Source organism: Lipophrys pholis (genome assembly GCF_963383615.2).
Source record: "Lipophrys pholis genome assembly, chromosome: 4".
Taxonomy (NCBI): domain Eukaryota; kingdom Metazoa; phylum Chordata; class Actinopteri; order Blenniiformes; family Blenniidae; genus Lipophrys; species Lipophrys pholis.
In genome coordinates, this window is record NC_137637.1 from 29,637,347 (window position 1) to 29,875,747 (window position 238,401).

Sequence of the window (238,401 nt, forward strand, 5' to 3'; positions counted from 1 at the left end):
ACCTATGAGATATTTATAAGCAGTCATTTGGGTTAACCGGGTAGATACAGGAGTACTGGGAGAAAACTCGCACATGAAACATGCAAAATCCCCAAAATAGAAAAAGAGGCTTGTCGAGACACTCTAACCTCTTTTTCCACTGTGATGTCCCCTGTTTGTTTATATCTTTTTACAGATTAGAAAAAAATCTTGCCAACCACTTTATATGGTTAGATTTGTAGTCTTGATTTATTTTTTTTAATTATTAGTCTGAAATTTAAAATTTTTTTTATCACTGAATAATCTGGAAAGAAAACAATTAATTTGGTGGAGCAAAAATAAAATTATTAATGATACAATATTAATAAATAATGATGAATGATACTGATCTAAATTGTATCAATTCCAAATATTATTTAGTTTTTAATTTTCTTCTGGAATTATTTCTTAGACAGTCCTAATGACATCCCACTGTCTTTTTGAAATGGTGAATTTAGAGACGTGCTGATTCCCGATTGGTCAAGATTCTTTATCAGATTTGATCTTTATCAACATGTGAGCAAATTGTTTATGGATTACTCTAAATTTATATCCATTCACCTTCATTGTTTGAGTGGTCTATTCTGATGATGACATTTTTCACACCATCATTAAATACTGATTAAAAAAACCAACATATTTTAAACCAACAGCAATAGCTTAGAGAAACACAGTGACAAGACATTAAACAGCCTATACAGACAAGAAAATGCATATACAATTGGATACCATCTCATTTTTGTGAGCGCATTCGGAACATTGTTGAAAACTAGTAATGACGTTAAAGCATCACAAGGGGGTCATTCAACGGGCAGGTTTGTTCCTGTCCAGTTCCACCCTGTTGTTTCACACTCACTACATTCTGTCGATGGTGATTTACGCATCTCAATTACTGCTCGTGGCCTATCGATCAGCCCCCACCATACACAAGCGAGCGCCTGATGCCGCTCATGATTTTGCGGCGCGGAGAAGACCGCACTGGGTTCGTGCAGTTTGACACAGATTTAGCGGGCAGTGGTGCCTCGAGGGTTTGCGAGCATTGATGCTCGCATGCTTCAGCTAACATCGGAGAGTTCACAGGGCCAAACTCTTTGTGACCCCCAAGTGACACTCCTGATCGAGCCAGCCGTGGCTTATGGTTGGACTCGAGCTGCAGAAACTCTCCACCAGTACAGAGCTGGCTATCCACACATATCACAACCGCAGCCAACACACACAGCATGCTTTATTCTAGTACATACAGTACATACAGCATGTATGGGTGTAAGAGGAGCAAGTGCAATGGTTCCGGAACTGTTAGAAAGTTACTCTATTTGTTGTTTCTCATAGCTGGACGGAGGAATAAGATTTACCTAGGAAAGAGGTGAAAATGGTGACGGTCCATTTGCTTTGTATGAATGCGTTTACGTCTTACCAGATTTCTTATACAACATAACTGAACTGTAGTTTAGAACATGAATTTAAAGGCCACATTCCCAAATAAGGGATGTATTCTATTATTTGGCTAAACGTCTGCCCCTTCTAGCAAAGGGGCTCCAAATATTAGTGGTGAAACTGTTTAGCTGTCATACCAGCAGGCTCCACTAGTCAGTGCTACAGAGCCACCAGACAGCAGACCCTCTGTCAGCTCAGTGATGGAGTCGGTGTTGTTTGAATCCCTCGAAATACAGCAAAAAACAGCCATGTCAATGAATTTACAGAAGAAGAAAAGTGTATTCTGAGACTAATTGAATTTTCTTGGTCATAATTTCTGTTTGGTCAACAGATACTGTACATTAGTCATTAGGAATTTTCTAAGTACAAATTGTGAAGTTTTTATTTAGACATGAAATAAGTTAAATGGGTAAACACATTGTGTGACTGCAATGGAAATCTTAACAAGTCCCCCCCGCCCCCCTTTCTTTCTTCCTATCTGTCTTTCTTTCCTATATATACACTGCATTTGTTCACAAGCAGCTGTTACAATGGTAAATTCTTAACTGGTAGGAAATATTTATCAACAAAATTACAGAAAAAAGAAACCAATGACCATGAAATGTCATATTGTGTACATCCATATAATCAGCAGACTTCAGCCAAGTTCTGTGTTTCCTCCTTTTCAATATTTTTCTCACCCTAGTGTTGATAGTACATATGCCAGGCCTTGAGGGGGCGCTGTAACTCACCAAATATACCAAAATGCAAAAGAAGACACGAAGAAGAAGGGGAATACTCCTGCTCCTCCTCATATTCGAGAAATGTAACATATTGCCGTATTAAACCTAGTAGTATCAGTAGGTCGACCTGGAGCACGCAGTCTGCCATTGTTGTTGTTCATGAGAGCGTCGCAGCAGTGGGGATGACATCATTGTTTTTAGCAAATATGCCTCAACGCCGAGTCGGGATTGTTAAATTTCCCCACTCTGGAACTGGTGTTTTAAAAAAAAAAAAAAAAAAAAAAAAAAAAAGGTTTTCGTGCTCCTAAAATGCCACGCCATATGGATGATCGGCCAAAAAAAAGATGTGCTTACATGAAACGCCGTTCTCGTGTGGGCCGGCCCCAAGAAGTGACATGTATGAAGACCACTCTGTCACCTTCGGTTTCCCGCCACCGACCACGTTCCCTTGTGGTACCTGGAATGAAAGCCCGTTGACGGCAATCGATTTTAATGTCGACAGCTTCACGGCTTGGCGGACACTCGCCGACTGAAGAGGCACTTTAGTGGAGGCAGAAGAGCTCTAATCTTAGAAATTACACTCGGATTGTGGAGCGTTTTGTTTTGTTTGTCGACCTTTTTCGGCTCGTTTTAACAGCAGAGGGACATCTCTTCCAGTATCTCTACACACACCATCCTCCCGTAAAACATTTTTCATGTGAGGCGCATGATTCAATACACTTGTGCTATTGAAGGAGATTGTTGGTTAATAGGACCACTTCAGAGTGAAAAGCACGTCATGTTTTAGCCACTGCTGACAAAAATGATGCACCGTGCCCTTACATTAATATGCATTTAGACACAAACAGCTTTGAAAAAATGCTTTCAAGCAATAAATGGATGTGATTAGCTTTTGTAGCATTGGTAAAAGCTTTGGAATGACTAAATGTGATCCTAAACTCCGGGATGACGTCGTCTTTAGTCGTCTTGATTTGATTTTTGTGGTACTATTCTCAACCTAGGTATATTATAAAGCTGCTACAGTTTGAAGAACAAAATCACCTGGAAACACTTTTCACACGCGGCATACAACTGCACAGGCAAGGACTTTCTGAGGTACTATTATATCTGTGCCATGCAGGTTGCTTGCACACATCTGTGTTCTCCACAGGGCATCATGATGTTACCTAACGGTGTCCAGGGAGCTCACTTACGTATACAAATAGAACGAGTTTCAGTGTGTCTGTGTGTGTGTGTGTGTGTCTGTGTGTGTGTGTGTGTGTGTGTGTGTGTGTCTGTGTGTGCAGTACCAGATGATGCCCCGGGAGTTTTTCCCACTTCACTGTAATTAGTGTGGTACGAGTTGCCATTCACTCTGTTCTGCTTCAGGAGATACCAATCGGGTCTACCAGAGCTGTCTCTGAATATCACGTTTTATTTTTCGTGGGTCCAAAGGGCGAGGGAACTGATTTAAGCAAGTAACCTCATTCAAACGCAGTATGTCTAACAACACTTAAAGCCCTGGATCCCCTTATTAATTTTATTTGACGACAGCTCATGAGATGCTTTGTTATCTTTTGAACATGTTGAGAAGAAACTAAACAAAAAAAAAACATTTTGACCTGTTTGTAAACGTAATGCTGGGAAACTTGCATTAACATTGCCTTTAGTACTGGAAACACACTTTTTGAACTTAATGGCACTTAATTGCTGAGAAGCAAAAGTTTTCAAATGTTATTCTAAAGTAGAAGCTGTTGAGTTGATTATTTGCTGGGGTATTTTTTAATTTTCATTTACATAATGTCTAGTGCTGTGGGTGTGAACCAGTTTGTTCCTGCAAGTCTTTGATTTTACAAAATATTACAATGAAACCAAACTGGTTGAGAAACCACTGATCGACATGCATTAACTTGAAATATCGTGAAATAATAATCAAAGTACAGTATTGAGATTGTGAGTGTGCAAAGGTATTTCTGCTAAAACTCTTAGAGAAAATGTTGTAGTGGAAGTAAATGGACTTTACTTCTACTAATTACATTAATGCAGCTACTGTGTGTGTTTTTTCTCCATCTGGGTCTTCCTATCTACGTATCTATTCATATATATATATATATATATATATATATATATATTCTAATCTCTTGTGTGCCACTATGCTATTTAAAATTGTTTTAACTATTTCTGCGGCGTGGAGCTGCTGTGATGACTGAATTTCCCCATGTGGGATCAATAAAGTCTGATCTTATCTTATACACTGCATTTCACTGCTTCCAGGTGCTCATGCACGGCGAGATGGGGGATCGAAGCGCACTACCAGTTACCTCAGTCTCAGTCTGTGGGAAACAAATGTAAGTCAATAGTGTGCGTGTGCATGTGTGCATAGCTCAGGGGTGAAAGCTCAGATGTGATGGGTTAAGATAATGTGAAAGCTAAGAATGTGTCTTGTCCTGCAAAGTCAGCGCCACGGATGTGTGTGTGGAAATACGCAGTAGAGCGAGGGTTTTTTTTTTTTTTTTTTAAATTCAATGAAATTTCATAGATTTGAACTACAACTCTAAACTATAAAGCCTGGTGGAAATACTACCTTTCATTAAACAGATTTATGTTAGGAAATGTTTGTCCTACGTCTTTTGTAATTCCACACCTGACTGACTTCGTTTTTTGCAATTAGTTTCCAATATAGTGTGCTTGCTTCTTCTTGACGCAACATTAAGACATAAAACAATTAATTATGGGTAGTTTCACTTGTGCCAAAACAACAAATCGTCCCGCTTACGTTGGACAAAATCATCTTTCAAAAGAAAAAGTCCTTCTTCAGTGCTGACCACGTCACCTCTCCTGGAAGCAAACGCACCGGTGTAATTAATAACGCTGATTAATGATGGCGGTAAATGGGCCGGCTGCGGGAATGGGCAGAGCTTCTGCAGCATTAATGTTATTAACTGCACCTGTGCTCCCGTGGCTGCTCCAGGCGGTGGTGCCAGCGTCTGGTGGACCAAACACCGGATCCACTCCATAAAATGTGGCACCCACCCACTCATTGCAATGAAATTTACTCACCCAGAGCAGGCAGCAGCACATTTATGAGTGGAAGGCAAAGCAGGATTTATGCACATGAGAAGACATTTATTTATTTATATATTTATTTATTTCCCTTTTGGTTTAAGAAAGTTTTAAGGTTCTTAAAGAGTCTTCTTTTTTTTTTTATTCTTTTTTTTTTTTTCAAAGCCCTCAAATATGTGTTTGAATATGGTGGGATAGTAGATTTTAGATCCTTTCCTCCCATTCAGCGAGAAGCACCTTATTTGCATTAATGCAGTATTTCTCTACGATTGCAGTGTTTGTAGAGCTTTGAAAGAGGGCTAACAGAAGTGGGAGTACCCCGGAGAGAAGCCGTTTCCAAAGGCTGGCAGTTGTGTTTTATCTCTGAGCATCCCTGCAGGAAAGTTGATGTACAATATAGGCCGTTCATTGGTCTGCCCTTTCGCTCCCCCCCCACCCCCCTCCCTTCTTCCCAGATCACTGTCTATATCCGGGCCAGCCTCCTGAGTGGAGCCCGCTCTCATGTTCCAGATATTAAATTACTCATGAAATATTTGCTTGGCCTTCAGGCTCGGCTGCAGCTTGCTCCGAAACCTCCACTTAGCCCCTGAAACATCTCGCCGTGCAGGCTTGTGTCACCTCTCCGTGGAAGGTCAATTTTTCCAATTTAGAAATGGGGCATTACAGGCAACTTCAGATTGCATTAGTGTCACAAGTTCTGCTCTTGTCACCTTTTCTTGCCGCCTCCCTTCCCCGACGTGGCTCTCCCCGCGCATTCGCACGGGGGCCGACTGCTTTCCTAAAACAAGCAGTCTGAGAGGTTGAACATTGCATGATTCAGTAACAAGAGGAGCCCTGATCACTCATGCTGTGCGCGTTTGACTGTACCAGAAAGTTCCATCAAGCTCGGTGAACCCTGAAGACGTTTTAAAGAAACAGCAGCAGAGTTCAGAAGGACGGCGCGAGCGATGGAGACTGTCTGGACCGGCATGCTGTCGCTGAACCTGAATGCGACAACTGCTCTGCTGTATTTATTAACTTTTAGAAGGAGTTTGCGCACACAAAAAAACAATGCGTTTATTGGTGTTGTGGCCCTGCGTCATTCTTGATTTTGCAAATGCTGCCAAAATTATTCATGTGTTTTTATTTCCCTGGAAAAACTCCACCCGCCTTCATTTTACTGAGAATGTTCTCCCAGAATATACAGAAAATGTTTTTACTAATGTAAATATGATAATATAATCACACAGTAGGTAATTTTAAGTGCAGCTCTGTCTCTAATCTCATATTCTCGTTTTATTTCACTTGTATTACTTATTACACTGCTTGCAGTTTCGCTTTTAATAGTTTCTTTCTGATCAAAATGGAAAGACGAATATAATTTTCCCATTGCTTACGTCTTTGGCAAAACTAATTGCAAACGGATCACCAGAAAAGAAAACGAAATTGATTTATATATATTTTGAATAGTTTGTGTGTTTAGCATAATATCAGACTGCTTGGCTGATGTTTCATATATTACAGAAACAAGTTATTTTATTGAGCTCAAATGGCCCCCATACTTCACTTGAATTCTCTTGTTTTAATATGTGTGGCAGATTGTTTAATTTCTAAATAATAAAACGCTTCTGTCCTTGATAAGTGAGTTATGCAGCCACTTTGGTTGTGTGTATTGGATTACCTCGACAGTGTGGCAGTTTCATTTATTCATGTTTATTTAAATGGGTTTAAATATATTAGCAAAATTAAAATGACTGAAGCAGAAATAAATGTTAAAGGGAAAAGAAATGAGAAAACTTCCAGCGTCGTGTGGTGCACGGCGCTGGTTAGTGTTGCATAGTGGGAGGACGAGCGGCACACAACGTGTTAAGCTACTTCGATGTGTAGTTTTATTCATACTTTCATTTACAGCAGTCATTTACTAATAACCCCCCCCTCCTCAGGAGGCTTGGTTACTATCAGATTGCATTGAAACTACATTTCTTCAGTGAAATGAAATTGCTAAAATATATTGCCACATACTCTCTGTTACTCAAACACTGCCTTTTGGATACACACACACACACCAAAAAAATTAAAAATACATGCGAGTGTGTAGTATGGCTGCAGACAGTGAATATATTAACACCTGTAAATGCTTTACTTGAATATTTCAAGATGTGTAAAAATGACATTTAAATCCCTGTTTGGACCGTTTAGGTTGTTATTTCTATTATTTCCTATGAAACCCCAACAAAGACATTTACTCTTCATCAAAACAACGTGCATCTAACCTTGTACCATGCTATGATGCATTTAAATTATTATACTTTTTTTAAATAATAATTGCAGCAATTCTGCTTAATGTAATATGTTATTTCCTCCAGTTTGGAAGTATATCAGAGGCCGATAAGGCAACGAGAAGCAGATGTAAAGATTCCTGTGACTTCAGACCTCAAGCATTCCCATATGGCAGCTGAAGGTCTCACAAGTGTAGCTGTGCCTTCACTTATGGATCGCAGGAAAAAAAAAAAAAGAAAGGTGAAAATCCAGTCACCCATGATTATTACCAGCTCACTCATGAAATCGCAAACCACGGGACAGTGACAGAGCGAGGAGAGACGGGGCGAGATCCGGAGCAGCTTCCTATCAGACACAGATCGCTTCGCAGAGACGGAATTGCTGCGAACAAACGAGTGACGCCAACTAGCGACACATGAGCAAACCTATATATTCATTCAATAATGCCTTGGCTTTAATATAAAAACGAAACACGGAGGCAAATGAAAACCAAAGTCATTCCTCTCTTCCATAACTAACACCGTGTTACTTTAAATTCACACCGATGAAATATTTATATTCCACCGAGAAGCTTTTCCGGAGACTTCCATTTCCTCCGGCATTCTGTTTATTACATCCAGATTAAAGTCGGTGTTTTTATCAGCGTGAAGCAGTCCATGGAGAAACACGCCGAGCTGAAACACAAGTGTTTGAGTGAGTTACATATGAGGAGGAATTTATATTTCTGCTCTGTGCCACGCTTGCCCGGGTGTTATCATTATTATTATTTTTTCCCCCCAAAAACACAAATCATGGTTTTATTAATGCATAAGTGAGTGTTAAGAATTTCGAAACGATCCAGACCATGAAGCTGACTTCACCCAAACTGGAATTTAACAGGTCTCAGAAAATGGAAGCAGAGCTCAAGCTTCCACATTTGTTTGTGTGTGTGTGTGTGTGTGTGTGTGTCTGGGAAGCCTTTACAAAAGGCACATAAAACTATAAGGCCTTCTGAGGTTGACTATCCACACTATCCCAATACTCCAGAAACACGGCGTAGCCTATAAATCATTCATATCATATCTGTGTTTCTGCCGCACGGCTGCCGGCTTCTAAATCTCACGTCCTGATAAAGTGCTTCCCCTAGAATTTCTTGCACTGATGACTCTGCATGAGGTTGGAGGCATGAATAAATGCGTGTGCAGAGATGTTTTGACAATTTCACCGGTGGATTTTTATTTCCATTCGATGGAGAAAGTGGCTGGGGAGGTGCGTTTTACATTTTTCCTTCTAACTAAATTATCCGATAAAAAAAATTTTTTGAAGCTTGTGTCGTCTTTAACAGCGTCAACAAAAACAATATTGATTTATAGACTTGCCCTGAAAAAGTGACACAAGAATAAACATGCTTGGGATATATTTTAAGCTGTAAAATGACACATTATAAAAACACCTCAAATACACTTTGGTTTAAGAATATATGTCTGATCAACTTTAAAATCTTTGTTGGAATATTTTCCTGTCCTGAATTACTGTGTGCATGCTGCAACTAATCATGTTTATTATTATTGATTTGTTTGTCTTTTAAATAGATTTACTTGATAGTCAGCTAAAATGTCACTGTTTCCCCCAAATGTCTCACTTTGCTTCTACAAACAGTCCATAAGGTCATATTTGCAGAGGCGTGATGGAAAAAAAAAAAAAATTTTTGACAAAAGCTTTTTTTTAATCTATTTGGAACAAAAATGTAAATTTATGTAAATCAAGTAAATTTTTTGTCGCTGCTTGACTTGCACACTAAATTGGTTTTCACACATTTATGTAAACAAGACAAGAAAGAAATATCTGGTTATACTTGGATGGCAGTTAGGATTATTCCAACTTTTTAATACAACAATAAAAGCAAAGTTCAAAATAATATTAAGATTTAAACAAACAAAAAGCTGCAATTTTGTAAATTTCAATGTCATTAAAAAGAAACACCCCTCCCCCCCAAAAAAAAACAAAAAACAGAATGCAGTGTTAATATTTTAATCAAATCAAATTAGTCTTTATTTGCTTTATATTTCGGAATACTACATTGCAGATTCAGGGTCGCAAAAACATCATAGTGCATAGTTGTGTGAAAATTTCAATATTGTTGTACTTTTATGGAAAAAAAAGAAATCATGTATGATTTAATGTACTTTGCTGTCTCTGGGTAATATGAACTGTTGTGCTGACTGCAGATAGAGAGATCACTATGTGCTTCGGAGCTGTTTATGTTGCACAGCTCATAGCTCAAAACATACAAATTGTTGACATACAAATTTAATGGGTCACTTCATCAAGTTGCTATAAACACATCCATTATCATACAGTTGAGCCTGCTGACGAGATAAACCAGCTTTCCAGTATAATTTATGACTCTCAAGTCAAGCCAGATTAGGCCTGATTGGATCGCTGGTGCCATATGTGACCTACAATCTGTGCTCCACTTGTACCGCCGGGCGGGAGGGTCAGTGATCTCCCTGGGCAAAGGTTGCCATGGGAACGACCCCTGGATGCTCCGCTCCGCTCGTCGCAGCCCTCACACATCTTAAGGCAGAATTATCCAGGATTTCTTTATGTCAGGCCCCTTATTCTTCTGCTCTATTTCCCCACTCCGCTCTGCAGTTTTCGCTCCCTCTGCTTCCTCTCCGCTCGCACAGACGTTCACGTGCGGTGGCATTTTGAAGCTCGCGTACGCACTCGCACGTGCACCGACGCCAACAAGCGGCGCGTCGTCTCCGGGGCCGCGCACAAACAAAGCGGGACGTTTTGAGTCGGCACATGTCCTATTTCTTCCTGTGCAACTTCTTGCTCGTCATTTTGAACCCGTTTTAAACTCAAAGAGATCAGGCTTTACATGTTTGGTCTCAGTTAAACTTCTGAGGACATTTAGGCCTATAGTCAAATTCTGGTACGCGGAGACGACGTCTGCTAGCCAGCAGTGAAACAAAACAGCCACAAGCGATTGGGTTTGGAAGGTTACCATATCTGTTCATGCTGAAACTTGATGGCTGTAGTCTCTGCAAAAATCTGCAAAGACAAATGCCTGCCCTCCGGGCTCTAAGTTGCACCCGGCAAACCTTAAAAGGCAGAGAGGCTGGTCGTTTATAGCATGGACTGTATAACAGCTTGTTAAATAGTGATTTATCTCAAGCACTGCTGTCGCAAATACAGGAAAGTACTTCTTAGCAGGTCATACTGTCCATTAGTTTGAAATTGCATTCACCGGATAAGGAATATGGAGGTTAGACAAATAGTCAGTAAGGAAAATACACTTCTTAAGTCTCCTGATATCAAATCTGAAGAGGGAAAAAAAATACAGTAGGGTAGAAAAGATCTTGTTGCAGTTATTATAAAGTAGAGAACAGAGGAGAAAATATAATTGGGTCCCCCAGGAGATTCAGTTTCTTTCCCTCCTTCCTCATGGGGTTGAGGTTAAATACAAAGGAAATACAATAAAGACGTAATGTCCCTTGGAGCAGCAACCAAGTTAAATTAACCATTTTTTATGTTTTCCAACAGTGAATGCATCAAACATCCAGACCCCATGAAGTCATTAAATGACTGCAAGGTTTTTATTACAATTTTTACTGAACTGTGCAACCGTGAAATACCTTTGTGTTTACCTTTAAGCGCAGCCCTCACATGGTTTGGCAAACACTGATATGGAGACGTGTGTGTTTGTAGTATTCATTAATTACATGCACTATCTTACTGGTAAGATACAAAACAAAGAAGGAATGGGTGAAACTAGTGTGAAAATCACATTTGCAACACTAATTTCCATCAATTTGTACAACAGTAATTGTAATATTTGAATATCATTCCTTATTAAACACAATAAAATCGAAACTCGGCCATTTAACAGCATTAAAAGTGGACTTTTAACTGATATGCTATGAAACTGCATTTTGAACTAAAGTGAAATTAATGTTGGCGAAACGCATCACATTTTGTAGAATTGTCCAGAAAACACTGAACAAACCAAACTGGGCCGGGTTCACTCAGTTAAAGTTACAGCCTCATTTGGGTGTAGAAGGGAGAAAACAGCTCCTCTTTCAGGCAGTAAAGATGGAGATAAAACAGGAAGGGTCAACATGTCGACTTGCTTTGAGTGCCGCGAGCAAGAGGCAGCACTCTAAAGTGTTCTGCGCAGTGAATTTTATCTTTTTTTGTCCCGCTGCTTACCTGAATCGGTTTGGTTTTTTGTGTTACAGCCGTTTTTTTTATTTGTTTGTTTTTTCTCCCAAGGAGCTGAGGATGACCTCAGTGCTCATCATCTTCAACCTGTCTGACCAGGTTGAACGTGATTTATGGTTTAAAATGAATCACCGTGCCGGTAAAGCTTTCGGATCAGCCGAGCCGTGAAGAACACGTGTTCGGAACGAGTGATACGAACGCAAGTTAGCACCTGTTAGAATCTCATCAACTCTGCCAATATTGGAGAAACAGAAGGGTTAGATGATATAATGTGACGGGATGAAAATTATAAAAAGGTGGGAAGTAGAATTAACTTTTAGGAGTTTACATAAACTTTTACAGCAGTGATTCATTACCATTCAAACTCTGCCAAAGACATTTTACCAATACCCTGCCAAAAGGGAGGAAAACACTGCCTCCTGTGAGAAAATGACTAAAGTGCAGTCGACGCTGAGCCTCTTTACGCAGACAGAAATCTGGCACATACCTGTGAGCGCTGAGTGGAAGGTCAGAGTTCACAGACTCAGACGCTACGGGTACTTTCTAATCCCACCTGGTTGCTTATTTTAATGCAATTGACAGCAGCCCTGATCAGGGATTTCTCTTGGATGAGCTGGTAAAGACAAGCAGTGGCAGGTTTCGGGAGGCTTACGCGACGGCTCTACACCACTTCCAGTAAGCCAGTAGAGCTGGGTCACGATGAAAGAGTCTGTCCTCACACACACAAAAAAAAAAAAAAGTCCGGAGAGACAGGCAAAGAAACAGGAATCCTCTTAGTGGTAATATCCTGTTGTGCACCTCCATCTGTTGCTTTGTGATGACCGGCGCTCGACATGGAAAGAGAGAAGAAATGAGATAAACAGGAGCAGCATTTACAGTGTTGATTTTAAATGATTTATCAAAACAAATCATACTGTACGTAGATAGAATCCTATTGCCTTCACTTGTTTTTATGAATAATTAATACCTGCTAAAAGCATTGTCGCAACAAAGGATGGAATTATTTATTGACATGACTAATGATTGCTTTCCACTTGCACAGACCAACGGACATAGTGACTGAATGGTGTCGTCACTGCATGTAAAGGTGAAGTTGTGGCCATTTTACAAACAGACATTCAGCTCTTTACTGCAAATTATTATGGAAGAATATACGATTTTAAATTACAGAAATAAAAAAAATAAAGAAGCTTTCTTCACAAGAAGTTAATGCAGTGCAGGTTTTAAGAAATCACCAATAAAAGAGGTTCCATTTCAATAATAATAATAATAATAATAAAAAAAAAAAAAGAAAAACAAGCAGTCTAATTCATGACTTTGCACACCAAAGTGAGAAATTGACATTACTGAATAGGTGCTTTTGAAATGGAAAACCTTTTTTTTTTTTTTTTTTGGGCTCTCTACACTACTGGAGGAGCAAACTGTGAGAGCGGTGAATGATCTCACTCATGTCGATGCCATTTTCAGTGACTCTCTGCTCTTTCTTCTGGGTACTTACTTCAACAGTGGACGGCCAAACGGCGACTGGCGTACGTACGTGTTGGGTGATTGGCCGAACATGAGCCACTTTTTAAAATGGCATTTTCACAAACCTGTGAAAAATATTACCAGTGTGAGTCAGGAGGCTGTGAAACATTTCAATAAAGGACCTCTTTTGAAATAACTTTGCGGCCAAGTTGCCCCGGGACTGACCCAAAACTGTTCCTAAAGAGTAAATGCAGATTTAAAAATGGTACAATAGAGCACTGTCCAACCATGTGCCGGAGTTTTTGTGCTGGAATAGACTTGTCGTCTTGAAGTGAAAGTACAAGGTCATATTTACAGTTTCTATGTGGTTTGAAAGAAATTCAGGTTCATTGTCAGAATTATTGTATTGAAAATATAAAAATTTATAAAAAAATATGTCATGGATTCTAGTTTAATTGTATCAGGTATTTAGCATAGCAGTTATTATTATTATTAATATTAATTAATTCACCACCTTCCATTACTCTGAAGTATCTCTAGAGAAGTTAATGGTCAACGACTAACATCAAATGTATTATTAATCCTGAGAAAATTCTCATTTTCAGCTTTTCCAAGATACAAATACAAGACATGCTCAAAAAGCGCAAACCAACAATAAATAGAAACATGTTAAATACAGCAAAAGCGACACCAACATATAGTACTGTACAATAAATGCAAATGACACAATTCAATACAGTACTAAAAATATTACCCAAAGTGTAGCATAATGACTAAAGCCATATATAGAAATGTCCCAAAAGGACAGATGAATACAGTCACCAAAAAAAACCAAATCTTGTTGTCTCACCAATGAAGTCATGAACACGAAAAAGCAGAACACAGAACAAACAGACAGGAAACAAACAAACAAACAAACATTGATTGTACTGAACATTGGTGGTTGTTCAGTATTGTGCACCTCTGTCTATCAGAATTAAGGTTGTGGGGGTCTGGAGCTGATCTGGGCTGACTCCAGGTGACGGCTGGGTACAACCCGCAAAGATCACCAGTCCATCACAGGACAAACACAGACGGACAGATTCAGAGTTTTTGTGCTGTGAGAAACCCAGACGGGGACAGGAAGAACATGGAGGATCATAGAATGGCCCCTAAAGTGGGAATTTTCTCCTTGTTGAGGCGAGAGTGGGAACTACTAGGAACACTGGGGGTGAAAAGCCTTTCAAGGTAGAAAAAAAAACAAAAAACAAACCACAACGTGAGAGCTCCCTGTTCAGCTGCTCCTCTCAGGAAGTAAAAAAAAAATGTGACTGTATCAGTTTGCATTACCTGAACGCAACGTTTGGAAAGCTAATATCAGTTCGGTGGAAACGTAACGTCAGCTTCACAAATTGAGGAACACAAACAGGCAACGGCAGGCAAAACACAAACCTTGACTCATTCCCCTCAGAGCTTCGTGTAGATTTTACCTTCAAGGTAAAAGACTTTAAACGCGAGCGCCTCCTTCATCAGCTCCTCTCAGGGAGTCCCCAGAACAGTTACTGGATGTATAAAGTCCAGAGGGCATTGCACTCAGGAAATAGGATGAATGGCAGCAGCAGGAGAATCGATACGTCTACGGTACTTTCATGAAGTTTCTCTCATTACTGTTAATTTTGGCAGCAAGCCTTTTCATTCAAATAAACTCGGCAGTATTTCACATCTACACAAAGGCGTTTATTTGGCGGCCAATTTAGTATATGGCTCCTTCCGGACTTTAAAAAAGCGCTGACTCTCATTTCTAATAGTGACTGAAGTCTGGAACCGAGGCTATTTCTCTTTTTTTGAACAGCCTTGAGAGCGATGCAAAGCTTCCAGGGTGGAAAATATATGGCACATGGACCAAAACTGGGTCCGCCACAGGGTCCAGACTTTTTCATTGAAAATAACCTGCTGTTTTTAACTTCTTCCCCGGGCATCACACTGTTTTTGTTAACAGCAGACTGAAACCCGAGCTCCGGACATCAGAGACACAGCGGCGAAGGCGCGCTACTCAACGGCTAATAAAGTAGCATTAGCGCCAAAGCGTGAGAGGTTAAATTTGTGAAAAAATAAATGCTGATTTAGGAAAATGACCTTAAAATTTTTTATACTTCTTAAGGTTTTGTAAAATATTTAAACAAATGTTGACTGTCCCGTACTAGAATTAGAAAATATATGAGCTCTGATTTAAAATGCAACAAATGACATCCTAATAGCAAATGTAGGTCTTCGATGTGAGGTGTCAGTTTTAACTATCGGTTGTTTTTACTTTGAAATGTATTGGTTGTTTTGCAGTGCAGTTGTTTCCATGTTTTCAGCAAAGGGAAAGTGGCATTTTTGATCCACCGAGGCTTCCGTACCCACTCCAGACGTCCAGGTGTGACTGAGAAAACCACCGCTGGCTCTTCAAAGTGGCACGGCGGGATAGTTCCCGTGTAAAAGTAGCATAAATGGCACGTTTTTGTTTTCAAAAAGCGGTTTGCAACCTGTGCCAACTGGAATTTCAAAATGACCTAAAAAAACAACAACATAGTTTGAATTTCTTTGTCCTTTCAATGCGTTGGACAGCAGCTAATGGACAAATTATTTGTTTTGCACTTCAGCGTACTTATTCTCAAATGACACTAAAGACTCAAGTCGCATGCAGACGATGTTTTTGTTGGAGCATTTTCCTTTGTACACTATAACAATTTGTCAAAATAGAAAATCACAACATTTAGACGATTGTCCAGGACAAAACGGACCTAATTTTGAGGTTTTGCATCCTCGTATGTACAGTATCACGTCATAAAGAAAAAAAAACAATAACATACGTCGACTTCAGCTGTGTGTGTGTGTGTGTGTGTGTGTGTGTGTGTGTGTGTGTGTGTGTGTGTGTGTGTGTGTGTGTGTGTGTGTGTGTGTGTGTGTGTGTGTGTGTGTGGAGAAAATTCATCTTTGGTCGCAACCTTCAAACCGCAGCGTCAACACACAGCAGCTGATTTATGTGAAAGCTTCATATCAATTAGTGGAGAGCTTAGAGGAGACGTTAGCATCCAAAACCAAAGGCCTGATTGATGACAGCCATTTGATCGAAGCGTTCATTTCTCAATGACTGTCAGCCCAATCACTTTTTTACTGGCCACGTGTTTTATGGCAACAGTACTTAAGATTTATTATGATGATGATAAATAAAAAATAAAAATGCGTTCACCATTCAGACGACAAGTCAAGATCCAGAGAGCACAGATTTCAGTTTTCAGTTCCATGGATATCGTTTTGGGGAAAAATTCACATTTGTGCTTTAGCGGTCCGACGGTTCACAGTGGCAACAGGACAGATGATGAGTGCTTCCCTTTAGGTTGCGGCGGCCCGCTGGAGGAAGTTCTACTGTGTCTGTAAAGTTCACTTAACAAGAAAGTAAATTAAATCCTGCCAGGGCTTTTGGTCGATTTAATTAAAGCTGGAGCAACTTAGTGGGATTGAATTAAATTTTTGGCAGGGGTAAACCAATACGCTGGGAAGGTGGTGGTGGGTGTTTGGAGTGCAGTCGGGTGGAGGAGACTATTCATGAAAGATAAGCAGTGAACCCATCTCTCCCCCCCCCCGATCTTTACTGAATATTTTCTTTCCAAAACAAACAAAAGAGTATCTTATTGTCCTCGGTGTCCTCTGCGGCTATACCTATCAATCCAGTAAAAGTGAATAAGAGCAAAGTTTGCATTCTTTGCTGCAACATTACATTTAAAAACCAAATAATTTGGTGCCTGCCATCCCGCCGTCCCCGCTCGGCGGGTCGGTGAAGACGTGAGCTCAGCGGGGGTTAATCCACGTGCTAAAGGTCTCACGAGATTAGAGGAGTCCGTCGCTCTTTCCCAGCGCAGGGTCAGGGATCACACACCAACTTTTATGGAGAGCAGGCCAGTTTATTTCCTCGCTCTTTATCCAGCTGCCGATGCCGGCCGGGCGCAATACTTCACCGTAAAGCCCCTCTAAGACTCAAGGTGAAATCGATTCCAGCCCAGAGTGGCCGTTCCTGAATGGGTTTAAAACGCAAGCTAAATATTCCAGAGGATAAGAATAGCTTATGAGCTGCAGGGACTCATTCTCACTGGCTTGGAGTTTACCTCCAGCTCCCAGACAAATAATAGCATGTGTTTAACTTCAGACAACGGGGTTCAGTGACGAGCTGAGGGTCAATTCCATTTTAATTTCGAGTGAAGCCTATTTACGTAAATAATTACAGGGAATTTTCCTTGGAGGGACACAAGTAAATCATTATTATCTTCAATGTGTTTGAAAAATCCTTCAACACTAATTAACATTAATTCATTTAGCACTGTGCCCAGCAGAGGAACCTTTTTATACCCCTCTTGTTGCTTCTAATTTGATTACAGTGATTCATGATTTATCTAAAAACACTTTTGAAATGAAATTTTAAATTATGAACAACAAATTTGTCCTTGCTTTAGAAACAATAAGCATTTTTATTTATTTATTAACTGAATCTCGTTCCAAGATAATGTATTTCATTTAGCAAAATACCCATATTAAAATGACATTCTTATAAATGAGTGTAACGAACAAAGACGCAGAGTATTACAATTGATCATACAGTATAAAGAAAATTTTATCAGTTTTATTTATTTATTAATTGATTTATTATAATTAGAAGACTTTATACACTGAATTTATATCCATTTTTAGTTTTGAATGAATCAATGAAAGAATGAATGAATTTTATTTCGAACATGTATAAATTTTTTTTTACTATTTGAAACTGTTAATTTTATTTTATTTTTTACTTTTTCTTTCTTTTGTATGTACAGAGTGTCCGATTGTGCCATTCTCGTGAAAACATATATCTGAAAAATTACACAGAAATGCATAAAACACACTGGTGTGAAGGGTAAATAAATGTAATTTCTACCTGCATTTGGAAACAAGAACGTGCCTCTGTAATTACTCAACAATACAGCTTTTTATAATTCATGATAGTACATCAGAATCAAAACTACGAGTTATTAGAACATATTTAGATACAGCAAATACAAATATATGGAAATAATGGATCTTGTTGCATTAAATAAAGTTTATTATTATTTTTATTTATTTTTAATTTTTTTAACAAATGGAAAGTAGGAGAACTATGAATGTTCCGCTTCTGGCCTCTGGGTGGCAGTGTTGCTGTAAACACTCTTTATATAGGTTGGAGTTTAAATCTTAAAACAATTAAATATTTTTTTTGCGTTTCTGCTCTGTTGGGAGGTCAGCAAGTCATTGATTTGTTAATTTAAAAATTAAATAATAATAAAGAAAATAAGAAACATTTTAAACTGTATGTATATTGTGAGCATGGGACTGCACATGAACAAGTCATTTTAATTGATAAAATATTCTCAAGATTAATAGACTACTTATTTTATGCATTTGCAAATCAAGGTATAATTTATATGAAAACTAAATTAGTTTTGATGGTTGGAAAAAGAGAAATGAAAATAATTTTGTTAATAGAATCTATTTATTCAAAACAACAGTCAATCATAAAAATATAAATTCCCAGCATATTAAAAAAAACATTAAAATCCCACAGGTTTAAACAAACAACACAAAAAACTAAAGTAATCTGAACTCATATTTATAATTAATTCTAAACTCGCATTTCAAGGCTTGTAAAATATTCCTAAGCTGTTAAAATTACATATTTATTGACATTCTGTAATATTCACCATTTATGTCTCCTGATTTATTCACAATACATTTTGTTCCATTTTGTTTTTTTCTTGTATCAAAGTAAAATGCTGCGCTAAAATCTATTTTGTGATTTAACAGGGACATGTGATCAATTTAAAAAGGCATGCATTTTTACAGAGATATAATGATATCAAAAATAATTTAGTTATTATAATTCTTCAGAAAACATTTTGTATGTAATGAGAGTATTTCCTATTTGGCATTTCGCAGATGAATTACGACCATTATCCTGATTATTATAGAATGAATAAATCACATTAAGCTGTGACTTTAACAACGTGATAATCAACGTGATTTTCATGATTCCCACTATTTAGTCATTATACTTGAACTCAATAGGGTTTAAAAAAAAATATTTCTCAACGCACAGCACATGCACCATTAAGGGGTAATTTGCATGTAATCCGTTGCCAGCATTAAGATTTACGTTTAAAGTGGCCGGCCATAGCGAAAGCACTGCACTGTTTCGATGGCGTCACGGCCGAGGAGCTTCATGTTTCGCTGTTGCTGCGTCACACAGTCACAGATGAACTTGAGAAGATTTCTGCCACGTACAGGCATTTTCTGCTTCGCGTTAGAGACACTTTACGACGGCCATCGCAGACATTGCTGCTTTTATAATATAGTCTGGCAGACTGATCTCTGCGGGCAACGTCGGAGGAGTATTAATATCGTCTCTCCAACATCTTTCACTTCTCTTCTGGCACAGGTCAATATTGAGCTTGTATGGAACTCATTATGGCGAGAAAACGCGGCTTTCTCGGTGCCTTGCCGTCCTGTTCCATCTGTTTTGTAGTCACCTGAACATGATCTGGAGTCGGCCAGTCAAGTGACCTGGAATCAATACAGTCCAGCCTACTGGAGGCAAGTAAATCAGCCCGGCTCTTTTAACCCGTGAGAGTCCTGCTTGCACAGCTACAAAGCCGTGGCATGTAATAAGAAAGGCATGTTTGATGACAAACAATTTATTCAGAAATCTTGTTTCTCGGCCAGCTTTTGGTAACTTCATACTTCACAGGGAGGAGAATTGCCTCTCAGTGCACATTTAACTGTTTCTTTTGCACAGTTAATCATCGGGAGCACATCTGCGAGCCAGCTTTTGTTGTCTGCCCCGCAGTAGCTGTCACTTTCTCGGTACATAAAGCTACTTGACATTTAAGTGTATGCTGGGGATTTTTTTAATTTCTTTTTTTTTAAAGAGTGAGGCTTTCTCCCTCGCTAACTTTTTGTGTAAATCATTGCATTTGAAACAAGGCAGTATCTGATATTTTTGCAGCTGCTTCAGACTCCATGCCTGTCATCGTGTCATATAAAACCAGTTTGCGTTTTATTTTTCACACAACATGCACAAAGACATTGAATCTTGGCTTCTACCTCCTGGATCTGGGAATGGGGTTTATTGCTGCTACTTTAAAGGAGCTTCAAAATATAGAACACAGCCATCGCTGACAATTTGGACAAGCTTAGTATGAGTAATCTCATTTAAACAACAGAGAACTCATTAGAAAAAAAAGAATGTGCTACAAGTATTGATATGCATAGTTTTTTTTATTTTTTAATGTATAGCATTTTTATTGATTGTTGGAAAATGATTGCCAGTAATGGGGCTGCCAGACTCTTCCTTGCCAACCTAAATCAACTTACTGCAAACACAGCTCGATATTAATAATTCTGGAAGATTAATTGTGTCACGTTTTGAAAATTCAAAGCACTGTGAGCCAACATCACATCAGCTAATTATGGTTTTATGAGGACTCGTGCACAGGAAGGAAAGTTTTGTGAGCTGAGTTTTGCAGCCCTGAGTCTCTGGCTCTCTTATTGGAAAATAACTGCTGCCCAGGTTTTACTAATTGAGAACTAGGCAAGTTCAATCAGAGGAATCCTATAGTGCAATGCATGAGAGAGGGATATTTAAGACTGCCTCAGAGAAGCTGAGTAAATGTACAATCTAAATGCATTAAAGAATAATCCCCAGCATGACTGGTGGGATGAACAGAAATTTACTTTGCAGCACTAACACACATGCAGATTTCTGCATGTTCAACACTGTCACAAATATGAATGTGGAAAATGTTTATTGATCATGAATTAACTGTTTTGTTGATTAAACTGATGCCCCTTCAGAAATAAACCTTTTGCACATGTGTCAGGAAGAAGTTCATCTGGTGTAACACATTGTTTGAATACCTCAGTGACTTCACACAAGGAAGACAGTCATTCACATATTGTTTTTAGACACCCCCCCCCCCCCCCCCCCCATTTTATTTTCTTTGTATATGTCAGTAAGAGTGTGCCAAGAAGGTTAAAGCTGATAGACATGAGAGACTAGTTTTAGAATTGTGTAGATAATGTAATACAAAATGTATATGTCACTTACGAATGACATACAAGTACTTTATGGAATTGTGCACAATACTAGATAGGTAAATTAATCAAAGTAAAAAAACAAACAAACAAACATTGTAAACTGTTTGCAAAGCTAAACAACACAAACAAAACTAATAACCACTTTATACCAGCTTGACTGCAATAAGTTATTCAGACCTATGTTTCGCTGATAAAACGCAACAGAGATGATGAGAGACAATGGGTGAAACTCGTAATACAAAAGACGAAAACATAAATAAGAAAGAAAAGTAAATGTTGAGCTTACTCTCTCTGTGTGTCTTGGTCACCTGTTACAGCGCCTGAAATCCATGAATGGCCCGCACAGGAGCTTGTCGGTGAAACCCAAAGTTTCTCGCAGCTTGGTCTGTTAAGAAAAATAAGCTGCGTGTCCTTTTTGTGCAGCGTGGTGGAGGAGGGAGTAAGTCGCTCCATCCTTGATAAATGCCCCACATGGTCCCCAAACACTTAATTATCGCTAGGTAAGGCGCTGTGGACCGTCTCTCAGTCGATGATTGACAGCGGGGTGAATCGAAGCGTCTGCAAAGGGGACGGACGGTCCACCGTGACGAGCGGCTGCACCGACGAAGCGAATATTTAAATCTTTTTTGTTGATAAAAATGTATCCTAAAGTCGTGATTTAAAGATGTACATGAGACTGTCTGTGTTTTCCCAGCGTTGAAATGCTCCGCCGCGTTGCCGCGCCACTCCATGCCCCCCTCTGTCTGTGGTTTTTTTGGTTTCGCCCAAACTTGGTTGAGATTTGAGTTGGATTTCGCTGCTATCTGGGAGCGCTCTGGTGGAAGTGAAGGACTGCCTGTCCCCTCGCTGCATTCTGCTGTCAATGGCTATCGGGACTTATTTTATTTGAATGTCTGGGCCTTACAAGTGACCAATAATGGATATTCTATGGATATTATGGAGCATACCGGCCGTCCTAGCTGTTGAAGGTAAGCTAGTGTATATTCTCATCCAGGCTGCTGGAGCCGCATCCTTCTCGCCGGTTATGAGTTTTAAGACAAAGCGCGTGAATGACCCCCCCCCTCCATCCCTGTCGTTAAATCACTCCTCTTCTCCTTTTATTTAAATTCAATAACGTGTTTTTACCATTTAAAATTCCCCGTGCTTGAAAGGAGGACGGAGTCAGCTCAGGCATGAGGTGATGGTTTGCGGGACACAAAAACACGCGCTCCCCACATCCAGCAGGTAGCCGCGCGGACGCGCTTCGAGCGTCATCAGCGCTAATTAGGGAATAAAACTGCGGCTTTTGTTTGTCGCAGCCTCACCGGGTTTGAGTGGACAAAATAAAATATTGATAATAAAAAATAAATAAAACGTGAAATCCCGGTCAGGTGAGACACATCCACTGTGTGTGTGTGTGTGTGTGTGTGTGTGTGTGTGTGTGTGTGTGTGTGTGTGTGTGTGTGTGTGTGTGTGTGTGTGTCAGTTGTCAAACGTTTCACGATAAAGAGAAAAAAAAAAAAAGGTCGCCTTCTTCAAACCTGTTCAGGTGTGTGTGTTTGTGTGTGTGGGTGTGTGTGTGTGTGTGTCAGGTGTGTGTTTAAGGGTGAGCGTGTAAATAAACATCCACTAGTTTCATTCACTGTGTCTGGTCGCACAGCAGCACTCGGTGTGGCTCAAAGCACAATGAAGCAAAGTTGAATGGTGAAAATCTCCATTATAGGTGTTTACTGTATCTCCAATGCTTTGAAGTAACTATAATTTACATCTTACCCCACATAGCGCCGCTTTGTTAAATCATGTTTGGTACACACAAGGTCCATATAATCAAGAGATTTGCCCTTTGATCTGCTTAAAAAAAATATTCGTGCATTAAGAAAGCCATGCTCCCTTTAATTTGAAGGATTTCAGTCTGTACTTTAAATTATAATTTACTGGTAATTTTGTTTGGAGCTGAACTCATTCTGGCCTGTGAGAGGGGATGAGACTTTTACCACACAGAACAGTGGAAAGTGTCAGCCCAGTCATTTATTTAGTCTATTTTGAGAGGCAGAAAACAAATGCATGTTCTTCCTCTGGTCGGCTTAACTCAACCTCATAATTACAGGTGGAGCGAACAAAACTATTTCAAAATCTCAACCAAAGAACAAAGAAACAAGGAGGAAGAAAAACAGGACACGAAATATGCACAGGGTTGTTTACAGTAAAGTCGTTTGTATGTGCTTGATGAAATCTCAGATTTGTTGAGGGTTATGGGGAGCTGTCAGGTCCTATGTAGGACTGGCAGACACTTTGACAAACGTTGAGTGTATTTATGCAGGCCAGTCAGTGACTGCTCCAGTTTATGGTTCCAGTTTAGTGACAGACCAAAGACTAAAGAAAAAAAAATATTCTCATGGCCAACATTACATTACTCACTAAAAGTTTTTAACATTTATGTAATAGCTTTGAAATTTGGGCTTTAGTTTTACACAACAATATCTGATGATCAAAACAACAGTCTAAACTTTATATATATATATATATATATATATATATATATATATATATATATATATATATATAACTGAAATAAAATATAAATACATATAACTTGTATTAAATTTGATATATAATAGGTGTTTATCGTGATTTCCTAAATATGTGCCTACGTAATTGTCACAAATTATTTTCATTTAATTACTGATATGATTGCTTCATTGCTTTATAATCATTGTTTATTGTTTTTTATTTAATCCAAACTGCTTGGTGCAAAAAGCAAGGGAAAACACAGGATGTGACAACTGCCAAAAATAACAACAAATTCACACTACACCGTGTTCCACTTCCTCCCGGTGTCTCCTTCTTTCTACAAAAGCAAACATGGCTACAGTTACTGTTTGCCTACTTGTAAAATTTACTGTGCAGTATATGTGTAAGCTGAGAGCATACATTTCCTCAAACACCGGTCGGCACAGTCCACAAACGGCTATTTCAGTGGATTGAAGCACTTCTTGTTTGTTTAACGGCGATGCTATTGAAAGTGTTACAGGAGCGTAGTGCGCCTGTTATCCGAAACCTTTCGGGCCTGCGGCGTCTGAGATTTTTGCTGCGGAAACCAGCTAGTCCCATCGCCAACTGAGTGCAGTCCTCCTCCCTCCATTTTACCCTGCGAATCACCCTAGTGGACTGTCCAATGAAGATGCGAGGACGGCTTACGTAGGAGAAATAAAGGGTTGAAAAAGAGGTCACAGCTTCTCTAATCCCAAAAAAAAAAAAAATCCCAGCATGCAACAGAAATGAACCCGACAGTGGATCGTTTTGACACGTTTAGTGACACAACGCTACATTTCCTCCTTTGTTGTTTCTGGGTAATCGACAGTGACGTCTCCATATACTTCTATTCTTTCTTACTAAAAAAACCCAGATGATTTTTAAATGTGAAATAATATCGCGCCATTATTCGTGAATCGCCGAATAACAGAATTTTGTGTACCATGAGAAAGGTTTGATTAGAAACTTGTTTATTAAACATAATGGTCATGCTATTGCTCTGCATGGGAATCACCTCAGTTCCTGAATTATGCAAAGCAAATATCAAAGGGTGACTTCTTGCACAAATAATCAATGAATCAGGTCGGGTCCACGCTAGAGAGGATTAGAGGATTAAAACTGGGACCAAATTTAGGAAAAATCCCTCTTGTGCCCTAAGTGTCCATTTTGCAAGCTGTATGTCAAAGTAAAGGACACACTACTGATAACGGGTCTTTTACATAGTTATGTTTGGGTTCAGATTTTGCTTCAGAGCCACTCGATTCAGAGCACTCCAGTAGTCGAGCATTCGGCAACTCAACCCTCTCGTCATTTTTGCCATGCTGGACAGCTATAAATGTGTCCATTCATCAGCGGCAACCGACCATTTCTCAAAGGCAGTTAATTTGCCCCGCGGAATGTGAAAGTCCTCCAAATTGTTGATTAGTGTTAATGTAAGCCAATGCCATGTCTTATTGGTTTAGTTAACAGGAACAGACAGGCTCCTTTCGAAAAATTAATGGACGCAATTCTGCCAAGAAAATTAGCCTAGCTATGTCAAACATGTCTATGAAAACACACTGTGGATTTATCCCTTCATTAGTTTACCCATTCATTGTCATCAGTGCTCAGTTGACAGCCATGCTAACAGCAGCAGCACTCATCTAATTCTCCTGAGTGGAAATTCTCAGATTCATCCCTGGCCATAAAATTGTTGTAGCCTGTATTGTTCGGAGCAGATGAAATTTAATAGATGGATCATTTGGCTTTCCTAACCCCCCCCCCCCCCTTATTGTGGTGTTACAGTTGACACTGTGCAAACACGGCAAACGTTTATTTTCTGGGGCGATTGGTGTTACTATGATGCAATAACAACCTCCTCCAGACTCGTATTCAAGCCGTTGTCGTGGTCAGTGGCATGATAGATCACTTTGATACGTACATTCTTTCCCCTTTTTTCTTTGAAGGGAACATAATGGGACAGAAACCACAGTAGAGGATGGTGAAGTGGGCAAGAATGAGATCACAGCATGGAGTCTTTAAAAAAAATGTCTCACAGATTTGATTGCATTTCAATATGCATTGCATTCCTTCAGCGCTCCATTGAGCACGGGAGCTCATTCAGTCAAACGTTGGCACACAGCAACCAAGCTGATGTTTGACTTCTTTTTTCTTTTTTTTTTTTTTACCCCATTCTATGAAGTAAAAATTACCTATTGTGCGTAGTTTTTTAACCTTATTATTCAAGAAGTATTATTTTTTTCACACAGCACAGGAGTGCCTGACAGCTTAAAGACAACACATGATTATTAATGTGCAGTAAATCCTGCCAAGTTTGGTAAAGATGCTTTCATATGTAAATCCGGTGGCTGTTTCTGACCGGAATTGTTTTCTAAGGAAAAAGACATGCGAGTGTAACATGGAAGCATTATGTTTTGTGGAAGAGTAACAAAAGACAGACGGAGGCGGGTTCTGAAATGGGATTAGATAAAGGTAAAACGAGTGACCGTATACAATCCAGTGTTTTCTCAGTCCACCCAATGAGCAGATGCAGGGAGCTGGCCTGCACGCCAACCGCCACAGTAGGCTTTCACAAAGAATCTGTCTCTATTCAAGCCCTAATCCATGCTGCCGAGGGCCCGGGCATTGTCACTTTGCATGCAAAATTTCAATTAGTGCTGGTACCAGTTGTTTCACTTGACGGGGGGGTGTCACATTTCAGAGACATCTATGGCTACCTTTAGGATGAGATTAAGGCAGAAGTATCATTGGTTTACTGAAGGAAAACTTTTGTGCTCAGTGCGTCGCATGAGGTTACCGACAGTGGGACTGAGCCTTTTTTTACATGGCTGCGGATTTTAAAACCTAGACCTCAACCACATTACCAGTGAAGTTTTTTCATTTCTTTTTTTTTTATCTTAATGTTAAGCAGGAAATAAATAAAGCCGGATGTTTCCCTTAAGTCGGCTCTGGTAAAACTTCCACACGGGGGATTTCTGGTTTGTTGGGTTTTTGTCCCAGCTGGCTCCGCAAGCAAAATAGTTTCATACGTCGCTCCTGGCTTCAACTCGTTCAACTAATTTAATGTAAGTTTGTGCTCAACATGTGATGGGACTGTTTTACAGTGTTTCCATGTTTTCAGCTGCTCAGCGCTGACTGCTGTGGTTCATTGTCACGAGCCAACTCTTCATTCTCTCCTGCTGTTAACGTTTCCAGTCTAAACACTCGGAGGCGATGCCGAACTGAACTTTTAATTCCTGGAACATTCTTCAATTATATAAACCGAAAAAGGAAAAACAATAAAAAAAATAAATTTCAACTCTGGATTCAAAAACTTTTAAAACCAATCTACAGGCCAGGTTGACACTTTAATAGCGAGCGGCCGTTAATCCTTGACAAGCAGTCGACTTCACTGAACTAGAGGGAGGTGTAAATAATGGCATGTTGACTAAAGTGAGTCATTTGATGGAAATTCACGAGTGTTTATGATGCAATAGGTTAATAGGATATGTCAGCATGTCCCAGTATACAGTGACATCTGCACAAACCTACACAACGCACCACGTTAGTGTTTTAGTTGTTTCCCCCAATACAAGTCCCCTGGACTCACGGGCCCGGATTGTGTATCGCATTTAAGTCAAGTTCATTTATGTTGAGTGCACTTCACAGTGAAGAGTGGAAGTGTCTAAGGATCAGTTTACTTGAGTTCCGAGTTTAATAGGCACACTGGGTAGTAGTACATTATACTTTAAAAACACAGTATAACCTACCGAACGTCCGTACGCTTGCACAACCCTCACCAAAATTAACATGCTGATTTATTACGTAGATTTAACGCTGCGGTATAGATGGTGTGCAAAAAAAGTACTCCACGGTGAGGTCATAATTGCAATAAACCCGATGTTTTTACAGATTTTTTTTTTTTTTGAGGGACGGCTGTATCGGAAAACTCCATCTACTGCTGTCAGACCGCCTTCTTAATTTTCAAAAGTGTCTTTTAAAAAGAACAGGTGTCACTTTGATCTATAATCGGGCCTGATTAGTTTGCGGGGACCAGATGGTGAGATACGGTCGCTTCTTGATGCTATCTGAATATGAAAATATTTTGAGAGTCAACAGGTGTTTCAAATCTTTCAATATGCGGCACAGAGCCGCCGGCGCATGTCTGGCAGCTGAAAACAGCCCGTCCATGCTTGGGAATAAAATAACACAAAAAATAAAATCTTCACCTCCCGAGTTCAGTTTGAATGTGAACGTTTGACCATTCCACTGTTGTGAACCTTGACTCTGCATGTTGCATAACTTTGTACAGTTTTAAAGTAAATGTACTGCTTTTAAATATTGGCATGTTTAGATGTCACCGAAAGTCTGTGGAAATCACTTTGGTACGAATACGATGGCTGAAACAGTTGTGCATGAGCTTGTCATAACTTACATTTTTCATTTACTGTTGAGTAATAGTTGAGATTCTTCGGGTGAAATGTTATTTGGCATGTTTTTGACATTTGATAAACTCTTTATGCTGCTTGTGGTTTTCAAGTGTTTGGTGTTGAACTGTGCAAATGTACTCCTACTACAAGCCTTGATATAGGAAAATAAACATATTATATATGTAGAACTATTTTTTGCATCCATGTTCTGTGAAGCTGTTATCAGTCATGTTCATTCAGAAAACAGTATAATGCATAGTTTGAAAACATGCTCTGCAATGAAGTCCTATTTAACTTGCTTCACGTATAATGCCAGAGGCTCTTTGTATTAGGAATAGTGAAAAGCGTTACGAATTGATGTATTATTTCAAAGGGATCTGCTGAAATATGGGTCTTAAGATACAATTTTTTGCTGCACTTTTAAAGATAGTCTTTGATTGAGTGGCTGTAATAGTTTCAGCGTGTGGCTGGCTAAACAATGTGGTCAGAGAGTTAAAGAGTATGACTTTGGCTGTCATAACCATGATGTAGTGCAGAACTGGTGCTACTAATCCCAACAGTTTAAAACGCGGCATAAATAAGATCAAAGTTAACTCTGTGCTGTTGAGCGGCTATCTTTGTCATAACACTCTTATGGAAAGCATGCGTCACGTCTATTACCTAATCAGGTTTGCAGACAGATGCAATAAATTAATTCGAGGACTTTTAAGTCAGCAGTTAATTGGAGTTTGTAAGCCTGGTTCAGCCCTGCGGAATAAAGTTTGGTGTTTTTGCTGCTGATTGGAAGAACCTCGCATGGATAGTTATGGATGAAACCTACTTTACCTTGCTGTAACCTTTATGATATTGCACATAGGAATCTAGATCAAGGATGGTTTTATATCCTGCTATCTTAATTAGCATGTTAATTGGCAACGTGCAGTCTCTTGGTAAGTCATATTTATCAGGGAGAAACTGATTCATCCCAACCCATTGGGAATGGAAATCATTAGGGGACAGTGAGATGTATTTTCAGACTATCATAACAGGAAATTTGTAAGCACTCGCAGCCAAAATGGCCCCGCAACATCCAGGCCTAATTTGTGTATTATATTCTCTGTGTAGTTTCCCTAATTTGACAGAAGTCTCACACATTATGTTAAAACCGTGAGTTTTTCTGCCTTTGTCACTGTTTATATTTCCTTATTTCACCCAGCCCGTAAAAATTCACTGGTCGAAAAGCGCGAGCCGTGCACGACGTTAGTCGCTGTCACATCCTTCATGCGAACGTTGAGTCATACGCATTAACAATATGGCGCCTCTAATATTCGACCCAGCAAAGCCAAGTGCTCGGCGAAGACGTGGGGAGGAATGGAGACAGAGGGAGGAGGAAGGAGGAGGAAGGAGGAGGGAGAGTGTACCCTGAGAGAGGTCAGACCTCGTTTCAGAGACCCCCATGCACACACACCCCAGGTACTGTGACACTGCCTTTATGAGTGCGCCTGAAGAACACAAACCCAGCGGATTAGTGTCTGTCGCTCAATGTCCCCGGGATCAGAGCCCATCGGCCGAGACAAAGCGGGACTGATTGCGTTGTCATCTGCATCACAAAAGGAAGCCTTTTCTACCTGAACCACTGCCTGTGTGCCACGCTACGCATCCCGTCTATCAGCGACTCTGGACCCACGTGACATCTGCCTTTTGTTTTTGTTTTTTTTGTCCATTTCTGTCTCCCCCTCTCCCATTCTCTTTCACTGGCCCACACCGTCTGTCCACCACTGCCCACATCAACAGCAAACCTCCACCCTCCCCCATTCTTTCTCAGTGGGAACCGTCTTCTTAGTCTTGTCATCAACGCTGCGGTTTTGTGGTTTTTGCCCGTAGGTCCATGTTTGACACCGCGTGCCTCATCATTTCTCATTACAAGGAGCCAGTAGCGTTTGGTCGTCTTTCCTTTCTCGCTCTGCGTCTGGCCGGCTAGCTGTAACCCGGCTTAGCTAGCAGGCAGACGCATAAGACAAAAGCCCGGCCTCCCACTAACAGACCTTAACAGGTCCATCGCTCCGACTTGGACTGCGTGAACGCACTCGCTGAGGTGCTGCCAGCGAGCAGATGTGTTTCATCTGATTACAGCGCTGGACAGGCAGGATCTACTCCTCTTTAACTGATGACCGTTGTCTGGTGTTGTGACCGAGCGGCGTCCGTCAGCCATAACAGACACAGATCAAGCTTGCCTCCTTGGATTATCCTCTTACTACAATAAATACGAGTTCATCATAAGCCTTGTTTTGTAGCTTTCATATGCTCTCCTGTATTCCACCATCATCACCGAAATGGTTCTTGAAAGTGTCTGTATTTATCTTTAATTATATGAACGGAACAAGCTCTCTTTCTTTATCCTTACAATGAAACCTCAGTTTTAGGACGGTAAAGCCATCTCTGGCATTTTAACTGAAAAAGGGTGTGCATTTCTTAATTTCCTCTTTAGGATGCTAGATGAATAAATTCAATATATTAAACAGGGTGTGACATTTGAAAAATAGGGGGAGAGAAAAAGAGAGAATGACTTTTTGTATCCTCAAGTGTAATAGTTGGTTTCTATTCACAAGTAATTGCATTAGCTCAGAGAATAGGGAATTAACACAAGGCAATTAACAGATTTGGCCTTTGGCTGTGACTTGTCTGGTTTTAGAGCGCCAGAGCTTCTCCTGCGTTTTCATAAGATTAATTTGAAAATTGCACTCAGTCATTTGCGGAACCTTGTAAACGTTGCATTGTGAGACGCTGGAATTTGATGTAATTGGGCGAAATATGTGAGTAAACTTAACGGTGGTGAGCGCATGAGCAGGCATTATTCATTGCCGTAAGATTTGGTTAATAGTGATGAAATTGTGGTAATGGTGAAATGCGTTTTCAATCTGAAAACAGTCAGATGCAGGGATCAGATGTGAGGGTTCTCATCAGTAGGGTAAACACTCGTGTCACTGCTTTTCTACCTGGAGTCCAATTATGGACAAGCACAAGGCCTTTGTGGCTGAATGTAAACCCCAAACTGTTGTATTTTTTACCCATGAGTGTCTTTGTCACATGTAATATGATATAAGACTGACACATTGTGCCCCAAACAGCCCGTACATATCTGCTCAGTGATGAGTCCAAAAAGAAATGTTTGATACTGAGGATATCAGTCTGTTGGAGCTCAAATAAGTACTATTGAAGGCCAATTTGAGTAAAAGCATTTTTTAAACAGCGAAATGTCCCTGGAAATATGAAGATGTTTAAAATCCAAAGGCCTTTCACCGAATTTATGAGCTGAGAGTGGAAATGGTCTTAGCTCAACTTCATAAGGGCTTTTCAAAGACGACTAAACTCCCAATTCAGCTAAACCTGACTATATTTTGCTGTAGAATCATTTCAATGCAAAGCTCAAAATGCTTCACAGTCAGAAAATAAACAAGCCAGTGAACTGAAACAGTTAAAATCAGCAAGGTAAATTAAAAACAGTTGAAAACCTAATTATCCCAAAGTGTGTGGTGATGCATTTCACTGTACAGGAGTTACGGATCGCACAACTTTAACATGCTGTAATTGAGATATTGTACTGTAATGATTTTAAAATGAATAAGCAGGACCGGGTTTTGTGCCGCTCAACAAAGGAGACTCATTACAATGATCAAAACAAAACAAATGTGTTGCCTGTTTGCTGCTAGGCGGTAGCATTGCGGTGCGTTTTGAGTTATTTCTTGCCGAGAAGAAGAAATGAAATGAGGCTGCATATCGAGTAAAGATTTGTTCTGTAAAGATTCAACTACTGACATTAGACCAGCTGGAAATGAAATGTATTTTGTTTTTAGAAGTTGATACACTAAACCCAAAAGTAATATTGTGCACCAAAAAAGCACCAGCCAGCTAAATACTGTTACAGTAGCTTGGGTTAAATAACATGCCACGTCATTTGTTTAAAAAATACTGGCGGTATCATATTTTTCCTTAAAGTGACTCGGCTCAATCCGTTCATAGCCCTGCAACAGATTTCAGGTTACTTGGGAAACAGGTGGAGCACACAGTGGGAGACTTCCCATGGTTTTACTGCAAGGCTTTTCATTCAAACAGCCATAATTTGAATTGATGAAAGGCACTACTTTACTTTTTTTTTTTCTCTCTGATCTCAAACCACTCCCATTACTCTACTTCAGATTACAGCTCCCCCAAAAAATCAATAGCTCAGACTCAGCAAAGATTAGAGTGCTATGATTGTGTTTATGGAGCCCCATCAATTGACACTTCATTGTATTCGCTCGAGAATCAGCAAAGCCGGTGATAAATGCACCATTTGGGCAGAGAAAGCTTACCTGCATTTACATAATCACTTGTCTGGAAGTGGATCTTGTGGAAAGAATAATCAGCAGCATCTGCCACGTTCATACTGGTGGGAGCTCCTGCTCCTGCTATAACATCTTGTCCCCTCTTGTTCCCACTAACAATTCATTGTTATTTTAAGTCTAATTTCAAACCTGCTAAAGATTTCCAGTAGGACATACTATCTCTAAAACACATGCCTACTATTCTATAGAGCTGCCAAGGAGAGACCGATACACATCCTCCGGGGTCAATAAAACAAAGTCTGGATTCACAATGCAGCCATGAGGTAACCTGACTTACAAAACGGGAGCCAGGTATATAAGGAGATGGTGAAATGATGACCGTTTTCCATGCCTTCTTCTGGCAGGGGCCTTTTGGGAAAGAATCACAATGGATCATTTGGGATGGCAGCTGGAAAATCCATAGAGAATCTCCGGAGACCTGCTGTGCCTGTGAAATCAATATAAAGATCCAGCTGAGACCATTAAATGAAATGAATCCCACATCATAGGGTTAACTCATGTAAAATATTATTATTCATACTGTCCGAGTAGGTTTTGTTCATCTGCAAATAATACAAGCAAGCACAGGCATCAATAAAGCCAGCACAGATTGTCTTGTATTTCACACACTCATACTATATTGTCCTAACACACGATCCATCATGTTTCTGACCTGTTGTTAGCCTTAAAGGCAGAGAGAACAAACAGAAGCTTTTGATCTGGGTTCTGCTGTTATTCATTTCCAAATAAGGTCAGTAGCAGCAATCAGATACGAGTGCTGTCAGATATAGGAAGCACAACAGTACCTTCAGTGTTAGTTGACTCGCTCTTGGCCCCCTTGATCTTTATTCAAGGAATACTCAGATGCTTGTATCATAAAATGTATTTTTGTTTTAAATATGTGTCTCAGTCTTTTGTGCACAATATTCATTATGTATGCAAAATAATTTCTAAAGCTCAAGGTCACAATTTGAATTTTAGATTGGTTGTATTCATCAGTACAACATCTGATAAACAGATGTTTATCAGAGACTGTTTAGAATATTTCCTTTCCTGAAAAATTCATAGATCATTTTGTGTGTATGTGTGCGTTTTGAAGTGGATTACCCCCCCCCCCCCCCCCCCCCCCCCATTATCAATATAGTAGAGCATTGTCTATATCTGGCATGGAATTCAAGTATGCATGAAACAAATTGGTATAGATTTTTATTTTTATTTTTATTTTTTAAAGAACAGTTCAGAATCCAGCATGAAAGTGAACATTTGTCCCTACCCATAACATAAACCCAGTCCTAGTTTTAGTACAAACATATTTGAAAGAGCAAAGACTTGATGTTTATACATTTTTCTTTTTTTCTTTTTTTTTTTCAAATTAAAAGTGCAGAAATATGTGTCTTTTGTGGACGCTTTTATCGAAATTGGCCTACAATCCCCTGAAGGAATAAACACTTCTGTGGCATGTGTGGCCCCAGCAAAGAACGAACCCCAAAAAGGGGTACAGTTACTTTCATGCTGCGCTTACTGTGGTAACACCTCGGCCTCATTACAAGTCTTCTGAGCACTTTTCATGCTTCTCACCTTCACAAATGGTTTGGCACTTCGTAGTGGTCAGGCGGGCGCACAGCACACTTGTAGTCCCTCGTTGGGGCTGAGGACTCTGCTTTCAGGATTCCGGCCTGTGTGACCGACTGAAAAATAAACCTTGATTAGGATTTAAGGCTTGCCCTTGTGTGTGACGCTTCTGTGGATTATTATTTTTATTTTTTTTCGAGTTGTACCACAGTACTGGGATTGGCATACTGTTGAGCGAGCGGATAGGTATTGTTGGGCCTCACTCTGCTGACGCACACACTCATACTTCAAAAAAAAACACATCACAAACAGATTTTCCCACATGACATTGCTGGAAAACACACTAACAACTTAGTTTATTCTCCAAGTTGGTGGCTAGTGCTATTTTTTGCCGCCAATTAGGAGAAATACATGAAGAGAGATAATTTAAATCTGTGCTCCAGATGTCTCTTGGGCATGCTGAATTCAACAGTTTTAACACAAAGAGAGGAGCAATTGTTTTGACTTAGCTTGAGTTTGGCTCACTTAAGCAAAATGGAAAGGCTTTGGGTCGTTTTTACTGTGTGACTTTAAGTTTTCTTCCTACCATAAACCAGTAAAACAGCACATTAAGCAAAAAATAAACCCAGATTCCCTTTGATCTCCATGCCTACAGTGATATGTCGTTTTTTTTTTTTTTTTGAGAGTAAGAAAATGAGACTTGTAATAGTGTTCAGTGGTTTCCTCCTTGCAGACAGATTTTTGGCACGGGCACGGACTAATCTGTATTTCACAGATACTAGCAAGCTCATTTTCTGTCTCTCCACTTCTGTCTGTCACATACGTATGAAGATTTCGGCCAGCTGTATTTTAGACTCCACACCTGCAGGGTTGGGCTTTCGGGATTTTTGGGGCATTATGGCATTAACTGGGAAACCAGAGGCCTTTAGCTGGATTAGTTAGAAGGTGTTAACATAAGGTTAGGGGGGAAAAAAAGTATTTTTTATGTCATCTGCTGTATGTCCTATTTACTTTGAAGAACATAGCTGAATATGTGATGTATAATAATATAAGTAAAGCAAATTTTTCTCCCTACTTATTCCTCTTCTGTTTGAGCGTGAAGCACAGTGTACCTAATCTAATGGACGATGTGTGTATTTATCCTGTGTTTTTGTATGTATGTCTTCTCCTGGTGTGCAAATTTGATGTGAATCCCACAGGAGGATATTATAAAAGTATAAGGCTGAGTATCTTTCAGACATAAGGCAAAAAACATTTAATATTGATAAAGCTTTTTGAAACAGAATTAGAAATTTGACATGTGAAAAACTCCTCTAAAAACCCAGACACAGCTTTCTAAAACTGCTTTTTAAATAAAATATTCTAAGAGCCTTTAAAATGTTTGAAGAACTTTTGCAGTTGGCACTGAGGCAGTGGAAGAGTTGTTTGAAATACTCCCTTGTCATTTCAGCTGACATACTCCTTCTGATGTACATGGCTTTTTTTTCTTTTTAATGCATGTGTCTACACACTTCTGTGTTGTGGCACTTATCATAAAAATCATACACTGCTGCTGCTTTATATTAACCTGACTGGAAATGATGGAAAACTAATACAGCTGTGTGCATATTTTAGAGCTCTATAGAAACGGATTATGGAAGAAGTAGGACAACTTCATAGTAGGTTTTAATTGTTCTTTTATTTTTGAGACTATCTGACTCTCTGTATTGAGATCCACAGCTGGTTTTGTTGAAAGATTTGCCCCTTGAGGGTGGAATTCCAATTTCTAATTCAGTCCAGCTTCGGAGAGCCCAGGTTCAGTTTGTAACTCGTCTTAATGCAGTGTGACATGTAAATAAATAAAATTGTAATATTTAATCACACTTCGGCATTTGTGATCATTTTAATGGCTCAAACTATACACCTTTGCTATCATGTTTCTTGTAGATATGAGGTCGTTCCACAGTACCTATGTCAAAACAAATTACAAAAGTTAAAAGTGTGACTAGAAGTTTGTGTCGTGGTGTGCACTTTCTCTTCACAAATAGCTTTCTTCCAGACTCGGGCTCTTCTGCGTGGTTGTGTAGGTTTCCTCTGGGTGCTCTGGCTTCCGCCCACAATCCAAAGACACGCTTGTTTGGTTAATTGGTGACTCTAAATTATTAAGGCGTGTGTGTGTGTGTGGATAACTGTCCGTCTGTCAGATGGGTTAGGCTTCACACCTCGTCACTGGTTGCAGAAGATGAATGAAAGGATGGAGGGATCATGACGTTTCACTGCAAATCTGAAGTCAGGATTATAAAAAAAACATTGCTGAACACCATGAATGTATCATTGTTAGTGTTTTCAAGCTGGACTGCACGGACCAGAGGGGTGACAAGATTATTTTGGGTTTCTATAGAAATACCATAGAGCAGCATTGAGGCAAATGTTAATGTTTAATAGTCCAAACCGGTTCATAGATTTAAAAAAAAAAACTTTCCCACAATGAAGCGGTGGTTCTCAAGGTTCGTCTCTCCTTTATAAAGTGGGATTAACAATTCACATCACCTAATCCCTCAGCTGACAAAAGAAGTGCGCTCACCTCACACACTCATGTTAGGTAGGCATGGAGCACTCCTGAGCAGCTTCCTCTTAAAGCTTCTGTTCAAAACACCTCACATGCTGCCATCTTTATCTCTTTTGTCCTACACCCGACCCGTTTTTGTCAGAAGCGGCTCCGCTCACCAGCCTGTCTTCGACCAGCCGCCACCTGTCATCCCAATGCTAATGTGAAACATTAACAGTCTGAGAGCCCGGATAGAAACACACCACTTCGTTGAAATAGATTACCTGTCACCCTGTCTCTGGATTAGGACTTCACCGGTGCCAAATGATTTAAGGGCCTTTTGCTGGGTTGTCAGGAGAGACATGATTGTGCCTGTGGCCATAAAGAAACATATGTGCTGGCTTCTTTTTTTAAGGGTGTCAGGCAAGCAGCACCAGATGTGTACGGTGAATGGTGTTGAGGGTTTTTTCCTCCTCACTTGAGCGTGTGGCTGACGCTGTGTACAGCTGCACGGAGGAAGAGTTAAATCCGTTTCACAGGGAGTGAGGAGGAGGTGAGAACCAGCAGGTCTAATTGAAGCGGTTAATGGGCTGTCTGAAACCATCACTCTCCCCGACACTGCACGTGGAGAAGCTCTTCATCACTGAATTAAATCCGGTGAAACAGCTCTTATTCACCAACAAGCCATTGGCTGAGACGGGGGGATGCTCGACGATATAAACACTGCTCAATGAATTATGCCATTTATTTTGTCGGAAATGTGCAATATTTATGAAAGTTGTCCTGTCTTCCTTCTCTGAATGTCCTCTACTCAAAATTCTTGCTTTTCAGCTACAATAACAAAATGGCCAAATCAGTTTTACTCATGAATCCATCCTTTGTACCAGAGTTAGGGTTTCAAGTCAGTCTAATACAAGTACGACACACACAAATACTTGGGTTTAGCAATATATTACAAATGCATTACCCTAGCCTCGACATGCACAATATATAGGTGGCACAAAGACTGACTGACCTACAATAAATTGTTTCCGTGTGCTGTGTATTCATGCTTCACAAATAAATTCAAAGTGGCAGGATATTAAATATGACAAAAAAAGTCAGAGATTAAGATTAATCCACAAAAATATGGGACTAACTAAATGAAAAAAATGATAGACTGAGAGAAACAGCGCTGATATTTTAAGAACAAATCTCAAGCGTCGCATCACATGGTCGCCTGACACACACACACTCACACACACACACACACACACACACACACACACACACACACACACACACACACACACACACACACACACACACACACACACACACACACACACATAGACATGAACAATTTACATTCATTGATTTTGATTGTGAAACAAAGCTGGAATATGTGTAAAAAAAACAAAAAACAACAGGCACGGATAGCTTGGATATCATAATTCAACACAAACCGACCTGGGCTCTTTCAGTTGTGAGGCCACAGTGCTAACCATTAGATAGCTGTTGGTCCACCCATTCTGTCATTAAGAAATAAATAAATGGAGTGTTTCTTTTACCAAATTAACTTTGACATAATTCAATTTGCTTTCAGTAATGCCTTGTTTGGACTTCATGTAATCTAGTGGTGTTCTGTCAAAAGAGACGAGCAGATCTTTTTCTTTTTGCTAATTCAAATGGATATAAATGAGATTTGGGAACTACTCTGCAGAATTAATTTCCTTAGTCACATTTGAAAACACTTCATTTTTTTCCAATAAAAAACAGCTCAACACACTGATAAATAACCCCCGTCTTTTTTCTTTTTCTTTTTTGGTGTTTTCCCAGCGATTCTTTGCTTCAGCCTTGTTCCAACCACATCCCTCCCAAGCCCCATTCCTCTTTTGCCTGGCGATAGTCCCAGCATAGTCCTTCTTCCCAGCTCTATCTGTGTTATTCCCGCTGCAGCCACAACCCAACTCCCCGCTCCATCTCAGCTCCCAACACAAAAACGCACTTGATGGCAGAAAGGCTTTATTCTGTGTGCACACACTGAAACATTTCTGTACAAGTTGTTTTAGTAGGAATTTGTACTGATTGCCGTTGAGCAGCTCCTACTGGAGCGGTTAGGAATTTGCGTCTTGCTCAAGGGCATCTTCTTGGAAGCTGGAAAGAAAGCGCTCCTTGTTCGTTTAAAAAAGATCCAACTGGTTTTTCTAACCATGTGGCTACCACTGGCTTGTTAAGAGTGTAGGAGTGTTAGTGTAAGAGAGCTGGGAGCTGCAGAACAGGTGGGTTGGTAGGTTGGATATATTTAACGTCTCAGACAAAGAGAATTGCTCCTTTGGGATGCGCGCTGGAGAAGGTGCAAGGTTATGTCAGAGGCAAAGTGTGGCTGAGCTTAGTGAACAGACATCCATTATGTCAAGGCTTTCGCAGCTGCATTGCTTATTTCCCAGCAACCCTTCTGCCGGTTCTGTCATGGAGGTCCACTGGGGACTTTTCTGTGTGCAAATCATAGCTAAATACGTGACGGGTGGACCAAAGAAAGAAGCATGCCTGAAAGAAATTCTTGCTGTATGGATTAAAGCGTATTTTTCTAAGGAAGAAGACAGAATGATGAAGTTAAGTTACACGAGATGTCGCCTCAACGTATATTTTTGTTTCATGGTCGAATGCTCCTTTCTGTCGACAAACTGTAAGTTAAAAACAGTTTTTTTAACAGTTAAGTCATGTTTTTTTATTTCTTACATCCACCTTCAATATCAGATATATCCAGTTTAGAGTGGAGGCGAGCTGGAGCCGATGCAAACTGAGCCCAGGAAAAGTCAGAGCACTCACTGGACAGAACGCGAGATGGTCACAGGGCTAATGCAGACAATTAGCAGACACAGACAATCATACATTTGAATGGTTATGCACAATTACAAGTCACTAGTCAATCTAAACTAGGAAGCTTTTTTTTTTTTTTTTTTTTATTGTGAGAGGAAAAAAACATGCAACCTGTCGTGGCAGGTTGAGGGGGGGCCTCAACCTGCCACGACACTGATGCTTCCCATTAGACTACCAGTATACCACCATTTTCTTTTAATAGCAACACAAAGAATGATTAAACAATGAGAATGTAGATAACATTAATTAATTTTTACATAAAGTCTCAACCACTCAGATACAATTCAGACACTGAACACTGTGGCCAGACGATGCTTTGACCCCTGCGTCTGGCTCTTAGATCTGGAGGATCCGGGCTCTTATTTCAGGAGTACACTTTAAGATAACAGGCTTTTTTTTCTTTTTTACTTCATTTTTTTGCACTATAATCAGTTTCGAACGACAGCAAGGCCTTTGGCAGACGTCTTATGACAGCGTTTTCATTCAGCCCGAAAGCCTCTTACGAAGCGCATGAATAGTCACTGAGAGTTCATTCATACAATCTCGACAGCAAGTGCCACATTACAGACGATGATCTCGATTTGAATTATCAGATCCTTTCTTTGTGCTTGTTTCCACTTCCAATAATTAGAATAATTGGAAATATCTACTATAAAGAACTTCTCATTGTGCTGCTCAGCCTGACTTCATATTTATCCATTGAACACATTGTGTAGGCAAAGTAAATGTTACTGTAAACAGTCATTCTATACTGCCAAGCCCCCATTTCAACAATTATATTAAATAAAGTTCATATGGCTTTAATGGTAAAGTGGTATAAACAACATTTGTAACTATTTGTGCATGAAACAAGTTCTTTATGCTTTAGTTTAACCAGAATGAGGCACAGGCAAACAAATATTCCTCTGTAGGAGAGCTCAGTGTTTCTTTATTTTTTTTCTTCTCTTTCAAGTTTGCTCAATGCAAATTGTGGCAATGCTGTTGCTCATTACCGTCCACTACTTATGCGTGGCTTTACAGCCCCACAGCCAATGCCAACAGGAGTTTACACGGCTGAGTAGGAGTCGGATGTGATTTTCAACGAAGACCATCTGCACGGAGGATCTTTCGCTCGTGCGAGCAGCATATGCTCCAGTATGTAGATAACAGGGCTGGTAAACACGCTCGTTTCCTGAGTGAATTAACCTGTCAGGACATGCTCCCTGTTGTCCCCCATCTTGGTACAGACTATCTGACAGTGAGGGGCTGAGTCCTGAATCCACCCCCACCCCCCACTGTTCGTTTCTCTCTTTTTTTTTTGAAATAACACTAATCTTTGCATACACATAGAGCAGATCCATCAGCTGAGCATGAGTCATTAGTTCCCTTTTTAGCTCCCTGGTCATTGGACTCAGACTGATTGCATTTGCGTGACTCAGTACTGGAATTGCTGAGGGACTTACTGCAAACAATAATCACATATTTTTGTTGGATGACAAGTTTCTGAATTGACTGCAACCAAATGCCTTTTCCTTGTCAGCGGCAGTATTTAAAAGCGCTGATTATTGAAGCCAGGCTTGGCAGGGTGCAGTCCAGGCAGTATATCACACAGACGTGATGAAGTTCGGTACAAGAACTATAGGAGGGGGGGGGGACCTAATCTTCTCATTAAGATGGCAAAGTCGGCATGCAATTTCTGTCACGTCGTGCATGCCTCTTGGACTGCTAAATGGCAGCCGGCATCAAGAGATGAGCTCTGCAGGCTTAGGCTCGCGGTCGATTTCGGACAATGGAGGCAGATCTGACTGTGCACACTTTTGTCCTGATCAGCACATCAGCTGCTCGTCTCAACAAATATTTTAGAGAGGTAAGCAGATCATTTACATGTTTTACACAACCGAGCAAGTTTAAGTATTCAGCATGTTCGCAGGAGACTTATATCCAATGCCTATAAGCATGAGCTGTGTGAGGTGTTTCATACTAAATATGAAATAGGGGGCTTGAGGGGGGACAAGAGGCTGTGGGAGTAGCTTACACAGTTTTTGCCCTTCAGGACCATCTGTCCTGTACGAATATATATGCAAGCATCTTTTTTAATGTCTTCCATCATTTGCTCCAGATTAGATTGCTGAGTTGATAAAAACAAGGTTTAAATTGATTATACCACAATCCACTTGGATTTTGGGAAATCTTGTATGTTTTGATGACCTCTTAAGGAATGGATAAATGTATTATTTTGACACAGGTACACAAACATAGATCTGTTTTGAACTGATGTAGGAAAAGGAATTGGGAAAGCGAAAGCATGATTTGGACTGTGAACATGCATTTGAAGGAATGGAATGGATTTAGTTCCAGAACCAAAATATCAAAGAGCGCTCGATCACTATACTTCATCTTTACTGTGTTCTTTTCTCCTTGGTCTCTTTCAACACAGTAAGTGACATATCTGCTGGGGTTAAAATAAGGAATTTTTATCCTTGTTTCTCAATGCAGAGCTGCTTTCATGTCAACTACAAGCAGATCAGTGGAGGATTTTGCCAGACCTGCTTAATCACTGCCCTGTATAGCACTCTTCTTGGAACAGATAACTACACTGAGGCTGACACATTTATGATTCTCTGAAAGAAATCTACAGATTACTGCAGAGATTTTATCTATAAGCCAGAGTGTCTGCGGGAGGACCCATTATCTTTTTCCAGAGTTGAGCTTTTGCTTTGGTGATTTCCGTATTGTTCAGAGACTGGAGAGACCGTGTAGAGGTTGTACTCTGACTTTTATTGTGCCGGACAGCTAATCAACAGCCCATTTGGTGAATTTAACAACATTTCGGCTATTTAGCTAAGAAAATAGAAGAGCAACCTCAGTAGTTAAGTAGTTTACAAACCAATACTTTGGCTGAGACATGCTGCCCATAGATAGACCATGAAAGTGATCAATGCACAGCAAAGCCTTGACCCCACTCAAGTCTGATTGTTCAGCAAATGTAATGGCGAGCCAGGAAATAAATAGGTTTGTCTATCAGGCTATTCAGAGAAGCATTCTGCTGATTTGGCTTCCTGGTATGTTGGATACTCTTAGTTTTGCAGAAACAGCCCTGGGCTGCCCACACATGAGCAAATCACTGCATTCAAGTTCTAGGTTTCCATAATTTTGTCGTTTGATGTTATGAATATATTGTGTTCTTTTGTCTCGTGCTTTCTAGTTCATACCTTTGAAACAGTTCAGCCTTTTTTTTTTTTTTTTTAAATGTGTATTTTTGAAGTCAAGTAGATACTGGAGGACTGCCAGGCATCAGTACATGTGACTTGGCACCCCTGATTACTTTGAATGTCGATACAATCATATCCGTGGTGTCTGCCCCCCTCCTCAGGCCAACAGTGCAGCTGATAGTATGTCTTGGCATCACAATATCAGCTCATGCATCCTTTTATGCGCTTCTAATGGAAGCGGTTTTAATTAAAAACTAGATGTTACCGGCAACGTGATGAACACGCACATTTAAACCTGCTACAGACTCTTGGAGCTCATGCTCTCATCCTACCACATCACTGCTGGTGTAATGATTGTCAATAGTTCTGTCACTTTTGTCATTACAATCAAGGATTGAAGAAGGCTTTTCTTTTCAGGGTTTTAAAATGACACTTTCAGGTAAAGCTGTTGTGGAGGTCTGCAATAACAACATGCTAAAAATAGCCACAGTGGTAGGAAATAAATCCCCCCCCCCCCCCCCCTCCTGTGAGAAACCTTGGTTGCTCCATGCTTTGTCTCTCTCTTTGTTCTTTTCCATGTTTCAACAAAGAAAATGAGGGAAAAGTTGCTAGATTAAGGCTGATAGGGACGTTGTTACATGCTGCCGTCTAACCATCTTTTATTGAACGTGCGTCTGTGTGTTCGCTGCGAAGATGATAGGAAATTTACAGTCAGCGCAAAGTCTGGACGTCTCTCCTGGATGTCACATAAGAAGTGAGTAGATTGGACAACCCACGCCAGATTGACCAGTGAGAACAGAGGTGATGACACGTATTTGGCTTCGTCCGGTTTCCTCATGATACTTGCGGCTCATTGAAAATACGCATAGTCATGCTTGCAGAGGTTTCTGAAACCTCAGACCTGCAGCACTGCTCTACACATTTAGTCTAATATTGACTTCATCTAAAATGAACATTAGTTGAGTACCTTGCTGTTTCTGAATGATCTCTCCCCCCTTTTACACGCTGCTTGCTGTAATAGCCAGTATCCACAGAATGAAAGCATTTAACTCCAATCAATGGGATTTATGGCTGCTTTAGAAGGCAAAGGTGTCTTTTCTCTCTTGAAAGTGCTGTTTTGGCTGTCTTCCAGCTCAGATCGGACCAATAGCTGTGCATGATGAATTGTTATTATCTTGGCCGCCTGCTTAGGATTCTCACTTCTCTCCGAGTTTGAAAGGGCTGCAGCATCTTCCTGCATTAAGAAGCAGTGAAGCGGATTAAAGCGTAGTTTTACCTTCCAACTGTATGTCACATCTTACTCTACGAGGATGAGACCGGGCAAAAAATAAACCAAACAAATGCGGCGAGAGTGGGGGATTTATTACACAGCGTGCACACTTCCCATCCTTACTTTCCCAAGCTTCTGTGCTATCTGTCTTGGATGCATGCCTCTCAAATTCTGGCGGAAAAAGGTACGGCGTTCATGAAGCCATTAGAGAGTGCGCTTTTCCCATTTTCGTCCAGATAAGCTCACACAAGCAAAATAAATTGGGAGCAAGTGTCAAGGACTGAGTACTGTCTGGGTTAACAACAATTTTTGCTCTGGCTCTTCTCATGCGTGGAAGAGGGGAAGGAAACGTACATCAAGGTTAATGCCAAGAAGATTGAGAGAGTTGTTTTATCAACTTTTTTGGGGTAGTTGTCGCTGACTCTGGCATTCTGGAGTTCATAATTGTCAATGAGTGATATGTGTGTGTGTGGTTTTTTTTTTGCGAGCAAGCCACAGGCAGTGACTTTTTCTTTTGATCACTTTTGGTGGTGAATGAAATATAATGATGGAAGCAAAACACATGTTTACAGCATTTTTTGCGGAGTCAAGTTGAAGGCAAACTATAAATTGTAGTGACGATTGCTGGGAAATCTCACTTGAGTGGGTTTTCTTGGCAGTGAGTGTGTTTATTAGTAAAAAGGGAGCTTTAACTGCAGTCTTTTTAATTATTGCAATCACTAACAGGATGTGAAGGAATCAAAGCATTATTTCATAGCTTTTATTTCACTATCGGCGAATAGATTCTCTATGATTTGACTGCAAACAGTTCACAAATCATATTAAAATATCTCATTTCAATGTGAGGAGAGGTACACTTGTGATTGTTAATTGTGTATGTTTTTTTTTTTTAAGCAAGGAAAGGTAAATTCTCAAATTGAAAGATTTACATTTTCTTAAAAGCTTAAACCAGTTTGCTCCTCTTATCAGCACCATCTGCTTTGCTATATATTAGACAAGAAATAGGTTTTCCAGCCTTTATTTAAAGTGAAGCTGCCTTTGTTCACTGTCACATTGTTTACTTGCTGCTGTTATTGTGCTTGAGCAACTCCCAAAAAAAGAAGTAAACAACGATGAAAGCAGGAAAGGCCATTGTATTTTATAGTTTGTTGACGGTGTTCATTTTCATTTGCATTTTCATAACCATTTTAACCATTATAATAATCACAACATGTTTTCGCCACAGATTCCTACATTTTCTGATGCTTTCTGGCCTTTTTTTTTTTTTATAGCCAGCCAGTATGTCTGGTCATGGCTGAAAGAGGTTAGACTATTGGAAAAATCCAGAAATGTGTAGAAAGGTAAAAGCAGTAACCAGCATCACGTCACTCCGAAGCTCAATGCCATATTGTGTCCTTGTACAACTGTGTAGTCTGGTCGCTTTCCTGAAATGCACATGGCTGGGATATGGTCCAAGCTGGGATATGGGCCTTCAGAATATGAGATTTCATTATCTGATAAGAAAAGATTGGACTTTCCCTGCGAAAGTATTTATTGTGCTCAGGAGGTAAACTGGAAATGGAACGCTTACAGGCAACACCATCATAAATGAACTGGCTATTTGCAATATGTCGAATCATATCAGTTTTTTTTTATTTTTTTAACCAACTGCCAACTGCTTCTACTATTGTAAATAGTCTCTATTGTCCAGCTAAAGTTTACTGTAGAATGTAGCGTGATAGGTTTAAAACCCATGCATTTGTTTCCGTCCATTAAAATATAAGTTTCTCAAAAACAAGCTCTACGAATGGATACAACTGTCCACTTTACAATGTCCAAGGGTACTTTTGGTGCTCTAATGTTTCAGACATTTTCATGCATGAATTACACTTTAAGTACAGCCTGCTTTGGACCATGAAATTGTTAATAGGCCAACAGTTAAAAAAGAAACTTTTCTGTCCTCTGTAATCTTCTTGCAAGCCAAGGGTTTTCCCACAGTAAAGTCTTGGTTCATTGAAATAAGTGAGCAGTAATGTACTACAGCGCGCTGCTTTGGAAATGACAGGAAGTGATTTCAATTGATGCTGAATTATGTTTGCTTTGCATGTGATGTGTTTTGTTGAAGAACCTTCATTCTGTGCTCCGTGAAGGGATTTTGCCCTCCGCTCAAGAATGAGGTATTGTTATCGATGGGGATGCTCATTCAGAATGTGTTGCAGTGTTGCAATGTGAATTAGTGATGGAGCGGTATAAGAACAATATTTTTCAAAGACACTTGGAATGATTGCAGCCCATATTCTGTCCCACTTTAATTTCATTTTCTTTGAGAGTAAAATAGTGCTGAGGTGCACCGAAGTTTTTGGTGAATGTCAGGATTGATTTTGAAAAGCGAGTGGGGTCGGGGCTGGAGTCTATAGACTGGGAGCTCATTTGCCTAATCTTGGGAACTAGAGTGGAAGCTGTGTATAATGAGGACTAAGGCTTGTCTGGGATGGTGATGTGGGGTTGGGGCTGGCGGGGGAAGAGACTGTGAAAGACATGAAGGTATTAATCGGACAAAGGACAACGGAGAAGTTTATGCAGATAGAGAACGCCTGTGGAATGGTCAAGCATTTTTGCATTTTGACTGCCTTTGTGTGAGTGCAAATCAAAGAGTGAGAGAAAGAGAGGACAGAACGGAGAGGAGCTTTCAGGGTTTCTGGAAGCTCCTCTTGAAAAGTTTTTTTTTTTTTCTTTTATGGAACAGCAGTAAGGAAAGGCTGTGTTTTTTCAGAATATGCGCTGTGCACCATTCCTAAAGGTTGGCTCCTTGAAAGCAAGGTTTAACTTTGTTCATCCAAGAAAGAATGTATGTTATTGGAAATATTTTTTTTTCCCTTCTACTGAATTACACATTCTGAATCATTTTGATAAAATACGTTGGAATCACGATGTACGACAACTGTATATTGTGGTTGGATTTCAATAGTGGATTTTCTTTAGACTTCCATTCATCCACTTTCTATATTGCATTATTCAACTTCGGTTTGTGGCGGCTGAAGCCGTAACAAGCTATACCTTAGAGCATTGAGAGAGAGCAGTACTACACAATACTTGCTATCCCAAATGTGAGGAGCCAACCTTTGGTGAAAGTATTCATGAAGAGACCCAAAGCATACGGAATAGCCACAATTGAGATAAGGATGTGTCGACTGTCTGCAGGTGCTTTGTCTCAGTTAATACATGATGGCCTGTCTTTAGGGATCGAGTTGACGGCCTTCAGACTGCATGACTCCTTTCAGTGTCACACAGTGGAACATACTGTCTTTCATGTGATGAACTACGTGAAAGAGCTGAAAGTGCATACAAGAGGTCAGACCAACTTGCATGGGGTGTACGTGGAAAACCGACAGTGGTCAGTTCTTTATTTTGCATGCAGTGCTTTTCAATGGCTTATTTGATTATATTTTAACAAACCTAGACACTTGAGTGCCCGAGCTGAAGGCTGCACGACACTGCACTGTGGTGCCTGTTTAATTCACTAACTTAAGTCTTTGTAGAAAAATATTGGTTATTTTTCTTTGCCGAAGCAGGCCTCCACTAAAATCCTAATTTCACTCAGAATGACTACCAGCACCCCTGAAGCCTGATTTTTAGTTTAGTTTAGGTACTGAAGCTTTACCACTTGATTCTCAATTTATCATTTTAAACTCAAGACTCGCATGTCGTGGGCCGTAGGAAACAACACAGCATCATTATCAAGCTGTTGTGTTTCACTGAGTTATGCAAGCTATTTGCCAGTGTGTGTGTGTGTGTCTGCACGTGAATAATTAAACACCATTTCCTCAAGGGCAGTAATAGTGTTGCACACAAATGCACTTCGTTGTGTGTAGTGACACTTGCCCCTTGATAACCATGCCATGAACACAGTCTGCCTAATTTTGTAATGCTATGGGCAGTATCCAGTGTATCTAGCAGTAAATAATCACAACCCACAATCCCTCTCCGTAATTTATACGGACTCAGGCGCTTTCCACAGTGACCAGCTGCGAATCCGAGCTACTTTCACAATGGCATGGATCGGAGAGTGACAGTCATGTTACAGAGCAGAAATTTCTATCTCCATTCAGAACCAAACAGTTGCAATGGAACACTATATAACCTTGGTGAGGAAAAACCTGATCAAATATTCACTGAATTGTTCGTTTGCATAAAATCTGCCAACAGTGTGAATGCATTACTGTGTTGTGTCCTATTGCCAAGGTCATTGTTCATTTCAAAGTAGCCCACAACTTTCGGGAAATTAATTCACCCTCATAAATAAGAATCAGTGGCAGGGAAGTTTGACTTTGCAGTAATTAGTTGAGAAAATGCCCCCAGAAAAGGTGGAGAACGTTGTTTAAACATGTCATTGGACAGCTTAATAAAGCTTTATGGGTGATGGTGAGTTTCTTTAATTGATGTATTTTATCTTCAGTTTGTGTAATCATCAAAAATTGGTATGATGTCTGAGGGAGTGTCAAACCACAATGCTTTTGTGTTTTGCATTATATCCATAATTTTGGACTCATTTATTCCCCTTTGTGCTTGATGCCTTAAGTTAGCAGCACCAAACAGGGAGAAAGCATGCAGTAATGATCGTCTCACTCGGCTTCGGGGTGTTGCACTGGCTGTTTGCGTGCAGCAGGCTGACAGAGAAACCTCCGAGTCGGCCAAGTAATCCAAGATTAAAATGTATATACACCCATTATCTAGAAAGAGCAAGAGAATAGGCCAGGCGCCCGGAGCGTTAACAGCACACGGCAGTCACACACACGGGGACACAAGGTCACAACACTGGGCTGGCAGAATGTGCTCAACATATGCAGGCACACACCCCAGCAGGGAGAATACACAGGGAAATTAATGCACACACACACACATACACACACACACACACACCCTCTCCTAGAGATAAGCTGTGGCAGCATGTCGTCAGGGGAACTTAGCCATCCATATCATCAAAAAAAAAAAAAAAAAGAAGAAGCCTCCATTAACATTTAAGCTCCTGAAGACTTGAAGCTTATAGACTATGACATTATATTTGTAATTTCTGGTATTTATTTGCTGCTATCTCAAGAAGAGCAATCCAAAGAAATGTTCCCGCGCTGCTGTTAAAGCACTTGAATAACCGACACTGTTGCAAAACATAGATAATGCAAGCCGAGCTGGAGCTTACCTGCACGGCACTCTCACTTTAGAGACTTGCAATGCTCTGCATATACGCAGTGGCTGACAGACTGGCAAAAAGCATCAAAGTATTTCCAGAAATAATTGACACAGGAAACAGGCTGAGCCTGACAAGAGGAAAAAAAAACAAAAAAAACTTGAGAAGTTTACCCTGGTATCAGTGTTAGTCAGAAATACATTATAAGAGAGTACACTCTGATCCCTTTGACATCTGCTTGTCTCTTGATGTAAAGTTCGGCATGTCAGACCAGCCAGTACCTTCAGATTCAAACTTTTGTTATAGAGTTATTCGTTTTCTGAAATGTTCAGAATTGTTGGCAGAGGGGAACCTGTGTCCTCCGAAATGCAAAACAAAGTCATGTGAAGAAACTTAAAATCAGAAATGGCAAACGAGAACAAAACCAGAGTTTGACAGAGAATCTCAAGAGCAGTTTTAATGCTCGAGCCTTTCCTGTCGGCCTGACGGTGTAACACGAGAGCTGATGTTTTGAAATTGTTTTACTTGGAGTGTATGGCACATAGCTGCTTGAACATAATCCCAGAGTGTTTGACTGAGTCTGTACAGTCTCAGACACATTTTTTGCAGATGTGGTTAATTACATACTGCTTTGGACAATTAGTAAATGAGTCTGACAGTAACCTCCATGCATTAATCACACTAAATTACACTGAGGAAGGCGCAGCACAGAGGTTCAATTAACCTTTTAGCCCGTGTCTGAACGTGGCGGATGGCGCTGGTTATTCAGGGGAGGCCGTAACACCCTCTCAGGTCACCGGTGAGGGAGAGGCACCCGGTGCCACTGGAGGCTTGTCGGGAGACGCACACTCAGTTCCTCACTCACACACCGCCTCTGTCCTAGGCCAGGCCCAGACTCCACCCTTGGGAATCGCAGAGCTGTCTGGAAATCAATGCGACTCTTGTGTCTTGTGTTTTTTTTTTTTTTTTTTCACAGCTGTGGTGGCATTTCTATTCCAAAAGAATTGAGGCAGAATTCCCCCCATTTATTTTGTTCAATTTAGCCGATGGCTGGAGCTGACCTTGTGATAACCACCAGCGCTACCTGGCAACTCTCCGGAGAAATCAGCGGGCAGAGTTAGGGATTCACGATGCTATCTAGAAGGATATCTTTAGCTTGCAGTGATTGAAAATATGAAAGGCTTTTCTGTCATTGGTTTGGCTGCGCGAGTGTGTCTCAGACCGACAGTTTATGCTGCGGCTTCTGAAATGTAGCGAAAGCCGTATGATGCATGCCTCATTCGGCAAACCAGATTGGTCAGAGATGTGGCCGCGCTATCAGTATGTTTCTAGTTTGCTTCTCTAAAGACGCTGTGGTTTTGAGAGTAAATATGCGACGGTATTCCTTAAAAGCTACCACGTCGAGCAAGACGCCGATCCCCTGTTTATCGCTGACTTTCAAGATTTGAGGTTCACCGTTACTTTCCCAAGCGGCTCTCCTGCCCACTGGCTTTTAAATCAAAGCATTTTCCTCGTCAGTGTGCTTGGTTAACATTTACCTTTAATAACACTTATCACATGGTTTTAATGCTACCCTGGGTAACACTGTTCTTCGTGAAATACGGCTCTCTTGCCTTCTTTCACTTTGTCATGGAAGGAATGCAGTCGTTTGGCGTGAGACTAAAGGAGCAACTGGAGGATATTAAATTAGCAGTTAGTATTCCTACACCTCCATTTCACATTTTTACATGCTGTACTTTTTGTCACTGTAGGATTTACAACCGTACACCAGGCAAAGCTGCTGAGCAATACAAAGATTTAGAGCAAGAGGGACATTTTTCCCTCTCTGTCCTCGCCACGAGAGACAGACAGCAGAAGTAAACAAATGAAGAGCCTGAGACAGAGGAGACATCCAGACAGATAAATGAGGAGGAGATACTCTTCGTATCACAGAGTGAGTTCCCAGAGACGTGGCTGCACAGTGCTGCCTCTGTGCTGCCTGCCTCTGCCAGTCCAGTTTGTGCCTGTGTTTAGCTGCGGATGTTTCAAGATTGATTTGTGTGCATTCAGCATTGAGGCACCCTGCACAAACAATGAAACAGGCATGCGGCCCTAACACGCTGCCCTCTTGTTTCCGACTGCCCAGCGCCTCTCAGAGAATCACTGGTCACATGACCCGGCAAGGCTTGGACGAAGCGGGGTGTGGGTGGGGGCCTTTACCCCAAAATCACTGCTCCCTGGGGCCCACAGCCCCCCCCCCCCCCCCCCCCCCCCCAATACAAATGCTTGCTAAAGCACTCTGCACCAATGCCTTTGTGTTGTGCCAACACACACTCAAAGTCTATTTCGGCACATACAAGTTCAACACATGCACGAAATCCTCATATACACATTCAGTCATGCGTACACCTAAATGTGCACACATACACCCTTCCGAGCCCTAACATAATGTGTATGTGGGGCCACCCACATGCACAACAGGCACGACGGACAATATGACACAACCTTGGGTTCGCAGATGTCCAGAACAACACGACCTCTTGTCATCCACACCAGGACCCTTTCCTCTGAGGGGAGGAGCACCGTTCAAAGTTGAAACATGATTTTATCCCCTAAATCTTCATCCCAAAGCATTAAAGGACCTCACGTAGAGTCCTACCCACACTCACATACACACCAAACCTTTACTTCCCTTTCTTTTATCTCCTTTATGCCCTTCGATTCTCCAGAGTGTAAAACGGAAACATGTAATCCACTTCTGACCCCCTGTGTACTGTATAAGTGAATAAGTCTAAAACCTCTCAGTTTTCACTACATTTCCTTTTTATCCCCTAAAGGTCAGCTTGAAATACACATGCATCTGAGGTTTGTACAGTAAATTACTGCATTAAAAATGAAACATTTCTCAAGGTCATCACTGTGGAAAGTCAGAAAGGTGTGACAATGCTTTCTTTTTAACATCAAAATCCTGTTACGATGTAGTAATGGTGCTTTTACCAGTGTAGCAAATGTCTGTACATCGAATAGCCCACCTCTGACCTGTTGAGTGAGCAAATATATATATATATATATATATAAAACCTCTCCAAATGTTCTTGGAGAAGGTAAAGTGTCCTACTTTTCTCGCTCTCCCAAGGTCGTAGTTTTATAAACGACTACGTGTTAGAAAGATGCGACTGTCCGTGATTTTTCTGCAATACGATGAAAAAAAGAGTGACATTTTACCTGTGCATGTTATACATCAAATAATCCATCTCTGAGCCTTTATGAACAAGTGTGAATTATAAAACCACCATTATCAATACAAATGTATTTTTCAAAAGGTGAGCTTAAAATACATATTTTGTTTACTGCTGCTCTTGAGATCCGATATTTTGTAAGTTTTTCTTTTTTTTGTAATCACTCTGACTGAGAAAGATTAGACAGTCCTTGATTTTTTTTTTTACTCTGATCGCATTGGATTCACTGGTTTAAAAAAAAAAAGAAATAGAGCAAGAGTTTATTAACCAAGTAAAACGAGTGAGGTTATGCTTTCTTGTTTTCTCTGTGTGTTTAAAATTTCTTTCACAAGCGGAGCACAGGATGAGCGCGGAAACACAAAATACAACCAAGTGCAGCTTTTTAATGACCATTTTTTGTAGTGCACAACTAACCCCCCCCCCCCCCCCCGGTCCCCCCTCTCTTGTTGCCGCTCGGTTGGAATTCCTCGCGGATCACTGCCTTCGCCCTCTTTATTCCCATTCTGTGCCTTCTCCGACACCTGGCCGTTGCCCCCCTCCGCTCCAGGACCTCTCTGCCCTCTCCCCGCTCTCCCCTCCAGTCGCTCATTAATCGGCCCTGATATTGATGGAAACTGAATGCTGGCAAATGACTGCTTGTGAAGCCCCCTTCACGCGCACCCGCTTCTCACCCTGCCTGTAACCCCATACAGGCTTGATTTGCATGCCAACTCTTCAGCATGCTCGTGAATCAGTCCCTCTGTGCTTCAGCTGGCTCCATCCTTCAATCTATTAGTCTTCATTCGGTTTATCTACATCATTTTTACCCCTTCTTTCTCCCATGTCTGTGCCTAATGTGTTTGCTCTTGTCAAGACTCCCGGCAGCTTCATTGTTTCATTCCTGTGTGCCTTTTTTCACTGTTCCTTTCTGCCACCTGTTGATGCCCCTCCATCTGGAAGATTTGTAAGGACCCCGGCACAAAGTGAAGAGTGAAAAGACAAAAACTTGCTCAAATAAGCAAACACAACTGACATTTCAGACTCTATCTTCACAGTGTAATTACATCAGCAGAACTTAAATATCAAGCGTAATTGATGTTGAGCTTGGGTAATTTCTGCTCGCTGATGAAGCAATCAGTGGGTGCTCCTGTCATTGTTGGGTTTCTAATGAAGTAATTCCTGAAGTTTAACAGCAGCAGCCTTTAACCAGTGTGACGCACCATCACAGGTGTGAGTATACAATTATAATGTGTTGCATGAACGCACAGACGCCCAATTAGGATTTCTACCCACAAAGCAGAAACCATCATCATGGGACCAGTGCTGAGACATAGAGAAGTACCCCTGCTATTTATTTTCAAACCACTAATAAAAGCAGCAGAACTTCTGTACTACATGTATTTCTTCAGTTATTCACTCTTGTTAGCATTAAATCCGAATGCAGTTTTTATATATTTTGTAATACACAAGCCTACTGTTATATACTTTTTAACAGCAATCTCTCCTCAAAAGATTTTTCTCGCCTTGCATGTATGAATGAAAATACAACCACGTTACAGACTTTAATACCCACAGAAGATTGAAAAATCCCCAGTGCGCTGCTTTCCAATGTGTTACCTGTGACCCAAAACAAGCCTGTGTTTCATACCAGGAGATGTTTGCCAATTTTATTTTTGTTTAATCCGTAACCTGATTTATTGAGAGATATTTAAAAGGCAATAAACACACGTATCAATAAATAATAAAACCCTGAATGGATAATCCAAGCTATTTGAAACTTTACCACAGTGTATAATTAAACCGGTAACCGTCACATCAATACACCCAAGACTCATTAAAGCCATATTTAAATATTTTTGTTTTCTCGCATGATTTTTTTTTTGTTTTTTTTAATAGCCAATGTACTGAAATGTCTTGAAGAGCAAAGCAGGATTTTCAGATGGTGTTTAATGAAGTGTATTTGAAAGTGAAAAAAATAAATAAGAGAAGAACTAGTTTTCTTTCTCTGTCGTTTTTGTTTTTAACCTCAGACTGCTGTTTCCTGCTGTGCTATCCAGATGGCATTGTTTTTCGGTTAAATCAAGCCTCCCCTTTTTTTCCTGTGATATTTAAATACCTGGGGGGTGAGACGATGCCCTCTGTGACCGTGCAGCTCAGCTTTATCTCTCCTCTGATAAGTAGTTTTCTTTATTGCCCCCTCCTCGCTCTTGCAGGGTGGCGTTATCTTGACTGGGGGGGGGGGGGGGGGGGGTTGAAGTCATCCTTTACCGTTAGACACTAGTTGCTCTGTTATGTTGACAAGACTTTTTTCAGATTTTTAGCTCACACAAGAGAGAATCCTCAAACAGCCATGTGCTCCTTCCCCTCTGCTTTTACCCCCCACAAGTTTTGTTTGGATGTTTTTCTTCAGTGCTCACCTGTCAGACATAACCCTCAGTGCTGAAATATGCCTTTTGTCTTTTTTTTTTTTTTAAGGGGTGGGTTTGGAATAAAACCATAAAGTCAGTTGCAGACAGACGTTCCCCCACCCCTTTTTATGGTCACTTGCTCAAAAGCAATCTGTCTTTTGATCTGTGTCACAAGTAAACACGGTGATAGGAGTTAAACCCAAGGTCGAACAGACGCTGAAAACACTTATGCGTTTTAGCTGTTGAGGAGATAAGGGAAACAAAGTACTCTGTCAGGCTAAGTGGCTGTAATGGCTACAAAACAAACAGGAGGAGGGTTTGCTTCTTAAGAGCAAAGAAGGACTTTGCATTCCACAGAGAACCGCACAGCATCCCTGGACTTAACTTGAGCCAGCCGTGGTTTGTTTACCTTGCAGGTTGTAATGCAAACATTTATCCTAGTTTACAGGCCGATGGCCAAGTCTGGTCTACACCTTCCTGGTCCTGACATAATGCCGCTTGACAAGACAGACTAAGCTAAATTGTTCAGTTGCAACAAAATCCTAATGGGGAATTCTTGAAAGCTGAAACCCTCTTTTGGTTTTTGTTTTTTGTCATTATATTCAGCCGAGCAACTTAGACATTTGTATCAAGAAAAACAAGTCTGAAACACAACATGAAATGGGAAATAAACAAACAAACAAAAAAAGAAGAAAGTATAGAGATTTTATGATCTATTTGAAAGGATGAAATATAATAACAATAACATCACCCGAATGTACGTTTTTGTGAATCAATGTTTTTGGTTACAATCTGATTTTTCTGGTCGTACAGAGTGAGCAAAGCATTTCTTTATTCAGGCAAACTCACTCCAACTTCCACTTTTCCATATAATTTCCTAATGGGGTAACTTTGAGCTATACACTGAAACCGCGATGCAGTAAAACTTTTCCGATTGCTGCTTCTATCGCCCTACCCCGGTTCAAGTCTATACTTTGCCTGAGGAAATATAGATTTGTGTCCACATCACAAGTCCTCAAAGACCCAGAGAACAGCCTCGCTGTCTGGTGTCCTATCAATAAATTATGGATGAGTCTGCTTGTAAAGGTGTTATGATTTTGCCAAACAAGGACTCAAGTTAATTATTATAATTTAAAGCCGTGATGAAATTCATCACCGTCTTCTTCACGCTCAGTAGTTTAACTTCCTGTGACTTTTATGAAATGTGCAATGGGCTCATTTTGTCTGTTGAGACTTCACATTTCTTTAAAAATCCACTTTAAACTATTTAATTCTCTCTGATGGGAAACGTAGGGTACATACTGTAAATGCTCACGGAAATAAGTGTGGTATCCCCCTCCACCCAATCCAAGCAGCAGTCTCCAAGGCAGAGTTGATCCACTCCACCTTAATCACCTTTCTCTCTCCTTCCCAGTTTTTCTTTTCTTTTTTTCTCTTCGCTTTTTTTTTGGTTTCTGTCTTTTTTTCACCGCTGACCACCATGAAACCATTAGCTCTGTGTTTGTGCCCCACTGGTGTCCAATGTCTCCCAGTGTATGTTAGTTTGGCTACCAGTAAGTCCTTAAGGTGCCTTAATGGTTGGCGGCACAATTTCCATTGTGCAGTGCAGTGGTTGATTAAGAGGATGTTGATTGCTGGGGCTTTAGGGGTGCCGGTATTGTAAGCGATATTTGGGTTATTCTGTGGTCTGTTGCTGCTGCGTGTCTCTGTGATTGGATGCAGTAATGGTCCCAGCAGTGAAGCAGGCAGGCGGTAAGGCATGTGTCCGAGGCACTGGCTTCCACTGCCTTCCATTCGCTGCTTTTATAGACCTCCAGGGGGTCGTGACCCCATCATAACTCATCCAAAGCCAGCGAGGGAGAGCAGCTAGCTCATGGGCCTGGAATCCACCAATGTGCCTGAGCTCCCGTCTGAGCCTTTGTGCCTCTCCCTCGCATGAAATGTGTGGTCCTCATGAGGAAAAGCATGGTGGAGACAGATCGTCACGGCTGTTAGGAGGTACACTCTCCTCTTCCTTGGGTCAGAGAGTATAGCGAATTGGAGCTGAAAATCAGGTATGCATTGTGGTTGTAATGAAGCAATGCCAGGGGGCGGCGGGGAGAAACAATACGTCTGAGCTTAAAATAAGGTGAACAAGAAAGGAGAATCTGGTTGGGGAGAGGTGAGGAGAAAGAGATATAGATTAAAAGAGGAGGAGTCCAGACATGGTGCCTTATGGTGCACTGCTTAAATGAGAATAAACCAGCAGAACCTCTTTTCCCATTCTTACATGACCGTAGGCATTGTAAAATACACGTAAAGACGCCTATTAATGTGCATTATTACGCCCTTACATCTCGCCTCCCTTTTCTCGATGATAGGTCTGAGTCTTCCCTAACAGCACCATTTTATTGCGAGCCGCTCAAAGTGTCCCTTTTCCGCACCTACCTCATCGCTTTTTAATGCACATGCATTATTTAGAGCTTCTCGTCTTAAGTATTATTCTTACCCCAGCGTCAAGTGAAGACGAAGTGAGAAAATGTATTGGCTAAGTACACCACACCATGCCATTGATTAACTATCGTGAGGTCTTGGGAGGTGGATGGACTCGCGTGTTTGTGCAGATTTGTGTGTGTGTGAGGGAGTGGGGGTGGGTGACTGCAGTATCTGCTCAGACAGAGAAACGGCTCCAATCTGATGACTTTCTTGGCAGACAGGCTGTATCGACTGGCAAGAGATCAAGTCCCCTAATTTGACCTCTAACACATCAATAATGCTGTTCGAATTCCTCCACATGACACATGGGCGTGAGATGTTGTACCTGGAAGCAGCAGAGATAATGAGTCAGAGGAAAAAATGGCTTACAGGCACATATGGCAAAATGGCTATCTTTTTAAAAAATAAATTCCAAAGAATCAATTTGTTGTCTTCCTCTCTTGTGATATTTGATGTTTTAAATTACTTTCCAGGTTTATTTAACAAAACGCACATTAAAGGTGCTTGTTACTGATCTGTCAAGTCAAATCAAAGAGGCAAAATAAGATTTAGGCGTATTTCAAAATGTTCCAACCCAGAAACTACTGATGGTAATCAACAAATACACACGTGCATGCACAGGCTTTTTTTTTAAGCAGTTTGATTATTTACCAAGTTAATTTTTTGAAGTAACAGACCGTAAAATTAGCAAAATTAAGTGCTAGAAATTGCCTAACAAGTCACGCGCACGCACGCACGCACGCACACACACACACACACACACACACACACACACACACACACACACACACACAAAAGAAAGAAAATATATCATGGACTCACTGTTCAGTTTTTCACCCAACACACATAAAATTGTTTCCAGTTCTCATATATGTTCTGAAACACGTATTCGTTTTCCAGATGTTGATTTTGTCCATTCATTTTCTACACTTGCTTTTCTTTGGCTCAAGATTGGCTGGAGTTCTTCTCAACTAACATCCAAAGGGACCATGAATAGATCACAAGTCGATCACAGGAATGCACAGACACACACACACACACACACACACACACACACACACACACACACACACACACACACACACACACACACACACACACACACACACACACACACACACACACACACACACACACACACACACACACAGAAAAAGTGGGAAATCCACACTGACAAAGAGAAGCAAACTCCATGAAGCAAGAGTATTAATCACTACACATCTATGACTGTTACTGCGGGGAGAATAGATTTATTATTTTTTTTAATTCATTTTGTTTCAATTGGAAAAGATTATCATGCCTGAATCTGGACCGCGATTCTTTATTTCCCCAAAGTAAACTATATAACCTGCTAACCTTAAAAATGACCCCCTGTACATAGACAAGGACATGAATAGGTTGTGTCATTTGGTGAGCATGTTTATTCCCTGTGCTTACACTTCACAAGGCCACTCTTTTAACTAGCAATCACTGTCCTTGTTCATTCAGCAGAATAAAGTGCACGAGCTGCAGCAGTGTCATGAAAAGATGGAACACTAAAATGTATTAAAAGTTAGGCTGTTTTTTTTTCCAGACTGCGCCGGTGCCATAAAAATCTATTATCGCTTGATTTCATGAAAAGGGACTATTTATTATACAACACATCTTCACACGCACAGTGAGGGCACGCTGTTTGCGTCCTTGATTGCCGGTAATCACAACTTAGCCTGAGACAAATACCGACATCTCTTCAGCAAGGGGAGCTACTCATTTATTTAGATTTTGTGAAACATTTACAGATCCAGAGGAGTCACATTTATGATTAAACACAAGCAAGCATGTTTTTTGGGTTGTTTTTTTTTTTGCTTCCTGCCCCTAAGTACCCAACCCATAAAACTCAGTGTGTTAAAATAACAAGTCAAGTTTAACACCTCAGGTGATTTTGAGACAGATTTGTTTGATACTCGATGATGTGCAAAACGAATTTGTTAAGCTTATGCTGCTGGTCCTCAGTTGTCATATGCAGCAGCAGGGTGCTGGTAACAGTCTGAATGTCTCATATACAGCATGTGATATTCAAGCTTTAAAAGGCTTAATACAGCTAAATGTGTTAGTCCGGGCAAATAAAGTAAGTCAAAGTTGAGATTTAAAGGACTTGAAAGCAGCTTCACTGTCAGACGCCTAAATGTTCCCTCTCAGTGTGTTGCTTTACTACTTTGGTATTACAGATGTCACAGCAGGTCATGTGAAGCTACAGTGCAGTCGGTAATGAATATTTAGGAGAGATTTCTTTTTACTTTTGAAAATGTCTGTAAGTTTGAGCTTCACATTTTCAAGATAACTCTTATAAAGCTATTACACTTAATGCCAGGGCCGCTCATCCCTATATGCAACCTATATCATGCGTTTGGGCAAAGATCCTCATGCATTATACGAGCTTTGATTTATATGAAATTCATGATTTTACCTGCACCAGGTGTTCACAAAGTCCTAAGCTTTTGCTTGTGATGCACATAGAGAAAATTCGGCCTGTCATCCTGCTACGATCGGGATTGACAGAATCCATCTGATCAGTCACGATCTAAGACTGAACACAGGCGAAGATGTGGCAACCAAAAGACATTTTTTTATTCCCTTGAAATAGGTTGAGCAGCTTAAGTAATCGCATTTTTCTACATCGATGTGAGGCATCTCGGCAAGTCCTTTTATTCCCTTTCAACTTTTGTCCGTCCTGTAGTCAAACCTGTGTAGCTCATTACTTCGCTGATTTGTAGAGACATTCATAAAAGTTTCCCTTTCATAAAAGTCTCCCCGAGAGCTGGCTGTTGCCGTTCACAAGTTTTAATATAAACTTTCCACTTTTACTTACTTTAGCACTTGTGAGAAAACTATCCACCTATCTTTTGGGGGTTTTGCGGTTGAGAATAACTCCAATGGTAATATTTTCATTAGTTTTCCTGAGAACTAATGAAGCTAAAATGGCAGTTATACTTTATAGGGTTACTTTTTTTTTTTTTTTTTGCCTTGTAAGAGGTCTCATTTTCACTTTTTACATTAGTGGGTGTTTCATTCGGTGACAGTTTGTCAGTGTCAGACTGAATTGTAGCTCTGAACCCTGAAAGTTGAAGCTTATATCCAAACTTCAAACGATAGGACCCAGAGCCTCTGCTGAGGAATTTACAGTGTGGTTTAAAGCATCTTCCCGAGGTTGAGAGGCAATTTAAAAGGATGTAGAGTAGATCGTAAACTAGATTTGTTTGTCAGACTTTAATGACTTCACTTGGGTCATAATATGTGGCAGAATCTTTTTTTTTTTTTTGTTATCTGCTAAACAAAGACAGGCCAAAACAATAAAACAAAGTGCCTGTGTCTTTTCGCCCCAAAATTGACCTCTTCAGGCTTCTCCGTGTTTTAAGTTTCCAGATTTGCTCTTCCTTGTATCCTATCTCCGTTACATTTCTCAGCCATTGTCACCCACTTAGTCTAATACTCCACACTGTGCAGAAAGTGCCAATCAAAACCGCCGGCATGGAAATAGCTGCTCCCTTGACTACCACCGACATAATCTCATGTAGGACAAATTATGAGGGGAATTCAGTCCCTTCACTCCCTCTCTTTCAGTTGAGTATGTTTTAGGCTAGGGGGAACATCTTGTCTTTTGGACTAATAGAAGCGTATCACTATTGCCCCCCGGAACGGTAAAGCGTCAAGAAAGAAAGAGAGCGTGGAAAAGAGAGCAAAGTCTCTCATGTGAAATGTCGGACCGCATTTGTGAAATGAAGGATCCATTCTTGTTCTTGCACGAGTTTTGCGCATTTTTCTAATCATCCACCTTTGCCTAATGGCTTGTGGGCAAGGCGTGGGAGGCATGTGATGATTATTTTCATCATTTCCATCAAGTCACTTAGTGGCGATACCTGAAAAGCTGTCACTTTGATGAAAAGAGGTTTGTGCATCCCGTCTAACTTTGCTGCAGGTATTTCAACTGCACTCATAAATGAATGCTAGAGTGCTCAAACAACACTTCAAACGATTGGATTGGATGGATGAATGTCACTTGTATGGCCTCTTTTTTTAGCCACATGCATGTTCTCCTCAGCTGCAGCTTTTAAAAATGTGGGAAGCCTTTTTTTCTTTTTTCTTTTTTAACTGAATTTTCCACTGCAAAATTTAAAATGTACCGATCTGTAAAACAGGTCCCATTGGGTTGTCGGGGATTTGGAAAATATGTAAAGCGTACTTATAAATCCTCAAACTTGTGTTACTAGCCAGGTTTCTTTCACGCAGCTCGTGATTGGCCAGGTGACTGTTTCCACTTGCAATTTATTGCTTGGATTGGTGTCCCTCTACCATGAAATATTGTGTCACTCAGAACTAAACTGTTTTAATGGGTGAAACCACACTAATGATACACTTACAGGTGTAACTAATAGTAAAAACATATTTAGTGTATTGGGAGAAAAAGCAATACTTTCAGATGATTGGCGTGACAGTGGATCTATATTTCCAACAACAACTCCTGTGATGCTGCGAGGCTACTGTTCTATCAACCATGTATGGTTCTGTAGCAGTTTGTACTCTTCCCTCACTGTGAGAATGTTCACATTAAAGTCCATTGAGGTTATTCAGTGTGTGGTCTGCATCCTCTCCCTTTTGCATTTTTCACACCATCGTCCATAAACATGCATTTAAGGTGAACTGGTTGATTTGTATAATTTCACATAGGTGTGAATGTGAGTGTCTTGTCTCTTCGCTTGCCCAGTTACGAACCGCTGATCTGTCCAGGCTGCAACCTGCTTTTTCCAATAGTCAGCATGATTGGCTCCAGCCGCTGCCACCCTGAATTGGATGAAGCAGTATAGAAGATATGTGAATCGACCGGCTTTGTTCTGCAGCTGGCTGACGTCACTGCCGAGTTTTGTTCTTGTTCTTATGGCTTCAAAAAGGGAGTATGCAGGGGCCTTCAGACACCGGCATGTTTTGCAAATAACTTTATTTCGAGCAACATCAGTCCGTTGAAAACCAATCCCAGGCTAGTGAGGTAGACTCACGTCGTGCCGTCGAGATTGCTGCATATTTCCTCCGTGCGAGACTCTCATCCGTGTGTTTTGTTGCCGCCAACACTGCTTGTGGGAGAGAAAGGTTATTGCCATGTGACTGAATCCTGCCAGCTGATCGGCTTCTGAGGCACCTCATGCACCTCTTCATTACCGACTATGCGCCTTTGCTTTTTCTTTTCGAGATGGTGCAAATACATTAATTTTACTCATTAATGTAAAATTACATCGTCAAAACAACATTTACGATACTATCGTAGACAACATATATCGTACACCTCTAAGACTGAAGGTGAGCAACATGAAGGACTTCTTAAGTAGTACAGCAGAGTCTGCCGAATCTGACATCACAGCTCAAGTGACAGGTTTTGTGAAGACAGTGTTTAAAGCTAAACTAACCCTCTAGTGTAGATGTAGATCCAACCAATTAGTGATCACTCTTTAGAATCAGCTCAGCTTGGTTGGCACCTTCAGAACAGCAATGTCAATAAAAGCCAGAAATACCAGGTTCTATCCACTTCATTTGCCAACTGAAAACTATTCAAGTTTGGATTTCAGGGTTTTGACCCAGCTTACACTGGACAATGATGTCAGCAGGGCTAACCAAGAGAGACAGACATGCATCCAAATGGAGTTACAGACCACTTGGTAGCGAGAAAGATTAAATGCTAAAATGCATGTCTTTGGAATGTGGAAGAAAGCTCAAGTAAACAGAGAAAGCCCATGGCAGCGCAGGAATAACATGCAAACTTTCCTGGAAGACTTCTCTTCTCATTGTGAGCCAAGTAATCAAACCAGTGGAACAACTTCCCCGAGTTAGGGGAAGTCGAGCCATGCCATATGCCATATGGTTCATGGACATGGCACATTTCTTTAAACAGACATTACCCAAAAACTGAGCAAGAAAATATGCCAGCTGAGGTATAAGGAGAAAACAGACTATCAAATTTTTGCAGAGGTCTGTGTTTCTTTAAAGCTCTTTCTATTGAGAATAATGGAGTGACATGGATATCAAACCCTTAAATATGGTACAAGGTCAAATTTTTCAAACATAATCTGCCTTAAAGTGTTTGATACATTTGGGGCATAAAATATGGGAATCAGTCTCCGTGTTACGTTGCCGGCCTTAAGTAATGAGTAGCATCTTTTCATCCTCCAGCGCGCTGAAAATGAGATCATGCCAGAGTTAGTTAGAAGCAGTTACAGTTCTGGTGGAGGAACTGACAGTGTCTCAGTCATTCGTCGGTAGGAAAAAGAACGTTTTTCGTTTCTCTTAACATTTGTTTTTGGCTGTTGCCCCCTGGCCTGGCTGACAAGTTCAGTTTCACTGACTGATAACACATCTTGGCTGTGTAGGGATTACTGTCGTACATCTTGGTTGTGTCCCCTGGGACCACCATGCTGTATCACTCTGTCAACAGTTGCCGCTCTCAGAGTGCTCTCCTTTCTGTGTGTCCGTGTTTGTGTGTGTAGTATTATATTTCGGACTGCACCGGGCTGTGCCAAGATCAACTGCCCTGCTTCCTCCCCCATCTTTCTTCCCCTTGGAAAACCCAGTGCACTGCAGCCTTGGCAAGGTGGGGCTGAACTTTGAGCCCAACCTCATTGCTCCCCAGAAACACCTACATCATCATCCCAAACTCCAGCCCGGCCTTCTCGGGATACAATAGTAACCTCCACACCATATAAATCTCACTGATGTGTCGTCTAACCACTGATACACCTGGATAGCCAGGGTTGCATGCCAGTCTGTCGTTGACACTTGAAAATGGAGGGGAAAAAGCTGTACTTGTGGGGTTTGGGTCAGCGCCACATGGTCCACAAAGCCTGTTTCATTGTAAAAGCGGGATTAAGAATTCATTTAACACACAAGGATAAGCTGTTATGTGACAGTGCTGGGAGCTCGACTGCACCTTAATGGGCCCAGCTTGTGCTGACAGATAAGTTGAGCTGAGTTGCTCTGGACCAGGGGCTCCATCCACTTCTTCCCTCTAAATGAAACAGACTGTTATTATTTCCAACAGGCCATACAGTAGCCTTGTCCATCATTAAAGCTATGAATCACGTCTCTGCACTTGCACACAGTCCCTCAAGGGTATATCATTGCCTTTCCTCTTAATCTGGGCAGATTTCCGTCCTGGGTCCACCATATAATAGTCCGTTTTTAGCACAATGAACAGCTTGCTCATGTTACTCTGCAACTGGAGTACACACTGCAGACTTCCCACATTTGCTATCAAATGCTGTGGTTTCAGGTGGTCAGTGAAACACAATTTAATGCACATGCACCATTCGACAGTGGCAAGGCTGAACTTTTCACAGCATGGCTTTTGTGGAGTGGATGTTTAGCTGATTTTTTAGCTCTGTTAGCTGACATTATCACAGCAAAGGCAAGCATGTGGTTTATGTCGATGTTAAATTGAATGGAGAGTGATTTGTTCCACAGAGAGCAGAGGCTACAGTTATCTTGGCAAAAAAAGATAAAAGGAAGTCATGCCTCCAAGCTGTTTCACGCTGTTTTGGAGGTCAATTGCTTCTTCAAAATACCCTCATTAAACCGTAGGACCCAAATATAGGCCACTTTGTTGGAAAATTGGTATATTCTCTTTGATTCTGGACCATATTAACTTCATTTATATGCGGGGTTTTAACAGTGATGCAATATGTTGCAAAGCAATTCTTCAAATTGGGTTCTTCATGCTGGGAAAAGAAAGTCAAGGAGAAATATCTCACTATATAAAAACGCATGAGCATGTGCCAGCATGTGTGCGCTTGTAATTGAAAGCCAAGAAACGTACGACTGCTTGAGAGGCAGCACTTGTTTAGTTGCCTGTCCTGGGAAAATGTGTACGAGGTTAGTTCAGAGATTACTCGTGGCGGTAGAGACATCCATCACTCAGACTGCGTGGCTCTGTCTGTCTCCTCTGACTAATTGGCTATCCTTCTGTCAAGCCCAAACAACTTCTATATGCCCTTTGGCAAGTCTTGAATGGTCAAATACCAACAGCAGAAGCTAAGAAACAAGAGTGGCAAGAAAAAGAAGTAAACAGACTTTTGTGCGGAGAAAGTGAATGGATGAATAGATTTTACACACAGTAAGACATCTGAACTAGAGCACACCCAGCATGTTAATATCGAGGAGCGATATCATTGATTTTCCCTGTGTCTCTCATTTGTTGGTGCTTGAATACAATAGCTCACACACAACTTTGGGTCCCGCAGTCTTTGTGCCCATTTGCATATGTAGAATGTTTATTTTCCAGCCCCGGTTGTTTGAGCTAAAATGTCTGTTCTGTGAACAACTCTTCTCTGTATCCCTCACTGAAAATACTGCTGCTTTCTTTAGAAAGCTGAGATGAAGCACTGACCCCTCTTAGAGAAGAAGAGTGTTGTTATAGTACCGCAGCCCCCCCTTCACTCCCCCCGCCTGTCACTTCAGACAGCCTCTCACTTGAGAGCCCTCTCTCAGATCAGCACTAAACTCTCTCCTTAGTCTCAGGAAGTGTTGGAGGAAGCACTCTCAGCCTAGTAGGCTTTTCTTAGACTCCTAGGTCTCATTGCATATTCATAGCCCCCTTCACAAGAGAGGGTATCAAGTTTAAAAAAAGATAGAAGGCATCCAGAAAATTAATAATTTACTGTCGTATTGTTAATATTCTCTGTACTTTTTAGAAACAGAGTAGCTTCTCACATCAATGTTTCATTGTTGAACACATTTCTTTTGGTTCACACAGGCGGTGAAGTATCATTGAAGTCTTTGACCACTAACACAGAGGCTATTTTCCCATGAGCTCAAAACTTTAAAACGCTTTTATGCATCACTTCACCGCCACACAGATAAAGCAGAGACACTTACTGCTTTAAGTGGCGAATTAAGAGACTGCAGTTTGTCATCGAATCTTTGAGCGCTGGATGTGTCCCTCTGAACAACACACTACAGTGTTACTTAGGTCCTTCATCCTACAAACTGCACAGTCGGTTTTTTTTTTTTTTCTCAAGCAAAGAGCAAGCTCTAGAGGACTGTTTTAATCGGTTTTGCATTAAAGTGAATGTCATAGTTTCCAGTGTTTGAGGATCTGTGGTGAAATATGCTAATGTTTTGAAATGAGGTCATTGACTGTACTTTTGAAAAAAAGACATTAGGCAAAGTTTTAATGATTTTTTATTTTTTTTCCCTTGACAAAAAAGAACAGAAATCTAGAGCTGATCATAGCTGATTATGGTAGAAGGCCGGGTGCCTGTTGCCATGCCATCCCAGAGCAAACACAGAGGGAAAGACAACTGAACGCTCTCACATTCATACCTACAGGCAATTTTAAAGTCACAGATGAGCTTCAAACGCATGTTTCTGGACGGAGAAAACGGAGAAAACCCAGGCACAGAGAGGACAGCCAAACTCTTCAGAGAAAAGGGCCACGTCCAGAGTTTTAACCTGAAATATACCAGCTGTGAATCAAGAGTGCACTTTAAAGTGAAACAATTGGACTTAATTAACTTAAATGTTTTATCATATATTTTCTGTCATTTTTCTATTATTTGTTTTTTCAAGTTTGTATTTTTATTAACCACTGCACCTCCCATCCACTGTACCCATTGTACCTGAATTATATAAAGCTTGAATCCATTTATTAAAAAAAAAAAAAAAAAAAAAAAGAGAGAGAGAGAAACACTTTGTCACTTTTACACTTGATGTGTTCTTTGGGTGGCACAAACTGTTGGAATGAGAAATGTTTCTCAGGCTGCATCACATGAAAAAAGATCTCTGGGAAAGCTTGTTTTTGTTCAGTGTAATTATTTGAAACACCAACTTAGAATTACATGGCCTAATTGATTCAGTTGATAGTTAAGTTACACCTGGTACTGTACAGTACAATATGCATGGACCATTACTATGTTTCATCGAAGTCTGTTTTTCTTAATCAAGTCCAAATGGATATCCTGTGAGGTCTGCAAGGAAGTGTGAGGTAACATACAACCCAATTACTTAAAGCCCTTCAAAATGTGTTTTTTTTTCTTTGTTTTGCCGGAAGAATACTGTATTTCGCTTTCTATGACTGTTTCGTTTAAGTAGTTGAGTGTTGAAATACCCTTTTCCATTAGGATTGCAACCTATTTTTCACGGTACATAGTGATGATGGTTCATAACCCACAAATAAAGTAGACGCAATCAGTGTGACCAGTGGCGGCTTGGAGGTGCCTGAGTTGCCCAAAGCTTCACATATTCCCATTGGGGAATCCTAAGTTTGACAGCAATTAGGTCGATTTCCTCTCCTTGGAGGTCAGAATTTTCCCGGTAACTCATGAACACACTTTCAAACTTGCAGGATAGAGGTCCACTAGAACCACAACAATTGATTACACGCTTAAAATGGGAATTTACTGTGTTGAAAGTAGTCATTCAGCTGGAAAAATCAAGTAAATTATAGATATCATTTAAAGGTTTTGACATAAACATTTTGACTGCTTACCACTACCCTTAGTGTATACTTCATTTTGGACTGTTTTGCGCAGTATCCCAAGCTTTGAGATAGAAACTATTAACTGATTAATTGCTACGATCAGGCAGATCACACAAAGTGCTTCCTGTGTAGATTTTTCCAATAGATTTTCCAGAATTATTTGGACTTTTACCATATTATTCCATTCAAAATCTCCACATGTTGGTAGGTTTTGCTGCTTAGCTCTTGATTTTGGAGTAGTAACATAAGTACATTTTCTGGCTCAGTTGGAGCAGTGGAGTGACTTCCAATCCCAATTTGGTGGTTTGATCGTCACTTTTGCATGTAAATGGATCAAAGTGTCCTTGGTCAAGGTGCTGAACTTCAAGTTGCTCCCAATGGGAGCAGAGGAAGCTGCCACGGTGTGTGAATGAGTAACTGTACCTCATTTAAAGTGGTTAGAGACTGCTGATGTGGTAAAAGCAGTCCTATATAGGTGAACTTTATGTACTATGAACTTTTTCTCTATAGAAATCACTGCCAGTCCCATGAGTGACAACATCCAAATACCTTCAGTACTCTGGAAATAAGTGTCCACAAGTGGGAAAAAAAACAAAACAAAAAAACAAAGATAGGAGGTTCCTGTGACTGGATTCAACCCAGAGACTCTGTGTCATGTCCTCCTCCTGATTAATGGCCAGTGCGTCTTGCTGAGCAGCCATGCTCAGCCACGGTTGGGGGTTCAGACTGTGAACGAGGCAGTGGCTGACAGTGGTGAGCTATGTGGTGCTCTGCTCCACAGGAGGTAATGAATCGGCGTGGCTGCCGGAACTGTAGTGTAGACAGCAGGAGGAGGAAAAGTGATCAGTCTTTCAGAGTGATGCACTACTATTTCCAGCATGTGTATCACTGATAGCAAGAGAAAGAGCATTTAAAAAAAAAGAAAAAGAGGAGGTCTCACTGAGAGGAGGAGGTGAGAACGAGCAAAACAGTACTGTGTGTGAGGCTTGGTCACTGAGTAGCAAGGACACGATAGAGTCGTGGAGAAAGAGAGGCAGGGAGGTTTGCTCCTCCAGGCAGAGGAGGAGAAAGAGGAGGTTATGGAAGGGGTTGACCCGTCATTCACTCCGTGTTAACATTCCTCGGGAAATCTGCCCCCCAATTCCCCCACAACACTTCCTAAACCACCACACAGGGGGTTCATTATTCTCACTTTACTCCTTCACTAATTATCGTTATCATTATCGAGGATAATTACCATTTCACTGCCTAACACCCTTGTAGGCTGCTCGGCTCTGAGTCACACACAAGGTTATCAATAGCTGCTCAATTGCAGCCTCATCTACCTAATTATACGATTTGGGCTTTGTGATAACTGAATAGGATGTGGAATCTAGTATTATGTCTTGTGAGTGCTGGTGAGGCACTGGAAGGACCTGAAATAAACCATTGCGTGTGGAGCCTGTTAATTAAAAGCTGTGGCTTGTGCTGGAATATAAATCAGAGGAAATCCAGGGTTATGAAATATCTGGAAGTCTCCGAAATATCCTGCAAGCTGGTACAAAGCTGACTGTGCAGAGAGTCTTAAACAAAATCCTGCGAGACATAACTTCAAATCCTCCCTTCTTTGATTCACTCACTCATTACCTGTAAAATAACTTTTGAATTTTATGTAATCTTAGGGACACACATTATGTTTCCTCCCTCTGTTCTGTTCTCATTTAACCCACGCTAATAGCTCCAATTATAATCACAGCATTAATGAAGAGCTGCATTGTGCAGTTGTGTCCCGGACCTGTATTACAGTCTCTGACTGTGACTTATGTCGAGCTTAGTAGTCGTGTTTGTCGAGGGGGTTTCTAAATCCCTCTGTGGCATTTTGGAGTTGCAGCTGACGCCGTGAACCTGATGAATGGTCTCTCCATCTGCTGCAGCTCAGCACCGGAGCACAAGACTGACACAGGCCTAATCAGCGGGAGAAATTCATTAGACCTGCCCTTTGCTGCACACAGACAGGAGGCAGAGCTGAAAGGAAGTTGCGGGGTGGAAATGCAGGCAGGAGGACACGGGCCGCAGAGAGCAGGGAAAGAAAGGCAAAGAAGGTGACAGCGTGAATGGCTCAGTGAGCATATGACAGACATTCAGGGGCAGGCTGGAGGAATGTGTGCCACAGAGGACCTCATGACAGACAGGAGGCACATTCTCTTTGACCCCAATTACCAGAGGTGTTTCTTTCCACCAGCTAATCTGAGGCATATAGGGCGGCCCCTCCTCCCTACCATGGAGATTTGCTTTACTGGCCTCTTGTTTACCAGCCAACTAAACACACCATAATTGGTTGCTCGGGCTTTGTCTCACCTGTTTTAGATCCACACAGAGGATTATGTTTGACTGGTTTCAATATCAACTATTTTGGGTAAAACTTGTATGTTGTATGTATGTAGAACAATTTAATCAAATCATACCATTGATAAAAAACTTAATAAAATTGACTCAAGTTTATTTAACAGTCATTTAAGTGTTGAGTACGTTTACTATTAGTGCTAGAATTTTCACAATTTACAGCACAACTATAAAATTGTATCTAATGTCTTAAATAATTGCCTACTGATCATCATGTGCTTGGGAACATTGATTTGGAGCCATTATAGATTTTACTGGTGATAAACAAAAACTAAACAGTATGGATTGAGTATTTCAGAAACACTAAGTCAATGTTACGTGGACCTCTCAGCACTCTACCTGTGTAAATTGCATCATGCCAAACAGCCAAAGGCCCATTTACACTCCCTTAACGCATGTAAACTGGTCCGTGCATTTCTGCCGTGCTGTTGCCGTCAGCACTATCGCCTCAAAGCAAGTAAGACCCTGGTTTCAGTCCGGGTTGGACTGGGGTGGGGGGGGGGGGGGGGGGGGGGGCTCTCTGTGCATGTAGGGGTTTTGCTGCAGGCAGTCCTGTTTCTAACTGCTGTCCAAAAACATGCTCTTCAGGTTAGTGGGTAGTTCTAAACCGTCAGTGGGTGTGAGTGTGTGTGACTGTCTTGTGATGGACAGCATGTATCATGCCTTCACTAATAGTCAGCTGGGATCTGCTCCAGCACCACACAACGCTAAGTTGGACAGAGTGGAATTATTCATTGTTCCACAAAGGAATTCCTGCAAAAATATATAACTAATCACTCTTGTCGTCATATAAAAAAAAAACCTAATGCTTTTGCTGTATTTTCCAATAAGTAATGAACACAAACAAAAAATGAAACCTGTCATCAGCTCTCTCTGAGGATATTTATTTAAATGTCTCCATAGCTGAATTTTATGTTTTTCTTTTTCGACTTTTATTGTATGTCTCAAAATGTTTTGTGTTCGCCAAAGTGGTTTCTGTTCACCCACAGCAATATTTTCATGTTGTCAGCAGATCATCTGACCACAGTTGCTTCCTATGTTCTTTCACAGAGACACTCATGGACTCCACCACGGCCACGGCGGAGCTCGGCTGGACGGTCAACCCTGTGTCAGGGTCGAGTGACAACAGTGTAAGTGACCTGCTCCGTCGGCTTCTCCTGCCGGAGCATTAATTGAATTATCATTTCAAGTAATGATATACATGCAAGTTGTTTTAGGCTCTTTTCACCCCATCAGAACTGAGGTGGTCCTGTCTTTGTTAATTGCTAAAATGCTAATAATGTCTCAATTTGCTCAGTCCCCTGTGAAAGGTTTATTTGAGTTAGTCGTCAGTGTTTTGGTTTCTCACTTTAAGGTCAGAGTTGAGTGAGACAGCTGGCTCCCCAGAGTGCGGTCCACTTAGTTTTGAATCATTTGCATTCAACAGTCCTTTATTGTCCTAAAAAAAAACCAAACATACTTTGAAGAAGAAGAAAAGTCATTTTATGGTGTAAACTACTTCTTTTTTTTCTTTTTATCTCAATATATAAATAATCTTAGATTATCTTTTTCACAATTGTCCCAGATTTCATCAATCTTGGCTGTGTCTGAACTATGTGGTGCATAGCAAAAACTTTAAGCTAAATATGTCTCTTCTTATGCCAGACTGGAAGCAATGTGTTATACGGGGCTTGTTGGTGTTTGATGCACAGTATTTCCACATGGTCTGCCAGGGCATCGGTTCCTACTGGCCACATGCGAGCCAGGCCCACTTAGAGCAGCCAAAACCCAAGTCTCAGTCTCCTTCACTTTTCTTTTTTTTTCTCTTTTCCCCTCCACCACAAGATTTAGGCTTCTAAGGACGGGCCCAGAAGAGAGAGAAAAAAACCCAAAAAAAACCTTGTAGACTTATTTGCTGGTGCATTTCAAAAAACCACTGCCGATTTTATTCAATTATTTATGCTTCTGTGGTTTCTATTAAAGATGGTTTGAATTATCCTCCATCACGTTGTGTCTTTTCGAGCTGAAAAAAAAAACAGCAGAAAAGAAAACTAGCCTTCAACAGTTCCATAAAACAACTTCAAAGCTGCTCAGCAAAAAAAAAAAATAAAAAATTAGGACAACTCCGTCTCTCACAACCTGAGGGTACAATGTCTCCTCCCTGCTAATTTCCACAATCAATACCAAAGCATAAAGATGCTTGGTTTCCTTTTCTCTTTCCAGCTCTGGATCCAATCTGCACACACACACAGAGAGAGAGAGAGAGCTGAGTGAGACACACTCCAAAGACAGTTTACATCACATCTTTCTTTCATCTTTACAAAATGTTTGGTTTCAGCAAAACATTCACTCTGCATTTTTCTTAATCAGATTTAATATTAAGTGGAAACTGAAGAGTGAAGAAAAGAACCTGAAAAGGTCATTGCTGTTTTGCTCAGTAAAAAATGTTCACTCTGGCCAAACGAGAGTTGAAATTAGAGTCGAAACATCAAACTAAAGACCTCTAAGCTCTTTGAGGATCATCTCTGTTCCAGCAATGTGTGGTATTCTGCCTGATTCTGCGGTCGCTCATTCTTCCAAATCAAATAGCTTCACGTTCAATTTTCCCGAAAAGATTTATACATGAGGAATTTAGAAAGTTCCTTCTTTCTGCTTTTGACCTCGGATATTTTCCTTTCCTTTATTAAAACCCCCGTGCTCAGCGATGGTATATCCCTCTCCTGGAACACAATGAAATATAAAGCCCTTAAGCCGCTGGATTTAGTCAGGTATAGGTTGGCCTTATCAGCGTGGGCAGCAAAGTTTTTACGACGATGTGGCCGCGTCAGTCAAATGGCCGGTCCAGTGGAGAGTGGAGAGTGACGGTGATGGAGATAGCTTGCCCCTTATGGCCCAGGGCAACAGGTGTGGAAACAGCGTTCCCTCTCACTCCCAGTATAACAGCAAGAGGTGCTTTACAGAAGCTATTGTCTTACACACATATATGCTCGGCTTCACGGGCTTAGTCAGTGGATCAGTAACGTCCAGCAGAGCGCCGCACCAGCAGTTGGCTTTCACTACTCTGTATAGCCTCATGAAATATATCCTAACTTGGCATGTGATACATTTCAGCACAATGGAAACGCAAACAAGTAAGAGCAGGATGCTAAGTCGAAAGTGTTATGGCAGTTGGTGTTATTCCAGTCTTATTTTACAGGTTATTTGAATAACGCCTATCAAATCGTTATCATAAGAAACATCTTTAAGTGTACCTATAAAGTCATCCTCCCGCAGCACATTTTCGGAGCTGATTTATGCCACGCACTTGAGCTCGTTTAAATCCAGTTTTACAACCCTGCTCGTGTATAGCCATGCAGTTTCTCCTTTTTAATTATGTTAAATGACAGTCGGGCATAGTTTGTCCTTTAGCGGCACAAGCAGGGCATCTTCATTATTCCTAATGGCACAGTCAAAAAACACTGAGAATTGGTGCGAAAACCCAAATTCAGCCTGGGGCAGTTAGCAAGTTTACTGTGTTCTGACTAACGCTCTCAGGTTCTGGCAATGAGAGACACATTTCACATGCCTCACTCCACCCACACTGGAAAACTGGTGCAGGCCGTGTTCAACGCTAACACATACTCACGAGCCTCGAGGCAACTTGGTTACAATCTGCCCGATGGGTACAGGCTCAACGATGCTAAAACGCGTTATTATATGTAGTAACTTCCCATTTTGCTTTTGAATTCATTGGCCTGATGAATACATTTAGATTTCACATTATCAGGGAGGAAAAAAAAAAGCTGTAGAGTACATGATTTTTTTCCCCACCTTAACATCTCTAAAAGAAACATATGGAGTTACCTAAAACCTGTAGTGTCACGTGGAACTTATCTAGATTTTCCGCATCTTCCTCCGCTGGGTTGCTTCATGTTAATACGCCAATGATTTTAATAATGGGTGGTCTAATGTATTCGTCTCTCGCAGCACTGGTGGCTCGTGTATTGAAGCGCTTGTCACTGCGTGCGTGTTGTCGACTTGACTATTTCTGTACAGTCTGCGGGAGGCATAAAGCCGTAGTTCCCAACCTGGCGGCCGAAGCCCCTCTGGGAGTGCCAGAGGTCACAAGGCTTTGCCTGCTCTGAGGTTGTCAAGAGTAGACAAGCGCCTGTCAAAGAAAACCATAATAAGTCACATTGTAGAATTTAAAGCAGACCCCGTCCTGGTTGTGTAGATTGTGACAGACGGCGTGGCTGCCAGCGAATGTCTTCACGGTAAATCAGAGATAAGGGGGGCTTCAGCAGCACTGTTGGGGGCTGTAAATAAAAATAAAAGTTTGGCAAACACTTGCATAAAACACATGGAAATAGATCAAATGCATTTCCTTATTGATTATGTTATCTTTGCTCACAGAGTTTCCCACAAAATATTTAAATGTTTATTATAAATGATATGTTATTGTAGAGTTTTCACCAGCTGCTACAGAGTCATACTCCGAGTATGAGCGTTTGGATTTGTTGATTTGCTGCAGGTCATGAAATAGAAAGCAGCCTTTAGTCAGTTGTTAAATCTGTAGGGTTCCCCCAGTCTATATTTGTAATTTAAAATAATTGATATATATATAACTAATGAATATTGATCCCCCCCCTCCCCAAACAGTAGTTTCAAAATAATTTATGTGTGGCTCCTCAAAAAGGGATTTTCACCCATTAAGAATCTTCTTCATGAAGCTACGCTGGCTGGCTGAGTTAGGTTAAGTGGTCAGTGTGTTCATCTCAAGTGGAGCTGAGAGACGTTTTAACATCAGGTCAGACCTCCTGACCCGTTCATTACAATTATGAAGTGCTGACAACAGGCAGCCGTTTAGGAAATGGACTTGTGGTAGCACAGCACTTAGAGCTTCTGAGGAAGAAAAAAAAAAAAAAAAAAAAGTGAGGTCTTGTGCATAGTTAGTGTGCATAATGAGGTAGTGTGTGTTGGTTGGGTTATCCTTATATATGTGTCATGATGTGGTCCAGGACTGGGATATATTTCATGTCACTTGGGGACACGCCACATTGCCAAGTGAGCAATAAGAAGCTGCACAATGTTAGATAAATCGGTTCCCTCCGACTGATCAAAGTTGAATTGCATATTGTATTAACATTCCTTTGGAATATGATTATGGCTGTTTATGTGTAACTGTGGACATGTGGCATACCAACAAGCCATTTTTTTTTTCTCTCCACATAACCCTTTTTTTTTTTTTTTTTCTTTGCAAGTAATTTGTAAAACACAGGGTCACTGGAAATTGGCCACTGATTTGCCGTAACTCATAATCCAAGCATGTGAAATTATATTTTGCAAATGAGTCAAACAAATATGCAAACATAGTCCACATGCAACTGAGTGGAGAAAAAAAAAAAAAGGGGGCTAAAAGATGGGAGTGTTCTTGGCGTTTCACATGTTGTGCATTAGTAGTGGACAGTGGTAATTGAAGCTGACTGGAGCAGACAGTTCTACTTAAGACTGTGTGTGGGTTAGCCTCTCCTCACTGCGAAGCCTGGCCTCCTGCAGGATTTGGCTCCCATGGCCTCTCTCGTAGTAATTGAATGCAGAGAGAGGGTGTCATTTGTCCTGTGTCCCTCTAGGGAAGGCGCTCTTGCTCTGACAGATTTCCCACAACTGCAAATGGGGCAACTGCGCCCCGGGTGTTTTCCATTGGGTCTCACTCTCTCTCTCTCGCTCTCTCTCTCTCTGCTTTTGTGTGAATAATTTATTTACTCCTGTCAGTGATAGAGCAGTGATATGTAATGTGGCTCAGGCCCCGTGAAGCTAGTTCAGGTTAATTCAAACACTGCAGTGACAAGAAGTGATAAATACTGGCTCGATGTTCTGTCAAAACAATGAAACTGTTAAATGTTTGAGTGCTCTCAGAGTGCGTTCACACTATTGTTTGACTAATGTTTCACTTCACTTTTGAATTTTTTTTTTTTTTTGAAAAGCTGTGCCTTTTGTTAAGTGCAGCTATAGCTTTCATGCCCAGACTTATAGGTTACGGCTTCACCAGTGTCTGTTTCTGATTAAAGGACATTAACCTGTAGCGTAGCCGTCGCTCTTGATGGCGGGAGCCGTAATAGATCAAGTTGTTTCAATTTGGTTCGATTTCACTTCTCGTCTCACAAATACCCATTGTGCCGTCATTTAAAGTTCTGAATGATGGTAATGACCATCGGCCAGTCTTTTTGCTTGTGTTTGCCAGGTCAAGCTATTTGTCAGAATTTTGACGGGACTTCACCACAGCGATCACGAGGAGTGTGTTTGTGGTCAACGTTTTGTAGCGAGCAGAGTTACTGACCGTCTGATTGTTGCAGAAGCTTTCTTGCTCGGGCATATTTGTAACGAAACCCTTAAACGCTGACAGTTTGATCATTTTGCTTGTAGTTTGAACACACTGTTGAAGCCCCACTGGAGATGTACAACAATTGATTTATGACCAGCTCAGCATTTTTCTGCAGATTCGTAGCAGTTTTTTTTTTTTCCATCTATGAAACTATATTGCATTTCCTCGAGCCAATTTTGTTGTCACAGCAGAAAAAGAAAAGAAGTGCTAAAAGCACGGGCAAGTGTTGGCTATTTCAAACAATCTACTTAATTTAAAAGAAATAAAATACTTTTCGTTTTTTTTTAATTCAGCTGGTAGACGTAGCTGAGGTGTGATATGAGATCATATGCATAATATATTTAATATGTCTTGTAGCATAGAAAGAGAGAAGTATATTCATATATTGATACCAAATGTAGATCGGCTTCTGTCAGGGTCCGAAATTCTGGACAGTCTTCTCACCGTGTGACTGCTGCTGTAACTATGGCTACGTTCCAACCAATACAGCAGGAACCTGTTGGAGCATAACAACAACTCATGGCACTTTTACAGAGAAAAACCCAATTTACCAAATGAGCACGTACACTCCACTATCAGTGTCTTTTACTGGTAAGGTGACTTTATGCAGAGAGCAACAAGTAAATAACACAATTGGTGTCAGGAAAGGGAATCCGCCCGCTGCTGATGTGATAAAAGCAGGAAAGTCAGGTCACAGACATCCACTTTCATATTTAAGAGATCCTAAATGAAGCTACAGAGAGGCAAGATCACAGGATAGAGACACGTAACGTTAGTGACGTGCAGTGGTGATAGCGGAACGTATGAAGAGTGAGAAAGGCCCAGTGCAGTAAAGGTCTTCTCATGAATCAAGGCAACACTAGTGCAAATTCCCAAATTCATCCAAATGCTTCATCTCGTCCTCCCACATTATCGCCACATAAATCGTTTCTTTCTTGGTCCATTTACGTGTGTCCTAACTGCAGGGGATGATGCTGTTAATCATGTGTCATAGCAGCCGTTTCAGTGGAGGTTGTCATTGTTCAGTCTGCACAGTGTGTCATGTAGTCAATGAGGTATAGGTTACAAAATAAAAACCCACCAATCCTTGATCACTGGGCTCGTGTTTAATTTGTTTAGATTTTACTCCCATTTAAATCTTTTACTGGAGTTTTTTGTTGCTACAAAGATAAATCCAGATCTGCAGGTCTAGGTGATCTTGGACTTATTTCCTTGGCGCTCCACATGAATGAAGCAGAGATCTGTCTTTAGTGAATTGTCTCAGCTGTAGCTGTAACTCCAGTCTATAATTCAGCCTTGTCAGTGCGTTCCGCATGGCTTTACAGATAAAGCAGAGAGACGTATGGATTGCAGGTCAGCTGAACTTTTCTTTCTCTCTCCTCGACTGGCACAATCGATTTTGAACCTCATTCTCAGTAAGCGTCACTGAACCGTAATGCCTCATATAACTCCAGAGGAAGAGAGGAGCAGCTGACATATAACAGTCTCTGCAGTAGTCCTGCACGCTGTAATAACTTCACATTGGTATTCTTTACAGCGGTTGCCTTTCAGTCTTACTGCTTCAGGCTCTTATAAATTACACTATGTATAGCTGATCATTATTGGACACAAACGTGACTTTCTGAAAGTATGGATGGCCTGACAGTTGCTGCAAGGGGATAAACAGTCTAGTTTGTTTTGGGAACCGTGCAATGGCAGTAGAATGTAGCTGTAATCTGACTTGCTCTATCTAAACAGCAGGTGCCGACGCTTATCACACAGATTCAGTCTACAATAAATCCTAAATGTTCATTCAGCCGAGGTTCATTTATATGGCCGCTTGCAGAAAGTCAAATAAATAGTTCACAGCTGTTTGCATCTGTATTTCATCTCAGTGTTTTTACGAGTGTTTGCACACGGAGACGTGCACATACACGTCTTCCACCGAAATAACTACTTCCACAGTCGCAGTCTTATTCATATTTTACCAGGCTGTAAACATATCCCATGCAGGTACACTATTGCAGGGTCTCTCAAAATATGGGGGAGATAGGGAGCAGTGTTGTTTAGGCTCAGTCAGATTTCCTAATCTTTCTCACATTGTACCGATTTTACCGGCTGTTGAAATCCATGATAAAAAAAACACGCTTAAATCTTCTTAAAATTTGAAATATTCAAAACATCTGTGTCTTTATGAACAGTCGGCAACTGTTGCTATACTAATGGATTTTGATCCATATGTTATTTTAATTGATTGAGCCTAATAAACCTACAACAAATTCAGTAATAATTTAATGTAATAAAGAAATTATTTATGTTTTTACCATTTACAATACAAAGCATTAGTATCATATCAATATTGGTAATAAGAGCTTTGGTTTTACATGATATTAGATCCAAATAGAAATCAGCTTTATCATCATAATACATTTAATAATATCACATTGCAACATCATTGTGGCAATTTACATTCTGATGTCATTCAAGTGACACTATGCCGTGCTTTTTGAATATAACTAAAGATCCAATCTAGGTTCATTTAGAGGTACTATCCGAGCCGGCTCTTCAAATCTCACATGCTGGTGGGTTACAGTGGCGTTTGTTTCAGTCCGTTTGCCTGAAACTGCTTTGTGTTTTCATCTATTGTTCCAAACATTGGAAATTATTTGCGTGACCCCGGACTGTGGGGCTCCATACACCAACAACAGTAATTAAAACATAAAACAGTGCGCTTTTGTTCAGAGCCAGTGGCGCAGTCTGCTTCACAAACCTTGTCTTTTTTTCTTTATGAAGGCTTGTTTCTCTGAGGAAGAAAGCCTTTGTAGCATGAAAAAGAAAAAACTAAACATTTTCTTATTGTTTAACTTGCAGTTGTCTTATGTCTAATACATTTGAAAAGTTACTGAACATATTTTAGAAGCACAACAGTGCTCCCTCTGTAAAATACTAAATATGCTTTTGGTTTGTACGAAACCTCTTCCTTTTATTACACATCTATTTATTTATGTTTTTGTTCTAATATTGCACTGTTCAATGCACTGAGCCCAGGGCTGTTGACTACAGGAAGAACAAAGATTTCAGCCTTCCTCTGAGTGCAGCTCCCTCTTTCGAGCTAATCTATCCTGACATCTACCATCAGTGTTACCTCCACCTGCCATACTTTAAACACATGACCACCCCTTTTTACTGCACTCAGTAAAAAGCCAGGGGAAAAGCTGTGAAAATGAAGACGTTTCTTCTAATTTCACACTCTGCGCTTGATCGTTAGGCTCTTATTATGCCCCATTTGCTTCCCTCCACTGGCTCTGATGAAAGCGGGGCAAAGGGGCCGTGACAGGACAAAAAGGGGCCCTTCATCAAAACACATTTTGTTTGGGGTCTTTTTGAGTCGGACTCGTCCCTCCCCTACACCCCCCCCTCCCTTCACGTCACTGCCGACACTTTCTCCCGGAGTTTCCCCTGTCTGCATCCCTCATTAGCAGCAGCCCCCACCTGCCTCTTGGTTCATTTTATTAAACTGTGATTGTCCAACGCTCTCCGCTCACCACCAGCAAGCTGTCCACTTGTTGTTTAATTGGCCCACAGCCTCCCTACTGCTCCCCAACAAGTGGGAAGGTCAATGGCTGCTCATGACCTACGATGATGATGTCTGCCAGATCTGGGCAAAAGACAGATTTTCCCTTCAGAGCTTAACAACGTGGACCTGCAGCATATATCACCATGGCTTCACAGCTTGTTTAAGTTGTATAATTGTAAAGCTGCGAGGTGGAAAACGCCTCTTAAACCTGCATCAACATGCAATTTGGTACTCTGCAGGAGCACAGTTAAGATGACATAAAGATAGATTGTCCTGCTACGCATCAATTTCTTCAGTGTGACTGATATAAGCAGAATAAACGCAATTCAATTTAGTTTCGTTTGTATACCGCCGATTTCAACTCGGCCATCTCACGACTCTTTAAATTGAAAATAAATTTACAGGAAAAAGAAAAGAAACCATCCTCAGCTAGGCAGCAGTGGAGGGAAAGAAGAGACCTCGAGCTGAAACCAACATATAGGTGGTGACCATCTACCCGGACTGAACAACAATTCTGCACGTTTTTAATTCAACAGAGTACTTCCTTCTAGAGAAGAACGAGACAGAGAATAACCATAAAGAAATGAGACTGACAGTGCAGTGTTCCCAACCTGAGAGCCTCGAATTCCCTCGAAGAAAGGCCTCAGACTCTCTTTCCAAACTCTGATTTAAACATTACTGTGAATCTAAATGCTGACGGACAAACCTGCTGTCACGATCATGTGAAATACATGAGCCGTCAAAATAAAAAATATAACCTGAAGAAATTGACGAAGAAACATTAAACTGTAGTTTGCATGCCAGGACTGGTTTAAAACACCTTTGAGCTGTCCGTCTTCATCGTTTAGGTCCATGGAGTATCTGTTGAATGTAAAAAAAAGTGTAGATAGGACCAGCGAAGAGCACAGGCTACATGTGAGATAAATAAAAGTTAATTTGATATTAATGGGCAAACAAGACTTTGAAATGTTTGGAGATTGCTGGGAGAGCTTCTTGTCTATCATTAATCTAAACAAGCATCATATTTGCCTCTTAATGAGCAAATTGCACACCACATACTTGAACTTTTTTTCCTCACTAAGCTCATTGAGAACAAAGCCCTGGTTATTATTCAGATAAACAACTTTTTGTAGGGCAATTTTTGTTGAATGTATTTTGGTTGCACATCAGACGTTTCTGTTTAGGTTGGCTCCTGTGATATTTTGGGGTTGGTTCAAGCCAAGCACCACACAAGCAGTGATTAATTGGGACATGGGAATTACAAACTAAAGCACTTTTAATTAGTCAGAGTGTTTGATAAGCTGCGTCTTTGTAACAAGAGGAGTGACTTTCTTCTCCAAACCCGACAGAATCTGTCAGAATCCTCACTAAGTGGGCACTAATTTGAGAAATTATATCAGCTGTGAAGTGAAGAGTGAAGGAGGGGAGGCAAAACAGGAGAAGGTTCGGGCCATGTAGAGTAGCTCAGGGGTGTGTGTGAACGGGAATTCTTCTTGGCTGTGATGCTGAGGTCAAGGTCACGACCCACTTGGCGGTGAGAGCGCATGGTGTTAAAAGCTGGTTTGATCCATAGCTCAGGGGCAAGAAAACCACAGAGGATGCATCTGGACTCTATATTGTCAGAGCAAAGACTCAAACTGGTGTACAATAATGGACTCTGAGATAAAACAGCCTCCCCCAAATGCCTGGAGTAAAATTTCCCCCTTTGATTATTCTTTATATGATTATCTGTGTAATACGATTATGCCACTTTAGTATGACTCTGATTGTGGAAAATCCATGTCATGTTCCCTCAATCCTTGACAGTTGTTAAAGCAGCTTTCGCGACAATGTCAATAACCCATCACAGTGTGTGCTATGAATCTGTCCTGTTAAGACACAATAATCCATTTTTAAAAAAGACAGCCGGACACACTGTCACATAAGCCAGAGCTTCTCTGCTGCGTTTAAGTGATTTGTCGGGACGTTTCCAGTCCTTCTTAAAGTGGTAAAGTACGTGAGAGAGCATGACAAGAAGGCAAACATCACAACTATGCTTTGTCTTTGACGTCCCAAAATAAACAGTCAAATACTATATTTAAACCTTTGTAGCATCTCGACTTAATTTTGAAAAATAAATAAATACCTGATTAATGCTAAAAGCCAAAAGAGTCTCCTGTGACCACTTAGTGCCAGATTCTTTCAGCTGGCAAAGCAAACCATGGTACAAAGAGCCGGATAGCAGATGAAACTCAGTTCATATTCTCCCTTAAAATGTCCTAAATATAGGTTTCATAAATGATTGAAGTGAAGAACAACAACAAAAATACAAACCCTCCAAATACTGAACCTGAAAGTGCAGTTGTTTTTTCAGCACACTATGTAAAAGCTACAACAACTTTAGTTCCAAAAAGTCTTTTTTTTTTGCAACAAATAGAAAAAATCCCCAAACTAATTGACAGACTTTAACCATCAAAGAAACAACTGAAAAAGGGTCCGTGGATAAAGTGATAAACTGGAGCGTAATGTCTACATCAAGGTAGAGTTGTTAAAACATTTTGTGACATTTTTTTATGTACTATTTCCCTTTTCTTACAAGTGTATTTGATCTTCTATGACACAATAGTTATTTCTGCAAACCATCAGTTGAAGTTAGGTGATCAAAGTTCTCTGCTTTGTTCTTCTTGGTAACAAGTACAAATAAATGTATTATTTATTAGTTATTGCAGTGGCACTTCCAGAATTTCCAAGGAAACAGACTTCAGGAAAACAATTCCATAATCTTTGTTAAAGTCTTACGAAAGTTGTGTTAAAGGCTTTATTTCAGTCCTTTTCAATATCACATCCAGAGCAGTTTTAATCAGGGTTTGTTCTGTTGACTTTTTGTGGCGTTAATTACAGATTAAGATAATCACTATGAACAAGTATCAAGCACTGACTGACAGGTTTCTGTCAGATAGATCTTATTAGGGTTGGAATTAAACTTGTAGGTAGCTTTATGTAAACCTGGTGTAGGACATCGTATCATAAGTAAAGTCAGGCATTTGTTCCACGCAGCCTTTTTAGTATGCGAGTACGTGCGTGACAAATTGGAGGACATGCTGGCAGTAATGGTTCTTTTTTCTTTTTAACAGCTTAATGTATCCTTGAAGAGTTATTAGATATATTATGCCCCCCCTCACCTTGTATTCAGTTCAAACAAAATATTATCTTAAGTTGATTATTCTCAAATAATCATGCGCATTTTGAAAAATAAATAAATAAATCAAAACACACTTCTCACTTTATAGTGATAGAAAACCACGTACTGTTTTACAGCTGAATTTGACTTAATTGAATGAATCAGGCTACCTGTTGTTGCCTCAGTTACTAAGCTTCTCTTTTTAAATGCAATAGAGTGAAAGTAGAGAAATGGACAGAAAAATGACTATTGTCTGTGTTCTTGATCAACAGTGGGAGGAGGTGAGCGGTTACGACGAAAACATGAATACCATCCGGACATACCAGGTGTGTAATGTTTTCGACAACAACCAGAACAACTGGGTACGGACAAAATACATCAGACGCCGTGGAGCGCAGCGGATCCACGTGGAGATGAAGTTCTCTGTGAGGGACTGCAGTAGCATCCCCAAAGTACCGGGCTCCTGTAAGGAGACTTTTAACCTGTATTACTACGAATCGGACTCTGACACAGCCACCAGAACCTCCCCAGCTTGGATGGAGAATCCCTGGATCAAAGTTGATACCATCGCTGCGGATGAAAGCTTCTCCCAAGTGGACCTCGGTGGCAGAGTGATGAAAATCAACACTGAAGTCCGGAGCTTTGGCCCCGTGTCACGGAACGGCTTTTATTTGGCCTTCCAGGACTACGGCGGCTGCATGTCGCTCATCGCTGTCCGTGTCTTCTACCGGAAGTGTCCACGTATAATCACAAACGGGGCGCTGTTCCAGGAAACGCTATCTGGAGCCGAGAGCACCTCTCTCGTGGCTGCGAGGGGTGTTTGCATCCCAAATGCAGAGGAGGTGGACGTGCCCATTAAGCTGTACTGCAATGGGGATGGAGAGTGGATGGTACCCATCGGGCGCTGTATGTGCAAGGCTGGCAACGAAGCTGTGGAAAACGGGACTGTGTGTCGAGGTATGTGTTTGCTATTTTCATCACTATTCCTGAGCCCTAATGAATCAGCACTGCCAGCACAACAGATCAATTCAACCACAACCAATCTGAGAAATGTTTATGTCTGGCAGTGCACTCTGCGCTCTGTGCTGTTCCAAGATCTATTCATTCCCACTCAGTCGATCATATAAGCAGTGGATAAATGCATAAATCCAATGCATAGGTTATTCAGTTGCAGCCATCATCACATTTCCATGACAAATACCTTCATTGCAAGCGTTTGCTATTTTCTGACAGAAATGCACTGTGAAATATGGCGTTTCATGTGGTAATTTTTGCCAGGGTTTGATCTGAAAATACACAATGCCATATGGAAATTGTAGCACTAGAACATATTTAGTTTAGTCCGTCTGAGCTGCTATACAAGCAGGGGAGTTGCTCCACATTGGTGTTCTATGTGAAAACTCCTTGTCGGGGAATAGTTGGTTTCTTTTCTTGATTTTAAACTTGCAGTACATTTATAGTCAGTCCTCTAGTCGATTTAAGAAGAAAACAAATCTTTCAACCTGGCAGGGGTCTGTGATATTTCACGTTGATTATGGCTTTTTTTCCCCTTATAAATGAATGAAGGTAGCAAAGCCTAAGAGTCTGCTTGGTATATATAATTTAACCATATTTCTATCCAAGAAGTATCTTTTTCTAGTTGTATCCATAGTAGTGACACATTTTTAAAGAAAGTATTATCTATTTGTTACCTTGAACTTGAAAGGGAGGCATCTCTTTGAAAAATCACCCAGTGTTACAAAGCTTCAAAGAAAATGTTCAAAATTTAAAAAAATCCGTTCTTTTAAATGAGATTCTGAATTACCTGGAGGAGTGATGTGGGTCCAGAGAAGCTGGTTGAATACCCTGACCTCAAATGTACTTTGTTATATCAAAAATGGCTTAAAAAAATAATAACCTTCACAGAGAAGCACATATCTGCATATTTTTTACTAGAACTCATGTTTTCCAGCAATTCAACAGGAACATGATGCACCGCTTCAAATCAGCAAAATTCGGTTCTAATCTTTTGTTGGATGCAGGCCCCCTCCTATTCAGCCAAATTGCCTGCATTTTCCTGTCAATTGGAATCCCTCACAGGCAAATCGATTTGGCTTTTCAGAACATCAATGTGCCCAACATTTACCTGTGCCATGCCCTATCCGCACTCTGGCAGGTGGTATTTGGACAACGTGCTTTGAGATCTTGATCACTTGAAACAGCACGACAGCGTGTAGCCCGCAGACTGGAGCCACGCTGATCAAGCCGAGCACAACAAACCACCCACCTGCGTTTTAGATCGGTGTGTTACTGCCTCTCTTATGTGTGCCTGTAATTACAGCACATCCCCCAGTGTCTGAGTGCTGGGAGGGGAAACGTGATGGGTGCTGCCTCACAAACACTGCCAGCCCCGTTCAATGACTACTAATGAGGACAGGCACCAGCTCCCTCCTCAAGGAATACAGGCCAGTAAGAGCCATATGAAGATATAGCTACTTTGGTGCAGCAAGCTACTCCTCATCCACATCCCCGCATAATTACACAAATCTGCTTGTTTTGTGACCTACATGTAATTCACTGCATGTGGTGGATTGAACCATCTCAGGGGTGTCCTCTGTCATGGTGGCTTTTTTGTGCTAAATAGGATTATACAAATAAATGTTGTCTGTTCCGGGAAAGCTTGTTGATCCACTTTGTATGCTCACGGCTGGGCATGAGGTTTCTCGAGGTCAAAAAAGTGGCAGTTCACCTTTTTGTTTCGAGTGGTGGCTTTGTTATCCGTTGTCCACCAGAGTGAAAGCATCACTGGCCACATGCTCAGTTCCCCACCAGCCTCTGCTGCATTGGTGAAAGTGATAGATCTGTGCACTGCACCTCTCCTGACAGAGGCACATGTGTACAGATTTTGATCGTCCCCGCTGGTCCTCTCTGTCTTTCGCAATCGTGTGACGCAGCGACTGAATATTAAAGCTTTATGAGAAGGATGCATTATCTGTGAGTGCAGCTGTGGGATGCAGCAAAACGTGACGCACGGAGATGGATTTTAATGCTCCATACAATAGTTATGAGCCTCACCACAAACAGCTGAGAAGTCTGTGTTTTACAGAGACACAAAATAAAACCGTTAAAATAAACAAAAATATTATATTTTCTGTTCCCCTCCTTTGTTCAGGAGTCCGTCTTTTGATGGAAGGCTGCCATGAGTTTGCTTGCTCTCGGTGCGTCTTCTCAGGGAGTGAAAGCTGATATCAGTGCTTGAAAGTGTGGTCAGCCGCCGCCTCTCAGCTGCCAGAAGTTGTATAATGAATTGATCTATGAAAGATGCGCCTTTGCCTGCCGATATTATGGGGTAATGAATTGATTTGTGAGAGTTGCCCTCTGAGGGGTTTTGAGATATCTTCTTTCTTGGCTGGATTATGGAGCCTCAGAGACAGCTTAAACCAGCCAGGATGAAAGACACTATTTGTACTGTAATACTAATAATGCACCCAATGCTTTGTTCCTACGTCTCCTCAACTGAACGTGTAATTACACATGTAACAATTAAACCCTTGGCAGGGATCCCGGCAAATAATTACACTGTCATGAAATCTGTCAAAATATTGACAGTAGGGGGGGGTGCTTACATGAAATTGCCGAAGTCTGTTTCTCTGCAATTGTCTTACAAGTGAGATTATGTTTCTCCTCTGAAGACGTACAGCAAGTGAGTGAACTATACCGAGGTCTTTCGGCAGAAAAGGCCCTGAAAAGAGAGCTCCGATTTCCCCTCAAAGCCTTGGAGATGGTGCACCTCACATACACACGAGGTCCTGTTTGCCCCTCCAGAAATGAAAGCATTTCTCTTCAGTTAGGCACAATAAGAACCATGTTCTTGGGTGGAATTGCAAACTCTGTTAACAATGCCCATGTGTGTTTTTTCAGTGTAATCTGATCATCTAACCCCATGCTATTGTAGGTTCAAGGGTCTCGAGTGGGGGAGCGTGGCTCATGTTATTGAGCAATGGAGATTCACATGGAGACGATCTGTCACAGCGATAACAATTTGATTCATGTCTCAGTTTGTGTTTTTTTTTTTTCCCAAGTGACTGTATTTAGGAAGGAAAAAAGAAAAACACAAGACAAGCAGCACCTTTTGTGTGGCCTTGTGGCCCAGATTTGTTGGGAAAAGAGTCACCAGACAACATTAAACAGTGAAACAGTGGATGAAAAACTGCAGCTGTTCTGCAACACACTCCCAGTCATTTGCAGCCGGAATGATGATGTGGAAAAGATGTCCCCGATGAAAACCAAATACGTTGCTTTAGAAGTGGGTGATTTGAAGAGTTCTACAGAAAAGAGAGGATTTTTTTATTCGGTTTGATCCACGCCATCCAGCTGGCCCATTTAGAGGCGCCAAATTACCTGGACAAAAACAGGGACATTTCAACTCTGCACAAATTGTTCAATTGGTCCCCGTAAATTATTTAGCACTCTGTTTTTCCAATTGAGATTTTTCTTGGATTACACTGTGCTGCAGTGTTTTGCTCTCTCACCTCACGGCAAGAAGACCCTGGTTCAATTTTGGGCCTGTTCTTTTCTCTATGTATTTTGTATGTTAGATTTCCTTTGGCAGCTCTACCTTCTTCACACAAACTGGGATCTGCTTGGATAAAACGCACTGAAAAGATGAATGGATCATTACGGATCTGTTTTTAAGTGGATTGTGTTCTTTGCCCATGTCCTTCTAGAGGATTCTTCACTCCATTTACTCTTATAGGAAGCAAACGACATTAATTCTTTAAATATTCACTTTGAATGATAATGCTTTGAAAGCCACCTGGTGCACTCAGACTTGAGGAGAAAACAATTCATGCATCAATCAGGTCTGTTATTGGATATTGAGCAGGCGCTAAATACAAGGTGTCTAGTTGTGGGCATTCCCCGTGGTTGCTGTTATCATTGTTTCAGATCCTCCATAAATACAGCAGAGTAGACAGGTCGCAATGAAAACAATGAAGAGTGAGTCGATAGCCAGGAAAATAAAGATTACGAAAACTGCGCTTGTTATTGTCGGTCGTGCAATAAAAACGTAAGTAAAAAGCCGATACGTGATCAATATGCTTGTTCCACAAGCATAAGCACAGGCTGTGGGTTTCTCAGACATAACGTTTTGAAGTTGCACAGTGCTCCAGCTGAAAGCTAAAAGCTAATGCGTCTGTTGAACCTTGGGTGTGTTGTGTTTTGGAATTTGGCAAATACCTGTAAACACGCTTGCTGTCCAAGGCATTGAATTAACATCAGCGGCAGAGAAAGGAAGTACTGAATTGTGTGTGATGTAATTGCTGAAAGAATAGCAACCTATAAAGACTATCATGTTCAAAGCAATAGTTTGAATAACATCCTGGCATCACACGTTCTTACCTTGTCTCCACATTCACAGAGACACTCCTCCGGTATTTAGGCACGTTGTATGATCAACATAAATTCTTCAGAAAGTTCACAGCAGGTTCCCCAGTACTTGCAAATCAGATGGATAATAAGCATTTTGAGGTCTCACTGTGCAGGAAGTTCAACCTAAACAAGCACCTCTAATTTCTGTCTCTCGGTGAAGTCTGTGTAAGTGGCAGTAGGCGCTTAGAAGCAAGGCCTTTGCAGTTGCACCAGAGCAATTAGATTAAGGAAGGAAGGCTTCAGTAATTCTTCAGCCAAATGTGGCTGCAGATCAAGCGAGGTGGGGGTACCGAGTGCAGAGGTAGGTTCCGTGCAGACATGATTGGATAGACGTGATTGCATGGAATAGCGGTGGGGAGGAGGCGAAAGCAGGAAATGAGTCCCCCTAACCCACTGTCAGAATCCCAATTATTGCAGTCTCTTCGTCTGGAGAGGGTTTAAGGATGGAAATCAGCGTAGCACAGACAAATCCGCGCCGCTGCCTTTATTTCCCTCGGTGCCTCTGTCTTTAATGGCAGCTCTAATTGACTAACAGCGCATGTGGGGGGAAAACAGCCACGCTGATGACTGGATGGCTGTCTTCTGTGCTGGAGCAAGACACAAAGCAAAACAAAACAAACACACCCCCTCAAGGCTTTTGCTGCATTGTGCATTGTGCAAACAGCGATGAAGGAAGGTTTGCATCGGGCTGCAGTATCAGAGAACACAACAGAGAGAGCGAGTGAGAGAAAACAGGAAGACCAAAATGTCAAGCGCCTGCCTCCTCCACAGACATGTACGCAATATTACATTAAAGTAAAAGCCACACTTATCCTTACAGATTGATGGGTGCTTCGGCTGCTGTTAGGAGCGGTTTAGTTAAGCAAAAGGAATATAAATTAGAAGCTGAGCAGATGTTCATTACTGCAACATTTGCCTGTGAAATGGCATCACAGGCAGCATGACTCAATATCAGCATCATAGGCAACACTCCTTGATTTCCATCAGTGATCTTTTCATTTCAACCCAATAAAGGCCTTGTGATGTGTGGCTGATAGAGGCGGCCTCTTTGGTCTGTACACACTGTAGGATGTTCTAACAGCAGGAGGGGAACAGGCAAAGCCTTAAGACGTGTCATTCTGTCCACAGAGGCCCCAGGGAACATTCGGGAGCCTTTATTCCTTCTTCCCCACTGTGATGGGATTTCAGTATGGCCAGGTGCTTTTTTTTTTTTTTACTCTGTCTGCGGTCTTCTGTTTTTCTGCCTGTTCTGCGCCCTGCACTCTGCACTCATCCATACAGCAGGCGAGAGGCAGGAAGCAAGAAAAAAAAAGAAAGACTTGGGGAGCCTCTAATGAGAGGCAAGAGTCTAATAAGAGAGAAAAACTCAAATTAAACAGACACGTACGGCCTCTCTAAGTGTGCAAATCAAATTACAGTGAGCAGTCGTGTGAGCAGAAAGGAAGATTCATACACAAACACTTTATCATGCTCATTTTCACAGCACATTCATCATGTGCAGACGCGATAACGTGACCTGTGATCCCTGCGAATCTCCCTGAACTCAAAAGATCGTGGCCTGTTAAGCCTGTAAACGTTTTCCACATGTTTTTGCACATGGCGGTCTGTGCTCCATATGCCCCTCCGTCACTCTCCTCATTATCCGGCACCATCTTTTGAATCTCAAATTCAGACAGTTTGACCCGGCATAATCCCACCACCTCTTTTCACATTATTGGTCATCTCATTGAATGCAGAAGGCTTCCTGTGGGTCTGGTTCTTTCTTATAACACCTTTGCCCGTTTTACTGTTATCCCCAGCATACCACAGGCAGCTTTCTGGTGTTACTCCACGAAGGTAATACAGGCAGACCTCATGATTTTTGTCCAGGATAAACTCGCCTTGGACAGGCTGTTCTGGAAAGCAGAGCTGTGCAGCACAGAGCTCCTTCCATATGGGCCTCTCTTTTCTCATCAGGGACAAGGCCGGAGCTTTGTCAAAACATCCCCATGTGCTCTCTCAGATGTCCTCGACTCGTGTCCTGCTAGAGGAATCAAGTCTCTGTCGGCTAAAGGAGACTGATGGATCAAGCATCTGTCTGGATAAAAGATGAGACGCAACCAAGCTCACTGTTAAAGACAGGAATCCCTCTCGAGTATCGGTGACCTTGTTTTTCAATGATGCATTAGAACTCGGTCAGCACGGAGAGATAAATGTGGCGTCTTGTGTTGTGTGCTGTTGACCTACATCAGAGCTATTCTCAAAGTAAGAGTGGAGAGAAAGCACATTTTGGAGCTACAGCATCTGTGAAATGAGTGATGTTGCCCACACGCAGATCAAGTGAACCTCATAATTACTCAGAAAGTTCCTGAATTCTGCTGTTTATATCCTGAAACATGCTTGATGTCTATCCATTCTCATGCAACGTCCCATATCGTGATAAAGTTTTTCAAATGTAATGTGACCGTTTTAAAATTTTTTACCATGATTTTGTTTTTCCGCTTATAGCTTGATAGCTTTGTAAAATGTAAAGCCAGTCTTTTTTTTTCTTTTTTTGCAAGCAATATACATCTGTAACTATTCCTATTATATACATTCCATTTTAGAGTGATGGAGAGTAAGAAATAACAAACTTTACTGTCATTTCAGTCTGTTTTACTTTAGTTTTATTGATCCAAGGAACCAGTACAGTAAAATGTATATCCTGGCATTGAATTGAAATTTGACTACAGCTTTAAGGTTTGCCTGGATATAGCACGGCGTGTGACTTACCTTCTCTATCGCTACCGGCCAAGCAAAATGTGTTGGAAAACAACACAGCCCATGGCAACAAAACAAGACGTGCAGTTTTTCAAAAGCTTTCTTGACAGCATGAAGAAATGACTTGAATTAAGAGTCGCTTTCATTCCATGAAATCCTGAGAAGAAAACGGGATATTAACAGAAACTGCACTCCTTTAAGACTGCTGTGTTTGAAGTATTAACTTCTCGCTCTGTCCTATTAAGAAGTGTGACTGAGGGTTCAAAGCAGAGAATTAAATGTCACTCTGTGTACTTTTGACAAATTACGGATAATCCTCGTCTTTTCAATACACATATCGGTGAGGGTCGTACCATTCACGTCCAAGATAAGTATACTTTTGTGCAACAAATTTACAAACAAGCACCTCTTGTCAATATGCAGCAGCAGTCACCCTCTGAAAAAGTATTTGTCTCCCTTTATTTTCTGTGCCTAATATAATTGTGCCCACCCTACTGCTGCATGGAGTTTAGAGACATCTGTTGGTTGTATAATTTAGAAGCTATTCGTTGTGGTGGGGATTGGTTCATTTTAATTATTTGATAGTTGAATACTTTGAGGGGAACTTGTACCCGCAGCTTTTTATGTAGCTTTATATCTTCCGTCTGCAACACTTCTGAACCATAATGGGCTCTAAAATACGCAACATCACCCATCAACAAAGATCCCGCCCATGGTAAACTCGAGGTGATAAAAGATTAAATGGTTGAAATGGTGAGGGCAAGAGATGGGAGGGAGCCGATAGAGTGGTGTGGGGTATTAACAGGGACATACTAAGAGTTTCTGTCTTCTTATCTGCTGCTCGTCTCCCTGCTTGTCAACATACCACACTAATAACCAAAGTAGATCATCTCCTTCATACAGCCTTAAAGAAAGACATCACAAGGAGAGAAAACGATGGCTAGAAATTTCCTCACTACACTATTTTTGTGATTCTAATGTTTTTTTCTTAGGATTAGGGATTAGCTGGATGTTTCCACTGAGGAGATTCCCTGATATAGCTCCCTTCTAATCCCCATGTGATAATTTCAGAAGTTGTGAATTGAAGGAAAACTTGCAAGTAACACAGTACCAAAAATAGACATCGAATATAACACTTATAGCACTTAACAGTGTTGAAGCACTGCTAAGTGATGTAATTGAATACTTTGTCTTGTGGTATGTCCCCTATATCATCTGCCGGACACTTGAAAGTCCACTTTGCTTTGTAGCATGAGTCAGCGTGTGCTGTAAATCTCCGCGTTGTCGATATGTCTCCCCGTCGCAGTGTCACAAAGACAAATTCCTGTGCATTTAATTACTTGGCCATGGAAGTGATTTAGATTCAGAAAGTGCACACTCCTGTTCTCAAAGGAAAACAAAAAGACTGAGTTTAATTATCAGCTAATTCCACTGCCTGAGACCAAATCGGAAGAAGCAACAAACAAAAAGTATCCTTGGATTCAAGGGCGACGACTCTTTCAACCTCAGCGGATCTCTTTGTGGTGATTGTGTCCACATATGCTCTGAGCAGCCCCAGGGGCCTTTGTAGTGTTTGGGCAAAAGTCAACAACCAAATCAAGCAGTTTATGTTGATATTTATTTATTTTTGGGATTTAATTCCGTAATGTTTAGAAAGCCGCTGCTAATGTCAACTCAAAAGTTAGAGTGGTGTAGCAAAAGTTTTCTGTCATCAGTCTCCCCGGGAGGTTTCCGATACGTGTTGAGCTTGAAATTGAACACATGCCTCTAAAGCCCAGTCGATGTAACGTTAAGCTCTCCCCTGTCTACAGCCACCGCTACAGGATTGTGCTTTGCTTTCTTTGCCAGGTTACTACCTGTGTGTTCCAGGCTTCTGGGAGAATCCAGGTGAATAATATTTTGTTGAGTAGGCATATCACTCGTGTCATTCACTGTATCAAGTGACGAGGCCCGGGAGATATCGATGAAAGAGTAACGCCTGCACAGTGAGTTCAACCCACAAGTTAATTTAAACAAAGATTAGATCTCAGTCAGATCTCGTTTAAGTAAATAAAGAAAGCCGAAGAGACATTCAGTCTTTAACAAGACTCTATAGCCACACACGCTGCACTGAGGGTGCAGTTAAGCACAGTGGCAGGCCATCATCCCCTTTATGCCAGTACTCACATGCTGACGTTAAGTAGTTTTTATTTTATGTGTTCACCATCTCAGTGAGTTGCGTTACTACCCAATGGGTCAAAACACAAAGTGTGGATAAAGATAATATAGTTGCATTGGTTAACTCTGAGATGAAGAATGGGGGCTCATCATTCCAGTACATGAGCTTTCTCTGGGTACCCTTTGTCCTCCTACAATCTGAGAAATAAGCATTGATGTGTGTGATTGTCTCTCTGGGATGGACTCTGCCCGCACCAGTTAGTCAGCTGGGATGGGCTTCACTCCCCCCGTGCTCATAAATTGGATAAAGCAGTTTAGAAGATGGATGAAGCCGATCACAAATTCAAATTATGACCCTGATGGTGAAACTGAATGAGAAGTCGCAGTATCATGGGAAGAACAGTTGATCAACATTGTCAGTCATTAAAATAGTCACCAGTTAATGCGTTTGCTAATGATATTTGCCATATATGTTGCTCAACTCCACCTCCTCTGCAACAATTTAAAAGAAGTTACCAGAGAAACTGATGCAGATGAAATCTGGTACTATTTTAGCCCGAATTCAGCGAAGAAAATTATTGGGTTTTTTTTAAGCTTTACAAAGTAGACCGTGCCTACTGTGGGCGCATGTCAGTACCTGTCCTTGCTTCACAGACAATCCAGACACTTGATATTTAGAAATGTGATTGTCCTTGTGAGAAACAAAATATTGACAGATAATACTCACATTTGCAAATAGTGACGATTAGCTAAGTCTGCTCAAATGTACATTTTTTGAATGAAAGTGTCCATCGTTCTCATCTTAGTTATGAATTAGCACATAATTTAAAGAGCTCCATGCTAAATGTCAAAGTATATAGCTAAATAGGAGCAATTTGATAATTCTGTGAGTCAAGCAATTCAATCACCTGTCAAAATACGACAGCCCCTCAAATGGTCATAAAAGATATTGGAGATTTTCCTTCAGAGTGGTTTCAATGAATGGGCCAAAATTCCAATGACTCTAGTCAGCTTCTGTTTTGTTTCATTTTCACCTTTTACTCAAAAAAAACTAAATCATTTAGTATGATTGAGATATTTCAGACCCTTTGGGAAAGCTGTGATCATCGCCATTGATATCGGCACGCCGTTGTCCTTAGAACCTTAGTGGCTTGCACAGGTCAGAATATTTAAAGCTGATACTCCGATTACAAATTAGACTCAAAAGACAGTCACTTTTTGACACTTAAGTGAGCACCAATCATTTCATTTTATTTTAATTGTTTGAAATCCCATCACTCAATTAAGACCATAATTGTGTAGTACGAGTGCCGTTGATGCCAGGCAGAAAAACAATCCTGGCCTGGTTTAATTGTTGAAGCTTGGTTGAAGGGGGGATGGTGTTTCATAGCTGCGGGGGACAGCTCGGCTTTGTAAATGGACTACTTACAGAATTTTCTGGATGTTAGAACTTTTTACTTTCCCTTGGGCAGCTGCTAAGCAAATAAATTACTCAATGTAATGAGCTGTTCCACTCTCCTGTGGAATTCCCAAGCTTTCGGCTAAAAGGTAGAGTTCGACACGGTTTTTCTCATTCTTATAGGCCTTGTAAAGAACCGGGTTCATCTGGAGGATACGGATATTTTTTTCTTATACCACGCTTCAGAAGATGAAAGGCGGCGCACAATCCAGCAGGCTAATCCTTATCTAGTCAGTTGGACTATTTCTAACAGTGCATTATAATATGTACCAGTGGGTGAGAGGGATCTTACCGTGGCCCCCTCTCCTTCCTGTTCTTCCTCTCCACCTCGAGGTCTTTTGCATTGTGATTAGAGCTATTTTCCCACAATTTATACTGTAAAGCCTTCAGGGATTTTCTGTTTAGACAAAATTTATATGAATAAGGAGGAGGTGATACTGTAAACATGGAGTTAATGAAAAGACTGTGGAAAAATAACGTGGTTTCCTCACAGCATGAGCTTAAGTACAACGATCAGATATTATCAGTCGTGTTTAGGTCCACATCACGTTTGAAAAGTAGATCATAATTACTTGTTAATTTCTTTTTATTAAGGTGAACTGTAGCCTTTTGATTTCCTGTAATGTTCTAAGTTCTTATCAAACAAGCATTCGGATTGTGTAAAATGAGAAAATAGTAAATCAAGACCATAAAAATTTAGTTTTTCCTTTTGGTACACTGAAATTCACCTCTCAAAACTTTTTCATGGTGTTTTATTTATATCCTGTGGTCGTTATTGCGAGGAAGTAAGTTTAGAAGTGGTAAAAATCCATTACCTCCACAGTAACGATTGGGATTTTAGTATTGGCAAAAATAGAGAGAAATATGAGGTTCCTAAGGTCAGGAATTGATTTCCTATTTACTGATAGGATAACCACACTTCCCTGTACAATGCTTAGATCCGACTCTATATGGCTCAAAGAGAGAGAGGTGTTGGAACTAACAGGCGCTGAAACAGGAACACAGTCAACAGGATACACACAAAAATCACGTACCCACCTCCTCCAGTTTGACATTTAACCACCCGCTAGTGTTTACTACAAAGCCCGGATTGGTCTGGGAGCGTATTGACGCCTGGGAAATGCTCACTTCGTGCTGAGACCAGTGTTCTGGTTTATTGTGGTCATCTCAAGGCTGTGTGGTCTCTTACAGAGTTTTTGGGTGGCGGGGCGTGTGTGGAATGGGGGGGGGGGGGGGGGGGGGGGGGGGGGGGGGGTATAGGCGGTGTGGGTATCGCTCATTTTCATGTGCAGGGTGTTTTCATTACACCCCGCCAGCCGACTTTGTATGGCACCGTCTCAACACACACCAGGGCCACCTCTGCCTCCCCTCGAAGTGCGGACATCTCTTCTCTGTGAAGTAACAGGCTTAAAGAACAGTCTGGAATACATTAGTCACAGTTATTAATGAGGCCGTTTTGATTCTGGGCTCCCCTTGTCTTAGCTTTCCACCATGCAAAGTCAAAACGAGGGTGAGGACTCTCGCTAAAACCAAAAGACAGACGCTGTCAGCTCTCGGGGAGACAAATAGAGTTAAAATTGAACAGTGCAGTGGGGCGATGACAAGACAGAAAAATCTGTTTTTGAGGGAAAGATCGTGATACAGTGTAGACTTATGCTATGTTTCTCTTAGCCGCACTATAAAATGTGTGCTTGGCAGGAGGGCACATCCCACATTACTTACAGCAAGATATGAATTGGCACACTTTAGGGCTGTCATTGGCATGTATTACCTTAAATGATGAATTTTTGTTTGTCAGAGTGGAAATGCACCACTTGCCCTTTGTACTCATGCACACACACGTCTCGGGCACACCGATTATAGGAGCCTGTCAAGCTACTTTGGCTCATGTAGTTGCAGCATTGTTCCAAAGAGCTGATGTTTTTGGATACTGAAGTAAATCTAGAATATACTCGGAATGTTTTTTCAGCTCTTTAAAGTTACAGTCGTGGACTCTTTTCTCATTGTAATCATTTCACTTTTAAAAGTGATAAATGGCTTGGTTACATTGGAGTAAAACACTAAATGTCACAAATAGCAGACTTAAAGTCAAATGAGGTGTGAGTTAAATGCAATATATTTCATTACTATACAAGCACTGATACTATACATGTGAACAATACGGTGTCACAAAACAGATAAATGTCATTGCAGAACCTTGAAGATTCATGCTATGACATTGACATGGAGCAGACTGTGACATTTTCAGCCACCATGAGGGGATATCTCACGACTCCGCAGAGAGTCACCCTCACTAGAGTAGACATTTCTAAGCCATCTGCATCTAAAATGAGAAGGCCCCCACTCAAGAACAGCACCGATTCACTCATGTCATTCATTCCTTGCAGAGGCTTGATAACTCCTCCTTGCGACCTTCTTACTAAATATAGCAATTCACGTATTGATTTGGGGACGGCGGTGCATTCGCAGCATGCCTCCTCCATAATGACCTATTTCAACAGATTGCTTGTAGTTAAGTAGTTTTTTTTTCCCTTTTTTTTTCTGAAGTCTTTGTATCAAGTCTGGAAGAAGAAAAAAAAAAAAAGACAACCAAAACCTCCTGAATCTGGTGAGACGTACACTTCATACCTAGGCAGAGTGAAGTCTCAAGTATATTTTTCTGAATTTTGATTGGCGCATTGAATTTGTCTTTCTGCTCTGAAAGGCTCGGGGAGAAGTTTCATCCCTGCACAGTGCAAAGTTGTGGGATTATGAAGATCAATTGGGAACTGCAAGCAGTGTGATTCGGTGCAGATCATTCGCAGTATTGTACCTCGCTGCTATTAAAGTGTGGCAATAGGGAGAAGGGCCAATGAAAGCTTGGCAAAAGAAGGCTTGAATTCCATCTGCGTGTGCTCCTTGCCAGCGGGCAGTTTTCCCAATCCTGAATGAGTGACTGTGATTGAAATCATGGTTCTGACGTGCCTTGTTATCCGTCTGTATAGTGTTGCAAGAGGGATGGGCATCAACAGGATCACTGTTATGCTGTTCAGAGCAGCTGAGAACCAGGAAGACTGTCATTGTTTTACCAAAACACTCGACATGCCTAAGCACATCATGATTTATCTTGTTGCCCTTCCTAATAAAACAGCTGTCCTGTCAAAGACATGCTGTAAACTATCTGTACAAAAGATTTCACAAAAGATTAACAAAAAGTTTCTGTACAAAAGCCTTTCATTTCAATCTTATTAATCAACACAATTTGTTTTTTTTCTGTGGCACTCAATTTGGCGTTTTGAGCTCAGAGGAAGTAATTCATCCAAAAGACTTTCTACAGTGGTATTGTCATTCAGCTGGCAGATTGCTATCAGCCACGTCACAGAACCCCCGGGAACATAAATCCTTCCCCCTTCATTACCAATTCCACCAAGCTTCCAGCCACCATCACAATCGGGCCTTTGTGGGCTAGCCTTGTCTGTCATCTCCCTGGTTCTGTTGATATGGGCCTCGTGCTGAGAGCATGGTCTTGTCATACATTGCACTAAACGCTAGCTAATTGAGCTTGTCCAGCTAGAACCTGTTAGTGTGCTGATAAGAAGCTTTTTGACCTCTCGAGAGACCTCTACTGGTACCCTATTGAATCCATTCTCAACATATGTGATTTCTTTATCTTCGAGAAAATTCGCATCTGACAATGGGAGGATCCTTTGGAAGCGTCTTAGAAAACATTCTTATATAGAACCGCTTTTATTTATTGGCACACTGTGTTTAACCTGAACAGGGTTTGGACATGTTGAAAAAGTGCATCAAAAAGGATCAATAGTAAATGTGAGAAGTTGAGAGATTTTCATACCAGTTTGATTGGCCTCTTGAAGTAAGATACACTTATCAAAGGCTGTTGATGTAGTCTTAAAGAAAGAGCCCATAAAAATCACCACCCATGATTATAAGTAGGACTTTCCCTATTCAATCAATTGCTTATGTCTCTGCCTAGGAGAGTTGGCAGATGGCCACAAATCGAAGGTCTTGGATGGATGCCCTTCTGATCCGCTCATCAAACTTCCATGAAGCAAAGCAAGACTAACTGTCTCTTCACCCCTCCTTCCCTTTCTTCTCCCCCCAGCCTCGGTCCATCACCACCACCACTACCCTTTGTTTTAACTTGTTAGGAGCAGGTGACGATAAGTGGTAAATCGATTTAACTTATATAGCGCGTCTTCGCCACATGAGCAGTCCCCCAAACACTTTACATTGTTAATGAAAAGGGAGCAGTTTGGGGTTCAATGTCTTGCTAAAGGACGCCTTTACATGTGGAAAGATAGGGAATAAAACCTGCGACCGTCCGATTTCAAAACGACCCGCTATACCAACCGAGCCAGAGCAGCTGTGGTCTGGGTTTAGGAAACCCAAATCAACCACACATTTTGAATTAGATTGTTTTGACTCTTTGCTGTGAACCACACCTATCTGGCATTTCTGCCTGGATTGGACAGCCCATGTGTCAAGACTGTTTCGTGGCATTTCATCTATGTGTGTCGCAGAAGGGGATTTTAGTCTGAGTGCAACTGACGTGACCCCCCCCCCCACTAGCCACCCAAGGATAATCCCGCTGCCTCCAGGAACCCAAGACTAATCTGCCCGTCGTTTTTTTGCATGCCCTCACTCACTTTCAGCTGCCTTAACTACTTTACCACCTTCACTTTCATGGCCACAAAACTGAATTCGTAACCAGATTTGTGTGTTTTTACCATATTCAACCATGAGTGTTGAATACTTCCTATCTGCTGACCACTGCTTTAAATTCCTGTAGTAGACTGGGTACAAAGAGATAGTTATGGTGACTCACATGACTGTCAGCCTAAGGGGTAAATACAGTAGCTATCCCCCTGAAGGTGGAGGCATCTACTAAACCACTATATTTTTACAATGACCTTTTCAGCACCTAGGCATTAACGTCAAAGATAATATGTGGTCACCGGTGTGGATATGTCAGATATGCTGTACAGGAATGTGCCGAGTCGTGCCACGGGGAAAACTATGCCTTGAGGCTCGGTGGGTTACATTAGAGTTATGTGCGTCGCTCGCATGAAATTTAGTCATACAGCTAATCCTGTCTAACTGAGGATGATTGACAATCCGGACTCATCAGGTACTCTGGAGCGACAGTCATGTATTGGTCTAAGACCCTATGAATAAGATGTGCGCCAGTAACTCGATGAAGAGCTTTCTTCATAACCAGGGGCTTCATATTTGCAAAGGTCAAACCAGTGAAGCAGTTTAGCAGAGCGTAAACCAAAGGGGCAATTAAGTGTTGAACTGAATTATTTTTTTTTTAAATCAAATAAAATCACTGTATCACAAGAGAGCTGATGTCGATGTTATTGCAAGGCTCAAAAAGACCCGATACAATCCAAAATGTGTAATTTATGGTATATATGCCTGGAGGCTGCTTGCAGCCGTAGCAGTCACCACTCTTGGCCCAAAGCAATGAGCATGATTTATACCGGCTTCTGGGCCTATCTGTGTGGAGCTTGCATATTGTCACTTTGTGTGCATGGATTTTTTTCTGGGTGTCGGGTTCATTATTGACCCTAATATATCCTTAAATTACATTTTGTGCATGTGTGCGATATTCTGTCTATTTGTGTTAGCCCTCTGATGAATGGCTGCAGCTTGGATAAAACAAGGATAGAAGATAGATGGACTTATGCCTGCATATGTATCATGTATGTATCATATAGGTCTTGTATATATAAGTCACATGTGACCTATATCACATTGTGTCTAATATATGTCTGTGTACTTTGTAAATAGGTGGGAGTGGGTATTAATGTTAGAGTTACAAACAAAACTAGTTCATTGGTGCATTCATTATTCATTTGAAATCTACCAGAAACTGGCTTTCTACACATACATTTTCCTGGTAGGTGGAGGGAAACTTTTAATCACATGTCCTGTTACTGCATTAAAGCATTATTTATCCTACATATCTTTGCCTCTCATTTATCAACCATGTGCAATATAAACAAAATAAAAAGGTCTATTGAACATTCCAGGAAAGTATTTTGTCGAGGACAGGATTGTTTGTCACTGTTCTGAGAGAGAAACCTTTTCAGTCCACCCTCAAGAATACAGAAGTTTCAGTGGATGCAGTAATGGGGAAACATGTTAAGAGTTCCTATCTCTCCACAGCCCCAGAATCAGCCCGATCCTCCTCTGTGTGAGCTGGGTACTTAATTTCACTGACCCCCTTGGGTCTGGGCTTAGCAGCCTCCATTGATTAGAACAAATGGGACGGAGGCAAGGCAGACAAGCCCCTCCTTCATCAGGGTTAAGGATGTAGTCATAAAGAGGGAGAAGATATAGAGCGGGCACATGAAAAGCTTGGGGAATCTTTGTTTTAGATGAATCAATGACATATTTAAAGGCGAATTAGTCGACCTATTCAAGCAGTATAAATTTGCTCGGGCCACCACCTCACTCTACAGCCATGATTGGGCTATTTAATGTGTTCCACCTCTAAATAGCAACCAATAAAACCTTCAAATGAATCTCCTCTCAACAATACCAGCCCTTTCAGACGCAGGTGTAATGGCGCTGGCAAGTGTTTTGTTTTTTTTTGTTTTATTTACTTGCTTTGTGGAATCGTTTATGGAAAAAGTCTTATTTTGATGCTTTAAGTTGCCGTTTTAGAATCCAAGTGGAAATGTCTCAGTGCGTTGAGTTTCCAGTTGCATGTCATGGCTTGAATCTAAACCGGATTCGAGTCACCGTATCAGAGTAGAGATTTTACAGTTTAACTTTCATCCTCACTTTTTCCAGGTTTTATTCACAACTTTTCAAACTACCCTTTACTCTTTCTTGAGTCCTCAAAAAGCACCAGAGTTGTCAACGACTTTATGAAATTGCTGTTCAAAAGGCGAAATATCGCTCCACTTGCACCGTGTCCCATAGCTGTAAGTAGATAAGTTTTTTCTGACATATCTGAAAAATGTTGGTCAGACTTAGCCCACCTTCAGATTTCTAGTTTTTCTTTTTCCTTTCTTTTCTTTTCTTTTCTTTTTTTGCAATAGGCTGAGACAGCGAGTTCATTCTGAATTATCTGCCTTCTGTTTCATGGCTTCATTGCTTGGCCATAAATACTACATAGAGGACTTGTTTAGTTTGATTTTGGTAGTTTTAATCGATTCTTTTGGGCCTTAATATCACTGGAAATATTAATTCACATTTCTAGGGGCAGAAGCTTTAACATTTTACATTTACTTATGCTTTTACCTTGTTCAGTTCTCGACGTCTTTTCTTTTTCATACCTCAAAAACTGATTTTAACACCATTTAAGTCTTTTTTTTTTGTCAGAAATGTTTAGAGCTGGGAGGCACTTGTTAAAAACTTCTGTTTGACACACTCTTTTGACGTATTGAAAATGAATTCCCAAGTGGGCTGTGTTTGTATGTACGTGCTCAGAAGTTCGTGGATGTGCTTCTTTGGGCGGTGCATGTGTGCAAAATTGGGGGATTACACAGTTATTTCTTTAATCTTGTAAATGAGATGGATAATAGAATTCACTCCCTGCGCACTCGCTTCGCCTTCATTAAATGCATGTGTTCGATATAATCTTTAATAAATAGACTCTCGGGGGAGACGGCTGGAGATACCGAATCTGGCCTCCGAACATGATACTCTCAGTCCAGCTCCAGTTAACTGTTTATCTTCTCGCTTTTGTTTGAGGTGTGTTTGTATGTGTGCATTGGAGGGTTACACAGGGACAGTGACAGGATTCAGCACCAGCTGCTCCTTGCAATGCCCTCCTCCCCCTTTCCCTTCCTTCCCCCCCCCCCCCCCCCCCCCCTCCTCTACTGTGACACCCCCTTGCCCCTCCTGACTGGACAACATGCAGGCCCTTTATGCCACCTGTCCATCAGCCAGACTGCACCTTAGGGAGCCTCTGTCATCAAGCCCAGAGCTGCCGCTCGCTGTCTTTGTTTGGATTCGGGTAACCCCCCCCCCCCCCCCCCCACCCCGTTTCTCTCTCTCTCGCTCTCAGTTTTGCTCTCTGTGCTGTCCTTTACAAACACAGACAGACAAAAAAGACACATACAGACGTGTGATTGCCTCTGTCAGCTATTTCCTACATCTGCCTGCAGGCACACGGACTCCACCGCCACTACCCATCTCATTCAGCTTGCCTCGCACACCTGGGCTGGTCATGATGACAGCGACTTGTGGCTGCTGTGTGGGGGGCAGAAAAGCGTGGCTGTTGAACCAGATAAGGGAGATTGAATCAGCATGAACCTGATGATATTTTACAAATTCCAGCAAGCGCCAGAACATTGAGGCAACTTTAATGGATAGTTTATTTCACGGACTGGTCAGTATAATTCACCCAGTATTGGTTCTTATCTCTGCCAAGAGAAGTATGCGACTTCTAGAGCAAAATGCTGTATGTCTTCAACAGGTCATTGAGGTCATTTTTCATCCATCTTTCCATTCATGCCATTTCTTACCTTCCTCTGCTCTTTTCACTACTCATACTCTACCTTCCCTCTCCCTGCTTTCACCATGACACCCCACCGTCATCAGCAGTCTGAGGCTGTGATCAGGGCTGCAAGGTCCGGGTGCAGCCTGTGGAACGGAGCGGGGAAGCTGCCTTACATGGCAATGGAGCCAGTTGCCCTGGCAACCGTCTGTCCTTGAGAAAAGGGCGCGTTTGGGGGTTTTGGAGGCAGAGGCTCAGACAGCCCCAGTCAAAACTCATAAAGAGTTCAGACACATCGATCGGTGCGTCAAGGAGAACTTGCTGTGTAAACAGTCCTGTCCAAAAATAAATGTACACCTATAAGCCATAACATTATAACCACTGAGGTAAATAACCCTGCTCATCTCTGTCATGACATCTCGTAGTGGACTGGGTGCTCGAGCAAAAGTAAAAAGAAAATTGAGCAGATTTACATTGGTAGAACTGCAGGTCATACTGATCCCCAATCTAATGTAGTTGATATCTGACGAAAGGGGTTTGAAGAAGAAAAGGTGGTGAACAGGTAACCATGGGTGTCTATGCATCTTCGAGGCATTTTAGGGGGTAAAGGCTGGTCCATGTGTTCTGATCCAACAGACAAACTACTGTTGCTCCAATTCTGATATAAATGTGTCAGAATGTCGGAGCATTCCACGGCAGTTTGTTGCACGAGAGGCTGCATAGCTGTAGACCGTACATGGTGTCCATACTGACTGCTGTCCACTGCGGAGAGAGACAATAAAGAAAGGTGTCCTGGTCTTAGAAATATTGTCTTTTACATAATTTGGATGGTTTGGTACATTCGTGCCACTAACTTGGGGAACACATGGAGCCAGCATGCACAGTAGGAGGCATGCTTGCATAGGCAGTTTCATGCTTTCAGTAATCTGCTGGGAAACTTGAGTCCTGCCCTCCATGTAAAATGACTTTGACATATACCACCTATCCAAGCATTGTTGCAGAACATGTTCCCAATTGACTTCCTTCAGCAGGTTAATGTGTCCTGCTCAGTCATGTTTCTGAAGTTGGAGTTGAAGGTGTGGCCTTGGTTTCCAAATTCCCCAGATCTATGTCTAGTCGAACAAGCCCAGTTCATGCAGGTGCCACTTCAAGCATCAGATGACAAAATTTGTGCTCCTGATATTAAAGGACACCCTCAGAGGTCTTGTGGAGGCTGAACCCCAGTGGGCCAGGTTTGTTATGACAACAAGAGGGAGAATACACAATTAAACATGTGCGGTCATAATGTTGTGGCTGATCAGTGTTTGACTCAAAGGTGTGAGTAGTGTAAAATGGATGTGAGTGATTGCCTGAAGGGGGGGGGGTTAACTGATTTCTGATGCAATTACTCATTTTAGCTTCCAGTGAAGAATCATTAGTCACACATGAACAACTTTTTTTCACTGAGGCTGCACGTCCTCCAGTCAGCCAGGTGATGCATTCCCATGAAGGTAAAGGTCTTTGGAGGCTTCCCACATTCTTTTGTTTGAATTAACAAAGATAGTTTAACACCCTGACATCTGAGCACCGTTATTGCTCCTACTTTCCGCCTGGTCTCAGTTTCCAAAACCTCTGCGCACGCCCATTCAGCTACTGGCCGAAATGAAAGACATACTTGTTTTTCCACCTTTCAACCATCGGGAACATCAGGCAGCGCTACAAATACAATAACTGGCACTTGGTGTCACATGACAAGAGGATTCAGTGTTGTTGAGCTGACATGCAATGTTAAGTAAGGCCATGCTGCCTTCGCTCGAGGGACGAGAACTCAAAGGAGTCTACTTGCTGGGTAGTGGGCTGCTGGTGGGAGGTTAAACTACAACGATTAACTGTTGTGTAAATAAATAGTAGAATACAGCTGTGTTAGGAACTACTTCAGCAAAATCATAATAAAATCAGAAGGCAAAGCAGTTGAAGGTTAAGTCTATTTTGCAGCTATGGTGTTTTTTTTTTCTTTTTACATTTCAGCTCATTCACACAACGGTGGTGACAGAAGGGAATCAAACCTGTAAACTTATGTGTTGGTTTTTTTTTTGTTTTCTGTTTTTACTAACTTAGCCTAGGCCCATTTGATTTTTAACTGTACAAAATTTTTTAGGCCGAGTTAATTTGAACAAAAGCATTTCGTAATAACCGAACTTCAGACGTACATCTGCTAATCCCATCTCTATGCAATAAACGACAGAATTTGACTGAATTAATTACCCCTTCTGAACACAGAAACCTAATTAGTGACCAGATTTTAGAGCAGGCATGCTATAATTCCAAATTCTGTACCATTATCTGGACTAACTGACACTTTTTCCACCCCTGGTAATGATCTGTCATTATAAATAATGGAATACAATGTATCCAGCTTCAGTGTGATGTGGCTCCTGAAGGTTGACAAGCCATCTTAAATGGAGATTAATGCCGACAATGGGGCCTGCCTTCTGCCACACCCCAGCCATCTGCAACCTAGTGTACCGACGGGGTCCACCGGCAACCTGATTGGACCCCTGCATCCTCTGGAGAGCAAGCTGTCAAGTGATCTGCCTCCATGAAATGACCCTTTCCGGATTATTCCCCACAACCGCCCACCCTCCTTGCCTTGTTCATATTGCTACCCTGCGCGTATGTGTTGGCTCGGATGCCTGTAATTTCACCATTCCACATTTGTGCCATTTTTTTTTTTTTTTTTTCCTTCCATGCTTAAAAAAAAAAAAAAAAAGTAGGACAAGAAGAAGAAAAGAAAAAAAAAGAGCGGCAGTGAAAATTCCAGACGTTATTACTGTGCTGCATTCGTGGCTCCAGTGATACTCTCCTTTCATCTCCGTTTCCTCCCTTTATTGACAGATGGTAGTTATCACACACTATGGAAATACTGTGGTTAAGATAGTTTTCACTGATGTTTTTTTCCCTCCTTTGGTATTTATGACCTGATGATCATCATGAGAGCATTGCGGTCTCGAACAGAGAGCAACTCTGCCAACGTTGTTTGATTCAAGACACTAACATTTGCCACATGGAAATGATAATCTGAAAGGCTCAGTGTTGGAGTGGTTACATAGTGGGCTGTGCCGAAGCACACTTCAGTGTACCATACATCAGCCTTGCTGTATAATTGACGTGATTAACTAATTACTTTAATGATGATACATTACTCCATAAATTGCTCATGGCATTCAGTTCAGAAAATATAACTATTTCCATCTAATCAAATATAGAGATTTCATCTTTTTTGGTAAAATGTAAATGTTAACAAAGAGGAAGAAATCAGAAGTCTGTCTCCCATTTTGACTGTTTAGATTGCTAAGAGCTTTTAGCGTTTTTAGAGCTGCATGCCTTTCTATGATCATTTAATCTTTATTTAAATGAAAAAAAAAAAAGGAAATTAAAATATCACTTAGCTGAGTTGCTGTCACATTAAGTAATAAAGTAAGTGATAATGTATAAATGTTTTTAGATGCTTTTTGATAAATTTTTACTTCAGTGGTCTAATGTTTTCCTGATATAATCTCATACTAAATCACCATGTAGAGATACAATTTCTGCCGATTCCGCACAGTCAAGTAAAGATTTTCAGTATGTTTTCTTTTCCAAGGAGAAATGACGCTTCATGACAACAAAGCCCCAACATATTTCAGCACACCAATCAGACAGTCTGGCCATAATCACCATAACACCTCACCACTGTGTTCGATAGGTGGGTGTTTCAAATCCTGCGCCGAGAGAGCCACTGTCATACATGTCATAGATGTTGCCCTCCTTCAAAATGCCTGATTGTAATGAGCAGCTCAGGATTTTCGCCGGGCCTGATGACAACACAATCAGATTCAGGTGCTGCAGAGTCAGAGACAAACCCAGGATATTTTCCAATTACATGAGTGTGAGCTTGAGCCCCCATCTTGGCCTGTCCATATGTCAAAGTGCCCCTTGGGCAGGATGCTGAACCCCAAATTGCTCCCAATGGTGGTCGAGTGTTGCTCATTGCAAATGTGTGTGAGTATGCGTGCCAATGGATGAGGCACTGAATATGTAATAGAAATGTCCATGTGCAATGCTTTTTGTGCAAGGTTGATGCATTGCAGTTTAGATTTCATGATATTTCCAGGCCCCTATCATATTTCTCATTCTCACAAGTCTATAATTCTGTGGAATTCTATCAAAAGTTAAAAACATGGAAAATAAGTGGATTAACAGATTTAACGCCACATCTTTGCCGTGTGGCCTGCCGTGGTATTTATGGGCAGGGTTAAGGAGATAATTAGAAATAAGGTCAGTAAGTGGGAAATTAATTTACACCAGTTGTTACATGACTAACATTTCCCATAGAGTATTTTTAGCTGCCGCTTACATTCTGAACAGAGCCCCACACTTCTCTCTGTCCTTGTAAATACCAAACCTTGTGATGGTGTGCCCTGTATATGAGCCACATATATGAGGTTAAGCCCTTGCCGCGTGAGCTGAAATCGTCCTCTGGGCAGTGGCCAGATGGGGTTTATTAGTAGCTTTCTGCGTTATGGTGTCTGCTTATTAATGTGTTGATGTACATGTATTACAAGGAGACGGAATTAAATGAGTTTATAACGTATGCGTGCTGCAGTTTCCTGTGTGTGTTTGGAGCTTCATGGGAGCGTGTACAGCACATGTCGTATTTGTGTGTGTGTGTGTGTGTGTGTGTGTGTGTGTGTGTGTGTGTGTGTGTGTGTGTGTGTGTGTGTGTGTGTGTGTGTGTGTGTGTGTGTGTGTGTGTGTGTGTGTGTGTGTGTATTTTCAGCTCTGGCCCTCCCGAGGTGCCAGCGCCCTCAGAGCTCATTTCCCAGGTGTCCCACATTTCCAGCTAATCTGCTGCTCACTTTGGCTCCTAATCTGTCTCAAAGGAGCCCACCGGAGGCAGGAGGATTGGGGATCTGAGCACTGTGACAACTGCACAGGAGTTGCAGCTTAGAGCAAAATGCTGAGAGACACATAGGGGCAAAGTCTCGTTCCAATCATCCCGCTGTCCTCCCTTGGTCCATGACACAGAGTCCCATTACCTCACATAAACACTTAATCACACTGTGACTCCAGTTTGCATGGGTGCACATACATCTGGACCAACAAACATGTGCATATAGTGTTTTGAGTGACAGAAAGAGATTGTTGAGGCGGTTTTAAATGAATTTGCCTTGTCAGTGACTTGTCCGGAATTGATGTAAATTGAGATTTTTATGAGTTAAAATAAAGTCACCACAGGAAATACTTGTAAACCTTTTATTTCAAACAGTAAAACTGAGTAAATACTTTTTTTTTTAATCTCTTGTGTTCAGTGGTTTGGTAATAGCGGAGTGCTGCCCTAGTTCCTCTAAGTTGGATGTGTCTCATTCAGACTGCCCGCAGATCATTAAAAAAAAGTTTTAAAACATCCTAAATTTAGTTTCTGAGCATCATGGTCTAAAAATGTCTTGAAATGCCTTGAATTATAGGGGTGAGGCATTAGAGTTGATGCAGTTAGGTACTTGTATAAAACCAAGTGAAATTACAGTCCTAAACCTAAATTCTAAATGGAGAAGAAAAGGAGTCACAAACCAGCAAAAACAAAACCCCAATCCAATAACCAGCCTGAAACCTGTGTCATCCCCGACGGAGTAACCAGCTGAAACCTTTGCCAAACATAGTCAGAAATCAGTCCACACACCTTTAAATCTTCAGTCCAAAATCTTTCGAAACCAAATCCAATGATCAGATAAAACCCTGAGTGTTGATGTTAAAGGGCAGGACTCAAAGAAACTGTTGAAAACTTGGTGAAATCTGAGTCAACAAAAGTCAGAAACCCATCTAAACAATGGAAAACAACTCTTAAAAACAATATGAAACCAGTTATAAATACAAGTTCAACGATAAGGCACTACATTCAATGTCAAACATCGTAAATCAATGCTAAATTGTGAGTCAAGTGAAACCTGTAATTCAAATACTGCTTCAACCACAACAGGTGATGCTTTTCTTTTTTCTTTCTATTCTCATTAAAACTGAAGGATGTCGTGCATTTCCATTAGTTGTCACTTTCTTATTTCAGGCTGTAATTTGTTATCAATGAACCAAAATTTCTATAGTAGTCTCACGGATGTAGAAAATAGAAAATGACCCTTTTAAATGACCCTGTGCTATCCTTGAGTTTGAAACTCGGCTGATTTACACCTTGTAGTTCATCACCGGTTGCCCTCACACACTGACACCGTCCCGGCTTACAGTGTGAGGAGCCGTGCCGAGTCCCAGACCTGTTAATTGCACCAGACATGGAAACCTAGAGGGAGAAATGAATATATCATTTGTGTGCCAGTGTGTGCGTGTGTGCGTGTGTGGGGTGAAGCGAATGCCAGTTGTCTAATAGCTTTCACACAAGCCTGATTGAATTAGACGGCCAGGAGGACTGTGTTCCTAATTGAATTGCGGAGACCCTGTGTTGCAAACAGTGCAAGCTAGTGTTCCTCGTGGAAGTGCTGAGGCGCGGGGGGGTTGTCCTCCCCCCAGGAACAGACACACGACTTGTCTGGCCTCCTTTGGTTTATCTGCGGCCGTGACTGTCGTTTCACAGGGCGACGCAAATTTGTATGTGGCCAGTTCAAAGGCTTATAGTCTTATATAGTGTATTTGTGAGTGCAGCACAGTCGAGGTAATGAAACAACAATTGTAAAAGCTAACAGTTACTATTATATATATATTTTTTTTTTTCAAATCTAATTTTCTGAGTGGTCTTTCTCGTAAAAGAAGCTTATCTCTTTACAATAGCCTCCCCACAATGATTCATATAGTTTTTACAGGCAGCAGCAAAACAAATAGAGGCCCAAACATGTGCGTGGCTCGCTGTAGCGGCCTCTTTGGTCACAATGGAACACAGGGAAATACCCAGTGCACACACACACACGCACACGCACACGCACTCACACACACACACACATACACCCTCTCTGACGCTGGCCATTTTCACTGCTTTCAGCACTTTTTCCTGCTGTGCTCACAAAACCTAGCACCTCAGATTTTTTTCTTTTTTTTTTTTTTCGCATCGAGTCTTTTCTCTTTCACACCTTGAATACTACATCACACACACACACACACACACACACACACACACACACACACACACACACACACACACACACACACACACACACACACACACACACACACACACACACACACACACAGACACACACACACACACACACACACACACAACCCTTGTCTCTCTTTGTCTCCCTTGTCTCTTCTTCAATAGTGTGTTCATTAAATAAAGCAGTCCTGTAGGGTTCTGGGTTGGGTTCTGAAAAGAGAAGGAGAAATCAGGGGGAAGAAACGGGTGGAAAAGTGGGGCCTGAAGGGGGTGTGTAGCTGTTGCTGTGATGCCCCAGACTGCTGGACAAAGAGTATCCCTGTTGGGTGGCTGTAGATGAAGGGGGGCAGGTGGGGGAAACTGAAAAAGGTGTTAGGGTTGAGGTTTTTTTTTTGTTGTTTTTTTTTTAAAGCAAAACAATAGGTGTGGCCTTACACTGGATTACCTGGTATCAGCCGGCATGTTTGTCTGGTTGTGACCACATTGCCCACAGCACCATGATGGAAATGTCAAATGCCTGGTTTTTGTTTGCGCTCCCTCTCCCTCTGTTTGTCTGTGTATGCGCTCTGTGTGTATGTGTGAACTGCTGATTCGAACAAAGCCGCCGGCCCGGCTGTTCACATCGCCATCACCACCGAAAACGTCCCTCTTTTTGCCCTTTCAGCCTCTGTGCATCTCTCTTCATCCCCTTCACACAGATGTGCATACGTTCTTGGATTTTTTTTTTTTTTTTTTATACCTGCAGGTGTTTTCCTCAATAAATCTTTTCAGCTAAAATATTCAGGACACCTTTGACACAACCATCAAATTATCTGCTGTAAAACCAACCAGCACCGTCTCGCAGTAGCTTACCCTACCTAACAGCTCTTTGAGTACTATTTTTATTCTGTAAGTATTGCAAAAGCCTCTAATTAAATCCTTTATGTCACACTATATATTATTAGAAGTAATAAAAGTAGGCAGACAAGCAGCTATGTGTGCGTGTGTATGGAAACTATATTCAGATTATGTTTTGTTTTTTTTCAAACTCAGTTTTGGATAAAAGTAATGCTGTACTAGCTCTTTAAACAATCAGACAACATTGACAACAAAACGCTCTTCACCCCTGCAGACAGAAGTTTTCACTTATTTTTCAAATATAAGATGTGATAGTGAATGCGCCTGCTGTGTGCCTGGAACCAATTTGAGGTGATCTGGACCTTTTGACACAGCTACTCCTAAATTGAATCTGAAGTGTTTATAAATTCTCCTTAAAAAAAAAAAAAATAAATAACTCCTCTATGTGGCTTTTGTTCTTGACTTATTGCCACGTTTCATTGTCTGTCCCAGTTCCAAAATTTCCCGTCTGCATTTCCCTGAGATTTAACAGAAAATCATGCCCTTTTTTTTTTTCTTGATACTATTGATGATATTAATAGCAGTGTGATGATTTTTTTTTTTTTTTTTTTTTTTTTTTAATAAGTGGAGCAAAGGGGCAACAGAAGAACGGTTGTCAATTAATATTCTGGCAGTAATTAATTCTCCCTGCCAGACGGATATCTGAAGTGAGAGGAAACATCCCAAAAAAAACCCAACCTTTAGTTTTCAGATGTTGAGCAGGACTGCCAGCGCGATGATCAAACAGCTCAACAGCAGCAATCTGGGCAGGCGGGGAGGTAGGGAATTAAGTCTCTGATCTGAGTTTTAATCACTGCTCTCCGTGTCTCCGCTGCTCTACATCTGACACCACACAACTTCGTAACTCTTAAAATCTGTTATCCAAGTATGAACTGGAAATTCCCCAAATATTTCCCCAAAATAATGGCTTTGGCGAGGCACTGAGGACTGCCAAGGCTGGCTTGTCTTAACTGTAGACTGTGCCACAAAAAGACGACACATCACAGGGAACAATGATGTTAAAGGTAAACAGTTACACGTCCTTGAATGTCAATGTTGTTTATTTCTTTTTTTGAAGAGTTTTGTACTTGGCACTGTTTGTACTGAGCGGGGGCCACACACCTGGTTTACCTGGCTCTGCGTGCCGAATGAACAAGTTAGGGAAGAAAGTTATTAAGTATATTCATGGAAAACATAGACATTTTCTGTTGGGTATTGTCATGAATATTATCGTAATAAACAGTTGAGCATTAAATGTGAGGAAATGACAGTCAACCTGAAAACATTGACATTTTTACCACATACGGACAAAGTTGAAGAAAATTAAAGATTAAAGTGGTTGAGGACTTCTATGAATAGCCAATTAATTAACTGGCAAATTCAACTTATAATTCCCAGTATGCAAAATAGGATTCAACAATTGCTTATAGTGTGCTCACTTTTGCTTTTTTATACAAAATAGATACCGTTTCACACTTTACAACTTGATTGAGCGACTTGCTTTTACTGTTTTGTGCATTAATTACATTTTACACATGAACCATAGGCAAGCGTGATCAAACGTATACATTTAATGTCTGTATTAGGTAACAGTTCATAGTTAAGTAAGTCTCAAGTAAGTCCCCACTCGTCTTCAATAACAATACAAAGTTTATACTTTTCCCAACATTTCCCAAATTAAACTTCATGTTGTTAATAAAAGGTAGGCTGTTTTATGTGTGGCGTTTTTTGTTTGTTTGTTTTTTTTACAATGTACCTGACTTCTTTTTCCCAAAACAAATTGAAACTTTGTGGGTTTGTTATATCTAGCTTATTATTCTTTCTTCATTTTACCAGTCCATTCTAATTGAGATTAAACTCATCTAAGTTTGACTCTGTTTTCAGTGTTTGGTGGGAAAGTCTGTTTTTTTCCCTACAGCGTGCCATCCAACACAACAATTAAGTATAGCCGCCATGGTAGCATGGCATCCTTGGTTTTAGTAAGTGTTCATCAATTATAGTCCTTGACTTCTATCCACATGCAGTTTTAAAGTCATTGTTGGGATTGTTATGCAAAGTCTGCATACTGTCAAAGTCTATACATTCATGGTGGGCACAGTAATACACTGGATTCCCTCTACCTCTCCCCTCTCTCTCTCTCTCCCTCTTTGTTTCCATCGTTGCACGCCCTCCCCTCTACCTCTTTATGCCGTGGCGTTTCCTTTGGTGTTGCTTCTCAGAGCCGTAGTCTCATAGACCTCGCTGCGCCGCCGAGGTTCGATCCCAATTCCCCCACATAGCTGTTGCCTGGGCCTCATTCACAGACTCCGTTGACTGGCAGTGTGAATGTCCAGGCCTCATGTTTCGCTCTGCACCCAAAACCTTTTCCTCCATCAATCATACAGGAAGAAAAACATGTCAAGGTTAATACTCCGTGAGGAGATACTTCAGGATTACTCAAGATTTATCCGGGAATAAATGCCCGCCATTGACGTTTGTCATGCTCAGAAATCAACCTGACTTTGTTTTTAGTATAATAGAAGTATTAATTAGGGTGCGCTTATCATTTGGGTGGTTTAAAGAATCTCTCCTCAGCTGTGCTTAAGACAACAACACTGACATAATATTACAACCAGCAAATTATAGTCATGAAGGTTTTGACTCTCATCAAGCAGTATAGTTTAATTATTCAGACTTTTTTTTTCAGCCATAGAACATCATTGAAATCATTAAAAACAATAAAAAAAAAACGTTTTCAAGGCACTTACAGATTGGTTTTCACCCTCAAAAGGTGTAGCTGTTAGATTTGATGAAGAACAGCATCCACAGCAGAGCCTAAAAAATATCCTAAAGATTCCGACATTCGCAGGCATCATGATTAAGTGGCTGACACTAGACTCAACGTACATGGTGCAAATGTTTTTTAGATGGAACGAATAAAGTAGAGCAAAGTTAAAAAGTGAAGCCAGGGCCACCCACTTGTGACCACTGTGTCATCAAGTGAACATGGACATCAATAAATATGCCTTCCCACCAATACACATTTCCCCCACTTCTTGAATAATTGTGTTGGTTTTTTTTAAATCTCTGCTTTTATCCTCTCTTATTGTGTCCTTATTATTGTTGTTCAGATGAATTTTTTAATACAGTCTTTTCCAACAGCCAGTCATTTATAAAATCAGCATACAGTAGATGTACAGTACTGTTTAAAAGAAAGAAAAAAAAAGTATTACAAAGATTAAGATGGGGGGGAAATGACAGAACATTTTTCATTTTCCATCATAGGCATTGTAATTCATCGTTTATGTCGGCGCAGACTGCGATTTACATCACTGTCACAGCGCGTCTTAAGCATACAATATGTCAGCCACTGTCTGTTTCATAAAGTGCATCTGTCAGAGTTGTAGGATGATGATTTAAACGGTGATGGTGAATCGACTTTGACTCGCAAAAAAAGGGAAAAGAACATTAATCTGTGGCCTACAGGGTTTCCGAGTACAGCAATGTGTCTCTCTAATACAAACATTGGGATTGGACCCGGACTAATTCTGTGTTGTGCTTTGACCTCCATTAAATGGGAGTTGCAGCTGCTGATGTTGCCCGACTCCAGATGTTACAGTGGAGCTGTAATTGCCAACTCAGTGCCAGAATGAAATAATGACTACATTTTGGTTTTTTTTTCCTTATCATTACTTCACGGTGTAAAAAGAATGCAGTCATGTAAAGTAAGTTTTCAGAAACCGGTATAAAAACAGCAGAACATTGTTCCCAATATGAAACAGATGGTTTTTAAATAATAAAAAAAAAAAAAGCAAGTAATTAGTGCATACATAAACTGAAACTTGTTTGACTTAATAATGCTATTATATGAGAAAAAGACACTTCAGATTGAAGGAAAAACCTCCACCAAGCTTAAGATTAATTTTGCAGGTACAAAAGAAAGACAGCAGCAGTGAGAAGCCTGAGGAGTTTCTGCTTCAGAGATGTTGTGGGTCCCTTGTGTGAATGTTTTATGTTGCTCTACTCCCAGCACCTCAGTATTTTCTCCTCTATCGGCGAGGCAGGTGGGAGCAGGATTACCTGAAGCAAAACCATTTTTGGCCCAAGATACAAGGAAAGCTCTTGACATAGTGCAGGTGCAAATGCTGGAGAGAAAAAGGGGTTTTAATATTATTTTTTTTTTTAGCAGCCAAGGTTTAGGGAGAATGTGAGTGGAGAGGGGAGGATAAAGGGATTTCAGAGACGGCCATGTTGGTTTGTTTATCACAGCACTGACTGGCAGACACAAACGGATTCACCCCGTGTACAGCTTGTGATTCACTCGCACACAGTCAGATGCACAAATGCAGAATTTAATGGCAGCTGCTGTGTGTGTGTGTGTGTGTGTACGCGCGTGCGTCAGTGTGTGCGTGTGTGCGCATTCATCGTTGTCTGTGTGATGAATGCAGCGCTCCTTCCAGGTTCTCCAGAAAGGGGGGCCCTTAAAAGGGCTCTTAACAGAAAGCAGGGCACTTCAGAGATTTCTCAGGCAACTACAGCACAGTGAATAATTCAAAGCAAACTTACAAGTTGCATTGTTGCCCTATCTGCAGCCAGATGCTCACATGCAATGCTGAGCGAGTGTGCGTATTTCTGTGTTGTGCTGATACATATTCATGTCGGCATAGTGTCCTGTGTATGTGCCCGGAACTGTGGTCACTTGTCTGTTGTATGACACAGTGTATACAGATAGCCTCAGCACAAGTCAGCCAGTGTGTGTGTGTATTAATATATATATATATATATATATACACACTTTTCACTGAGTCACAAAGAGTTGAAATCAGCACAGTAAGCTTAAAAACCATATGCAAAGGCAAGCTTAAAGAAAACCATGAGGACATTTGTTTTTATTGGTGTGTCGACGGCAGTGAGACTACTACATCTATAGCCTTTCATTTACTACATATTCCTTCAATATTGCTATATTATTACAAAATGAAAGTGAAATTCAATATGTAGACTTTTTGGTAGTTGCTAAGAAATTACATTTCCTGTCACTGTGTGGGCAAAATCGATGCTCTTCCATTTTCTTCCATCAATGTTCACCTTTGAAATGTTTTTTCATTCAAGCGTAAACACAGAAAAAATTGTGTCATGTTTATAAATACTGAATCTTCCATACATAAAATGCAGTTTAAACCGTGGACAGGAAAAACAAAGAACAAGAAAAATCACATACATGAACAAAAAAGAAAGCATGTGCCATTTGCAACTTGCTGAAAATGTATTGAACACCCTTTTCTTTTGTTATGTAGGTCTCCTAAAATACTCCAATGACGGTTCTGAATCACGTTTCTTCACCTCAACTTGCAACTGATTTTGTTTGTCCTCCTTTTCTGTGAGGTTAAAACTCCATAGCTACTAACTGTTGCTTTCTAAATCAAATTGTTTTTTGTTTTTTTTATTAGGCTATAATCATATTAGAAACAAAGCATGATTAGTTATTTTGAGTTACCTTAGTAATTGTATTGGTTAAATACACACTGCAGTACTCCAAAGTGCTCCCAGTGGTAAAATAATTAATACAGCGAAATGTTTGATGCACAAAAAAAAAAAAAAGACACACTTGCTCAGCTTTTTAAAAGTTTTTTTGTATGTATTTCTGTCCAAAATCCTCATTCTTTCCTTCTTGTCTTCCTCAGCTTGTTCTTCAGGATCTTTCAAGCCGACACAGGGAGATGAGTCCTGCATGCAGTGTCCCATCAACAGCCGTACCACCAGTGAAGGTGCCATAAACTGCGTTTGCCGCAACGGATACTACCGCACCGACTCAGATCCCCTCCAGATGCCGTGCACAAGTACGTATCGTGCGAGCGTTATTATTCGTGAGCATTGAAGACCATCACACATTGCACACAGACGTGAATAGACACTCTGCGGTTTCCTATATGAACTCTTTGGTGCGACGACATCTCACACCCGCAAGCAGAAGAGCCCTGGGATCAAAGGACAGTGGTTCGGCTGTGTAACTCCAAACAGAGAAAGCCTGTCAGAGCCGTCCCTCACATGAACGTGAAGCTGACATGCTCATAGTGTGGCTGTCCACGGATCTGACCCGACACACACAAGGCTCGGCTGCCCCGCCTCAACATCACACAGTCCATGCTCCAGCCCAGACCAGAGGTTACTGGGCCAGGGCGCGTAGCTTTGTGAAGGGGCCGCCTCGGAGAATGAACCGAGGCGAGACTCTCTCTTGTCATGCCAATGAAGCTGTTTCAATTTGAATTTGAATTTGAGACTGACACCGAGGTTGGGAGAGAGAGAGGGAGAGAGAGAGGGAGAGAGAGAGAGAGCGAGAGAGAGAGAGACAGAAAGGGAGAGACAGACGGAAGGACAGACCGAAGCAAAAGTGAGTGCGGGAGGGGTGAAGTGTGAGGGGATAGACATGTCGAAAGAAATGAAGAAGTGGGGATTTAAAGGGAAATGGAAAAGGGGTGTGTAGGAGAGAGGCAGAGAATCAGTGCAAAGAGTGTGGTCTAACTAAAACAAAATGGGGGTGAGTGAGAATAGAGGGAAGGAAAAAAAAAAAAGAATCCCCTTTCAGTGTTTGAGTAGTGTTTTTTCCTCACTCTCCCACTCTGCCTGTTGAAAGGCAGAGAGGAGGGAAAAGATTTGATGGTCTCCAACAAAAGAGATTTGCATAAGCCTGGCTCTGGGAGTTGAGCAGCTGTTGTGAATGAGAAAGCAGCAGCGTCACGTCACCCGTATTAAGCGCAGCAGGGCCCGGCCTGATTAAAGCAAGGGAATGGGCCCATCAGAGTGGCCCGCCAGCTAATGGAGGGGGGGGGTCGAAGTGCTCCTCCCTAGGAAGAAGATGCCAAGGCGGAGTAATGCTTCCTTGTATGAGAGACACCAAGAAGGGCACTCCAGTGGGCTTTCTTCCAGAGCCGGAGATCTGTTAATTGCTGCCAATTAAAAGGAGGTTAAATAAGAAGTGATCGATTCAGATTTAGGATGTAGTGGGCGGAGTGGAATTGTTTATCTCATTAGTCCTGGAGGATACGTCGGCCATAATTAGGTGCACATGCCTGTAAAAGATAAACACTCCCCATTGTTTGTTTGTTTGGCCTGTCACTCAACATGTAGCACCATGTGGAAAGTTTCCACGCTGTAGTGCCGAGCTGCTAAGAATATCTCAATAAGAGAAACAGTAGGTTTCTCTCCGCTGCAGTAACTCTATACGACGGTCCATGAGAAAACTGTCAAGAATAGATGCTAAGAAAACACTTGACAAAGCGGACACCGGCGTTAGAAATAAAAGAGAGGGAGCGGGCATCCCGAGGGAAGAGGCAGTGCCAGCTCGGAGCGCAACTCAGCTCAGACCTCAAAGAGGTTCTAGCGTCGTTGCGAGCCTGCGGATTTTCCCGTCTTCCTGCATAGAGGTTATTTGAGCGGAGATTGTAATTATGCCCTCCACGTCATCAAGGACGCGGCGCAACTTCCATCCCAAAATTACAGCCGTGCTGCAGAATACGTACCGATAGGTAAACTGTCCTTGACGTCTTGGTTCCTGTGAGTGACAGCCGTATTTCATGATCCTTCCGTCTGAAATTTTACCACAAGAAAAACCAACACGGGGTTCGAAGAATTACATGTTTCAGTGTTCAATCGCATTGTTTTCTGAATGGGAAATGTCAAAATATGTCCTGGGATGACATCTTGAAACATTTCTGGTGTGATGCACATATCTGCACTTTGAAAGCTTTCACACCACATAAAAATGAATGTCAAATGTTCTGCTTTAGTTATTTTTCATTGTGCATTAATAGAGAAAAGGCAGAGTTTATTTACGGTACCAAGTTTGAAGCTTAATCTGTATTCCCCTCGGTGAAGATACAACTACGGTACATCAAAAGCTGCATTCATCTGAAAAACAACCATCAAAAACACAACTGAAAGAATAATTCAACAGTTACAGGATCAGGGTGCGGTTAGATATATGATGAAAAATTTTTTTTTACAATAAGCTCTGAGTAAGAATAAGAGTTTTTGGAAAAGATAATGTTTTGTTTTAAAACAAGTAGGGAACAAGTTGATGTTTGGGAAACATTGAGTTTTAGGTTGCAGTGACTGCTTTGTTAAAGGCAGGGGGGCGTCGTCATCAATAAAGAAACACATGGTTAAGGTTATGGAAAGTTATTGGAAACAGAATCTGAACAACAGTCTCCTGTGTTAAAGCCTGATGTACTGTTGACTCGTAAATCTTTGTCAGCCCCCCTCTCTCTCTCTCTCTCTCTCTCTCTCTCTCTCGCTCTCGCTCTCGCTCTCGCTCTCTCTCTCTCTCTCTCTCTGGACTTTATGTCTCTACTACAGCTGCACCTTCCTCCCACATTATCTCCTGATTTCACATGAACGTGCAGATACCATTGATTCATTTATCTAAATCAGTAACTGAGTCATTTTCCTGGAAGGCCGTTTCAGATTGTTGTTCCAACTATTGAGATATTCCATTTTTGTCTTGTCGAGAGATGTTTCAAAATGATGATGAGGGCCAGATTTTCTATATTGTTTTAATAAATGTCATCATATCGAATTATAACCTTCAAACACCCATCCACCTATCTGTATGAAACCTATGGTTGTGGTGGGTTAGAGCAGATCCCAGCTCATTATAGTGGAAGGCAGGGTTACACCCTGGACAGGTTGGCAGTCTATCACAGTCAGTCTCTCACACACTGATATTCACACTGGGCAGGTTTGGAGTCACCATTTAGCCTTAAATGCATGTTTTGACAAAACAGGAGCACCTGAAGAAAACCAACACATGCCAATGGAAAACATGCAAATTCCGTACAGAAAGCCCAAGCCACCCTGGACTTGAACCAGGTACCTCTGGTTAAGAGTGCCAAAGTGCTAACCACTGCAAGCATGCTTGAAAATTATACATTTTTACACATAATGTGAAATCTAGACCATCTAGACCACACGTGTCGAACTCCAGGCCTCGAGGGCCGCAGCCCTGCACGTTTTGCATGTCTCCCAGCTTCAACACAGCTGATTGCAATGAGCAGCTCGTTATCTGGCTTTGTGCTGAATGTGGTGATGAACCATCAGGACATTCAGGGGAGGGAGACATTGAAAACGTGCAGGGCTGTGGCCCACGAGGATCTGAGTTTGACACCCCTGATCTAGACCTTCAACCATTTTTCACTTGGAACCATCAAAGATTGTCTCCAAGACAAACAAAGGCTGCTGGCTCCTTCTCCTGTGACTGATAAAACATTAAAGTGAAGCCAAACAGTGGAGGACATAGCCACTCGCACGAACACACAATACGGAGCCTTCAAATAAATGCGAAGTGTGCTGTAGATTCGAGATAGTGTCTCATGAGTTTATTTGACATATACACGTCGAACTCTTGACAATCTCGGGTACAGATGGGTACAGGTCTCCAGCTTGACAATCTCCAATGTAGATTATTTCTGACTACTAGATTAGCCAGGCTAACTTCGGCTTGTTACGGGTGGTGGATATAGGAATATAGAGATCTGTTTCCTCCGATTGTTGTAACACTGAAAAAAGCAATGGGTGTTAGAAAGATACTGTTTGTCTTCATTGAGTAACGTCAAACTAATTCACTGTAATTTAGTGGAAAAATTGAGTTGTTTTTCGTACAGACCTCACACCTATTTTTATGATGGCCTTGGTACACCATTACCTTCCTTTCTAAGAATGCATCATTTACAGGTAATGGATTTGACTGTGTAAGTATATAACTGCATTTGTGAGCATCCATTTCGACGTGCACCATTTTGATCAAAGGACTTCCACTTTATGTTTGTCTGTTTCTGGATTAACTCACAATCTCCCCCGTGTCTTTTCCAGCCGTCCCATCAGCGCCGCAAAATGTGATTTCCAGCGTGAATGAAACGTCTGTGATGCTGGAGTGGATGCCTCCTCGCGATTCAGGGGGCCGCGAGGACGTGGTCTTCAACATCATCTGCAAAAGCTGCGGCGGAGGACGGGGAGGCTGCACCCGCTGCGGGGACAACGTGCAGTTTTTACCCCGTCAGCTGGGGCTGACAGAACCCCGGGTGTACATTAGTGACCTGTTGGCCCACACGCAGTACACGTTCGAGGTGCAGGCTGTCAACGGAGTGTCAGATCAGAGCCCCTACTCTCCTCAGTACGCCTCAGTCAACATTACCACTAACCAGGCTGGTAAGTGGGCCCATCTGTCTTTCTTTGCACTTCACATTCCCCATGTGGATCTCTCCTCTCCTCTCCTCTCCTCTCCTCTCCTCTCCTCTCCTCTCCTCTCCTCTCCTCTCCTCTCCTCTCCTCTCCTCTCCTCTCCTCTCCTCTCGAGTCGGTCTTCCCTCACCTGTATGGTGATGTATGTAGATGAAGGGCCGTAAAATGGGAAGGAGAGTACCGTGGATGATGTGACAGACAGAGTGTGATGGCCCGCTGGTCCTAACAGTGGGAGAACTCATCACCATGTATTTCAGACTGGGGAGCTGCGAGCAGCTTTGCTGCTGTCTCTCCACTTCATGATCTGTTCAGTGATCACAGATTTACACTCATCTGCTCCCTTGGCTCTTGAGTTACGTAATTTCGGGTTATTAGAAAGAGATATGTGCAGTTCATATTTCACATTATTTTAAGTCTGACACATCTTGATAAAATCCGAAACTGTCACTTTTGGCCGTCCCAGATGAGATACAACAAAAAAAAAGTATTTTCAGACATTTAATGAGGCTCCTATCATCACATACAACAACAAGCAAGAGAAGTGCAGCAGGATTTAAAACGACGATCAACTATACCGAAAAGTGGTTTGCAAATTCCCATGGAGGTTAAATGATAGATTGCATCCACATTCTATCATTTCACTTCTCTTTTAGATCTCGCATGCACATAAATGCCACAAAAACAAGATGTATGGTTAGCTTTTAGCTTCTATTTCCTGATGCCATTAGAAGCATGCATAAAAGGATGTACAGTATATGTATTTTGTTTTTTTTTATCTCTGATTTGCTGTAGGTCAGTACCTAGGTTTATCGAATCAAAGTCAACCAAAATTGAAAGTGAGTAAGTAAATCAATTCTGGACTAAGATAAAGTGGCGTAACTTTGCAACGTTCATGAGCTTCTTAAAGTACTTGAATGGTTAAATCTTCTCGAGCCTCCCTCCTGCAGTTACTCCACCTTTGCATGCGTTCCACTCTGTGATCATGGCTGAGGTCGACGGCCACGTCTCTAATTGTTTCACCGAGTCAGCAGCATTGATTTGCTCTTTAATTGTCTCTATGAAACGCATCATTTGGTGTGCTAAGCTTCGCTCCCCCGAGCACTGACGGGCGGGAAGAGGGGGTTTGGGGAAGCGGGGATGAAGGGATACAAGCTGGACTTTATCTTTGCTCGGGCTTTGCATCCCATTGGCAACACACTTAAGTGTCCTGTCATATCTCATCATCCATCCCCCCGGCACAGAAAACAGTCTTATACTCTGAGCCACCCAGAGCACTGTGTTAGTGTGCTTGTGTTATTTGTGTAACTTTGTTCAACTACAGTTTCGCTTTCTGGAAATCCCAAATGTTGAGAGGCTGACACCGAGGCTGCTGAACAGAGATTATATACGAGGGAGATGAAACATGAAACATGAAACTGATTTCTTTACATGAGCTGATATGCTGTTGCAAATTTAAAGATTTACACGGATATATTAGCTTAAAACAGCCATAAATGATCACAATGCTGAAACACAATGTCACACTAAAATGAAGGCCTCTATTCACACGCCGACCTCTTTCTATTGTCTGTTTTGATTTGAGTCACTGGTGTGGCGGGTTAATGAGGGCCTGTGAGTGCAGTTAAGCGTTGTAATGAGGCCCCTGCCCCACTCTGTCTCATTGGGCCACAATAAGTCTGCCACCCCAATCCTTGGCTTCTCCGCTTCTGCAGAGGGGACCCGGCGGAAATTGGGGGGGCTGCACGCCCTCTCCACTGAAGTGCCCGTCACTTTGGATTAGGCAGCGAGAGCTCCCGTCAGAGGGAGCTGTGAAAAGGGCTCAACTCTTTCTCGCCCCCCCTCCCCCTCCCAAACTACACATTCCCACCTTCCTTCCCCCACGCCCCCCCGTCAGGCATCACCCTGCTCCCCCCTGGGACGCGGCGTTGGAGCTTTGTGGTGCTACGCTACCGAGCCCGGGTCACAGGGACCAGGAGCCCATAATTGCATCTGGTTTGTGAGGCTTGGAGGTTACATAAACATCATGTCAACCCTAATTACCTCAGGCAGTTCCGTGCCGGCCTCATACATCGCCAACGAGAGCATGAGACGGAGAAAAACAAAAGGCACAGTTTATGAAATTTTGTATACTTGTGTGCATGTTAATCAGTCACTTAGTTAACTTGCTCGGGGCCACAGGCTGGAGCGCTCTATGAATGAAGACAATAAATGAGTTAATCTAAAATGAGTGGCATAAAAGCATGTCTTTTTTTTTTTTCTTTTTTTTTTGCGGTTGGATGGCTGCCTCCTCGGATATGACTTGTTGGCGTGAAAGGTGGAAGGGGTGGGGAGAACGGGAGCAAAACTTCTCACTCTCCATACCCAATCAAGCACCCACCACACTCTATTACCCACAGAGCTTATCCTCCCACTCTGTAGGTGGTTGGCGACGGTTCCTCTGTGATAAAGGAAGTGATTGCCCTGGAAAGTGTGGCGCTTGATTACACACTGTAATGCCACACAAAAGCAAATGCCGTGCTGAATGGCGTTTGAGCTCCTTTTATGAGCATATGACTAATTCTCCAAAACTTGTATTGTGCGGAGCACGCAGAAGCCTTGAAAATGTGCCAGTGAGCCTTTTTACAATAATGAGTCACTCTTAAGCCTCCTACTGTAGCTTTGCTGTGTCTATAAAATGTTCCTGTTATGTTACATTTAATGAAAAGTGAGGAGTGAGACGGCAATTTGGCTATTGGGATGTTTTAGGTTAAGGATTGCTTGATTTTTAGGTGTGACAGTGATTTTAATGTGTGTGAGAAGTGAATTAGTTGGTGATAAACCAGTGTGCACACGATGGCATTGATTCTTCACATTATAGTGTTTGAGTCTTATGTCCGCAGTTCAGTATTATTGCTACTAAAATCAATTAGACAATGGATGGCAGTGTCAAAAGCACCAAGGACAAGAATTAATTGGAAAGTTTTTCTTGTGTATTCAAGGTCTAATGCAGCTTATTCCTCTTTGCCATTGAGCTCTTTCATTCATACAAAAAGCCTGGAAAACATCTACATTCATTGGCTGCATTGCTGGGCTGTGATTTTCTTTCTTTTGTAAGAACTGTAGTTTCTTTGAAGTAAGCGCATGCTTTTCATTCCGAAAATACTTCTTGGAGCAAATCTGTATTAATCCGTCTCTTGTAATAGTCCACAACAAATGTGCTCTTATTTGCCATAAGTTATAGTTGTCGGTATAATAAATTCTACAGGTCTCAGTCACATTTTTTCTGAAGAAAAAAAAGGTAGATATTGTTAACAGCTATTTATAAAGAAGCATGTGCTGCTGCAAACACACTAGCCATTGAGTTACTTCCAAATATTTCTCCCACTGAAGCAACACTAACGTACATTTTTACCTCAAATGCTGAGGATCGTTCAGGATCTTGAGACCCAGATCCTCATTCGGAAAATCTATAACAATGCCTCAGCAGCACAGCTGTCCATTCATCTTCTATAAACAGTTTCAGGCGTGCAGCTTGAGCCTGTCGCAGCTTACAATGAGCGATTGGTGGGATACATTCTGGACAGATTGCCAGTCTATCACAGAGCTAACACAAATAGACACAATCACTTGTGGTTCAATTACAGTCACTGATAACCAAACAAACATGTCTTTGGGTTGCTGGAGGAGGCCGTAAAGAAGCAAAGATTCAAACGTGGAACCGCCTTTCTGTGAGGTGAAAGTACTAACCACTGTGACACCATGCTGCCCCAGTGAGGGGTCCATGCTTCACTTAAGTGAACCAAGACTTGCATTTTTATAGCCACTACCAGCGGGAGAGGACTGAGAGGTCAAATAGACACTAACCATGTGCACATTTAGTTCTACAGCAAAGAAATATCAGCTTTCGACATTGCATTTAAGATTTTTAGAGTATTGCAGTTTTAGTGGCTGTATTTCTATTTGTGCCTGTGAAGATTTGTTGGTGTTGATTTGATTTGATTTTCTCATTTAGCCCTCTATTCTACTATTTTGCAAAAGGAAGTCAAGATCATTTATCAAACTATACAAATAGACAAAGGCCCAGTGTGTCGGTTGATTCATCTTCCTTTGTTGTGGTGAGGATGTTTTTTTTTTTTATTATTATTATTATTATTATTAGCTCTGGCTGAGAATATTATCTGCTCAGCTTCATTAGCGATGACTGATCAAACACTCAGGTTAGGAGAGGAAAGGCAAAATGCTGGGGAGTGCAATATTAGGTTTTACCTATTGTGATGTTAAAGAAACTTTCACTCTATTCTTCAGGGGCAAATATCGTCTGTTGTGTTCATGATACGACCAACGTATCACACTAGTAAATGAAAATATTGTTCTTGTAGTTTTGTTTGAGCTAGATTGTGTTGTATTCGGCTACTATTTGCATTGAATTGGAGTTAAGATGTCGTGTTAAAAACCTCAAAATAAAAAGACCAGATTATATTTCTATATTAATGTTTGTGCCTGGACATGTGAGGTCTTGTGTGATGAATTTACCAGTTAATATGCTTAAGCACTTTTTCATGTTTTGTTGCTCCCCTTTGCCACTTGGCCTGAAGTCATCAATGCATCAACTGAAACTGTGGCTGGAATCACACGGACAAGTTTAATCAAACATTTCTGACAGCTGAGTCGCACGATGTGATTTGGCTCTAATAGACCTCACGGGGCTATCCTGCCATTTTATCTTCACGCGCCCAGACACACGTGGCAGCATTGACAGGTCGTAGACGCAATCAAGAGCACCGCGGACGTATAAAAATGAATCCACATATTGCGCACACATGCACGCAAGGGTTTTGATTTCAGGTCCGCTCATGCAAGCCTGTGTTTAAGCTGTCAGTAACGTTTGAAAGACGTCGGTTCCGTTTCAAGGTGGCGAGAGTGGAAATTGTAGTCATCACTGTGTGTCATTCATGATTTTATGACGGCACTGTGTATTTATTGTGTCTAGACAAGACTCTTTTGCTCAAATTGTGAGGGTACAAACAAATAAGCGCAGTTGCCAGATATTTTCTGGTTTTACTTTACGTCTTCATCGATGTATGCTGACACAATAGCATATGTGGATGATGGCTTGCAGGATGATGTGGGAGAATGGTGCACTGCACAGCAGAAGAACGAGATCTCTCTACGTATGCGGTGTGCATCGAACTCTTTACTCGTTGAGTGTATTGGATTCCAGAGGACATATTTGTTTAGGCATTTCATTACCTCAAGGTGAGCCGCCGCGGCCACGATCGAGAAACACAGGGGCTGAATCGGTTTTCTTATCAGTTGAACTGGTTGATTGTGGAAGTGAACCACATTACTCAGAGAGTGTGGTGTGTGTGTGTGTGTGTGTGTGTGTGTGTGTGTGTGTGTGTGTGTGTGTGTGTGTGTGTGTGTGTGTGTGTGTGTGTGTGTGTGTGTGTGTGTGTGTGTGGGGGGGGGGGGGGGGGGGGGGGGGGGGGGGGTGCAGCCTTTTTCATATGGTGTAGAGAAGATTTATGGCTTAATTATTGTCCAAATTGCCCTCAGTCCAATGTTACCAGGCTACCAGGGACTTTGCTGCTCCACTGGGCCATGGTGTGAAAAGCACTGGTACCCAGCCAGGTGGGTCTGCCAGAACGTGTCAGTGCACCAGAGAGCTAAATGTGGCCACGACACTGTTGACTCAAGGACGGTGTCTAAAGGATTCTCATTGGTCTGCTGGTGAAACAATGACTCTTGACATTGGCTTTTCCAGTTGATCTGTTTTCTTTGTGAAATAATTAAAATTTGTTTATTTAATTTTTTTTTGTTCTGTGCTCCTCTAAGGTGAAAAGAAACTACAAGGGAGGATGAATATAGTGAAAATAATTAGAATAAAATGTTAGGTTTTTTTGTTTCCTTTTTACTTTGTTTTACATGCAACATTGCGTCTTTGTGCAGGCATATGCTCCCTGATTAACAAACCACAACATATGCCTGAAATGAATTTCAGCTGCCTTATGAAATAGATTAACTGGCACGTTAAAGACGCCTGTGGGCAAGAGATGAATGGAACCTATGGTGAGAAAATGAGTATTTACTGTGGAGCAGCAATAACACCTCGGTTGAGGCTGGCGCATTATCATCAGGCCTCGGCTCTGAATACATAAGCAGCAGAGATTCAGGCTGAAAGATAATAAGTCTGATCGACAGAGAGTCAGACAGGGACCACCAGTACACAACGGCGTGCCGTGTGACAGTGACAGAAGGTGTGAAGAAGGGCACATATGGTGGGTGCCACTGTGGGTCAGCCAGGCAGACAGACAGGAGGTCCCAGCATGCACCTGGAGCTCAGCGCTGACAGAGCCTTGAGAAGAGGCACCTCTGGTCGTCAGCCAGCCAGGCGGCCACACATACTCTCCACTCACCGTGGACGGCTGATAGCGAGCAACCTGTTTACAGAAACGCAGAATCGAACACCGCAGAGGGAGATGGAGAGAGAGAGCGAGATTAGCTGAGTGATAAAACGTGTGGTGAGCCTGGTTTATCAGATGACTTTATATAACCTACGCATACGATATGAATTTAATTATGACTCCTCAGAAGAGAATTAGCAGATGGACTGTCACAATTTGTTAACTAATTGATCTTGTTCATAAATCATTAAGTGGCCCCGTGATCGCTTTCTCTTTTTACACAGATCTCTGCCTTCAGGATGAGACCTGCAGGTTCACATATAATGTACACGAGAAAACAACTAAACCAGAGCATCTTTTTATTTACTTCTTAATTTACATTTTCAGCCAGCTCGGTACATTGATTCTAAAATCTCATCAAGAAGAAAAAAAGAAAGTTACATGCTTGAAGATTTCAAAATGTCTATGAACGTGGAACCATACATAAACATTCCTTTTTACAAATTGAGCTTTTACTATTAAAAAGGAGTTTTTCCTTTCCACAGTCACTTATGCTTGCTCATGTGGAATTGTTGGGTTTTCTCTGTAAAAGTGCATTTAAAGTGTTTTATTTGGCACTATATAAATAAAAGTTGAATAATTATTATAATAATAAAAACTATAATAGTAATTAATCTATATGAACTTTTACATAAAAGCAGCTACAGCTTTAAAAAAGAAGAAAATTGCTGATATAATTTGATTTAACAAAACTCCAAAATCTAATAAAATAATACAAATATGACTATACTATACAATACTGTACTATACTATACTAATATGAATACAGAAGAGTAGAGGGGAAACAACTGAAATGATTTCTAAAGCTGATCACATGAGAACAAAACATGAAATGTTTGATGTATAATTGATAAAAAAAAAAACAAGACAGAGGACTCTACTCTTTAAAAGTGCATATAAATGGTTAAATTTATACAAATACTGAAGTCAAGCATTGCTTTTTTTAATTTGACCCTGTGTTTGATTTCTTTAGAGTGTGAGCCCCAGAGGAGGAATGGAAAATACACATCGCCTGCGTAGGAATCTGGGTTAAAAGGCCATGATCTTTTGGTCCAGTGAGCTGTAAAAGGGAACATAATGTGAAATGTACAATTAATTATTGTCGAGTGCATTAATTTTATATGGAGAGGCTTAAATAATTGACCCGACTTTAATGCTGTAATTTATTTACTCTTTACATCAACAAGCATGACGACAGCGATAATTAATAAAAACATAATAAATATAGGTTATAAAGCAAAAAGGGATCGTGACCCAATCAACAAAGTTTTGGGATTTATTATTTTTTTCTATAAACTTTATGGAGTTAACTTTACCAATTAAGCAAATGGATGTCTGTGATAAACACGATGCCGCTCCCTCTCTTTGTCAGCCGTTCTCCTCGCTGTCCATATTATTACTCACCTTTTTTTTTTTTTTTTTTTTTTGCCCAACAAATCTGAAATTCCCCTTAACGTATACGTTAACTATTCCTTTGAAGGCTGCGGCGAAACAGAGTTGTCATTGTCTGAGCGACTGTCTTGCCACCGTCTGGAATTTCTGGTTTGACCGAGACAAGCCCCCCCCCCACACCCACACACACACACACACAGACACACACTCCTACTCAGATGTCACTAATACCTCTCATTTTTTAATGTAGCCTTGATTCGCTCGCATACATCTTACCCATCATGCGATCTGCGTCCATCATCATCCGCCTCGAAGGTTTTATGTGTAAATTGGGGTCAGGAACTTTATAAGCAGAGATGATCTTTTATAATCCTTGCCATTGTGGGCCGTTCATTCCAGCACAGATAAGGATGACTTCCATGTTAAACCGAACGCCATCGCTGCTCAGTGAAACGGAGCCTGAGTGGACGCGGTGTTGTATGTGTTTATTTACACGTCTGGCTGATGTCAGAAAAGTGCTGAAATAAACTCCTTCCATTGTGAACAAAAAGCAGAAATCAGGACATTGCTTACATATTTTTTTTTTAAACAAGTGGCACTTGTGCATTCTCAAGAGGTCTCCATCAGACAACTCAGAGGATCCAACGAGCGCCGTTTATATGTCTTTTTTGAGGGTTTTTTTGCTCATTTTGTTGTAGGGACTGGTGAATAAACTTGTCGTTCTCCAACCTACGTCTTAAAAGGTCTTGCAAACACAGACCGTTCTTTCTTTTTTTTTTTCCCTGATTCCACATATTTCACAAAATGCGTTGCTGCGCTTTTCAGGGTGGAAAAAAGCTCCACACATCACTGGTTTTCCAACCTACCGTCCTCGACAGGCATCTCAGGATCTGACCCGATGATCTGGGAGCACAGCTGCTGTTCATGTTACAGTGATAGGCGGAAGAAAAAGTAGCTCGGCTCCAGACGAATAGGTCTGATACTTTAGTGAACAAACTTTCTTCTCTTGTAAAAAAATATATATATATTATTTGAAAACAAAAAAAAATATCCCTAGACAGACATATAAGCTTTATCTGAAGCAGGAAATCTCTGTTTCTTTTTCACTCTGTATACATAGGTATTATTATTTCACTCCACAACAGATCAGCAGACTGAAGCCCACACTGGTCTTTTTGAACCTTACAGAATATAGACGTGCATTCTGTGGTCTGGGAAGTTTTTCTACCTGCAGGTTGAAAGTTGTTTGAAAGCAGAAAGCAGCCTGCTGATTAAACACAGTCCAACTCTCCCTCGAGCTGCGAGATACACAACCTTCACTCCACATCCGTCGTGGCAGATAGCTCAAACATGGTCTGTCCTGGCTAAATTGGCCCGGCGAGACTACAAGACCACAGTAGATCTGTGGAGTGGAAACTGTAGAGTGGAAATTCATCTAAAGAGTTTATAACCTTTCAAAGAGCTCTTTTGTTCCAGATTGATGATTTGTGTGCGCTTGTGTGTGTGTGTGTGTGTGTGTGTGTGTGTGTGTGTGTGTGTGTGTGTGTGTGTGTGTGTGTGTGTGTGTGTGTGTGTGTGTGTGTGTGTGTGTGTGTGAGACAAAGTTCTGACCATTTGGTTCAACTGAGGGAGTGTTTTTGATTGTGGTTTGGCAACATTTAGACGATCATAACTAAAGCTGTCCACTGATAAAGAGTGTGGCAGTACGATCGATATCACAGGTTTAACAACATGATATGTCCCAATATACTGCAGTGCTGTCCACAAGAAAATGTATAGCTTTTTTTAAATTACATTTTTTTGGGAGAATTCATCATTTAAAGGTAAAATACAACTACAGTCATATTGTATTGATATCACAGCAGTAAGATCTGCTTCTTTCAAAATCTCCCTTGAACTTAAGTGAAGCATATTGCATACATACACATAAGTTAAAAAAAATTTAATTAAATTTAAGAAATTCAGCCACATTTTTTAAATATTTTTTTGTTTTGTTTTGTTGTTTTTGTTAAATACACATTCTCATATATACATTTTTGGGGGGCTTTTTCTCAAATAAATACATTTTCAGTAAATATAAAAAATACTTTAGACAAGTAAGCTGTGGTTATCTAAAGACGAAATATATTGAGCCTGAAATGTTATTCATGTAATTCATGAAATAGGTAAAAAACAAAATATGTGGTCACAGATGAACAATGAATTGCCCTTATAAATGTAATTAAAGTGATTCCCCGTTCAGCTGCTAGGTGGCAGCGTTTTCAGACACTGTGACGGTAACCTCAGTATTATTAGCACATCAGGCTAACAAGTGAACGCGGCCTCAGAAAACATTCGACGAGAATGACTAAGTCAACAATTCAAGTTAAAAACCCAAACCGTTGTTCTGGAGATGGAAACACTGGCCAAACACAATATTTCAATACCTCAGTGTATATTTTAACGTTTTATTTCACCCTTTTTTTGCTGAATATTCATAAACGACAAGAGTAAATAACACAGTAACATCTTGGTGTTATTTTCTTTGTCGTTTATTTCGACAGTCCATTATTCAGAGACGGTAATTCACTACCGCAGTTCTTCTTGATAGATACTGAGCGTCTCCGTCTTGTTTCGTATTGTTGCCTCCACACATCTTAATCTGGGCTGTTTCCACCCAGATCTTCAGATTTGCCAGCTTGACTGAACCTCTGCAAGCATCTCGTCAAACCCCCGAAGTGCCTATTTTAGAATTAGCTTATGGCGTGTATTTGAGTGTATTACACTCCCCAGTGTTTTCCAGTGCAGATGGTTTAAAGCTTGATGAACTGAAATCTCACTTTTGTAAGCTTTACTCCGCTGGAAAATCTTTATAGATGTAAAACCCACAATCCTTTGCAGCTGGGGAACTGGGGGCAGAATGCCAGCGTGCTAAAAGTACATGCAAATGTGGGGCTCTCTCTCGTCAAGACATCTCGATGTGCTGCTCATAAATGGATGGCAGTCAGAGAGTGGAGCTCCGGCAGCCTGTTTTGGAGACTGCCTGGTAGAGGACCAGCTGGTTCGGGCCCTTCGGGAGAGATTGCTCTGCGGGGAAACTGATTTTTACAATGAAAAGGAAAAGGGATTTACAAGCCCTGACCTGTTCTCGCTACCTCCCCCACCTTCCCCAAATCATAGCATGGCGCTCTGTACCAGAACGTCTAATCAAATCAGAGCCACATGGTTGCAGACACAGTGAGATGTAAAAAAAAAAAGAGAAAAAAAAGATGCAGATAAAAGGCCTCAAGCCTTTACTTTCTTGGAAGCATGTGATTCATGCACCGGGAAATGTTAGAGATTTTTCACCTTTTTTCTATACTCGCATTTCTGCAGGGACCGATGGAGGAGCAAAACGAAAAGCAGAAAATCCTCTGGTGGTGTTGTATGTCAGCTGCTACTACAAACATGTCTCTATGCGAAATGTACCGTGGATCCCGACGCACCTCATGACCTATTTTTTTTTTTATTTCAATTCTTTTTCAGGCTTTAAGTTTTGTTTTTCAACACGTGCGCCCCCGAAAGGTGCACTGTTTCTGTTCACCCACAGTGGTCTCACTTCACGAACCTCACTTAATGAAATGCCCGTCATGTTCATAAGCGGCTCTTATTAAATCGACCGAGCTATAGAAATACTGGCCTCCCCGAGCAAGGACATGCTCAAAGAGACAGTGGAAAGAAGAAGAAAGAAAATCCCGCCAAAGGAGTGCAGTATTATTCTAAAAGATCCCAGAGAAAATAAATGAATTGAATGGATGAATGCCTCACGTCTGTAATGATGTTAGCAGAAGCGCGCCCCATTAAATTGACTTTGATTTAAATGAGTGGAAATACCCTTGTAAACTCCATCTTTAATTGATTAGGGAAGTCAGTAGGTGTTCAAACATGACAACATTAGAGATGTGGAGCAAAACAGAGCCTTTTGTGTTCTGTGTTGTTGGGCCAAGGCCAGAGTGTCATGGTAGAATAGACTCCAAAGCACTGTCTTTCATATCAGATCCCGGGCCGAGTAATAATGTGGGGTCTGAAACCCAATTCTCTGACAACAGCTGGGGCCTCCCATCTTCTCTCAATTAAGCAATGTGATACCCCTCCTCCTCCTCCTCCCAGACCCCAACATTCTTCATTATTCGATTGGAGGGTTAAAATCACAAATGCAGGTAAATCTGTGTGATTTGAAGAAAAAAAAATAAAAAATTCAAAAATCACGGTTAAAGTAGTGTAAGATTCTCCAAACTGATAAATTTAAGATGTCGTTCTATCTTAAGGAGATTTATTGTATCCAGAGTTTGTTGTGCTTTGTATAAATGTTACTGTGAATTGTTTTTTATCACTTGTTCTTAAAGTCTTAAATCTTCCAAAGAGATCTGACGTAATGCAAAATAACTTTGTGTTATAATGAAAGTAAACGTCCTAATCAGTTCCGTAATAAAACATATTACTAACTGTTTGGAATTGATTAGGCATTAAAAAAGAGGTTTTTTTTAGTCTTAAAGGCATGTTAAGTCTTTTTGCAACTGCCGCACCTGTTAATCTTATGGATTAGCAATAAAGCTACAGAAGTTTTTACCTGAAAATCCAGTTATAAAATGTGTTTTTATAGAAATTGATAAAATAAAAATAAAAACTTTAAACTATTGCTTTTATCCTGATTTGCTCTCAGAAAGTGCAATGGAAAAGCTGTGCTGGAGAGAAAAACCTCCACATTCTCCTCTGGTATCCTCACAAATCTCTCCCTGCTCTTTGACTCGGTCCGCTCTGTCACTCCTCTGTGGTATATATGAAACTCGTAAAACACTCCAGTGACTTTCCACCATTTATCTTACCAACTCAGCCATCTAATTTAATTATATGAACTTACAAACCTTGTCCTTGCTCTCCCCCCCCCCCCCCCCCCCCCCCCCCCATTCATTATTCAGTTTGTTATTTCAAAGTTAAGGCAAATAGTTGATTTAAAAAGATATATTCTTAAAGTAAAAAAAAAAAAAATGTAATGCTTGTTTCATTTACTTTGTTACTATATATTACAGCGCATCTTTGCAATACATGGTAGTTAATAGCATTTGAATAGTATTGGGATTTAAATATATGTACATATATACCCTGTAATCACTCATTATTTATATTATTTAATTCTACTTTGTCCACCAGTCAGTATGTATATCCTACGTGTTTCTGATTGAAGGGGAATCATGCCGTATTTTTGTTTTGCTTTTGAGACTAAAATAATATATCTTGTGCTCCTCTCCAAAAATCCAACCTTCAAATTTAAATACATGGAAATTACAAACCATGCTGTTGCCCATTATATTCATTATCATAATCATAATAATCTGATCATAAGTTGGCTTTTTGTTTACCGGTAAAATGTGGATTTGAAAATATGTGTGTAATATATGCTTGTAAGTTTAGTCGTGTACGAAAAACTCCTGCACTGAAAAGATTATCCTCATACTGATGTTTTTAATATTTAAGACTAAAAGAATATATCATGTAGTTCTCTGCTGTCACTCCTCTGTGGTATATGGGAAAGTCATAAAATACCCCAGTTCCTTTCCACCATTTATCTTTCCAATTCAGCCATCTAATTTAATTACATGAACTTACAAACCCTGTCTTTGCCATTATAGCTGCTTCATTAGTTATAGGAACATGAATAGAGCATCCATTGAGCAAATCTCTTAAGATATAACTGTCCCGTGAAAGAGCGGCTCGCCCACTTTGCGGAAATTGATCCAACTTGACATTGGTTTGGCTTGCTTTATGTTAAAGAGGAGGGAAAGTTTCTCAATTTTTTTGTGTGTGTGTTTTGAATGTCTAATTGTTTTTAATGGGGAACGATCCGCATGATTCAAAAATAATTACTGGAACAACAAAGAAAGTGAGTTGAAACAACTACAACAGGTATTTAGTGGCACAGCGCGGTGACTGATGTTGACACACGGGAGACCAAGTGTTTACTCAACCCCGTTAAATTATAGATCCAGATGTGGGGAGGGAAATAATCTAGGTACATTTGAAGATTTGGAGTACAATGGAGACTTGTAGATTTGGAGTACATAAATTAGATGTACGAAAATGGTTTTCATATGTGGACCAGTGCTGTAGGCCTTGCTGCAGTGAAACGCTGCCTTGGCATACCACTGCATTCCTCAGTCAATTGGTGGAACGTCAGTTTTGCCTGAAATGCATGCACCAAATTGACTCGAAACACACAGCACAGCTGGATTTTGATTCAAAGTGTATTTTTTGTTTTTTTTTGTTTTCCCTACATGCCTAATGTTTCAACACTTCATGCTTTGTCCTCGGTGTTTACCTCAAACAGTCATGTCTTCCTTTAATTTAATCTGGGCTTGTTTTGAGTTACACCACCCCTTATCGGTTTCTTGGGTCCAGACATGGCGACTGCCACTCTGGCTGTCTGGAAGTTGTCCTTTAACAGAAGAAAACCTCTGTGTTCTCCTCCAACAGCTTTTCATGTTGGCATGTGTCCATCCTCTGTACATGAATACATGAGCTGCCTTTGTTTCTCGGTGCTGGTATCAGGTTACTAGGCATGGCTCTGCCGTGTGTTTAATGGTAATGCTATGCAGGAAAAGGCCATGTGGCAGTCTTGAATATATGCACATCCGTAATGGGATACTCGTGAGTTCCCCTTAGAGTAACTGTTTGCCTTATTAAGCTGTCGTCTTGTGACTGCAAACAAACTGGCGAGTACTTTGAGTTGGAGGAGATTCCTGAGACTGCTGTCCTGACTGGATACAGTATGCATTACTGTACCTCCGGCTGCAGGATACGGGCATGATGCGTGTCCATTGCAGAATCACAGGCCGTCGTGTGGAAGTGCTTTGCTCAGATGAAATACTGAGCCTCAATTTATTATCTCCTGGCAGCAGCTCATGAGGACATAATCAGCCTCTTGACCGTCGCTGTTTATATGAGATATCATAATTTGTTGCTTCTGTTTGGTCAGAGGACACGCAGGACTTGGCTGATAAGCTGATGAGGATGAGGAAGGTGATAAAAGGCACTTTTTATCATTGCTTTTGAGGCGCCGTGGCCGCGTAAGCGCCATATTTTCTCCCCTGCACTCGGGCCGTATAAGCAACGACGCGTCCACGTGATGCTCGGTTCAAAGCGTTTCTTCATATGTAGAGTAATAAGTCACAAAGTCTAAGTGAAAACCACACACATGCAGCCTCGCAGTCTTAGATTATAGAGGCGTGGCAGTTGCAAGTTTTCCAGTCAGTGGGTTTTCCGTAGAGAACGCGTGCCGCTAGAAAGACTTCAGACTTTATTGGTGGGACTCTGGGGAGTGTGTGTGTGTGTGTGTGTGTGTGTGTGTGTGTGTGTGTGTGTGTGTGTGTGTGTGTGTGTGTGTGTGTGTGTGTGTGTGTGTGTGTGTGTGTGTGTGTGTGTGTGTGTGTGTGTGTGTGTGTGTGTGTGTGTGTGTGTGTGTGTGTGTGTGTGTGTGTGTGTGTGTGTGTGTGTTACACACGGGCCTGTAGGGGATGAGCGTGGGGTTTGCTATCCATAAATCTTGGCCAGCACCCCTCCTTCTCTGACACCTCAACACACCCTAACCCTTTCACACACACACACACTGAGGCCTGCAGGCCTTGCCAGGCTTTCCAGACAGAGCTTTTTATCCTCAGCTTCTCTTAGCTTTACACTGACCCTGAACTAATCTTAATGGTTGTTGGACAACTTGAGGTGATCATGCCCCCCCCCCCCCCCTTGACCTGGCAATATTTTAGGTCAACGGGCTCTGTAAGACTATAGTAGACCACCCATGAAGTAATGAGTAACTCCTCAGTTTATTCCTGAGGCTTGTCTTTGTTTTAAAAATATGTAAAATGTGTGATTAAAATCTGCAGCAAAATCCACATTATTCTTTTTGGCATTTAATTATTTTTTATTTATTTATTTATTTATTTTGTTCTTGATAGCCTACAATATATCTGTCAAACAGATCATGAAAAATTTGAAATCACTATCATGACAGGCCATTACTTTTAGGGCAATGTTCTTTCTTCCTAACTTTAATTGTGATTATTACCAAAAAAATAAATCCCTCACTTTATAACCCAATAACTTTGCAGTAAGACTTAAATTTTAACTTGTGAGGCAATCATTCACAGATGTTTTCAAATTTCAGAGTTGGCGACATTGCTCGAAGAGGTTTAACAGACATGAGATTCATAGCATTAGAAAAACCTCCACGGTTTGCCTAATATGCTGTCATCTGCAAGGACGTACGCATGGATTTCATAAAGTTGTGAAGTGGAGGGTCCAAACAGGACAAAAGGCACGCTGTGTCGTGTTAATGTGGCTCTGTTTGTGCGGCTGACACGTTGCCCTTTCCTCATGTAATACACGGTGGTCCTGTGTTCTTAAAGTGATTTATTTGCCAAAGATAGTCTGTTATCAGCAGTGTGACAAGTGTAAATTAATCCTATTAAAAGTCGCAGTTGATACTGGGAAGTCCCGGGAGGCGGCTGGTGTGGTTTAGCCAGTGTTGCGACTTGCCAAATTGTAATGCATGCCGAGCCACGAAGCCCTCAGACAAGAGACTGCAGTATATTATATGGATTTTTATGGCATTACACCTTTGCGGAAGCCAGTGTTTGCCTGCGAGATTAAAGATGCTGTAAAATTCTCTCAGCACCGCTCGAAAGTCAGTGGTGATTGATTTGCTCTGTACTTAACATGCTGCTTTTGTCTCCCTCACAGCTCCATCCACTGTATCTATAATGCATCAGGTCAGTCGCACTGTGGACAGCATCACCCTCTCCTGGTCCCAGCCGGATCAGCCTAATGGAGTCATCCTGGACTATGAGCTACAGTATTACGAAAAGGTACAGTTCACTAAATGATCCAAATGAACACCCCGTCCCGTCACGGGCAAATACTAAAAGCTGACTACTTTTGTGTAGTTCAGGGTTCATCCGCACACCTTCATCAGTCGCAATACTGAAACGGGAAGTCGTTTTGGCCAATAGATACACGCCGGGGTGTCACGTGGTGTGGTTTTACATTTTAAACTGAGAATACCTCATGCTCGTTTGTGCTGCAGCAGATCCGACGAGGCATGTAGACGCAGCTCCTGAACATTGCTTGGAACCTCTGCCCATTCTCTTTCAATTATAATCACGGTCAGTCAGTGGGAAAGGAAACCACGCTCGACCCTGCAGCAGGGCCACTGGGGATTGATGCACACAGACTTGTGGTTGAAACAATGGTCCGCCGACTGCTTTAAAAATAGTTTTTAAGGGGAAAGCTTCTCCAAATCTGCATACTTTCTCACAGGAAACACCGCTCTGATTCAGGCGCAGTAATTACTTAAATATGGATGGTCGCCGATATAACGACACACACGTGCACGCAGACGCAGTATCTGTCGGGCGTTCATCCACATGCTGAGCTATTCCATTTTCAAGCATAATTCCCTTTTCCTGACACTGCTGGAGAGAGCTGTCAAAACAATTGTCCTGGCCCCTGCTGCGGCTCAGAAGTGCGCGCTGAGCAGCGTGTTGAAGGGAGCAGCTAAAAAGAGTCTCAGTCTCCGCTCTCAAACCTGTCAGCATTCTCAAGTGGAGGAGTATGGCTGCGAAATTCTACTCTGATCACCACAAGGCGCGGCTCAGACTCGCCGCCTGACCTGGAACTGCCACTGAATTTACCTTCTCAAGTGTACCTGCTGGATATTTGGCACTTTCAGTCACGCTACCTCATGAACATTTTCCTTTTGTGGGAGCAAAGTATTCATATTGGTTCAGTTGAGGTACACAGTATGCTTTAAACTTAATATCTTGAAGTGACTCTGCATGATGTATCCTCTTAGAAATAAAAGATAAAATGACCTCCTACTGCGACGACCAAAACCGTTCTTGAATTCCTTTTGGGAGTTCAAGGAGTGGGAGTGCATTGCTTAGTGATACTGTTTAATCATTTGTACCCTCCTGACTCTTACTTTGACATAACCTGTAATTTATTCATGTGGCATTTCATAATTGTTAGCCTTTGCAGCTGGACTGTAATTACTAATGTGCCTGAGCTCGACGTGTTGTTTTTTGTTCCTCCCAGGACCAATCAGAGTACAACTCCTCCGTCGTCAGGAGCCAAACCAACACGGTGGTCATCCGCGGCCTCAAGCCAGGGAGCATCTACGTGTTCCAGGTCCGGGCGCGCACCGTGGCCGGGTTTGGACGCTTCAGTGGCAAACTGTACTTCCAGACCATGACTGAGGGTGAGAATTCAGTGCTGCGTTCACCAGAGCACACGGAGCTGTTATCACCTCTCATGCGTGGCCCCTCGACACGCTGGAGTGTGAATTCAGACAGCTGGAGGGATGAGAATGAAGCATGTTGTGGAATAAACATTAATGCACAATATCACATAATATGCCATCATGCTTTTTGTCAATACTAGGAAAAATCTAACCCATGAAAAAACATTGTTTTTTTTTTGTTTTTTTTTCCTTTATCAAATCTGAAATCTCACAAGCATCAGCAAACTAATGCATAATTTCAGCCAAAACGCAAGCAATGAAATCAAAATAACATGTGAAAATGGGGTTTGCAGTCTTTCTCAGAGATACACCCAGAGTGCTCCAGAGAAGAGAGATTGGAAATATTGATCGAGGTGAACGCCTGATTTCCACAGCCGTGTTCGGTCCCCATTATATTCCCATCATTCATGAGTAACTGATCATGTTTACAAGCTATCTAGTTCTTTTGAAGTGTTTAATCTACAAATATTGCCCCCATTCAAACGATCCCAGCCTGCCACAAATTGACCCAAGTCATTTTCTGACATTAACGTTTGAGTCAGTGTTGTGGTCACAGGTAAAAGTCATTCCAAAGCTAAATAAATACGTCCTGAAATAAAATCTGCTGGAAAAATCGATACGCTACACTCAACTTCATGTTTATCTTTCAATCTACTTTTACCGCTTGATCCAACTTAAGATTGTGGGAGGCTGGAGCCGAAGGCAGGGTACACCCTAAACCGCAAAGTTTATTTATCACACAACCCCCCCCCCCATTCAAAGAAACTTGTCTTGCCAAAAAGTGGTTCTTGCTGTTTTTTGTTTCGTTTTTGCCACGAGTCAACAATGAGGCCAACATCATCTTATCTTTGCATTGTAACAGAACTGTGAGAAGATGGAACATTCGGTAGACATCAGTGAAGTAGGTTAATGTCAGAGCCAGGCCTGGGTTTTCCCCCCTCTGAACATCTTATTTCCTTCAGCCTGCAGTGCCCAGGGCCATCATTAGCCTGAACTCTCATACAAACATCCTTGATGCTGCCACACGCACCGATCTCAGCGCTGAAGATATGTCAGACTGACTCACAACTGTAAATATAGTGTGAAGGGAGGATTACACAAGTCTTGACTGTTTTCGCTTATTCCCTGTTGTGTTTCATGCCACAAGGAGACTCTGGTTAATTTAGCTGAACATCAACAATGCTCTCTTTTTGGGGGGAGGTTCACAGCCCTGGAAAAGCTTCAGGTGTTTAAAAGTGAGAAGGAAAAAGATAATGATGGCCTGTTGAGTGAGAAAAACTGCTCATCCTACGTGCTTGTACTTCAAATTGTAGTTTTGAAAATAAGTATGTTTGAAAACATATATTTTCAGTTATTTTCACATGCCATTGCAGCGTCATCTCTCACATTCAGCCCATATATTGATGGTTCTTTTTTAAATTTATTATTATTGTTATTATTGTTGTTGTTGTTGTTGTTATTTCGATTTCACCAGAGAGGCGTCATGGATACCAAGCGCGGTAAAATTCACTACTAACTAATAAAACACACAAATAATCAGACCCATAAAACCCATTTCCGTCAGTTCATTGTTAATAAGGGATTTATTCATGGATATTGGTATTTCCAGGATGACATCAGATTGTAAATGATCCCACGAGCAGAGTTCAATTAAAAAGGCTTATTTGTTCAAATGAATACAGATGTAGAAGCATGTTAATAATCCAACAGTCTTCATCAGAGTTGAATCTATTTAAGAAGCACATCAGGCTTCTTCAAAGATTTCAGCAAGCTGTCAGTCACTTGTCGACAATTTATTCATGAAGCCCCATTTTTGATAAATATTTGAGCACTCCAGTTCATCATAACTTGTCAGTAAAGTCGGTAATACTTCATCCCTCACTTCCAAGTCTTTATGAGCAATCAAAACAAATGAGGTGTGCTTTTTTTATGATAGTGACAGAAGTCACAATTCCACCCTTTTTTTTAAACCGTCTTTTTTAACTCTTCCTCATTGCCATAATCTTAATGGACAAAGGTTTCACAGCACAACAGAACGTTTCTAAACATATGAATGCTGCTATTTGTTTTGTTTCATAAATCCACCGATCAAATACTCAACGAGTTTTCTTTATTTTTATTTCTATTTATGTTGTCTATAAAATAAACACAACCAGAAAAAGTGATATAATACATGAATGATATAGATAAGATATTGTGAGGAAGTGCTTTATTTTGGAATTTGTACACTCTTCAAAAATTCCTAAACAAGATAGGAACCAAACTTAAAAAGTTATAAAAGCATACATATACTGTATATATAGATAGATAGATAGATAGATAGATAGATAGATAGATAGATAGATAGATAGATAGATAGATAGATAGATAGATAGATAGATAGATAGATAGATAGATAGATAGATAGATAGATAGATAGATAGATAGATAGATAGATAGATAGATAGATAGATCTAACAGTTTTGCAATACTTAATTCTATGCAGGTAAACTTTTGGGAAATCACAAACATCATGAAGTCTTGTGTCATTTGTGGCACTCGAGAAGAATTTGGCTGTCTTTTTCTTTTTTCTTTTTTCTTTTTTTGCCCATTCATTCACTTGTTTCCCATTCTTGGCTGCCTCACCGGTCTGGGTCTCACCCAAACATGCTCTCTTTCTCTCTCTCTCTGTCTCTCTCTCTCTCTCTCTCTCTCTCTCCTCACTTCACACACTTACTGCCAGATGATTTGTCCGTATCTACAGCATCTGAGCAGATTCAGTGTGTGCTTTGGAAAATGGTCCGTACAGCCAGTCAAGATGCCAAAGCGCTCATTAGTTCACCCAGCCGTATGTCTGTCTGTCACCCATTGCTCCCTCCATACGCAGTGGCGGCTCAGATGCTTGCCCATATGTTTCAGCCTGAGACTCAGCGTGCGCACACGTGCTTGTGTGTGAGTGTGTGTGTGTGTACGGTATGTGCGTGGGTGTGGGTGTGCGGATGATCGGCATTATGTTTATCTGTGTGTGTTTCTGTCTGTTTTATAGAGGAGTACAACACCAGCATTCAGGAGAAGCTGCCTCTCATCATCGGCTCAGCTGCTGCTGGGCTGGTCTTCCTCATCGCTGTGGTCGTCATCATCATCGTCTGTAATCGGTGAGTCAGTCCTGTCGCCATCTTGATAAAAACTGCCCGCCGGTATTACATAACTGTTCCTGCTTAAAAACAATAATAATAAATCCCACCCTTTTTCTCAAACTTTTGTTTTTATTAAATAAAGTCACAGGAGGTCCGTCGGCCTCATAAATGTGAGTTGTCGATATAAAAACACCCCGGTTCAGATATATGAATTCTTAATACATTCCAGTCTTTCAGCAGCAGAAACAACATATAAAAGTCAGCTTTTCTTAAATTCAAGCTCTGTGGCTGTTTCTCGTCAATGAGTATCAAAAGTTTATGGCTCAAGGTTAAAATTTCAGTTCCCAGCAGGACCTCTCGTATTAAAAGTGTTGGTCAGCACCTGTGCAGCATTATGATTGACAGAAGCATGCACAAGAAGTATTTCTGAATATAAGTGAGTTGTTTTCCAGATTAACCCTGGTATTTTCTTTTATTTTTGTTAAGTGGTAAGAAGGTCCGGCTCCCATGTAGTTTATCGCCATTTGAAATCATGATGGTTGGAAAGTTGCGTCCTGCACTGTGGGCTGGGAAAAAATGAACGACTCTGTGGCTTTTGGAAACTATTATAAACCAGAAACAGAAAATGAAACGATCTCATGAATAAATTCAGTAAATGACTGTTTTGAATCTTGTTAACATTAAACTTCTCAGAGTTAGACTTCATAGATATGAACATGCCAGTAAACTCAATATGTTTGGGTTGCTCATGGTTTCTTCTAGGCAAAACAAAGCTGCAGTTTCAGCTTTGGGAAACACAAGTTGACAAAACAAAGAAAAAGAAATGTTTGACAGATTAGTCAACAATGAAAACGATCTTAAGTCGCAGCCGCAGTGAGAACCTGTTCTTGCTTTTAAATATCTTATTTCTGTTTCGGCTTGGTTTCTGATCAAATATCAGGTCTCTCTCTCTCTCTCTCTCTCTCTCTCTCTCTCTCTCTCTCTCTCTCTCTCTCTCTCTCTCTCTCTCTCTCTCTCTCTCTCTCTCTCTCTCTCTCTCTCTCTCTCTCTCATAATCTCATCAGTATGAATATAAATTAATGTGACTCCTGAGAATCCCTCTGGCTTAAAGTGAGAGCTTTATTGTGACAAAGAAGTCGGTTTAAAGATGGATTGGTTACACCGGATTGGAATCTGATCCAGAGATATGGTATCACCCCACTCTCGTTCACTTCATTTGTAATTATTTTTTCCTCCCGTCTGTGACAAAGCGATTCTGACTAATAGACATTTGTTCTGTCCTGCTTCAGAGACTAAATCATAGACCTACTAATGCTTTCGCTGCGTGTTTGAGTAGAGCCTCTGGGAAGTTACCGCGCTCGACCACAACGTGTCATGCTACCCACGTCATTAACCCGTCTAAAGGAAAATTAGTAATGTTTTTGTGCCTTTAGAGTCATTAGTAATAGTACTATCACCACCTCCCGTAGTATTAACCCTTTATTGGTGAAGTTCTTTATGCCTTTTCCGAACAATTAATGGTGAATCGAATACCGCTGCAGAATACATGAAGCGATCACGTTCAACAGTGAAAAGGGTGTTCATGGAGCAATACTGGAAATGAAATGAAATTGAGCAACACTTTTGATACGTAAACACTTAATGATAAACATCATAATGGAACAACTGCTGTGTTTTAGTCCTTTGCTTTGTCAGGTCATCGTGTAAGTGCTTTTAACTGATTAACATTAACCGTTGCTATCCACACATGACCTTCCAGCAGAGGTGTGTGTGTGTGTGTGTGTGTGTGTGTGTGTGTGTGTGTGTGTGTGTGTGTGTGTGTGTGTGTGTGTGTGTGTGTGTGTGTGTGTGTGTGTGTGTGTGTGTGTGTGTGTGTGTGTGTGTGTGTGTGTGTGTGTGTGTGTGTGTGTGTGTGTGTGTGTGTGTGTGTGTGTGTGTGTGTGTGTGTGTGTGTGTGTGTGTGTGTGTGTGTGTGTGTGTGTGTGTGTGTGTGTGTGTGTGTGTGTGTGTGTGTGTGTGTGTGTGTGTGTGTGTGTGTGTGCGTGTGTGTGCGTGTGTGTGTGTGCCATCGTATACCTTCACGGTAGGTTCTCTGTACAGCAAACCAAACCAAACAAAGGCTTCTTGCTAAGCCTCGCCGTTGCTGGCGTTTCTTAAGCGAAGGTAGACCAGAGGGTGTTTTGATCTGCGCCTCTCCCCTTCCTCCTCCCCGCTCCCCCTCTTCAAACCAGAGCTAGAGTTCTTTGTCTTTCCCCCAGGAGGCGTGGCTTCGACCGGGCTGATTCAGAATACACCGACAAACTGCAGCACTACACCAGCGGCCACAGTGAGTAAAACCCACCACTCCTCCCTGCCTCCGCTCATCACACATTAAGCCCCTCTGCTGCCTCACACACCTGTCTCCATGGCTACCACCTTGCATGCTGCCGTCCTTGGCTATGGTGTATTTGCCCGTCCCCCCACTTCCCAAGTAATTTTGCCTGTTGTTTGACACCCACCATCCCCCCCACCCCATCCCACCCCCCCTCCATGAAACGAGTTTTAACCACATTGCAACCGCTGTGTTCGAGTGTGTGCTGCAGCATCACGTTTCATAGTTAACTAAATCCATTGTACTAGAAATAGGTCAGTCTTCTCTCACGTTCAGGCCATTAACATGCTAATGTGCATAAGTCATTTGGCATTGTTGAAAAATTCAAAAGACTTGGTGAATGAATGGAATTACTCTGTGATTCCTTCTCTGTGTGGTACAGTAGCACAGAGCCTAAATGACAACAATGCAGAGATCTGTGAGAGAGAGCTGAGGATTGATTCCACTGTGGATTCATTGAAGATATTAAACCTAGTCCGTCTTTCTCCTGCCTAATTTTAAATCAGAAATGTCTCCATCTCCAAGATTTCATGACTTGATATTAATTTGTTGATCTCATTGTGGAATTACCAGCTTGTGCACACAGACAGGCGCCGGCAATGCTATCTTTGTGAGGCCTTCCCATTGAAGGAATGCATTTCCTTTGCCCAAAATGGTCTTAATTAAGGTTTAGCCTAATTGTAGCCCCATCTTAACTCTCACATATACACACGATGTAAGTTAAACGTAACGTGTGTCATGTTCTCCTAGTTTGCAAGGTCCTACGAAGAGGCAAATTCTAGACCACATCCATATTCGTAAAACATAATTTTTTTGCACCCAAGGTCCTTACAAGGTCAATCGGGGACACACACACACAATACATTGGGAAACTGGGAGCACATGCACTTGTGGAGTAAGATTCCCATCTTTTTTTTTGTCTCAAGGGCGATGTTTACAGTGAGGTGAGAGTGAGGGGTAGGGTGGGCCACGTAGTCGTGATGGTTATATTTGTAATTACCACCTCGCGTCATCCTTCTCTTGCGAGTTGTCCGATCACACTGTGCTGAACAGACCAGTAGCGGTGTGCCAATAAGAGGCACAGCTACAAACACGAGAAGCCAAAGTGTCCTGCGTGCTTCCTGTCCTCACACCAGTCGCAGTTCAAGCATCCGCCCCTGCTCTTGGTGGTCTTTGCCATGCAGGAAGGCGCCGTGTTGAACAGTGCTTCATCTTGGAAAGATTGTAGAGTTTAGTAATGGGGGGGGGGGGGGGGGGTTCGCCTTGATGCTCTCCATCTGTTCATCTCCGCAGTATGCCTCTGCTGCGTAAGTGTGCCAAGTTTTCTGCATATTCTTCTTGTTTTTGGAGCTGCATTAGGCATGAGTTCACTATCCATTCAAGTAGCCTCAGGCCTGATGTGGAGGTATGAGCCGAATAATCGGATTTAAAACTCGGGACACTTAAGTCCCTGAACACTTAAAGGCCACCTTAAGCCAATTTACCTGGCATCGGGGCTTAAGATAGCCAATTTATTTCTTGGAGTGGAGCAGAGTGATGCTGATATGGGCCTAGGTTTCTCTCCTGAGTGTTAATGGCTCTGTGACTCTCTCTCTCTCTCTCTCTCTCTCTCTCTCTCTCTCTCTCTCTCTCTCTCTCTCTGTATATATATATATATATATCTATATATATATATTTGCCAAATGTACGCACTCAGTAGCAATAAGATACTTATGATGACTATTTCTTGTGACCACCCTCCGTCCTCCATCTTTCAACCTCCATTGTCTGAATGTCACCCAGGAAATCAGATAATCATAGAGAAGTGTGTCGGTGCAAGGTAAATTGATTGTTGTGTGCCTCGCTGCGTTTGACTGTGAGAGCCCACAGACCTGCAAGCGTGAGAACGAAATACTTTAGCGTCTCTTTCCTTTTTCTAAGTGACTCCAGGAATGAAGATTTACATTGATCCATTCACATATGAGGACCCCAACGAGGCTGTGAGGGAGTTTGCCAAGGAGATTGATATATCCTGTGTGAAGATTGAGCAGGTCATTGGTGCAGGTAATGGAAATATCTGACTGAAGCATGGATCAAATGCACTACACAATAGTTTGGCCGTCAGCTAATTTTCTATATAAATGTACAATGCAGAATATCTTACTTTGAGTTGCTCCTTTTTACTTTAAGATGATAATGTGCTGCTCTTCGCTTTCCATGTGTCCCTGTTCACACAGGAGAGTTCGGGGAAGTGTGCAGTGGAAACCTAAAGCTGCCCGGTAAACGGGAAATGTTCGTGGCTATAAAGACCCTCAAGTCTGGCTACACAGAAAAGCAAAGGCGGGACTTCCTGAGCGAGGCCAGCATCATGGGCCAGTTCGACCACCCCAACGTTATCCACCTGGAGGGCGTGGTTACCAAAAGCAGTCCTGTCATGATCATCACCGAGTTCATGGAGAATGGATCTCTGGACTCGTTTCTCAGAGTGAGCAGACTTTCTTTACATATTATGTGTTGTTTTTCTAGTAGTCTTCAGTAGAACAGACAGTGGGTTTCCTGAGCCAGTACTTCATTTGTTAATATTGGGAAAACAATTGTAGTCTTCATCAGTGGGTTCAAACCATTTCCTCAATAGCCTCCTCCTCCTCTTCCAAAAGCTTTGCACCATCAGTTCACCACCTTGTTTTATGAAGCATACTATGAATCTGAAAGAAAACAAACAACAAATGCTTTACTGCAAATCTGTTAAATCCATGACCAGATTTAAGATGAACCAGGTTTTGGAGAGTATGTAATAACCACAAGATGCCATTGTAGTCACTCTGCCCTGAGTGTTCTTGACAGGTTTGACTCACATTGCAGTGATTTAGTTTATTTTGGCTCGTCTTCAGTGGGTTCTTATGAGTGATTAATTCTGACAGCTTATGATTGAATCTTCCCTTCTTATTATTGTTTCAATGCCACCATACACACCAGTCTGTGTCAGAATGACTGTTTTTGTCCTTTTATTGTAAATATTATGAACTCCAGCAGTACTCGTACTCTCTTTGGAGAAAAAAAGAAATGCTTAACATGGTATTCAGCAAGGTATGAATCTAGATATATAAATTGGTCTGTAGATTTATAACCATAATACTTTAAATTTGCCGTCTCCTTATACAGCTTGATCCAGGTCAGGGTGGTGGTTTGCTGAAGCTGCCTCCAGCTTACTCAGGATGAGGATTTTGTGTGTGTGTGTGCATGCGTGCGTGCGTGCGTGTGCGTGCATGCGTGCGTGCGTGCGTGTGTGTGCTAACTAACAGTAATGACAGCCCGACGGGACAAGCTGCTTCAATTCTTTGAAGCTTGGAGGTCTCATTTCAAGGCTTTTATTATAACCCGGGTAGAAATTGACGGAACGAGCTTGGCGTAATGAGAGTTTCTGACGTCGCTGTCGAACATTGTCACTTTCACTTCTGAGGACAACTGAGGAGTTACCTGCTCACTACCTGTCAAAAAAACTGACGCGAGGCAAACGCCCCTGCTATATTAAGAACATATTATTACCCACAAAGGAAGCCAACCTCTCTTCTTCCTATTGTCACACCAAACCAAGAAACTTGAGTATATTTACTAAAAACAGTTGTTAGAGAAATGAGCAGTTGTGTGTTAGAAATCTAAATGCCACCATTATTAAATCCTAATTATGGTTTTCTAGAGTTTGTAAAGTGCGCTCTTTAAAACTCTGATTTAATTGTTCAGCAATACTGATTCCTGCTTATTCAGACAACCGATATCTGAAGGTTGATATTAATATTAACAAACCATGTAGGTTTGTTGAGTATTCAACGTGGGACCAAGTCGTCGACTCGACGCATTTCACTATCTGCTCACTTTCACCAGAACCGTCACAACTCAAGTGCCTCCCACTGAAACTGTCTCGAACTCTGTCATTAACTTAATAGTAACCTGAGAACGAAAACTACGTCTTCTCATCCATCCATTTCAAGTCCCAGCTGACTATGGGTGAAGGGTACACCCTGGAGACACACACACACACACACACACACACAACCGTGTATTCTCTTACTGTGGGAGCAGAAAAGGTGAGAGTGCGCTATATTTGTTGGGTTAGTCACTTAGTCGTGATGGCCAAGGTTAAGATAGGAAGCTGGGGAAGACATTGAACATGAGATGGTGAAATATATTAACTTCCATCCTTATCTTAACCTCACTTAGCTCAACCTTAAAACGCATCTTCACCTGAAAATTAAGATTATTTACTCCACAGTTTTATCCTTTTCTGGGAATTATGCCGCACAATGTATGGATGCAAATAGAAATTCAACGTAACCTCGTCTCCCAGACATGCAATACACATTGCTCACACATTCACTGGATTTTGTATGGATTAGAAACTAGCAAAGAAAAGGATATTACAGCAAAGCAGCCTCACCACACTGCTCCACCCCACCCACCTCTTTACGACCTGCATTAATAATTCAAATACTTTGCGGGACTTAAAATGAGATGTCAGATGTTTAAAAATGGAGCTGGTTGTGAGATGAAATGTCAGACTAACTATCACCACCGGTCCGGGAATGTTTCTATTGGGCTTAAAGTAATTTATTTTACGAAGCTTTCATCTCCTGTAATTGCTCGCTTTGCATTTGTAGCATTTGCAGAAAAGAGCATGTGATTTATAGAAAGACTGAAAGTGTAATATTTTCAATAAAAGCCCTTTTTAGGTAAACAACTCATGATGTATGCGTTCTGTTTAAAATGATAAGTACCGCAACATTGCAGGATTATGATTTAAGCCTTTAAAAAAAATAGAGTAAGCACTGCTTTGTTGTTAATGCATGTGTGGGAAAAGAAACAGTAAACTATGCATGCAATTAATAAGTCTTTTTTTTTTTTTTTTTTTTTTTTGAGAAGCACTGTAACTGAATAATTAAAGATAATTACTAGTCTGCCTGCAAATGTCTCCCTCTACATAATTTCTGCCAGTTCAGTACCCTCCGTAGTAGTCGGTTTAAGCTTCCTCCTCCTCGACTACATCAAAACCAATCTGAAGGGAGAGAAACGATGCTCCTGTCAGCACGCTGTTCAGGGTTCAGCGTCGTTATTTGCATTCTGCCTCCAACCTCTGAGAAGCAAAAGCATCAGCTCTTTTTGGAATTTGATCTTGCGGTGAAAAGTGTTTGTGTATATGTAGATGTTTGCTAAACATATTTGACAGCGCATTGTACTCAAAACAACAGGGAACGTCTGCAGCACCTCACAGTGACAGTGTGTGACAACATTTGCTGACGGCGTCGAAGCCTTAGAGCGTGGTTTGTGTCTTCACAGAGGTGATTGTTGGGCGGTTGTTTAAAATGGTCACTGCAGACTCTGTGCTGTGTTGTGTGATAAAGGAATGTCTTCCCTGCTGCCTTATGCAGAAAAACCCACGTGGTAGTAAGAGCAGGAGGAGATCGATCAGAGTTGGGATGGTGTCTGCAGACATAAGCTGGAGAAAGTACAGAGGATAAAAGTCAGTTCTTGATGTAAAACATTTCCATATAAGTCACCATAAACCTTTATGTAGAATTTCTAGGGTTATTTCCTGCAGCTGACCTGACCCCGAAGACTTTAGAGAAATTTTTCCAATTAAAGTATATGCAAACACGGCGCTCAGATTGGATGGAGATGTGTATTTGTGAAAAAGGTTTCATGAATAATGCATTCTGCTTAATTGCTGTGGTTACACAAGAAGCGGCAGCTTGATGTAAGGAGAAGCCTCCACTCAACTAATGAGCAGCGAAGCGTTTGAAAGAGCGATAGGCTGGAGGTATTTGGCCGTGCACGCCTGCCCTTCCAATTCCCCCGCTTAGTCTCTGTGTCTGTCCACACCCGGCCCCGAGCGCCTATGCCCCATTCTCTGGAATCCTTTTGTTTTTCCGGGCATCGTGGTGGGTGGTGGGGAGAGTGCAGGTGTGCACAGTTGGAAGCACAGCTGCACTACTGCTCCAGACGTTCCCCATGTATGGGATAAAGCCTTCACCAAACTGAGGAGGGGGAACAGCTGTGGACTGCTGGCCAGGCCCGGCCTGGTCCCACCCAGCCCCACCAAGGCCAGCGATCCCAACCCAAGCTTTTACTGTTAGGAATCTGCAGGGTTTCAGTGAAGCTAATACTTTAAAATAACATTTCTATGTTGATCTTGTTAAGGCTGTATTCCAAGCACACATTTTCAAATGAATTACTTGAATTTGTGTACATCCCTTTTGGGTAATCTCAGTATTTATTCTCCATATTGATCCAAATGCAAGCGGTCTTATCTTTTCACCACATGTTCTCCTGTAGATCACGGCTCACTTCAGCACACTGAAACAAAGAAGTCATCACCTGTCAAACTGCTTCTAACTTTAACCGTGATAATTGCATACTCTTGCTCAAGGTGTTAATTAGATAAAGGAGGTGAAGTCAATGTGTATTGCGGCTTCTGGATTAATTATTCCAGGAAATTAAATGTACAGAAAAGGCAAAGGCCAATGTGTGTATTAACATTAACTCTGCTTAAGGTGGGCAGAATTTGAGGAGGAATCCTGATATACCTTATTATCCTTTGTGAATCTGTTGGCTTGTATTTTTAGGAGATATTAAATGCATTACTCTGTAGCAAGTACATTATCATTTGTCATGTGGCCATCTTCGCTGAATTCAGCCCACGTTGGCTGGACTACATCCCTTTAACAAGCAAATCATAAACAAAATAGAAAATCAAATAGATAAAGCCAAAAGATAGAGGCATTATTAAGAGCAATTGTTACAAGCTTGTAGGGGATGAATACATTTTTTTTTTTCCCCTGTTCAAACGCATTATATAATGAGATTGACAGGAACCTGGAAATTCTGTCATAACGGTTCCTCTATCATTATATTTATTTATTTTTATGCATTAGTTTGTTTTGCTGCTATATGAAATAAACACTACGGGGTGAATTCCACTCTGTCATATTACTCCTATAAAAAGAGCGACAACAAAAACACACTAAAAAGTTAGAACAATTATTTTATTGATATAAACATCTGTGTTGGGAAGATATTCGTGTATCTTATGGGTCAGTAGCTGTAGAGAATCTCCCCTGCTGCTCCGTGCTGTACAGCTCCGTAAGCCGATGTGTCTGTTTTCCAGCAAAACGATGGGCAGTTCACTGTGATCCAGCTCGTCGGTATGCTCCGGGGCATCGCCTCGGGCATGAAGTACCTTGCCGACATGAATTATGTGCACCGCGACCTTGCTGCCCGAAACATCCTGGTCAACAGCAACCTTGTGTGCAAGGTGTCGGACTTCGGCCTGTCGCGCTTCCTGGAGGATGATACATCAGACCCCACGTACACGAGTGCTCTGGTATGAAAGATTTATTTTTTGTTATCACAACATGATAGAAAAGATGCCAAAGCTGGGCCTCACTCTATTCTAGAATGAAAGTGATGTATGTTTTCTATTTTTTTTTTATATATACCTTACTTGAGCATTTGGCTCATGCAGTGTTTTCAGAGTTTAATAGGACACGTTAAGGGTTAATCCAGGTTCGAAGGTATACACTAAAGTGCACTCCCACATTTGTCTCTCCATCAAGACAAACAACACCCTTTCACCTGTTCTTCTCCTCCTCCGACTAGAGTATTTAATGTACCGCGCTTTCCTCCCAGGGGTTTTGTTATATCCATCTCCCAGTTTGAATTACCGCCAGCATTGTGGCCGTGAACGGTGTCTCTCTCCGAGGCCAGGACACTGTGACGGTCGGGTTTCGGTCTCGCTGCTCTTGCTGAGGTTGTGCCCTTTGTGTTCAACAGGGAGGGAAGATCCCTATCCGATGGACTGCACCCGAAGCCATCCAGTACAGGAAGTTCACGTCAGCCAGCGATGTGTGGAGCTACGGGATCGTCATGTGGGAAGTCATGTCCTACGGAGAGAGGCCTTACTGGGACATGACCAACCAGGACGTGAGTACTCAACCAAAGTTTCAAATGTGCCGTTGATTCTTGTTTCAAAGTTTGCCCTCGAAGCTTTCTCCGTGAGGCCTCGCTACATTTCTGAGTTTCATTACAGCCTCAAATTCCTCCGAGATGCAATTTGTCATTGTATCTGCTTTTCTTAGCTAAACAGCGGCTTTTCACACATGGGTTTTATATGAAATTACCCCGCACTCACCACAGAGACATAATCAGACCATTTGCAATGCACAGCAGTGCTCAGTGGACAATTTCTGCTCTTGACTGGAGCCTCCATTTCCTATCTCCCTCTGGGTAGTGGAGGAGAGCGAAAATTATGGGGGGAGAGATAATGAAAATAGTTTCAAATTGAAAGTGAGAACACTAATGTGCTAAGAGGGACTGAGGACCTCAACGGTTATCTTATTAGCAGCTCCAGATAGTGTTTCTGCTCCATCGGGGTCCTCGTTTGGAGGTCTCATGAATGAGATTAATCTGGGTCTGAATGGAGCTTCTTTAATGGCCCCGATAATGAGCAGGGGATTGCACGTCCTCGTCACAAGTGTCCTCTGGGTTGTTCCACTCTGTTAACCGAGCACCACCTCTGCGTGCTCCCCCGACCAACAACATCAACGACTTGAGCCAGGCACATCTTTAAAGGTGACTTTACAGAGAGAGCGCATTAAATACATTGTAAAGGCCCAAGATGAAGTCACCGCCTGGCAGCCTGCGAGTGGAAATGTGAAGTTGGTGGAAAAAGGTTTATGTTCTCTCTGACCTAACAGTCTTTCACAACTCCACACTGGCAAAACTAATGTGGTGATTTGTGCACAAATATAAGCCTTTGTACCTTTATATGTTTGGGCGATAACCATAACTCCAAAGTTTGGACTCTTCGGGAGAAGGGCAGAATATTATTGCTGCAGCATTTTCAGAACAAAGTGGGTGGCGCCGGCGCTGTTTTCCTGTTCATCACAGTAGAGAGCATTACTGCCAATATTTGCCTCTTATTAAGTGTGACTGTTGTGAACTTTACATACGATTGGGATATTATCCAAAGAAACGCTAACATAGTGTAGTTATTATGAACTTATGGCTTTAATGCAACCTGTGGGGAAGTTTCCCAGCTGGATTGAATCTGTGGCGGAGAACTATTTCAGTACATCGACTGAAAACTCTGCAGGAGTCAGAAAAGCACATGTGCTTTCCTGAAGTATTAATATACAGGTGAATTTCACAGAAATCTATTATTTTCTTTCTGTAAAGTGTTTCAGCTACTTTTACCAACTTATATTTTACATTGTGCCTTAAAATATGATGAAGCTTTCACAAACACTCCAGTGCTTCGTATGCAATTGACTTGATTTGTGACCTCACAGAAAAGCAGCGTCTGTTTGTTGCCTCTTTACATGTTTCAGGTTTTATGAGCACTTTTCTCCACCACAGACATATTTTCTTCATAAACCTCCAGATTTCTTTAAGTAGATTGCATAAAAATGGGAAATATGACATAAAAAAAGCCAAGAGCGGAACACTAGCGTTCATTGTCTCCATCTACATCGCTGCATAAATCACGTCATGAAACATTTACTTTATCTATTCTTTGGAGGAAGACCAACGCTCGTTATTGGAAAACGGAAGAGTGAAACCATGTACAAAAAGAAGCTTTGGAGTAAAATCGGGATATGCAACTTTGATTTATTTATGAGGGCCACAGATTGTTTTTGTTTTGTTTTTTTGTTTGGGTGTCAGAGAACTTGTTGCCCAACCTCTGTTTATAACAATAATACACAACCAAAGCATTGCTTTTTACTCCTGATTCACACATTTCTGCAAGTTTCTCCATAAGAATATTTTTCTTTGTGATGCTCTACTGTTGCCAGACCGTACCGTTAAATTTGGAGTTACAGTGTGTGTCCTCTTTGTGAAGCCTCAGCTTGACCCTCAGAGATCTGTGTCTCCCCCTGCAGGTCATCAACGCCATAGAGCAAGACTACCGGCTGCCTCCACCCATGGACTGTCCCAGCGCGCTGCACCAGCTCATGTTGGACTGCTGGCAGAAGGACCGCAACAACAGGCCCAAGTACAGCCAGATCGTCAACAACCTCGACAAGATGATCCGCAACCCCAATACGCTGAAGGCCATGACCCCGCTCTCTTCAGGGTGAGTGACCAGACGCCTGATCTAATTTGTTTGATGTGATTTAGTTTGGTTTGCTTTGTCAGCGATGGCGCAGCCACAGAATATGCTGCTGTCTCGTGTTAAATGTATGATTTTTCTGGTCTCCTTTGCTTGGCTCATCACTCTTTGTGTGTGGTACCAGCATATGTCTTCTATCTGGTCTCTATAGGCGTCCTACACGAGAGGCCTTTGAATTCAGCATCGTTTCACACGGCCGTGGATAACATCTACAACAACATGATGTGTCTGAGTGTTTCTCTTTATGAAGAATTTCCTCCTCCTCACAGGAAATCCATTGCTCCTGCCACTGTGTCGTCCGTGGCACGGTTCACTTTTGCCGAACACAAGTGTCTCTTGTTTCTCCTGGCGCCAAGCGGTTATGTAAATTAGAGCCTTTCGGTTTGATAGATCAGATGCTCCCCACGAGTGCTCCGGGCGAATCCTGAATTGAAGCAGTTGTGAAATTTTCAAAACAAAACATTTTCGAGAGCTTTCTGCTCTGGGTGTTGGCTTTCTTCGAGGACCGGGGTTTGCTGATTTCCATTATGCCCGTGTGTACTTTCATTTGTGGTGGAGTGCAGGAGCAAGGGTCGGATTTTCCGCAGACACCGAGCGAATATGTTGGCTCCCAGCAGCCTATCACTTCATTTGGAAAATGCACTTTATGGGGATACAGTTTGGAAAATAATAGTTCACGGATAAGGCCATTGAGATCCTCTCAAGTTCCATCCGAGCGTTTTGAAAAAGTAATGTAATAATTCACGTTTGAATCACATGCAGGTGGTCCGGGCTGAGTATGATGTTAGACCTGCCATCTCGTATTATCTGTCTTCTTCACGTCTCCTGCTCGTGTGCTCCTCAGTGTTCACCTCCCTCTGCTGGACCGCAGCATCCCAGACTTCTCCAGCTTCAGCAACGTGGATGAGTGGCTGGATGCCATCAAGATGGGCCAGTACAAAGACAACTTTGCCAACGCTGACTTCTCTACATTTGATGTGGTGTCTCAGATGACCATGGAGTAAGTGGCAAAGCTTTCTACATTTCTGGTTCTGATAAGCACAATGGAAACGATCACAGGGAAGTGGGGTTGTCAAGTCTGGTGTTTCCCCAAAACCCCAACGAGCACCAGACTCTGCCTCCGGCTCATTATGAAAGACACGAGTGCTGCATGCAGTTAGCAGATTTAAGCTCCTACTTTCAAGGCAATGGGTAGTGGAAGACACCCTTTATTCTGAAGTGCAGCTGGAGATGTTTGACCCCAGTTCAGCTCTTTATAAAGCAAGTGACATCGACAACAAAGGATCATGGAATCCAAGAGATGTGTCTCATCTCCATAGACAGTATGTGACAGATTCAAGGTCCTTTCTTCCACATTCAGCCATAACATGATCGATCACCACCTATAATCGTGTAGTTCCCGTTATACTACCAAAACAGCGGCAGCCTGTGGAAACGGGACTCCACTGGATCTCTGAAGGTGTCCTGTGATAGCCGGCACATAGATCAGCAGCAGATTAATTCCTCTAAGTGGTGAAGCGGGCCTCTTTTGGACCATGCATCAGTGAGGTTTGCCCGTTGATGACTCTGTCCCGGGTTCACCATTCTTCCTTCCTCGGACCTCTTTTGATACCTGCAAATTAGAAAAGCTCTTACCAAGTCATGAAGCCATCACTATTTTTCACTTTTCAATATATTCCACTCATGAAAAAGTTAATCTCTTGTTCGTACTCATATTGTTGCGGCTGAGCAATCTGTGATAGTGTGTGTGTGCTCGTAAGATTTCATAGCATGTGATAGTAGATGAATTCAATACAGTGGGACACTAAATTGTGAAATATGTGTGATTTAGCTCAGTTTTACATCTGCTTTCAACACATTTTGTTATATATATATAACGGGGAGGACATTTTCTTCATGAGTCACAAAAGTTAGTACCTCATAAAAACAAGAGGATTTACATGTGTTTGGGTTTTGTTTTGTTTTTTTTAAATCAAAATAACACATACAAAAGAAAATTAAAAAAAAAATTGTATTTGTAGATAAACACGTACAAATAATTACCTCTCAAGTTCTTGAACAAAACAGATGGTAATGTGTGATCCAACATGTGTGGTTACTGCTGAGATTCTGCACAGAGACCGAGCGATCCCAGAGTTTCATGGAAAGGAAAGCCTTTAACAAACAATGGCCTGGTGATGTTTGGGCCTCTGTACAACGTGGAGCTGTTTGTTTTAACGTACAGCCTCTGTGACGAATGTTGCGTCTGTGATGGATTTCACCGAGAGAGATGTTGCGAATTTGTCATTTTGGGGGCACGAGTGGGTCTCACCACATCAGCCAGAAAGTTCCAGTCACAGAAAAGCTTGACTTGCGCGACGTTTTACAGGGATTGTATTCGCTCTCTGTGGCTCAGAAAGAATGAAATGTATGAGCGCACAACTGTTTCCAGTCAGGATGGCAATATTTCACGTCTGTCTTCTATTACTGTCATACCACTTGTCAGGCTTTCCTCTGTCATGTCTCATGTTGTTCTATGCAGCGTTGCGCTCTGGAGGCTGTTCTGGCTAATGCCGGGTCGTCGTTGTATAGACGCATGCATACGGGAGGTGAATGGAGACGGACAGATGGGTCCTGAGCGGCTGTTTGTAGCCCGTGGTAGCATCAGTCTGACATCTGCTTCTGTCTACACTCACAGTGACATCCTGAGGGTCGGCGTGACGTTAGCGGGCCATCAAAAGAAGATTCTCAACAGCGTCCAGATGATGCGGGCACAGATGAACCAGATCCAGTCGGTGGAGGTTTGACCCTCCCGAAACGAGCGCGGCGGATAAGGAAAGGAAAAGAAAAAAAAAAGAGAGAGAGAGCGAGAGAGAGAGAATAAATAAATGCGGCTGGGATGCAGGGCTCTGGGCGCGGAGGATGGCGTGGATGTTGTTTTCGCGTGACAGTGTGTCTGGTCTCCCCACCAGGCGACCCTTTCATCCCCTCTTCACCTCCCTCTCTGTCCTCCTCTCATCCGCTCGCCCCGACCCTCTCCCTCCATCCCGGGACCCGCTGTGAAGAGTCCTGAAGCTACAGACGGCCCCCCACAGCCCGACCCACCTTCAGAGCCACAAACATGGGACGGGAGAAGTGACCAGCAACACTTTTTTTTTTTTTTTTTTTTCAATCTTCCACCATTTTTTCATTTTTCTTTCTCTTTGGTTTGTTTGTTCTGCTAATTTTGTAAAGAATTTTTTAAAGAAAAAAAAAAGAAGAAAAACCGAAGTTTATCTAAATTTATAGATGATATAAGGTTGTACACTAGACGAACTGAGTAGGAAAGCTACCCTTTAAAAGGGCATCAAAAAACAGAAAAAAAGAAAAAGGAAGCGTTCAGAAGATGTTCAACCAGGTGTGGATATTGTATTTGGGTTTTTTTGATCTTTGACATCACGTTGGAAACGGACGGGTCTCCGTGGCTTTCTGAAAAGGCAAACCGCAGCGGAGACTGACGGACTCCACCAACAGTGTCCACAGGTAACAGTCAAATAAAATTAAAAAAAAAAAAAAGCAAAAGAAGAAGAACCATTAAATGGACAGCCTTTGGCACGAACTGATGTCACCAACAATCAGACTGATGATCCTGACGGGAGGGATCCACACTCAAAGAAAAAGAAGAAACATTTTTATTTCTAATTGCAAGTCATTTTCTATATTGTGTGACAGTTTGGGACAAAGACTCCCTCTCACCATGCTTCCTCTCACTGAAGACAAAACTTTTACTTTTCTTTTCACAGCCTGCCAAATAGGACTCTCTTTTTTTTTTTGTTGTTTCCCCGTTCACCCCCGGTCATGATCCAGTACTGTACATATCAGATGCACTTGACCTGCCATAACATGACGACTTGGGAGACGCGGGAGCGGACGGACAGGGAGGATTTACTACATCTGTTTCACTCTTGTCGTTTGTGGCTGAGGGGAACAACGACGAAACAAATAGAAACCGCTAAGTGACTTCCTGCATTTATTCGCTCAAAAGGAAACAGGTTCTACTGTTTGCATCAGTCCACACTCCAATCCGAGGTGCGATCCTCCCTGCTGTCGCTCGTCCCCACCGCTGCCGTGTCGCACACCGAGACGCTCCCGAAGCGTCGGGACTCGTGTTTGATCGCATGCTGAGTGAGTGGTTCATTTCACAGTGCTTTGATTTGCCGCAATTACTAGAAGTCTGTTTGGTGAGAGCTTGGATTTGACACACTTTTAACGGCTATAGTGTGGCTGCATTATATTCTGTGTTCCTCTTCCAGTTTTTTTATTTTTATTTTAAATGGCTTTTTTTTTTTTTTTTTTTTATGTTTAAAGTGTTAAAATCTTGATGCCACAAATGGTTATTTTACACACACACATGCAAGCGTGGGCATGAATAGACTTTACAGATGTTTGTTGATTGAAAAACAATTAATGCAATGTGTTATTTTATTGCAGTTAGTCAGTATGGGTATTATTGAATTATTATTATTACTTTGAGGTTGTTGTTTTTTTTTTTTCTGCACTGAGTCTGCTCCCAGACTCCAACAAACACTCCGCATCTTCCATCAGAGCTTCAAACGTATTTTTTGAATTGATGCACAAACCGTGTAGATAACTTCATGTCCCTGCGACGAGGCCTGGGTTTCAGTTTAATGGCAGCAAGCGCATTTTCTGTGTGAGGTTTTTCTGTGAACAAATACTGTCTCATGAGTACAGAGCTGTCAATCATTGTTTGTGTTATTGTCGGTAACCTGTTGGAAGGGTTATGTTTAGAGGGGGTGGAGTTTGTAGCACCGCAGCGTCTCCCCAGAGACGGTGGATCAGGCAGGAGTTTTATGTACACAGCCAGTAAATGATATCAGCAGCAGCGGGCCCCCGCCGCGCTCCGCCCTGAGACCTGACGGCCAGACACGGGCGCCCAGCTGAGCGCCATCGGTCAGATGTGTCTGGACACAGCGGGGCGGCCGCACCCTGATCACAAGGCCCTCTGTCCCGGGCGCCGCTTCCCTTCTCTTGTCCTCCTGAATCAAAATACGCATGCCTGCGGGCCACCTGTCCACCGCTTCCACTGATCTTCACACAGCCGCCTCTCACCAGTTGTCCCGTCTCGTCTCGCCGCGTTCAAAAGCATCGGCGGCGGCGGCAGCAGACGGACTGACACTCATCGCCGGGTGCACTTGTGTCATGACTCGTCTCCCGCCTATGTGAAAGAGAGTCCTCCGGACGGGACAATGCCTCCACACCAAATCCTCAGAAGCTGACCTGAGGTTTTTTTTTTCTTTCTTTCTTTCTTTCTACCACTACACACAGCTTTAGCAGTGAAAACCTCATTTACTGCGCGGCTGTGGCCTATCTTTCACTACCCCAGAGCTCAGAGCCAAGAATGGAGGGATTTTTTTTTTTTTTTTTGAAATTCCTCTTGTGCTCCACAATCCTCTGCTTGGTTATTTTCATCTGCAGCCATCAGAACAAATATTTCCTTGGAAGCTTTTCATAACATATGAAACTGGAGGAGGAGACTCATGAGCTGCTAAGTCATATAACCAAGACGCGGGTGAGGAGTGATGCTGTGACCTAAATGCCACTGATGCCAACATGCAGTTTTATTTTTATTCTTTTTTTTTTCTGAGCTTTAGATGATCTTTCCTTTCCATTTCTCAAAACGTAACAGCTCATCAGTTTTATTCGGTGAGCCTGCACGTCTTCTCATGGTATAGCAAACAGCCCGTCATCAGGAAAAACACTTACTGCAGGAGGAATTAATCTAAGTACACACGATGCTCGGTGAGGTTTCTTTTTTTTTTTGCTTCCAGCACCATTAAAGCTCATTCAGATGCTCGTCCACGGATGCTGCAAAGACTTGGGAGTTATTAATCAAGCAATTATCCTTGACATTTCCGTCGAGGAGCTACCTTAAACAAGGTGGACAGACGCACTTATTGTGCAGAAATAGATCTTTATGTTGCAAACTATTTTCTTGCGGAACGTTTTCTCTCCTTGAAGAGTTGGAATCACTCGAATGTGCACAGTTTGGAAACAGTATTCTGTGATTGTGATGGCAGGAAGGAGAGGCGTGTTCGTAAGCTGAGCGATGACGTTCAGCCAACGTCCAGAGTATTGATGAAAACGCCTAGAAACGACTTATTAATTCATCTGGCACAGTTTTTATGGTGGCATATCTCTAAAATAATTTTCACTCAATGTGATTATTCTTTTATTGCCACTAAAATCAGATTGAAGATTTCATCTTAGGGAAATTATTGTCCATTAGTGTGAATGGGGTTGTTTTTTTTTTTTCTGTGCGGAGGTGCATTTGGATATATCTGAATATTGGGTCACAGGGGAAGAATTTGTATATAACAGAAAGATAATCGTGTGCTTTGTTTCAATCACTTGCCTATTTCCCCGTTTCGGTGCAGCTGTTTATGTCTCCACAAACTGTTATTTAACTGGACAGGTGTATTTTTAAAACGAAGCTTTTACTACAGCCACCGACACGTGTGGACTCCGCTTCCTGTGTTGTAAAACTTTTTTCTTTTCTTTTTTTTTTTTTTTTATTCCTCCAGTAATTAAAGTAGATGCAGTGCGGTGTAACCACTGATGGTTTCACACAACGTTTGCCAACTGAAATTTTTAGCCAAACATATTGTACTTTTCTCCTACATCTGTTGGAGTACGGAAACCACTCGGCGGCCCTGCCCCTCACAGCGTGCCAATAGTTCTGAAGGACAGAGGGAAGAAAACAGTTAACCCTGTGTTACAGTTACATGGTAGTGTGTGTGTGTGTGTGTGTGTGGAAACACAGGCTGCGCCAGGCCACGCCCACCGGGCTGCTTCTGAACACCAGATACCTGCAGTGTGGTCAGACTGAGAGTCAACCCCCTGTGGCAACGGCTCCAGCTCCAGGGCGCCCCCTGCTGTTGGGGTGGATTTTTTTTTTTTTTTTTTTTTTTTTTTTAGGTCCAGAGGGCCAGTGGGGGCTTCAGTGTTCGGGGCAGGCTGCTGATGGATGAACGCTGGCTGCTGCTCAGAACGGGCCTGCCTCCTCCTCTTCCTCCTCCCCCTCCTCCTCCTCTCTGTCGGACAAACTTTTGTACCACTACGGCATCCTGCCACTCGTGTTCCCCCTTATGACCCCCGTGTACTCCTTTGTTTCCCCTCCAGCCTTTCCTTAAACGCCCCCCTCCCCTCCACAAAACCACTCTGGCTGTTATTAGTGCTGGCAGGGGAGCCCGACGTGTTCCCCTGGTCCGTCGAAGGCCACGCTGCAGACCAGTGCCGGTTTAGACCACTGTGACTGATGTGGGAGATCCTGTATTTCTGTATAAATGTATATTGACTGTAACCCTGTGAATGATGTAACAATTTCATTATTTGTAATATTGTCATTGGTTTATTTTCTAAAAATGGAAAGCCCAACTTGACTCTCCTCAATAAAAAAAAAAAAAAAAGATCTGGTATAAAATAAGATTGTAAGCAGCACTTTATTTCTTTAAATCCTCTTAAAAAGACTTTTTCATTTCTTAAAGCCAATAAAATGTAATATGTCTGCAGAAATACCCAGAAATGCTGGCGTAGTTTGCAGATCGTCAGCTCGTGCACACGTTCAGTGATTAATATTTTGCACAATTAAGTTAATATTTGTCATTTGGGACATTGCAAACTACACAAGTTAACCAAAGACCCGTGGATACATTTAATGGCAGAATTAAAATGTCGATAAGAGTAAGTTTGGGTAATTACAATAAATCATTCATCCATCAACATCTTTGAATTTAGATTTGAAAATGTTTTTCTTAATGTTATAAGAGCACAACTCTACACCACTTGAATCTGCCCTGTGATGGTGATTGTATTGCTTTATGTTCATGATAGGTGCTCACAGACAGAACAACAGACGAGTAAACGTCCTAACTTCTTTGGGTGTTTGCTTCGTTTTGAGCAAACTAGCACTTCTTTTACACAACTAAACTATATCCTGAGCTCCTATAAACAATGAGTACATTTAGTTTATAGCCGCTTTTTATCTTTGACAATGATCCAGACTCAGTATGTCGATTTTCTATTTCTTTTTTTTTTTTTCTAGAACTGTGGCCATAAATTTCATTTCAGGGAAGTAAAGTGAAGCCGAAAATGCATAAAATTGATTCATTACACTCTTTTTTTTTGGAAATGTAATCCACCAGAAGTCCTTCTCCTGACTTCTCTTTACCTCTCACTCTCTGTCGTCACAGGCCCGACTGCTTTATGCTCGCTGACTGGGCCATAATTTAGCCTGGCATCGGTTTTCACCAAGAGGAATCGCACAAAAAGAGTTTTAAACCTGCTGGTGTTTGTACTTCCAGCTTTTCCTGCAGCTTTTCTCCAGCTCACATGCAGTCTTGCAAAGAAAAATCCTTAAGAGGCAACACAAATTCCTGCAGTGGAAAAGTTTAGGCTTAAAAAAATGTGATTCCCTTCTGCGCCGAGCAAAAACACGTAGCTAAAAACTTATTGAATACCTTCATGCCGCATTAACATACGCATCAACGTGGAATTACCAGACAGCAGCTGCAAATCCAGGGATACATTGTGAGGTGAAACGAAACACTGGGGTCAGCATCACTTCTCTCGGGGTACCGGCTGAGCCGGATTCCTGCACATTGTTGTGTGGGTTTATGTCAGAAGCGATTTGACTGCGAGTGCTGCCGCCTCTCACTTTCTTGAGTGTGGGTCAGACTCCTTTCACCTTGTTCTGAGATTTTGAAACCTCATTAGCAGCCGCCGCGTGAAAGGCTGGAGACCTCGGCCTGACCCGGCAGAGAATGGCGCGTGTGTTAAAAGGTTTACCCCCATGAGCAGCGGGGAGCGGTGGTGGTGGTAGTGGGGGTGGTGGTGGTAGGGGTGGGGGGGACCTGCTGGTTGTTCAAACCCTCCGTCGACCACCCATAAGTTCCCAATACACCTTGACGCGTCGGGGCCCAGCAGCACGGGAACACACTGCGAGGCTTTTGAACCGCGAGGATCAAAATGTGTGTGAGGAGGGCAGAGCGTGAGCGAGGTTCCGCGGCGTCACGTGACCAACGGCAGTTTGTTTTTTTGAAGCTAAAAGCTGCGGCTTTAATTTCAGGAACATGAATCACGAGCCCGATCCATGAAAATAGTTTGTCATGGGCCGAACGCTGGGTGACTGGGATCGACAGCTCCGGCCTCGTATCCGGGTCATTTACACTTTATTTGAGTCCGAAGTTGTGAATAAAATCTGCAAAGCATGTTTACTTATGCGTGGAAAAGAAAAGGAAAAAAAACCAATGCAGAAATTGCATTTAAAAAGCAGGAAGAACGTAAATGCAACAGTAGAAAAATATTAAAAACAATTATTATGTCATCATCCGAACAGTAAGTAACTTTAATTTCACTGGTAAGCTTCAGTAAAATGTTTCCTCGTGCAGCAGGCAAAGAAATATCGTTGGTTGAAGAAAATCAGCGTTTCAACTCCTTAATAACAGAAAGTGAAATCAGTTATGTGGTTTATACACACAACAGAATGCATTTGTATCTTTCAAATCGATAGAAACACGTTTGTGATATTACAATAAATATTGTTTTTACCATTCAAGTACCACCCTAAAGTTATTCATTAATCATCCAGTATGCACTATATTAATAAGGAGTCCATCTATACATGTGGGTGCACCCTTGGTGATCCGCCCCAGAAACGGCTGGAAAAAACATTTGTGTTTATTGTTCCCTGTGACAATTAAATGGTATTTCCATCTTTTTCCCACATGCATCATTGTACTTCCAGCGATGCAGAGCCGAGAGTAATAGGGCCTCAACACAACAGACACTGATCTGCTTCGTCTATTCATGTCAGGGGGGGAAAAAAAAATATCATCAGCAAACAATTTAAGTGGATTTAATGAGCTATTTTCATTTTTAAAGCCTAATTTTGCATTGGTTAGACAGCTGCGGCCTTTAATTATAATTCCATCTAAATTACCTAACTATGCATTATTAGCGGGCGTTTATTTCATTTTCCCTCAAGTGTAAATGTTATTACTGCAATTGATGGAAAACTCAAGAGAATTCCCATCAATGGACAACAAACTGGGGTTTTTAGGTTTGTCAAAACATCGCGAGGAGCCGGCGGTGAGAAGCTATCTGGTGGTGGCTGAGCGTCTGCAGAGCATCTGGACTGAAACGTGGGCCAAACAAACCAGGAGTGAGTCATTTTACAACGCTGATTACACTTTACGCTTTCTCATAAACCGGCAAGCCAGCAGTCGGAGAAAGTTAATAAGTCGTAATAAAAGTATTTTTGATCTTGATGCCTTGACTTTCAATGTCTTCTGAAACGGAGAAGAAGAAAAGAAGAAGAAGAAAGTCATGTCATTAATGAAAGTTTTTTTTTTTTTTTTCTTTCCCTAAAGTTACAACCTCAATTAAAAACCACCCAAACAAAAGAACTAATGATTTCCGAAGAAATAGTAGCTCGTAGTAATGACGTCGGGATGTTACCAGACAGTTTCGGCGGCAGGGACCTCGCTTGCAATATTTTCCATAATTGTGGGCCGTGAGATGAAAAGCGGCATGTGGCCACCGAGGGCATTAGGGCCAGTGTGAGTGAGCGAGTGAGGAAGAGTTCACCAACTCACGTTGTGCAGCACGACCCTCCAAATGGGTCACGACTGTCACAAGACATTCCCATCATGTCCCGCCGCCGAAACATGATGGAAAGTGGAATTAAAATGAAATAAGACATGGCGATTCCTCCGGGGCGCAGGACGGAATGGATCTGCTTACCGTACCACTGCCCTTAATTGGCAAGAAGCTCAAGAAGTGGGACCCCAGGAGCCAAAACGTTGGGAGAGTTACGAGACGGTGGCTAATGCAGCGCAGACTGCTGGAGCAGCCCCCTTTTTTTTTTTGCCTGAACTGATGAATTAACGTGAGCAAGAAATCTGGACATCTGGGCCCGGGACGGTGAGGAATTACACGCGGCTCTAGCTGGACGCTGGCTGGGCCTGGCGGAGCCCAGCAGGTACAGTAAATAAGGCTGAGAGGTTAATGCGGACCTTTCCAGGGCTTTGGCAGCGCATGAAAGTCGTGTTTGTGCCACGTTGCTCACTCGCTCTGTCTTGGCAGGGAAGCTGAGGCTACTTTTAAACGGGAACCATTACTCAAGGACAGACAATGGCTTTGTGGTTCTTTTTTGGGGGGGGGGGGGAATACCGACAAGAGTTTCCAAAGTTCACAACAAATGTGTCTCTTCTCCCCTAATTTTGCGCCGCAGGTGAGAAGCGTCGACGTGCCTACAGAGCTGATTGCACAGAAGCTGATTTTAATTACTGACTAATATGAATATTCATGTGTGTAAAAAGAAAGAAACAAAAAAAAGGTAAATTCCTCGTCGTGGCTGCAAAATAATTATAAAAGACAAGCAGTGACACAATGACATTTGTTTGGCTGCACCTCGCAGGCCCTCGAAGGCCCTCGCAGGCCCTCGCAGTGCAGAATGAGGAGTTTGGCTGCAACACGGAGAGACATGTGAACTCTCCATGACTGCTTTTAGAGTCCCTCCACCTCCTTTCTTCCTCATTCCCTTCCACTTCAGTTACACAACCCACAGATGCCACACAATGTCGGGTACAACCGAAGGGGAATATCACCCCCCCCCCCCCAGTCGCTGTAATGCTCACTGGGTTTTGACGCTGAGATCCGCCGTCGGCGTGAGGAAGGGGGGCAAATCACACAGCCAGTGAGAAGAGCGGATAAAGAAGGGGGGGGGGGGGGGGGGGCATCATGGAAGAATAACACATATTTTTTGTTCACTTTGTCCTTATACTGTCACTGTGTTCGGATTGTGACACAACTTATTGTTTAAACACCATTCAGCTGATCTAGTGCTGCAGTGTGAGCCCCCCCCCCCCTTTCTTTTTTCTTTTTTGTTCTTAGGAGCGTTTAAAAGGACGGACCTTGAGCGCCACCTAGAGGCAAAGATACTGAATCACATGGCGTCTGTGTTTGCAACAAGCCAACTTCACAGGTTTCCTATCTGAAGTGTTTGATGAGACGTTTTGATTATTCATAACCAACAGTTTAATGTCAAAGTTTAAACATGGTGTTTTATGGTAATAAATAGTATTTTGACACTTGATCAAGCCCAGAAATACTTCAATGATACAAGTTTACTCAAACACTTTTGATCTATTGAAACAATATCTCTTATATATACATAAAATTAATTGGATAACAATAATATATCTCTAAACCAAAGCCACTAATTCAGAGAGGTTTGCAGGCGGTATTATTTTTGCCTCAAAGAATCTCTTGTCGACAATCAACGGGACACAAATTAATTAAAAATCATATTTATGTCAGATTGAATTTATTCATTTAGATTTTTCTGGCTGTAGAATTGTAAAAAGGAAAAAAGGAAGTGCAACAACTGAGAGCTTTCCCCCTCCATTTCTAGCATGATTTAATGTTTTATTAATTGGCAGATATTAAATATTACTGTGTCTTTGACTCCACTGGAGAACTCATTTTACCAATATGTGTCAGACTGGGCATCATATATGATTTCATGGTAAATCCTGCTGGAGGTGACAGGGTCGGAGTAGACGGGTCGTATCTGAAACCAAATGTGTCTTAGGAGACCCGGGGAAGGGGGCGGGTTCTTTTTTTTAATTAGAAATGTTGACCGAGCTCCATCGGAGCCCCTGTCCTGCAGCTTTTACGGCTCTCCCTGATCCAATACACCTGATTGCAACTTTTTTAGGGCCTCGATGTGGCCTGATTATTAGATTCACTCGTGTCGAAGCGGAGAGTCACATAAAACCCTTCAGCGGTTGCACAGCACTCTACTATATTAACCCTAAACTTGAAGATATCCAACCCCAAGTCCTGATGTAATGTTCTCTCTAAACCTCTTAAAACGAAAACAAATAAAACCCCTGTAAAAGCGCCTCAGCAACAAAAACAAAAAAAAAAGCAGTTTATCCGTCATCGAGTTCCCTGCTAAAGTCAGGATACAGACAAACACGCACGTACACAAAACAAGCAAATGAAACAGAGGGTTCCAAAGCAAATCTTAAAGATCCGGACAAAATCTGCACATGAGCGCCAAGCAACAGCCTCATCAGCCGTCCAAACACACACAGGGATTATGTGGTGGGTGCAGAGTCAATGTCATTTATAGACTTTACTTCAACACACATGGAAATACCGCCGTGCTCATTGTGAGAAAAACGACGTCCTAATAAAGTCTATTTTAACTTTAACTGTGCTGAGCTTTGCTTTATTACAGGGTTCACAATTAGGAAACACTATACTCTATGCAGATGCACAAATGTCATGGTGGTGAGTGATTAAAGTCAAATTTCCTTCCAAGTTCAATGTTAAACATTTCCAGTTGGTCCTGAAGGCACTAATAAATCCTCCAGAACAAACAATAAACCCAGGGGCCACATCAGGCAACAGATATGAGAGGAGGTTTTCTCTCATCTACATGTCAAGATGATAATTGTGAACTATATTTATATCCAACCTGTTTCCAGGAGCAAGAAATCAGAGTACAGACTGATTGTTCGTCAGCATTTGGTATTCAGATTAGGGAGTGGACAGGTTTCCATTTCATCCAATCACCACTGCATCTGATTTCTGTGATTACACACACACACACACACACACACACACACACACACACACACACACACACACACACACACACCCACACCCCCACACCCCCCCCCACACACACACACACACACACACACACACACACACACACACACACACACACACACACACACACACGCTCCTGTGAGGCAGTGAAATCAGCTGCTGGAAGCCAGAAGAACCACAGCAGACTCGCAGGTCATAACACTGGAGCAGAGCTTTGGAAAACGGAGAAACGTAATCAAGAAAAGGGCTCGGGCACAAGCCTGATTGGATCAGTTTTCACTCACAGAATCTGTCATACACTTTGGAAATTTCTTTCTGACGCGGTGCACCTAGAGACTTGCCTGCAGCAGTGAGGACGTGGAGGGTAATATTCCTCCTTGAAGTCAGAGTTGGAACATGAGACATCACATTGATGTGTTTCTGATCCCAATGAACAAAGCATGAAAATTAAATATCATGAAAATATCTTATTAAATGCAATAATCAGGTAGTTGGTGCCATTTTAGGGAGCTCAAAGAAATAACTTGAAACTTTTCATGGAAAGTCTTCAGAGTTTATTCAAACGGAATATACTTTTTAAACCATTTGTATGACTGCAGTTGTGCTAATAATCGTTGAGCACAGTGACAGTAAATACTGGTGATGTACTTCCTCTTGTGTCATGACCCGCTGCATCTTGTTTTGATGGCCTCCTAGTGGTGGAATTGGGAATAGCACTCAGTGATCCTGAATTTTAATCATTTGGAAATAAATTTATCAAAATAAAAACAAACTATTTAAAAAAAAAAGTCAATAATAGTACAAATTAGATCCTAACTTACAGTGTTCCTATATACATTGTAGATGGACATCTATTCAAACTATAGGGAGTAATGTTAGACGCTGATTTGAGATTGTAGAACTTAAATGTGTGTATTGCACACACACACACACACACACACACACACACACACACACACACACACACACACACACACACACACACACACACACACACACACACACACGCACACACGCAAATAGTGAAAGAAAAAGACACTGCCCCCTACAGTCAGAGACAGGCACTGCATCAATGCGTTTTCACCGTCAGTGATCAGATTAAAGAGATGAATGCAGAATATTTCACAGTATCGGATGAAAAACATTAGAGTTTCGATTGAAATTGAGGACTTATAACAAAAGTGTCTACAAACATTATATTGGTGACAAACAATGAGAAAGTAAAAGACACAAGCTCATCGTCTCAGTTTGTAGGAATTGAACTGTAACTGCCTTCACCTCTCACCTAATTAACCTTTTAAACATTTGTTTTGATTGTGATTCAAACAAACACTGTCAAGTTATTTGAATCATGTTGTTAATGCCGGACATCATAAAACAAATAATAGTTGTATTTTTATAACTATATTCAGTTATTGTATTGATGTTAGTACTTGTATGCGATCATGAGTGAAGATCTGCCTCCTTTGCCTGCACATCCTTGGTAAAGACGTGAAGATATGTGGACTTTGCATGTTATACCTGCGTGGATTTTCTCGTGGGATTTCAGCTTCCTGTGAAGGACTAGATGTGACGTATGGTGTCGTGGAGTCACTGGTCTCCATTGATGATAGTTTTTCTTTCCATAAATGATGTTCTGTCACCACCAGTCTTGATATTTTCAAGTTTATTTAAAGATGGCTCGGAAGTTTATACATGTTGCCATGTACGTAAAATGCAATCAGGTTTGCTGGAATATTTCCATTTGATTGTTTGGCGGTATTCCTCCGATCCATTGGAAAGGAGATTGAGATCACCTGTGTGCTGAAGGCAGAGCTCCGCCTGATTGGCCAATCAGCAGCACGAGGGATTAAAATACAATGAGAAGCAGTTTGGGGGGATTTTTGTCTTGTCTCTCCTGTGAGAAGACGCCAGTTGTTGATTTGTAACTTGAGCAGAAGGAAGATTTCTTTTGGTCACTTTACCACTAAAGAATCCAGCAGTGCAACATATTGGCTTCGGCTTCCTCCCAGTCTGAATGTGTGTGTGTGCACGTTTTGCCTGTAGTGTAATGAGACGTGTACCCAATGATTCTCTTTTTTTTACCTTTTTAAAGCTGCAATTCATGTGTTAGAGATCTCCTCACCCCAACACATCAGGCCTTTTCCAGAGATCGATGACGTTTGACACCACGGCCATCACAGGACTAACACAGTCAGACAATCACAGCCACACACATGCAGGTAGTCATCCGGTAATCCAGCCTCTCAGTCATGTCTCTGGCCCGTACGAGGAAACTACCAGTAAATCTCATCGTATGAGAGAAAATGCAAACGCCACTTCTTGCGGTAAGAATCCTTACCGACGGCTTTAAAAACACAATGGATTGTTGTTTAAACAATCTGAGTTCCTAATCGAGTCCTCCAGCTTCTCTGCAGCTTCCACACACGACTTCCAGCTTCACTGGAGTCCTGATTCAGTGTTTGGCTGCCAGTTTCCATGCAGCCCTTCTGGGGGATCCCGCAACGTCTGCTAATGTCTCGATGAAGGTCGTCCAGAAAGGTGTTTGTTTTTTTTGTTTGTTTTTTAAACCCACAAGTGCTCTATAGTTTCTCTTTTGCTCAACTGGAACAAAAAAAAAAAAGGCTCAAAAACTTGGATATAGCTTATAAATCAATTTGGTTATTTTTCCTCAGCATGCCAGATTCATGGAAAACAAACATGTGTCCGACCTTCAGCCTTCACAAAACAGCTGTTTGACGTTTTCCCAGTTTCTTTCTGCAGACTGGAGAGAATGCAGACCTTCCTTGAGGCCGTGCATGTGGCAGGATTTCAATAAAAAAAAATCTTTAAAAAAGTGGTTGAATACGGCTCTGCCTCTCCAGTCCTCCAGTTTTCACTGTGAAACATCCAATTTCCCTCAGAATAGAACTGATTGTCATGCAATCTGTTGTCCAGAAATTCAGTATGAGCACGAGGAGCTTTAAGACGACCCAATTAATAAACACTAGAAATACAGTATTTCATGGATGAAACGTTAACATTTTTCATTCTGTTTGATCTCTTTTTTTTTTTTTTAAAGCACAACTTGAGGTCAGAAAAACAGCCTTTATTTTTTTTAACTTAAAACATTTTTTTTTATGAAAAACAACAGTGGCTTGCCAGTGCATCTCATCACATTGTGATCCAGCACAGCAAAACACCACAAACCCACACATCCCGAAAAGTCAGAAAACTTTCCAAAGAAACCAACGAATGTCAGACTGAATTTTGTGTGGTATTTAAAAAATAAATAAATAAAAATCCACAATATTTCCATCTCAGCTGTAAAAAAGGATGTTGCTTGTGCTGTTGAGTATCATCCTGAAGAATTAACATGTTTTTTTGGAGTGACGCAAAACATGCATCACACATACATTTGGGGCGAAGTGAGTCTAAATGTGCCTGTAAGTGTGAATGTGACTGTGATTGTTTCTCTGTTGGACGGACCGCTGTCATGTCCACTGTCCCGGGCTGTGTCAGCTGGATAGTCAGTGGACATATTTGACCACAGGGGGGCAGTGTTGCAAAGCCAGTCAACCAGTGTCACGCTCTGGAGGACAAAGTCTCCTCCAAGGTCTCCCTGCCAATCTAGACAACTTGCAATTTTCCCCCAATTGCGTGCGAGTGACAAAAAAAAACAACCCGAAAACAAAGCCTGAGTGTTTCTACCTGAATGCTTTAAACAGACAAACTTCGCAGCTTATCCACAGTTGTCTTGTCTGAACTGATGAAATTTGTCAACAAACAAAATGAAACTGAAATTGGGCTTCAAGGAGAAACAAGAGGCACAGATGGGACATCAGTCAGAAGCAGGCTGATAAATGTCAGCAGCACAGAGGTCATATCTTCCCTCCTCCTCTGAAGGCTGCCGGAGGAGCACTGGGGGAATCTTTCAGGATGCAGCGAGGTGCGCCCCCCCCACCCCCCCCCCCCCTTCGTGGCAGATTACCGGGTTGGCTTGTAATCCAGGGAAGGTCATAGCTCACATTTAATCTCTTCCAATGTGACATTACATGAACAGTTATCACCACATGTCACCTAATGATTGATCGGAAGTCGTTATTAACGCGGCAGTCTCTCCGTTCCACCTGTTCAAATAACTGACTTCATATTACAGAGTGTACTGACGGAGCAGAGAGACTCGTGAGGGGGTGAATACTACCTGATGTGTACATTTGCACCAAATCAAGTAAGAGTTAACACATATGTGACGTGTGCATGGATAATATACATCTATAAATGTACCAGCTCCAAAATGTATAAACGCCTCATTTCCACCCTCCAGCACACATGTGGACAAAGAGAGTTTTTAATGTGTTGAAGTACAAAATATGAACTTTATCTCATGTTAAAGCACCTCTTGATTGGTTAATTACAAATCCATTGTGGTTTTGCACTGTCATGACTGTCGTGGTCACATTTGATTGTTTGTTTACCTTAACACTGAACGAAGTTGTACACAACCGGCGTGATCATCGCGAGTCAGTCAGTGGCTCAATCCCATAATGCTTTGCACAAGTGGCATCATGTGTGACATGCACGCATGATCCCACATGTAGCTTAATCTGGGAGCGCGCCAGGATTAAAGGTGGATTTGTTGACTCGACGTATCGAGTTTGTTGTGCTTCTTTTTAAAACTGCAAAACCAAACTTCACATCTGTCAATCCTTTTCAAAAGTCTCCTAACATGTTCTTGGGCATCGTCGTGTCCTGCACGTGGTGAGATTACACAACTGACGTGCACAAGAAGCTCCTACAGTCGGAAGGAAGATGGGCTCTGATTGGTTCATCATTACACTACTTCTTCCAATCCGATCAATCGAACAGGGCCGATCTTATTCGATCTAAGTGTTTACGTGATCAGAACAACATTTAATAGGATTACTTATGGATCATGTAACTGCAGCTGATATCTGAATAATCGTTACTTTGACGGCATCTGACGCTTCATAAACACGTTGAATTCAAATCACTCGTGAATCACTTCATGCACGTCGTCATTCTGGTCTATAGATGTGTGCCACCCAGCTGATGAGGCGCCCTTTGTATTAGAAATAAGATTAAGGAAATGAACAAAATAAATGAAACAACACATTTATGATCATTTCTGTATTAAAATTTATTTTTCTATTTCTGAGAAATTGTGTCAAACATGTAATGACTCTCAAAGTCCGGTCCAAACGGTCCTCAGGTCCCTGGACTCACATGAGGTTTATGCCCCCCCCCCCCCCCCCCCCCCCCCCACACACATTTTGAAGGGAAATCACATTTATTTCACCATTTAACTCATAAATCACCAAAAAGACACAAAATCAGTGAGATGAAGTCTGATCGTGGCAGAGAGAGTTTTTCAGGATGAACAACAACAACAATAATAATAATAATAATAATACATTTTATTTATAGGTGCCTTTTAGAACACTCAAGGTCACCTCACAAAAGTTAAAAACAACACAATAAAAACAAAAAATCACAACCAGATCCTAGATGTTTTCGTTGAGCCATCATAAAGGGGTGATTCCCTGAGTTTACATGATTTTGTTTTTCTCTCACAGCTTCAACTGTGAGAAGTCAACTCTTTATCCTCACTGAATCGAGAAAGAAAAGCTGTGGATAGTAAATGTAGTTTTCTGGGAAAACAAAACAAACAAACAAACAAACAAACAACTCCACCCAGCTGGCAGTCCGCAGCCGGCGAGCAACAAATAATCGTCATGTTTGTCACAAGTGTTTCTATCGAGCACTGCGAGCTTCATGAAGTCGGAGTGAACGGAGTGGAGTCCATCCATCACGCTCTTCAGGGCAGAATGATGACGGAGTGGAGGGGGAGAGGACAGGAGAGGACAGGAGAGGAGAATGATAGATTGAATTGCTTTGACTAATACAGGCGCAGGGAGACGTTTCGTGGTCGCCGTCCTCACTACCCTCGCTCTCCCGCTGCCTCCGCATCACCGCTTCAATCCATCTCACACTCGGATGTCTCAATGACCCCCCCCCCCACCCCCCCCCCCCCCCCCCCCCCCCACCCACTCCGACGCACACGCCACACACACACACACATGGCGCACGCGTGCACTGCACAGTCAGGTTTAGGCTATGACACGCTGACATTTGCCAGGCAGGAAGGTGTTGTGAATGATAAGGGAGGGAGGCATGAGTGATTGCAAAACCCCTTGCTGTGTCTCCCTCGGAGACATCCATTAGATTGGAGGAGAATTGATGGGGACATTTGTCTCTCTGAGCGGAGTTTTTTTTTTTCTTCATTGGAGTTCAAATCACAGGGACTTTTAGAGGGGAAAGCGGCGGCGGCGGCAGCGGCGGCGTGGGGTTAGGCGGTTCATGTCCTGTCATGTGCAGCGTCTCAGCCTGTGTAGTTCTCTTGACTTCTCCCCTAATGAGGCCCTCTGCTGTGTCCCTTCCTGTCCTCCGTCCTCTATTTCGCATGCTGATGATGCCTACTTGACATTTCAGGTCTCACCACATCCGTGTGCACACCAATACTAATTGCCGTCGATGTTTCCCCGCATGGGGGGGGGGGGGCAGGGGAATGAACTTTTGCTTATTTGTTGGTGTCTGAATGTAAACGTAGACTTACAACCTGAATCAGCCGGCTTGTAAAGCCGCTTCCTCCACTGCCAATCCCCATTTACTCTCCTTTCACTTTTTTCATGCATTATTGAACGCTTAATGAAAACCGTAACAGAAGAGATCCTCGGTAGCATTTTGTCTGACAATAGCACCGTCAGCACTTTCTGCTCCAAAGTTCAAGTTGGCTGCCACCTCAGGCGTCACGTCGATCTATTGTGAAGCCGGTGCAGAGAGTGGCGCCCCCCGCTTCTGCGACGAGACGAGGGGTTTGGGGCCATAGCAGAGACAAGGGGATCACTAATTGTCAAACAATGTCAGCAGCAAAAGCTTTGGAGATGCAGGAATCCCAGTTGACAGGAGTGATGAAAACTGCTGCACAACAGCAAAACAGTCCAGGCTGATAGACGGAAAGCCAAGGCGGGAGTCACCGTCACTGATACAATGCTGATATAATAAAATTCAGGAAAACCGGTGGGAAAAAAAAAGTTCATTAGGAAAAAAAAAATCCCATCATTGATACAGGTGTCGGGCCGGATCCTGTACACTTGGTATTTGATATTTGAAGCTTGACACCCACTCCCTCTCAGCAGAGCAGCTCATCAACTAAGCGGCCTAGTTAACGAGAAACAATGTGACCCTGTGGAGATTTATTGTTTTAAAGATAAATGGCAGCAAAAGGGAAGTCGGCTGCAAAGTATGCTGTAGGCTTAACAATCCATCCTCTATAAGCAATTAAAGTAATGAAAGGTGATTGTAAAGTGGAGAATGGGGGATGTGGAGTTTATGTAAAGTGACACTAAATGGCGACTTTCTTGTACAACTTTTTTTTTTTTCTTGTGGCAATTACGCAGTTAACCTTTTATTTCCAGAGGGAGGAGCTACGTTCAGTGTTTACTCAGTGCTGATGGTGTACAGCACGTCTGTTATCGAGGAACGCTTTTTTTTAATTTACACTGATTTCACACATGAATACTTAGAAAAATACGATACATTTGCAAATATGTCACGTTGATGATTCACTAAATATTATTTCGTACCTGTGAGAAATTGGTAATTGTATTATTCGATTTCTCATATCATTACTCGTAGTACTAGTATGGGCAAGAATACTATAAAAATACTGGAATCAATAATGTGAATAGTCGTAATCTTTTTGTGGAAAATGGTATTGGTGAAATCCTTGTGTTTCGAGTGACAGTGACAAATTTTATTTTAATAGTGTGAAAACTGCGCTTTGAAATATTGTGTAACATCAGTAAAGAAGCAGGTACACTGGCACCGAATACAACTTGGTCTCGCTTTGATTTGGCAAAATCCTCCAATGAATTGGTTCAGCTCAGCACTTTTTTATAAAAGTGACAACATATGTCTGAAGTAGTGCTTCTCAATTTATTACAAATTATACAATATATAGATATGAATTTAGGTTACGGCATTGATGCTACAGAATTGTTTACAATCATTTACGAACGCTATGACACCAACTCCAGACCAACTGGAACCCTTATACAAGACATACACAAAAGCAGTTGTTGCTCTTGCAGAGGCACAGGGTTAGGATTAGGAGTCAGGATTTGGATTAGGGTTAGGGATTAGGGTCCATGCTTTACATGCAGGTCCCACTCTGGCTGGGCCATGGAGAAACCAGTACTTAGTAAGGTTCCCAGGTACGTATTGAATCTGTCCCGTCTGCAGTCTGAATGTAAGCAGGATGATGTGATTTTGGAAGAACCGGCATCAAGGGGTTAAAGGTCAATATGTCGTACCTGAGCTCTCCACCCACTAACATAAAAAGAGAAGGGGTTAGAGTTAGAGTTGAATTTAAAACATGTTCATCTGTTTCATACGAGGATTCAAGGAGTTCAGTATTTTCCACAGTAGAACTCATACCACAGTATTTACCATGGTAGGAGGCATCAAGCCTGACTTGTTTGATGACAAATAATACATCAGCAAGGATTCCTCCCGAGGTCAACCACGGCCTTCAAGGTCACGTGTTACCTCTGTGTTTGTGTGTTATTTTGTGTGCGTGTACATGACTTGACGGCGTGCACATGTAATCAAGTTACTCTCTACATCCGCTAACTGAGGGGCTCTCTTCAAATGTCACCACGATTCCCTTCATCACCTCAGAATATGAATTTCATGGTGGATTCCTGGAACTTCTGCACAAAACTCAAATGTCATCTCATTCTCTATTTTCACAGTGTTTGCACGCGTTTGTGCACACGTGTGTTTGTCGTTGCCGTGTCTGTGTGTGTGTGTGTGTGTGTGTGTGTGTGTGTGTGTGTGTGTGTGTGTGTGTGTGTGTGTGTGTGTGTGTGTGTGTGTGTGTGTGTGTGTGTGTGTGTGTGTGTGTGTGTGTGTGTGTGTGTGTGTGCTGACAGAACATCCTCACACTTGCTGACTAGTTGTGAACAGGAGGGAGACGTGACAGTCCAAAATATTTTCCTGCGCTAGTCACATGGTGAAGCTGTGACTTTGACAGTGATCTCGCGGGGGGGGGGGGGCAGGCGAGCCAAAGGTGGGGTGGGGGTGGTCGCTGTGTGCGTACGCACAATGTCTGACGTTGCACGAAGCAGTGATGTAGATACATGGATGGAGAGGAGGGAGGAATAGTAGATGCGGAGAAAAAAAAATAAATCCAAGTCAGTGACGCACAAGTCACACCTCACACTCACAGGAGTGATCTCCCTGGCAACTATCTCCACCCGCCTCAACTCGCACCAGTCGAAATGGTCTGTGTCTGTGTTTCCGTCGCTTTCATTAGCTCCTTCAAAGTCAATGTGCCTTTGAATGAAATCATGCATTCTGCCCCTGTGCAGACTGCCCTGTGTTGTTTTGTCTCCTTTTTCCGACAGACTTGAAACAGAAGCACATATTTCTTGAAGCTGCCAAACATAAACACGGTCAACCTTGGATTTGAACGCCCCTCTTGGACACAACAGCAGCGGTTTAGTGAGATCAGGCTGAGCGTCCGCTGCCAGACACGACGTGAGAGTGAAGATGGAGAAAGCTAGCGTGTCTCCATTGGCCGAGAGGACCGGGCAGAAAATTACACTTGTGTTATTTTTGTCCTTTCCACCCTGCGGTGCCACCCCGCACGCCCTCCGCCTGCCGTCACGCTGCCCACCGGCACTGAGCTAATGATGTCATCATTTCAAGCCATCTCTCCACTGGACCTCTTGAACCCTTCAGCTTTTTTTTCCCAGGGAGGCATTAATGATGATGTGTGATGTGCAGCTGTGGACATGACAAAACACCGTCATGCCAAGACGCTTGAGAAAGCCTAAGTGCTGCGAAATAGCGTTTGAGGAGAAATCGTGAGTGACATTTGAACTGCTTTGAAAATACACTTGCCTGCTTGGCAAATCGTTTGTGCTGACAGACCCCGCCACGGAAAACGGAAGCTCTCAAGGATCGGCGTCCTCTGAGCTGAAGGGAAATGGCTTCTTTATACGCAGCCGAAGAGAGAACTCAAAGCACAGCTGATGATCTGTGGTGGGGTTAAACCACAAGGAGCCCCCTGACCTCAGACATGGCCGATTTGACTAAGAGGAGCAGACCTCTGACAGTTATAAGAGCTGGAATTTATCTTTTTGCCCGTCATAACTGTGGACAGTGGCTTCCTGCGATGTGAAGGCCTGCATGTTAAACTTGTGATCCGTCTTCACAAAACTCCTTCCCGGGCGATGAAGCACGCCGGGACATTGCTTGTTCCGATTCAAAGGAGCCATTATTTTGCTTCAGCTGCTGGGTTCTGGGAGGCAGCTGTCAGAAGAAAAAGTCCTGTCAATCACCCCACCCCGCCCCTCTGGCAGATGACAAGGTCATTAGGCTTCATGTGACTTCCACATCCCTGCGTCAGCAGATTACACTTCATTTGCAGCGTTAACACGTCCTCAATCACTCCAAGTGCACATGTGACAGTCGGCTGTGCCGTCTGTCTTTCAGGAGATACACACTATCATGTATGTGTTGCGTTTACATCCGTGCATTCTGTAGGTTCTCGCTCTCACTCCAGTATGTAAATCACGGCTCTCAATGGAAATCCCTGGTTGTGTCTCAGTCTGTCAATCACAGCGGGTCTATTTTTACATGCGCCCATACTTTGGGGACTTCCGCCGTCACTGTGCTCACTAAATGTGTGACATCTTCACAATGGGGCTCTCTGCAGTGTTTTTGTGGTCGATCCAGGGAGGATTTCAGACCCAGTTTCGCAGAAGATTCTCAGTTGGAATTAAACAGAGAGCCCCTGTGCAAAGCTGTTCTCCACCAAATGTAAAAGGTTATTGTATTATTCATTGTGGAGATACCACACTGTACTTTCAAATCACTCAGGCAGCAGGCCGTCTTCGAAATTCATGTCAGCCCTGTGCAGATTTCACTCTCTCAGCTGTTTCTGAGCTGTCACACACACACACACACACACACACACACACACACACACACACACACACACACACACACACACACACACACACACACACACACACACACACACACACACACACACACACACACACACACACACACTGGGCAGTCACAGCAGCCGAGATTAAATTCACATTCACTCAACATTCATAATCTGACAGGCTTTACATGAAAAAAAGCGAAAACAGCTCTGGAAAAAGAGAGAAAGACTCAAGAAAAAGAAACCTAGAAGTAAAAGGGAAAAAAAGAGAAACTAATATAGACTTTTAGTAGGATGTGACTGGTGGGATGCAAACTGAGGTCTCTGGTGTTGAAGTCAGACACTTTTTAAGGCTGTCCACTCACCTCCTCCATTACTCTCTGTGTGGCTGGTAGAAGAACATGTGACTTTATCTTTATTGCTTCTCTACCAAAATGTTCTGAAAGGTTTGACACGCACCTTATAGTTAACAATATTGACACTGTAAATCACTTGTTTATTATATAGGGAAAGTAATTACTAATCTACTTTAGTTTTCATAGGGAAAACAGCAGGAATATCCCTGGTTTAAATCTCAGGCATGGAAGCAGTTCTGCTGTCAGTTTGTATGCCATCCCAGTATGTTTTGAACGTTCTCCACCAGAAGTCCAAAAACATGCATATTAGCTTCACTGAGCTTTTGATCGTGGCGCCGGACTGTCAGCTGCGATTGACTCCAGCACCCTGAAAACCTCAAATTTCAAAATGTCTTCTTTCCATTTTTTGCCGACACAAAGGCAGCTCCATAGAATTTAAAGCACAAAGATGTTTTATGAATATAATATTCCAATGATATACATAAAAATCCAATTAAAATAATCTCTTTTCATTGGTATACCAACAGGAGAGCCACAGTATGGAGGAAAAGTTCATGGAAATGAGTTCATGGTGGGCTAAAGCCTGAATAATCCGGTTTTCAGAAGCTGTCAGCCTGCACACACAGAGATAGATAACGTTTCTTATCACGGCAGGGCAGGTAGAATTATCATCAGCAAACAGTGGCCAGCACTTTACCATCTCAGACATTTATGAGGGAACCATATGGTGTCTTTAGCTTCATGCCACAATATGGCTATAAATATTAAACCAACACAGGTGGGCAGTAAAGAGCCGGAAGGAAAATGTTTAAAACAAGGCAACTCTCACCTCAACAAACCACATGTAAGTTGTATGCTTGAATTTAAAATGTTGTTGTTTTTTAACTTACATTTCTATACATAATTGTTTTTATATAATATATGGTTATAAACTGTGCATTTCTAAGATTTGGTTAAAGTAAATTGAAAATAATATACATCTACCCTTAATGAATTAAAGACTGGGATCCCTGCCTTTTATATAACTTTTAGATAATCTGACACAGTGACAGAGATTTAATACATTTACAGAGGATTTGAGAGTTTTCTTCCTTTAATTAAAACAAAAAAGTTATTGAAGCAAAAAAAAGTGAAATAACATGAAATCCTTTGTCTCCCCTGAATTCATCGATGAGACTCATGTTAACTTGTGTGTATACATAACTGATTTAATGGCCATCTTATATAATGATAGCGACAGTAATGGTGATTACTTTTCTTTAGTTGGCACGATTAAAAGGATAGCCTGATTTACTTGGACTGCTGTCGTGATAGTTCTGTCTATGATCGTGAATAGATGGAGATTAAATCAAAATAATATAGCAGTGATTGTGTAAGTGAAACTGCTCACTGTGACATTTAGCTCTAATTTAATACCCCTGAGCAGAGATATATTGGCTCACACTACACCTCATAAACCCTGTGTATAACAATATTCACTTGTTGTACAGACCTGAGCTTCTACAACAGCAGTGAAGTCGTTTTGTTGTTTCTAGCCGGGGAATTACATGAGAAACAGATGTTATCTTAATCTTGGCCTCGTGCGTCGGTCCATCTGTGCTCCTGGAGTATTCCTCTCATGAGCCGTGCTTACGTATATACATATAAGTCCCTAATATGCTCGGAGCAGCAGGACCGAGGGCAAAGAGGGCAAAGAGGGCAGTTGTATTGCACTTTCCCATGAAGAGCCTGAGGGCTGCTGATTGGAGGAAGAAGCTCTGCTTGGTGTGTGTGTGTGTGCGTGTGTGTGTGCGGAGGGAAGAACAGACTTTGAATGACTGATGATGATGTGACTCTGTCGCTCGGCCGCTCACCTTGACGTCCCAAAATTAGAGGGATTGCACCAACAATGGATAAGAGCAGATGAGTCATCGGGAAGCGATTGTGTGGGCGGAGGGTTAGAAGACAGATTGTGATCACATTGTTCCAAATGTAATTTTTTGGTGTGATGAAGATTGATGCAGAGACCTCGAGTAAACGTCCCTGCTGCTCAGGTGAAATTGCAGTCATTGTATTCAGGTGAAGTTTTCAGATTTTTTTTTTTTTCATTGAAAAATCACATTTTGGCATATTGATTGGCCTTTATTGCTCAAATACTCACATTTTTCACATTCGCTGTGTCATCCCCGGATCACGTATCGAGGCCACAAATGCTTGGGATTCAACCAGTTGCAGCCACAGCATACTTCACAAGCCTTGGTTTACCCACGTCTGAAGTTTGTGTCTCATCTATGTTTGTACACCGTAGCATTTGGACAGTCTGGTGAATCTTCATTATAATATCCTCTACAGCTCAACAAAGTCAGAAATCACATTGAAGATTTTCAATTAAAATAGATTAATGTGGACGCAGTTTAAGTACCTCGCTTTGTTGCTTTTGTAGAGGCATAAATAGTGAGAAAATAAATAAATGGCCAAATTAGTGAGTCAACACAGGCAGGCAGCCTTCTGAAATGCTCCCGGAGAGACATGAAGCTTTGTGAATGTGCTGCCGATGCATCTTGAAAGACCCAGGCAAAGCAGAAAGGATAACATCATAATGCACTGGGGAACAATGGTTCAACACACTTATAGTCCACTTTTCCCTGGTGTAGACCAAAAACAGAACAAATACTAACACTTTTAATAATAGACTACAAATTGTTAAGCATACGTATTGATGAATGATGCTGCAGGATGTTCCTAGCTTCTAGATTAGTATGTCCATCTATCCAACATTTTCCTACTGGGTGTTGTGGGGCATTTGAGCTGATCCCAGGTGATTAAAGGCGAGTACAACCTGGATAAGATCGGCACAGTCCGAATAATTCACATTGACATCTCCGGGGTAATTCCAAGTCACTCGTTTATATTAAAGTGCGTGAGGAAACCAGACGACCTGGATACATCCTGTACCAACGCTACACAGTGAGACCCCAAGCCTGGATTCCAGGTGAGAGTGTTAACCACAACACCAGTGTGGAATAACATGCTGGTATTTTGTAACAGCAGACTGCTCATTCATCACTTCTCAAATATATAACAGGGTCAGAACACAGCGTCCCAGAACCCCCCCCCCCCCTTTACACGCGCCGATAAAATATCCTGCAAGAAGGCAGTGTCTCACTGATTGCCTTCTGTGTTTAGTCGTATAGACTATAAGATTAATAATAATCCATTTTATCTGTTGTGCACTTTACATTTCAAATCCCATTGTGCTACAATATGTCAATAAACAGATAGGAGAGATCAGGCATGAGTGCCATGGTTGACACACTGCAGTGTAATCACTGGAATACTGGCCGAGGCCAATCGGTGAAAATCATCTGTCACAGACGAAACCAGCTTCACACGGTCACACAAACAGGATTTTCTCCATTTAAATAAAAATTATTAGAAAACACACATTGAGAGGACAATTTCTCCCAGCCCACATCTGGTTGCTCGTCTGAATATGTGGCTGTTTATCCATTATACCCATTATAAGGTTTATATGAATGGTTAATATATAATACACTGACTTGTGCACTGATTACAGCCTCTCTTTTTGTCACTTCCTCTCAGAGCAATATATATCATATAAGTCACTGAACACAGTGTTTTGTAATGGAATTCATTTTAAAACTTCAACTGACAAACTGTAATAATGGCAAAATGTGTATTTCTTTCTCGCCTCAGTCTACATGTGGTTGTAATCTAAACACGTGGCTGTTAGAATATTTGATTCCGTAAACCTGTTTCTTCACTCAGTACTTGTTGTTTTAATGAAGTTACTCAGTAGTTTTTATCTTTTTCAAATAGTATATATGCTATTCTATAAGTCACAATTGTAAATAAAAAGCAACACCTTTGAAAACATGTGGATGTTCCTTTTACAGTTTGTATAGGATAAATATCCTGGTGTGATAGAAAATACATTTTTCTGTGTCCTCGTCATTCAATTTAGTTTTAGCCTGCTGATGGAGCCGTGTTGAATTAGAGCCACTTTATCAGGAGGTTAGGATGGAAATCTACTGTTTAGAGGGTGTTGGTTTGGTGTGGTGCAGGTTTCAAATGGTAGAGATAATAAACTACATACAAAAAACTAAGGATAATTGTGCTCGGCAGATTATTTCTTTGTTGTAACACGACTTCGTGGCAATAAATCTCATAACAATGGGAAGCTGTATATTTCTGGAAAGCAGAGATGACTGTGACGAACCAAATACTCGTCCCACAAGTGCAAGTCCCTCCCAAATACGGCACTGTTAAAAAAATAATCAATCAAACAGGTTTTCCAGTGGTATATGATAGTTTATTTAGGTAATTGAGTTGCACTAAAATAATAACACTCACAAAAGACTGTTAATTGTGCCTATTTCATTATTTCAACATCTTGCATCATCTTTATTTTTCATTTTGAGAACGTGTTATTTAGTGTCAACCTATTTCCAAACCAAACATTTCATCGTATGATTAAATTCACATTTAGCATGCCAAAATGTGTTTCGAGCGCAAACGCACTACCCAATTAAAACCCGTGAGATGGACTCGCCGGGCGCAATGACACGGCAGAAAACATTCAGCCTGAGCTGCTGACACCGTACAGCTGGCAGCTAAATCTGGTGGCGGGAGAGTTATACAAATTCAGGCATCTGAGGCCATAGTTAAATCCTGATGGTCACATAAACACTTCCCTCAATAGCACAGCTGAGAGAGAGAGAGAGAGAGAGAGAGAGAGAGAAAGCAGAGGAGCTTCTCGGTAATACAAACCCTCGGCGAGATCAACCGACCATCTCATCTGCCCTGGCAGTCGGCACGGCTGGGGAGTTGTGTGTTGGCGGTTGACAAGTCGAGGGAGAGTCCCGGGCTGACAGGGCACACTCCTCGTCCAGCGGCAAACAACGTGAGGGGAAACAAGGGAAGCTGTCACAGATTTGTGCATTCCGCGTCGTATTCTCCACTCAGCCGCACTCCGGACTCCATTCTCTCTGTTTTTCTGCTCTTAATCCAGCTCGATTATTTATTTATTTGTTGTTGTTTTTTTCACACTTTACTCTGCAGCTGCTCGCTCTCTCCATCTCTCTCTCTCTCTCTGCCTTGTTTCTTCACTTTCTCACCTTGCGTTTTCCTCACGCTGGGGGGATGACACAGTTAGGAGGCCGCGGTTAATCACAGCTCATCCTGGAGGCAGCGGGATGTAGCCGCTGTGCTAACATAGCGGCTTCTCTTCCCGCAGCATCAGCATCAATCTGAATGCCGTCCGAACCAAGAGGGATGAATAACGATGTTTTGGCACCAGATTCACTGATTTTAATTTCATAATAGAGCTCAGTTGAGATCATATTAACTCTATTATGAAATGATCGGCCAACTGTTTGCTCCGGTGTTACTATTTCTCTAAGCTCCTGTTTACTATTGGAAGGGGAATCTCCAACAACATGACAGATGCATTCCTTTGTGTTCACAGTACTTCTGATGTATTACCAACCTTACATTAATGTTGGATTTACGTGAAATAAGAGTTGCCTGCTACTGTTGGTAGTTCATCTCAATTGCTGCCGATAACTCCTACAGTATTTCATAAAGGACCCACACTTATCAAACTGTGGAGTATCGTCCCCCAACTAACTAATACGCCTATACAGCTACTGTATAGGCACAGAATAATATAATTTCCATGAGTCTGATTGTTGCAGGCCAATGAAAACTAATGAAAAAGGTAGTTTCTTGAGTAAATACTTGAATTTAATTCTGTATAATCAGAGCTGCAGACTCTCAACATCCCAAACAGAAAGGGCACATCTGAATTCTGAAACATTTCTTTTGAATCTTCTGATGATATTAGACACTGTAGATGAGTGGTCTTCACAATTTAAGGTTGAGGAAATCTTTCTTTGAATTTGTTCGACAATGCAGTACGTTGCAGATTGTTGAATCTCTGCATATCTTAACATCTGTGCAAGAGAAGCTGCACGTCTCTGAAATGCTTTTTTTTTTTTTTTATCCAGTTACTGACCCGTTACTAATGAACCTAATTAGTTGTCCAACTTTCCTCCAAGTTATTTTTGTTTCTAAATTTGTGCTATTTACTTTCCAGCATTTATTTGTTTACGTTGTTTATGTTATTGATTATGTTGTTTGTGAATTCCAGAATTTTCTCCAAAATACTAATATGGCTGTTTTGATGTCTTATTTATGTTCCATTAGAAATAAACATATATTTCTATTTACATTCGACACAGTTGGCCAACAATTTCAGAATAGGATTTTTGCATTTTGATAGTTTTATTTTTAATTATTGCTGTATGTTAATGCAGCTTTACAACTATATACCATTCACCTTGCAGGATTTAATCTGACAAGTCATAATTTCATTGCTTGTTACATTATATTTGTGTTACTCTGCCACATCACATTTTTCATCCGTTTCAATTGCCTCTCACAAACTGCACAATAAAATCGTCTCTCCACCCACACACTTAGCTCAAGTCTCCCTCCTCCTGTGGATGCCACACACAATCTTTGTAAGGTGCTCTTTAATCTATTATCAGTCTTTTACAAAGCAGGCAGCAAGAATGCAGAAAGGCAGCAAAAACATAATTCAACCCTCCATAAAATGTCACAGCGAAAACAATACAGGACTATAGTCGGAGCATTGTTGGTCTTTTAGCCTTTAGTTTGTTTTTGTTCTCTGTCATGCAAACTTTGACCAAACTTAATAAATCCTAAATAACTGTTTTATTCACAATCTATGCGGATGGCTGGTCTCAGAGGTCAATAACTGTCTGCGTCGCACCAACAGTGCAGACAACCCGAGGGTCGACTGTAAGTCCCTGTGTACATTGGTGCGCATCTGCGCGTGGTTGCACGTTGTTCGGTTGCTTGAGGGTGGTTACAGCCGTCAGTTCGGTGTGCAGGTCCGTCATTCTGAGTGTCTTCTCTGGCGGTCTGGCTCGTCCCGACACTCCAGGCGCCGCGACAGCTGACGGGGACGCGGTGGACGGAGCGACGTTTACCGGTGTCGGCTCAATTTTTACGGCGATGTTTCATAACACGTCTGTGAAGAGTCAAAGGCACCACACAGCAGCAGCAGCAGCAGCAGCAGCAGCAGCAGCAGCTGGCTCTCAAGGTGTGGACCTGAGGAGCAGCAGAGGTCACGTCAGGGCGCTGGAGGAAGTTAGTCTGAATCAGCAATGAAGTAGTAAATCCAGCGACCATTTAGATTTATCTCATGAAGCTTTTTGGGTACGTCACGTCACTCTTCAGGCTCATTGCGGGTGTTTACGGCATTTACTTCTTCCTTCAAACATGATTTGTTCACATTGATTTTTGTTTGTTAGGGCCTGCTCGATTGTTCAGTTATAAATCGTTGCTCCTCTGGCAACACTCGTGTCCGTTTCATGATTTCAGCAGAGAAATTAGAAACCATCAGCAGCAGAATTTGTAACAAAGCACATGAGCAGGAAATGTGAGCCGAAGCAAATAAAATATTGCTCTGGGCAGCACTCTCACTGATGAAATAAATACCACTCATAAAGTAGATTGTTTTATACTTGAATGATGAATTGTGCATTCTGATGTATGCGCACATGGGACGGAGCAAAGCCGTCTGAATTCTGTTCTGTGTGAGGATAAAAAGCAAGTTGGCTTTTGGTGACCTGGAATGTTTTTGTTTCAGTTGGAAAGAAAACATCTTGTCAAAATACAGCCTGTCATTTAACACAGATACATTCTATCACTGTGCAATGTATAACATTTTTAAATTAATATTTAATAGCCACAACACCGTCCATATGGTGAAGGTGGTGTTTTATTCATGGCTGCATTCTCTATTTTCGGATCTTTTAATGGCCGAAGAGCTCGCGCACCGCTCAGTGGGTGCTCAGGCAGTCCGGGACAAACAAGGAGTGACATCAAACATGATGTAAAGTGAAGGCAACATTGTTTTTGTGATTCAACTGCAGCCTTTTCTGAGTGACAACCAAAAGTTTGTCCTCCTGGGAGTGGTAGTTTGTTCTACCAGTGAGTTGTGACCTCACTTTGACTGTGAATTATGTGCTCGCACACAGATTTGACAAAGCAGATGCAGCGATGTACTGGAAATAGTTTCCCTCTTTGCAAAAGTAGGACGTCTGCTGTGTTTTTAGAAATAAAGCTGTACAAGGAAGTTGCTTGACCTCGAGTTCCGATTTTATTTTCCAACTCAAAAAAGTCAAAGAAATCTATCAATCGAATTGAATTTATCTCTGGCGGGATCGATTCTTTGGTGTCGATCCCCATGAGCCTGTATTTTAATGTTTTCAATATAGTGTACCGAAAATATTTGAGAATTTCAAACTTGCACAGTCGTTTAAGCGTAATCAACATCTTAGTGTTAAAGTTGGTCACACTGCCAAGTTCACCTATCCTACATTATAGTGTGCCCTTTGCTATAGAGGAGAGTAATTATGACTTATTAAATGCATTTCACTGTCAGAAATTGACATTGCCTAAATATTTTTAAAATTTTGTTCATTTTGTGGAATCAACATTTTAGGACAATATATAGTGAAAACAAATTCTCAAAAGACCTTTTTCATGAAGTAACCAATGAACACTTAAGTTACTTACCAAACTGAGAGAGAGAGAGAGAGAGAGAGAGAGAGAGAGAGAGAGAGAGAGATACACGGATTATCGTGTTTAAAAAGATAAGACACAAAATGCAGTGCAGTTATTATCATAGCCTGTTTTATTTTTTGTAATTCATCCTTGTGCCTGGCCCAGCGGGCAGTAGCTCTACATTTTGTGCTTTTACTTTATGTAGAGAGTCCCTGAAACAATGAAAAAGTCTGAGTCATCTCACTCATCTGCAGGGACAGAGCTGGCAAAAGGAGAATTCGTCTCTGAAATACCTAATATGAGCTCTGAATTTGGTTTTCAATATACACTGTAAACCTGTAAATTAAAACAATATATATATATTCAGAGCCAACTCTGCCTTTCTCCAAATTCTCTCCCCAAAAATATTGCGTACATTAACATAACCTACAGTATATAACCCTCAATCTTCACTGGGTGCGTTTATAAGTTCGGTGCGGTCAAGAAATATGGATTCACAAAAGTCTTCATGTTCAGTTTTGCTTGTGATCATCAGAAATGTTATAATTTAAAAAGATGTCTATTTGTGTGGGTGTTAAGCTCAACTGCATCATATTGAGAGAAAAAAGTTGAAACTCAAATTTTGTTGCGTCAGCTGATTATCTTTTATTAGGATAACATCAATTTAATAATGTCGCATGCTGAGAAACTGTAAATTTAATCCAACTCATTATCTTTTGTTGCAAAAAGAAGAAATTATTAGTTCGAATAATATCAATTTTAGTAATGTTATGCCAACTTGTTTTCTTCGCCTTTCTTGTTTGGATAGCCTGATATTTTAGCACAATACCTACAACAAACAGAATCCTTCTATTTAACCAGGACGAAAAACCCATTGAGATCTCTTTTACACTAATATTTTAAATATCCGACAGGTAGACATGTCTTTTTGTAGCAGCACAGTTTGCTCATGTTCTATAAATCAAAGTTAAGGCGATCAACTCAATTCAAAGATGTAAAATACAAGCTACAATTGAGCACCAGCCAACTATATATAAGAGAGGAAAGTAAGAAATGCAGCCTGTGTGATTAAACTGGGTTATGTGTCAAGAGTAATATTTGAAGGTTATCTCTATTAGCTGTTCATATTCTTGAGCTACTTAGTTTTCTTTATACTCCACACTGTACTCAAGAAGTCGAATTAATCCTTCAACTCCAGCGTACCTATATTTTTAGTTCAATAAACACTGTGTGAGCTTTCCTTCTGAGTATTGCTGTAATGTTCCTTTAATCTGTACAGAAGCAGGTCATCGAGCCGGTGCTTGAGTTCACCTTTAAAGTGGAAAACACCGTGTTAAGTTACAGTTATTCTCTCTGGTGCTACTGTGTTGACCACCGACCGTCCCCATCCCATCCACTTTGCCCTTGGCTGACGCCGCCATCCTCCATCCAAACGTCCTGTGCTGGTTCAGGGCAAGCTGCCCACAATCCCAAATGTCAGCGGACGGCTTAAGAAGCGACAGCTGCGGCTGCAACTTGAATGTCCGCCGCCACGTTCCGAGAAGTGTTGAAAGGGACAAAGTGACATTTGCAGCGGAGTCTTCTCAACATCCTCTTGTCTCTTCTCCCTGTTTCCACTGTGAACGCCCCGAGTTTCCTGCCCTGCTGCGGCTGTGAATCTACATAGGATCCCAGTCTTCTTACCAGGCCCAACACCACGCTGTGTTTGACATTCATCATTTATTGATGGGCTGTTCTTTAATTGCAGCAGGAGAGTACTTAGCTTCTCTACACTCACACTGGCTGAGCCACGGGGAAGGCCCTCCTACTGAGGACCCGCATTTACTCCGCGTGCTGAGAGCGCCACTGTTGACTTATAATGATTGTGACACACAAAAATAGCTTGTGAGTTGTTGTTTTTTTTTGTTGTTTTTTACCCCTCCCTTTTCCATTTTTGTGAACATTACATTTACACTTATTCTATTCTTACCCTGCGCTGAAAGTATAGGTGTGTATAGGAGCAGAGATTAAACAATTATCCACTGAATTGAAGTATAGTTAAAAAGGACTGGATCATGGGACACAAAGCTGTTTAAGCTCAATACTTAAACGCCTGTAAGGGAACCACAGTGGAGATGAGTGATGGCAGGGAAATCCCAGTTGTGCTCCGAGTTGATGGCATAGCGACATTCATTAGTTTATTTATCCCTGTGTGTTATGCAATTAAAAGGAGCTTTTCGCCGGCCAAAGTCCTGTGAAGATTAGTTTTGTGGAGCTTGAATTAGAAACCTACACTAATCCTCCCATACCTTTTATCCTGCCATCGTCACACTTTCTTCTTTCGTTTACTACCACTCAGACAGGACTCTCCCTTTTTCATCTAATCTGTATCTGGCATGGGATTAATTTGCCTTCGCATGCGGCAGCAGTTGGTCCGGTTGGTTAATTTTAGCAGCACGGGGACAGGGAATTAAATGACGGTTAATTTCAATTTGCAATGATACATGCAGTAATGCACACATTGTTACTTCCTACTTTAACATCATCAATACAAACAAGCCTGAGCTTCGTCGGTATGATGAACAAAATCAGTTTTACATTGGCTGTGAATAAAAACCTGCGGTGCTGTTTTGGTGGGAAAAGAGCTTTTAATTGCTCGTGTCCAGATTTAGCAAAGAGGCCCTGTTGGCCGAAAGGTTACAGAGACAGAAGGTTGCCAGTTTGATCATTGGCCCAGCGGGATACATCTAGGCAGCAAAATGAAATAGTGCTTGTCCTTTCTTTGGTGAACAGTGAACTGCCTGTGGGCAAAGCCTTTAGCATCAACTGCACAGAGGAAACTGCACAGTACACCACACATCTGATCTGTGGTATTTCTCTACAGCTTCTACAGAAATTAAAATGTCCATGATTGAAATAAAATATAAGATGGAGATTCATCTGTGTGTTGAGTTTTACGATTTGATTCATATTTGAACCAGAAACCAATACAAATGATTAAGCCATTATATTGAAGGCGTTTGTGTCTTTATAAAAGAACATGACCTGCAAAGTACATTACATTCCCCGTAATCTGAAGCACACATCAGTAGCAGTAGAGGGTAACTGTTTGTAGGCATTTCTGACCACCGAGCCACCAAATACACGCTTTGTTGCTCTGATATTTAGTGTTTATTGCTTGTTGAAGCCTAAGCTCATGTAAAGATCCTTAAGAACCTGAACAGTTACACATCCTGCAGGATGGCCGTGTCAGGGAGACAACATGAATTGATGCTGTGTCACTGACAAGGTCACTACAATCCTCGAGTCCCAGAAATACCCCCACCCCCCCCTCCCAACGTCACATGTACACTACTTTTAACACCTCAGTTACGTGTCGCTGCTGCAAAGACGAGAAAATCAATTTGCGCAAGCGGCTGTTGAGAAAGCAATACTCCGTCCATTCCTCTTGTGGACACTCAAAATCAAATTGTTTTCTTGCTTTCAAGGTTAGACGAGAGCAAAATGATGGAAAACAATAAATTGACGCTCTTTCCGGATGCTTCGCGGAAACACATTATTCACAAACCATGGATAAATATACTTCACATGTACTTCAGGGAAAGGTTTTTTAGATTACTTGTCAGAGGATTTTTCTGAAGTGCATGAGGCTGATTGCAACTGTCTAAATAGAAAGTTTTTGTTTATGCTTTCATCACGTAATAATAATATCCTGTTAAAAAGTGAGGGAAATCAGGAATTATCTGTAAATATTTACTCTTTAAATGTTATAAAAGTCCTGCAAAAAGTTTTCAAAAGTGAGCCGATGTATTAGAAACCGAGAAATAGGTTGAGATAAAAGCTCAAGTGAAAAGAAATCCAAATAAATCTTTGTGTTTGTCATTTGGCGAAGCCAGAGTACGTCCCGGCTGAGGTTCACACAATATTTCACACCAGGTAATCTCTTGAAAATAATCCAAATTATTTCGACAGCATTCATATTCTGTGCGACTGTGGTAAAGTTTTCAGCTTTGATCAAATTTCCGAAGTGCATATAAAAGTTAGAGAGAGTTGATGTAATTCACCAGGCAGACTAAGCAGCTGATTTGCATGCTTGGGACCTGGTTTTGTATCAGTCGTCTTCCAGGAGAAAGACAGCCTGTACACTACCATGCATTAATGAAACACCCAGCTTGTTTACACGCAGACAATTCAAGCCAACACTGATAACTTCTGAAGCTGATCTGAATATCAATAATCGCCGGGATCAATGGTTATTTTTTTCGTCTGGTGTCAGCACATCACTTCAACTGTTATCTACCGCTCTACTCTAGAGCAACATGAGAAGCATTGCAAATGGAAACCGCAGAGGATTAATGGTGCGCTACCAGTGTGCTTCTAATGGTGAAATAATGACACTGACATTAAACTGGGGCCTTAAACTCCAATTAATGAATCTTGAACACTCTGATCGACATTGTAGGACTGCAACCAAGGATTATTTCAATAATCAATCGGTCAATTATATAGTAATTATCAATAGTTATGAAGTGTTAGTACCATGAAATTACTTTGATACACAGATTTGAGTAGATGTAACAAACCTTTTTTCCCCGATTACAATCTGAACCCGATTAATCTTTCAAATAATTCCATCCAGCTGGTGCTGTCGTCACAACCGCCATATTGGATGGGTCACCACTTCACCTCCAACATATTAATTTCTATTGAGGGAGCAGGCCTCAAAAGGCACATCTTAATGATCATGCCTGCATGTCCACTATTTTTGAGAAACCAAACCACGTGAAAATGGGTTGAATTACGTCTGTAAAATCTTCCGTCCTCAATGAAAGTGATTGTACTAGAGGCAAAGCAGGCCCTCATCCAGGATGGTGGCCACATTGATGCGTTGGAGGAATCAATACACATGCTGTAGTGACTTATCGTACGGTTGAGCTTCAACCTTCATCCTCATCCATGATGAGGTGGCCTCGTCCCACATCATATGAGATTTGTAAAGTTTGTTTGTCACACATTTTCTTGTTTGGTGAAGCTTAAAGTGCTTTCACACTGTTGAAGTTTCCTTTAAAAACACTCTGCTCCGACAACACTTCACTCCTGAGAACTCACTCTGCAGGCAACATTTTTTTTAATTTTATTTCAGTCAGTCGATGGCTTGTCATGTTAAACATACATACCTCCCATAGGCTAGTGTTTTGTGTTTCTTCCAGTTTTCTTTAAACAAAAAAAAGTACCTGATTGAATCTTTTAACAAGAATTAATAATTAAAGAAAGGGTTTAAGAAAACCCAGAAAATGAACAGCATGTTTGATCCAATGCCTTGAGCACAACATACGAATAAAAGTGACGTTATGTGAGTTTTTAAAGATATGCTCAATCTGATTACTTTTAGGTTATATTGTTGGACAGTAGCACTAATTAGTAATAATATAGTACCTTCATTACATGTCCTTTCACAGAGATTCAGTAAATCCCAATATTGGGTATATTGTATTGTAACCTATAAATCCTGACAAATGATTTGACTTGTTCCAACAAATTACATTATTAATATGAGATAGTTTACATTAAGTATTTGCTTGAAAATCATAAAAGAAAAGTTATGTTGTGAAATGACCTTGTATAACGCCACCTCATTCACACTTTGACTATCCAGGTATTTCAATGAGAAACAACTCCCTAGATTGAATATTTTACTTGACAAAAACTTCTGTAAGTTTAATTTATGACAGCTAAACTTCAGCTACAAGGTTATTGTGCCACTCTGTTATGAATGGATGACAGGATAGGCCGGAGACTAAAAGGTCTACAGTTCCCATGTGAGCCCACTTACTGGGCTTTTTATACAGATGAATCGCTGTGGAGAGACTCTGCGGATCACGATCGGGGATTGGACATCTGCATGACCTCCCACAGCAATAGAGAGTGGCCCTTAAATCCACAACTGGCAGTGCTTTAGTTGCATTTCACTGGGAGCCATCTCCATTTCAAGTGTCTCAAAGTCCATTTTAATCTGAGCTGCTTAGCAATTAATCAGCCGACACGGAAATAGAGTGGTGGAGATGTGATATTGTTTTTCAAATGTACCTTCCATCCCCTCCTCTAAAACAACTGTCACGGTGCCCTTTTATCGTGCAACAATTAAAAAAAAAAAAAACTGAATTACTGATACAAGCTTCTACAATGGCTAGAGGACAAATGAATGCACTTCATTCAGGAGTCAGTTAGGTAGACAGTCTTCTATACTGTTAAGTAATGGAGTTTATGAGGGTGAAGAATATATCTCATCCAAGAGCAGATGTATGGTGCGTAGGCGTAATAAACCGGTCTGAGGCTCTGCGAGAAGAAAGACCAAACCGACTTCGGGTACACAACTGGGTGAGATACAGAGGTAGGCTCAGAGACTCAGACTCTGTAGTATCGGCTGTGACAGGAGGTTACACAACACATTAATCAGGTGAACTAAAGAAAACAGTGGAGGGATTACAACAGAGCAGCTGTTACTATATATGACAGGTCATTGAAAATTTGTAAAGCAGGATGAACTCTTCAGCTTATGGAGGGGCTCCCAACGTATAAAACAACATAGACAATAGGAATAAATCAGACACACACTTTCATCAATACGACAAGACCTTTAACACAAGGTATAATGCGTTAAAACGGCAGTCATGAGTTGGTTAAAATAGTCAACAAAGACATATGTGGTTATCATTGCGATCACATGAGATCCATCCATCTATTTTTTTAATGCCTGCTTTGTCTAACTCAACCTCTTAGGGGCTGGATGATCCCAGCTGACGCTGAGGAAAAATAAGAGAACTCAGGCCTGAACAGAAATTCCCCATGAAAAAAGTAGAATCAACCCAAAGGCAACTTGCTTAAAGAAACAAAATTAATTTACTAATGTTTTTTTTTTTTCAATCAAACAAAACCTAATATATATTGACAGTTATATTAAAAACAAAAAACAAAAAACAAGCAGAAAGGTAAAGTTTCAGACATGACCATTACAAGTACTGAGTGGTAGACAATGTAGTAATTTCCATTTCCGTCTTCAAAATGAATGCCTTAAGTGAACATTACCTTCCAATGACCGTCTGCATGTTTGTAGTTTGTCTCAGCTGCTTCTCTTCATTGTCAATGATTTAATTTTATGTGCCAGATTATAGAGCATCTCCCTTACTCCCTTACCATCCTCTTACTTTTTATTAGCAGCTGAGTCACTCCACCCTTTGAACCCATGGCTAATGCCCATAATCAGTAATGCTGAACACAGTAATAGTACACCACTACCAAGCAGAAAAGATGACATCTGCTTGATATTTATAAATATAATGGCATTTTACTATCATAAAAAAAGCACAGCTGATTTCTTTGTAGAATCATGTAAAATCCTGTCATCAGTGAGATGGGAATAGTAGTTATTTAGTTTATTGACCATGTTCAAGGTTATCTCATTGGAAGCTGTATCACACAGTGCATTAAAATGTGTTTTGGAGAAGAGCATCAACAAGCTCATGAGCCAGCAAATATTTATGTATCATGTGCAAAACAGTTCTGCTGCTCTATTCAATTAACACAGTGGGGTGTACAGTTGAAATGTGTGTGCAGGGAACAACTGAAGCTGCCTCAGCTTTCACTGTTTTTCAGCTTACTAATGCCAACTGTGATCAAAATCTGCCTTCTTGATGACAGGGCTGCTTTTGTGGCAGAAATTCAACGGTGTGATGCTGCAAGCTCCTCTGACTTCAGTCAACGCCTCCAGCAAGGATTGGTATTATTAGATTACCTGTGATGAAGTCAGTTATATGTGATTGCTCGCTGTCTGGCTGTTATGAAGTGTGTATCATGAAATGCATCTGCTGGTGTGCTTGTTTATACGAGTGCAGACTTATTAAAGCATTGCATTATTATTTGTGGATACGCTCTCTTTATGGGTGAATAATGATTACCATGCATGACAGCATGTCTTGGGAATTTCACGCTGCCCTCATCTCCACCGGTCTAATTCGTCGTCCGCTTTGCAACAACCTTGGTTTAATTGCATTTACCTATAGGAGAAAATCCCATTTGAAAATTCAATGCACATTCTAAATTAATCTCACTCGCTCCATTGTGAGTTGAGGCTCACAGCGCCTTGTTTCTGCTCTTTAAAGTAGCGAGGTCAAAGAAATACATAAATGGAATCTCATAATGAAGTATACTTTTTCTGGGGATAATTGACCTGAGATTGATGAAGTCAATTTCCACTTTTAAAAACCTCCTCATGCAACATGTTGCTAGCGGGAAATAAATATTAAGCATATTCTTCGAATACATTAAAATATAATTTCCCACATTTGTTATATTGACTTCATAGTATTGTGTTTTAAGCTAAACTCATGAGCAAATATTGCAATTGCTTTTAAAAGCTCGTTTTTATATTGACTGATAACGTTGCGCAGTGGATATACAGTAAAGGACTTAATTCCCTCTTTCAGTTTAACAAAATTTGATTCAATCAGTCAACAGGTGTCTCGAGTAAAGTGCAATGAATCAATCAATCAATCAATCAGAAAAAAAAATCTTCTAATATGTACATTAGCTTTTAACATTCACTAATATAAATCTTACACTCTTTTTTTGAGACAGAGAGCAAGAGAGACTTTCAATGTGAATATAAGTTTTTAGGTTAGTTTTGATGAAAACATTTTTTTAAGACAACGACTGGAAAGGGAGTGCTATTCTATTCTGAGAATTTAAAAACAGGTTTAAATAACTTTTTTTTTTTTTTTTAATTAATCCCCCAATTTAGCTGTCACTGAAATAAAAAAAGATCAAACACTATATTCAGTATTTTTTTTGGACACAACCAATCATCATTTTCTCACACTAGAGGAAGTGACATCACATGTTGACAGCGTGGTTCAGGCACGCCCCCCCTGGAAATAAGGAGAGGGCATGAGATAAACCGTGGTAGATTCAGAGGCAGACCTTGGATTGGCATGGCTGTGTGCAGCTCTGAGCTACAATCTGCATCCACGAGGCTCCTGCCTGGACATTTGGATTCTTTCTCACACAGCCTCGATACGAAGCCGGACAGCTTGACACCGAGCCGGGCTTTGTTTTTACAGCATGTTGCAGGGCACTGGGAGATAGAGAGGGAATAACAAAGGGGGTAGGGGGGGACAGCCTTACTCCACACTTGAGCGATGTACCGTGAGCTTTCTCTCTCTCGCTTTTCAGACCATCAGGCATTTCTACACAGAGTCCTGGGACTAATGGAGGGATGCAACAATGTTACTCTTTGCGTGTCATGCTTGAATCACAGCCTCTTATATCCTTTTGTGTCAGAGACCTTATTGTCTTTGTCTGTCACTACCGCCAGATCAACTGTGGGGTAGTGTGGTGGACAGAGCCTCCTCCTCAACCCCCCTCTCCCTTGTCTGTACCCCCGACTTCTTTTGACTCCCAGCTCGCTCGTGTGTATTCACCTCTTCTGAGCCTCCCTCCCCTCTCTGTCAAGCTCGGTCTTTCCTGCTCCCCCGCTACATACCGCGTACTATCTCCCTCTCTTTGTTCATTCAAAGCGGGCAGGCTGCTATTCTATCCTGGCGGCTTGCTACACGATCTCTTGGAAAACATTTTTTTGCCGCTGCTCCGCTGCCTCACAGTGCCTGAGCCGCTCCAGATATCCTTCTCTGTAATGACAGGGATGTTCCTCCAGCAGGACTGAGCCCCTCCACCCCCTTCACTTACCCCTTCCCCTTCCTTGTCCCAATCTCCTGCCCCCTGACCCCTCGCCCTCTTGTTCTAAAGCTGCACCCATTCTCTCCTGTCTGCCCTTAGCTGAAGCCACTTTCTCCTGTAACTCATTTCACCCCCTTGACCATGTTGCCATGTGTCTGCTGGCTTCAGCTTATCCTCATTTTGCTATCCTCTGTCTTATGGACCCGGGGGGAAAACTGTCCAGTGTCCTGCTTGTGTCCAGATCCCCACACTGTGGACTGCAGCGGCCGTGGACTGACCCGTCTCCCAGATGAGATCCCTTTGGATGTCCGGAGGCTTTTGCTGGCCGACAACTGGATACCCCGTATCCCTTCGGACTTCCTGGTTCTGTACAGTGACTTGGTCTACTTGGACCTGCGAAACAACACCCTCTCCCACATAGAACCAGGGACCCTTAGTACCTCTTCCAGGCTGGTCTTCCTGGACCTGGGCAGCAACAACTTGACTGAAATCCCCAAGGGGACTTTTGGGGAGTCCCGGAGCTTGATAAAACTACGACTGGGAAACAACCCATATCTGAGCATGGTGAATGAGGATGCTTTCTTGGGCCTCACCTCGTTGAGAGAACTAGAACTGGAACGTAATGCACTTTCTACACTAAAGGTGGGGGCACTAAGTCAGTTGCCCTCCCTGCGGGTGGTGAGACTAGAGGGCAACCCCTGGCTGTGCAATTGCAATTTTGCCAACCTGTTCACATGGCTGATGGAGAACAGTCACAAGCTTCCAAATGGTGAGTGCCAGCATCTAAAGATCCATTTTCTATCCCTATGCTTGACCCACATAGAGGGTATCTGAGTACAACATCCAAGAGAATCATGGCAAATCCAGTGCCACAACACATCCTAGGTCTATTTATGTTATCCCTGTAGGAGAGGAAACCCCCCCTCCCTCCCTTGTTCTAATTTTGTCTCTTTCTCCATCCACCCCCATAGCCCATAATGTGTAATATTAATGGTGTAATATGAGACAATAGCAGTTGTGTCGAGGTATCGACAATAAGGTTGCTTTAATTTAAGACAAAATCAATTTTAAAAGACATAAACCTAAAGTACTGTGTTGTCTAATGGCTTAATGCCAAATAATTTACATTGTATTTCTTATACAACCGAGCACAGTGCCCATCCTTTGTATCTTATATTGATCCATGTGCACTTTATTTTTTATAAGACACAATTTTATATAACACTTGCCATTTGGTGGACATTGTATTATTCCCTGTGACCCTTTTTTTTCTGCACCGATGAAAATCAACCCTCTCTGCTGTTCTTGTATGTACTGCTCAGTCCATGTGAATTTTTAGGCTCCTACTATACACTCCATCTACCACTGTGATTTAGCCTGCAGGGTTGAGTTAGATAACAGGGGCTGAAGTTTTGGCGGATTTGTGAGGCACTCTCAATGTGTGCATGCTTAACAGAGGAACAAAACAAGATGGGGGGGGGGGGGGGGGGGGGGGTCACCATGTCCCTTAGAAGTACTCCCTACATTCGTGAGATCTGTCCCTGATAACACAGAAATCATTAGAATTGTCCTGATCTGTGCTAATAGCATTAAGGTTAGTAGGCTGTAAAGGTTATCAACACATTCATTTTTTCTACCTATTTTTTATTCAAGAGGTCTAAAACATGTTTTTTTTTTATATTTATTGAAGGTCAACAATGAGTATATTACTATCATGTCCTTGGAAAGGACACAGACGGTAGTTATCTCATAAGAGCAGACGAACACGCTGGAGCAAAAAGGCACGAATAAACAGATCTGACAGCTCAGCCACACATGGCTAGTAACTCGTGCTGTTATCATAGTTAGATGAGATCTTAGATTTGACATGTGGATTTAGTTTATCTTCTTCAGGCTTTAATTTGAACATGGCTGACAGCAGATGTATACTGAAAACACTGTTTATGAAGACAGTGTTTAGATGGGAAAAAAGTGTCGAGTGTAAAGGTGTAAGGACTTGTGTCTATCACAGTTCCAAGGTTAATTGGGGTGTGAAAGGCTGACCTGTGTATCAAAAGAACATCTAGAGTCAAAGGCTTGAATAGCAGTGACTCAAGATAGGAATATCTTTGTGTCCTGTTTTCATGAGCTTTAGAGATAACGAATACAAGCCCAAGCAAAGCAGAATATTCACTTAAAGAGGTCATATTATGCAAAATTCACTTTCTAATGGTTTTCCAACAGTAATGTGAATCCCCATACCTTGGAATGACACACCAGAAGTGAAAAGGGTCTGTCATCTCTCTCCCTGGCTTATTTCAGTCAAGTCACAAATCAAACCTTATATACTGGAGTGTCATCGGGGGTTTATCCAATCAAGGTAGGCCCTCCCTTTGACCTTCCCACCTTTGGCAGCTCTGCTAAGGCACATGGCATCATGAGAAGTACTTCCTCCTCTTCCCAAGATGGGCATGTGTGGGCGGAGCCAGTCCAGCTCACACAGACACCGCAGATTCTGAATGCAGCTCCTATGATCCAATATTCAAATGGATGAAAATAAAGGAAAAACTGGATTTGTGGCAATAAACTTTGAACCCAACATTTTTGGACCAACAAGACCCATGTGAAAGTTCTGAAAAGCTGTATAATATGACCCCTTTAACACTATACAAATAGTGAGACTTTCAAAGTGCTGCATAAGGATGTCACAGTAGAGATTCTTTGACAATATTCTACAATTTGTGAGTTAAGATATTATCTTGAATCCTAATTGTGATCCAGCGAAACCCTTAAATCAGCTCCACCCAAAACTAGTACGGTGCATTAAACTGCTGAGAACTCACAAAAGGGAGCGCCATATACATTTAGGCCATTGTGTACCTGGCGCAGTCCTGCTCTCCCTTTCCTTTCAGTTTTTTTTTTCCCCCCAATTTGTCCCAAAAAAGAAAACAAGTTTGAGACTGTGTGGAAGCAAAGTTGACAAACTGGCAAGATTACCCAATTCCCCCTAGCAAGAAGTAGCAAATGCATTAATCACAGGTTCTAAGTGTTGTCATCTCCAAGGCATAATGAATTGCATTAGTGGTGCTGGCCAGGCAGACATCAACTACAAAGGAGAAGCCAACGGCCTGGCCAAGCTGCTGGCATGGTTGCCAGCTGGCCTCAGAGTATACACACTCTCAAATTGAGTTAGTAATGCGTATCTCACCTCATATGCAGCTCTTACATCCCCATCAGTGAATGTTTGCTTTCTGACCCGAGAGATGAGTCCACCAGCCTGGACAAAACACACAGCTACACACAAACACAAACACAAACACACACACACACACACACACACAGCTATGCTTATTTGTAAGAGACGTATGGTTCGGTATACAAGCAATCTTTTTCTTGGGGGGGGGGGGGGAGACGGACGATGTGTTTTGATTTCTTTCAGACGTTTTTAAATGCTGTGCCTCAATAGCTGGAAGACAGATATCACATTGATAAAAGCATTTGTAAATGTTTTTCACAATAGACTAATTTGTTTTTAAGGGAAAGAAAAATAAGTTAGAAGTTGATTCACTGAGCTGAAAATATCTATTTAAACAAGGTTTCCAAAAGTTTCAGAGAACGAAACAACATAAAAAATACAATAAAGTTGTAAGTCAAGTAAAAATCCCTTTGCTCATATTAGTAAAAAAATTTCAAATCTTAACATATTTCTCCAAGTCAATCCATCCTTCTTAGCAGATGTGATGACTGGTTATGACTTGGACGAGGTTCTGATAATTGAAAAAGTTAAAAGGAACATTAAAAGAAAATGTGTCGTGTCACACAGAGTCTCTGTGGGAGTCACCGAGCAGCAGGGAGGTTTATAGTGAGTTGGATTTACAAACACAACTGGTTCACACATGCAGGCAGCATACAGCCAGACCTAATTAACGTAATGACTGAGCTCTTGATTGCAGAAAAATGCAATGACCTATTCCGTGGAATGCTGTATTGGATGAGGTTGCACAACAACAGATGGACTGTCATTGGTGAATGAGCTTGACTTCATAGGCTTTTCAATATGTATCGACTCAAACAGCCATCATCAGCGTGGGTGTTTCAACTTAAAATCTCATTTATCGCAGCGGAAAATCTATTACGAAGGCAGAAATTGTGTTTTAAATTGCAGACCACATTAATGTGTTATTTTCGTCTTCGTGGGTCTTTCAGCTTCATAATGAAACAAATCTATTGAGTTATATCATTTAGGAAACAGTGTCCTATATTTTCTAATGCAGCCTCTTACCCAAGGCTTTAAGTTATGTCTAGATTAAAAAGGTCAAATGATCCCTTTATACCAGTATTCTTCAAGTTGGACTGGATTGACTGCAATGTGCAACAAGATTATTGATGATTTCAGAATTTTTTACCGTTATTTTTTTGGGAAGTTGTCATGGAACTGCTGAGCAAATGGCTGTAGTCAAGTCTGCAACAATAGACGAGGCTGCAAACTTTGTGCACTTCATCGTCATAGCTAAAGGTGGATATGAGCTGAACAGTACTTCCAACCACTTCTTGGAGGCTGCTAGAAGCTTTTCTGATTAAGTGGAACGTGTAATATAGAGTCTCACCGTATTGCAATCACAATGTAAAATTCATATACAGTCAGCATGATTGGTGAACAGTTTTCTCTCCACAATGAAGAGAAGTGAGGTATCCACTCACTAAAACAAAATAGGGTGTTGTGTTTGTAGCCAAGTTTGTACCGACAAAGTAATTTAACAAAGATTGAATGATTATCTTCCATATATTCGACATGATATGTCACAGTACTGAGGAGGAAATGTCTATTTCTGAATCCAAATCAAAAAATGTATTTTAAAAATAAAATGTGCCCAAAAACTGCGGTTCTGTCCAGGAGAACATTTTCTTTGACCATCTGCCAGTGATTTGTGGTTTCCACTGTGCTCTGCTTTCCACATTTCATCTCTCCTCCAATCTGATGGCACAGGAATTTACATTTCCTCGGATAATAGAAAGTCTTTTTTTTTTTTTTTTTTTTTTTCTTGTGATGATTCGCCACCAAACAGAAGAGCTGCCTCCGAATTTGTCTGTGATGTTACCATCTGAGTACCTGCTGAGAAGTTAGAGCCCATCTGACTGCATGCAAAGGTGCAAATGTTTAAAAAGTTTAAAAAAGCTATGAAAAATGCAAATATTAAAGTCACAACAATTTTGTATTGCAAAGTTTTGTTGTCAGTCTTCCTATTACTACCTGTCAAAAAAAAGTCACAATTCAGTACCATGCTCACTATAAAGCATACACCAAAGAGTAAATATTTACACATAAGCTTGTCTCTGAGGTCTTTTTTCCACTCCTGACAGTGTCACTGATACAAAGTACAGGTGTCGATGGGTGTAGGGAAAACAAAAACCTTCTTCCCGGGATACTTCCTCAGTGAAAAGGCTGCATAATGTAGCAGCTGCAGTGCTCATGCTGTAAACCCAATTCCCATTTCATTTTTCACATCTTGATTTCCCCGGAGACGTCAAGCTCTCAGTGCTGCACACTTTCCTGTTTGCATGAGTTTGATTACTGCAGGTCAGCTTGATGAGTGAAGATGTTCAAGAGCTTCGCTGGAAAGAAATAAACGGATTCCCTATGAGCGGTCCTGTGCATGAATTATCTTTATTAATCATTTCCCAGCTAAATCTGTCCACAGGATTTCATGCGATTTTGCTTTCAAATGTTTTTGAGCAGCAAAGTGTTGCCTTCTATATTGTTTGTTTGTTTTTTGGTAACACTCAGAGGATTTTTTTATTTATTTTTTTGCCACCAATCAGGTTTATAAATGTTTTAATGGGAGGATGAGTGTAAACATGATCCACTGCTGTCTCTGGTGCTCTTGGGTTAAGGATGAACAAAGGCCATGTATAATTCAGAGTGACACAGTTCTACGGCACATTGGCCAGGGTAATTGGAGCTAGAGCTGCCTACAGGGCCGGGCAGGCCAACTCTCATGGGGAATGGGAAGACTATGGCTGAGGCTTTTCTATCAACACTGGTCGTGACCTGAACAGTTTCACTACAGCATCGCAGTTCATGTGACAGGGTCAAAGTCTGAATTTTCCTTCGCAGCCTATCGAGTTGCTCCTTTGAGACTTGTTATCGCACCGAGCAAACACCCCATGAAAATATGACGCGACTGACCAGCAGTACATGATTCCGCGCAGCTCCGACACAGCATCACTCGCTATCTTCCCCACCCTTGGGTACACGATGAGAAAATATCTGTTCTATTAACACAGGCTGACAGCTTGTTTTTATCTTGGCCTAATTTAATGTTTATTTAAAGTTGGCATGGGAGAAAGAGAGGAGGGTGGGGATTTGGGGAAGGAGTTGGCAAGGGAGAGACTAGTGTGAATAGGTGGACAGAATTATTTTGATAGCTTCAGCTGCTGTATGTACAGAGGCAGAGAGGGATAATCTGCCAGTGTCAGAAATAAAAGGTGAAAAGCCCAAAAGTATGACTTTCCTGGTAAAATGCAGCACTGTGTATTATAGCTGCTTCTGACTCTTGCCTATCCACCTATGATAATCGCATTCTGATTATCAATGATAAATGATGACATAGTTGGGGTTTTTTTATGATCGTGAAAAAAAATATAATCTTCCAAACATGCTTTATCTAAGTTTGGTTGAGGAGCTGCAGCTGTTGCCAGCGACAACGCTGTCAATTGCACAGCTGTATTATAGAGCCCATTTCTTGCATCTTTCAGATGTCTCACTACATCATAATGCATGAATGTAGTGATCATGTGATCCCAGAAAGCCTCTCACTGCTATCAGGTGTGTTGCAGCAGGACGAGACCTAAAATCTGCAACACCGGGAGCCTGTCGGACCGGGATGGGAAATCTGATTTCTAATGCTTGCACATAGAGAACATGCAAACATTACACAGAGAAGGCCCCACGACTGGAATCAAACTGTGGAGTGAAAGTCTGAACCACTCATCGTCTGTGTGGCCCCGATCTGCTCGTGTATATATGAACGGACAAGCATGTGCACTTTGTTGTGGGGTATTTTAAATATGGTGCAACAATGTCTCCACATGGGAGGAATCCCCGCCGAATGACTCACCCTCACACTGTCACATGAATACTTGTCATTTTGTGCATTCATTGCACACATTCTCCTCTCCAGTGTGCTCTTCCACCCTGATTCTCATCCCATTCTTGAATCGCTCACCATTTTTCTTTCAGATTTCCATCGAACTCTTAATTGTCGCTGAACAATTCTTCATTCCACTGCAATTATATCGCCCCAGTGCTGTTAATGTCCGCTGGGTATGAATGGGACATTCATCTTGCTTAATGAAAATGGGAGTGGACAGTTTTATGAATCATTTTCCCAACTGGACTTTTCAAGGAGTGGGACACTATTGTTTTAGGGGGCAAGTGAATCCCGACTCCCTCACGAGTCTGCATACATACCATCATAGTGATTTTGTCTCAGCTATTGGTGCAGAGATCAATCTGGACAGACGGTGGTGGTGGTGGTGAAGGAGGGAGGAGAAACACGCTTCTGATATCAGTCTGCCGCTGCCAGGTAGATCAATCACGGACCGAGACAGCAGATAGCCTATCCCGCCGACCGGCTGTAATCCCAGGTGTAATCCATCAACTGTCCGCGCCAGGAATGTAACGTAGCTGTGTGGGCCGACATACCTGATAGTGTGACGGCGAGGTTTGTGTTACAATATCATACAGTAGCCGTGATCCAAGACCACACTTTTTTGTGACCATACTGGGGTTATTTATGAACTCTGAGAATAACAGATTGAAAAATCGTTAGAGTTACTGCCTCTTGAAAGCCACAGCTGTCACTATAACTTATGATAGAAGTGTTCCCATTTCATTTAAGACTTTCCGAACGCATATAAAGACACAGGAACCATATGCCTTTAGAGTCATAATTCATTATCACTGGATATCAAATCACAGGAAATCATGTCTGCAGCTGATGAATCATTTTTAGAGGAATGGCACTGAATTGATCATGCAGCATGTTCAACCTTCACACAAAGCCAGTTTCCCTCACACTCCTTGCCTTGTTACTGTTCTTTATGAGTTTCAAATCCTCGAGACCAAGTAAAATCCTCGTCATAAAATCCTGAGTGTGTACGATGACGTGAGCTCAAGTTAGTCTGGCTCTGTCGGGGTTATCCGATCTGGTTTCATTGAGCTTTACGTCGGCTGTCCTGGATAATCGCTGTCACGAAGCTTATCAGCTGCCTCTATTAACGCTCGATTTACTTATTCAACTATGACGACAGTCCTGCAAAGGAGGTGGAGTTCTTAATTAGAGCAACTGAAGCATGAACTCTGAACAGAGCCATGAATTAATTATTGTACGATAATGATAAGAACACACAGAAACTCAATAGGCGCAATTAGCATAGATGGACTTCTTGCACACACTAATGATTGTAAGCGTAAGCAAATGACTCCCAACTATATTATGCACATACCAAAGTAAACAGTTTCCATCCATCCATCCATCTAGTTTTTTTGTTAAGTTTTATTCCATTTGAAATGTAGAGAAGTTTTTACTATTCATAACCACAATAAAAACATTAAAATGTATTCTTTCATTCAACGTGCATTGATAAAATGTAAAAGATAAGTTTAGTCAAAATAGGGTTTCAAAAAATGATTTAGTTTGTTTAAGGTGTAAAATTAAGATTTTTTTGTAATCTTTACTTTATCATCTGAACCAGACAGCGTAAGTGATATTGGTGATATCGCACGATGAAAGTGTGGCAATCCCAAGGTCTGAAAAACTTTCAGTCCAAAGTTGCCATAAATGATTAAATCTATTTGAATCAATTTTATTATTTTTTATTTACTGTAATTTATGGGTAGCTTCCTAATCCATACACACAATCTTCACAACCAACAGCCTAACAATATGAAGGATGATGGAAACAATTGAATAAACATGATCAATAAGTAATTTTAGAAAAGAATAGTAATTGTAGAAGCTTTTTTTTTCCAGGTCCTACAGCTTGATCCCACCAAAACACAAGCATGAATACATTTTCTGGAGGTGTAATAAGTTCATGAGGTGATTGTCTCTCTGTGGTGGTCTGGCGATGTTTCAATAGTCTACCCCGCCTTTTGCCCTTTGTTGGCTCCAGCCGCCCATTACACGAGTCTGGATGAAGTGGATATTGAGCATTGGATAGATGGATGGGACGACAAAGCCATTTTCCATTATATTTGGGCAGCAATACAGTGGATAGCATTGTGTTGGTCATATTAAAAAGCAACCATTAGTTCCTTTGTAATCAGTGCAATTGATTGCACAAAATTACATTTTGTCTGTTTTAGCTTTTTTCTTAATTTGTTTTATTGTCAAGCAAGGTATATGCATATATGCATTGCCAGAGGGATTGCAGGTTTTCTGCATGGAAACTAATTAATGGGAAGCTGCTCACGATCAGCAGTTCTCGATAAACATATCTCCAGTCTCCAGCTTCAGTCTCCTGCATCTGTAATCAGAAACCACATTACTGAAAGTCTGGACTTCTTCTGTCATAGACAGCTTGTAATTTTGAGAAACTGTCATTATGACGTTCTTCCCGGAAGATTTCCACTTCTCACTGAGCACCACAGCTGTTCAGTAATTCCCCATTTGTCAGACAGTCTAAGTCTCTTTTCCCTATTGTGTAATTTCAGTGCTTCGGTGCAACAATATAACCCCACTGGAAAGCTACTGTGTCTCTTTGCAAACCTTGCATATTCTATTCACTTCATTTTGGGCATTTCTGTTGCACTGAATATGTATACGTTTAGGGATATGAGTTAAGAAACCCCAAGCTTAGCCTTTGAGACTGCATGGCATGTTATGAGCATAAAATTAAGGTCAGAACATTTAGGTTATCTTCAGACTTCAGAGTAGGTATAAGTCATGCTTATAGTCGGCAATTCTGGTTTTAAAAAAAGGCAAATGTGACTATTCTGCAAACCTGCTGGGGCCACGTATCCTCCAGGATCATTCTTTATGAATTTCAGCATCCCGAACATCCAAGACCAGACAGAACTGTCTCAAAAGGCAATGGCTAAGTTTCAGCAGTGATGGGTTATTTGCCGTCACAGTACGTGCATTGTGAATATGAATTTGATCCATTTATCTCTGGCACAAACCAACGGGACAGCCTCTCCAGTAGATTACATTTTCAGTTCTATTCAGACTTGTGTGGCAATGACGCAAAAAGGTGACTTTTCACTCAAGCTGCTGTTGAACAATTAATTACAACAAGGTCAGGGCGTTCTGTCTCCGTCTGGCCTCTTTGAATACGCCACGTTTATTTTCATTCTCCCCCACTCATGTTTAACAGCCAGTCATTCATCTGAGTGGATCTATTAAAAAAAAAAAAATGTGCAAACACACATCACTCCAGAAGAAAAAAGTCAGATTTTTAATTTGTACAGTTAGGAGAAATATTATTTATTTAATCAAGAGGGGAAAAATTAATCAGCTGATCACAGCTGGATGAAGGCAGGATACACTTTGGACACGTTGCCAATTTGTCACAAGACAAACACACAGCGACACAGTCCAACACATCTCCATACACATTTAAGAGCAATTCAAATTCACCAATCAGATGCATATGCATATTTTGGGATTGTTTGAGAAAACAGGAGTACAAAAGTAAGAAAGTCCAAGATTGACCCTGGCAAAGACAGCAGCTTAAAAAGACCTAACAAAAACCACAAAAAGGATGCCTGTCACCACAGAGGAACAAAAAGAAGATTATATAAGAAACCAATCACATGAGCCAAAACAACAAATTTCTCTGTATTGTAAAATGTTATTGCATCTGCAAGGTTATGAGTCTTTCTGCACCTCGTGCCAGGTGGAAGATGTCACCGGAGTTTTATGCAGTTTCAGTTTTGATTCTTGGGAGATGCATTCGCATGATATCCTGAAAGTGCATTTTCTACACAAGTCCAAAAATCTATGGCCAGATAAAGATGAGCAATTTGCAGATACTCCAAAGCACTGGTTAGGGGCATTGTTTAAGAGCAATCTTTGACAATCCAAAAAGAGGAGAGGAGTTGTAGAGAGAAAGTGTGTTTCAGATTTGTGGAGAAACATGTATTCTAAGAAACTTCAACAAAGAAACTTTGTTAGTTCAAAGCGTGATCAGTAATAGAAGAGCACGGAGCACTTCACTGCATAATGAAGCATCAGTGTCCCGTGCATCGATCAGTTGTAATCTGAAATTGAAATGGTGAAATAGAAGCTGTTACCATTTAAAAAACAGACTGGTGTTTCATTTATCTTAATTTCATACTGATTTAATCTAAGAGAGACCAGACCGAAAAGCCTCAGGCAGACGTCATAACTCTAACACAAGTCTAAGTCTGGTCATTTTCTTTAATGAAATGCCATTAAAACTTTTTAATATATTTTTTTTCCAGTATACAAATGAATACATTTTTTTGGGGAGGGGGGGGGATATAATTTCAATTAATAACATCTTAGGTGTAAGCCACTTAATGGAATGAAATCATTCAAAAACATATGTTTGAATTATTGTCATTATGTATTGTGTGCTTTAATGGGCCAGCAGGCGGCCCGTTTTGGGAGACGTTCATGCTAATCGGAACAGTTGAATGAGCAGTTTTCTCACATGCGGCAGGCTGTATATTTGTTTTGATGACAGCATATGGCAGACATGTCTGTGGATGGATCATGCCAGGAGCCAATGTGCTCGTTTCGAGCTGCACTAGGATTGATGGTGCTGGCTGCTTGTCAGTTTACAGCCTCTTTCTTGGTGCTGGCTCTGCTTTTTTGACTCCCTGATTCAGGCTGCTGGAGTATTCCGCAGTACTTTCAGAGGCTTTCAATTCACTACTGAGTTGGATGTATCAAAACAAAAAATTTAAATATATAAAGTCATTTATAGAGAGTTTAAGGTCTAAGGATTAAGGGTATGGATTCTACATCTTGACTTTTCCTAGGAGTTTCTATATTGCACAACAAAAACAACATTATATAGCCAATACAAGTTAAAGCCTCAATGTGCTTTATTCTCTCTTGTGTCTGTGTATTAGGAAATGTTTGCTACTAATTGACTGCTAAATGAAATGTGAGCATGCATCTTGTATCTTGAGAGATTTGTGTAACAAAGTTTTATCAAGAGCTTTGCGAGTTCAGTTACAAACCTAATTAATACTGGAGTGAGTCAATAAAATGTCTTATTTTTTTCCTCCCCAGTTCCACTCTAGACGTTTACCTGTACATTTGCAAAAAAAAAAAAAAAGAGACTCAAACCATAAACAAACCACAAATAAACAAGAATAGAATTCAACTCAGAGTTTATACTTAAATTGAAATCCTTAGGTGTTATAGAAGGCTGACTAGCTCATCCATATTATAACAAAAGCATTCTGCAAATTGTACAGAATTTTGAGCTAAGAAAGATTCAGGACTGATGCGCTGCAAAGGCTGTCCATTTGCATGCACAGCAACAGCAGAAAGTAGCCGCCCACATTGCAAGGTTTCATCTCTACCCACCTATAAGCTAACACTTGCATCAATATGTCTAGTTTCTCACACAATACATTGTCAATATGAAAGTTCCTCATTTGCTGTATAGATTGTCTTTGCAGAGCTACGGGTGTGGCATTTTCGAAATACACAAGTTGCACACACAGCATGTCTTAATTGGCCATTGTTTCTAAACAAAATAGAAAGGCTAACAGAGTTGACAATAAAATAAGACGAATGACTGATTCAGTACGTGAGATGGAACACTTTTATTTTCAAAGGCAGTATCATCAGTGGGCAGGCTTCAGTATAATAACACTGACCCTAATGATCCGGTGATGATCTCATTTGTAATCAGGAGTCGGAAAAGAAGGTGCACCGCAGGACTTGTATCCTTGAAACCCAATAAGCCGTGTGCTCTGTCCTTTTCCATCTAAATAATGTCCCAACAATAAACTAGGTGGGAGCGACAGCAGAAGCCATCATGTCCTCATCTTGAGATGAGTTTGGTCAAGGTGCCCCTGTCTCAAACAGCGTGCCCTTTTACTAACACTGTACATTTCCACTTTTTTTTTTTTAGAGATATGAGAGTGGCCGTGTTTAGAGAGCAGTCTGAAAGATGCACCCTGTGAAGGTAACACCTAAAAATAAAACCATTCAAGTGGGAGTTTGTTTCAGTGTCCAAACTGTTCACAGACGGAGTGAAAATTATATTTTCTTGTTGTCGGAGAAAACGGCGATCTGCTACTGAGACCGAACCAAATGAGGCTTATCCTATCACGGCATCCGCGCAATGGACAGTATCACACTGTTGCTGAGTATTTTTGCTGTATTCCAGGAGTGAAACTACAGCGAAGCAGTGGGTGGATGTGCTGTGTACACAGTGCAGCTTCAGCTCATAAGTGAAGACTTCTGATCGACCTTACAGTTATTAAATCAGCTCCTACTCTTAGGAAGAAAGTGCATTGCCCTGCTGAATTGAGATGTTTTACAACACTTTGCTATGAGAATTAAAAGGCTGCATACGAAGAAGGCTGCGTAAACGATTCGCTCAACATTTCTTTCCTGATGAGTTTTTTTTAGCTCTTTAAAGGAGCAGTGTGTCTCTTTTATGTGAGAGTTATTAGATAGTACCAAGTTGTTACCCACAGCTGCAGCCATTGTTGTGCCAGTGCTGGAGCTTCCTACGTCTTCTGGAGAAGTCATACTAGATATTAGCATGACACAGTATCCCAAGTCATGGTACAAAGTGGAATTACATGATCTAGTTGATTAGTAGTTGTTAATGTGGAAATGTATTACACTGATTACAGGCGAGATGCGAAAACAAATACAGTACAGAAGGATGTTATGACGCTAAACCTCAGCAAATATCTTAGCTTTACGAATGATTTCACCAATGGATTGATAGACATTTCATCCATCCATCTTCTATCCTGCTCATCCTGTTCAGGGTCGCGGGGCGCTGGAGCCCATCTCAATGTGCTGTGGGTGAGGGACGGATACACCCTGGACAGGTCGTCAGTCTGTCACCTAATAGGCGTTGAACCTTGAAGCTCAGACCATATGTTGCACTTTCAAACACAATAATTTATCCATCAATTCCTCTTCTACATTGCTTCATCCTGCTCAAGGTCACAGGTTGTGGAGCCAATTCCAGCTCACTATGGGCGAAGGCAGGGTCACCCTGACAGGTCACAGTGCATCCAAACAACATAATAAAGCATTTTCACAAATTTTGCCTTTAAACAAAGATTTGTCAGCCAGTACCTCTAAAGAAATCTATTACGGTATTCACCTTTAAACAATATATTTTACCTTCAAACATAAATAGTACCCAATGTACCATTTTAACAAAGATATTACATGTTGCTCTTCAAAAGCAAATATTTTACATGTGGTGCCTTTAAACACAACAATTCTAATAGATCATAATGAATGGTGCTGGAGGGTCATTTCCTCTTTTAATTCCTTTATAAATGCCTCCCCAGTGTATAGTGTTGTTGCACAAATGCTTTCACTTGGTAATACTGTAAACTTTGAAATGATGTAGGAATGAAATATTCGCAGTTGCATGATTCCCATCCATGGTGAGTTTGTCTGATCATATTTCCTGTTTTGACTCAGGGGTGGAAGGCATGGAGTGCTCCCTCCCCATGGACGGCAGACGTGTATCGCTGACCCAGCTCTCAAAGGACAGCTTTCGCGAGTGCCAGGCCACGCTGACTCTAACGGACCTGCTCATCATCATTTTCTCCGGCATCTCGGTGTCCGTGGTGGCCATTATGACCAGCTTCTTCCTGGCTTCTACTGTTCACTGCTTCCAGCGCTGGAGTAAAGGCACGAAAGGGGACGAGGAGGAAAGTGAGGAGTGAGAAGGATTTATGGTGTGAGGGCCTGTGTGGTCCTGGTACTTCAAACGACGAGAGGACACTGAAGGCAGCACGTGCTCCACGCTGTTGCCTTCCTGGTGAAAAACCAGAACTGCTTGACGGTAGGACCATGTATGCCCTGGTGCGATTGCAGTTGTTGTTTTTGCACATGGACATCTGAAATATCGTAATAAAGACATTCCCAAGGAATGAATCCCATTAAAGGTTAGAGAGTGTGCTACTCCACTTGCAAAATGTTATTATAGAGATCATATTTTTGACTGTGAGAGCCCGTGATCATCATTTACGGCTACTGGCTCCGTGTTAAAGGCCTACACTTATATACGAAGGCCAACGCCTCTGTGTTGAAAAGGAATAGATCAAGGTGTTACTGCAGTTTTGTCACATTAGTCTTAGAAAAACTAACAAAAAAAAAGAAAAAATACCATACAATCTACTGATGTTGAATTTTTGACTCTGGAATTTGAAATCCTGTGAAATGCCATCAAACTTGGGCTTTGTCTGGATTTAAGCAAACAATTAAAAAAAAAGAAAAAGAAAAAAGATCTTGACCCCTTATAAAAACATGATGCTATACCGACCAATGACCTCAGTAATTAACTGCCACCGACATGTTTTGTTGGCACATCCAGCAAGTTACTGTCTCTTTTAGAAAAGCCTCACTGACACTGAAAAGTTGTTGGCAAGCACTGAAGAAGGCAAACATAGTTTTCCCTTCTGCATATAAGATTACACAACGGCAGGCAGGTCGGATGAATAGAGAATGAGTAAAGATACACTGCCGGCACAGAGACTTTCCAGTGAGTCTACACATTATTTCAGCCATATATTCAATATATAACCACAAATATATGTACAAAGGAAACAGTGTACAGTCAAACAAACCTAGAAACCCAGAGGATATACTGTATATTCCTTAGATTGATAACTGTGATCTGTTTAGAGAGAATTTCATAAACTATCTACCGTATAATCATGGAAATTACGGCGAACACAATACTAAAATAGAACTTATGTAGAATTACTGTGTCAAATAATGCACTTTGATTAAATGGTGGAGCTAATATCGACACCCCCGCTCCAAGATTGATGAAACCTTCGTAGACTGGTATTGTCGTCATCTGCCAAAGATTAGGTTCGGGTGGAAGAGCGATTGCGTGTAAGGAATTAGCTGTGGATGAAGTGTTACTTAGTGAGGTAGGGATAGCTACTTATTAAAAGCCAAATCACTCTCTGTCTTCACATATTGTACTCATATAACTTTGCTCTCCAAAGATATACATCTCTCCTCGTCCATCTGCGACTGAAGTAGCTGTTTTACTCAGTTCCCCACCGTAGTCTTCACACTCTATTTCAACAGGGAGGTCACACCAGAAGACCTTTACACCATAAAGGTGACGACCAAAAGCAAATTATCTGCTGTCTATATGATATCTGTCAGCATGTTGTCTTTTTACTGAAGGTCTTAACATCTTGTTGAAAAAAAAAAAAATAAATGCTGATATGAGATTCAAAGCAATTTGCATTAAATTCATTCACGAACATTACCATAGTGACAGTACAGTCTAAATTTAATAAAGCAATGCACTGAACATTGTGGGCGTCTCTTTGTTATTTGCATTCTGTATTTTTAATTTTTTTTTTTTTTTTTTTTTTAAATCGACTCAGATTAAGATTTTGAATGCACAAAACAAAACTGGACAAGCTAAGGAGTGCTGTATTGCTTCTCACATTGGTGTAAAGGCATGAATAATTCAACAGAACTGAGATATGAAGCAGAAAGAATGTCAAGCACTCAATGCAAACAAGTGGAAGCCCCGAAAAAGAGCCATGAGCAAATAGAGCCATCGTTTGTGTACGGTTAACAAAAGACAGAAAGTGTTTCAGGATGTTTATGTCCCTTTAGACTAAAGTCACAACTCTGAATGTGCAGTGATCTCAAGCACATTTTATGAAAATGACAAAAGTAAAAAAACAAAAACTAATTAAATGTGGCCTTATTTGCTTGTGTTATTTCTCCTTTGTATCGTCGTCTATGAAAGCACAAATATTTTGCAGGTAACTAATGTGCACACTTTTAAAGGGCGTGCCATATCACACTGTATGTCGGTGACAACCTGTACTGTCATGCTGTGCTTTCACCCATGTTGCATGTTGTGTTGGAAACGGCACATCCTTAAAAAAAAAAAAAAAAAAAAAAAAAAAATATACGATTTTCAGTGTACGGTTGTTGTGTATTTGCCAGAATTCAAATCATGAGGACACGTGACCACTGGGAGTGAATATCTGCCGACTTTTGAAATATCCTCTCTTGATCTGTCTGATAATGAATCAGTATTCATCATGTGAGCTTTGTATTGAAAACATACATTTAGTGTGTTCAAACACATACACATTCAAGACCACTAAATGAACTCAGTGGAAGCAAAAAAGATTAAAAAAAATAAATAAAAGATTAAAAATCCTGAACCAAGAGTGGCAATAGCACTTCAGTCGTACCTCCAGAGGAGTCAAAACTCCAGCACTTCCTGCCAAACCTCAGTTAAATACTTTCTATAGTTGCCAAATCACTTGTTTTCATGAGATCAGTGACCTTGGAAAACGTAATGCTGACCGTGAGGAGCAATTCAGACATGTTGTTCAACTGTAGACGTCGTTGGTTTTATGTTAGAACTTGTGACTCTCACTTTTATTGTTGGGGTACCCAGGGTGGGACTTGTGGTGAAATCAGAAAGGACGATTTGTCTGATGGAAAGATTTAAATATGAATCGAGTGAAATCAGACAAAAGAGCAAAAGTAAAAACAGGTAAAAAAAAAAAAAAAGAATACGTTTAACTTCATGGAAACACAAAGCTTGGAAAGTTTGTGTTCAAGTAAATGAGAAATGTGATCATGTAATGCAGACAACACAAAAAGTAAGACCTTAATAAATGCTGTGCTTGTAGCAGAGACGTTTGAGGTCAAAATAATTTATCAGATTGTGGAATGCACAGACCAGATGGAGTGTCGACCCCATCCCTCTCAACAAATCGCACCCTGGGGTATCATATTAGGATTGATTAGCGCTATTAAAAATAAATAACATCAGCCATTCTGAACATGTCTGGTTCTTTTATCAGCTATAAAGTGAATTATGTACAAGAAAGGTAAGACTTGCCTCTGATTTATCACGCTGTTCATAGATAGCTGACAAAATACATATAGCGTTTTTTTGTTTATGTGATCATTTAAACCTGATTTTAAAGTCTCAAAGTCTGTACAACCAAGTAAACCTCAGTGACTATCAGCCAGAGCCGCTGCCAACCACATCATACTTGTTAAACATCAGATCAATAATCAAAACTATGAGAAAGAACATACTTGCTTAAAAAAAAATTATATGAGTAAAACTAACATGTTAATATCTATTGTATACCAAGGTTTGTAGTCATTAAAGTAGCGGCAGAACAACAGTGCAAAGAAAGACACAACTTTAAAACGTACGCAAAGCAATGCAACTGATTGTGGTTTCACTGTCCTGGATCCATGTAGAGTTAGTGGAAGTGTTACAACACACATACAATCATTTTACAGGGTGTGAAGGGGAGGGTGGGGGTGGGGTGGGGTAGTGGGGTAGCTGCTTGGAATCCTGATCCTTTTTGATTAACCTTAACCAACCAGTGTTACATATACATATATATCCCGGAGTGCAGCAGGATTATCATGTACTTTGAGCCGGCTTTGAGCAGAACATAACAGTCAAACAGTGAAAAATCAACAGTCATTTTTCACAATTCACACACCAATCCTAAAACATTATCTGATATATTTAATGGTTTTGTGTGACTCGTGTCATATCCCACCACCTAATGCAAAGAGATATTTTAGATTTATTTGTTATTTATTTTACAAGAACTGAAGGCAACAACAATATTATGAGATTATTACATTTTGTACATCAACACCCATTGTCAACTCAGTGTGCTGACATGTTGCTACATCTGTAATCGCTGCAACCTATGACACAAACAGCAGAGAGTTTGACAGATCAAGCAGCGTTGGGAGTACACGGCAGTGAAAGAGTTAAGTTCATAGATCTGTTAAAAGACAGTCCTGGAGGGGAATGCCACTGAATTTTATATTCGAAGTCAGTTGTCGCTATGTCCTATGACAGCTTAGTCACAATTAATGAATACCATCTAATGTTGCGTTTAGCCAGAAAGAAGGTGCCCACGGTTTTGTGTTCACGTGGTTCGAACAAGAATTGAAGGGGACATTTACAAATGGAAACAAAATCCAGTCAAGTTTCACCAGTTTTACAAGAGAGGTCCAAGTCACATTCAAAGAACAAACTCTATCCATTTATTATTATCAACATCACCACTGACACGGATTAAGTTAGTTCTATTATTTTCCCCTTTGAGTTTCAACGAAGTGTTTTATCTGATATTTGAAGGCGCGGATCTGAGTCAAGGGATCAGACGGAGAGTTTTTATACATGTCATTATCATCTCCAACTACTGTGTAGTTACTGTATATTAACAGATTATTATGTTAGCTTAGCAGTCAGCTTGAAGCATATGTTAGCATGACAATTTCCTTTCTCTTTCTCGTTTTATTAAGTACAATCAGCACATTAGAGCATGCACTGTTAAGTTACCTACAGTATAAAGTTCAGATTTATGTCTATTTTTCTATTACACCTTTCAGAATGAAGCGGTTTATTCACAATTGTCAGCTCCCAAAAGAAAACAAATTTCTGGCATCCTGCAACCCTGAAAGCAGAGACAGTGGCAGGCTGCTCTCATGCAGTTAGTCTTGATATTGCTTAAAATACCAAAACTCATGTTATGTTTTGTCAGATAAATGTCAGAATGGCTCAAATCTGATTTAAGTGATGGAAGAGAGTGTGACGATGTTGCTGCCGCTGAATGCATTTCAACACTGTCTAACAGACCTTATGTGTAGCTGTATATTGATGTTTGGTTAAAAAAATATGAATAAAATCCTTTTTTTCTGTCCTCTGGTCTGTGTTTGTACAGAAACGCTTGTGAATGTATGCAGATCAGGAGTCTGTATTTGCCCGAATTGAAATATATTTACATTCTGCATGCACCTGTGATACAAACAGACCTCCACTGGGAAAGTAATGGCTGGTGTCCATTAAAGACGGTTTTCTGCAGGCAGAGAGTGGAGTATTAAAACCTTTTATCCACATTTTTGTTTGCCCTTCTGATGAGTGTTTCATCTTCCAAAGCACCTCCGGGGTTATTGTTGCAGTGCAAATATTTTAGGCTGCTTCTGCCACCAAAATAACATTTTATTTTTATTTGTATTTTTTTTATGCTGTGTTGGACCCATTTGATTGGAGAGAACATGACGACAGTGCAAATGTGATTCTGAGCAAAGCAAACTCTCCTGAAAGTGTTTGTAATGACTCAATATTAATTGTGAATCTCTTTCCCTCGTTTCCTTGACTTGACAGCTTTCGTCTTGTCGGAGCAGCAAATGAGTAAGGCTCATCTGTAAACACCGCACAGTGTGTTATTTCACACTGTTATCACACTGCAGGTATGCAAATGGTTGCACTATTTTTGGAAAGGGTGTTAGAGAAATTAAAGACTTAGAGAGAGAGAGAGAGAGAGAGAGAGAGAGAGAGAGAGAGAGAGAGAGAGAGAGAGAGAGAGAGAGAAAATTGCGATGCCATCCGCCTGCAGGAGTACCAAGCTTGTCTTATTAACAATATCTTTTATTCAGAGCTCGGTGCAGTCGCACCATCATGCAGGAAGACTGAAGGAGAATGAAATCAGGGGAAAATGAATTGACATGCAAACCCCATTTTTGCCGCATGTGTGGCCTGTGTGTTTCCTCGAATGGCCGAGCTCTTTAGTTCATATGTAGCACTGCACGAAGGCGTCACTTCTTTAGATGGCAAGCAGTTCATGTGTCTTTTTCTTTCCCAGCCCTCTTTGCTGATGATTCATTTCTCCACATTTTCCCAAGCACGTTTCTTGTCTTGTCCTACTGTGCGGGTGTCTGAGGCAGTCTAAACTGATAGTATGCTTTTCTAAAAATGTCTCACCAAGAAAAAAAAAAACAAAAAAAACCCAGCGAATGAAAACAAACCCTCAAGGCGATGTGGGCACGATGGAGAGCAGAACAATGGCTCACTGCAGAGAAGAAGGAGCCGAGAATCATCTATTGTGATTCCAAACGTGACTGGCTGCATCGGAAAGGGAACGGCACGCCAGAGAGACGTGCACATACTACGATCATGCAGCGCTGAAAAAGAGGTCTGTGAGGGTGGTGGTCGTGATGAGGATTCTCCTGCAACCATTTACCTCATTTGGTTGTCATGGCTACACAGCCGGAGGCCTGAGCTGTTGGACGCCGAGGCGGGAACAGAGAGAGGGAGGGATGCTGGGAAGCATGGCCCTCAGTGTGGCTGCCTCGCCTCTCTTTCCATGCATCAACTAACTGGACCTGGCATTTAAAAGGAGAAAAAAAAAAAAAATGTCTGCAGCGCTCTGGCCCTGTGAACCAATCTTTGACTTTCACATCCATCGTCCCTCATTGATTTTTTTTTTTCCTGCAAGAGCCGCTGTAATAGCTTTTATGAAGGTACGACTACATCCACAAAATCACTGGTGTATGTTAATGTCATGTCATTAAACTATGGCGTGACCTTTGTGAACCAATGAGTCTAATGTTTATCTCCTCATGGTGTAAATACAATTTGCATCTAAATCATCTTATGAGTCTATATCGGTTCTAAATATTATGCCGCTTCACTTCAGCTATTACAGCTGTGGCACATCATCCATTCATTCATCTACTTCCTGCACTTATTTATCCAATTTAGCGTTGCGAGGCAGTGACGCTAATCGCGGAGCAGAGGCAGAGAACAGCCTGGACAGGTCGTCACAACAAGAGGGCACACGCGGCGGCAAACACACTTTACACCACGTTTGGAGTCACCAGTTAACCTCAGAGTTATGTTTTTGAACTGTGGGAGAAAACAGGAGTACAAAACCCACACATACAGGGAGAAATACAACCAGGCACATTCATGCTGTGAGGCAGGAGCACTCAGCATTACACCAGACATGTGGCCACATAATAAATCAGTTAATGCACAGATGAAGGTCATTTTAATGACGTTTGAGTTGTAACGTGAGTAATCCACCGCTTGATTTATTTTAAGGTAAAAAGCACAGGATGCATGCAAAGTTTGTATATGAATGAATAAGAAAATGTTGAACTATAAAAAGAAAATATGAAAAGACTTTACAGGCAATACTTTTTCTGAAATTCAAATAAATAATGCCACATAATTAACTGGAAAATTCTGAATGGATATATCTAGGTAATGACTACCAGAAAGGACATAAGGTCAACTGTGTTTTGGAAGAAAAATAAAAAAGTGTTTGGGTTCTTATTTATTTAGTTGCCCGTCTCGTGTCTCTAGTTACTGACTGTTCATGACCTACAGAGACAGGAAGTAAGCAGGACAGAGTGGGAAGAAAGCCAACCCTCAAAGAGGAAGCTTTGAATGAATAATGGCCCGCTGGTTTAGAGTGGGATTAGGGTTTTAGGCAGCAGAGGGGTCCGGTTGCAAAGTTCAAAAGGAGCCACACCTGATGCGTCACCGTTTGTGTAACTGGCACAAAAAGAGTTTGTTCACACAACAAAGGATTTGGTGGCGTGAGAATTGGGGTTCGATTCTGGCGTCTTTCTAATTAACGCTAAGTGACTTGAATGATTAGACAACACAAGTATGGAGCTGTATCCATAGACAAGATTCACTTCCTGTTGATATTTTCTTGCCAAAATCTCACCTGTCTTTTATGAAGCAAATGTGGATTTTGGAGAATTGACACACATGTAAGGATTATGCGGACGGTTATGGGACTAATAAGATACAGAAATAGTGCAATTATTGAAACATGCACATAAATGCCTTAATTTTCATCCCTGATATCCTTAAAAAAAAGACAGAGCTGACATTTAGAAGTTGAAAACTCCTCCCCTTTAATGAACTTGGTTTGAGAGATCTGTGCAGCATCCTCACGCTCAGCATTAAGATCCAGTGAAGCAGCCTCCTGTGCACATTTCTGACTCTAGTGCGCCCTAGTGGTAGTATGAAAAAAATACATGATGGTTCTTAGCAATTTCAAGATAATTCACCCTAACCTGATTTCAAATGTATAAACTTCTCACCAGTCTGGATAAGAAAAAAAAAAAGACAGATAGGCAATCGTCCTAAATCTGACTTTACCAAAATGAATCTGCTGCTGCTGGTTCATTCTATTATTTGCATGAGCGAATGGCAGAAAAGTCCATGGAGGCATGAATACGTGCATTTGCAACCGACTAGTCACACTTTTTGGCAGAAGCATTGAAATATCATTCAAAGAGGAGAGGGTGAGAGGTGAATCGGGGACACTGCAGCCGTGGGCAGCCATGAGCATCAATGCATGCTCCTGGCAAACTGCTCATCCACTGCACCAAAACACAGGCTGGCAGGCTGGCGGAGTAAATTACCCTCAAATTGTATTCTTTCTATATATATATATATAAAAAGGCTCTCATATATCTGAAGATTGATGATGAAACAATACTCAAATAAATAATGGACGTACAGCAATATCCCACCGTTGTTTAAATCTGAGTAGAGTTAATGTGTGTCAAGAGGATCAGATTTATCTACTTTGTTATCTGCAATGATGTATGATGTATTACTTTGGGATGAAAATACTATCCTCTCACTGTCTGAATAGACACTAGAGACACATGTGGGACATCATGATCAATACAGAAATGGATGTGAGCTGAGGAGCTCAGATTACATCACTGCCCATCACTTTTACACGCAACAATTTATAACCACGCATTAGGGATATATGCTAGAACTGGAGTTAACATTTTCAATTAAAAGATAAAGTTGTGCTTGCAAAAATGTATGTATCCCCCCCCAAAAAAAGAATTCATAATCACATAACTTTTTCGGAAATAACTGTGGCTAAACAAAAGTCTTTAAATGGTTTTGCAATAGAACCTGATTTCTACAAAAAAAGACATAAGTGCATAACAAGGGGGGAAAAAAAAAAGTATTTACTGTAATCGCCCAGCGGGAAGTCTGAGCACCCTGTGACTGATGCGTGTTGAACTGGAGAAATTAATCCAGCTCTGCAAACACATTAAAGATGAATGAGGGAAAAAGCAAGCTGGTAACACCGAGCGTGCATGAAAGACTGCTCTTTAGCACTGCCTGCACAGTCTCACTTGGGGCCTAATGAGGTCAGAATGTATCACATTCATCAAATTCTCAGTAAAATACTACATCTTTATGAAGTACCAGTAGTGATAGCAGATGCATCTATGACCTGGTTAAATTATGGTATCAGGAAACATCACGGGGAAGCAATTAAATCCTGGAAAAATGTGGCTGCATCTTCCTTCACTCATTTGTCACATTTGTGGTACAATATGTGTCCCCCATCGGCGACGCCAAACCACTGATAGAAGTCCTCCTATTTATTAAGGTTCTGCAATTACAGTTTTATTAGATACTAATCTTCCATTAAAATGCAGACATCTTCCAAACTTTAATGATACCACACTGATAGTTTCATGATTGTACATGAGTTTGACGTCTTAAGGAAAAATGTCTGACAAGGAAACTGTGTCACCTGAATTTCATCACTGAAAAACCACTGAATGAAAACCTTTTGCCTGTTTCAGCTTAGTGTCATCAATATAACATTTTAAAATTCCTTCAAGTAAATCAAAAGTCAAATTAACATAAACAAAGAGTAATGATTTGGCTCACAGTCACTAAAGCTCTGTACAAAAATATAATTTGAATTGTTTGCATGCATGTACATTATAGAGGGTTTAATGTCTATGTTACAGTTACTTACCTGGATGTGGATGTCAGCAGGTGGATGTTAAATTGTTTACATTAACTAAATTATTCAACATGACTAATTAGACATTTCTAATTTAGATCAACATTTTAGTTCCTAAAATAAACATTATAATAGAGGGATTTGAAGTAATTTCACTTAATGCCGAGTAAATTTAACCTAAAATTCACCCTACAATTACAGGAAAACAGCAATAATTTCCTATTTGCTCTCGGGTTGGAAGAGTATGGTTGTAGGGGGAACATGTGCCTAAACCTTTCACTAAGCATTAACCCTTTATAACCAAGCCCAGAGTTTAGGCTTCTGCTAATAAACATTTTAATATTCTAATAATCATTAGCTTTGTGTTTGAAGCATATACAAATGAATTTTGTGTCTTGGTAGCTGTGGTTTTTCTGATAACTGATTATTCTGATAACTTATCTCTAACATCCCAAAGTTTTTACATTATTACTACATTGTTTTATGTGGTTGTGATTTGAAAAGAAATCTCTATTTAAAAAAAAAAGGTCATATCCAAGAATAACATATTACTTATTTCACTATATTTCCTTTCTATTGTAGCCCCAATTTCACCCACAGTCATTTGCTATTTAGGGTAATATGTGCTACTATATGCATGTTTTACGGTAAGCCACTGTGTATCTGGCGGTTAAATACAAATGACAAGATACAAATGAAGAGCACAGCTTCAAAGAAATGAAGAGTAAAAAAAGACCTACTTTATATATACACAAGTAAATATAAATCAAAGAGCAAGCACCTTTTGTACTGTTAGTCTATAAATAAACACAGGCTCCCATTTGGCCTACTTTGAATTTTAAGATGGATTTAGTTGAGGGAGCAGCGGAGTCCTGAAAAATAAATGGAACAAAAGGGAAGAGGACGGACTATAGATTGCGCTCATTTTACACGGGCTTCACCCGGTGGAACATCTTCTCTGTTTACAGACCCGTTCACAGCATCGTAAATGTCAAGGTGGAAGTTTCAGCTGTGGAAATGCTCAAACATTCACTCAAAAGCATTTTCCAGACTTCAACAACAGTCCCCCCCGCGCGTTAAAGTCGCTCGCAGTGGTATGAAGAGTTGTTGATGGATAAAACAATAAAGCCTGTGATCATCCTTCAGTTTCCCTCTGACTGCGACAGCTCAGCTACAGGGTGGAGAAACAGTTTGGATGTAGTCACCTGGAAAAAGTCGACTTTGTTTGTTCTCCTTCACTACTTCTTTGTGTGAGGAACATTTATTAGGCGGGAGGCGACACGTCGGTCGCAGTCGTAAAAGATAATAAACTCAAGGACTTCCATTAGAAAATCTAAATCTTTTCTCATGCAGGTGTTTCCTGGAGGTGATGATGCAGATCAATGGCTTAATCAATGTGTGGCTCTTACATCTGACAATTTATTCTTGACAGTGTCAGAAAAGGTCTTTAATCACTTGATAGTCTATCTCCCTGCACTAACAGTCCTGAGATACGTACTGTATATCCAGCAGGGCAAGGGTGAGATATATGAATTCTATTATTTTGAAATACTTATACACTCCCAAATGCTGTGGATAGTCTCTAATGAGCCCTGCTCTGTGAGGACTGTTGTAAAAGAGTTTAGTTTTTATTTTATGCAGGAAGCATTGTATCAACAGAGAAATAATTTAGCATCTATATTTTATTTTGTGTGCAGTTAATTTAACAAAGAGACCAACAGATACCAGGATGGACTGGTCCCGGTGTGAGCTGCATTAAAAACTCATTTCACTAAACAGGACCCTGGAAATGTTCTTAATAGCATCGTGCAGTTTTTCTTTTTTTTTTTGGGGGGGGGGGGGCACCTTTGAGAATCTCCCTTTTCACTGTATATCACAGAGCTGCTGAGGTTTTGTAGCTCTGCTCCGTGAACTGACTGTCACTTTCAACAGACCGCTCCTCAGTGAGATGAGATTTGTGACATCACTATGCGGCGAAGCTGGAGTCAAGTAAACAACTGAGTCATTGACGAAACGCTTTTGTCAACTAATGTTATGCCAATAACAAAATGTCAAGCTCTTTTTTTTTTTTTTCAAATGAAAAAAAATAAACAAAAACAAAAATAAAAAACACAGAATGCTTAGTTTGAGTGATTCTTTTTTTCTAACCTGCAGCTTATATTATCAGAAAGTAGCTGTCATCTTTACAATGGGAACGATGTTTGAAAAGCCCAGAAAAACACAAAATACTTTTTTTCTTCTGACTACTGTTCATGTGTTTTCAGTTTTGAAGTGAATCGGTGGCACTCGCGCTTTCCTTCTTTGAAACACATATTGAAAAATCCAACTTTTACCTACTCATATACAATGTTTTGCATGTTCAGCATCACAGATAAATTAGATTACCTTCTCCACCTCGTCCGTCATTCTCACACTGATATGTTAAGCCTGATGAGCTTTTAAATCCTTGTTGCACTCGATGTGAGTGATGAAGACAGTATACAGAGAGGGGATAAAAAGGAGGAAGAGGAGGAGGGGCAAGGGAGGGGATCCAGATGTGGAGGTCTGCCCGTCTCAGTGAGGGCTGGAGCAGAGCAGATGGTACTCGGTGCTATCACGGGCATGGTTGAGATTAGTTGATGTGAGACGGGGGGCACGGGACTGATGGGGGGGGGGGCATTGAGGGAAGTCTACATCTGTTTGGATTATCAGCAGGAAGGGAGCTGGGAGGACCATAGGGGAGATCATGCATCTCTCACATGTGAGGCCTGATAGGAATAACTAAACATCTCATCATCTTACTTATAAATTAAGTAACTAAAGTAAATATAACAGAGAGCGAAACAACATATTGTTTGTGGTGTATCAAAGCAATAAGAAATCAATAAGCGAAATCAAAGGCGGTTAAATGAAAAACAATATGCCTGCACACACATAATTGTGTATGTATATACTCACTCATACATGCATTCATACATACAGGCACAAAAACTCATTTATGTCACAGATTACAGCAGCTTTTGTATCCGGGGGGGGGGGGGGGGCTAAAATAAATCCAAAGACGGAAAGAACGTTCGTGATTAATTTGTCCAAAATAAAGTGAGATGCTGTGTCAAATGCTGACTAGCAGGTTCATACTCTTTCCTACGTACCAGTTCTATTTATGGGATGAGCTCAGCTTTGGGCAATTGTTCAGCTAATTGTGACCAGTTAACACAAGACAGTACTTTCATGCTCAGCGATCACTGCCACTTATCCTAAAGCAAGGGGGACATGATGCCCTCCAGGAGCAGACAGGTTGTCACCAAGCACAAAGGCTTCAGCTCCTGACTGGTAATAAGGGTTGAATTGTGCGCAGTTTCTGCTGTTGTAATCATTAAATATGTCAAGCACTTTCTTAAAAAGGACGGCTTTCCCCCCCCCCCCTTACTGTTACATGGGAAATATAATGTCGATTATAAATACGTTTGTTTTTTTACAGGTTTGAGTACTTGGAAATCCTAAATGTCATCTTATGTGGCAGGGATTTCTAAATCTCTAAGCAGCTGCTTGCAATTCTCTTTTGCAATCTTCCTTGTTTCTCTGATATTTCATTATCCACCATTCTGGTGAAGATGTTGTACATACTTATTCCATCATTTATTCATGTGCTGTGTAGCATACATGCATAAGTGAGCAGCATATCCTTGGCTCTTGGCATTCCCCGCGTTTAATATGGTCTCATCTCCTCTAATTAGAGAATAAATTGGAATGCTATTTCCCTTACTGGCACATAGATTTTCTGAGAATACGACAGGAGGCAAACCGAGCTTTGTTCACACGGTGAATGTACGTCTGATTGGAAGGAAGCAAAAGGGAAGAGACGATGATCTTTACCTGCCCGGGGGCAGAAAAGAACACGAGAAATCCTTTCTGTAATTCAACATGAATATGTGGTCTAAATAATGAAGCAATGGTCACCCGAGAAGATACTCTAATGATTTCATCTCTCAGAGGAACTGATATGGTTGCTGTAACAGAGAATCCTGCCAATGCTGTGCTGATCCAGATCCATCTAACTGATGAACTGCACATGAACGACCTTGACGGACAAAATCAAATCAAACATCGCATCACGGTGAAACAATGCTACAGAAAGTACTGAGAGTAATACCAGATATATTTTTGAGGGTTAAAGCGAGTTTAAAGGCAAGGATTCCTCCTGTTAAGTGATCCAGTCCAAAGTGTGTGTGTGTGTGTTGCACTGTGTGCAAAACAAAGTAAAGCTTCTGACTCAAATAAAGTGGCTGTCAAAAGAAATCATTGCAATCTCACAAATATTCATAAATTTCACTGAGATTAACTTTTAAAAAAGTATTGTATTAAAAAATAAATGTATTCACAATGAATTAAAAAGTGGTCCCATACTGTATATGACTGTGGTAAAGTGTTTAGGACATCAAAAACAAATGGCACTTTAATACTGTTTACACTGTGATGGACTGATGAAGTGAATTGGATGAAGTGGTGAGGAAGATGGATGAACAGAAGTATAAAGAGCCCGACAAGCAGAGGTAAAAGGGAAAGAGACCGTCATCTGATCCAGGTGAAGAGGTGGAGAAGATTTACCTCAGATAACTGCAGGGCAAATGTAGGCAATTCCTTTTTCAGATTGGTCTCTTAAAAAAAACAAAAACAACAAAAACAGAGACTGTTGGGATAAACTGAGCAAAAAAACTGACTTCAGATTTGCTCAATGTCGAAAAATCTTTATCAAAAAGCACTTTATTGCATGTGTTTTGAAATCTCCTGCCCTTGCGTCACTCCTGAAATCCAGTGTGTTATTTTTATTTTTTTTTCTGGTAATGGGGAATTAAATGTTTATCCTTTAACACTGTGATCTGTTCTTCAGAAGATAAAAACATGGTTTAACCTTTGAGTTTAGTAAAGAGGTACTTAGATGTCCAAGTCTTCTTAATACTCTACATTTTTCATTAATCAAATTTTTTTTTTTTCCTAATGTGAGCCCACAGGATTCCAGGGTAACAATTACTTGTTCTGCTAGCAGATGTAGAGAAGCACAGAAAATAAGCACATAAATGTCCCAAAAATAATAAACTTGTGATGTAATAAACTGATGCCGGTAGGAAAGAGCTTATAACAAAAAAAGGGCAGAGGCACACCTGAAACACAGATAAATAAACTCCTCTGACAGGTAAAGCAGTAATTCAAACATCTGAAATGACAGTGATAAAAACTGTGATCCAACTTCAACACAACAAAATGACTTGTCGAGTTTAGAATATCCTCTTGTCCGACTGCCAGGGTTTTTACAAGTTTTGGTTACAAAGCATATCACCGTTATTCTAATTGCTTACCACATATCCAATATGACTTTGTCCGTTAAACTGGACTCCTCAATATGAATCGCACATACACCAGCCTCAGATGTTTGGAGGCTGGATTTTAAAGCGTCACATCACAAATTATTACTTGCCTGATTCCATGAGAGATTTATGTGCATTTAATGGCTCGGCACTTTTCATTAGAGGGATCGCGTGTGACCTGCGCCTCAGTAACAACCGCTCCCGCCTTCCCTTTGTGCCCGCGTCGAGTAGATATCATTGGAAGATTAAAGTTTCATGGCTGATGTCGTACATTAATAGGTAAATAGGTTGTCTCGGTTTTACATAACAGCGCTGATATATTGCTTTAGCCATGAGAAGGGAATTATACCGTCACTCGTATTACATCAGAGATTTTGAAGGTACGATCAAGTGCCTGTAATGAAGCTAATTAGTGTGTGTGTGGATGGATGGATGGATGGATGGCTGGATGGATGGATGGATATTCTCTCTGCTCAGCCTGCAACTTCCTTAATCCAAAACTGAAGATGGATGGACCTCAAACATGTACTCTTCTGATTGAACTTCTGACTGTCCAGTCATGCAAATACTTTGTTAAATAATGAAAAAAAAAAAAACCCATTGTGTTTTTAATTGGTCTTCGTCTTCCATTATTAATGGAGTCAGGCAAAGATTGCCATCTAGTGATAACCCAGTATCACTGCATCTGACCTGCAACAAGAGCAACACATCCTGGCCTCGTCTGCAGAAACACACGAGATATACTACAGGTAGGGGGAATAAGATAAAAGTTATCCACTGAGCATTTATATGGTGGAAAAGGTGGAACCTCCAAGGCATAAGTTTAAAAAAAACAACAAAAAAAATGTATATTTTGCATTTTAAAACAAGAATTATTGTGTTTGTGGTGTTATGTCAATCGAGGGTGCATGAAAACAGTTTTCCACAGTTTTCGGTCATCTGTTACCAAAAGCTTAACTGGCGTTGATTATTCAGTAGAAATAGATGTCGTCGCAAAAAAATGCACAAATTGAAGCCTCAATAAATGTCTGCATTCTGTCTTTGAATATGATGGGTATATAGGACATAAGAGGATGCTTTATGTAGGAGGCCTCGACGGCTCAAGTGAATGATGGGAAACGAGCAGCAGCTGAACTTCAGGCATGCTTGCAGGTCCTGATGGTCACCAGCAGAGGTCACACTTCAAGTTCATAACGGTCAATCGTCATTATTTTGAAGCTCAGTATATGAGAATGGTGCACAATCGAGTCAGGATCCTTCAAAGTAGCGTTAAACCCAAAAACCTGAGAGTGAGTTCTGCCATTCTGAAATATTTTCACTGTATCTGAGAAAATAAGAAAGGTTTTCTTTGAAAGCTGACCTTTTACAAATTCCATCTTTCTACTACGTGCATTGTCTTTTATGGAAAATGTTACAACATGGGAAAAGGTAAAATATACTGGAAAATGATACATGGTTAATCTATATCATCCCAAATGCAAGTCTGCTCTGTAATAATAGTTTATTTTTAAATCCTCACTTGTCTGCGTCTCCCGCCAGAATATTATCACCGTCATCGGAAGTCAGCTGTCAGTGAAGATCGTAATCCTTCCTGTTCTTCTTTTTCTTTCTTCAATTTGCCCTTTAACTTTGCTGGGATCCAGCTGAGATTAGAGCGTTATCCTTTTCCATCAACTCACATTAGATCTGTGAATTACCCATCTCGATGCCACGGCAACCTTGGGAAAAGTAGGCTTGGAAAGGTTACTCTGGAACTTTGATTATATATTTTTTGGGGTGCCAGATTACTTTGTGCTGTTTAGAGTCACAACATCAGCAAATCCATTTTTAGGTGCATCTCAAAAATATTGAATGTAATTTCAAAGTTAATTGTTCTGACGCTTGATAGTATAAACTAAAGTGTTGCATTTTTGTAATTATTGAGATGATTATGAAGTTCATTAATAGACATAGGAACATATGAGCTCACAGTTTTTTATGAAATATAGAAAGAATGATAGATTCAAAGGGAATGTTTACATGATGCTGTGATGTTTGTTCTGGAGACTAAAAAAGGTTAGATGGCAGAGATTAGGATGGCCTTTTCTCCTGCAAATACACATAGTTAGACTAAATGTACAGTTTCTAGTGTTTTAATAGGTCATCATAACCCCATTGTCTTTTTCTTTTAGAGTTAAGCATTATTGATATTATAATGCTTTGTTTTTTTTCCCAATATACCAAAAAAAGAAAGCTCCAGAATACAGAAGAATACATTTTAATTACAAGGAGTTTTCCATTCTGTAAATGGACTTGAAAAGAGTAACCCAGGAGGAAGAGCTTGTACACTTTTTATAGAATAAAAATAAAAATATGTGAAAGCATGCAACTCAGGCAAAATCTTTTTTAACAGCCTATAACAAAACATTTCACTGTTCCCTGGTGCAAACAATTGCCGGCTATTGTAAACGGAGAGCTGCTATTGTTTGCATTTCAACCCCAAACACCACATTTGACACAAAGTTTGATACCTCTTTAAACGGAATAAAACTGTTTCCTTCACAACTCCATCGGTGGCTGGAGAGAGTAAAGTGAATTGAAAGTGAATAATTCAAACTGGTTTCAGAAAAAACAAACAAACAAACAAACCATACAAAGGCTACATACTCCTTTGTAAAGTGTGTGGAAAACACAGTCAATGTTCTTCGAGCTGCTCTCTAGCAAATGTGAGACTGTAATTACACCACATGGGGGTGCAAAGGCTTCATTTTTAAAAGAAAGAGTGTCATTATTGCTTTGTGCTCAGTGTGCAACCTGAAGCTGTTCTCACTCAAATGGCTGTGTTTGCTTTATCCCCCTATCTGGATGGTTCAATTCGGTTGATTTACATTAAAGCTAATATCATAAAATACCCAGTAAAAATGCAAGAGGTGAGGTACCAGGCAGGCTCGCAGTTTCGCATTTAAACTTTGTCACTTTGTGGGGGGAATAAAAAGATAACGACCTGCCAACAAATTAGTGTTCCTGATTAAAATGCCTGCCCACAGCATTTAATTTAAATCAGATTTTCAGGGGGGATTGTTTTTAATAGCTATAAATCCATCAGGGCCCCTCACTGGTGTCATAAATAGTGGACGACGAAGGTGAGGAATATCGAGTATAATGGCCGTTATTATGTAAAATTCAAGGGAGAGGGCTTGCCAGCACCTCTGGAGCCTTGTCAGTGTTTAAGCCTTTATTGTACCGGTCCTGATGTCTGGTTCTCTGCCAGCCGCTCGGCTCTGAGCTCAGGGGCTGGAGTGGAAACGTCCACCACTTTGCTGCCTGAGCAGCAGTTGGAAAGGACTTCATCACCCAGACTTGGTAACTCATTGACTCATTTTTTTTCTTTTTATGTCTTACTTCACAGCTCAGCAGTCTTCTCGGATTCTCTGCTCTGGTTGTATATTTGTGTCCTAAAAGAAAATGTTGGATATTCATAAAAGCAGGGAAGCAAAAACTATTATGAGGAGCACATAAAGACGAAACTCTCTTCTCACTGATAATGTGATAAGGTGATAATATATTGTGAATAGTCATTATCTCACTGCTTTGTTACATCACTCTTGGTATTTTTGAACACATAATACGGTGCAATGTACGCCCTAAAGCCCAAGCGACATCATTACCATATGCAACAAGCTGTGAGGCATTGTGTATTCTGAAGCTTTTTCTACCAGACACAACATTCACTTCTTACTCAGTGAGCCTTGGCTGCCCATGATCATGTCGGCTGTTCACTTCCAAAGACCATTTTTCATTGATTCAGACCAGGAAGCTTCACAAGAGCTGCAATTTTGGAGGCGCTTTGACCAGTCAAACTTTGATCCTTTCACTTAAATCATCACACGTACCTGTTTCTCCTGCTTCTTACTCATGAATTTTCAGTTTGAAATCTTCACTTGGTGCCTAGTATAATCCAGTGTTATTCACATCACCTTCTGGTGGTCAAAATGTTATGGCTATATGCTCCTGTGGATATATATATATACATTTAGCCAATTGGGAGGAGCTTTCAGCATTATAAGATAATTCATGGCCACAGGGGACAGAAGCAAAAAACTGAACGACATGAAAAGTGAAAACAGGCCGAAATGCATCACAAAGAGAAGAAAAATTAGTTTTTACTTGGTTGCAAGGTTGGTGAAAACGTTTCACTATATTATATTTACTCTTGGTGAGTAAGCTTTTGTTTTAATAAATTACTGTTTGATGTGTACTCATTTGTATTCTATGCGTAGATCTCTATTCCTGATGCATAAACAAAGCAGCATTTTAATTCATTAGAGGAGGAACTAATGCCATTAATAATCTGTGCATATCTCTTCACGGCTTTGGTTCAGGCCAAAGCATTATATTTCATCATGTATTCAAGATAATCTATCTCATCTAACTCTCCACACTGCAGGAAGGCAGGTGTAGAGAAGAGGAGCCAACTGAATGTGCAATAAACTTGAAAGGCTTTTCCTGTCCGTAAGAGGACAAAAAGGAGTTAACTAGGTGAGTCAGTGTGGGGGGGGGGTTGTGTTGAAGGGGGAGGAAACGAGGATGGGAAGCAGGAAGCGTTGTGGGGGCGAGGGGTGCAGGGGAGTGATACTTTTCTGGAAAATGTATTGGTCTAGTTGGAAAAACAGGTCCCAAAAAAAAAAAAGAAGAGCAGGAAAATTTAGGGGTGAGGGGAACCGGAGCTGTGGCCTGTGGATGAACCCATCGGGGACTTTGCTTGGTGGGGTCATTCCAAGTTCAGGTCTTTCCCTTGCTGACTCTGCGAGAGCGGAGGAGCTGTCCATGGCTGAAGGGGCCTGCGCTTGATGGCCTCCAGCCCCCGCTGCGAGCCCCCCAGGGGCCCTGTAACACAAACCCATTTCCAGCAGGAGTTCTGTGGGGTGTGTGGAGAACGGGGGCATGCCCTGGGTAAACGGAGGTCACTCTCAGGATGGGAGGGTGAGGAGAGCCACCTTCTCCAATAAATTTTATTTTTCTGACAGTCAGATGAAGGTTTGCTTTTAAAGCTCTCGTCCTTGTGTGTGTCTTTGTGGAAGTCTTACGTTACTCTTCCCTGCAGACAGAGAAAGAGCTCTGCAATGTGAAAAACCACACTGTGTCGTCACACTGAGAAAACACTCCTGTCAGTGCAGCGAGATCCAGTCATATAAGAGAAACTGCAAGCAGCTCTCTCTTCAATAAATGTACCATAAAAGGCACTTTATTGCTCGTTCAGCCCTTCTTGTGTCGGAAATGACTGTTCATGAGTGATCATCAAATAACCCAGAAACCAGGTGGATGTGCTAACCCAGGAGACGGAGTAGAAGCATATAAAGGCTTTTGAAAAAGACAAATGAGAGACAATCTATCATTTGACACTCACAGACCAAACAGCAAGTCAGGGGTGGCCAACTAATCAGGCAGTTTGCACAGGCAGCACAGCATGGGCCCTTTGAGTGGATAAGTGGTCCCTCCCATAATGTCAAGAGTAAAGCTTGTACCAGGGGTTAGGGAGAGGTTGGCAGGGAGTTAATGAGATGACTGGTGGGGTGATCAGCAATGAGGGGTTTGCAGACCTATGACACGGCACAAGACACACATTGATAGAGATGGAACACTTTGCAGATTTATGAAGCGTTTGTTTATTGCCGGACACATCAGGTGGCCACAAAGACTCACAAGACGACAGCTTGCCACAAACAGCTTGAACTGCTCACTGGTATTCTATTTTAAAACCATTTCTTTCAAAAAATGACATATATATCCATCTTTCACTCCGCCACTATGCTGCCTCCTAAAACTGAAAGTCTAAAATGTAAATTATAGGTCAGTGTGCACACGGTACTAAATGAAAAACACACTGAATCATCATATTGCCGAGGCTTGATGACCAAAATCACTGAGGGCTATGTTGAAACTGCCAGTGACTCACTGAAGGAAAAAATGCTGTAATGTTATCCAGAGTGAAGCAAGTCAACATCTAGACTTCTGTTCTTTGCCCAGAGATGAATAACATCTACTGAAACTCACTCTCAGTGACTGATTTTTCTTAGTTTTGATGAGAACAAAAAATGCCTCCCACTCCTTTGCAGCAGTGCACAGATTGTATGTCACATTTTATCCAAACTTAGAATACATCTCATTGAACACACATAATGGTCCTTAAAGATCTGTTAAAAAAAAAAAAAAAAAAAGTACCTCAGATGACATCGTTGATTAATAATGCATAGCTGAACTTTTTTCTTTTCTGCTAGTTCTGCTGGAGTCTCTCACATAACAGACTGTGGCTGTTATATGTGGTGTGACTTGCATAAGGACACTGGGGCCCCGTTTACACGACAACGAATTCGAGCATAACTTTCTTTTTTTAATCCGGCTCCCAAGGTGGAAAGATTCTTTCACGGCGCAAATCCCTCCTGCAGAGACAGCCTGGAGGCTACAGAGCCTGTTACTGCGCATGCACATCTCTCCACCTCCCTCCTGCTCATTCATTTGTAAACAAACATGGCGTCCGCATAGTGGTACGACCCGCGGTCCATATTCTAGTTTTATCGTCCAGATCAGTAGTTTAATAATTGAGACTCACCCCTGATAGAATCCGATGCGTCATCAGTCCATGCGGATGTCAAGTTCTCTCCATTTCCTTCACGTTTATAGCGTATTGTTCTCTGCACACGTCGGTGTAGTTTCATTACAAAATCAAGCAACAGCGCCCTCCAGTGGCCCGGCATACTAACTACATCGTTGTCTCTGTGTCCACTGCTGCAGCGTAAACGCACTCTTGTTTGCAGAATAGGTGTTGTCATGTAAAGTGCAATTTCAGGACAAACTCGTTCAAAAGCTTAACATTAATATTCTGTGTATTTTCAAAAGCTAATAAAGCTGCAAGAACAAGATAAACAACACCGCCTGTATGGTAGACACTGGAAATCAATAGTTGCTTTACATTGTTATAATTACAAATTATATTCAAACCTGGGGCGGTCTGTCCGTGAGGAGAGTTCTAACCACTCTATCAGAGAATCAACCAAAGTAGCTGAAATATGAGAATTGAGATTTGAGAGATTACAGCAAGCAAAAGCCATTGGTAAAAGCAACAACCAGGAGACAGATGTTTTTCAAAATCAGCTTTGTTTTACACAAAATAGTTTTATTCAAAAGCACTTTTTGAAATTTGCCTTTTCTTTTTGTAACATTACAAAACACAGACATAATCAGTACACATTCCTCCTGAGGTAATTCTGGCTTTTGAGAGGTCTCCATCTTAAAATACATCGGTAGAGTTTATCTAGTTCTGCTCGGTCTGTGGTGTCTGTGAGGATTTTCAGAACGCTGTTCTAATAAAGTTTGCACTTAACCTACATTCCCAAAGCAGGACATATGGGCTGTAGGAGTGTTTTAAGCCTTGTCAGCTGAGTCTGTTAGATTGAACAACACTGGCCCTTCAAACAAATATCATTGACATGTAATTGAGTGACTTCGTAATAAGGTGCCAATGAAGTACTTTCTTTATGTTAAACTAAATCCTTAGTTGTTGGAGTTCCTTCTAATTCTATCAGACTCATGGGCAAAAGCACACAACAATATTGTCGTTTGCAGGATTTTATCTTCAAACTTTCCCTTTTAAAGATTATGTTGGAATCAATCTTGGTGTCCTGGGAAGTGTTATTTCACAGTGAAGAAAAAGAAGCGATTTGTTCCGAAAGCTTGATAAGGCTAGTGGAGTAGCCTGTATTTAAAGACATTTTGTCTCTGCTGGCAGGACTCGCAGGACCGTTCTCTCCAAGATGCCAGCAGACAGTTTCTGTCTTGTTGACGACAGCGTGATAGAAAAGGGGAGAGAAGAGAAAGCAGGAGGGGTAGTGAAGAAAAAAACAAAAACAAAACTCACCATGAAGGAAGAGATTGAGAGAAGTTGAGAGCAGAGGGAGGGTAAAATAGAGAGGTGAAGGAGGGTGCAGGGGGAGCCGATAGGGGATGAAGGGAGAACAGGAGGGAGAGAAGTGGTGGTAGTGGGAGGAGGGGGTGGCTGTGCGTGAGTAGAGGACCTCCCTGTGAACTGTGCAGTCGCGAGCCGGGTCATTGGGGCGAGGTTGTCAGAGCGTGCCTGAAACAGTACACCCAGGGGTTCAGCCAGAGTTCACACACTCAGTGTGCAAGATCCATGTCCCTCAGTCAGCGCTCGCCAGCCTTGCACTAGCATATTGCAGAAGGGAAACTCACATGTATCATTACACACGTGCATGTACGAAGATGAAGCAAAAAGCAAGAACAGGCAAACACACACATGCACTCGCAGAAACTTGTGGGATGTTTCGGAGATAATCAGTCTTTTTAGCCTGGTCCAAAAACACACAGATAAGGAACTAAGAGTCTCTGATGTATTATGTTCACATCAGTTCATCCAAAGTTTATCTGAGGGTGACACACACATAATTATCACGCAGAAGCAAAGTAAACAGGCTTGTCTTTCTGGAGTGAACTTATTTAGAGATTATAACTGATAGTGTCCATAGCCAGCGACAACACAAACAACGGCACCAGTAATGTTGTAACACAGTGAGAAAGTTTTTCCTTAATTCCAGTCAGAGTGGTTTAAATAGGAGAGGCCACGAAGCCAGAATCCCCTATGTGTGACTGAGCTCTTTGTGGGAAAGCTGTCTGCTTTACTCCCATTGAAGACTGGTTGGCCCATTGTCAAACCCAGAGCTTGACCTGGTGTTGAACCCAATTGTCAAACTTGCAGTGTAGTGTGGGACCTTGGTGGGGGAGGAGAGTCACCAGAGTGTGGTTTAGCTGACTGAGGCAAGTGTTTGTCATCGCTCCGTCCTTGAAAAAGTTTTGTGTATGATTTCCCTTGCAAAAACTGTGAGGAGCTAAACTTCTTGTCAAAGCCTCTATTTTATATAACAAATGAGGTCATTTACCTCTAAAATATATGTCCTCATGTTCCATCGCAACCTCTCCAGTCATGTGGTGACCACCCCAATCATTCCCCTAATTCTCACGCCGGGGATAACTCAGTCCTGTGTCACATGAGGATTTGACAGACAGGCCCAGCTGTGGCAGTCAGGCGCCAGAGCACCACGCCCTCCATGTCCAAGGCAGACAAGGCCCAAACCCAGAACAATTCAGTCTTTGTGGATATACTGGAAACTATCAACTGCATCCAAATGACCGTAAGCTGTAGATACAAGCCAGATGTTGGAATTCCTTGGCTCAGTTCAATCTCAGTCCAGTCTGGCTCATCCAAGCCCAGCAGCAGAGCAGTGGCAGGGAAGGGGGTGTGCAGCACTGATCGTCCTGTTATTTGAAACCCAGTCTAATTGAGCAGGAGAAGAACTTCTCTGCTTGTCCGTTGTCCATATATGGTGGAAGTGTCTGATTGAAAAATTGCACGAAATTGCAGCTCTTTGCCTTCAGGCTTCACGACAATTGAAAACAGGTCACTGTGCAGTTTTCATCGTTTTGATCAAATGCTTTACAATGCACACAAACCCCATCATGTCTCATGAGGGCAGCTGTGTTGCATATTACTCTTCATACAAATCCCCCTTTCAACCAAATT

The 238,401-nt window shown here is 41.3% G+C and overlaps 2 protein-coding genes across 5 annotated transcripts; both read left to right on the forward strand.

Annotated features, from left to right (window-relative positions):
• Positions 1-21,760: 21,760 nt before the first annotated feature.
• ephb2b (eph receptor B2b) lies at positions 21,761-158,959 on the forward strand. 4 transcript variants are annotated; one of them, XM_080460965.1, is made up of 16 exons: positions 21,761-22,240; positions 71,129-71,208; positions 83,407-84,091; positions 117,007-117,162; positions 121,190-121,525; positions 138,145-138,269; positions 139,498-139,660; positions 142,728-142,836; positions 145,080-145,144; positions 147,110-147,232; positions 147,406-147,653; positions 152,328-152,543; positions 152,993-153,142; positions 155,101-155,294; positions 156,175-156,330; positions 158,008-158,959. In XM_080460965.1, exons 1-16 carry the CDS (start codon positions 22,189-22,191, stop codon positions 158,114-158,116), a joined length of 2,967 nt encoding a protein of 988 aa, XP_080317091.1. In that variant the 5' UTR covers positions 21,761-22,188; the 3' UTR covers positions 158,117-158,959. The 4 variants fall into 4 exon arrangements, with proteins under 4 accessions (XP_080317091.1, XP_080317090.1, XP_080317092.1 ...); XM_080460964.1 differs by having other exon boundaries at positions 21,907-22,240; positions 145,077-145,144; XM_080460966.1 differs by having other exon boundaries at positions 22,074-22,240; positions 145,077-145,144; positions 147,119-147,232.
• Positions 158,960-197,908: 38,949 nt separating this feature from the next.
• Positions 197,909-214,115, forward strand: lrrc38b (leucine rich repeat containing 38b). The gene is made up of 2 exons (XM_080460952.1): positions 197,909-199,449; positions 213,329-214,115. Exons 1-2 carry the CDS (start codon positions 198,822-198,824, stop codon positions 213,574-213,576), a joined length of 876 nt encoding a protein of 291 aa, XP_080317078.1. The 5' UTR covers positions 197,909-198,821; the 3' UTR covers positions 213,577-214,115.
• Positions 214,116-238,401: the final 24,286 nt, after the last annotated feature.

Bases quoted from the DNA above. Each gene is read 5' to 3' on its own strand.
- lrrc38b (XM_080460952.1), top strand. From the start codon at position 198,822: ATGTTGCCATGTGTCTGCTGGCTTCAGCTTATCCTCATTTTGCTATCC. The intron at 199,450-213,328 runs GTGAGTGCCAGC...GTTTTGACTCAG, and splicing joins CAGTCACAAGCTTCCAAATG to GGGTGGAAGGCATGGAGTGC.
- ephb2b (XM_080460964.1), top strand. From the start codon at position 22,189: ATGGATATTCTATGGATATTATGGAGCATACCGGCCGTCCTAGCTGTT. The intron at 84,092-117,006 runs GTATGTGTTTGC...TGTCTTCCTCAG, and splicing joins AAACGGGACTGTGTGTCGAG to CTTGTTCTTCAGGATCTTTC. The intron at 156,331-158,007 runs GTAAGTGGCAAA...CTACACTCACAG, and splicing joins GTGTCTCAGATGACCATGGA to TGACATCCTGAGGGTCGGCG.